Source organism: Schistocerca gregaria, chromosome 7 (genome assembly GCF_023897955.1).
Source record: "Schistocerca gregaria isolate iqSchGreg1 chromosome 7, iqSchGreg1.2, whole genome shotgun sequence".
In the NCBI taxonomy this organism is placed as follows: domain Eukaryota; kingdom Metazoa; phylum Arthropoda; class Insecta; order Orthoptera; family Acrididae; genus Schistocerca; species Schistocerca gregaria.
In genome coordinates, this window is record NC_064926.1 from 452,318,431 (window position 1) to 452,562,223 (window position 243,793).

Below are 243,793 nucleotides of genomic sequence, written 5' to 3' on the forward strand. Positions count from 1 at the left end.
GCACTCCAGACCGGCACTCCTGCTTGCCGGGTTGTATGGCCGGCTGAAATGGCTCTGAGCACTATGGGACTTAACTTCTGAGGTCATCAGTCCCCTAGAGCTTAAAACTACTTAACCCTAACTCACCTAAGGAGATCACACACATCCATGCCCGAGGCAGGATTCGAACCTGCGGCCGTAGCGGTCGCGCGGTTCCAGACTGAAGCGCCTAGAACCGCTCGGCCACTCAGGCCGGCTGTATGGCCGGCATCATGTTGGTATCCCACCGCTGTCTGGGGCGTCTCCAAACACGTCTTCAGCATGGAGTCACTTTGACTGGAGTAGGATTTTCTTCAGTGACGAGTCGCGCTTCGAATTGACCCTGATGACCAGCGAAGACATGTGTTGAGACACACTGGATAGCAGTGGGATCCTCCTGATTGCCACCCACCAAATGGCCTGACAACCAGGAGTGATGGTCTGGGGTACCATCTCTTTCATAGCAGGACCCCTTTGGTTGCATCCGCGGCACCCATACAGCACAGCGGTACGTCGAAGATGTACTAACCCCTGTTTTGTTGCCGTTAATGTAATTCCAGCGTGGGCTTATATTTCAGCAAGGTAATGCTCGCTCGCACACGGCGAGAGTTTCTACTGCTTGTGTTTGTGCTTGCCAAACCATACCTTGACCAGCAATATAGCCGGACCTCTGCCCAAATGAGAATATTTGGAGCTTCATGGGCAGGGCCTTCCAAACAGCTCGGGATTCTGATGATCTAATGTGCCAATTGGACAGAATTTGCCACGATCTCCCTCAGGAGGACACCGAACAACTCTATCGATCAATGTCGAGCCGAATAATAGCAGAGGTGCACCAACGCGTCATTGACTTCCTCAATTGGTAAAGTTCTTTCTATTGAATAGATCATCCAATTTTTCTGATCTAGCGAGGTAGCGCAGTGGTTAGGTCAATGGGCTCGCATTCGGGAGGACGACGGCTCAATCCCGCGTCCTGCCATCCTGATTTAGGTTTTTTCATGATTTCTCTAAATCGCTTCAGGCAAATGCTGGGATGGTTCCATTGACAGGGCACGGCCGACTTCTTTCCCCATCCATCCCTAATCCGATGCGACCGATAACCTCGCTGTTTTGTCTCTTCCCCCAAATCAATCCAACCCCCTCCCCCCAATTTTTCTGAAATTATAATCATTTGTTTCTTTGTGTGTGTACATCACATCTACCTATTTCCGTCCCATTCGGATAATTCCTTCGTGTTGCATAGATTTTTTTAGAGTGTAATTTTTTCTGTTGTATTCGAAAAAGCCATCAAACAGGACTTGAACGACTTAGGTGCAGCCTGATCAATTAATAACAAAATAACACGGCCGCAAACAACTGTCCCGCCACAAAAAGAAGTCCCACAAAGAGTTGCCATACTGTAGAACCAGAATAAGGAGACGCGTAACTCAGGTAGGGTCCGTGTACTTTTGAAATATAGTCTCTGCTCTGGTGTTGTGCCAACCAGACAATTTGCAGGTGAAGCAATCCAGTCTTTCACAGTGTTTACAGCAGTTGAAAAGGCGGATATTGTTTTCGTGTAGGCGACGGTCATCAAACCTTAACGGTTTACTGTAAGGGATCCAGACGGTGCTATGTTCTCGCGATCTATAATTGTAAACATTATTAGAAATTTATTTATTTGTTTATTTATTCATCGTAGTCCTTATCTTTATTCTTGTTGGCAATAATGGATCTTTATATTTAGAACTATATTTAAGTAAATCTTGACGATGATCTACTAATTTTTTCGTTCTTTTTTCCTATTCGGAATATTGAACTAAGTTTACACTGCCCACCGCACTATTTTTCCTTATCTTTATTTGCCGGCCGCGGTGGTCTCGCGGTTAAGGCGCTCAGTCCGGAACCGCCTGACTGCTAGGTCGCAGGTTCGAATCCTGCCTCGGGCATGGATGTGTGTGATGTCCTTAGGTTAGTTAGGTTTAAGTAGTTCTAAGTTCTAGGTGACTGATGACCACAGATGTTAAGTCCCATAGTGCTCAGAGCCATTTGAACCATTTTTTTATCTTTATTTCTGTTTACTATTATCGCTCTAGCACTTAGATGGATGGCTACTAGTAATTTTATTATGGTATCTTTTTCCACTCTCAGTCGTGAACAAAAAATGGATTTTCGTTGTTTCAAATTCCTTGACTAATTTTACTGTTCTCTTTGTAGCCTCTTTATTCGTCTTGCCACAGCAGCACACACTCCTGGTACGACAGTAAACAGTACAAGTAAACTAAACTCCTTCCGAACAGGCCTTGAAGGCCCAACGCCATGTCATCCTCAGCTACGGGCATCACTGGATGCGGATATGGAGGGGCACGTAGTCAGCACACCACTCCCGCTGTTGTCAATTACGTGACCGGATCCGCTACTTGCACATCCAGTAGCGCCCGAATTGGCCTCAAAAGGGCTAAGTGCACCCTGCTTGCCAGCAGCTCATGGCGGACTGGACGGTCACCCATGCAAGTGCAAGCCAAGCCCGCCAGCGCTTAATTTCGGTGATCAGAGGAGCACTGGGGTTATCACTGCGGAGAGGCAAACAATATAACTGTTACAAGTATAGAAAGTCCGTATTACTACTACCACCACCTTGATTTTTCTTCAGCTGCTTCTACTACGACCTGCGTACAATAAGTAATGCAACATAGTTTATTTTTCTGAAAGCAGGTTGGTTTTATTCTGGATTCCAAAACACCATATTATTTCTCACATTTTTGCGCTACAAACCGTATTTTTCAACATAATCTTCGTTCGATGTGACGGCCCTACGTCACCTTACCAGGAGGACCTACATGCCTGCGTGGTACGACCCTACTGCTCAATGTCGGTGTTAGTGTTAACACCACCGACTAAGAGGTCCAGTTAAGCAGCAAGGTGTTCCGTTGCGATAGTCGATCACCTCAAATGAGAGTCCTCTCACGTTTCAACATTGCAAGAGTCACAGCTGTGTGCAGCTTGCCAACAAGTGGATGATCGCGCAGGTTTGCGCGACCTTGCTCCAACGATGACAGACACCTCGCCCAACGATTCACCGTGCTTTAGTTCACTGCCACGTCTCCGTAGACATTCTGCAGGTGTCTATGAATATCTACAACGCTCTGGTTTTCCGCCGAAAGAAACTCAGTGACAGCTCTCTGCTTGAAACGCACCTCCATGACAAACGCCGTTTTGAAGGCTACATCTAGCGCCATCACCTATCGGAACTTCACGAAACAGTACGAGCTGAAGGAGCAGTATTCCACGATGTCTCACAGCAAATTCCGCATTTTTTTTTCAACCGCCATAGGCCGAGAAAAAAATTTGTTTCATTATTTATTTAACGCCCCTCGTACCACTACTATTGCAGATTATGTTACTAACCAAGTACTAATATTCTACCACGATTACATACGGTAATGTCAGGGTCACTGTCTTGTGTAGCTTCGCTGTTTCTCTTCACTGCAGTCTGAAATGGACAAACTCACACACACACAATTTACTACTATCGGAATTTGTCTTGTTTCCTCAACATTCCGTACCAGATCGACCTCTTGTAGACTCCAGCAATATTTTGCTGCCTCGAGGCAGCATGGCGACGGATTAGAGCGCATCACTTGTATTTCACTGATCCATCTCGTTCTTCATAGGCACTCATGTGACCACTACCCTTCACCGCTCCGTTACTGGCCCAAGCGATCGAAGAGATATCGAGCTTCGTCCTTGTTCTCTAAGGTCGTGTACAAGCATTATTGGCCTCTGTTGTGGTATCCTTCCGCTACATTTACACCCTGCTTTTTCTTAGACGGCATCAGTTACAAGATTTACTGTATCAAAGTGTTTCTTTACTCTAATGATGTCGTACTTTGTTTTAACTCTTAAAGCCTGCTTAACAGTCGTAGCTACATCTTCAACTAGGGAGCACTCCCAAAGGACATGACCTATCGAGCCGATTTCTACCAGTCACAGCTGGTCGTTGCCCTCTTATCAATTCTATTCAGATATGCAGGGTACAGCTCATGTCTGGAAAAGTGGTGGACCAGTGCCCTACTTCCACAGTTCTGTGTATTCTAACTTATCCTTGTCTGTTTCTTCTTCAATTTATCTTCTCTTGTCCATACTTCCATTTCTCTTCTCTTGTCCATGAAACGTATTGTTTTGTCAGCTTCTTTAGTTGGTTTTGAGATTTACGCAAAGCTCCCACTTCATCTATTACCATTCATACCTTTGTTACTACTTCTACTTCATATTCTTTTAATTTTCTCCTATTTATTTCTGTAAGTACTTCTTTTTTTCAGGATTCTTGAAACTTAAAATTTATATTTTTCGTTAAATTAGTTTCCTACTTTCATCTTTTGTATTCCTTTCAAATCTTGTTCTTGTTCAATAAGAGGCAGACGCACGGTAAATAAATTCAAGCACACTTACTGTTGTTAATCGATGGTCACTTTTTGTACAGGACCTGTTCAGCACAGAGCCACCTTTAACATTTCGAAGTTTGGTAAGAATGATTGGCTAGTTGACTAGGGGATGGGAGGGGAGACGAGAGGAAGATCGGAAGATCGAACATTACACGTACAGAACGCTGGACGAGAGAACCCAGCAGTACGTGATCAAGGGAGTGGATCCCAGTACCCCCAACGAGACAGTACAGGCGGCGCTTTGTTATCTGGGATTCGACTGCAAAAGTGCCTCCCGGATGACAGGGTTCCGTACACAGCACCGTTACCACACTACATGGTTGAGTTAGCCGACACGGCTGATTCCCGCGCCATCCTGCAGATAAAGAGCTTTCTGCGGATGGACGTACGTGTAGAACTTTACGAACCACCCAACGTCCCCCAACAATATAACAACTGCCAGCGGTTCGGCCACTCGGCCCTCCGCTGCGGCCTGGCAACTCACTGCCGCCGATGGCTGGCAACCACAGATCCAACACTTGCACACAAACACAGCCAAACCAGCGACGCTGTGCCAACTGCGGTGGGCCCCACGCGGCATACTTCAGACAGTGCAGTGCATACAAACAGGCGCTGAAACGAAAACAAGACAAGAATAGGGTACTGTACGACATACCACGCCCAAGGCCTGCGCCGAACCCAGTAAGGAACGGCGTAACGTTTGCCACGGTTGTACGCCCTGGCGGAACAGCACAGGCCGCGGAACCTCAGCGCCCTTCACACACACGTGAAACAACCGCTGCAACAGCTGCACAGCAGCCACAGACAACACCTGAAACACAACAAGCATCGGTACCAACACCTATGCCCCCAAACAACACGACCCCACTCTCGGAAATCACGTGCTGCGAAGAAACGCACCATATACGGGAAAACACATCCACACAAGAACCCCCCGAACCCCAAGCCCAGAGGAAGAATAGACGCACACGCAAACACAGGGCGGGAACACGAAATCACCACAACAGGCCACGCAGCAGCAACAGATGAGCAACACACAGGAAAACAGTCAACAAGACACCGAGACTGTAACTCACACTACCATCCCCCTCACCACAGAAGTAACACAGGCCCCACAACCTCTGTCACAAAACATGAACACAAATGCCACTCCCAACAACACACCAATACCCGCACAAGCGGCCGCTAGCTCCACAACAGCACCTCAGGCTGCCACACACAACACCAACACATCACCTGGGGGAGTACTGGAAACACTATTCCCTCGACACACGGCCGTTCAAATCCTTACCAAGGTGCTGACGGCCGTCACTACACTCATACCCAGCTCATGAGCGCCGAACCCGGCCAATATTGGTCTGTCATACACACTGCCATCACAACACTCTTTCACACTCTTACATGAATAATATACCACACCCGGCCCATAACGCAGACCCGCACACACTATCACAGATCCTGTTCTGGAATACAGACTCGATCCACAGCAAAAGGGCAGAATTTGCCGCGTTCATGGAGCGCAAGGGAGTCCTTGTCGCGCTACTGAGCGAGACTAAGCTTAAACCGCACAAACAACTAAACTTTCCTGGCTACTGTGTCTATCGTATCGACCAACCGGGCGACGCCATGGCAGGTGGAACTGCAATCGTCATACACAAAGACATTGAGCACACAAACATACAGTTCCCTGAACTGGAAAAAATCGAGGCTACGGCCGTCAGAGTCAAGTCCAACGGAGCCTACACCACACTGATATCGGTATACAACAGCCCTGTAGGCATTTCAACACGCGATATCAGCACGTTACTCAACATTTCACCGCGAGTAATAGTCGCTGGAGATCTGAACGCAAAACACCCAGAATGGAATTCAAGCATACGAAATCCCAACGGCAAAAAACTGTACGAACACTCACTAGGCAGAAACTACATTATACTAGTGCCGACTGAACCGACGCACATTCCCTATCAGAGGGGACACAGGCCAGACGTGATAGACATGGCCCTCATCAAGGGCATTACATCGACACTCAACGTTGCCGTTGAAAATGATCTGCCCTCAAACCACCAACCTGTAATACTATACATCGAGGAAACACTGCAGCACATGGAACAACGCAAGATGTTGGACTACGGGCGTGCGAATTGGACATCGTTCAAGCAAACGCTCGATAGCCACATCCCACCTATACACGAAATTAATGAAACAGCACAAACTGACGAGGCAGTAGAAACCCTCACTAACGCCGTACCTGATCGCACCTCACAACAACGCAGAGGGGCCCTGCCCCAGGAAATCCTGGGCCTAATCTCAATGAGGAATCGCCTCAGGAGACAATGGCAGCGCACCAGGCGTCCGTACTTCAAACGGCACATTAACAAGCTACAGGGCATCATACACGATAAAATACAAACACATAGAACACAACACTGGGACCAAAAACTCGAAGGGCTGGACACCACACGACCTGGCGTGTGGCAACTAGCCCGACACTTCACCAGGGAGAAAATATACACCCCCACGCTTCAAGGGCCTGACGGACCAGCATACTCAGTGGAAGAGAAAGCAGAGCTAATGGCCCGAACACTCGCAGCATCATTCACACCGAACCTGGTACCATCAGACCCAGTGTTCACACTTGCTACTGACCAAGAGGTTACACGCATTCTAGCCCAACCATCGCGCGACGACATTCGACATGCTAGCACAGCCGAAGTCTCCTGGGCTATAATGCATTCCGCTGCTAGGAAAGCCCCTGGTCATGATGGCATTCAAAACCGTGTCCTCCAGGAGTTCACTGATAAAGCAACTGAGTACCTAACACACATAACGAATGGCATACTAAAACACCAACACTTCCCCGCCTTTTGGAAGACGGCCAAGGTCCTGATGTTCAGGAAGCCGGGGAAAGATCACAGCCTCCCACAAAATTACTGACCCATCACCCTTCTGAGCTCGCTCAGTAATATTGTTGAGAAGGTGATTCTCAAACACATCACTAGGCACTGCATAACAAATGACATCCTGAGACCGGAGCAATTCGGCTTCAGGATTCACCACTCCACAACACAACTCCTACGGGTCGTTGAACACATTACATATGGCTTCAACATAAACAAAGCTACAGGGGCGGTGTTCCTGGACATCGAAAAGGCTTTCGACCGTCTATGGCACAACGGCCTCATCCGCAAACTCTGCGACGCGGGATTCCCCGACGGGCTGCTGCGTCTAATACACTCATACCTCACACACAGGAGTTTCAACACTGACGCGCAGGGAAAACAATCAACACGACACGGTATACACTCGGGAGTACCCCAGGGAAGCATCCTAGGGCCCCTGCTGATTAACCTCTACATAAACGATCTCCCAATCACACACAACACAACGATGGCAATCTACGCGGATGACACAACCATCCTTGCGCAAGATTGGAAACCATCAAACATTACGTCACGCCTACAGACTGCACTCAGAGTGGTTGAGCCTTGGTTGGAGAAATGGTGTGTTAGAGTAAACGTCGACAAGTGCGAAGCCGTTCTGTTCACTAGAAGACCGAAGCAACTGCGCAAACACCGTCACTGCAGATCAATAACTCTACATGCACGTCCAATACGTTTCCGCGAGAAAGTCAAATACCTCGGTGTCTGGCTGGATCGAAAACTACTCTGGGGGGACCACATACAACACATGACCAACCGAGCAAGCGCGAGGCTCAAACAGCTCTATCCTATGCTCAACAGGCGTAGCACACTGAACAGAAGGGTGTCGAGGTCCATGTACATGACACTTATCCGACCCCTGATGACGTACGCAGCTCCTGTCTGGGGATACGCTGCGCCTACACGCCTGCGCTGTCTGCAGCTCATACAAAACAAAGTACTCAAAATCATAAGCAATGTTCCACGATACACATGCATCGCGGACCTTCACCGGGAATACCGACTTGAGACTCTCAAGGAGGTAATCCACAAACTCACCAGAAAACTATACAGAAACTCCAGACATTCGCAGAACCCGTTTATTCTGAATCTGGGGAACTACGACCACAAACATAGATGGAAACATAAAAGACCAAAAGACATACTTGTAAAGATCTAACATCTATGGCCAAGCATACGCAAACATAAAGGGACAGGCGAGCCCCTGCTAATTAGACGCCATTACTGGATATCCAACTGAAATACACTGCCAATTAACTGGCACCACACAGGGAAGCTGTACCGTACACTGCATGCAGACAAGCTCCACACATCCCCCACACAGTGAGATGATCTGTGGCCGATCTCCCACTACTGTAAAACGATCTTGATTGTTCCAGGAATGTAGCAGTTGCAGCAACTGGGACACATCGCCATCGCTTGTCACGGTAATGATGCTTGATACCTATACTAACAAATCCAACCTTGCATGAACTATCGCAGCTAGTAAGCCACTACTGCTCTTACTACCCATCGCACTGCCACAGAGGTTTTTTCCCACGGCACGGCCCATGGCACTTTTTTCCCTCTGCTCTTCAAATCGTTATCCTCACTCGCGTTTCGCCCACTATCTATCACCTGATGGGCCGTGTTAATGCGCAGTCTTACCCAGACGCACGGACAACATCACAGCCCAGCATCCTGTGATCCACTTACTAGATAACTAACATGTTTACAGAGGTGACAGTGGAACTTTTGGTTTGGTCACCACGTTGGTGCGGGCGTGGAGGGGCCTCATCTCTATAGGCAAATAAAAAGGCAGAAGGAACGTGGAAGTGGCAGGAAGAATAAAGAAGAAGAGAGGGGGGGGGGGTTGAGGGACAACAGCAGGCAGAAAGAGGCAGAGGTGCTGCCCATGACAGTGAACAAAAGGGGGCTGTACCCCAATGTCATCCAGGAGACTATCAACAGAGCCAGTGCAAAAGACACCAGTGACCAAACGAATGCAACAATGGTGGACTGGGTCCCAGAGAAGCAGTGTGGAGGAAGCAGCTGAGCCATAAACTTCAAATTGCAGTCCAGACAGGACAAACTAAGGCACAATAAGGATGGCGAAGATTCTATCGATCCACACTCCAAAAAAAATGCGGGCAAGGAAGTGAAGGGCATTGCGGAAACAGCGAATTTTCAGAAAGCAGACACGGGGCAACCAAGTAAGCTTTTACAAAAAAGAAGACCCAGGAAGTATAACTGAGGGACCGCAGTCAGGCATTGGACTTTAGAGTAGAGCTCTGGATTGTAATGGACCATAGCACAGTGACAGAAACACACTATCCACGATTTAAAGGGAAAGAATTGAAAAACATATGAGAGAGTCCACTTGGAAGAGTACTGGATTTGCATCCTGAAGAGGTCACTCTGAAGAGAGCACTGAATGGGAATTAGCCCAGATACGGAAATCATTCACATACAAAGCAGGGGAGATCAACAGTTAAACAGAGGCCATGAGTCTATTAATAGTGAACAGGGGAAATGGACACATAATATGGAACTACATGGAACACCATTCTGTTGGGTCTGTGGAGATCTGAGAATGGTGCCAACTCGATGTCAGAAGGACCGGTAGGACAGGAACTTGCGAATAAAAACGTGGAGGGGCCTCCAAACACCCCCCTCATGGAGTGTAAGAAAGATGTGAAGGCATCAAGCCATGTTGTAGGTCTTACAACGATCAAAGATAACTGTGGCAAGACGGCGACGTTAAGAAAGGGCCTGCTGAACTGCAGCTTCCAACCAAAACCCATGATCGATCAGAAAAGCCACATTAGTGAGCAGACAAAAGGTCCCAAGATTCGAAGACCAACAGAGCAAACAAGCCACCATCTATTCAAATAACTTGCAGGGGACGTCAGTCAGACTGACCAGCTCGTAGCTGTCAAGGGATGACAGATCCTTACTGGCCCTAAGGACAGAACCACAACACTGGTCCTCTATTGAGAAAGGGAAAACATGAGCCAAATATGGTTAAAAAACCAGAGAAAATATTGGCATTTTGGAGGACTGAGGTGATGAAGCTATTGGTTATGGACGGAATCAGAGCCATGGCTACATCACTGAAAGAGGAGAGGACCAGAAGAAGTTCCCATTCAGTAAAAAGTTCATTGTAGGATTCCATCTGACAAGGAATAAAACATAAGTGGTAAAATTCAGCCTGCTGTTTCCAGAGAAGGAGGACAGTTGGATAGGAGGCTGACGTTGATGCTGTTGCAAAATGGGTCAGAAGGTGTTCCACACCAACGGATGGATCTATAGAATGGCCACCTGGGAATGCAAGGTCTGGGATGGAAGACAGTCATTGGCGAAGTTGGAGAGTGTAGAGTGTAGCCCAAATCTGCAAAAAAGGGACAGAAGAACCAAGGAGGAGCCAAAGCATTCGCAACACACCCACTTAAACTGTTTGATTAAGTAACACAACTTGGCATCAAGGGATTTAAAGGTAATACGACTGGCAGAGGACAGGCGTCACTTAAGACATTGTAAGGCTCGATGGTAATGATGGATGTGGATGGCAATGACCATGCTCCACCAGAGGACTGACTAACAGTAAAAAGGTAATGTTGAGCAGGGAATGGCAATCCTGTCGTCGCAATTAATCGTATCAGACACAGAATGGACGACTTCATCAATACAACCTGACAAAGAGTGAGTAAACACGACCTGAAAGGTATATTGAGGCCAATCCGCGAGACAGGAATCCTAGTGGGATAATCTGGTCCTCAAGAATTGGGAAAGAAACGAGGAAATGAACAGGGATTGGTCGCTATTGCAGAGGTCATCGTGCGACGACCAACCTAACGAAGGAAGAAGGGGGAGGAGAAGTGAGCGAAAGATCAGTGGAAGAGAAAATGTCACAAGTGGCACTAAAATGGGTAAGGGAACTATCATTAAGAAGACACAGATCCTGTTCGATGAGAAACGGATATATAAAAAGACGCCCAATTAAACAAACAGCACTTCCTTACAAGGGAGCATGGGCGTTAAAATCCCCAAGGCGAGGAAGGGGGAGAGCGTTGCTAAATGAGGGCAGTTCGCATAGGTGAGGGCAGTTCGCATAGGTCGCCCATGAAAGAGACAGAGATCTCATACCATGACTGCAGAGCCCAAGTGGACCTGGACAGCAACCACCTCCAGTGTGGTATGAAGGGGATTCATGTACAGAAACAATCACTTGGACCAACTTCCAAACGCCACTGGAAGCCTTCAGTGGGCTGACCTGGTTCCAACAGAAAGCACAGAACGCACAAATGGTCAATGAATGAGCATGAGTAAAATGAGATTCCTATAGAATGATACAAGCTGCAGAGAAAAAGGAAATAAGGTATTGCAGGTGACGGTAGTATCCATTATAGTTCCATTGGATAAGTACAGAATAGGGATTCAGATGGGATGCGAATGTGCCAAAGCTGGCCACAGGGCCAGGTTTCCATCCATCACCAACTAGGACAGGGTGACGCCCATAAACAAGAGGTCAGACTCAGGTTGTAATGGGGTGTTGGCACCTCTGGGGACACCAGAGGGATCTTGTCCCAGGACATATGTTTCTTCTTCTCTCTCATAGGTCAAGGGGGAGGGCCCATAGAGAGAGCAGGCTTCAGCGAGATTTGGAACTAAGAGAGAGAGAGAGAGAGAGTTCGACCTTGGGTCCTGCAATCGATTTGTGGCAGCAGGCCTCTACTCTGGAAGGCGCCAGGAGAGGAATCTCAGCAGGAGACCTCATCACCAGCAGATGCCGAAAAAGGGAGACACTTCTCTGGCTAGGTAGTAGGGAGAGCGGTCCACTTGGAAGAGTACTGGATTTGCATCCTGAAGAGGTCACTCTGAAGAGAGCACTGAATGGGAATTAGCCCAGATACGGAAATCATTCACATACAAAGCAGGGGAGATCAACAGTTAAACAGAGGCCATGATTCTATTAATAGTGAACAGGGGAAATGGACACATAATATGGAACTACATGGAACACCATTCTGTTGGGTCTGTGGAGATCTGAGAATGGTGCCAACTCGATGTCAGAAGGACCGGTAGGACAGGAACTTGCGAATAAAAACGTGGAGGTGCCTCCAAACACCCCCCTCATGGAGTGTAAGAAAGATGTGAAGGCATCAAGCCATGTTGTAGAGAGGAGAGGTGGATAAAGAGGAGTGAGGAGGGGGAAAAGACATGACAGAGGCAAAGTTACATGTCATGGACACATGATGAAGACAGTGATTTTCTGATAAGCTTCAGTGTAGAATAAACGATCAAGGGTCTCGTTCTCCTATATCTAATTTTCCTTCCCATAAAATCTGACAAGGGTGGAGAGTGATGGTTATGACAATTAATGCATACAGGCAACGGAACACACGAGCTCCCCTCAAGGAGTGAGCATCCACATTAATTGCATAGAGAGTCTGCTGTACAATGGGGAGACTTGTGTCCAAAACGTAAACACCAAAATCACCTGATGGATGGTGGAACATACGACTTCACACCAAACCAATAAATTACAAGCTCGATCGTCTCTGGGAGGATATCCCCCTCAAATGCTAGAATAAGGGCGTTGTTATAGATGCAACTGTCCTTCCGGTTTTTCTGCATGTGCAGAACAAAATGAGTACCCTGCCATTCCAGATTGGCCCAGAGTTCCCTATTAGTTTGAAGCATGAGACCACTATTATATATGGCACTGTGAAACATATTCAAAGAATGGCGAGGAGTAATGTACATTGGGATGTCGACAGAATGGTCACAGGCATGAACGGTAGATTAAGTGGCAGACGAAGTTTCGATTAACAATGGCTCTGACCAAATCTTACTGAGAGTGTCCCCTTCGCCAATCTTGTTTTCGATGGTTTCGACGAAAAATAATGGCATGGTGGCGGTGAAAGTGTTCCCATCAGACCTGGAGCAGACCAGGGGAAAGGGTTTCACCCCAAGTAGGCGAGCCTGGCCCTCCTCCCAGGAGGTAGTCAGGGAAGCGAAGGCTGCAGCATTAAAGGATCCATTCCCAATTGAAGAGGTAGCCATAGGAGAATGGACAGCTTTTTCGACCTTAATACGTTTAATACGCAAAGTGTCCTCCCTGACACCACCTGCTCAGATCAGGGGCTCTCCCTGTGGACGCAACCCAATCCCAACAATGGCCATCTGGCATTGTTGGCGTTTCCAGAAGTTCTAATGCTATAGAATGACAAGCAACCACTTGTAGACATACATGGTGAGGTACCATCTCAGGTATCAGAGGTGTAATCCTTGTGTTCTGAGGAGGTTCAACCAAAAAGCTACCAAATGACCTCACCACACATAGTGGCTACCATGCTGGCTATATAGTATTCAACGACAACAGTGTAGAGGATAAAATGGAAGGCCACACTCTGAAACGCTATGTAAGGTATTCTTCTCCAGTTGGTTCATACTACAGAGACAAAATTTAGAAGAACAGGTTAAACCCCAAAGTGGGACCAAAAACGTGGGAAGGAAAAGTGAGAAAGAAGCAAGGGGGACAAAACTCTAAGGCATAGCAGAAAGCAGGACATCGAGAGAAGGGTAGGAGGGGACAGAGGTAAGGAGTAAGGACAGGGAGGGAGGGGCATGGAGAAGGAAATGCAGCCCAGGAAGGAAGAGGCGGCCGCAATAGTTCGGCCCCTTGTGCGTTATGCACAAACTCGCGATGAAGCCCTTCGGGGAGGAGGGGGGAGGAGTAAGAATGAAGTATATCTTGTTTGTCACCTTACATTTATAACCCCTTCAACTCCATTTGTGACTAGAATTCTTTTGGAAACCGCATTCACTATGGGTGGTTTCGTGGATTCTCCAAATTCAACCAATCTCTGATCTCTCATTTCTTTCATGTATTCCACATTTGTCATTAACTGAATTACTTTCCTTGTGTGTTCCAAATTTGACATTAAAGTCACTAATTACGAATTTATGGAAACAATATCTTCCTTTTTCATAGGTTTCTTTGAGGCCTTCATAGAAGTATTCTTTCTCATGACTCGCGTGACCAGAAGAAGAAGCAGATGCTTCAGCTATATGGGTTTTACACGTTTCCAATACTTTTAGGACCAAACATGTGATTCTTCTTGAAGTTCCTTCTGATATTGCTATGTTGTCTACTATGGTTCTGTTTACTGAAATTTCGACTCCATTTACTTTTCCGTTCAGTTCAACACATTTTGGACAACACAAAATTGAAGTGTGCATCCAGCATTACCAGTACTTCCCTTACCATTGTGAACATGTGGGGCAGCGGGTAAAAATATTTGGTTTGTTCCTTCAGTTTTTTACCGTTGATATGTTGGTAGGCCTGTCCTATTTTTGATACTATAGCTTTTTACAAGGACCTGAAAACTATTTGTGTGAACAGCCAGAATGCGATGGAGAAAATACTGTTCACAGTCCAGTCCAAGGTCCACCATTCACCTCGTCGAAACTAAATAAAATGTTTTAAGTTTCTAAAAATAATGTATAAGGAACCACAGTGATAAATAAAAGTCTACTGTCGTTCGGTTGAGCTATATCTGACAAAAGTTCACACGCAAAAGAATTATTCTGGTAAATCATTAAATGTGTTCTATCGTATTCAGCACTTGACACAGTTCTGAAACAATCTGTGCTTTTTGTTCCTAATTACATAAAGTTAATTACTCGTCTTAAAAGTGGAGAATAATCCAGACACTTGCGAGGCGGTTTTCTAAAGTATAGCGGGCGACACACGAAACAGGACATCGAAAACTAACCGCAGGATATCCAGTTAATTTATTAATCCCAGGAATTTCACTTTTACGCAGTTTCACAAGACATACGCGATATCTCATTCGGTCGGAAAACAGTTATGACATTCATCATTAACACCATCAGAGGCTAGCTGACAGGAACGCAGACAGAATGACGCCACGTTTCTGTAGCAGCACATAACATGTTCCATATGGCTGTCGACGATCAAGTAACCCCCGTGCAGACATGTCCGTCTTTATACAGTCTCGGCGCGGATGACGAAAGAAACACTCCATAATTTGTTGCACTGTCGGCAACAGTGCTTACCCACCATACTTTTTGATTATAATTATTTATGTCGTTGTTAGTTCATGATCTACAACTGTCGCAATTTTTTCTAAGTAAAGCAATGCCCGGATTATATTGTACCAAATCCTCAGCCCGATAACTTTTGAGCCTTAACCTCCAGAATTTTTTAAACAGAACGGAAGGTAGATAATGGCCTCTGAAGTGCCTCTTTCTAACTTTCTGTACCTTTATTAAATTGTAAAATCATAAAGAAAGTTGGTACAATTTCATTATGACTTATAATAATTGCAGTCCTGTCTTTATAGCTTTGTATCTTATATACTAAGATAATTTAATCTAACTCGCTTTTACAATTTTTGACACGAAAATTGGTTGTTACTTAATAATTCAAAAAGTAAAGGCGGTAGTTTCATAAAAAATTCTACCATATATTTTTATGATAAATTGAATCTAATTCCAATGTTAGAACTCTCTAACAAAATTATCCAATAAATAGCAGAGAATCGTCGAAGTTGCAATATTAATTTTCTTTATTATTTGAAGACTAATTTCAAGCCTAAGCTGATTATCAAATCATCCAATAACCTAGGTATGAACATACATTAAGACAGCCGCATGAATTTTCATTGTAGCTAAACACATCTTTTGTAAAGCAGCGCTGGACTGAACTTCATCCTTAAGTTAATGCCTAGCTTATTGGATGTTTTGATAGTGAGCTTAGGTTCGAAACTTGTCATCAAGTAATAAATGAAATTAACATTACAACTTTGACTGCTCTCTGCAACTTCAACCTGACCAAGTTTTGTAATAACATCTAAACATTTAATTTTACATAAGATTGTTACGTAATATGTTTGTTGACTCTGTTCAAGGTATGCGTCAGGCGCTGAAGTCTTGGCTTTGGCTGAGCATAATTTGGTTATCCAGAATACTTGCTGACATTATGCCTTCCAGAATTATGGAAATTAGTAAAGACTTTCTCAATTCAGTATTATGTGCTTTTAATTTCGAAACAAGTGGAATAATTTTTAAAAAAGTACAAGAAGTAGCTTCATGAAAACCTCTACAAACTGATTTATACCCAACTGAACCTAATTTCAACTTCCTAAGTTTAACATTCTGCGCTTTTTAAAATTTTGTAAAACTGATTTTTGAAGAAACTAATTACCGGATCATGCTGAGTCTCGAAACCTTTAACATTAGCTTAGTTTTACATAAGCTGACCAAGTTTTGTAATAATATCTAAACATTTAATTTTACGTAAGATTGTTACGTAATATGTTTGTTGACTCTGTTCAAGGTATGCGTCAGGCGCTGCCGTCTTGGCCTTGGCTGAGCGACAGAGAAAATTCAATAACTCAATCGTCAATAGACATGTCGAAAGTGCTTGCTTCCCCACAACATGACTACAACTTGGCAAAATACGGCTATGCGTGGGTGTAAACAGGGTGGAGAGGGGGGGAGAGAGGAATGCTCCTTGAGAAAGTTCAATCTTTGCGTTCCTTTTTTTTTTTTACTTAGTGGAAGGTCTTTCTCTCTCTGTCTCGCGTTACTCGTCTTCTTTGTCTCGTGAACATGAAGAACTCGTTGATTGCAAAAGGTACTGTCAGACTTAGACTTTAACTGGCTGGGATGTTCTATAGCGAGTCTGCCCACCAGTCCATCTCTCAAGCAAACTATTGCAAGTAGGAATTTTTTGCCATTTTCTAGACTCTTAGTTCACCATATGTTGGCTCACCAGTATGTGAAGGCATATAAATGGTTTAAGCAATATTTCTTCGGAGGGGTGAAGACCCCCATGACACTCCCTTGAATCCAAGACTGAAACTGACGCTCCCATTTCTCCTGCCCAACCTGGAAAGTTTCGTTCATTGTAAGGACTCATAACTATTACCTCCAAGCTGAGAACCTACACACCAGAGTCCACCTTCATAGCTGAGAGGTCGGCATGGATGATCACCATTTGTAAGACATGGGTGCGATTCTTGGTACTGCCAGCAATTTTTCCTTGATGGAAGGATTGGAATGGGGTGCACACAGCCTCGTGATGCCAGCTGAAGAGATATTTTACCTAGTAGCAGCGGCACCAGGTCTGCTAACGGTTGGAAATGCGCGTGCGGTGTGCTGACCCCCCCCCCCAGCAAGCATTCACATGACGCCATTGGCTCATGAATGGAAGGATGACACGGCAGTCAGTCGGCCCCAACTGGCTCATCTGTGGCCAGAACGGTGTGTTGCAGTATCGTTCAGTCGTCTGCTGTTACGTTACTTTTCCTTAGTATATTTTTATGCTTTTCCTTATTAATGTACGTGTATTAAAAACTAAATTCTATTTTATTCCTAGTTTACAGTCGCGACGTGGCTGAAGACATGAGAAGTACAGGGCGTGTCAGATGGTATGGTTCAACGTTAATGTGTTATGGCATCCAAACTAATTAAGATATCACACCACGTCTGGCTTGCGTAACACTCTGTCTCACAAAGTTTTTCTTTAATTTAATTTTGGTGGCGCGCACAACATCCAGTCTGTATTCGAACCCTGTCCGCACTCGGTGTAACTTATGTACAACAATTGTGGGAATGGCAGCAACGATTCAGCTCTTTAAATCATTAATGTGGTTGACAGGCGTTTGGTAGACTCTGTCCTGGACGTGCCTTAGTAGAAAGAAACCCATCGGTGTAATGTCAGCCGACCTAGGAGGCCAGTGAATTGAACTAGCCCTGCCGATCCAACAATTTGCAAACACCTGGTGTAGATCATCTTGCACATTCTGAGCTCATTGTGCCGGTACACCATCTTGTTGGAGAACTTTTCTTAGAATTAATTGTTTTTCTGAGAAAAAATGGTCCCATAATGCGGTAAACCGTCAAAAAACACCACCTCCTCACTTACCAGCTGTCACGTGTTTCTTTCATTACAGTATGCGGATTGGCTGTGTCTCAGATACGAATATTGTATTTGTTTACCTTACACAAAAGAGACCTTTGGTGAGAATAGAACCACGTGTATGAATATCAAGAGCTCAGATGGCAACCCAGTTCTAAGCAAAGAAGGGAAGGCAAAAAGATGGAAGGAGTATGTTGAAGGTTTATACAAGGGCGATGTACTTGAGGACAATATTATGGAAATGGAAGAGGCTGTGGATGAAGACGAAATGGGAGATAAGATACTGCGTGAAGAGTTTGACAGGACACTGAAAGACCTGAGTCGAAACAAGACCCCGGAGTAGACAACATTCCATTAGAACTACTGACGGCCTTGGAAGAGCCAGTCATGACAAAACTCTACCAGCTAGGGGGCAAGATGTATGAGACAGGCGAAATACCCTCAGACTTCAAGAAGAATATAATAATTCCAATCCCAAAGAAAGCAGGTGCTGACAGATGTGAAAATTACCGAACTATCAGTTTAATAAAGTCACAGCTGCAAAATACTAACGCGAATTATTTACAGACGAATGGAAAAACTGGTAGATGCGGACCTCGGGGAGGATCAGTTTGGATTCCGTAGAAATGTTGGAACACGTGAGGCAATACTGACCTTACGACTTATCTTAGAAGAAAGATTAAGAAAAGGCAAACCTACGTTTCTAGTATTTGTAGACTTAGAGAAAGCTTTTGACAATGTTGACTGGAATACTCTCTTTCAAATTCTGAAGGTGTCAGGGGTAAAATACAGGGAGCGAAAGGCTATTTACAATTTGTACAGAAACCAGATGGCTGTCATAAGAGTCGAGGGGCATGAAAGGGAAGCAGTGGTTGGAAAAGGAGTGAGACAGGGTTGTAGCCTCTCCCCGATGTTATTCAATCTGTATATTGATCAAGCAGTAAAGGAAACAAAAGAAAAATTTGGAGCAGGTATTAAAATTCATGGAGAAGAAGTAAAAACTTTGAGGTTTGCCGATGACATTGTAATTCTGTCAGAGACGGCAAAGGACTTGGAAGAGCAGTTGAACGGAATGGACAGTGTCTTGAAAGGAGGATATAAGATGAACATCAACAAAAGCAAAACGAAGATAATGGAATGTAGTCAAATTAAATCAAGTGATGCTGAGGGAATTAGATTATGAAATGAGACACTTAAAGTAGTAAATGAGTTTTGCTATTTAGGAAGTAAAATAACTGATGATGGTCGAAGTAGAGAAGATACAAAATGTAGACTGGCAATTGCAAGGAAAGCGTTTCTGAAGAAGAGAAATTTGTTAACATCGAATATAGATTTATGTATCAGGAAGTCGTTTCTGAAAGTATTTGTTTGGAGTGTAGCCATGTATGGAAGTGAAACATGGACGATAAATAGGACAAGAAGAGAATAGAAGCTTTCGAAATGTGGTGCTACAGAAGAATGCTGAAGATAAGGTGGATAGATCACGTAACTAATGAGGAGGTATTGAATAGGATTGGGGAGAAGAGAAGTTTGTGGCACAACTTGTCTAGAAGAAGGGAACGGTTGGCAGGACATGTTTTGAGGCATCAAGGGATCACAAATTTAGCATTGGAAGGCAGCGTAGAGGGTAAAAATCGTAGAGGGAGACCAAGAGATGAATACACTAAGCAGATTCAGAAGGATGTAGGTTGCAGTAGGTACTGGGAGATTAAGAAGCTTGCACAGGATAGAGTAGCATGGAGAGCTGCATCAAACCAGTCTCAGGACTGAAGACAACAACAACAACAACAACAACAACAACATACGTTACACGCAAAATGCTAGGTTGGATAGAAAATTCCATCCTCGTCTAAGCAGTGAAGGACGTCCACAGTGATTTGCACCCGTAGTGTATTGTAGTATGCTTTCGATACGTGCAACAGTTGTAATCGTTATGAATACATCTTTAAACGTTTCCGAAGGACCCGGTGCACGCTCGCCCTGGGGGTTTACTGCTCCTTCGACACGAGTCCAGACAGACTTCCTTGCTGAACGCTGAAAAGCCAGCCGCATCCACTCTGTGTTGGGATCAGTTGTTCCACGTCGTCCAGTGTGATACTTCACATCAACACTTGTTGTCTGGATATAATGCTTGAATCGCCTACGTATCGACGTGATGGTTGCTTTCTTTACCGCGTTTGGAAGTTCATTTCAACCAGTGTGTCCGATTTGGTCTGAATAAACCGTTCCAAACACAGAGGTTTTTCCTCAACCGTTGCCATCATCCTTCACTCATGACTTCTAATACACACAATCAAAACTTTGTGAGTTTGTGCGTCACATAAGCCAAACATGGTGAGAATATTCTCAATTAGTTTGGATGCTATTGTACATCAAAGTTACAGTGTACCTTTTGAGACACCCTTTGTAACCTACGCGAACCACGTCACATATATTCGTGTTCAGATTGTTCAAAATGGTTCAGATCGCTCTGAGCACTATGGGACTAAACATCTGAGGTCATCAGTCCCCTAGAACATAGGACTACTTAAACCTAACTAACCTAGGTACATCACACACAGAATTCTAACCTGCGACCGTAGCAGCAGCACGGTTCCGGAATGAAGTGCCTAGAACCGTTCGGCCACAACGGCCGGCGTTCATTTTGTATCCTGGCAGTCCATCATCAGATGTAATTTGCATTTTCTACTATTTTATTCCTTCTGAGTGAGATGAAGACGTTAAAAGTTCATCTTTTACCAGAATTATCTGTGTCAGTTTTTTAGTATCTTGAACCAAGGAACACAAAGGAACACGAGAGCATAATGAACAAACGCAAGGAACATAGCTACCAAAGAAGATAGCAATACAATTTAAAAGATGACATCCTTTCTTATGAGTTTCTTACGCTTAGTCATTTTCTCATCTTCTCTTTCGTTTTATTTTTCTCACAGTTTTCAAAAAGCAACGTATGACATTCTTGTAACTGAAATGCTCTTTTCCATGACCTCGCCATGCCAGAAATAAGAAAGATAATGAGATCTACAAACAACAACTGAACTCCGTCACTCCAACAGGTGCTAAAATGCATTAATGACATACCGATACAGGACGAAGAGACGATATAAAATACAAACTTTCAATAGCAAGAAAAGCATTTCTGGAAAAGAGAACGTGGTTAACGTGAAGGGTATATTTTAATGGCAGGAAGTCTTTTCTTAAGTTATTTGGAATATAACATTCTGCGGAAGTAAAAACCGGACGATAAACGGTACAATCAAGAAGACAGAAGTTTTTGAAATTTGGTGCTACAGAAGGGCGATGAATTAGATGTAAGAATCGGACATGTGATTAGGACTGAATCAATCCGTGGAGAAAAAAAAAATCTTACAATTTGACTAAAGAATGGAATAGGTTGATGGGAGACATACTGAGCACCAAGAAATCGTCAATTTGGTAGTGGAGGAAAGTGTAAGGGACTTAAAATCACGTAAGGTGAGCAAAACGACTACTGTAAGCAGGTTCAAATGTAAATAGGCTGCAGAATTTGTTTTTATTTAACTTCTCGTGCTATAAAAGTTTCTATCATCGTTTTGTTTCTCCGAAGTTTATTGGTTGTCGTGTGGAAAAAATAAATACCACTCTTCATAGGTTCTAGTCCGCTTTAACAAATCTGGTAATATTGGAGGTGTATTTACGTAACCAGTAACCGACGTTATCAGTTGATAACCTACATAACTAGTCGGTCTCCACGAGCCGTTGACCATCCTGTAGCTTGAACACGGATACACTGCTAGCAGCCAAAAAGAAACATATTAGTCATGACGCTGGCGATGTGTTGGCGCCAACCCACGCCAGCAGCAGCCGCTACGTCAGCGGTGCCACCCTCGCGTCGACACCTGCACGAGAATGTGCCAGAGATCGCACCAAAAAGCGTTGCATTTCTGGTTGCCACGTGGCAGCGACCTACGGCATTGGTAACGTAACGCATGTGCCTCCACGCCCCTCTGAAACCTGTTTCTCCTTGCGTTCGACACTTTCCATATGTGGCTCCGTCGACCTGCGACTATCGATTGCTACGTCACTGCGCCCCGGTTCCGGCGGCTGCCGCTAGAGGCGCAGCTGTCGCAGCTAAGGTATTTAACTAAGTTCCTCGGGGCGGGCGCGGTATATCGCTGGAAGGCAGCATACAGTGTAGTTGACTGTGAACTCTAGCAACCGGCTACTCGCACTTCACGCTTAATTTTTTTGCTAGTCTCATCTGCCGCGTGTGACTCACCTCCTACGACAAGAACAATGGCGGACGGCGTGAAGAGGAATATCCCCATCAAGCTGGGAGACTTCAGCGTCATTGACACAGAATTCAGCAGCATCCGCGAAAGATTTGACGCCGAGATGCGCAAAATGGAGGAAGAGATGGCGCGCTTCAGGTCCGAACTGATGAACCGGGAGTCCAACTTCTTCACGAAGAGCACAACCAGGTCAGTGCATGATTCGCATTGTAATTAAGTCAAGTACTAAACTCTGTTAACTGTTCAGTGAGCCACCGGAGAGATTTTCCTTTCTATTTTATTCGGTATTTCTAGTTACCCCACTTATTATTCTTAACGAAGCGCACCGGTGCTTTAGTAACAGACTAACAGATAATTTCGATGCTCGCTTGATATTTTACAGTCACGAACTATAAGAGCTAAAGTTACGGTAACACACAAATTCTGTTAATGGCAGACAGCCTCAAAACTTTCATGTAATTTGTTTCGTGTTTATTGTTCCAGAAGAGCTACTGCAAGGTGCATCAGTTTATTTTTATTATTGAATTAAAAAAGAAAATCTTTAATTATGTTCTGTGATTGTATTGCGGTTAACGATAGGGTCCGGTGATGCAGAGTAAGGAATGTTTTAATATGCAATTAGTTGTTTTGTGTTGTACGTGTTCAAATTGTCGAAATTATAGTTGTTTGAACACTTCAAGTGGTTTCTTCGGCATTTACAAACTTCTATAACAAAAAGTAAGCGCTCTAAACAACTTACTTCTGAAAGTAGGCTTATGTAGTGTTGTCAATGAATTTAATGCTGGTGCCCTCTAGTTGTATATTGTTTTGAAGTGAGCATGACTAACAAATGATTTTCTGGAAATGAAGTATTGTTGTCTGATCTTTGTTGGGTTTCTTCCGAAAAAGTGAGATGGCACACTGCTTAAGTTACTGGATTTGTATATGGGAGAAGACGTGTTCAACTCCTCGTTCAAGTATCCTGCTTCCAGGGTTTCGCGTGGTCCGTGCATAACCCACGACTCTTTGACCACGGGGTGTTCTTTGCACTATTATTCTTCGAACAGAACATTTGTCCTTATAACACCAGACGTGGGACGAACACTAATTTCTACAACTTCTGCTCTTTATCAGTCTGGGTAAATAACAAAGTCTGAGTAACTGTGAATGCCACCTCCACAGACTGTTAGATCCGGCACAATTATCGTTGCTCATAACAGTACCCTATTAGTTTTCAACACAAAATAATATGAATGACCTAGTGGAGAATATCAGAAGCTCGCATGAGATTGCTCGCGAAGGTACTAATGTATTTAGAAAAGTCTCGAAACACTATTGAGGAAGTTTGGAAAACTGGCATGCGCAGCTGACTTCAGAACTATCCTGCCGCCACCGGCGTTCATCTGGCGTTAAGAATCGCGAAGACAAGAAGAGGAGAACCAGGACTCGTACGGATGCATACGGACTGTCACTCGTCGCTCCGTTTGTTAGAAGAATAGGAAAGAGAAGTGACTAGCATTAACACAACTCGTCCACCACCATGCACCTCACAGTGGCTTGCGGAGTATGTTAGTAGATACGGCAGACAGTTGAAGTTCAGGATGAGGTGCACACGAACGACGTTTGGTTCGATGATTGACGGTTGACCGGTGCAATCAAATGTAATGTGTTGTGCATAAATAGGCAGAAATAACAGTGTTTGCTTACACGGTTGGTGATTAGTCACTGGAAGCAGTCATATCCATTACATATCTGGGAGTATAAGCACGGAACGATTTAAAGTGAAACGACTACAGAAAACCATTGGTAGGAAATGTAGGTGGCAGGAAGAGCTTCAATGGGAGAGTCTCCAGAAGTGTAGTCGCCCCACGAAGCATGTTACAAGTGATTGAGTACCACGCTTTCGTCTTGTATAGATTAGCAAGGCCGAAAGCCTCTCGGAAACGTTCACCCGACTTAATCAGACGCCGAAGAGAGGGGTCATGCATCACGGTGATAACTGTTGAAATTCCGCGAGTGTACGAGCCTAGAAGAGTCAACCAATATATTCCTTCGTCCTGCGTGAATTTCACTGAAAGGTCGCGAAGACGAAGTTACAGGCTTACGAGGTCACACAGAGGCTTAACAGAATACCTTTATTTCCCTGCGCACCATTCACGACTGGAACGCCGGCCGAAGTGGCCGAGCGGTTCCAGGCGCTACATTCTGTGACCGCGCGATCTCTACGGTCGCAGGTTCGAATCCTGCCTCGAGCATGGATTGTGTGATGTCCTTAGGTTGGTTAGGTTTAAGTAGTTCTAAGTTCTAGGGGACTGGTGATCTCAGAAGTTAAGTCCCATAGTCCTCGGAGCCATTTGAACCACGACTGGAACAGGAAACGAGGGAAATGACGACGGCACACGAAATACTTTCCACGACACACCCTGAGCTAGCTTACGGACACAGATGCTAATGTTTATCTCCAGGGTGTACTCGTGGTTACTGTGATTACAGTACGTGGTTTGCCCACAGGACGTAAAGCGGGGTTATTCTTGCGGTGAGCGGTGAAAATTCAATTTCCTGTTGCCGACAGAGACGGCGCGCTGTTTGAAGTAGAGGGGCAGAGCAGACCGGAAGTGCGGGGGCGTCGTCGGTGGAGGCTCACTTTTTGCTCGTCGCCCGCAGGGGCGTTCCACAGTCTGGCCCCTGCCGCAGCGGAAGCTGTCTTCAATGGGAGGGGAGAGGAGGGCATAAAAAATGTACAATAAAATACAGGCCAAGCTCGCAGCTACCACACGCCGAGTGCAGACCTTACAAGGGAAGACAAACACAGGCTACGATCATTGCGGAAAGTTGGATATCAAGCCACATTCAGTGTCTCAGTAGACGCCTTCTAGCAGAAGTTGTTGGCAGGTAACATGGTGATGGATCTTCTGAATTTTTTACCAGTGAACCCGGCATGTGACGTTGAACTACCCATTTTTGAACTTACAAGGGCAAACAACGTTTACTCCCATGTAACTAATTCCCCGCTTTTCGTCACGGAAACATCGTACAACTCAAAAAACGGAGATAGACGATACTGGCAGCAAGTTTGGAAAAAAGTGACTTAAACATTCACGGTGATTAAAAAGTCTTTACAGACACTTTGCACGAATCCAGATATCTCCATTTAAGAAGTTGTATCCAAGAAAACCTCACAGACTGACATGAAAGTACAACGTGTCACTTCGGGAGATAGAGATAAAGAAAGTAGCTGTTAGATACTGAGTTAAAATAGATTTTTAATTATATCAATTGAAAATTATTCCTCCCAGGTAGCTTTTGCTACATCGCATGCAAATATGAATTAAAAATAAGAGAAAAGCAAGACCGTGTCAGTTATCTACTGACAAACACAAATACTGGGGTTAATCAGTTTTATCGACGTTAAGTTAAGAATTTCGATTAAATAGGAGGCTCCTTACTGATTTGCATAAGTCGTGACACTGTTTCTGAAAAACTTCCCGCCACGCTTTCTCATTTAGAATAATCTTTCTTTTTGCCTGTTTTGCATCAGTAATTAGCGATGAAAGAGGGTATCTGTTTCTACGACAACAGTATTAAAGAAAGGGAGCAACGGGGGGACACCAAAGAATAAATGCGCGTTTGATGACTTCTCATCATCGGTAAAGCTATCGAATGAGGTTCATTGTTCCAAGTATTCCGAGAAGATTGTAATTCACATTGAAAGGACTTTAACGACAAGAACTCCGTGATAGTAATTTAAAATGTCAACCAACGCGATCTAATTAAGTTACCTGCGCATGTAAATTCAGGAAGACAAATGAATTTCTGAAAACATATCTTACACAGTTGACTACTTGCCTTCTTGAACCATTTTTAATTACATTCGACGCAAGAGTCATTACCTATGATTTCTTTGGTAATCATTGTAGTATTAGACATGTAGTTTTGAATACCGCTGTGGTATAAAATTAGAAACAAAATCCTTTTTGTTGCCAGGTAGGGACAGACTTTTTACCTTTCTAAAAAATTGTCGCTGGAGCCCCTGAAATCTCTCAATGAACATATGTCTCCAAAATTGAAGCCGGTGTTCAGGTTGTTACAAATGCGTCGTATTTTATACACGCCGGTATAAAAGCGTAGCCTCGACAGAAATATCGATCAACATGCTGTGTGACCACATTTTATGATTATTTTTGTACCAGTAAATCAACTGTTATGCCTGCTTTGAGTTGCTCCTGAGGTGCATGCCTGATTTTCAGGTTAGTGTTCAATGTGAGCCACACTCAGTTAAATGACTCATCGCTTCTCAAAATAACTGTTAACAATTCATGCGATTATAAATAAAACTAAAACTTTCATAGGAACTGTAACAAACGATCATTCATCCCTTTCAATAGCCACTGCCGCTGTCTCCAGTAGCTTCCCTGGTAGATGAAATTATCAAAACTGGTGGAAGGGCTAAATTTATTGTGATCATATTTTCCACAATTTTAACTCTTTAGAATCTGTGAGAAACGAAACTCTGTGTGGTCAAAATGAACAGTGCTAATCAAGAACGTCTGTCGGACATGAAATGATGGATAAATCGTTTACAAGAATTCTTTCGTAAATTTGTAAGTAGTGCAATCTTTCGTCCGACTGGGAAACTAACGGATGCGAAAATTTTGTAACGGTAGGGTGCACTGCTTGTGTTCTCCTGGAGACAAACTGTTCGTGGAGAAGCTAGCTTGAAGGAGCCAGCATTGCTACGTCCGTGCGATTGTAACAGACGAGAAACTGGCTTAAGTGACGTCAAAAGTGCAGGGGAGCTGAGTAATGTTCCAGTGATACTAAAAGCGAAGCGAAGAGAGGTCTTGACACAGTTTCTACAGGCCGATTCACATCTAACATGACAGCTGTGGATCAACTGTAAAATTAAGCCAGGTTATGGCCAAACCTTACGTCGACATCTAGGTCACTGGTGCCCTGCTCTAGTTGGGCAAATATGGAAAGGAATACAGCGTTAGTCTTGCGTAACGAACCATCTTAGCATTTCCGGAATCTACAGAGAACCGGTATCAATACGACGACCAGGTTCTCCCCCACACGGGTCCTGTTCCTTAGTCACTGTGCAATCTCGATGGATACGAAGCAACTGGAATTCTTTTTCTCTGGTGGCGCTCGTCAGGGGGATCGCGTCTTTATATCAAATCATTCACTGGGTACTTGCGTCAGAGTGAATCTTTCTTAAAAAAATACAATGAAGAATTATAAAACCTTCATTTCTCATACTTCATAGGCCTTCTTCTCACTTATTTCGCTAGTCTAAAACGAAGTTTCGAACAAGTCGTTAATGGATATTCACTGAAGTATCACACTGCCATTAGTCTTGACAGTATTAATCACACACCAAAAACGACTTATGATACTTGCACCAATGAGAACTTTGCGGCTGTATCTGAGCAGCGGCAGCTGCAATGCAGCGAGCGTTAATTACACTGCAAACAGCCTACCAAATTCGCAAACGTAATTTTTAAGTTATCTAAAATGCAACAGAGCAAAATTTTGGAGACACATGATATCCTCTTCCCGTTGAGAACAGGCCACCCGTCGGATCTAACTGGGCGCTTGAACTTAAGCACTAATTGGCGACTGGGCAGATGTTGCGCTGCATCAGTGAAGCTAAAAGTGTATGTGCTATGATATAAGGAGGAAAAAAGGAGTTGCAGTTTACAAGCTGGAATGCAGATGCAGCGTTCAAAATGCAGTCAACAAAAACGTATTGATGAAGAATTGTATAAATGTATTGAAGATGGGTGAAAGTCCAAAACACGTCGTGGAAAAAACAATGCTATACAAAAGTGTTTGGTTGCTGTATTTATTAAAGTAAAAATAACTCCACATAAAAATATGGATCTTCCGTTGCCTATTGCTAGAGACCATTGTTCCGACGTAGTATTCACCAGGAGAACTCGATGGTTGCCTGGTTACCGGTATATATAACTCGTTTAGCACCATGTGCAGGGTAATTAGAGGTCTTGGCACGCAACTCAACCGTATCATGCATATCATAAGCGATACGATCAGACCCCGCCTATTTTATAGCTAGCCATACTCATCCACATACCACCTCTAATTCTGTGTCGGGAAAGTGAACTTGTACGGGAGTAAAAACAATTCATGCAGACGTTCCAATCATCAGTAGAGAAAGGCTTCGCTCTCGCCACTCACCCTGGCAACTGGAGGAATGTTTGTTGGCAACGGCTGTGATACTAGTAATGACAGCAGATAAATGGTACTCCGGAACAATTTAAGATGCTGTGCATGTCGACCAAGCCACCTGGCTTTGAATTGTCACGCAAGATCTCGTGTGTTCTTAATCAAATAAGAACCAACTATGGCAAGTGTGCCCATTTTCTGAACAAAGTGGTTGTGGGTGTGGTACTGAAAAGCATATTCACCTCGTATTTCCAGAACGTCCTAGGAGAGCTTTTGCTGATGATCCAATAGAGTTCCTGGTGAATGCGGAGGGATCGATAGACCACATTCGTGGATTGGGTATTAGTTGGTAATGTCAGATAACTGTAAATAAAGAAATAAATATTAAACCCATGATAGCAGACGGACTAAATCGTTTTGTGTTAGTCTAACAAAATGTTTCGATCGTATCATAATTGTAAATCTAACGATATTTTTACAGGGTATCTTCTGAAATTTTCCATCATACACAACGATCATAACTCAAAGTAGGAGTGTCGACAGTATTGTTAGTGGTGAAAGAAATTTGTTTATCTTGCTCCAGTTAATTCACGAACGTCAACTGTTTCTCAGTTTAAACGCACAGGCAGCCAAATGCTCCATAACTGAGTAGGATGTAGAGATGGAATTCTGGCAGCATGATCTAAAATGAGCACCATTATTCTATTGTACTCAAAGCAGCTATTGACGCGAACCCCAAATTTTACAGTAAGGCTTGTTCAGACAAATTGTGTGGAAAACAGAGGAATGTGAAGCTTTTAATACTTCCACCAACAAAATTTCAGGGAATGCATCATGAACTGCCGTAAGTAGTTTCGGTAGATATAGCATCCCGCTGTTAGAGACTTTGAGAAGACATTTTAATTAAGAGTGTTTGAAAAAATGGCTCTGAGCACTATGGGACTTAACTTCTGAGGTCATCAGTCCCCTAGAACTCAGAACTACTTAAACCTAACTAACCTAAGGACACCACACACATCCATGCCCGAGGCAGGATTCGAACCTTCGACCGTAGCGGTCGTGCGGTTCCAGACTGAAGCGCCTAGAACCGCTCGGCCACTCTGGCCGGCAGAAGTGTTTGAACTATAGGAAAAGTTTATAAATCATATGCATTCCAAAACAAGAAGATTTGTTGAATGCGCATACGGAATAATTAATGAATGGAGAATACTGGAGTAAGGAAACGGAAACATACATCAACGTAGAAGGTCACATAGTTAGATGCTTTTGGCTACACATGATATTGTCATAGACAGGAAAGGATGCAGTGTTGAAGCAGACCCGTTTTGTAACAATGCAGACACGAGGTAACACATTCAGATGGAATTCCACATCACACTCTAAGAGGGAAATTCTTTTGGCGAATATTTTATTAGAAATTCAACACAAAAATTGCCAATAATCTCTCAAGAATAGCTTCAAAATTTAAATAAATGGGTAATTTCCCATACTATTTGTGCACACCTGTTAACTGTAAATTAAATACTACAACTTGCGGTTCCTATCTCAACTACATTCCACTGCCACTACATTCCAGAAACTGGAAATTGCAAATAAATAATGGCTGCTACACGGCAGCTGCGCGTGGCTTTTATTGTATTTCCATCTGGCGAGGATGTTTACTGAAACACACACACACACTCACACTCACACACAGGCGCTCGCGCAGAGATGATCAACGCATAAACAGTAGACGTCATGACTCATGCAACGTTGAGCCCACTAAAATTTCATTGTCGGTTTCTTGGTTAACACCTGTACCCTTTATCACATCGAAATACTGCACCAGCTTCTCATTTGTAAAAAAAAAAAAAAAAAAAATAATAATAAAAGATAAAAAAGCAAGTACGAAATACTTTTTATTTCATTTTGAGAGCCCTTGACACAGTAGGGAAGGTTGATTAACATATGCAGTACAAGTTTTGACAAAAAGAGACAGTATATGTTTGATGTATCTACTGTAATTCATGTGTAGCTCCACCTGTTACTGCCAGAAATAGTAGGCTTTGTGAATGTCGCCAGCCCGTTCCAGTTCGGCGTGTGAATGCGATCTAGATTGATGATACAGAATAGTTTCTGGAAACTAGAGATGTGTGGAAACCATTTTCCACGTTCCTTAAGAAGTGCGTAGCTATCTGAATTGGACGGGAGGCGTTGCACACTGTCCAGACTGCAACGTTAGCTCCGGCTGGCGGTCCGCAAGAAGCAGTCAGTGCCTTACTGGGCGGTGACGTCATGGCGGAAGTGAGGCGCTTTGCGGCCGTGGGCAAGGCAGGCCAACGTGCCGTATTCTGCAAGCCGGCCCTGTCCCCGCTGGCGTGGGACGCCGCTGTCCGTTCACCTCCACTCCCAACGCTGCTCATTTCTCTGAATGAAACCGCACACGAATGGGTGTGGAATTTGTTTTCCACTCTTAAGCAACCGCAGCCTGTAGCATCCCTGTTTCGCCATGATAACTGTGACGTGTAGTGGTGTAGCTTCCATGATCCTTCCTGGCTCGTGACCAGTCGATCGCCACGCCTACTCATGAAGGACTGCGGTTGTAGCTGCGTCCATGTGTGCCCCTGTGGGTGTAGGGATATTCGTTATCAATAGGACTGCGGTAAGCTGAATTGGGACACCATACGAGTACGTTTATGTGCTATTGAGTGTTCCTCATGCCCTTTTTCTAACTCCGGAAGCGAGGGATCTTGCTTAAAGCTACGTTTGCCTGTGGGGTTCGATAAGCGAGTAACTATATAATCATACGGTAGGTCATTCAATTGTTCGACCCATTTTATTCTCCGTGAACACACCCCATATGAGAATACCTCCAACGCAGGTCTGCATACAGGTCTGTTGGCAAACGTGTTGAAAGTTAAAAGGCTGGTTCCACCGTAGCAGCAAACTTTTTGTCAAAAATTACTACAGTCCGCCTAACGACTATTAAGTGTTTTAAGCCACTGTCAAGTGGTAATAGCATACAGATGCATCTCTACACCCTTACTGCGGTGATGAGATGTTGGCCTACGTATACGTCAACCGAAATTACTTAATATTCGTTACGTTAGTGGACGTATTTCCGTGATAAAGTGTCGGTTGATGCATCTGTATGTAAAAACTCAATCGTGGTCTGCGCAGAAATGTACCACTGGACAATGATTTGAAACGCGAAGTACGCCATTAGTGGATGTTGATTAAATTTTTCATTTTGTGGGAAAACACGGTTCCAATCTTCGATTTTTCAGCGGTTATGGAGCCTAACGTAAAGAAAACGACTGGTCTTCCGTTGAACATTCGTCGCACAATATAACACACTCAGTTCTAATGGTCAAAACTTCTTTCAGCCATATCCCAGTTCCAAGATCTTCCATATCTCCATATCTTCGCCATCAACGACATAGAACAGTCTTCAACGCTTTTCGAAAATCGAAGAAGGCCATATCTACCTACAACTGTCATTTTTAAGTTCTTGTTTGTCAAATCGAGCAGTTTTTCACGCCAGTAGTAATTCCTGAACCTACGCTGATTTTTAAAGACATAATCTTCTTGTCCTCGACGAACGTCATAATTTTCGAGCTTAGAATATTTTTGGAACCTGCATCAGATGAACGATAGAGATTTTGATTTCGTTTTCCGTTCCTTTAACCTTTCTACAAAGAGGAATGAGTTGTATTCTTTCCCATCATAAGGGACAAGTCGCATCGCGAAGACGAGCAAGAAAAGGTGTTAAATCAGTAGAGTAATTAATGCAAAAAGAAAAGAATAAGTGGACCTCTTGCGCTCTTCGTTCTGATTAGTCCCACTTGTTTTTCAGTACAGTACACGAAACTAAATTCTTCAAAATGGTTCAAATGGCTCTGAGTACCATGGGACATAACTTCTGAGGTCATCAGTCCCCTAGAACTCAGAACTAATTAAACCTAACTAACCTAAGGACATCACACACATCCATGCCCGAGGCAGAATTCGAACCTGCGACCGTAGTGGTCTCGCGGTTCCAGGCTGTAGCGCCTGAAACCGCTCGGCCACTTCGGCCGGCAAACTAAATTCTTCGAAAGGGTAAAACACGAAAAGAAAAAAATATTGCGACATTGGAGAACTGTTTAGTGACGTTATAGATTTGTTAATGGAAACAGTCAGACATCTTCATTTACGGCGTATTTTGCAATTAGTGCTTTTTATTCGCTTAGGATAGGTTGCGAATTTACGCAGTTTTAAGCAGTGGGCACTTCAGCGTGGATTTGTAGTCACTTTTGTTAGTTTTATGCTCTTTAGCAAAGGGCCATGTGTTGCGTTCTGCAAGAGGTGAAATGTTCACTGCTGTGTCCTCTATCGTAACACCCCCACTGAAGCTGTCCATTGGCTTGTCCCGCACTTATTGCACAACTGGTCATGAGCGTATGTTCTTATTGCGACCGCCTGGTCGCTAGTAGGTCGCTGTCGGAGAGTAGCTACGTGAAGAGATATTCAGATGCGAGATTTAATGCCGTCCTACTTCGCGTGTAATCGCTTCTAGTTTACGAGCAGGGAAAGGTGTCATGTTAGCGGCATCTGAGTGGGCCGGGACAGGGAGGTCTAGAAACGGGCGCGCACACCATTCGAGGACATTAGTCAGAGGCCTGTGACGGCGATATTTCACGAGTTGCGTAGGAGGTGTTACGAGGCCGCGCTAGTTGTCATGCGTTCTATATACTCGTTGCACTTGGCAGCCCACCTATGCGTCATTTATTCAGCATGCCACTCAAGCACCCGAAAATTGCAACTCAAGGTCCAAACATAACACTTCAGCTCCATTGACAGGCGGTGAATGTTTAAAATCGACGTCATCTTCATCCGTTTTTTTCCTGGAGGGGAATTTATCAACACGTGTGTAGGCACTAAGCCAGTCGTACCGCTTTCCATATTCATCCATTTTGCTATTTCTAAGAAGCTTGCACAGGATAGAGTAGCATGGAGAGCTGCATCAAACCAGTCTCAGGACTGAAGACCACAACAACAACAACGTAGCCTCCTAGCCCAAAAATTGGCAATACCGTGAAGGCGGCATACAAAAATCGTGAAATAGCCATGAAGTACATGCTTCCATATCAAATGATTGACCTTTCGGCTCAACAATATAGGTGGCAATGACTTCGTCTATATTCTCTATATAAGGAAAGATTATGCAGTGGATATAGAAGATCGTGTCGTCCCTCGTGCAAGAAGCAGAAATATTGACCAGCATGCGTCCGACTCACACAGCGACAGGATGGTGGACAGTCGAAAGTGATACATCGTTCTGCTATCTTGCTGTACGCGACGTTGGGTATCCTACGACTATCACGCGAATCGGAATCGATGGATTCAGGAGGCCATAGCCATACACTATACACGGCCTAAACGACTACAACCGAGAGATATACACAATTTTTAGCACGCGGGACTCGCAGTCGGGTGGACGAGATTCAAATCCGCGTCTGACCATCCTGATTTAGATTTTCCGTGATTTCCCTAAATCGCTCCAGGCAAATGCAGGGATGGTTCATTTGAAAGGGCACGGACGAGATCCTTTACCATCCTTAAATCAATTCGAGCTTGTGATCTCCCTCTAATAATATCTTTGCCGCCAGGAGGACGTTAATACAACACTATTATAATCTTCCATAAATTATCGTCTTTCTGCAGGCTTCAGCTTCAAAAGTTGAATAATTTATTTCTTGAAGGAGCGTCGGTGAAACAAATTAACTTCATGAACAAACTAGTTGTTGCCAATCTGGGGGTAATTATCCCCTGAGAGGTAAAATATAATTTTATGAAGAGTAAAAACATTTGTGTTACGGTTACAAAACGTAATTATTTTTAAAAGAGTTTTACCATTATCGTTACATCGTACCACTGTAATACTAATTACGTAAGTTATCATGGTACAGTGTGGTGGAGGTTACGAATGTCGAAGCATCATCTTTGTCACATAATCCAAACTTTGTTCGGATCACCTAAGAGAATAAAATTGAGATTACACTTTACAAACGCTTAAATACATCATGTAAATGCCTTCTACGAGTCCTGTGTAGTTGCAGAAATTGTTTCATTAGCATTATTAGCAGCAGTGGTGGTAGTAGATAGGACACAATGCATTGCCAACCTGAAGTCTTCGCCAAGTTCTACCAGTTCGGAAGTCAGAAGTCCAGCAATCAAGTGATTTACAAAAAATTCAAACTCAAATTTCAAATTTGTATCAAATGTTATGGGACTTAACTCCTAAGGTCATCAGTCCCTAAGCTTACACACTACTTAACCTAAATTATCCTAGGGACAAACACAGACACCCATGCCCGAGGAGGACTCGAACCTCTGCCGGGACCAGGCGCACAGTCCATGACTGCCGAACCTAGACCGCTCGGCTAATCCCGCGCGGCAGTGATTTACAAAGAATATGGTACAGTATAATTCACTCATTTTAATTTAGTTGATTTTGGATAGGGGTGTAGATTGTGGGTGAAGCAAGTGTCACTAAGGATTGGAGTGCTCCAGAGGAAGCATGTTTTGTAACAAGGGTCTACCCTCAGTGTGAACAGTTCGCTTTCTTTTCTGAGAAGGAGTTGTGTGTAGCACTGGCAATGCACTGGGAATTTCCTCATCATTCTATAAAAAATGTTGGAAATGAGCAGAATCAACAGTCTCATCGACACAATATTTAATGGTTTAATAAAACACGCACAAAAACTATGTATCATTTATCTTTCATCACTTCTAAAATGCAGCAATCAAAGAAAATAGTTTTTCATTCTAAAGTGTAGTTAGACGCTAATGTAGACAATTGATAATGGCGGAGCGGGAGGTGGGGGGAGGGGTGTGTTGGATAGCGCAAGAGGGGGGAAGGGCGGGTAATGGTCTCAGGAAGGTTGGGGACCACTGATGTAGAGACGCGAAACGATTAGTTATTCCCCATTACAATTGTTTTTACTTAAACCAGCTAATTGTTACAGCAGCAGCGTATGCTGTTGCTGCTATAAGACGTAAATAAAATTTAAAGAGTTGCTTTCCTCCAGTGAATCAATACTACAGCACTTCTCCCTCATCCAACGTTCAGAATTTCTGAAATAGTGTTGCATGAGTAGGTAGATCAGTCGGAACTCGTGGTCTCCTCCTTTTGTACACTTTCGATCATCTTCGGTAGTCAGTTTGGATCAGCGCTCACTTACCAACGCAGTTCCACAATTCTGTGCTCGTAGTTAGGTCTCCTGCGATAGAAATGACATTTTATCAGCGTTGTAGCACTTTATTTTCAGCTCACTCCGCCACTACTTTTCTCCGTCTGGTTATACATTTGCGATCGTTTTCACTTTCGTGGCTGTTGGGCTTTTACAAAGTGGAACCACTCCCTGACATAAACCTGCAATCTGTTGAAGATAAACTGCCTTATGCGTAGGCACTCGTCTGCGTAACATTCCGGTTGAGATAACGGCTTCAGCTACGAATGTATCGTCCACAAGTGTAAATTCGTCTTCCATTAAGCTCTCAGAGATATCGAAACGCAGGTGAAGAAAAGACTGAAGGACTCTATCGGCGGTGAAAATAAGTGATCACATTTCCTTAATGCTCTGTGGAAGTGTTGGTAACTGGAAACTAAAAGTCGGGGAAGCTTTGGTGTGTAGCTGCAGGAAACTGTTGAAAAATGATTGTAAAGATAAATTACTCTGCGCGTTCGGAAAGTCTCCCCAATGTGCTATTCCCCACTATGACGTCAGAAACTCGGCAAGCTCGGCGTTCGAATGCACGCTCCCTGTGCAAACGGCTTAAGAATGGCTTCCGGAGTATAGGTGTAGAACCTCGTGGAGGTCAACGTAGGCTCGACATGCCGGTGACGCCAGCGCGATGTAGCCGTGGAGACACCTGACTGTGGATGGGGTTTTCGGCTGGTCGCTTGGCAACGCAGACGCAGCGGGAGAGATAGCTGGCAGCGTCGCGACGCCAGCGACGCCGGCCGCCATTAGACGGTGGTGGGGAGGGAGGGGGGGGGAAGGGAGAACGCTCTGGGCGCTGACTCAAGGTGTCGGGCGTCTGTGGCGACCGGCGTCCGGCGACGCGCTGAGAATAGACCGTCTGCTCCAGAACGTTCTGGCGCCCATGCGGAGCACGCAGGTGCACCGGCCGGCGCCGCTCTGCTGTTGCATCCACAGCAGCTGACGCAAGAGGCATTCCCTGGCAGCCAGCGAGCTATAAAATTTCTGCTCCGGCCGAGCTGACCGTGTGTTGTGCCATGTCCCGTGGGCTAAACGCCGCAGTCTACTTCGAGATCGCGGCAGTAAGGTTTTCAGGCCAAGTCCAGTAGTCCACACTCTCTTCAAAGATGGAATACTACAACGAGGAAAAAAACAGTCAGTCGCGTTGGCCGTGGTGAAAGAACTGTTACAGCATTTGTAGACACACGTAATGGCCCCTATCACCATCACTGCATAAGGGAAAAGACATCACTACGCATCTACGAAATTTTATTTGGCTTCAAAATAGTTCTGTGATGTTCTGAAACCGCTATGACTACATGCTCACGCGAATACTGAAAATTTCCCTTTCTCGGCAAAACATTCCATCTCTGGGCTTGGCCCGATCTCCTATTTTTATGGAGAGTAACGCGACAAGTGTACAGAGAAGAGTGAATACACGGTCCAGTCCCATTAATGTTACCACCGCCTATGTTTTAAACCAACGTGCAGTAACCACACTCAGACGGCAAGCGGCAGCACTAACTTAAAGCGTTTCGTATGAACGCTGAAAACAGTGCAGTCTTTTTCGAAATGTAGAAATGGGCTGATTTCTCTGGTGTCGAAAATGATATGATCATTGACTTTCGGGACGTAGGTGCAATCATTTCCGAAACGTCTAAGTTTGTAAAATGTTCGTTTGCATAACAAAATGGCGCTCTCCAAAACTGGTGCAGAGGCAACTTTGGTGCACCTCGACCATAGATCAGGGATCAACAACAACTACAGAGATGTGTACAGGTGAGTAGAAATGGTTCAAATGGCTCTGAGCACTATGGGACTTACCAGCTGAGGTCATCAGTCCCCTAGACTTAGAACTACTTAAACCTAACCAACCTTAGGACATCACACACATCCAGGCCCGAGACAAGATTCGAACCTGCGGCCATAACTGTCGCGCGGTTCCATATCGAAGCGCCTAGAACCGTTCGGGCACTACGGCCGGCACAGGTGAATAGACGTGGAACTCTTGAGCAAGTGACAGTTCAGGTGACCCAAGCGGCTACCAACACTGTCCCCTCAATGATCTTTCAGCGAACGTTGTTGACGTATGGGCCTCCGCAGTAGACGCCTGATTCAAGGGTCCAGGCTGGAGGAGCGAGCATTATGGTCTGTCGAATGTTTTCGTGACATTCCCTGAGTGATCTCTTTAGTCTGGAGGGCACAATGGATCTACTCAAGTACACATCTACCCCTGGGGACCATGTGAAAGAGTACGTGCAGTTTGTTTTTCCCCTACCTCCCGCATCTGTCAGCAGGCCATAGCAAAGTGCCACACTGTACGCAGTGTACGGGCGTGGTTCGGAGAGCACCAGGACGCGTTTACGGTGCTCCCTTGGCCACCAAACTCCCAGGATTTACACACAGTCGAGAATCTCTGTGATAACCTCGATCGGACTGTTCGCGCCAACGATCCTGAGCCACGAAAGCTAGTGCAGCTGGAGTCGGCATGACCCCACATCCTTACCTCCCAGAACCACATTGTCTATCTTGCTGCGCGTCTCACAGGTGTACACGCTGAAGAAGCTGGTTACTCAGGCTTTGACAGCTCGTCACATTAATGTGCCTGGACCGTGTAAATCACATGTCTGTTCCTGAAATGCAACCGTCGAAATGTTGTGGCCATCCAGGAACCTGAGGATGATCCCAGCAGAGGGATCGAAACGTTGAGCACTGAAGAGGAATATGAGGCAGCGCAACGACTCAAAGATAGTGTCATCAGTGACAACGGTCGCGAAAACTTGTAAGCTTATATTAGCAGACTGACTTGTATCGATATCATCACTGGCCTTCGGTCGAGTGGGTCTAGGATCTTCAGTCCGGAACCACGCAGTTGCTACGGTCGCAGGTTCGAATACTGCCTCGGGCGTGGATGTGTGTGATGTCCTTAGGTTACTTAGGTTTATGTAGTTCTAAGTCTAGGGGACTGATGACCATAGATGTTAAGTCCCGTAGTGCTTAGAGCCATTTGAACCATCACTGTCCTTCTCCTGGCTGTTGTCCAGTATCTTCACGGTGTAGGCATCTTAATTACTATAGTTGGCAACGTTAGTGGTAGAGGGAGGCGGGATCTCCTTCCTATGGCCATGCCTTTTCCTCCCAGGACGGAATTCGTATACCTCAACTGCCGACGTCGTTATCCCGAGTGAAAGAGTGCGAAAGTTTTCTACATGTTTGCGAATCGAGTAACTGAGGTGGATATTGTATCAGCCCGAAATTCACCTATTCGGTTGTGGACTATCGCTTAAAAACCACATGCAGGCTGGCCGGCTCACCAGCCCTCGTCGTTAATCCCCCGTGCAGTTTAGACTCAGGTTCGGCGTGTCTCCCCGAATGCCAGAAGCAGCGTGCGGCTATCGAGGCGGGTGAATGTCATCACTAGTACCCAACGAAATAAATTTTACTCATTTGCTTCATATTTCAGTTGTTGGATTTTGTCTCGAAAAGCATTAATAATAAACTTTCAGTAACAGACTTTCTGGTAGATGAAAACTCTGCCGGATCCAGATTCGAACTCGAGACCTTTGCCTTTCACGGGCAAGTGCTCTACTGACTGAGCCACCCAAGCACGACTCACGATCCGTCCGCACAGTCTCAGAGTATCAGTACTTTCTTCTGGCGAGATAGTGCTGCGAGTTTCGCAGGAGAGCTTCTGTGAACTTTGGAAAGCAAGAGAATTTTTTTTTCTGTACACTTTTATTTTTAAAATAATGTAAGAAAAATATTTAGTTTTTGTAGGTGTTTCATTAAATCACGAACAAATGAGTGAACGAGACAGTTGCTACAGTTTGCTCATGATCATCTTGGATATTTGTGGTAAGGTCGTATGGGACCAAACCGCTGAGGTCATCGGCCCCTTAAGCTTACACAATCTAGCTTACGCCTAGGAAAACACACACACACACCCATGGCCGAGAGACGACTCGAACCTCCGACGTGAGGAGCCGCGCGGACCGTGGCAAGGCGCCTCAGACCGATCGGCTAGCACGCGCGGCTATGATGATATTTGTTAATAGAATAATGTAAGGAAGGAGGAAGGAAGGAATTTTAGGGCTTAACATCGCATCGACAACGACGTAATTGGACAAGGAGCACGACCTCTGATCGTTTCAAGATGGGGAAGAGAGTAGGCCGGTCTCTTCAGGGGAACCATCCGAACGATAGGTGGAGCTATTTAGGGAAATAATGGAAAAACTAAATAGGATCGTCGGATGCGGATTCATCCTAACCACAGCGCCACATCGCTCGGTTAGGATGATGGAGCAATTCTGAGTGTAACGCCAGTGCTATCTACAAACCCTAATCAGAAAAGAAAAAGCTAACTGTCCACTTACAGGGTAGACACTTGTTGCAAAACATGCTTTCTCTGCAACACTGCCGCGCGGGATTAGCCGAGCGGTCTGTAGGCGCTGCAGTCATGGATTGTGCGGCTCATCCCGGCGGAGGTTCGAGTCCTCCCTCGGGCATGTGTGTGTGTGTTTGTCCTTAGGATAATTTAGGTTAAGTAGTGTGTAAGCTTAGGGACTGATGACCTTAGCAGTTAAGTCCCATAAGGTTTCACACACATTTGAACATTTTTTTCTGCGACACTCCTCTCCCTATCGACACTCTGCAGCTCCATTTAAAATGAACCAAGTGAAAATTTCTGGACTATATTTACTGTTTGTAAATGACTTGATTGCTAGACTCTTCTCAACTGGCAGGAATTCGAAGACTTTAAGCTGCCAATACTTTGTGTCCGACCACTGCCACTAACAGAGAAGGAATTTTCATAAGACATTTTATATGTGGCACATACGTCTCAGTTTTACTATCATAGATGTGTGGTACAAAGTAAAAAGTATGTGTGTGGGTTGACTGTGTGAGGAAGATAATTGTCATATATCAGTTTCAGAAACTATAAACTGTACCACAAGGTCTCAGGCGATCATGCTAGTATTTGACAAAAGATGTATTTAGTGGCAGTTTATGTAACAAGAATTACAATCTGACGAAACAGTGATAATTTTAATGATCCTTTAAAAATAATTTAGTGTTCGGGACCGAGTCATAATCCAACCCTTTTGGTTTTACCCCTCAGAAAATTTCCTTTTAGCCCTCACTGAGTGCCGGCCGCTGTGGCCGAGCGGTTCTAGGCGTTTCAGTCCGTAACCGCGCTGCTACGGTCGCAGGTTCGAATCCTGTCTCGGGCATGGATGTGTGTGATGTCCTTAGGTTAGTTAGATTTAAATAGTTCTAATTCCAGGGGAATGATGACCTCAGATGTTAAGTCCCAAAATGCTCAGAGCCATTTGAACCATTTTTGAACTCTCAAGGAGTAATTACCGCCAGAGCCGGCCGGAGTGGCCGAGCGGTTCTAGGCGCTACGGTCTGGAACCGCGCGACCGCTATGGTCGCAGGTTCGAATCCTGCCTCGGGCATGGATGTGTGTGATGTCCTTCGGTTAGTTAGGTTTAAGTAGTTCTAGGGGACTGATGACCTTGGCAGTTGAGTCCCATAGTGCTCAGAGCCATTTGAACCATTTAATTACCGCCAGGTTGGAAACCACTGCCATACGACAACCAGTTCTGACTTGCTCACCTCGGGCCCTACGGTGCGGAGCTTCCTAGTTACACTTCGCATCGTCCTTCGGGTAGTCTTGGTTGCTCCGTGAGGCGCCTCGCAGACAGACGATTGAGTTGGTGTCAGCGGGCGCCAGACAGTCGCGTCAGAAGGCTTCCGGTAGCCGCGCGGTGCCTGGCGCGCCGGTGATGGACTGTGCCGTGTGAGGATAGGATCAATAAGCCCCGGCGGCCTCCTTTGGCCACAACTATCGACCCGGCGCGTCCCGCCTGCAGGATTCGCCGGCGCCGCCTTCCGTCTTTTATGGCTCGCGATCCTGCGGCTCCTTCGTGTGTCTGCACAGTCACTGGGGGGTAAGGCGACTGCTACCGGGAACGTCTGTCAGGCATTTTCGGAAATCTTCCAAGAGATTTATGCGGTCCGTTTTCGACAGGAAAGATGTCGCAGGATTTCATCTTCTGACTCCATGAAGTTCAAGGAACACCCATAACTTGGCAGTCCCAAGAAAGACGTATATTATGTTTACGGTTGTGCTGTGTTTTGTCGTCTTCAATGCGAAGACTTGTCTGATGCAGCTGTCTCCGCCATTCTGTCTTGAGCAAGTATTTTCATGTCTGCATAACTACTGCAACTTTATCCCAATTCGATTCAGTACTTGTTCATTAATTACTCTTTCCACCCACTCGCCTTTTATAAGGCTCGGCTCAGTCAAATATTTTCAGAAAAATTTCCTAACATTTAACTTTATATCGGGTGTAAAAATATTTTGTTTTTCAGGAACTCTTTTCTTACTGTTTCCATTCTATTATATTCACCTTACTTTTGGCGTCACCAGTCACCTCTCCCACCACTTTTAGTGACTAGTATCCTAGTCTGAGTTCCCTGCTATTATCAGTCTTAATTCAACCCCCCATTACTCTCGTTTTCCATTTATTGATCTTCATCTTCTAACCTATTTTCAACAAACTGACCTTTCTGCTCAACATATTTTTCATCTGTATGAGAAAAAGTACCACCACAGCTGTATCTTGAGAAAATCTTTATGCTATCACACGAGTAGTTTCGGCGACACGCCGGCCTGGGTGGCCGAGGGGTTCTAGGCGCTACAGTCTGGAACCGCGCAACCGCTACGGTCGCAGGTTCGAATCCTGCCTCGGGCATGGATGTGTGTCATGTCCTTAGGTTAGTTAGGTTTAAGTAGTTCTAATTTCTAGGGTACTGATGACCTTAGAAGTTATGTCCCATAGTGGTCAGAGCCATTTGAACCATTTATCGGTAACACACATTACCGCCATCCTCATGCCCTACCATTGCCAAAAGAGTATTTGATTTCCTTGGCGCATTTTCTGTAGTCTCCTTGTTACTAGCTCACATGGGCTAGCTTTCATCAGGAGTCTACACTCGACACCGTGTTGTCTCCAACACGGCATTGATCACAACACGTTATCGAGTATAGATTCCTGATGAAAGTTGGCCCATGTGAGCTAGTAACAAGGTTCATACAGTAAACGCACGAAGGAAATCAAATACTCTTTTGGTAGTGGTGGGGCATGAGGATGGCAGTAATGTGCCGCCGAAACTAGTCGTGTGATAGCATAAAGACATTCTCAAGATACAGCTGTTGTGGTACTTTTTCTCATATATATTATCAACCGAAGTCCCTCATCCATGCAATAAGATGGTCATCCATAAATATATTTTGCATCTCCTCTGCCGTCTCTGGCAAAATTACAACGCGATTAGTAAACGTAATTTTTTTTATTTATTCTCATGAAACTGTAAGTGTTTCTCCAAATTTCTTCTTGAAATCTTTAACAGCTTGTCCTATATACACGTCGAATTACAGGAGGGATAGGCTATAACCCTGTCTCACTCCATTTCAAGCAGATTCCCATAACTGCAGTCTAGTTTTTGTACTAGTTGTAGATAACCATTCACTTTCTACCTTCCACCTTTGAGTTCAGAACTCCAAACAGGATCAAGATTGTCAAACGTATCTTTTAAATCTAAAAATGCTGTAAATGTGTGGTGGGGCCAGACGAAACTAACATCGTCTGGCCACAACTTGGGTACTTTGAGCGCTCTGGGAGATGGATCATTTTTAACTACACAGTTGAAATATTTGTTCACTTTATAAGAGGAATGAATAAAAAGATTCACTTAACTTGAGACTGTCGTTTGCCACAGGAAAGCGTAGAATATTCACAGCTGCCATGACTTGACACATAAAATCACAAACTGCCCTGTTGAAGTAAATGTTCGACATTTATAAGTTCATTTGAAACTTTAACTGTCACGGTCCTACACGAAGATGTTGACTGCTGCAGCTAAGGCCTCGAACTGTGTCAGAGAGCTCTCGCTGCTCGAGACTACATTGACGTCAGCGCGAGGACGCTGCCGTACCAAGAAGCGTCTGTGATCCTCAAGAGTGCCTCCTTTACATCGTTGCGGATTGCAGTGAGCTCTTGCTACCGGCTGAGTTATTAATATGCGTTGCGGAATAGACGTGGGTTTGCCTTCCTTCAACCAGTCTTCCAAGATAAGTTGTAGACTCAGTATTGCCTCGCATGTTTCTGCATCTGTATAGAACGCAAACCGAACTTCGCCCGGGTCTATTTCTGCTAGATGTTCTATTCTCCTGCAGAAAATTGCTATTAGTTTTTGCAATTATGGCTTCTTAATCTGATGGTTCGGTACACTCAAACCTGCCTCATTGGTATTAGGATTATTACAGTCTTCTTGAGGTCTATGGCTATTTCGTCCGTCTCATACATTCACTAAACTGGTAAAGTTTTGAGATGGTTGATTGTCTCAACAATATTAGTATTACTTACGAAATCTTACTGAAAATGTAGCAAAATTTCTTCACGTCGTCTGCAACATTGTCCCAAATTTTGATATGTTTATTGCCAATCTCATTTATGCTACTCAGAATAACTTCCGCCTTTCTTTACTTTAAACCCATAATCTGAACTCATTACTGTTCATTCTGCTCAACAGGTACCTTAATGCTTTTCTACTTTCATTGGCAATAGAAATGTCGTTTATATCCTTTCACTCTGAATTTAAACCCACTTCTAAACCTGTCCTTTATTTCCTTCACTGCTTCTTCGATACTCATGTTAAACAATAGAGAAGAAAGACTGTATTTATGCCACACAGCCTTTCCAAACCTTGTTTTCCATTCGTATTACTCCATATCGGTTCTGGTACTTTTTGTACATTACCCGACTCTCTCTGCAGCTTATACCAATGTCTTCAGAGAATTTCGAACATCTTTCACAATTACACGTTGTCGAACGTTCTTTCCAAGTCGAAAAATCCTATGACAGTGTCTTGATTTTAAGCACTGCCTTTGTTATCGAGCACAATGTAAGGAATGCCTTTTTGATGCTCTTATCTCTCTTGCCATCGAACTTTTCGTCATCTAACAACTCATTTTTCTTATCCATCCTTCTAATATACTGTAATTGTCCGCAACTTCGATGCATGAGCTGTCAATCTGATGGAACGATAACCCTCGAACTTATCTGCCATGGATATCTTTGCTACCTTAGTTGAGTGAAAGATTGTGTGCCACTTAAGGAGAACAGGTTGAGATATTGGCCGGCGGAAAGTGATAGCTGTTTGCTCTCGGCAGAACGTGACTCTAATAACTGACAGAAAGATAGTCGAGGGTAAGAAAGGAATCGCGCGAAAACCGACACGGCCGAGGACCTTGCGGTCGGCAGTGCAAGCCGCAGAAGTGGAACGAAGGCTGGTGAGTCATCCGCGGTGGCACATAAGCAGAAGAGCAACGACGAATGTACACTCCCAGCGTGACACTGATAGTACTCTTACGTCGACGAGTTACAGGGCCTCGCCAAAGGGGAAGAGCGGTTCCGTCGCACGGCAAGCAGTGTATTAACTTGACTTCGGTTCAATTTCATCCTCACGAATAGCACCTTAGAGGTCGTTGTTGTTGATGATGATGATTTTGTGGACTTCAGTTGGAAGACTGGCTTCGTGCAGCTCTCCGAATAACTACTGCAACTTATAATATACTTCTGAATCTCCTACCTGTATTCATTTCTTGGTCTCCCTCTACGATCCACGCTCCCCTCCACACCCACTTTCCTCCACTACTAAATTGGTGATCCTTTGACGTCTTAGAACATGTCCTGTCAACGGATCCCTTCTTTTAGTCAAGGTGTGCCACAAATTTATGTTCTCCCCAATTCTGTTCAGTACCTTCTTATGTGATCTACCCATATAGTCTTCTGTAGCACTATATTTCAAAAGCTTCTGTTCTCTTAAACAGTTTATGGTCCATGTTTCATTTACATGCATGGTTAACCTCAAGACAGATACCTTCAGAAAAGACCTCCAAACATTTGAATCTATATTCGATGTTAACAAATTTCAATTCTTCAGAAAATCTTTTCTCTCCATTGCCAGTTTACATTTCATATCCTCTCTACTTCGATCATCATCAATTATTCCACTGCCCAAATAGAAAACTCATCTACTACCTTAAGTGTCTCGTTTCCTAATTACCTCAGCATCCCCTGATTTAATTAGATTACATTTCATTATTCTTGTTTTGCATTTGTTGATGTTCATCTCATATCGCCCTCTCAAGAGACTGTCTATTCCGTTCAACTGCTCCTCCAAGTCCTATGTTGTCTCTGACAGAATTACAGTGAAGTTAGCAAACCTTAAAGGTCTTGTTTCTTCTCCCTAAACTTTTTCTTTGGTTTCCTTTACTGCTTGCTAAATGTATATATTGAATAACATCGGGGATAAACTGCACTCCTGTCTCACTCCCTTCTCAACCACCGCTTCCCTTTCACGCCTTTCAACTCTTACAACTGCCATCTAGTTTCTAAGCAAGCAGTGAATAACCTTCCCCTCTCTGTACTTTACCCCCCGATAACTTCAGAAGTTGAAAGAAGCTCTTTCAGTCAACTTTGGAAAATATCAGTTTGGTTTCCGGAGAAATGTAGGAACACCTGTGGCAATACCAAATCCATAACGTGACTTAGAAGATAGTTTAAGGAAAGGTAATCCTACGTTTATAGTATTTGTAGACTTAGAGAAAGCTTTTGACCTTAGGGGTCCTCTGCTGTACTTTGTTAGTATATTGTTACTGGATGTTCCATTCATCGGTTTTGTTGATGGTATTTATGCAAAAGATTATTTAGTCACAGAAAATGCTTCTTGGAAATTAGAAAATCGCTTCAGCTGTATGAAAATCCTTTTTATTGTACTCACGACCAGTTCGTGGCATTACAACCACATCTTCAGGTGAAAATAAATGTCAGGTCATAAGATGAGCAACACTGAGGATGTATGGAAGATCCAACATTCGTCGTCAACGTAGAATGAAAACTAAACCGCTAACGAAAATATAAAAGCTTCAACCTAGCGACCGTATCCCAATCACCCATTAATCCTTAGCGGTCTAGTTATCACTCTGAATTGACGACGAATGTTGGGTATTCCATATATGTCCTGTGTCGCTCATCTAACGACCTGAAACATATTTTCACCCGAAGATATGCTTGCAAATGCCACGAAATAGGTCGTGAGGCCAGTGAACAGGACTTAATACAGCTGAAGCGGTTTTCCCATTTTCATGATGATGGTATTTGGTTTTCATTGGGAAGTCATTAAAGTGATATTTTCCACGAGAAATGTTTTCAAAAAGAACTGGAAAATAATAGTAGCACTGATTTTCGACCTGGTTACTCATCACTTTATGTACTTCAGTATTTTTCCTCTACAAGCGTAGCTGACGATGAAATTCTATGTTTTCGATATAGATCATGTGAGTCAAATAACATCCATAAAACAGCTATAAGATCATTGCTGATTATTCGCAATCTTAATATGGTGTAGTTCTGAAATTTAGCAGATTTTTTGTTTCGGCTGTTGACGTCACCCTTTCATGACTGTGTAAGATGTTTCCATCCTTAATGAAAACGTTTACTTCGTTCATTTAAATATGTTCGTGGCTTTAAAAAATAAGTAAAACGACTTGTGCAGAAACCAGACTGCAGTTGTAGACAGAAGGATTTGAAAGAGCGGAGGTAGCAGACACTGGAGTGAGACAGGTTCCTGACCTACACTTTTCCCAGCGATATACAGTAGCTTCGATATCCTGTTTACGTTGAGAACCGTTCTGCTCCGCAAAATAGCCATCAACTGCAGAGTACACCTCTTTATTTCTGGCAAACTTTTTAACACTAAGCTTTTTCTTCAAGTTTGTAAACAGAAAATAATCAGAGGGAGCTAAATCTGGCGGTTAAATTTCTCGTCTGTAACACGTATCTCCGTGGTGTAGCAATTTTAATGGCAAGTAGTGTAAATAGTACGCTTCTCGGACAGGGAGAGTCCGTTTTTGTTCGTCAGACTGCCTTGCTTTTGGCATGAAATACTGTAGGGCAAAATACTGCAGAACAGAGTATTTTACAATGTCTGTACAGCACTCCGTTTCTTCGGACATGTATGCATGTCCGAACAAACAGACATTGATGACGATTGACAATAGCATACATGCAAGTTTGAATCTGGCCGTGAATCGTGCACGGATATCCGAGGCTATTAAGGCGACTGCTCGTGTAAAGCGGGAAATATAAGATCGAATCCCGGTCCGCCACATATTTTCATGTGTTATTAGCAAATCGTATGAATAGATTTCGTACTTTTATATGAAGCAAATCATGGAAAATTTGGCGCCGCTGACGTCGAGCGGCGAGCGGCATGTTGGGACGTGACGTGTCGAGGCGAGGCGCCACCTCTGCAGCTGCCGTGGCGCGGCGCCGTGTCGTAATGCCGCCCATGATGTCACGGCCTTGGCTGCGGAATTGGAAGCGGCGCGCAGGTCTCCGGTTACCTCTGGCCCCGCGCCACGCGGCCCGCAGTGTCTGCACAGTGCTTGCTAGCGCGCGGTGTCATAGCTGGAATTAAACGCGTTGCGAGAAGCCGCGGTCAGAGGCCGTCCCGGGAGATAACGGCCTCCTTATCCGCATCCTCTCCAGCGGACAGTATCGGCACTCGTCCGAGAGAGCTGCTACGCCCGGAGATATCAGCCGAGGCGCCGTCGGGCAAGTGCAATCAAACATCTGCAGTATCACTAAAGCGCAACGTTCTATCGGGCAGAGACGATGTTCCACCTGCCTCGTCCTCGGCGCTTCCCTCGTCTTTGCACTCCGTCTTCGGGCCACAACTGACCCGACCGCCGTGTCATCTTCCGTTGACGATGTGGATAGGAGGGGCGTTTGGTCAGCACACCGCTCTCCCAGTCGTTATGATGGTTTTCTTTGACCGGAGCAACTAATTGGCAACATGGGGCTGAGTGCACCCCGAAAAATGGCAACAGCGCATGGCGGCTGGATGGTCACCCATCCAAGTGCCGGCCATGCCCAACAGCGCTTAACTTCGGTGCTCTCACGGGAACCGGTATATCCGTTGCCTCCTCGTCTTTGCGCGAAGTCCCAATCGCTGCTGCGACCATATTCCACGCATTTTTTGGCGAAGTATGGCGCGCGAGATAAACTACACAACGTATTGATAATGAATTGCTGGACATGTTTATTGGCAGACAGGAATTCAGTCTCAGCTCTGTAACATTTTTAAATTCGTATAAATGACGTTCGCCAGATCCGCTTCCACAGGTGGGACAAGATAAAATAGTCTCTACTCCCATCCACTAACAAGACACCTGTAGCAATCACTACTTTCAAAGACTCTAGGATCCGACTACTGTATTAGAAAACCAACAGTGAGAACAGGCACTACACCGTCTCAAACTGGTTTCCAAAATCCTCCTTACAAGAAACGGAATAGCACAGTCCAAGACAGCATTCCTCGAAAAATAGTCTCCCTCAAACATAGGCCTGAACCAGAACGAAAAAATAGTAGAATAGTAAATCATAACACAAAAAGGCGAGTATATCCTTGGCAGTGCAGAGTTAGAGATGTACACTACTGGCCATTAAAATTGCTACACCACGAAGATGACGTTCTACGGACGCGAAATTTAATCCGCAGGAAGAAGATGCTGTGATATGCAAATGATTAGCTTTTCAGAGCATTCACGCAAGGTTGGCGCCGGTGCCGACGCATACAACGTGCTGACATGAGGGAAGTTTCCAACCGATTTCTGCCGGCCGCGGTGGTCTCGCGGTTAAGGCGCTCAGTCCGGAACCGCGTGACTGCTACGATCGCAGGTTCGAATCCTACCTCGGGCGTGGATGTGTGTGATGTCCTTATGTTAGTTAGGTTTAAGTAGTTCTAAGTTCTAGAGGACTGATGACCACAGATGTTAAGTCCCATAGTGCTCAGAGCCATTTGAACCATTTGTACCAACCGATTTCTCATACACAAACAGCGTAAGGAGGAGAAATGCGTACCATCACGTTTTCGACTTTGGTAAAGGTCGGATTTTAGCCTATCGCGATTGCGGTTTACCGTAACGCGACATTGCTGCTCGCGTTGGTCGAGATCCAATGACTGTTAGCAGAATACGGAATCGATGCGTTCAGGAGGGTAATACGGAACGCCTTGCTGGATCCCAATGGCCTCGTATCACTAGCAGTCAAGAAGACAGGCATCTTTTCCGCATTGCTGTAACGGATCGTCCAGCTACGTCTTGATCCCTGAGTCAACAGATGGGGACGTTTGCAAGACAACAACCATCTGCACCAACAGTTCGCCGACGTTTGCAGCAGCATGGACTATCAGCTCGGAGACCGTGGCTGCGGTTACCCTTGACGCTGCATCACAGACAGGAGCACCTGCGATGCTGTACTCAACAACGAACCTGGGTGCACGAATGGCGAAACGTTATTTTTTCGGATGAATCCAGGTTCTGTTCACAGCATCATCATGGTCGCATCCGTGTTTGGCGACATCGCGGTGAACGCACATTGGAAGCGTGTATTCGTCATCGCCACACTGGCATATCAACCGGCGTGATGGTATGGGGTGCCATTGGTTACACGTCTCGGTCACCTCTAGTTCACAATGACGGCACTTTGAACAGTGGACGCTACATTTCAGATGTGTTACGACCCGTGGCTCTAACCTTCATTCCATCCCTCCGAAACCCTACATTTCAGCAGGATAATGCACGATCGCGTGCTGCAGGTCTTGTAAGGGCCTTTCTGGATACAGAAAATGTTCGAATGCTGCCTTGCCTAGCACATTCTCCAGATCTCTCACCAACTGAAAACGTCTGGTCAATGGTGGCCGAGCAACTGGCTCGTCACAATACGCCAGTCACTACTCTTGATTTACTGTGGTATCGTGTTGAAGCTGGATGGGCATCTGTACCTGTACACGCCATCCAAGCTTTGTCTGAGTCAATTCCCAGGCGTATAAGGCAGTTATTACGGCCAGAGGTGGTTTTTCTGGGTACTGATTTCTCGAGATCTATGTACCCAAATTGTGTGAAAATGTAATCCCATGTCAGTTCTAGTATAATACATTTGTCCAATGAATATCCGTTTATCATCTGCATTTCTTCTTGTTGCAGCAATTTTAATGGCCAGTTGTGTATAAGAAGGGACTTGGCACTTCGACTCAGCTGGCACCTTCTAAGACACTTAAAACAAAACCTCTTGACATATTCGCCCTTTTAATCCATACCCAGAAATTTTATTTCTCCAGAAAAACTTTTTTATCCGTTTCTCATATGATCCTCAGTCATATGATATTATACAGGACTTCTCAGCACAATTCTTCTTCAAATACCCATCGTACAAAAGTGCCTCTCACAAAACTTAGTACTACGCATATTTTCGGCTGTAAATGGACGTTAAAAATTGGACGTCTGGCAACACTGTTATCACATGTACGGTAACTCCTCGATCAGAGGCTCGGTGAAGTGTTATGCAGTTGATGCAGTGGATAGACTATTGGCTTAGCATGCATGAGGGCGAGAGTTCGATTCTGGATCGAGGCGTATCTGTTTTTATTTCCTTAAATGTAGTCTGTGTGGCACGGCATCTGGCGTCATATTCGTCATATAGCATTTACAGCGGGTCTTCTACAAAACATTTGCACTTAGATACTACAAAAACAGCAACGGAAGTACAATTGTTTTCATTGGTCAGCTAATAGAGAAGCCTTTTGCACGTCGTCCTCGCGATTTGTTTCACACCACTGCCACCACTGCCTCTACTAGATTCAAAAACCTGTTTCCTGTGTACCCTCCCTCAATGGTAAAGCATGGAGATACGTACTAAATAGCATATGTGCTTATCAGACTCAACGTTGAAAGCTATAACTAGTGGTTCTATTATGATAATGCTCACAAATGGTAACCGAGTTCGGAAATTATTTGGAAAGCACGTGACATTTGTCACTAATGAAATTTTTGGACCTGAACGTGGCAAGAATAATATTTTGGTACTAATCGGTGGGACCATTTGGGGAGCGCACACAGCAAACAGACTCGGAATCTATTAGATTCCGTGGTTCGAAACAATTAGCGTCCACAAAGTGCAAAAGGCTTCTTTGAAAGCTGACCAGTGAAAACGATTGTACTTCCATATCTGTGTTCATAGTAAATGTAAATGTTTTGTAGAAAACCCACTGTAATCACTGAATCAAGATTAAGACGCCAGATACCGTATCACACAACTACATTCAGCGAATAAAAGCAAATATGCCTCCACCCAGAATCGAATATTCGGTCTTCTGCGTGCTAACCTAAAACTCTGCCCGCTGTACTAACTGTACAGCGCTATTGCTGTATGCTGACAAAGGTGGTTACCGTATATTTTCTTACAGTGCCGCCAGATTGTCAATCTGTAACGGCGATTTGCTGCCAGAAATATGCTCAGGGCGAAATTTTGAAATTGACGTTTTTGTATTGCTAGTATGCGAGGAAGCGTGCTGCGAAGTCAGAGTATGCGAATTTTCTTCACTCTGTATATTATTTACTACTACTGTCAAATCTTCTACATTTTGCGTACAGTATCAGGGAATTCAGCCTATAAAATGCAAGATGCATGTGTGCTAAGAGAGCTCGAAAGGAAGTTTTCAATTTTATCGTAAAAATGCACTTTTTTATATTTGATTTACTTTAAACCGTTTCCGCGCACTAAATTCAAGTAAGAACGAATTTTATGTGCTACATTTTGCTCGACTTCAAACCACTGTATCTCGGCAACGGGTAAAATTACTGCATAAAAAAAAATCAATTTCACTTTATCCATTTATCTACCCTCGTGCAAAGTTTGAACGAAGACGTTCAGGTGTAAAGCATAGAAGCGGCGCGCTTCAAAACTCTCACAGAAAAACGTTTTTACAGTTAAAATCCAAATGAAGCAAGATTTTTTCAAACGGTTAAAACTTATCTTGGACCGAGGTTCGATACATCGGTAGACCAAATTTGAACCATCAGTGGTGTACAAGTCCGCAATTATTTAGGGGTGACTGTTTTTGCACATAAAATCCGAACGGCTCACACAGAAATAGTGCCATTAGCTGAGCATTAATTTCAGCCCAGTTAAAATGTTTTGCAGGCAGAATTAATCGATTCGCACAATTTGCCTGGGCGCCATCCCCTGTCCGTCGTTCAAACCTCGCGTAACATAGAGTAACATAGGTACAGTAAGAAATATGGTCTGGACTAAACGAAAAATTTTCCAGCCCACGTTCTTAGCTCAAATCGGAACCGAGCACAACCCTCCCCCCTCCCCCCTCGTCCACGAATACGCGATTTTGTGAGCGGCATTTTCACATAAATCTGATACCGCTCTTTTCGTCTAGAGCACAGCATTATATGGAACTGATTCGCGAATGACTTTAGGAAAAGCGGAAAAGTAGAGGGTCGAAACGTTTGTGATGTATTACAGAAGGCTGCTGATAAGAAGTGGAGATGTCCTCCGCAGATCCGGCGAGGAAAGGAATGTGAGGAAAACAGTAATTACAGGAAACGTTCAGACACCAGGGAATAAGTTTCATTGTACTACTGGGAGCAGTAGAGCGCAGGAACTGTAGGGGAAAACAGACTGGAATGAATTCAACAAATCACCGAGGACACTGGGAGTAAGTGCTGGACTGACAAGAGTAGGATACACCAAACGGGTCACTGAATCTGCTCACTTTTCGCACGATAATAGTACATGTTTCGATGTAATAGACGCTGCACTAGTACGATACACCTTTCATGCGTCTCCGAGAAATCGGCCATGAATACCATACTGGAGCCCCTTCCGTCGAGCGGCAACATCAGCGTCGCTGGTTAAGGCGCCGACTACATAGAGTTCTACCCATACGTCACTTTTTGATAACCTCTCACCAAACGCCTTCCTCGCTAAAACGAATCAATAATAATAGTAGCAGAGTTACATTAGTGGCGAGGTATAATAAAGCTTAGTGATGAAATCGATATTTATTCATCGATGCATGAGCGCCTATCGATTCAGTGCACATTATGAGAGGTGTGACTTCACTGCGACACGCTCATCAATGTGTCAGTAATTAAATGTTCATTCCATCAAGAGTCCCTATTAAGCATCTCCACGAACACACCACAGTTAATATCATTAATATTATTGCTCCTTTCTGAAGAAAGATGATAGCGATACACATGTCTCACGAAAGATGAGGAAAAAAAGAAAGTACCGAAACTAGAACAAAGTCTGGTCAGACTTCTACTTGGACACTTAGACAGTTGCGCGAACGCGACTGCTCGACGTCTGATGTTCTCGTGTGGCATTCAAGAGGCTGGTAAAATTTTTCCGGGAACGAGTAAGGGCGGCATCGTACTTAAACAACTATTTTTGGCTTCGGTATGAATGATAATTGTTAAATATATTAGCAAAATCGTTGGCACGGTGGGTGTAAGCTTCACTTGTGACATGGAGAGGAAGTCACATGAGGCCGCAACAGCCCACCCAGTCAGAACCCTGATGAGAAAATATGCAGTCTGTCCACGTGATACATTCCTGATTTCCAGAACCTATGAAACGTAGATACACTCCAAGCACAAAAGAAAAAAAATGCACCACGGAGGAATTATGTGAACAGGACGGAAATCGCTAGACGTGATGTACACGTACAGTCAAGCAAATGATTACAGTTTCAGAAAAACTGGATGGTTTATTCAAGAGAATGAGCTTCACAAATTGAGCAAGTCAGTGACGCAGTGATCCACCTCTGGCAGTTATGCAAGCAATTAATCAGCTTGGCAGTGATTGATAGAGTTTTTGGATGTCCCCCTGAGAGATATCGTGCTACATTCTGTCCAATTGGCGCGTTAGATTGTCAAAATCCTGAGATGTTGGAGGTCCCTGCCCATAATGCTCCAAACGTCCTCAATTGGGGAGAGATCCGGCGACTTTACTGTCCAAGTTAGAGTTTGGCAAGTACGAGGACAAGCAGTAGAAACTCTCGCCACGTGCGGACGGGTGTTATCTTGCTGAAATGTAAGCCCAGGGTGGCTTACCATGAAGGGCAAGAAAACAGGGCGTGAAATATCGTCGACGTGGAGTAAGAGTGGCGCAAATTACAACCAAAGGGGTCTTGCTGTGAAAAGGAATGGGCTCCACACCACCGCTTCTAGTTGTCTGGCCGCATGACGATCGACAGTCAGGCTGGTGTCCTGTCGCTGTCCAAGACGTTTCCAAACACGTCTTCGGCCTGGAAACTCATGAATGTAGTAGAGTTGTCTTCAGTGACAAGTGATGCTTCGAACTGAGCCCCGATGACGAACGATGACTTCTGCGGAGATACCCCAACAGTGGCGTGATACCAACCTCTCTGATGTGCTCCATACAGCCCGACAAACAGAAGTTACGGCCTGGGGTGCCATTTCTTTTAGTATCAGGATCACTTTGGTTGTTACTCGCGGCACCCTGACACCACAGCGGTACGTCGCCGATATTCTACGGCGCGTTTTGTTGCCCTTCATGGCAAGCTATCCTGTGGTTACATTTCAGCAAGATAATGCCCGCCCCCATACGGCGAGAATTTCTGCTGCTTGTATTTGTGTTTGCCAAACCCTACCTTGGCCATGAAGGTCGCCGGATGTCTCCTATATTGAGAACATTTCGACCATAATGGGCAGGTCGCTTCAACCCTCTCGGGATTTTGACGATCTAAAGCGCCAATTGGACATAATCTGGCACGATATCTCTCAGGAGGACTCCAACAGCTGTGTGCCTCAGAGCTCAGCCGCATTACTGCTTACATAACGGCCAGAGGTGGACCACTACGTTAATGGCTTTCTCACTTTGAGAAGCTCTTTCTCTTGACTAAATCATCCAATTCTTTTGAAATTGCAATCATTTGTTTGCCTTACATATACATGTATCGATTTCCGACCCCTTAGGACAATTAAAAAAAAAATTAAAATGGTTCTGAGGACCATGGAACTTAACTTCTGAGGTCATCAGTCCCCTAGAACTTAGAACTACTTCAACCTTACTAACCTAAGGACATCACAAACATCCATGCCCGAGGCAGGATTCGAACCTGCGACCGTAGCAGTCGCGCGGTTCCGGACTGAAGCGTCTAGAACCGCTCGACCACCGCGGCTAGCTCTGATAATTCCTTCGTGGTTCTGACTTAGAGTGTGTCAGTGTTTCATTGTTTTTTTATTATTACACTACTGGAAATTAAAATAGCTGCACCAAGAAGAAATGCAGATGATAAACGGATATTCATTGGACAAATGTATTATACTAGCAATTTGGGTGCATAGATCCTGAGAAATCAGTACCCAGAACAACCGCCTCTGGTCGTAGTAACGGCGTTGATACGCCTGGGCATTGAATCAAACACAGTTTGGATGGCGTGTACAGGTACAGCTGCCCATGCAGCTTCAACACGATACCACAGTTCATCAAGAGTAGAGACTGGCGTATTGTGACGAGCGAGTTGCTCGGCCACCATTGAGCAGACGTTTTCAATTGGTGAGAGATCTGGAGAATGTGCTGGCCAGGGCAGCAGTCGAACAGTTTCAGCATCCAGAAATGCCCGTACAGGACCTGCAACATGCGGTCGTGCTTTATCCTGCTGAAATGTAGCGTTCCGCAGGGATCGAATGAAGTGTAGAGCCACGGGTCGTAACACATCTGAAATGTAACGTCCACTGTTCAAAGTGGCGTCAATGCGAACAAGAGATGGCCGAGACGTGTAACCAATGGCACCCCATACCATCACTCCGGGTGATACACCAGCATGGCGATGACGAATACGTGCTTTCGATGTGCGTTCACTGCGATGTCGCCAAACACAGATGCGAGCATCATGATGCTATAAACAGAACATGGATTCATCCGAAAAAATGACGTTTCGCCATTCATGCATCCAGGTTCGTCGTTGAGTACAGCATCGCAGGTGCTCCTGTCTGTGATGCAGCGTCAAGGGTAACCGCAGCCACGGTCTCCGAGCTGATAGTCCATGCTGCTGCAAACGTCGTCGAACTGTTGATGCAGATGGTTGTTGTCTTACAAACGTCCCCATCTGTTGACTCGATACGTTATAGCCATGCGGATAAGATGCCTGTCTTCTCGACTGCTAGTGATACGAGGCCGTTGGGAACCATCACGGCGTTCCGTATTACTCTCCTGAACCCACCGATTCCATATTCTGCTAACAGTCATAGGATCTCGACCAACGCGAGCAGCAATGTCGCGATACGATAAACCGCAATCGCGATAGGCTACAATCCGACCTTTATCATAGTCGGAAACGTGATGGTACGCATTTCTCCTCCTTATGCGAGTCATCACACCAACGTTTCACCAGGCAACGCCGGTCAACTGCTGTTTGTATATGAGAAATCGGTTGGAAACTTTCCTCGCGTCCGCGCGTTGTAGGTGTCGCTACCGGCGCCAACCTTGTGTGAATGCTCCGAAAAGCTAATGATTTGCATATCACAGCATCTTCTTCCTGTCGGTTAAATTTCGCGTCTGTAGCACGTCATCTTCATGGTGTAACAATTTTAATGGCCAGTTGTGTAGTTGCATTTGGAAGTCAGGGAAGTTCTCTACGTACACCCTCTATATGCGTGCCACAGATGTGTTCCATCGTGCAGATGGGCGCCGACGTAAGCGCTTGGTACTTTTCCGGCCCCCGACCTTTGAGAGGCGTTGGCGGCTCTGGTGAAGAGAACGCGTGACGCGTGGAAGTGTGTCGAGATGAAGGCTGCAGCGGCAGCAGCAGCTAGGGCACGGTGGGCGGCGCGGAGGCCCCGGCGTCCCACGCGCCAGCACAGTAGGTGCTCTGGCGGCGCGCCACGCCGCAGCGCGGCGACGCCTGGGACGCCTTATACGGGCGTCCAGCGGGCGCCTCGGTGGGCCGCCGCCGCCGCTGCTGCTGCTGCTACATGGCGCCCAGTCACGACCACTTCCTCTGACTCACTTTCGTAGTTTAGTCAGCCGGTCAAGCCACTGCTGCCCGCTTTTCCAATTCCCCGACTCGATTTCGTTCGGATTTCAAAGGACAACAATCGTCTTTTGAATGTCGTAGCTTCTGAAAGTTTCTGGAAGATTTAAACCTAGGATCAGGAAAAAGTTTCCAGGTTCGAGACTTGGTGCGCTGCGGAGTGAAGAGTCATTTTGGATTCTAGCTTTATTTTTGTGCAATTTTCGTGCTTATTCAGCAATTGACTAACTTCTGTAAGGGACAGGCCCGTACAATCCAGAATCGGTACGCCGATCAGGCAACATCGCCGTGAGCAGTGAGGCAGTCATCCCACTGACGCGTCTAGTTGTAGATACCCATTTTGTACACTACTGGCCATTAAAATTGCTACACCACGAAGATGACGTGCTACAGACGCGAAATTTAGCCGACAGGGCGAAGATGCTGTGATATGTAAATGATTAGCTGTTCAGAGCATTCACATAAGGTTGGCGCCGGTGGCGATACCTACAACGTGATGACATGAGGAAAGTTTCCAACCGATTTCTCATACAAAAACAGCAGTTGACCGGCGTTGCCTGGTGAAATGTTGTTGTGATGCCTCGTGTAAGGAGGAGAAATACGTACCATGACGTTTCCGACTTTGATAAAGGTCGGATTGTAGCCGATTGCGGTTTATCCTATCGCGACATTGCTGTTCGCGTTGGTCGAGATCCAATGACTGTTAGCGGAATATAGAATCGGTGGGTTCAGGAGGGTAATACGAAACGCCGTGCTGGATCCCAACGGCGCAGCCGAGATGACAGCCATCTTATCCGCATGGCTGTAACGGATCGTGCAGCCACGTCTCGATCCCTGAGTCAACAGATGGGACGTTTGCAAGACAACAACCATCTGCACCAACAGTTTTGCAGTTTGCAGCAGCATGGACTATCAACTAGGAGATCATGGCTGCGGTCACCCTTGACGCTGCATGACAGACAGGAGCGCCTGCGATGGTGTACTCAACGTGGGTGCACCGAAACGTCATTTTTTCGGATGAACCCAGGTTCTCTTTACAGCATCATCATGGTCGCATCCGTGTTTGGCAACTTCGTGGTGAACGCATATTGGAAGGGTGTATTCGTCATCGCCATACTTGGGTATCACCCGGCTTGATGGTACGGGGTGCCATAGGTTACACGTCTCGGTCACCTCTTGTTCGCATTAACGCCACTTTGAACAGTGGACGTTACATTTCAGATGTGTTACGACCCGTGGCTCTACCCTTCATTCGATCCCTGCAAAGCCCTACATTTCAACATGTTGCAGTCCTGTACGGGCGTTTCTGAATACAGAAAATGTTCGACTGCTGCCCTGGCCAGCACATTCTCCAGATCTCTCACCAACTGAAAACGTCTGGTCAATGGTGGCCGGGCAACTGGCTCGTCACAATACGCCAGTCACTACTCTTGATGAACTGTGGTATCGTGTTGAAGCTGTATGGGTAGCTCTACCTGTACACGCCGTCCAAGCTCTGTTTGAGTCAATGTCCAGGCGTATCAAACCCGTTATTAAGGCCAGAGGTGTTTGTTCTATGTACTGATTTCTCAGGTTCGATGCACCCAAATTCCGTGAAGATGTAATCACATGTCAGTTCTAGTATAATATATTTGTCCAGTGAATACCCGTTTATCATCTGCGTTTCTTCTTGGTTTAGCAAATTTAATGGTCAATAGTGTAGTTAGTTAAATTTAGCACACCTCAAACTTTTCAGGCAGAATAATAAAAACCAGACCGTGAAGGTAATACATAGTCCTGAAAAGGTAATTTCTTTGCAAACGGTGAGAATTAGCTTCAATTTGACGATGACACTGCAATACTATTAATCGTTCACTCTTCTGACACATCCACGATATCACACTTCTAACATTTTGGGCAAATAGTGAATGGAAATGATTGCCCATTCTTCACGGAGAAGGATAACGCAGTCAGTGTATTTTGTAGAGGCTCGTTGCGACTTGGACACTCGGATGCATCCAGCAACGCTTCTCCTCCTTCCCCCCCCCCCCCCCCTTTCCACCACCACCACTACCACCTTTCACACCACACAGCCCCTATCACAAAATCCCTGCCCTGTGAGGTATTCAATACGAGTCATTTTGCACGGACAATGCACACCCGTTCTATCAGACGAATAATCCATCGTAACCTCATCGATAGTTTAGGTGCATGGACGTCTGCAGCCGGAGTCATTCAACCTGAAAGTTGAAAGCTGTCATTCTTCATATTTGTATTTTTAACAGGCACATGAAGCATGACTTCATTCAATAGTTACATAAAGGCTGTGGATCCAGTCCTCGTCAGAATTTTGTAATATAAAAGCGTTTTGGACATGGAGACGTGTCATATTGTAACATAACTGTCATCAAATGGATAAAACCGACGGTCACAGTAGCCTTCCCTTTGATCTACGAGGCTGTGGGATTTCAGCGTGTGCAAGGACTGCTGACTTGTACCCGTAAATAAACAGAATCGAATTTCCTAACTTTATTTGCTCGAAGTGATAATGAAACATTCATGACTGTCCCTCATACCAGCCGAAAAACTACCAGGGTAGGCTTACGTGTCGTTACCATGGTTTGTGTGGACCTCAGATTACATAACGTCCTCCATTTGTCAGTATAATGTCTGGACTGTTCGGCTAGGTAAATCAAATCACATACATCCCCCGTGGTTGTAAGATTTGGTGTTCCGAAGGGTATCAAGGACTTACTTTGCAAGTGTAGTGATAAAGTATAATCGACTTTCCAGAGCGTTCAGCAGTATAAGTAGACAAAAAAATGTGTTTACGACACCGTCAGTACTGCCTGGTGAACGTTCCGCCTCATTTCCGCATCCCAGTTCAATTGGAAGTGGCGGCTTGGCCTTGTTTAGAATGGTTGCATTTCCCACTCTCGCTTTTTATAGCCATACCGGAAATCCGCGAGCTCTACAAAAGGCCAATCATGCTCTTTCCCCCACCTGCTGACCACCATCCATACATTGTATGATGCAACAACTACGTCTACAAAATACTTTACGAACTGTGCCTGTACTCTTTTGATGATGTAGTGTGTGTGAGGGTAAGCTCTTCTAACAGAACGGGCTATCAAAAAGTTCTTATTAGAAGTCTGTTCAGAATTTGTACGCTAATCAGGCAAAATCGCATTGAGACAATCAAGCCGCCGACGCACCAGGCTGAAGCTACCAATTTGTTAAAACACCTTGTAATATCGCGTGAAGAAGTCCGTAAATTCCTGCTCCATATCCTTGTCCGACACAAAACGTTGCCTTTTTTAATTGACCGAAGGTGTGAGAAACGCATGGCAAGAGATCAAGACTGTAGAGAGAGTTCTAGAGTTTCTTCCACTTGCGTTAACGTAATTTCTGTGTCACCACTTGTGATATAGTGATTTGTGTTATCCTGAGGCAATACCATCCCTTGTCGCACAACGTTGATATTCGACAGACGTGCTGCCCCATGCACATTCTTCATCATCCGTTGTATGTGTACTGGTGTTTTTTGTTCGGCAGCCAAGGAAAGAATGTTTGGACGTATTTGGTGATAAATCGTCATAATTAGACTTTTCCGCATTTATCGCATGCACTTTGGAAAGACACAAATGCCAAATTTATCCCTTCCTATGTGTCGGTGCTTATATATTCGCATAGGAGTCGCGCTACGCTCTCCAATGGAAACTTTGATCGCCCCTCATATTTAAATTTTCTTTCGTTTATCATTATTGTGTTTTCGTAAGCGGTCGATTCTTTTCTCCGTTATTATTATCAAAAGAAAGTTTCGTCTATTCTAATAAACAAGGAAAAAAACAACCGATATGAAAGCCGCACTTGAGAGCTCTTAACAGCGATTCCTGACACACGCCGCAGGCAAACACCGCTCCCTTTGTCAGTGTTTCTCGCTTGCGCTGTTCATATTCGAAAGCGCGACGCCCCATTTCACAAGGTCCCTTTTATGGATCTTCTTCTCTCTTCCGCTGTCAGTTGTGATGCGAAGTTTATTCACAATGGGTTCATTCTGAGTAGAACTTTTCACCCGGAACGAAAATAGTTCCCGACTTCAAAATGAGTCTGGCGTTTACTGGGAGGCTATGGATACGATATGAATGTGACTAAAGCAACGGTACAGCAGCAAAGCTCATCACAGCAGTCTCGAAGAGTCAACGACGTACCCAACTAGGAACAGGCCAGGGAGGGTAACTTCACACCCGTCCTCCACTCAAGAAAGGTTTTAGTAATCCAAACTCGCATACTACAGTACCAGACAGGCAGACGTAAACATTCAGTATGAGCTTGAAGAAATCAAGAACGTGAACGATACTGAATAGCAGTGAGAGTATTCGAGGCCATTCGTCGTGAAATCTCATCACTATTTCGCCAATCAGCGCGAAACTGAAGTGAGCTGCCTCACACACACACACACACACACACACACACACCGCCCCCCCCCCCCCCACCCCCTCCTGCTCCTCCAATCCCAGGTCTTAGGCACGCTCTTGCGAGGCTTTACACAAGTATCTGAATGACTTACACTCTCAAATAGTGAAGGCTTTCTGGCACAATAGAGGGAAATTCCTGACATACTATTTAGAGTCAAAAGGCTGAAACGGGACGTGTAGATCTACACACTTCGCCTTTATACTCACCTACTTTCGACGATGAAATGCAGAGTGTAAATATACCAATGCATGCGAATTATTTATGGTGTCATTTTCAGTGCCATTGGGATGTACTCGTACATGTCCCAAGTTAGGTTATCAGGGTTTCATAAGACGACTGCTTGAAAACTAAAAGACATATAGAAAGATGAGACAGTTCAGTTGATGGAACACCTCTACAAAATTGAATTCATAAAACGCACCGTGGCGCAGTTGCCCTAAACGACAGATATGTCAGAACATGTAGACAAACAATTTGCTCCGTATTGTCGAGTAGAATTAGTTCGCGCCTGGAGACAGGCAACCCAGTGGACGGATATGTACAGCGGGTTGCTGTCGCCTCTTCCCAGACAATTCGTGTCAATGAAGTTCATGCACGAAGTGACGTTTGCGCGTCATAAACGGAGCTCATATTGAACACTTGTAATGTGAATTAAAAAATTGGAGAGATCCCTTAGCTATATTGTTTCTGTTTCCTTGTATGTCTTACATAAGTTTACCATACATTCGAGATTAACGTAGACAGCCCTGTTTTTTTAGTGCTCTCCGTGGTTTGAGAATTTTACGACTGGTGAAGACCTTTTTCTTGAATCTTAGACCTATATGCTTTACATTGCGTTTTTAAATATCCTCTTACAACCGCACTTCTCTCAGGCAATAACGGACCAAGAGATGACGTCTGTGGAGAGGCATGGCTAGCGGCTCTTCCACAAATTTTCACTTAGCCATTTTACAGTACAACTGGGACATTGTGTTTATGTTGTTTTCGTGTGTGAGATAACTCGTCTACACATTTTTGGTCATTTTATCTCTATTCGTTTTTCGTCTCGTCGTTTAGCACGTCTCATCGTTTAGCAATGAGCGAAAAAATGTTTGTATTTAGTGTTAAGGTGCGTAAGGGATACAAATTGTTGAAATTGTGTATTGGAATGACAGTAACAATAAACGTTTTTATTGCACACTATATACGGGATAATTATCTGACTCACATAATGGAAAGCGCTGTATTACAGATTACGTCACCAAATGTGAGGATTTTTATTTTATTTTTATTTTTTTACCCAAGTTGGGATAACAGTGATCTGCAGTTGGTTGCTCTAAGAGGCTACATTTTCGTACCACAACACCAGACACGAACACCATTTCTGAAAAAAGGCTATGTCTGTTCAAAAATACAACTGAATAAATAAATATAATGTTCTAGTAAACTGCTTCAACTGATTTCAAAAATACGACCTCGGCTCAACCCAAAAAAAATGGTAATGTGTCCTGGTCGGACCCAAAAAAAAAATGGTAAGCCGACCTATGTAAAAGCGGGAAATTTTTTTTCCATATTATTTATTACAGACATTCTGGTCAGGAAACTACCTGCAGATAGTAATATCTGAAAAAATACTTCAGTGCCGAAGTAAATATTTCTTTTTGAATTGATAACAGGTTTCAACCCTACCTTACTGTCATCTTCGGATCTGCGATACGACATAGACACGCGTTTGTAAACATATTTTGTAAGCCCTCCAGTCGAGCATATGTGCGGTCGCATGTTATCGGCGAAAGTCGCTTGGGAACATGACTGTAAATAGTATTTTTGTTAATGACCTTCTGATTGGTTATGATCGACCTGCTGATAGAGCTTATATTTCCAAACTGTTTAAACTTGAAAAAGGGGTATTTGCCTATATCTAAAATATTAGACTTACGTATTTGATTACTAACGGCATAGAAAATATGTTTACAAATGCATTGTGTGTCTATGTTGTATTGTACATCCGCAGATGACAGCAAAGTACTGTTGAAACAGGTCATCAATTCAAAATAAATATTTAAAAGCGATCTTGGCTCTGAAGTATTTCAAAAAATGGTTCAAATGGCTCTGAGCACTATGAGACATAACTTCTGAGGCAATCAGTCACTAAGAACTTAGAACTACTTAAACCTAACTAACCTAAGGACATCACACACATCCACGCCCGAGGCAGGATTCGAACCTGCCACCGTAGCGGTGGCGCGGCTCCAGACTGCAGCGCCTAGAACCGCTAGGCCACTCAGGCCGGCCTGAAGTATTTCTTCAAATATTTTTTTCATATTCTTAATTGTGACTTCGACTTCAATTGAAGTGACCAAACTTTAATGTTTTTCACCTAAAAAAATTGGTAGTCAAAGCGATAACTAAATGAAAGTGGGCTAGTTGTACAGTTGTAAATCCAAGAGCTCTAAATGCAGATCACCTTAGGGAAACGGGAACCCCGTTCCTCGAGAAGGCGCGTCCAGTTTCTTCACCGCTCACCCACCTCGCCATGTTTCTTGGTTAAGCAACAACTTCGACACGAGGCGTTAATTTAGAGAAGACGTTTCGAAACGGCCCAGTGAGTTCTTTTGGTTTCAGTAATGGAAATTAATGCAGGCCATTTGCGACTATCGGCGAGGATGTTGTAGCAACAAGGTGCGAAAAAAAAGAACGTCCGGCGGTAGCGTTCTTCCGAGTATTAACGAGCTGCGCAGACGCGCCCGTTACGTCGCCTCGCGCCTTGTCCTTAAAAAGAGACTCCCTTGCCAGCCATCTCCAGCTCATGAAAGCGGCCGACGCCCCAAAAGGAGGTAAAAGGCGACGCCCGTCTGGCGCCGCGACTGCCACACTCAGCGGCGGCGCCTCGCAAAGTTGAGGCCGAAACTCGCGAGGGATCCGTGGCTCTGCCATCCGACTGCAGCAACGGCTTACAATAGACTGCTGACTCACGACCACAGCACACGGGATGCTGTATTTGGTAATGTGAGTTCAGACAGCAATTAATTACAAGGACCGCAGGAAGGGATATCGATTTAACCAAGTATAAGATGACCCTGAATATAAGACGATCCCATATTTTTAAAGAGTCTCCTTGAGAAAAATTTATTTTTCACATATTCTGACTAATCTGTTTTGACATGAAGTGGCTGCATAAAACATTAGCATTATACCTATTTTAAACTTAGGCAATTTATTGCTTGTCTACATTTTGATAATATACGAAGAAACATAATAAAAAGAAATGGTCTACATTAATTTTTGTCTCGACTCTCTTCCTTGCTTGCTAAGTCGAAAGAAGGCCCCAGGAGTAGACAACATTCCATTAGAACTACTGACAGCCATGGGAGAGCCAGGCCTAACAAAACTGTACCATCTGGTGAGCAAGATGTATGGGACAGGCGAAATACCCTCAGGCTTCAAGAAGAATATAATAATTCCTATCTCAAAACAAGCAGGTGTTGATAGATGTGAAAATTACCGAACTATCAGTTTAACAAGCCACGGCTGCAAAATACTAACTCGAGTTCTTTAAAGACGAATGGAAAAACTGGTAGAAGCCGACCTCAGGGAAGATCAGTTTGGATTCCGTAGAAATGTTGGAACACGTAAGGCAATACTGACCCTACGACTTATCTTAGAAAATAGATTAAGGAAAGGCAAACCTACGTTTCTAGCATTTGTAGATTCAGTGAAAACTTTAACAATGGTGAATGGAATACTATCTTTCAAATTCTGAAGGTGGCAGGGATAAAATACAGGGAGCGAAAAGCTATTTACGATTTGTACAGAAACCAGATGGCAGTTATAAGAGTCGAGGGGCATGAAAGGGAAGCAGTGATTAGGAAAGGAGTGAGACAGGGTTGTAGCCTCTCCCCGATGCTGTTCAATCTGTATATTGAGCAAGCAGTAAAGGAAACGAAAGAAAAATTCGGAGTAGTTGTTAAAATCCATGGAGAAGAAATAAAAACTTTGAGGTTCGCCGAGGACATTGTAATTCTGTCAGAGACAGCAAAGGACGTGGAAGAGCAGCTGAACGGATTGGACAGTGTATTGAAAGGAAGATATAAGATGAACATCAAAGGAAAACGAGGATAATGGAATGTAGTCGAATTAAATCGGGTGATGCTGAGGGAATTAAATTAGAAAAGGAGAGGCGTCAAGTGGTAAATGAGTTTTGCTATTTGTGGAGCAAAATAGCTGATGATGGTCGAAGTAGAGAGGATATAAAATGTAGACTGGGAATGGCAAGGAAAGCGTTTCTGAAGAAGAGAAATTTGTTAACATCGAGTATAGATTTAAGTGTCAGGAAGTCGTTTCTGAAAGTATTTGTATGGAGTGTATCCATGAATGGAAATGAAACATGGACGACGATAAATAGTTTAGACAAAAATAGAATAGAAGGTTTCGAAATGTGGTGCTACAGAATAATGCTGTAGATGGGTAGGTCACATAGCTAATGAGGAGGTATTGAATAGAATTGGAGAGAAGAGAAATTTGTGGCACAACTTGATTAGAAGAAGGGATCGGTTGGTAGGGCATATTCTGAGGCATCAAGGGATCACCAATTTAGTATTGGAGGGCAGTGTGGAGGGTAAAAATTGTAGAGGGAGACCAAGAGATGATTACACTAAGCGGATTCAGAAGGGTGTAGGTTGCAGTAGGTACTGGGAGATGAAGCAGCTTGCACAGTATAGAGTAGCATGGAGAGCTGCATCAAACCAGTCTCTGGACTGAAGACCACGACAACAACAACAACACTATTGTATCACTATTTTTAATCATCACCATAATCGTAGTAGCACAGCTGTGAAATTTATATTTTCGTTGTCATAAAAATTTAGCTGTTTCTTCCGAATGTGGTGCGATACCTGAGGTAGTGATTATAGTGGAACCTGAGAACGCAGGTGTTTTTTGGCGAATTCATATCGGAATTCTCATGTATGCTGACGTAAGAATGGTTCTGTGTCTCTTGTTTCCAAACATACCGTCTACCCGCCGCTCTCTCACTGGCTTCGCAGAACCAGCAGTTGACGCACCCCCTTTTGTTCTCGTTGTACCTCACAGTGAACGTCGACAACATTGTTGCAGGAAACACGTGAGTACCCCACTGGCCCCTATCTGGGCTTTTACCGTCTCCCGCAGAAATGTATACCATTGTTGTGTAATTCTCCAATTTTAAAGTCAGTTCAAATGGATTCAGGTAAAGTGGAGCGGTATAGGTTCCCATGGTTGGCAGCACGATAATTCGCTGCCCGTTCACTACACCTTCCCCGCACAGACTCTGGCGCAAGGCCGAGCTGGTATCATTGTTCCTCCTCCAGCCCTTCCGTAATGCTCTGCTGAGCAACTATGAAACGCGGTCTGCAGTATCTTCTAGGGTGCAGGTCATGTGCAATAACACTGACTAATGCATAAATAAAAATCGCAATCGGGATTCAGTAAAATTATTTCGTCCCGTGTTCTAGTGACGTATTTTGGTACCATCTCCACGACTGATTTCGCCGCTGCAATTTGTTATCGTGACAACAATTGTAGTCATTTTAATATAATTTATTTTGTTTTTTAGACATCTAATTCTGGATTAATTTTCTTTCTTCTTTCACCTGAATGTCACAATTTTGTTCTAAAGCTGATTAAATGGTGGTAATGTATTTACCTGCTATTCTACTACGTGAACAGTGACGGAATTTCTCATTTCCAACTCACGTGGTAAATTATTAGAGTATCTCATAATCAAATCAAGCATTGAGTTGTGTTCACAGACAAGTAATGTTTTTTGAAGGGCGACATTTTCGCCTTTCACTGTTAACTTTTCTTAACAAGAACCGTAAATGTGTGTATATGTTAGCCTTACATGCTGAGAACCTGTTTTGCAAACCTGTTAGAATACAATAAGAGTTTGTAGGATAATTTATTAAATTCTGTGTCCTCCTGTGTTTCGCAAAATTGTCAAATTTCAAACGGAGCAATAGATTGTAGTGGTCGCTAATTCATAGTTTCTAGCGTATCCCTTTCACTAACGCCGCGCTAGTTAAATGTCACATAATTGTTCGAGCAATGTTGATACTGTATTGAGCGCTTCAGCTTATCAGGAAATTTCGAATCTGCCCTTCCGAATTCTTCAAAATAAATCAACTCGTACCCTCAAAAGCCAAAGCTTCTTCAGTAAATGTAAGATCACACTTACATCAGTACGTTAAACAACATAAAGACATTGACCTCAGCAGCAGTAGTTTAATATATGGATATAAGATGACCCTGTAGTTTTCGAATAGACAGTTGCGAAAAAACCTTGACTCATAATCGAGTAAATGCAGTATTAGGATTTAACGTGTCCTATAGCGAAGATGTCATTAAAGAGGGAGCACAAAATCATACAGGGGAAGGATTAGGAAGAGAATCCTCCGTGATCTTTTAAAAGAATCGCTCCGGCATCTGCCTTAAGCGATTTATGGAAACTATGGAAAACGTGAAATGGATGGCCGGACGAAGATTTGAACCGTCGTCCTTCAGAGTTTCTCATGACTGCCCTACCTCGCTTGGTAATAATAATTAAATTCAAAGCTACTTTCATCGGTATGCTGTGTAGCTACCGTACAGATGTATGACAGATCAACACTGAAGGTGCACGTACCAACTGTCGAAAATGTGTTATTTAACACAACTAGTTTCGGAACTACACTATCGCATTATCTAGTTTATAGGAAGCTAATATGCCAAAAATAAGAACCAAGCAGCAGACGTGCGTTGTCAAACATAGAAAACTCTTCCTTATGCATCTCCTCTGCTATCAGTTGTGCTCTACCGAAATTACGGTTTAGTAGTATTGGTACACTACATAAATGACGTTGTAAATGATAGGATTGCCATTAGTACTGCTAGCATTAGCAGGGAAAGACACATTAATGAATGTGTAACAGAAAAACTGGGCGCCGAGGAGTTATCTTAGTTTTTCGTTTGGTTGTTAGTTTTAGACAAAAATGGAATCGCACATCATCAGTGTTAGTTCATTGCGTATTTTGTATCCTTAAAGAACATAAATTGCATTCTATAAGTAATAACCATTAGCTGATCGCTTAACTCGTGCGCTTTTATTTTATCAAAGCAATTACTTTTGCTGTAGTGCAGTTTCCGTGCACACGCGTAAAATATTATTGTTGTTATTTTCTACTCGATAGAATGTTTTTCATCAAGATCAAAGGCAATAGCTTCCTGTTATTATCGATAAATGTGAAAATTGTTTATGAATAGCAGAAACATGTTTTACGCAAGTTGGACAAAGTATTGAAGCTATATTTGATGTACTTTGGTTTGACAATGGTTCTTTCTTTCACGTTTTTGTTGAGGAAATTACGTTTTCTAGCGTTATATTGTAAATTTGTGTTTTTTCTTTACTTTTACTGCAATAAGCCTCTGTTTCACGTTACAAATCAACAGTTTTCGAATAAAACCTAAATTAAACATTGACAGTTTCAGTTTTACTATAAATACTATTTACTCTTAAGCAACAGACAGGAGTATAACTATATAGAACGAAAATGTTCCATAGGTTACCTGGCCCATTATATATGTCCTCAATCGGTTCCTAGATGGTTCACTGCTTCCGGTTTTTAGGGGACTCTAATAAGACACTGATCGTGTATGTAAAGAAAGTTATCGTTATGAGGTAACTCCCGATAGGATAGTAACACGTCCAATGCACAGGTAACGCAGGTATTAACTTAACCGAACAAAGGTACTAGGAAAACTACTGTAGTGTGTTGTTACATCGTTAATGATTAGCAATTTAGGTGACATATCCTCGCCCTCCTCATAACTGGAAACCAACTATTCTACTAATTACGGAGGAGAGATTACACATAATACCGGAACAAGAGAGTCTCTTGGCAAAATGTCTCCAGGCGGTCAACTGTAGATGATGAATGTTGCACAATTGTCCAAAAACGAAAACCTTTCGTATTGCAGGCACGATATCTGTGTAAATAATTCCAGTTCGTGCGCGGGGTTCAGAATCTAGTCTGCATAATGTTAAGGGAATCGATTCAAAACCAAGAGCTACTGAACTGTTTCATAGATTTGTGTCAGCCGATTTAAAGATTACATTTTCTTAATTTGTGAAAATTTGCGTAATGAACGAACGCAAGACAGCGCTTGTGTTTTGGTCAAAAAGGAACTTCGTCTTAGATGTTAGGCAATCGATTTCAGTCATGGAACTGAGTTTCAAGATACAGTCACGTTCAATAATACATACTAACATTTTTCTCGTAGTTGTTTTGAAGGTGCCACATTTTCAGGTATCATTTTTAACGAGTGTTGTCGCGTAATGGTAAACATATTACACTCGCATTCGTGTGGATAACGGTTCAGTCCGGCGACCTAATTTAGGTTTCCCGTGGATTCGAATAAGGCCCGCTTCCTGTAAATGGGACACGGCTTCCCTGAAACCGTCATTAATAACGTCGTCGTCGAGATTCATTGGAAGAATCCTAAGGAAATGCAGTCCGAAAACAAAGGAAGTAGGTTACAGTACACTTGTTCGCCCACTGCTTGAATACTGCTCACCGGTGTGGGATTCGTACCAGATAGGGTTGACAGAAGAGAGAGAGAAGATACAAGGAAGAGCAGCGCGCTTCGTCACAGGATCATTTAGTAATCGCGAAAGCGTTACGAAAATGATAGATAAACTCCAGTGGAAGACTCTGCAAAAGACGTGCAGTAGCTAGGTACGGGCTTATGTTGAAGTTTCGAGAACACACTTTCACCAAGGAGTCAAGCAGTATATTGCTGCCACCTACGTATATCTCGCGAAGAGACCATGAGGATAAAATCAGAGAGATTAGAGCCTCCAAAGAGACATACCGACAATCATTCTTTCCACGAACAATACGAGACTGGAATAGAAGGCAGAACCTATAGAGGTACTCAAGGTACCCTCCGCTAAACACCGTCAGGTGGCTTGCGGAGTATGGTTGTGGATGTAGATGTAGACGGGTCGGGCCGGCCGGAGTGGCCGTTCGGTTCTAGGCGCTACAGTCTGGAGCCCAGCGACCGCTACGGTCGCAGGTTCGAATCCTGCAACGGGCATGGATGTGTGTGATGTCCTTAGGTTAGTTAGGATTAATTAGTTCTAAGTTCTAGGCGACCGATGACCTCAGAAGTTAAGTCGCATAGTGCTCAGAGCCATTTGAACCATTTTTTGTAGACGGGTCGTGGAACCTGATTTTCCTTATGATTAACTGGACTTATAAAACGTACTACGGCGGAGATGAAAACCTGAAGCAGTCCCGTGTTTAGCTACGAGGCAAGTGGTGCAAGAACATGCTGCTCTCGCATTTTCGAGGCGGAATGCTGTTGTCGGCTGCAGGTCGAGCTGTAAAGCGGAGGCAGTCACGCACTAGCAGGCTGGCTACAGCCGTCCTTACGTCATCCGTAGCAGCGGTTAGCGTTCATTTCGCAAGACGAACGTAAACGTCCTCCCACACACAAGTCACCCAGTGAAAGCGCAACACGTGGAGCCGCCTCTAATCTCTGGTAGTAAGCACTGGCGCTCTTGCATATTACACAGCCGCCTTCGCTATTTGTGTTTGCGCTAACACTAAAATACCCCCAATAAATTATTTGGTGGCATTAGACGCTGTGATTGGAAAACTACTGAGAGCACAGCTCTGAAGACCGATTCTCAGGTTCAAACGCCGCGAGGTACCACTGTACATATTCGTCTGGAGAGCCGACAGCTCTCAGCTACCCCATTCTCGCCAGATTGCTCCCGTTTTATCTGCTAGGAAAGGGAGACTCTACCTTTTCCACCTACCGACCACTTTTGTATCTCTGTCAGTAGTAAAATTTTCTAACGACCTATTGGTTCCGCACTAATGATAATTTATAAAGTAGGGAAGTAACTTCACTTTATACAATTCATAAAGCAGAACTAGAGAAAATTAAAGCATATAATAATAATAATAATAATAGTAATAAAAATAATAATAGTTACATACCACATAGTTTCATGTCAAAATAGCCTAATGAAAATACCTACTTCCCACCGTGTAGGTTGGCTACCACTGTGAAGACCCGAATCCCATTCGTGCTGTCAACATTAAGGCAAAAAAAAAGTGTGTGAAATCTTATGGGACTTAACTACTAAGGTCATCAGTCTCTAAGCTTACACATTACTTAACCAAAATTATCCTAAGGACAAACACACACACCCATGCCCGAGCTAGGACTTGAACCTCCGCCGCAACCAGCCGCACAGTCCATGACTACAGCGCCCCAGACCGCTCGGCTAATCCCGCGCAGCCAACATTAAGGCCCCCAAGGCTTCGGAAAGAGCTTGGCATCACATGCTGCGGATTACAACATAACCAATCATGTATACTTGGAATCGTTAACGTGAAAGTTAGGTTACGCAGTCCTATAGCGGGCAGAGTCCTCTTAGAAATGCAGGAAAAAAAAAGGAAAAAAGAAAGAAAAAAAAAGAAATGGCTCTCAGCACTATGGGACTTAACTTCTAAGGTCATCAGTCCCCTAGAACTTAGAACTACTTAAACCTAAGGACAGCACATACATCTATGCCCGAGGCAGGATTCGAACCTGCGACCGTAGCGGTCGCGCGGCCCCAGACTGTAGCGCCTAGAACCGCTCGGCCACTCCGGCCGGCAGAAATGCTGCATCCTCGCCTTTTCCCAACCTTAGAGCGAGTTCTCCCAACCAGTTAAGGCAAACTGAAGTTTAAAGTGATATCCTAAGCAATCGCTACTTGCCGTTTTTCAGACTCTAAATATTGGCATCTTACGCACAGAGATAATTAAATAAGAATAACTGAAAGTCTACCAGAGGTAGAAACTGCAGCTTTTGTCTTTGTTACAAAGTGAGGTATGGACGCTTTTCATGAGCACACATAGTAACTGAAAAATTGCCTCAAACGCCTCAGCAGATGACCTTCATACAAGCAAAAGTGTATTTAGATATGTAAACTTATCGATGCTATATTTACTTTGACAGCTTGTAAAAATGTGTCATCTTCTGTCTTCTTTTATTCACACTTTAGCTTATTGTAAAAAACCGACATATCAGTTCCATGGCAAATGCTGGTAATTTAAAACGTAGTTTGCATATGTAATCAAGTGGGAAATTACTCGAATTATTGAAGAACGTTATGATTTACCTTCAAGACGGGCTCACAAAATTTCTGTCCTAGAACAATTAGTTTTGGCTCAAACACCATGATCAGGTTCATAAGAAACATTCATAACTACATACTGGGAGATAAAAGCAATGGCGTCAAACTAATAAAAATTGCTTCGTAAATCATAAAAATTTGCCAAACGTTGCTCTCATTCATGTTGTATTAGTAGTCAGGATTAATATTAGAATACCTCACTTCGTAATGTTAACGCTGACTGTTAATATAATACGAATCGGCACATTTCTACGACTGAAAATGTAATTTTTATTTTTGTTTAACAGTGACCAGTTCATGCATTTTATTATTTGATGCTATTGATTTCACCGCATAATATGGTGTTGGGAGTGTTTTTATGAACCTGTTAGTCAATTGACCGAAACTGGTTGTTAAATAATGAAATTTTGTTAGCCGTTCTTGACGGTAAATTATGATTTTCTTCCAATATTTAGGAGCTTTGGGGCAGCACCTAGTTAAAATATTCGAATACATTTGATTCAACGCCAGAAATGGAAAAGGATATCTTCAGGAGTGCTCCAGGTACGTGTATAGGACCGCTGTTGTACAAAAATAATTTGGCGGACGGGGTGGCAGCAGTGTGCGGTTGTTTACTGATGATGCTGTGGTGCACGGTAAGGTGCCGAAGTTCAATGACTGTAGGAAGATGTCAGATGCCTTAGACAAAATTTCTGGTTGGTGTGATATATGGCAGTTAGCTCTAAATGTGGGAAAATGTAAGTTAATGCTGATGAGTAGGAAAAACAAACTTGTAATGTGCGGGTGCCGCATTAGCAGTGTACTGCTTGACACAGTCACGTTGTTTAAATATTTAGGCATAACGTTGCAAAGCGATATGAAATGGAACGAGCATGTGAGGACTGTGGTGGGGAAGGCATATGGTCGACTTCGGTTTATTGGGAGAATTGTAGGAAAGAGTGGTTCGTCTGTAAAGGAGACCGCATATAGGACGCTGGTGCTACCTATTCTTGAGTACTGCTTCAAGTGTCTGGTATCCGTACCAGGTCAGATTAGAGAAACCGGCATTTGAAACTGACAGCAGAACGATCCTAATGTCACCAACATACATTTCGCGTAGGGACCACGAAGATACGATACGAGAAATTAGGTCTTATGCCGGGTCATATGGACAGTCGTTTTGCTCTCTCTCTCTCTCTCTCTCTCTCTCTCTCTCTCTCTCTCTCTCTCTCTCTCTCTCTCCCTGCTAGCTCAACAGGAAAGGAAATGGCTAGTAGTGGTACAGGAAATTCTCCGCCACGCGCTGTATAGTGCTTGCGGAGAATCTGTGTAGATGTGGGTGTAGCAATGTTTTGGTAACGGATACTTTGTCTTCATATAAAGGTGCACCAACACCAATAAGTAAAACCGTCAGCAACCCAAAGGTTGATTTGAACACCATAGTGTATTGCTAACCGTGCCCGTATTGGAGTCAGTGCGTTCTTGCATTCCTCCTATCTTTGAATCGAATTATCCAGGTAATTATAGGGAAGCCTACAGTCTCAAAAGGACTCCAGATAACGGTGCAGCTTTGCATTCTAACGATAACATCTCGAACGGAATCGTCTCCTCCATGCGTCCAGTTTTCGTTCAAAGGACCTGAAACATGGAATTGCAGTATACAACGAAAAATGCACATCATCCAAAGAAGAAATACATGTTCTTGCTCATCGATCATTTTATTAATTTGCTCAAGTCATGAAATTTGTAAAAACCTCAAGTACGGGTAAAATGAGATTGTCACTTTAGAAATTACTACGATAAATAAGTGTATTCCTGTGAATGAAACTGAGCAACTCAACTCATTCATCCATGTTGAAATTCGAAATATGCAATCTTCATTTTAAGTATCAATTTTTCACCCATTTGTCTGTAAAATCACCAACGTTTACAGGTATATGAAAAAGAAGTTGTTATTAATCTTTGCGATCTATGGCGCAGATGTTTTAAGTGGAAAACATGAATGTGATGTAACAGAAAAGAGAATGTCTCTGATGGCTCATTGAATACTCAGCACAAATTCGATTGACTTCTGGATGTAGTAGTTAGCACTTATATTATCTTACTACACTTCTAATGCTTTGATGCACGATGGTTTGCTGTGAACTAATGTGTTCTCAAATTTTCAGCATCTTGTATCCTATGGGCGAAACACACCGACTCTGTAATCAGAAGGCTTTTATTTGTCTTACTTTGAAACCGGAATGCTATATACCGCTAGCTTCTTACTACTGTGGATGCATATCTGAGTCCTTTTGTGTTATCTGAGCTTCTTCCTAGTATTTGTTTCAACTGATCTCCAATTTTAATATATTTCTAGGTCACGCAAGCATGTTCTGACGCGTTGTTTTTAGAATGTTCTAAGACGCTAGATTTCAAGAAGAATATGGAGGTGTGTCTGAACCATATAAGATAGAAAAAATTGCACTTCATATCTAATCACGCAACACTGAGATTTTAAATAGTTGCATTTTGAAAAGATAAGGCCGCTTTAGCTGTAAGTCCTTTATTTAAAGACGCGACTGGACTCGCGGCATTTTAATTGCATCATCAGGTGCAATAAAATCAAGTCATGTTCTGATTGAGAAAAGAAAATGGTTTTTCCGTAAAGCAGCGGACGTCAAACATAAAATAACATTTACGCTCCAGCGGTACCATGAGTAACAGTGTCTGGTGAGCTAACGGGGTCCCCATATACCGAAATAGTGATCAAAGCCCAGAGCACATATGCTCATCTAAGAAATTAGGTAAAATTTAAGTGGCTGATGGTCTCTCATTTACATGAAGTGAAACGGGGCTGACTGTCTTACCTTTTAAAAGTGTGGCAGCCCTAAGTACAAAATCTGCTGCAATTTTAAATAGTATCTGACCACAAAAGTAAGCTTCATTTCAGAAGGAAAGGGTGTAGTGTTGCTGTGATTCACGTAAGAGGTTCTGCCTCAGTAACGTATACAGATGCTTCGTGGTGGTGTGGTGGCTGTTAGTGTTTAGCGTCCCGTCGACAACGGGGTCATTAGAGACGGAGCGCAAGCTCGGGTTAGGGAAGGATTGGGAAGGAAATCGGCCGTGCCCTTTGAAAGGAACCATCCCGGCATTTGTCCGAAACGATTTAGGGAAATCACGGAAAACCTAAATCAGGATGGCGGAGACGGGATTGAACCGTCGTCCTCCCGAATGCGAGTCCAGTGTGCTAACCACTGCGCCACCTCGCTCGGTGTCAGATGCTTCGTAAGACGTTTGCTAGATTGAAGCAGTTCAGCATCGCGGACATACCTGTCTTGAAAGTAAACGTGCAAATAATTTCGTGCCTTAATGTAAAAGTGATTCCGAAAGAATCACTGTAACAAAAATAAAATACAATAAGTAGCTAAGTCTATTGGTGTACCCTTTTCAAATTATTATATGGTGCAAATAGACTAATGCAACTCTATTCTGCGCACAAGAGACGATTAAGAATGTAAGACATAATATATGCGCGCTCTAAATAGACTCACTGGCAGATGACTCATTGCAGTAGTTGAATGGATAGAAGCCCATTGGTACTGACCACTATTAAGAGCTTACCATTGGCTGCCAACCTTAGCTAGCGGACAACAACGTTTTCAACGCTTCTAATCGCTCGTTAATAAGACTATATCAAACACAAAACGGTTGAGCGATCGCTAATTCCATTGTCCGTTCTTATATCTTTGATGTAGGCATTAAACAAAGTGTAATCCTCTAGTTAGCAGTTGACTACGATCAGAAAGTAGTTGGTCGATGTCAATCCACTTCTTTCGATTCTCTGACTCACTTGAGCGATGTCGCCGAGTGCCTTTTTAGCGTGTACGTACAAAAAAACGCCTCTCCACCTGTTTCTTAATATTTGTTTTGAAGAGAGGCTGGTTGAGAAGAGGAAATTGGTGATTGAAAGCGCAAAGGAAGGGGACACGGATAACCACAAAAGGAACTTGATGCCTGGACATTTAATTATGGTAGGCTACATTTGCACTAAGATGCAAGTGGTCGATATTGTCAGCTGGGATTGTACCTAACGTAGTGTTTGGCTTGGGTTCTCTATGCGCGACACGTTTCGATATTGTATTATTGGCTTGCTTAAGAGAATATTACTTCAGTTCATTCGGTAAAAGTTTCATAGTGAATTCTAGAAGTCTCATGCCAATATCGGCTTTGGAGGTGTGAAATTTATAAACGATAGTAAAAAGGATGGTGGGGGGATGATGATCGAAACGTGTAGTGCACCGTCAACCTACTACAGCCAACTTCTTCTCTAATTGGCAAGTGCTATTCCATCTGTCAGTAGCTCACTTGGAGCTTCTCCATTCGTGTAACGGCAGCCGGTCACCAGCGGTGTGTTTCGCCCTCGCAGCATGCTGCTGCCCGGTGTTGGGGCGCCTCCACAGCACACAGTCTCTCTCTCACACACTAACCCGACTAACCTTGCAGCCAGCACTCGGAGACCAAGACTACCAGCAGCAGCACCGCCTGGGGGGAGCCACCGGCCGACTTCTTCTCCTCCTCCAACTTCAAGAGGTACGCCCGCTTCTCGCTTCACCTCTCTTACCTAACTCTCCTCTGCTTTTTCCAACTGTGGCACAGCGCGCTCTGTGATTCGGAGTACTGGTGCACACGGCCGTACTTCTGGTCACACCGCTGGCCACTAAAACTGCAGCACCTTCAAGACGGAATGCAACCTCCGCCACAGTGTGATGAAGTGTACTACATGCTTGGATATGCAAATGTTTACCATTTCTGCACAGTAGCTCAAAATAGGCAGTCAGTGTACAGTCTGTTTCAAAAATGCTTTTACAAACTTTTGCGCAAGGAACCTTCCTTGCACCAAAATAAGAAATATAGTTCATATAAACATAGGTCCGAAAATCCTTCGTTTTCGAGTTATAAATGTGCCGTTAGTTAATTGAAGCACCGTACCCAAACTGCCGTCTCTGACAGGAACGTAACGATAGGAGTACAACCAAAGGTATATGATATCACTGGTAGCATACATTTTATTTAACATGCATATAATATAGTTTTTTCAGTAAAAAAAATACTCCTTCAAAATTATCACGCATCTACACGTTTTTCAAAATTAAAAATCGTTACAAAATATCAAGGCAATGGCCTTTCCGCAGTGGATACACCTGTTCCCGTGAGATCACCGAAGTTAAGCGCTGTCGGGCGTGGTCGGCACTTGGATGGGTGACCATCCAGGCCGCCATGCTCTGTTGCCATTTTCCGGGGTGCATTCAGCCTCGTGATGCCAATTGAGGAGCTACTCCACCGAATAGTAGCGGCTACGGTAAGAATAACATCATAACGACCGGGAAAACGGTGTGCTGACCCCATGCCCCTCCTATCCGCATCCTCCTTGAGGGTAACACGGCGGTCGGATGGTCCCGATGGGCCACTTGTGGCCTGTAGACGGAGTGGTTACAAAATATCAAGCCGAGAAGTTATTAAAATCAGTGTAACAGTACAATCCGCAGATTACTGGCCAATATCCTAACACGGCATATCTTGCATATCCTGGGATAAACGTACTACAGTTTATTGAAATTAAAAACAGTTAACCTACTTATTTCCATGTGTCTCATTTTCTTTTGACCGCCCCTTATACAGATGGAAGTCTGCCAGCTTAGCTGAGTGGTAACGTGCTTGCTTCCCACGCTGAGGGCTCGGGTTCGATCACCGGCCGGACTGGAGATTTTCCCCACACGTGGACTGGGTGTTGTGTTGTCCTCCTCGTCATTTCATCATCACCTATGCGCAAGTCGCCCAATTTGGCTTCACCTGAAATAAGACTTGCTACCCCGCGGCCGAACTTCCCCGGATGGGGCCTCCCTACCATCAATGCCAAACGGTCATTTCATTTTTTTATACGTGTGGAGCGCAAAAAAGCTTGTGTTTTTATATAAAGGTTTGAATCTTGTAAAAAGTTCATAATCAATTTGATATTTTTTTGCATATTTTGGTGCGAGGATCATTGTGGGATACCGACGTTTCATTTAGCTGGGTTTCTTGCACTAAGTTACCTGATGGTCTCTGTACCTGTCACGCGAATGGGTGTGGCATTTAAACCACCATATGATGTCGAGTTGCATAAAAAGTAGGGGAAATTATATAGTTTATCCGGTGAAGGCGACTAGGGAAGTTAATGTGACTAAAACTCATCCTAATCACATCTGTTGCTACGAGGACAATCCGTGAATCACGGACTTTTGGGTAGGGATTACAGCTTATAGCAATGGCGGCCATTCTGCCATAGAGTTGTTTCCCACTCTCCGTTCCATGAGGTATATGCTCTCTCTTTGAGTTTGGGTATGTGGTGTATTCCGGTGTGACATATTAACAGTTTTAAGTTCTCTGGCTTAAATTTGATGCTGATTGTTTACAGAGTAGTCGAAAGATGTACGGAATGATAGGGTTTCACCTACCGTCGACGAGGTAACTAGGGGCGAAACGCACCCTGGGATTAGAGTAGGATGAGGAAGGAAAGAAACCGCGTACTTTCCTGAGAAATCGTCCCGGAATTTTCCTTAAGCGAGTTAGAGAAATCATGGAAAACTTAAATTGGGTGACCAGAAGTGGATCTGAACCGCCGTCCTCGCGGATGCGGATTCAATGTCTTCCCTTTTTCTAGTTTCAGCCTCAGGTTACACTGTATCAGTATAGGTTTCAACTTTTTAAAAAGCTGTCAGCAGATCATGTGTTTAAAAAGAAAGATAACAGTCGATAGTGAAATACTAGGAAACTAAATTACAGAATCTAACTTCTACAAACAAATACACTTGCTTGAATGCGTTAAATAGTAAATGTTCAAGGTACAACCGCGGAGGTCAGGAGAGGAGCACAGTGTAAACGTATCTGCGTTCTGATTCGCTGAACTTAAAGCAGCTGTTAACTATGTAGTAATCTAAAGGTGATGATTTTTACATCGAAAAATTATGTTATGACATTCACAGTTTAAAACCGGTTGTCAGTTTCACTCTTCGCAAGATAAACTCTAATAAAAAATAAATGTAACTACTGTTGATCCGCGAGTGCCTAGCTAGTCAGTAGTGTTCACATGTCCACACTAAGCGGCCAATACGAAAGCATTATTATAACAAGCTAATAGTAGGCAACTGTGAGCCTGTGAAAAAAGGGCCACCCAACAAAGGAAAAGGGCAAAAAAATAGGGAGAAGACAGTGTAACATGAGAATATACTTAAGAAAATGTCTTGTTCCGAAAATCGCTTTGCTCTTTGACAACGGATGTGGACACTTTATGAGATTGGTAAAAGTTTCTAGCTGTGAAACTGTATCAAAATGGTATAACGATAACAGTTCAAATCACTGTTAGATATAGATGTTTTTTCATCATATTTTATGTTTAGCGAATCATTATTCTCCTGCCTATTGCTACCGTTTATTTTTCATCTTAGTTTCTTAGCTACTTGCGTGTTCTATGGATCATTTTTCACGATAAATCGTAATGATGAGGAACGAGTCATTCATCGCAAGTTAAGTTGTGAATATGGCTACATGCTGTACATTTACAACTTTTTTCAATATGTAGATGTGAGTTAGTAATTCCTGCCCACCAACTTTTACACATTACAATAATAGAAATTCTGCTACGGAACAGGATTGTCAAGGAGAAATTTTTTTCAGTTCGTTTTCAAATTGTACTTCACTTTGCTGTCTGTCAGACATTTTATATCACCAGATAAATGATCAAAAATTTTTGCTGCACTATCATTATTTCGTTAACCTTGTCTACATTCTATGCTAAATATCTTCTGTATCTCCTTCAAAAGTTGTAAGTCATCCTTACTTTCGGCCAAAAGGGCTAGTTTGTCTACTAGTTTTAGCTTTATCTGTATCTTTGTATTGTTGTATCCATTCTGAATCGCTTTACACTCTCTTTTTCCTCCATCTACATACTAGAATTAAGAGGATTTTATCATTGCTACCTTGGTTTCCATCTTCTTAAAAGAAAATTGTTTTCCGTAAGTCTCTGCTTTCATTGCTCACATCCGGAACAGATAAATCTTTACATTATGACCGTTAATTTTGTTTGCGAACGCAAATTTTAGCGTGGTACACACAATTAACATTAAAGAACTTGGGCAACGCACTGCAATAAAACCAGGAGATTGTAATACGACACAAAGAAGAACGAATATTAACGATAAATTTCGTTTATCTAGAGTGGCATATTGAGATTCAGTGAGCAGAACAGGAATGACTCACGCCTGAGTTCACAGGGTCTGTCTTGGACGTTATCTAAACTGTTTGCTGGCCTTTGTTTCCCCTTCTGGATCATATGATCACGTCAGACACCTAACGGGATGTTGTGACACGGTGCCCGCTGACTTCAGCCAAGCAAAGCAAATACGCTCACCGCTTCCAACCTTAACGCTCACCACGATTACGTACAGCCTGCCGACAACGTACGTCAAGGTCTTAAGGCTGCATCCATTTGGAAAGTGGGCGTTCTTCCCAGAAAATGAAAGTGGACCGCCCGTTGCAAATTTTCGTCGCGGATCGCTAAAGTCAATTACGCATTTTTTTTTCCTCTCAAAACCTCCTACACATCCCTATAACGTCACTTGACACTTGCTGCCTACGTAGTATTCACGTAAATAATAATAAAAAGTCATGGTTCACTGGAACAAACTCATGTCGACGGCGAGATGATCTAATGTTCGGTGCTTGCTTAAATCTAAACAACTCGTTGTGGAAAAAGAAAATCACAGTATAAAATAATAATTCACTTTACTACTTTTATGTATGCACTCCAGGACTTCCCTCGGCGGAAAGACCAGCAGGAGCTTGAAGCTGGTCATCTGCAGAGCAGCGCTACTTGCGCCATACTTTCAATAAGGAAAGCAGTTCCCTTCAGACATACAATAAAAATACACGTTTCACACACTGTCATTCGAAGATATTCATAAATGCTAAATTTGGCTATTCTTAAAAAAAATATATTCTGCTCTACTCATAGGGGAAATCCTCCACTGTGTATGGCGCGTAGATAAATTCATGCAGTTTTTGGTTGAGACAACTGACATGGTCTAATCTCTCAGAGAGCCGTCTGCTATTAGTTAAAACATATTACCGTGACCCCTATAGCGTGGAGGAAATTGACGTAGCTCATCATTAAGTATGTCGTTTAACACTTTTTACTTAATTCCACATTCCGATGTGAACAGAGATGCTTCTGACACGAGCCCACAGTTTCGAATATGCTCATTCAAGCAGCATTCGCTGGAAACTGGGAAAGGAAATCATCACTCAGTGTAAATATAAGTTACCTTTATCTACGATTTTTTAATGTTGGTCAACAAGAATTGAGGTCTTGCTAGAGGTATTTGCGAACTGTGTACGAATTTCGCTTCTGATACTGTACATCATCCTATGGCTTCTACAAAACGTATGTCATGATACATTATGTGATCAAAAGTATCTGGACACCCCCAAAAATATACGTTTTTCATATTGCGTGCATTGTGCTGCCACCTACTGCCAGGTACTCCATATCAGAGACTTCAGTAGTCATTAAACATCGTGAGAGAGCAGAATGGGGCGCTCCACGGAAATCACTGACTTCGAGTGTGGTCAGGTGATTGGGTGTCACTTGTGTCATACGTCTGCACGCGAGATTTCCCCACTCCTAAACATCACTAGGCCCACTATTTCCGATGTGATAGTACAAAAGCGTACAGGCTGACCTCGGCTGTTGACAGAGACCGTCGACAATGAAGAGGGTCGCAATGTGCAATAGCCAGACATCTGTCCAGAAAATCACATAGGAATTCCAATCTGCATCAGTATCCACTGCACGTACTATGACATTTAGGCGAGAGGTGAGAAAACTTGGATTTCGTGGTCGAGCGGCTGCTCATAAGCCACACATCACGCCGGTAAATGCCAAAAGACGCCTCTCTTGGTGTAAGGAGCTTAAACATTGGACGATTGAACAGTGGAAAAACGTTGTGTGGCGTGACGAATCACGGTACACAATGTGCCGATCCGATGGCAGGGTGTGGGTGTGTCGAATGCCCGGTGGACGTCATCTGCCAGCGTGTGTAGTGCCAACAGTACAATTCAGAGGCGGTGGTGCTATGTTGTGCTCATATTTTTCATGGAGGGGGCTTGCACCCCTTGTTGTTTTGCGTGGCACTATCACAGCACAGGCCTGCATTGATGTTTTAGCACCTTCTTCTCCCTACTGTTGAAGAGAAATTCGGGGATGGCGATTGGATCTTTCAACACGATCGAGCACCTGTTGATAACGAGGGCCTGTGGCGGAGTGGTTACACGACAATACCATCCCTTTAATGGACTGGCCTACACAGAGTCCTGACCTGAATCCCATAGAACACCTTTGGGATAAACGCCGACTTCGTGCCAGGCCTCACCGAGCGACATCGATACCGCTCCTCAGTGCAGCACTCCGTGAATAATGGGCTGCCATCCCCCAAGAAACCTTCCAGCATCTGATTGAACGTATGCCTGCGAGAGTGGAAGCTGTCATCAAGGCTGAGAGTGGGCCAAAACCATACTGAATTCCAGCATTACCGATGGAGGGCGCCACGAAATTGTAAGACATTTTCAGCCAGGTGTCCGGATACTTTTGATCACATAGTGTACTTTCATTCAAAAGTTGCGGTATATTCGTTCCTATGTCCGTTAATACACAGATACTTCACCACTTCCGATCAAGTGCTGGAGATGTAACATTAAATAGTATCGTAAATTTTGTTTCATACAATTTAATAATCTTTAAATACGGTATCAGGTACGTTACATGAATCTGTTATTACTTTATCAATCTAAAAAAATTCAGAGATCGATTTTATTCCTGGAGTATAAAGATTTCAGCGCAGTAACATCGGTGTCAGCTTGAACTAACAACTGTAAACAACAGTCGAGCATCCGACCGGTCAGTTGCGAGTAGGCATAGTGAACTTGTAGCCAAGGGTCATGGCCAAGGGTCAACGCTTTGTCGACATAACCAATATTCAAGTCGATTTTACGTGTGACTTAACCAACATCTCAGAAGAAGACTTTTCTGACTTTTTCGCATGAGTGTATGAACGTTCTGAACGTTGTACTCAATTGAGGAGAGACTATGAAGAAACCTGAATCACTGAAATTAGCACCTTAAAGTTTCTCTATTTTTTTATTAATCCAGTATTTAAAGTTTTTGGACTGACGAGTGCTATGTAAAGGTTGGTTCAAATGGCTCTGAGCACCATGGGACTTAACTTCTGAGGTCATCAGTCCCCTAGAACTTAGAACTACTTAAACCTAGCTAACCTAAGGACATCAAACACGCCCATGCCCGAGGCAGGATTCGAACCTGCGGCCGTAGCGGTCGCGCGGTTCCAGACTGTAGCGCCTAGAACCACTCGGCCACCCTGGCCGGCAGTAAAGGTTGGTTTGGACACAACAGTGTATTACTGGGCATGGAGCAGCCACTGGACGTGGTTTCTCACTGCCTTACTCCGACCTTTGAGTAGACTCACGTGCAGTTTAACGTGAACTCAGACCCCGACCCGATTCGCATGCCATATTACTAGAACCAACCGAATCGATCCTTGGGTCTTCGGATGTGTAGGCTGATGTTCACTTAGCCACCGATGCTGCTTACGTCTGGGATTCAAGTTTTATAAATCTCACTTGACGGTACACCATAACTTTCGGTTTCATACAAGGTAAAACACGATCTCGAAATGACTGGAATTTGCAGCATAAAAGACGGTTTATTCACTGTGCGGTCCTTGCATACACACATTACATATATGTCTGTATTTGACGACGCCCTCTGAGGCAACCGCGTCAGAGAGATTTCGGCAGCAGACCGTACCAATGGACGACAGATTACATTCAGTGCAGTGCGGTGGGTAATTGCCCAATAGAATGGCAGATTCCTCTTACCGGCAATTCTGAAGATTGCAGATATAAAAATAAATAAATAAAGGAGAGAAAGATTGTCTACAACTTATACAGAAACAATGCTGCAGTTATAAGACTTGAAAGGGGAACAGTCGTTGAGAAGAGAGTGATACATGGCATTAGCCCATCCCCGTCGGAATTCAGGCTATACGTTGAGCAAACAGTAAATAAATCCAATGAGAAATTCGCAAAACTATTTAAAGTTTATGGAGAAGGAATGAATACTTTGAGATTTGCTGATGTCATTGTAATTCGATCGGAGACGGCAAGTAGCTTATAAGACTGCGTGCACGAAAGGACAGTACATTGAAAAGAAGTTATAAAATGAAAACGAAAGAAAGTAAACCAACAGTAAAACAATGTAGCCAAATCAACTGAGCCAATACTGGGACCTTTTTTAGCAAAAAACTGACAATTTTATAAGCAAGGATACACAATGTAGTTGGCAACTGCATTTTGCTCCTGAAAATGAGAAATTTGTCAACATCGAATAAACATTCAAGTACAGAGTCCAGTCAAATTAGTGTGACCACCAGTCAAAAGCCTGAATAACCACCCTTAACAGCGCGAAAGTGCAGGAAGAGAGCCAGTCATGTTGCCGAAGGTATCAACGGGTATGTAACCCAGTGCCGTTGCCATCTGCGCCAGGTTTCTCGGCTGCGGATCCGTGGTGCGAGCAGCGCTATCGAGGTGGTCCAACAGATTCTCGCTTGAGTTTAAATCCGGGGAGTTTGCTGGCCAGGGGAATACGGTAAATCGGCCTGTTGTTCTTCGCACCACGCATGTATACTGCGAGCTGTGTGAAGCGTTGCATTGTCATGCTGGTAGATGCCATCGTGCCAAGGAGAAAAGAAATTCATCTAACGCTGGACATGATCCCCTAGCAGAGATGTGTTGACCCATTGAGCCTTCTAGAATGGCGAGGTCACCCTGGGGATGCCACGGAACCATTCCCCAGGCCGTAACGCTCCCTCCTCCGGCCTGGTTCCTTCCGACGACTGCTGGAGGGTGTTTCCTTTCAGGCGTTTCACCTGTACTCCCCAATAGCCATCTGTCCGATGGAACATGAAAAGTGATTCATCTGGAAACGTCAACTGTCGACATTCATCAGTGGACGTCCAATTGCGGTATCGGCGTGCAAATTCCTGCCTTCATCGCCGATGAACAGCAGTCAGCTTTCGTGTGTGAACCAGTGCTGAGTACTATACGCAGCAACGTTCGCTGAAAGGTCATTGAAGAGATACTGTTTGTAGTCGCTTGAGTCATCTGAACCGTCAGGTGCTCAAGAGTTCCACGTGTATTCTCCCGTACACATCTCCGCAGTTGTTGTTCACCCTTCATCTAGGGCCGTGCTGCACCACAGTTGCCTATGCGCAGGTTTTAGATGCGCCATTTTGCCATACACGATATACTTTAACCGCAGCGACAGGCAAACATTTAACGAACTTAGCCGTTTGGGAAATGCTTCCGCCCTAGGCCCGAAAGCCAATAGTCATGCCCTTTTTCTACGTTAAATAAATCATTCCGTTTCCGCATTACGACAGCGACTGCACTGTTTTCCGAGTCGCCCAACACGCACTGTATGCTTTCCACTGCTAGTGCTACCACCTGCCCACTGTGAGTGATAATCGGACACCGACGTCGAACATAGACGGTGGTCACATTAATGTGACTGAACCGCGTATTGCTGCGCGGGATTAGCCCAGCGGTCTAAGCGCTGCAGTCATGGACTGTGCGGCTGGTCCCGGCGGAGGTTCGGGTCCTCCCTCGGGCATGGGTGTGTGTGTTTGTCCTTAGGATAATCTAGGTTAAGTAGTGTGTAAGCTTAGGGACTGATGACCTTAGCAGTTAAGTCCCATAAGATTTCACACACATTTGAACATTTGAACCGCGTATTAGGGAGCCATTTACTGGGGTCTTTTGTCTGGAATCTACGGAAGAGATTTGAAGAGAACAGAAGTTTCAGAAATGTGTTGTTACAAGACAGTGATAAACATCGAATGGGTAGACCGGGTGACTGAGGGAGAAGGTACTGACTCGAAATGGGGAAAAGAAAAAATTATGGCACAACTTGACTAAAAGACGGGGTACGTTAATAGGAACGTCCTGAGGCATCAATGAGTCGTCAATCTGGTATTTCAGGGGAATGTAAAGAGGTAAAAACTTTACTAGCAGACCAGATGGATGTAGCGCACAGTATATAAGCAGAGACAAAAGGTTGTCGCAGCGCAGACCAGCGTGGAGAGATGCCTCAAACCTATCTTCGGATTGAAGACCACAACAACAGCGGTGTCACAATTACAGTGACTCACGAAGTTTCTATATATTAACGAAAATGTAGTGGTCTAACGCATTAGACACTGAAGTATCTGTGTCAGATGTTACATAAATTTAAAGTTCTTTATTATTTCGTGACAGAGATTGGTTCTTTTAGTAGACTATTAATGTATGTTAGTTCGGTCCCTCTCTTTTTGTGAAAGCTCTCTCTTGTCTAGGCTCGACGCCGACGCCCACGGAGCGTTACTCCTCATTTGATCATTTTGGAAACACAGATTTGTCCTTGTATGGTTGCGGTAGTCACGCTTTCTTCTCGAGCTGCCATGCTTGCTTGCTTTTTTCTCCCTTTTCCTTTATCCCCCTCGCGCGAATCGTGTGATTAATGGCCAAGCAGATGCGGGCTCGCTTGCGTCGTCTGCGTTCTGTCGCGCGAGCTTTTTTTCTGCCATCTGCCGCTGTGTTGCCGAAAATCTCACTGCTGTCCCAACCAAGTTCGCAGTTCGCTGTGTGTTCCAAGCTCATACTCTAAAGCGCCCCTCCTGTCGCTTTACAGGTAAAAATAATTTTAACGGTAGGATAATTTCGGATTCGTCCTTTTTTTTTTAAGGGCGGGCACATTTTCTTCGTCAAATTTGTGTACTGTATATTTGCCCTGTATAGGTAACTGTGATGAGCGTGTGTGTGTGTGTGTGTGTGTGTGTGTGTGTGTGTGTGTGTGTGTGTAAGTAAGTTTTGTGCTGTTGACGACGATGGTTATGCATGAAACCTGACACCGGCATATAGCCTTCTACTGCTGAATAGCACGAAGGTAGCTCCCAACTTCATCATTCCCATCGGACAGACGGAGCATAATAAACAACGTCGCAGTCTGACACTGCGAATCGGCTGTGTATGTAATCCATAATTTTTACGTGATTCCGGAGAACACGCCACCACCTGTTCTCCCCATGCTGGCCAAAACTTGGTGGTGAAAATTTTTTCCAACTCGTGAACTCGGACCACAGCCGGGAGCATCGCACAAGTGTTAGTTAGATGCCCTGGCTAGGGAAACGATGAATGACGAATAGAGTTGTGCGACCTCTTTAGTCCGCCTGTACCGGACAGGTCGTTGAACGCAGTGAGTCGATACGGAAGTTTACTAGGTCACGCGACAATACATTTTTCATGCGTCGGCGTGTTTTAGTGGTTTTGCACCTAAATAAAACAACTTATTCGATCCCCTTTCTCCACGAATCATCCATTGTGATACTACGATTCTTTATGGCTCTTCTATTGTTCTGTTCACTGTCTTAAGAGTATTGTAGTTCAAAACTTCTTATATTAACGTTTGTTATAAATATACTTCACACGAGTGTATCGAATGTACGTAACTTTCATAAATCGTTAACTGGAAATATCTGATCAGACGTGAAATAACTGCTATAAAAAAAACCTTGGGAAATAATGTAAGACAATAATTAGGCCTATCGTTCGAAAACTGATAAAGAAACTGTATATATTGGAGTACGAAACTGCTATAGAACAAAACTGAAAGCTGAAACGAGTCGACCTCACATGCTAAATTGTTTATTACTTCGCTGCAGAACTCAGGTGAGGAGGCTCTTACACTTACGTTTTTTATACTTGATAATATTACAAATAACGCAGTTTGCTTTGTGCATTGTATGCTCATTGATTACAGTACACATCTAACAAAGAACATTACTTTATTCCTTTTTAAGATTACGCTGTTACGAAGAATCCAAAGATATTATTTTGAATGAGAATCTTTGATTTGGAGTGCGTTATCATAATAACTTTTTAGTGTCGGCTTTTTATTTAGTTCTGTAAAATTCCTTAAGTTGCAGTACCCAGTGATTATTAAAAAAAATACAAAGTTTCTAAGCAGAACAAAGTTATGTGATGCGTGTGTTAATACTGATAGTTACTGGAGAGGAATTCTGACCAGACGTTCCGGTTTCGCCAGGACAGTCTCGGTTTTCATATAAATGTCCTAGTGTCCTGAGAAAATCATTCGGGACACGTAATTGTCCCGGTTTATAATCCAGAAACAAAATGCGTTCAATAACACTTTCCATTTAAATAAATATTTTTGGAAAACAAGTTTCATAGAAGCAAAACGTTATAGAAACATATATTTTCACCGCATTTGGTTTCAAAATGTTCAAATGTGTGTGAAATCTTATGGGACTTAACTGCTAAGGTCATCAGTCCCTAAGCTTACACACTACTTAACCTAAATTATCCTAAGGACAAGCACACACACACCCATGCCCGAGGGAGGACTCGAACCTCCGCCGGGACAAGCCGCGCAGTCCCTGACCGCAGCGCCTGAGACCGCCCGGCTAATCCCGCGCGGCGCATTTGGTTTAATTCGTCTTATGTTTAAAGAAAGAGTAAGAGATACGTTGAGAAGAAAAGCAGGTATTATCTAGCCCTGTCTCTAACTTGCCGACGTTCCGCTTTATGGCCCACGCGAGGTGTAAAACCAAAACCAAAGGAGGTATAAATGAGCACCAGTTAACTTATACCATTTCTCATAACGGTACTGCACCCATATGCAAGTTAATTTTGTGAAGAACGCGAGCGATGCGGCATGTGTTAGTAGCGTTTATTGTATTTTTTGTGATGAATGCATTCTTGTTCTAAAAGTCTGAAATCTTAAATTTTAGTTCCAAATCTATAATTTGTATCTGATTACTTCTTAGTAATATTACACTGTTTTTAGGATGAAAAAATTGTACCTCAGTACCTGGTCCGTGACTGAAAATCGCAGAAAATATATCCAGGCTATTACAATAAAAAAGGATGTATCAGCCTTTTTTATTTCTGAAGAAAATAATTTTATTTATGTGTAATGTGCATACATTTTCCTTTCCTATTCACAAAATGAAGATACATTCTTGCTATGAGTTTTCAGCTGGTACATCGTCATATGCCTATTATCGATTTGAAAACATCACGATAACTGACAAGAAGCTAAACGTTAATGTAGTAATGAGGTTAGGTATAAAGTACAAACACAAGTGTCCCAGTTTTATCCCTCTGCAGCCTGGTCAGTCTATAGCCTTATGCAAGTCACCGTAGTGTGTTTTTAGCCAAACATGTTACAACACCTTTGGGCTTGGGAAACAAATCTTACAAAATGCATGTGTATTGACAAACAAGGGAAAAAATGTCACAATTTCAAAAACGTTGGCAAGCTGTAGACTGGGTAGTAGATTTAAAGCAATCAGCATAAACAACCAATAGCTTCACGAGAGGAAGAAAATAAGTAAACCCACTGAAGACAGTACAAAAAGTGCTGAAACATGTCTAGGTGAAAACAAAATTACTACACGTTGTCATACATAAGACGGAATTCCTCTCCAATTTTCCTTAGCAACCACGGAAATGAGAAGAACTACAGCTTTCACAAGATGATTGTTGACAGTCATTTATGGAATAGAGACACAACTACTTTTTTCTCTTTCTCTGCAGATGTTGGCAAGCTTGCTCTGAAAAGTACGTGTTGTAGCATTGAGATTGCCCAATATGCCTACATTTCCTTATCATCCAGCGTTACTTGACGTTATAATGTTAGTTGAAAATACAAAACAACAGACGCTTTCGAATAACACCTGAGATCTGAGAATGTCTAGTCTTTGAAAATCTGAACGCTAACGGACACCAAACCTGCCAACATCTTCATGACTAAGTACTGCCGTCGTTTTTTTCCAAAATGTGATTAATCATGTGATGAGTGATATCATATATTGCAATAATCATAATCGTAATGTGTATTAGCAGCAGAAAATTTACATTTCAGATTAGTTTAATGTGGTGCATGTGGCTCATAGTGGTTCCATTTTGCAGCACGACATCCTCAACGGACGTCGCATCTTCCCCGCGCACGTGGCTGGACGGCTTCAACTCGCCCCTGATCCAGGATGAAGGCCAGAGCAAAGTTCTCAAGCTGCGCTTCGATGTTAGCCAATACCAGCCGGAGGAGATCGTTGTCAAGACGGTAGACAACAAACTGCTGGTAAGTACCTAACGGAGACCTCTAAAGTAAACAACCACCCTCCTACCCCCCCCCCCCCCCCCCCCACACACACACACACATTCTTCAACGATTTGGGAAGCCAATATTGAAACAAAAATGCTATTTCAAGCAAGATATAGAATCCATAACTGAACACGCCAGAAAACAATTCTCGACGTAAGACAATTCTTTGTGAGGTCAACCCTCAGTTTACTATTGAGAGCCGGAATGATTCGATGCTATACATTCTCTGTTCCCCTTCACGTACCTTGGCCCAAGAGCTGAAAAACGAATTGAGCCCTTTGAAATGTATTTGTATCGTCGTCTGTTGCCTATATCTTTGATATTAAAAATGGCAAAAGTAAAAGACATTCATCGGAGGAAAAAGAAACAAGAACTGTTACATAATACTGTGAAACTAAGCAAGATACAATGCGTAGGACATGTTATGAGGGCGTGAGAGATATCTGTTATTATAACTTAAAGTAAAGATGCAATGTGAATGGTCTTTGGAAAGACGGAGATACTCTTGGCCGAAATACATTCGAAGATGGTACAGTTGTATATCAGAAGAAGCTTTCTATTTGGTGCACTGTTAAGACCAAACCGCCAACTTTTACTAGGAGAAGGTGTCTTAAGGAGACCAAGGAGAGGAAGATCGGGAAGGTAGTGTTCGGTGGATGAGTGATTCTGACGAAAATGGCAATACACACGTTTGCCAGTATTCAGCCAGATTACAATTTCCAGCCATTTACAGAATATTAGTAGCGAATCTCTGTGTTTATATTCTAAACAGCATTAGAAAAAAAAGAACGTTTGATAAATACCTTTCGTTACTAATACATTTTGCGAGTGCTCGAAATGAAACAAACTAACAGTGACTGCCGAATGGTCAGTGTGGAATTCTGTGCAACTTTCCTGTTTTGATTATTTTTAGAGTCCTGCAAGGCATATACAACCTTTAAAAAAATGCATCTTTAAAACAGATTGCACCTATTTTCTTTTATGACCGGTTTCGGTTCAACTGGAAAATCCTCAGGTCAGATTGTATCGGTTACAAGAGTAACTCTTCCAACTATCAGCAGAATAAACGTGCTATGCCATATAATAAAAATTTTATTACATTCATTAAATCATTTTATAGTATGACGTACCACGTAAATTTTGCTGATGGTTGGGTAATTTACTCTTTTAACCAACACAATCAGATCTGAGGATGGTTCATATTGACTGAAACCAGTAATTTAAAAAAAAAATTGGTTCAAGTACGATTAAAAAACTGTTTTAAAACTAGAGATCGTGGATTTTATCTCCAAAGAGGTTATGTCAGTTTTTGCAGAATCATGTTTACTTCAAATTCTCATTGCCGTCGTTCGGTTGTCGTTCTCCTAGTTCATCGCAATTTTATACGAAATTATTACGTAGGGCATAGCGAGGACCGGCCTTATGCTCAAACGACACAAGGCGCCGCTTGGAACGCCTTCAGAGGCGTGGCAGCTATAATATATCTGTACAGGACGTATCAGAATTAGTAGCAACTGCTTTGGGTGTCAGGCTGAGTGTGGCGACCAAGTGCAAGATTCGTATACTGCGCATACCATAATTGGTAGCGAAATATAACACTGGTGAAAGTGTACGAGGGAAAAGTGGAGAGACAAGCGGAGCAAGAGGCTTGTGCGGAAAAATGTCCTCGAACGGGCCCTGGGCATACGTAAATATACTTACAACAGAGCCGATCTTAGCGAGTAAGCTGAATGTAAATATTCAGGAGTGCGTTACATACATCGTTTGACATCCACAGTTAGGACTTTCTATTAAAATACCCTGCGCTATTATGCCATAGTCGAAAGAGTTTCTTGGAGAAACCGAACGTTTCGTCCACATCTGCGCAGGATATCTTCCAAGAGGGTTGTAGCTTTTGTGAATGTCCTATTCACGGTTTGGCTCGTAGTTTTTACACAAATCGTACTCACTGTGCATCCCCCGTGACACAGTTGGATGTATTAAGCCCAGTTTCCTGTACGAACTTGGAGACAGTGTGTCCCATGCAGGGCAGCGAAAATCTGGCCACTATCAAATGCGTCATTCCCATTGTCGTTTCGACTGTCACGCTGCCGACTAATATAAGCTCTGAAGATATAAGTACGCATGCGCCAGCATGTTCTACCAAATACATTCCAAAACCGCCGCGCATTAAAACAGTATTTTCCCGGGGCAAATGCCTCATCTTCTGTTGGTGTAGAAAGGTGAAAAAAAATGGTTCAAATGGCTCTGAGCACTATGGTGCTCAACTGCTGAGGTCATAAGTACCCTAAAACTTAGAACTACTTAAACCTAACTAACCTAAGGACATCATACACATCCATCCCCGAGGCAGGATTCGAACCTGCGACCGCAGCTGTCGCGCGGTTCCAGACTGTAGAAAGGTAAGCCCAAGTGTTTTGGATATCCCTTTGGTTAGGAACCGATGGTACAGATCGTCTTAACGTAACTGTCCTACAGTATGGGGGCGAAGTGTGAATATTACGATATTCCTCCAGTTTAAGAAAATGCAGCAAATCGAGTCGTTCCTTTTTCATCAGATGCTGTCTATGGTACATCTTAGCGAACTTATGGAGGAACCTTTTAGTTCATGGGTAGCTCCTGAGGAAACCACGCCACAGATTCCAAGACGGCCATGCGCAGTAAATGGCTGTAATTTTCTCAATATTTTCCTAAGATCCCGATCTCGAACAGCCTAGAAAATTTTCTTAATATCTGTATCAGTTTCGGAGGTACAGTGGTTTATATTTACCTTATTTGTACATGATAAATCCTGTGTGAGGCGAAAATGTAGTCTATAAAGTGACGTGGCGATGGACTAGTGGGTATGAGAGAGTTACAGTTATGGGAGTTTGTGAGAGTGAGAGTTGGATGTTAAAAAAACGTTAATAAGTTCACATGCCAAAATTATTTGAAAACATTTTAAGGTGTGAATGAGGCAACTAGTACCCCACCTTTCACGCAGTCTTTTAGTAAACAGAAGCATATTCGCTTTTTTGTGTTCCAGTAGGGGCATTTTTTCTCTGGAAGATGTAGACTGAAATAGTTATTCGGAAGTGGAGAGGCTTGTACAGGATATATTTGCACGGTGAGCTTCACGAAACCAGTCTCCGGAATGAAGAACACAACGAGAGCAGTGCTGTTGCAGCTTCGGCGTGCAACACGTTGCAGTTGCCGTTCGGCGATTTTCGTAGAGGCGACACGCTGTTAAAAAGGAGGAGCCCGTTACCGCATGTAGTATCTGCTTGCCGGCGGTCGGCGGCAGCTGCGCTGAGGGAAGCGGAGTGTTCGCGAAGGCACATTCACTCACGCCTCATGAATATGCACGGCGAAGCGCCCCTTAGCACTCGCGTGCGCAGATTTCTATCAGTGCATTGTCAGTGAGTGAGTGTGTGTGTGTGTGTGTGTGTGTGTGTGTGTGTGTGAGAGAGAGAGAGAGAGAGAGAGAGAAAGAGAGTACGTGAGTGCGTGTGCGCTCTCGTGGATGGAAAATGTGGGGCAACTGGAGCGTGCCAAGCATGGAGAAACGTATAGGCGAAAAACACCAAACCGTGCTCGTTTCCCATCTGAGGATACAGCCCGTTTAGCTCAGCGACCAGTCGTGATACAGAAGGGTATTCGAACGGATAAAGGTCCAGTGACAAGCGACGTTGTGAAGAGAACAATGACGAAGATAGCACCCGCGGGTCGTTTGGAGGATCGGCCCCGTAGTGCCAGACACAGCTGTTGGTGCTCTGAAAATTCAGCAAGAAATGGAGGCTTCAACTCGCTCGTCAAGTCGCAGCTGGGATGGCTGGACGAGGATTTTAACCTCTGTTCTCCCGATTGTCAGTCCAGTGCGTCATCACCGTTCCGTAGGGGGAGATACTTCCAAAATTGAAGCTGTAAAGGCGAATCTTGAGCCGTTCCTGAATAGTTCATTTGGTATGAGTATTACCCGAGAGCGGAAAAGCTTCAGTTTCGAATTGAGGTCCAGCACATAATTATAATCTAAGCCGGCATCTGAACCCCGCAAGTAACTTTACTATGCATAACGGAGGGTACTTCGTTTATCACTCTTACTTCCCTTCTTTCCTGTTCCAGTCGCGAATGGACCGTGGGAAGAACGGTTATCGATGAGCCACCGCGTGAGCTCGAATCTCTTTCATTTTACCTTTATGATCTTTGGCGAGATATAAGTTTACGTAGGAGGTAGTAGTACGTCGTAATAAAATATTATACAGAGCAGTCTAGATCGCAAAAAAGCACTTTTCTTCGTAAGTGGCGACCGGTTTCGACCAGATGTGGATCATCATCGGACAATACTCTTTAATTCAGAGTACAGCAAAATAGAGGGAAACATGCAATATGATAAACACTAAGTTAAAAATAAATTATGCGATGTTACATCCACTGATGATGTGTGGAGACTACGGCACGGAACAGGAACGATGCATACCACCCACTGACGTCAGCTGCTGACTATGTGGCGGCATCATAGAATTAAATAGCAGGTGCCTCGCCCCTTGCCTGTCTCCTTACTTCATCCTCAGCCAACAGGTTATAACGTATGCAAAATATGCCAGATAGCGTAATATTAACCTTAATACTACGCTGCCTACTATCGTAAGTTATATCAAGACAGCCATTTATATGTTATACATTTATAATTTTACATAATGTAACACAAAAGAAGTATAATTGACCAGCCAGTGGGATCAGTTACGTTAGTTACTGTCCTCTGAAGGACTTGGCGTACACCAAAGATGGGCTGTAGTACGCTGCTGGTTACCTAACGACGAGGACAATTTACTGATAGCGATCACAGATGCTACGCCGCTGTCGTACTGCATTCGATTCGGCCTCATATGATGTTCATATTTGCGTTGGTTGCAAGTAGGCGTTCAGCGTTGAGCGTTAACCTTGCATGCCGTGTTATACACTGTAGAAAACATATTCAACCATTGTCCAGCATTTAGAGCGATATAGACCCTTTCATAATACGTACGGAGTGCTGTGTAGTCACCGGTTTTCATTTAATTACAAAGTTTCCTGCATTGGAACTAAAATACTGTATATAGGAGGTAGCTTAATTTTAGAGTATGGGGCGAAGATGATCCACATCGGATCGAAATCGGTCACATCTTATGAATAAAAGTGGTTTTTTGCGATCAAGAATGTTCTATTTAATATTTTATTACTGTTCATTATGTCCGCCTCTGGTAGCTGAATGGCAAGCGCGACAGAATATCAATCCTAAGGGCCCGGGTTCGATTCCTGGCTGGGTCGGAGATTTTCTCCGCTCCGGGACTGGGTGTTGTGTTGTAATAATCATCATCATTTCATCCCCCTCGACGCCCTAGTCGCCGAAGTGTCGTCAAATAGAAATATTTGCACTCGGCGAACGGTCTACCCGACGGGAGTCACTAGCTACACGACATTTACATTTACTGTTCATTGTGATCGCTGTTACGCCCAATATGTCTAAAAATGTTCGTATTATATTGCTTGACACCTCTGTAATGTACGCTCTCTGAATTTTAACAGCGAACAACACCGTGGTTCAGAGTGCCTCCCTTTCAGCGTCTGCCACTGTAGGTGGCTGAGCATCTCCACGACGATTTTGCGCCTATTAAATGAACGTGTAACGAAACGTGCCGCTCTTCTTTGGATCTTCTCTGTTTCCACTATCAGTCCTATCTGGTACGCATTATTAGGGAAAGTGAAACAGGAAGACTAACCAGCGCTCCAGAAGCTACCGAGTAGCGCACCTGCATAGCGGCAGCGGTCAGTGCGAGCGCGAATAGCTGCTGCAGTACTGTTTATTCTTTGCATTTTACTGTCCCTGTTAATACATATCGATAAAACGGATATCTCACTAGAATAATTTGCGACCGCTCTATCGAGTGGGCTCCTAAAATCCGATTTAAAAATCATTTTGTTTGTAAGGGGAAACAAACTGGTGGCATGAAAGATGAGCTGTGTTTGTGGGCTGACTCCAGCTAGACTGGAAAAACGAAATTGCAAATATCTGCTGAAACAAAACAAAAATAAACAAAAACTACGCGCCTAACATATCCTAGGAAGGACACGCGGTATATATAAAAGCAATACAGGCGGTAAGTGAAAAAAATATCCAATGATACGAGCAAAAATGACACTTTTTTATTCAGAGACAATAGTTACACTGAATTCCACTGGACACTAAAAACAGCTGGATATGGTGTTTGTTAGCTTACGCCACCGAACTAGAGACCGATAGCCGCAAAAAATACGTTAACAAACTAAAGTGAGAGGCACAGCCATACTACACGTTGCTTACGGCGTAAAGGCAACCGCTCTCCTCTGAAGAAGTGTAACACTTGGACCACCAGAGCGATTATTTTCGACAATGTTCCGGTGTGCTTTACGCGTTCCCACCTCTCGCCATATGAGGGTACATCCAGAGTCACAACTCAGATTGTATCTGCTGTCATCCGAGAAGAGCACGGGACTGCACTCCTCGTTGGTCCTCAACCAGTTCTCTTCGGACCGTCGCAGACGGGCGTCAACAGAACACAATGTACTGATCGTCGGGCAGAGAGACCACCCCCATGCAGTCGTTGTGCCACTGTGGAATGTGAAATTGCGTGCCTTGCTGCCCTGTTAAATGTGGTTGCAATTGCACCCACTGTTTGAAGTGGGTCCTTTCCTGTCTGTTGCACAATGTAGCGGTCATCTACTGCTGTAGGTGACCGTAGTCGACAACCCCCTCTCTTTCGGTTAGTAGTGCCTCTCGGTCGGAACGCTTCCCATGCACGTGAAACAACGCTATGAACAATATCAAACCCCTGAGCTGCATTCGTCATACTTCTTCCTTCTTCCAGTTTTTCTACGATTCTTCCCTGTGTGAAGTCATCCAGACGTTGTCTCCGTGTCTCCGGGCCACGTAGCAATCGAAGAACAGCACCACAGTGCACCGTAACTACTCGCTGATCGATACATACAGTCCTTTTCCCGTTCCTGCAACTGTCCCGCATTGCAGGACCAGTCCCATTTGCCGTTACAGGCACGTTGATCACACGCCGAGGCCCACGAGAAAGACAGGCTGCGGCGCGTACGTCACGAGGATACGCCCGAGCTCACTCGCTCCTCCGCTCAGCAGACTAAATGCATTTCTAAACCTGTTAATTCGCGACTAGGTGTTTACGTACTAACGAGAATTACGTTTTCTGCTGAAATCTACACTACTCGCCATTAAAATTGGTACACCATGCAGAAATAGAGATGATAAATGGGTATTCATTGGACAAATATAAAATACTAGAACTGACATGTGATTACATTTTCTCGCAATTTGGGTGCATAGATCCTGAGAAATCAGTGTCCAGAAATCCACCTCTGGCCATAATAACGGCCTCGATACGCCTGGGCATTCAGTCAAACAGAGATTGGATGGCGTGTACCGGTACAGCTGCCCATGCAGCTTCAACACGATACCACAGTTCATCAAGAGTAGTGACAGGCGTGTTATTACGAGCCAGATGCTTGGCCACCATTGACCAAACGTTTTCAATTGGAGAGAGATATGGAGAATGTGGTGGCCAGGGCAGCAATCGAACATTTTCCGTATCCAGAAAGGCCCATACAGGATCTGCAACATGCGGTCGTGCATTATCCTGCTGAAATGTAGGGTTTCGCAGGGATTGAATGAAGGGTAGCGCCACGGGTCGCAACACTTCTGAAATGTAACGGCCACTGTTGAAAGTGCCGTCCATGCGAACAAGAGGTGACCGAGACGTGTAACCAATGGCAATCCCATACCATCACGGCAGTATGGCGATGACGAATACACGCTTCCCATGTGCGTTCACTGCGATGTCGCCAAACACGGGTGTGGCCATCATCATGCTGTCAACAGAACCTGGATTCATCCGAAAAAAACGACGTTTTGGCATTCGTGCACCCAGGTCCGTCGTTGAGTACACCATCGCCGGCGCTCCTGCCTGTGATGCAGCGTCAAGGGTAACCGCAGCCACGGTCTCCAAGCTGATAGTCTTTGCAGCTGCAAACGTCGTCGAACTGTTCGAGCAGATGGTTGTTGCCTTCAAACGTGCCCTCTGTTGAGTCAGGAGTCGAGACGTGGCTGCACGATCCGTTACAGCCATGAAGGATGTCTGTCATCTCGACTGCTAGTGATACGAGGCCGTTGAGATCCAGCACGGCGTTCCGTATTTACCTCCTGAACCCACCATGTTCTGCTAACAGTCATTGGATCTCGACCAACGCGACAGGTAATGTCGCGATACGATAAACCGCAATCGCGATAGGCTACAATCTGATTTTTGTCAAAGTCGGAAACGTGATGGTACGCATTTCTCCTCCTTACACGAGGCATCACACCAGCCAACGCCGTTCAACTGCTGTTTGCTTATGAGAAATAGGTTGGAAACTTTCCTCATGTCAGCACCTTGTAGGTGTCGCCACCGGCGCCACCCTTGTGTGAGTGCTCTGAAAAGCTAATCATTTGCATCTTCTTGCTGTCAGTTAAATTTCTGTAGCACGTCATCTTCGTGGTGTAGCAATTTTAATGGGCAGTAGAGTAGTTATGCGTGCATGCAGCAAGCGGCAGCGGGGCCCTTATTTGCACCTCCGGCCGTACATCAGGCGTCGACGCCTCACCTGGCGTGTGGACGGCGCGGCCTTCGGCACTTGGGCCGCGGCGCAGCAGGGGCCCCACGGGGTGAGGAGCGGGAGTGGGCGCGCCTAGCTAGACTCGGGCCTGCCTGCCTGTCTGCCCATAAAAGGCGAGACACCGGCCGCCGACCGCCGGCTCGGGTCAGCGCTCGCCACCGATCTACACGCGGGCCCAGCTCGTTTTCGACATCGTGCGCTCTCGACTAGAGCAGGGCTTCCCAACCTTTTCAGCTGGCGGACCCCTTCTTCAGTCGAAAATCCATGGCGGACCCCTAGTCAGTCAAGAGCACAGTAACTTCAAATTTCAGAGTGAAACCCATGGGAACTGAAAGCTTCTTAATGCAGGTGCCATATTCCCAATGCCCCCCCCCCCCCCCCCCCCGAAGTATCAATAGTCTTTGGTTTATTTAGAGATGAATGAAAACAACTTGAAATTAAGGATCCTATTTGAATTCCCACTGCATCCAGACACTTACTAGTGGATTTACTCTCTTTGTTCAACAGAATATAGCCTACAAAATTGTTAAGGCTTTCGTGGCCACTTGTTGACAAACTGCCTATTGGCTTCTGTCTCGGGTTCTTCGGCCGACGTCATCTAATGATTTTTCTGACGTTTCGCCAGCACGAGTGGCTGGCATTGTCAAAGCTCCGGCAATGGAGGGTGAAGCTTTGACAATTCCAGCCAGTCGTGCTGGCGAAACGTCAGAAAACTCATTAGATGAACGTCGGCCGAAGAACCCGAGACAGAAGCCAATAGGCAGTTTGTCAGACTACAGCCTGATTAAAATTACTTGGTAATTGACATTTCACACGATGGAGCTTTCTTCCTACAAGAGCAATTAACGTCACGTCCAAACTGTTCGCTGTTGACAAGCTGTTGCTTATGGTCTGTTCATTTCCACTATTTGGCTACTGTTGTGTAAGGAGCATGCATATTTCCTAACAGTCGTGTGCGTGTGTGTGTGTGTGTGTGTGTGTGTGTGTGTGTGTGTGTGGTTTTTCGTGAAATCCGAAGAAAAATGTTCAAATGTATGTAAATTCTTCCTTTGGTCGTCGTTCCTCCTCATTCATTTCAACTGGAAACTTCCCTTATTGTGAAGGCGATGTAGAAACTGCGGCGTTCTTCAAAGATCCTGACTTTAGCCACCGATCCATGTTAGAAGTAATAAACAGGTCAAAAATAGACTTATGAAACAGGTAGTGCACTGACATAGGCAAGTTTAACATTTAATGATGCCTGGGGCCGCATACGTGCCAGCGAGAGCTGTGATTAGTCGACAGAGCTCGCTCCGCGCATGCGTAAAAGGTTTTTAGCGCATCTAGCGCTGTGTGCCAGCTCATAAACGACCCCCGTATTGTTGCTAAGCAATCGATCAGAGAAGCCGCATTCTCCGGCACTAAACTGTGTATACGTTCTCACTTAGGAACCGCAAAGGCTGCTTGGGGAGGTGTTCGCACCTGATGTACTCTACTAGGAAACTTGTAGGCTCAACACAAACCGCTAGCGTCATTACCTTTATTATTTTTACCACAAGTACCCTTTCATTAGCAACTTTTAGCCAAGCACAAAATCAGTTACCTCTCTATTGTATATCAAAAATGGTTGAAATGGCTCTGAGCACTATGCGACTTAACTTCTGAGGTCATCAATCCCCAAGAACTTAGAACTACTTAAACCTAACTAACCTAAGGACATCACACACATCCATGTCCGAGGCAGGATTCGAACCTGCGATCGTAGCGGTCGCTCGGTTCCAGATTGTAGCGCCTAGAACCGCACGGCCAATCCGGCCGGCTATTGTATATAGTAAAAAGTTTAGCGGGCTGGACACAGAGGTCTTAGTCTTAGTTTCTAGCTTTAACGTACCCCAGTCTCTTCTAGTTAAGTTAGTTTTTAGGATGGTAGATGTTAAAAGCATGGTGAGTGATGGCCAGAGTCTTGAAGGTCATTCCAAGACCGGGGCGCCGCCCCACAGCCAGGTGACGGGCAATATTATACATATCTCTTCTCTATTCAATTCTCTTGCTTCCTTCTTTCTAAGTATTTAATTTCGTTTTGTTTATTAACATCTCGCTTGATTTTGTATTAGTTATAAGTTTTTCTAATGCTGCACAAAAAAGATATCAAATGGATGCAAACAAATAGAGCCCGCCTCCACGTGGCGGGACACGGGCAGCGGTGTGACTGGGGACGGGGTGGTGTCACTTTCAGTCACTACGGACCCCGGACCCAGTCACAGCGGCTAAGTGGCAAAATACGACCCAGCATAAGAAATTAGACGGTGGGTCATAAAAAATAAGCAGCTAGTGAAAAGAAAAGTGCGAAAGCCTGGGGACCAATGACCTCAGCAGTTTGGTCCCATTGTCCTTACCATAAATTTCCAAAATTTCTAGTTGATACTGTGCACTGGGTTTCCTGCTGAAAATGAAAACGCACAATTAAATCAGATACATGAAGTAAGTGGGGCACCTGGAAGAATACCGTGGGCCAATGGCTCGAAACGTTTTAACCTGTCACATGAGTCTCTCCGGCGCATAACACACTGCAGAGCCAAAAAAATTGGTACACCTGCCTAATACCGCGTCCACGCAGAAGTGCCGCAACACGACGCGGCATACGCTCGACTAATGCCTGAAGTAGCGCTGGAGGAAATTAACTCCTTGAATCCTGCAGGGCTGCCCGTAAATCCGTAAGAGTACGAGGAGGTGGAAATCTCCTCTGAAGAGCACGTTGCAAGGTATCCCAGATATGCTCAATAATGTTCATGTCTTCGTGTCTAGGGAGTTTGGTGGCCAGCGGAAGTTTTTACACTCAGAAGAGTGTTCCTGGAGCCACTCTGTAGCAGTTTTGAACGTGTAGGTTGTCGCATTGTCCTGCTGGAATTGTCCAAGTCCGTCAGAATGCACAATAGACAAGAATAGGTGCAGGTGGTCAGAAGGGATGCTTACGTATATGTCACCTGTCACAGTCGTATCTAGACATATATGGGTTTCCATATCACTCCAACTGCACTTGGCCCACACCAGGGCCTCAAACAGCTTGAACAGTCCCCTGCTGACACGCAGGGTCCATGGATTCATGAGGTTGTCTCCATACCCGTACCCGTCCATCTGCTCGATACAATTTGAAAGTAGACTCGTCCGACCAGGCAACATGTTTCCAGTCATCAGCAGTTCAGTGTCGGTGTTACGAGTCGAGGTAAAGTGTAAAGCCTTTGCGTCGTGCAATCATTAGGGGTCCACGAATGGGCTTTCGGCTCCGAAAGCCCATATCGATGATTTTTGATTGAATGTTTCGCACGCAGGCACTCTTTGAGGGCCCAGCATTGAAATCTGCGGCAATTTGTGGAAGGGTTGCATTTCTGTCATGTTGAACGATTCTCTTCAGTCGTCGTTGGTCCCGTTCTTGCAGGATCTTTTTCCGGCCGCAGCGATGTCGGAGATTTGATGTTTTACCAGATTCCTGATACTCACGGTACACTCGTGAAATGATGATTCGGAAAAATCGCCACTTAGTCGCTGTTTCGGAAATGCTGTGTCCTATCACTCGTGCGCCAACTGTAACACCACGTTCAAACTCGCTTAAATCTTGATAACCTGCCATTGCACTAGCAGTAACCGATATAACAACTGCGCCAGACACTCATTGTCTTATATGGCCGCTGACGACCGCAGCTGCGTATTCTGCCTGTTTACATATCTCTGTATTTGAATAAGTATGCCTATACCAGTTTCTTTCGTGCTTCAGTGTATTTCAAACAACTTACGGGAATGCAACCGGATGACATTTCCGGCAACCGCCGATGTTTCCACAAGAGAACGTCCTGTAATTTTTAAGACACAAATGCCCCGAGAAAGCGCTGTTAAAGGAAATTTAAACCCTTGATAGGTGGGGCCGCGCCGATAGCAAACCACGATACGGCAACACACACACACACACACACACACACACACACACACACACACACGCACACACACACACACACACACACACACACGCCGGCCGCGGTGGCCGTGCGGTTCTGGCGTTGCAGTCCGGAACCGCGGGGCTGCTACGGTCGCAAGTTCGAATCCTGCCTCGGGCATGGGTGTGTGTGATGTCCTTAGGTTACTTAGGTTTAAGTAGTTCTAAGTTCTAGGGGACTTATGACCTAAGATGTTGAGTCCCATAGTGTTCAGAGCCATTTTTGAACCACACACACACACACACACACACACACACACACACACACACACACATGAAAAACTAGTGCCATCACACAACGACCGATAGTTAACATACTGGGTGTTTCCGTAAGAGCGTGCAAAAATGCAACAGGACGTGGAGAATGCTCCACCGAACAATTTTAGGTATGGAACCTGGGGTGGGAGATAATGGAGTAAACTTCTCTACCGCTTTGTCTAGCATTACTATTTTCCAGCTTATTTACAGCTGACATGCGTACAAGTTTACACGTACTATGCTATTTATTTTCATTTTCATTCTTTATTTCGTGCAACAAAACGAGATGGACAAGAGTAATTACTAGGAAGTATTTCGTGATCGCTGTATTGGAAGGGGAGGTCCTATTCCATGGCCTGCGAGGTCACCTGATCTGAATCCCCTTGATTATTTCATATAGGGATATCTAAAGTAACTTGTGTACGAGATTCCAGTGGATGCGGATGTGGTGTGGTTCGAAACATGTTCAGGTGAAGTGGTTCGCTGGCTACTGTGGGGCAGTCGTGGACGGAAGAGACGCAACATATTGACGAGGCAAGAGGCGACTACACATTATTTCTGCGTCCGATATGTTGAGCGTAAACGTGCTATTAAGCACGTAGAAGCAGCAGCCCGCGTGCCTAATGCTCAGTTTTAAAACCATAACGTAACAACAACGTGAAGACATCACTCGCTCCTCTGTGGTGTATTTTGGGAGCTGATAGTTTGTTGGTTCTGTAGAACTGAGAAAAGTGACATCGTTACTTTTTCCACATGACAATGTCCGAAAAAAAAGTCAGTAATATGTGACTTGACAAAAACGACTACTTATAGTGATTCCATTCAATGATGGCTCTACTTGAGAGGCCATGCGTTCGAAAAGTCTTTCTGCTGTTCATATTGTGAGGTATCACGTAGGAAGGCCGTAGTTCGCACGATCTCTCCTGCCTCCTGCAGACAGGGTCGCCCTGGGGTCAGCATGCTCTGTGAATCAGCTGAGTAAACGGATGGACACAACCGCTGAAGCGTGGCGAACCGGTGGCGTTCTCACAGGCCAGCATATAGCGTGTGGGTCGCCACTGAAAAATTCTAGACCTGTCAACAACTAATTTAACTGGCGTTTCACGAAAGCAAGAAAACAATTAATATACATCTCATCACTCCTCATTTCTTCCTATACTCAATTTCTTATTCAGCTCAAATCTCTCTCGTTGCCAGAGAGCCATTTAAGACACAAATACAGAAATAAAATTTCAAAAATAAGAAAAACTGGCAATAAAATCAGCAACGATACACTGTATTACAGTCCTTGCTGCTTATGTGGTTTTTGGTTTCGCATTTATTGCTTCATTTTTGTTATATTTCATCAATAACAAACATCACCGAATTCTGTGACCTAGAACACAATTACGAAATTCATTTTTTTTTCAGGAAGTACTAGACCTACAAGGTACGCGGGACATTTCTGTGAACTTTGGAAGGTATAGATGAGGTACCCGCGGAAAAAAAACCTGCGAGGTCGGGTAGTGAGACGTGTTTGGATAGCTCAGCCGATAGGGCAGTCACCGGCGAAAGGCAAAGATCCCAGGTTCGCTCGTCGGTCGAGTACACATTTTTAATCTGCCAAGAAGTTTTAAATCAGTGCATACTCCGTTGCAGAGTGAAAATTCATTGTACAAACTATTGTGATTATTAGAAAACAAGATTTTACGTCCGATATCAATTTATTCATACGCAGTTAATTGTAGTTCATCACGAAAATACTAGAAATGAGTGAACATTTCAAGGAAAGAATGATAATTACGGGATGAGATATGCTATGTTTTCGGAGTTGTTAAGTTTCGAGGCAACTGATATTAATGTGATTGCTTATATGCTTCTATCTGTTCTCCGTTGCGCGATTGCGCCGGTTCCTGGCGCAAAACGTCAAAATAAAAGCTAAATTAACATTTCCTTTCTTCGACACACATGACCTCCCTCACAGCAACAGCGGCAGATTGAGGATATAACCATGGCGATACGTTTGCTGTCACTCAAAAGTAGCGTGCCCGAACCTGCATGGTAGAAATGGCGATGCGGAGTGGATCAATCGACGTGTTCAAACATTGAGAAAACTTCATATCATTCATCTCGAATGAACTTTTTTTGTACTCTGAAACTACCTCTGCCAGGAGTGTAACTGGGACGACGCAATTGCGAAATACTTAAAAAAATTAGTTATTAGGAAAAAAGCCATAAAACAGTGTGAAATGCTGTTGCCAGGACTCAGAATCGCTATCCATAATGTAAACTTCCAAAGGCTATTAGGAAGCTAAAACCGGACATTAGACAAATTGGTGCTAGAAAGCAACTTTTCGCGAAAAGTAGGTAGCAGTGCCAGAAGACGTCCAGAATGATCTGCAGGGAATTGATGGCCGATGGACACTGTGGCAACTGACCCTGAACGTAAATAAATGTAACATATTGCGCATACATTGGAAAAGAAATACACTATTGCACAACTGCACTATTGATAAGAAATTGCGGGATAATATCTAGCGGTATCTATCCGAGTGACCTTAAGAGGAATGACCATATAAAACAAACAGTAGGGAGATGCCAGACTGAGATCTATAGGAAGGATCTTAAGGAAATGTGACTCTTCCTCCAAGGAATTGCAAGTCGCAAGTTCGACGGATTCTTGAGTACTGTTCATCAATTTGAGATCCTTACCGGTTAGGACTGATAGAAGAGACTCAGGGAAGGGGGGCACGTTTCGTCACGGGATCGTTTTGTTGGGGCGAGAACCGTACAGAGATGCTCAACAAATTACAGTCGCAGATGTTACAAGAGATACGTTGTACATCGCGGACAGGCTTACTACAGAAATTTCAAGAAAGCAATTTCCGGGAATAGTCAGGGAGGCCACGACGAGAAAATCCGAGAAATTAGAGCTAATGCACAGGTTTACGACAATCATTCTTCCCTCGCGGCATCCGCGAGTGTAAGAGGGAATGGTAGGGGGGCGGGGGGGGGGGGGAGTTTGGGAAGGAGATCAGTTGGTGGTAGTAGGCTCCGCCACACACCGTTAGGTAACTTACGGAGTATGGTTTAGATGTACATTCTCCTGTCATGTTAACTAAGAGAAAAATGGGTACCTCTGCATCTGTTTTGAGAACTGCACGACTTTTTCTAAGTTTCATCCATTTAGGTTGAGACCTATTGGAAATTATGATTTTTCATGAAAAATTTTCAATTTTCTATAAATTTTACGTAATTCGCGCGATCATCGCGTCGGCCACAGTCAGCTACGGAGAGAATTGCATTTATGAGCCACCCTTGGCAAAATAATACTATAGTGAAATATAAAAGAAGCTGCAAAATTTTTCACGTCGTTGAACTAGAAAACAGCGAGGCATAACACTGTGTAAAGCAGTTCGTGAATTCTCTTTGCAAACGAATCTTTAACTGTCGATCATTATCACTGTAAGCGAATTTCCGACCTTATTACTTTTTTATTAATCTTGTGTTTATAACGAGGATATTAAAGGCGGAGTACATGCTTACTTAGTTTTAGCAACGTCAGAAGAAATCGGCCGAGACCTTGCTGAATGAGCCATCCCGTCACTCTGTCATTGTGACTTACAGAAATCGCAGAAACTTTTTCATGTACATCGCTTTCAGCAAAAGGTGGAAATATATTATGCATTGGGGACAGTTTTTTTCGTTTTTTTTTTTTAAGGAAGAGGAGAGTTTTTTTGTGCCTTCCGCTCGCTTAACTCCTCATCTTCTGGTAAGGTGAAATGCGGATTGTTCTGGCATCATTCGCATAAGCCCTGTACCTTCCAAGTCCAAATCCAGCACTTTACCCATCGCGTCGTTGTTTCGATATTACTTTTTGTTTTGATACTGATGGCAGTGATGAAACAGGAAAAAATATTTTCAAGTATTGTGCGGAGTGTTGGAGATCCTATTCTGTTTCTGCCTCTTTGTTTCTTCCCGTTCGCAGTACATCGTGAATACCTGACGAACGCCATAAATATTAATGAGGATTGTGTCACCTCCGTTCCTGAATCGTGAGAAGTGTTGTTTTGTTGATCAAGTCTGCAATCCCTCATTAAGAGGGGTGTTTTCCCTTTCTTGACGTACTGCTTACCTTTGATCAACAGACTGACAAGCAGTACCCAGGAGAGAAGATATCATCTAAGCTGTTACGAGAAGAATATCGTTTTAGAGCGCTGGTTTCGCTCTGGATAAAATACTGGCCGAAATGACGCAATGATTTCCTGTATCCTAAAAAAGCAAGGTTCAAAGTAGAGCTTATGCGAAGGCTTACTACTAGTTTCTCTTAGCGCGTACCGTTCGCAGATGTAATAACGAAGGGGGCGGGGGTGAGGCACTGATATATACATCTACATCTACATCCATACTCCGCAAGCCACCTGACGGTGTGTGGCGGAGGGTACCCTGAGTACCTCTATCGGTTCTCCCTTCTATTCCAGTCTCGTATTGTACGTGGAAAGAAGGATTGTCGGTATGCTTCTGTGTGGGCTCTAATCTCTCTGATTTTATCCTCATGGTCTCTTCGCGAGATATACGTAGGAGGGAGCAATATACTGCTTGACTCTTCGGTGAAGGTATGTTCTCGAAACTTTAACAAAAGCCCGTACCGAGCTACTGAGCGTCGCTCCTGCAGAGTCTTCCACTGGAGTTTATCTATCATCTCCGTAACGCTTTCGCAATTACTAAATGATCCTGCAATGAAGCGCGCTGCTCTCCGTTGGATCTTCTCTATCTCTTCTATCAACCCTATCTGGTGCGGATCCCACACTGCTGAGCAGTATTCAAGCAGTGGGCGCACAAGCGTAGTGTAACCTACTTCCTTTGTTGTCGGATTGCATTTCCTTAGGATTCTTCCAATGAATCTCAGTCTGGCATCTGCTTTACCGACGATCAACTTTATATGATCATTCCATTTCAAATCACTCCTAATGAGTACTCCCAGATAATTTATGGAATTAACTGCTTCCAGTTGCTGACCTGCTATTTTGTAGCTAAATGATAAGGGACCTATCTTTCTATGTATTCGCATCACATTACACTTGTCTACATTGAGATTCAATTGCCATTCCGTGCACCATGCGTCAATTCGCTGCAGATCCTCCTGCATTTCAGTACAATTTTCCATTGTTGCAACCTCTCGATACACCACAGCATCATCTGCAAAAAGCCTCAGTGAACTTCCGATGTCATCCACCAGGTCATTTATGTATATTGTGAATAGCAACGGTCCTATGACACTCCCCTGCGGCACACCTGAAATCACTCTTACTTCGGAAGACTTCTCTCCATTGAGAATGACATGCTGCGTTCTGTTATCTAGGAACTCCTCAATCCAATCACACAATTGATCTGATAGTCCGTATGCTCTTACTTTGTTCATTAAACGACTGTGGGGAACTGTGTCAAACGCCTTGCGGAAGTCAAGAAACACGGCATCTACCTGTGAACCCGTGTCTATGGCCCTCTGAGTCTCGTGGACGCATAGCGCGAGCTGGGTTTCACACGACCGTCTTTTTCGAAACCCATGCTGATTCCTACACAGTAGATTTCTAGTCTCCAGGAAAGTCATTATACTCGAACATAATACGTGTTCCAAAATTCTACAACTGATCGACGTTAGAGATATAGGTCTATAGTTCTGCACATCTGTTCGACGTCCGAAATAGCTTCTGCCAAAGCGTAAGGTGACCTTCGGAGTGCATAGATAGATCTATGTTTCGTTTCTGTGAGTTTCCTAGATCATTTAAGGCACTTGGCAGGATAGTTTCTCCGGTGAGGTCATGGGCCATTCCTCCCCACGTACTTGTTAACGTTTAGGGTCGATTCACACACACACACCACTGACGTACACTGCCGTGACCAGCCCGTGCTTCTCCGGCCAGCTTAGAAATATTCTTCCCAGAACCTGACTGGCTGTAATCGGGATCAGCCGGGGCGTGACCGAGCCGGTTCCAACTGTCTTGTAGCCGTCACCCTAAAGTGATTATCGGATTTCTTGCTGTTGATGTTACCGCCATGAGCGTGATTATTTTACAGCCCTCCAATTAGTAAAGCTTTCCGTTTTTTGGTTTGTTGTTCGATTTATCATCTCAAACATGACTGACAAAAAACGTAGTGAATCTGTGCCTGTTACATGATGTGTTCAGTAAGATCAACATTTTTACATGCTTGTTCATCTTATTCATTCAGTGCATTTCTGTCTTATTTTTCCTTCCCATCTTTCACGACCAAGGCAGAGACCAAGCATAAGAACTGAAGTATGTCAGCAGCTCGTGGTCGTGCGGTAGCGTTCTCGCTTCCCGCGCCCGGGTTCGATTCCCGCGGGTCAGGGATTTTCTCTGCCTCGTGATGACTGGGTGTTGTGTGATGTCCGTAGGTTAGTTAGGTTTAAGTAGTTCTAAGTTCTAGGGAACTGATGACCATAGATGTTAAGTCCCATAGTGCTCAGAGCCATTTGAACCATTTAAACTGAAGTATTCTCTTAATACTTCGATTTCACGAAATGAAACTGGCGTGTAGTTCCCTCAGTGGAAACGTAAATTTTATAGCCTGTGAACCACCTCTCATAAAGTCCACTTGCTGTATAATGTAACTGTTCGTATTTGTGTTGTTAATAAAATTATGCAGTAATCAAAATGCTAAAATTATGTTATTTGATTGTTTTCTGGAAATCTGAAAACGCCTACTGTCAAATCCACGTTTTTAACGATAATACTAGAAGTATGCTCACACGTCCTCCTGCACGAATCAAACGATAGATGAGGAGGCATGAAGTCTCACAGTGTATATTTTAACAGCAAAACACACTACATGACGCTTATATCTCAATAACCCCGTGCATGAAGTCTCACAGTGTATATTTCAACAGCAAAACACACTACATGACGAAAAAGGTGAAGCACAGAGAAGGGGGTGTGGAAACGAAACTGAACTTTATCGGTTGAGAGGGAATGTGATGTCACTCCAGTGATTATGAAATGGAGTAAAAGATACAAAGTACTCGGCAGTTCATGCTCTCTTGCCAGACTGACGTTGCACCCCCTCTCACCTGACTGCATGGATTGATTCGGTTAGGAAGGATGTGAGAAAGACGTATCCTTTTCTCAGACAAGCTGGTCCACAACTTGGTGTAAATGGTCCTGGATATCCCGGATATCGACAGTGGGATGGAGTTGTCGTCCGAGCTGGACCCATGCTCTTTTTATCGGGGACACAGGAGTACCCCAACATGACGCAGACAGTTCATACAGACAAATGCCATGTACGAATTAGCATTGTCCTGTTGGAAAATGACACCACGTTACTGTTCTATGAGAGGTAACACTTAAGGATGACGCCGGTCGGATTAGCCGAGCAGTTCTAGGCGCTACAGTCTGGAACCGCGCGACCGGTGCGGTCGCAGGTTCGAATTCTGCCTTGGGCATGGTTGTTTGTGATGTCCTTAGGTTAGTTAGGTTTAAGTAGTTCTATGTTCTAGGGGACTGATGACCACAGCAGTTAAGTCCAATAGTTCTCAGAGCCATTTAAACTTAAGGATGCAGGATGTCTGTGACTTCCTGTTGTGCCCCCAGTTTCTCTTCAGTCACTAATGGCCATGACCTGAAGTCATAGTCGATGGTTTCCCACTCTATAACGCCAGGGGTAACACCGCTAAAGCCGCTTGTGTTGTTAACGTCATGATACGCGTGGAATGGTAATTCTGTAGTCAGGCGGATGCTATTTTCCGCCCAACGATGCGGGATGACACAGTGTGTTGAAGGGTGTCCTCTACTTGTTCTTGGACGGGTGGCGCGACTGCGAAGGGTTTGACGACGAGTATGCATACTGTCATGTTTCCATGAAGCGCAGCGTCGAGCCATTCTCATATCTGTGTGCCCGCAGATCTGGATATTGCACGATTCGAACAACCGACCAAACGGAGACCCATAATAAGGCCGCTTTCAAATTGTACCACGTGCTGATAACGCTGCCTCATATGAGTACGCGTCATCTCCGTGTCCTTCACAGTGATAGCATCTGACGCCTCATATACCCTAGCAGGCCTGGTAACAAGTGAAACACGAACATCACTCATGGACTTAGGTGGCCGTTCTACCTGACACAGGAAATTGCAACTTTAATAATTTACGTAACCTCCGAGAGGGTGTACATGTAGGATGTTACATTGACATCCGACCATGTATTTTGTGTACTTCACTTTTTGTGTCATGCAGTGTATTTCTACAACTTCAATAACTCATGGAAGTCAAGTATCCGTATTTCATATCGTAGAGTTTGCTGAAATAGCCTTTGAATTGCCAAAAACTCCTCCAGCACTATTTTTGGCGTGTGCCCCGACATCAGCAGCAATAAAGGTGGTCGTGGCCGAGTTACATAATGGTTTTGTGTGAATCGATCTCCATATGACATCAAGATCGCCCAAGACAGGACAGATCACATCAATGACGTGTCACAGCACTGTCACATCACATCACTGTCATGTCACTTGGCCGGTCGCGGTGGTCGTGCGGTTCTAGGCGCTGCAGTCCGGAACCGCGGGACTGCTACGGTCGCAGGTTCGAATCCTGCCTCGGACATGGATGTGTGTGATGTCCTTAGGTTAGTTATGTTCAAGTAGTTCTAAGTTCTAGGGGACTGATGACCTAAGATGTCAAGTCCCATAGTGCTCAGAGCCATTTGAACCTTTTTTTTTTTTTTCATGTCACTTGTGTCGGTAACTACCTCTCAGAAACCCGACGAAACATGTGGAAACCAACGTGTGATGCAGTAACACGGTTAAACATGAATGACGCCGAGCCTGCGGCACCTTCCGCTTACAGACTGAAAAACCCGATCTTCTCGTTGAGCGCACTTCTGAATAGGGCGTGTGGTCGAGTTGGAACCGGTTGTGCTGCGTGCCTTACCTACAACGCGCCGGCCCTGCAGACGAGAACAGCCGCTCCGGGTCACCGCCCTGTGGCAACAAGTGACCCATTAAGGGAGATTACCGGCCGCCTACCGCCGGGCAATTTCCCAGGGGAAGGCTTACTCACAGCGGGGTAGCCTGCTGCCGCTGACCCACTTTCCGCCGACGCTGAAGGACGAGGAACTGCGGCAGAAGCAACTCCAGTGTAGAAGGGAGGGTTAGGCGTCTACGCGGGCTGCCAATACCCATGGGAAGATCTATGTACATCCGCAGTGTCAAACACTTTGTGTATAAAAGCCTCTTTCGATGTGAGGATCCTACGAATGTTCGCACTAAACATTACTTTGTGGCTTAAAGTCGATGTCAATATAACGATTCTCCTCTATTTGTACGTTACAGGCCATCGATAATAATGATTGTAATTGAATAAAATGTTTTCAGTATTCCAGCCACGTCAAGTGGTTAAAATGCCTCAAGCTTTCGATCAAGCACACCTTAGTTATTAAGTGGAATAAACTGCAGATGGGCCGCTGGTACGCCCCTATGTACCAATATCAGACGAAAAAGTTTCGAGACTGCGTCAATAAAAAATAAAGAAAAGTTAAGATGGCAGTCTTAATGCTTCGAGTTCTACATAGTCTCCCCTCACTTGAGTACAACGCACGGCTTGTCACACAACCATGTGAAACTATCGGAGAAGTTCTTTTTCGGGAAGTTGTACAATTCGCGCGGTCACATTGCCTTGAATGCCGGTTATGTAGTTAAATAGTTGGACCTTCTTGTGAATTTCGGTACTTTGTCGTATTTTGTGGTAGGCTCATATTGATAACAAAAAATCTTGTTCCCCGTGATTACTTTTTCCAGAAAGAACTGTCATTTTGCATTTCAATCAAGTCACGGCATGCGTCCACACGTTGTTGCTTTCGTTCGGGGGTCAAGACGTGCGGGACAAACTCTGCCCCCACATTTTCGAGCTTCGAAACATTCAGGAGAATATATACGTATGAATGGTGTTTGTTCTTTCGGATATGACCGAAAGAACAGACACCTTTCGTATAGATACATATGCGCCGCGAAGGCGCAGATGATCATTCAGTGGAGAGCTCTCTTCGTCCGACCTCCTGTGGGACGTCCCGTGATTGACGAGCAACAAGAAGGAAAATGACTAGAGGAAGCAACTTCGGTAGTGCGCGGCAAATACGAAATTGGACTGAGGGGGAAAGCGTGCTTAGGTGGTCCGTGCAGTTGTGTCTAACCACCGTGCAAAGGTAACGCGGGTGGATAACGCCTCTGCCTTGCAAGAAGGAGACCCAGGTTCGAATCCCGGTTTTGGTACAAATTTTAATTTGTCGCCAGTGAATTCTTTTGCTCCCCAAATGCGACAGAGATCGGAATTTCTCCTTCCTGAACATATTCAGAATGTCTTGAACCCTTGATTAAGAGATGCTCCTTGCGATTTGTGGCCAAGAAGATACAATAAGAGGAGGTGGCGCTGTAGACTTAACCTGTATGTTGCTTTGATGCCGGAGTCGCATGTTAGTAACTCCTAAACATTAGCAGACCACTGTTTAAAATTTGCTTCTTGTTCTTAACTTCTGTCGTATCCAAGCAGCTGTTGTCTTAAACAGAAAATATTACAATGCTTTCGTGAAGAACAGTGTTAGGAAAGCATTTTCAGGACTTTTTCTGGTCTTAAAGGTATATTTGATCCAGTAACACCATGCTTTTTACCTCGTTAACGTAACTGCCTCTTTGTTACACGTTTTGAATAACCAGGAAGCGAAGTAAAGGCTGCTTTCGCAGTCCAGCATTTCCCTTAATACGGAATGACGAAACTGATGTTCAAATGGCTCTGAGCACTGTGGGACTCAACTGCTGTGGTCATTAGTCCCCTAGAACTTAGTACTACTTAAACCTAACTAACCTAAGGACATCACACACATCCATGCCCGAGGCAGGATTCGAACCTGCGACCGTAGCAATCGCACGGTTCCCGACTGCGCGCCTAGAACCGCGAGACCACCGCGGCCGGCGAAACTGATGTTCTCTTCCCAAAAATCCTAAGATGGTTTTCAATATTTCCTTCTCATATCGTTCAACCACAGCGCTATTAGGAAATCTAAAGTCAAATTACAGAAATTAAATCATTGCAGCATGAATAAACAGCGCAACTAAAATGGACGAACGGTGCACTCGAGCTGCTGGCTGTGACGTCAGTGGTGTTCACGGCATCGCCACATAAACACCTGCGTTGACTCCGCAGATGCGGATAAGAGTCGTGGACAAGAAACTTGCACATGCGGCTAGCATTTCTCCTATCAGAAAGAAAGAAAAAGAGAAAGAGAGAGAGGGTGAGAGAGAGAGAGAAAGAGAGGGGTTGGGGGAGGTCGATCTGCTATGGCAATCATTCGACCGCTCAACCAATCAAAAGTATGATGCTCATATTATTAGCGAATACTGCAAAATGTACGAGACGTACTTTCAAATGAGTCTCCAATATTGAGGCACTTGTCACAGCGAACAACCAACTTTTTTTTTTTTATTCCATCCCATAAAAATCTGTTGCCTGATTTGCCCAACTCTTTCTGAAAAGTCGTTTTTAGACATCGACGTCGTGCGATGACCACCTAAGTTGTTTCCTTCTCTCTCTCTCCTATTTTTTTCATACAATTCTCTAACCTGCCGATGAATTCCCAGCGCTTACACGGCTTTGGATCACAGAAAACGAATCACTGCAGGTGTTTCAATTAACTGAGACATTTAAATAAATAGTAATAAACGTAAACAGGAAAGAATACTTAACGTTATGACCCAGCAGCTACAGTTTCTCAGCGCACATGGACAGATCGCCGACCGCAGCGCTATACCGACGAGTAGCAACGTTTTAGAGAAACATGAATGCATTGCGCATTCGTTATACAGACCGTTTACTGTTGCCTTGTACATCATTAATTCTGTTAAATAATTGGGACACGCGTCACCGTTTTAGAATAATCCTGCTCCGACGAAAGATACTTATCGCGAAACAGCAAAAACTCGTTTAACACTGCAACACTGCTAAGGGCATCATAATTCGTGAAATACGAGGCATTCAGCAGAAATTCCAGACGTTCTTGACAGAATAAAGCTCATTTTCCACACAGATCAGCTTACATGTGACAACATGACTCATCCTATAACAGCTCACGTTACGCACAAAATTACTTATTAAACAGTAACCTCAAAATGATCCGACCTCAACACGTTCTTTGGAAATGGGGGCCCAGGGCGGAAGAATCGTTCGCGTTTTTTTTTTTTTTTTTTTTTTTTTTTTTTTTTTTTTTTTTTTTATGCTTAGCCTATGTGAAATGCGACTCTGGTTCAGGCGCGTTGTAGCAATCGGACTATGAGGCTTTGTTAATCCTCCCAGAATTATGCAAATCATCGCTAATGACATGCAGATTTTTGTTGAAAGTGTAGAAAACAATCTACGAGACTAATGTCAATCCTTCACCAGAAAGTGTTGTGTTTGTTTAGTCACGATTTGCAGTGTCATTAATTAATTATATCAATAAAATTATAGCAAATATGTTTCATTTCCCTTGAATGAACAATCTCTCTACAGATAACACAGAGCGTTTCCACGCTGTGCCACGACACTGAATGTGCAGACCAATTATTGATGATTTGTCATAATTCTCTTCACTCATTTTACGAGTATAAAAATTGCAAAGCTTTTCTCGGCGTATTTTCAGATCGAAATGTAACGTGTGGAGTTTTCTATTTAATAATCTCTCAAATGAAAACTGGACCTACGCACTATCTCCTATTCCTTTTCATTGTTTTATGTTCCATATTTTGTAAAGCTCATCTGAGAGCTTTCCTGTTAATCATTTGGCTGAACGTAGCTATTGCGTGAGTATTATAACAGGATGCACATGAACGCCCGTTTGGAAATCTCGGCTGCAAGCAGGCAACAGACTGCAGTACACGCGCAAACCAAGTTGACACGGCGCAGTGGTTGATGGGAGCGATCGTAAAAGCTGAATATTTACGGCCGCTCCCGTCAGCCACCGCGCCGTGTCAGCTTGGTTTTCACGAATACTGTGCATAGTTACGCCCCCTTGCAAAGAAACAGTTTAATCGACCTGAAATCACAAATCTCATATTTTTAACTCGATAATTTGGTCGACGGAACAATCTAGCCAGTGCGCCCGACCCAAATGTCGCAGACATTGGGTGTCGAGTATGGCCTACAACGGTGGTATAGGAGGCAGTAGGTTCTGCAGCCTGCGGTAGCACGACGCCTGCCTCTTTGGCATTCTTGTTGCTGGCCTCTATTTTTGCCTCGTTCTATTCTCAGCAGGGCGCCGTTGCCGCTCCTCGAACTCCTCCCAGCGTACAAGTTTATAACCGTGTGGCAATCGTGCAAGGGAATGCGCATATTCCACGATAAATCCAAAGATTTAAACTAAGTCTGAAATCAGTTTTACGCAACATCCTGAACAAAAAGTCTTTTCCGGTGAAATTTTTAATAGAAACATCAGAGGAGGACGACATATTAATCGGTACCAGACTCGTGTTATGAAGGGAAGGGTTCAAATTACCAAGTTATTTTCTTGTGGCTTACCCAAATCGCATCAAGCTGACACTGGCTGCATTCCTTCGAAATGGCCACTGCTGTTTCCTTCCCCAGTGCTTGCCCATATCGAACTTGTGTTTGACCTCAAATGATAGCGATGTCAAGAAGATGTAAAAAAAGTTAATGCTTCTTGTTTAAGTGTAAGATAAGCGTGCAGTATTATCAAGGGCAGTAAATAGCACTCAGTTATTTTGTTACCCCACCACAATTCACAGGCAACATTAACAAAAATCGTTGGGGTGTTGTAAGATGTTGCAGTTGCAAGACATTACTGCATAATGGGGTGCCTTTCTCAGTTACATCTGCTGGTACATCGAAAGCAATTATGACTTTGCAAATAGCAAAGTTAATGTAAAGCTGTCCTCAATTGAATATTGTTTTGAACATTGTTGAACTTTACTGGAGATGCTGTTGCAAGTGGTCTGCTATTTCCTCCTCAGACGCTTGGGCAGGGCTACCTAGGTAGTCGTAGTGGGATCAACAATTTGATGTGTGCTCCAAACCATGGTACAGTTTGGAATTTTCCCCAATTTACAAATCATTAGTAGAAGTGGAAAAAACAACAAATAACAGGAAATGATCCTAAGACTATATCAACACTGAACACTGAATTTTAGAAAGAACACATTATGTGAAAGTACTAACAATTATTTAAGGTTGAAGCATTTCTCAAAAACTTCTACAGATTTTGCATGTGTGTGATTTGTTTAGAATGTGTGTGCTGTTTGCACTGAAATTGTTTGTGCATCATCCTGAAAAATCCCAAGGATCTATAGGAGACAAAATGCTATCTACTGGAACATATTGTAGGAGCAGATGATGTCGTGGTGGGAAATGCAGTAATGTAATTGGAAAAGCCATGAAAGTATGAAAGCCTGAAAGCAGTAATGGGATTAAAATAAATCCTTTTAAAAGTATTTGTGACAGCATGCATTTTTAAATGTCAATCCTGAATGACTACAGGATTCTCTAGATCCAGCATGGATAAAATAACATTACTTATTACAGGTATTGCCACAAAATGTTGGATTTTAATATGAATAATCAGTGTATAGACATAGGTGCATCACAATGGACTATTTACAAGATTTTTTAATAAAATAATGGAACCAAATGAGCAAAGCATGTTTGGAACTACTAGCAGGAACAGGAAAACAAGCAGATTGTGAAAGAGACTAGAGATGAAAATGTAACTGTGACCATAATAAAATTGGAGTGGTGGTGGATAGGATATATATTTTATGGGTATGTGCATGGATGGTCAACAGACCAACTGACTGTTTTTGCTCTGTCTATCTGTCTCACTGTTAAAAACCCTTTTTCTCAGGAAGATGTAGATGTATCAAATTGAAGTTTGTCACATACTGAGGTCTACAGTCCCTAGCCAGTGTAAAATAATGAAACTTCTATGGCAATGAGATCAAAAGACATGGCCATTTATGTCACACATTTTAATACTCACAATATCCCTCATCGAAACCTATAGGGTACTTTCCGTTGACCTAGAATCATAAAATTTGGCAATAAGTAAGGTTTCATGGCGCAAGTAAACAAAAAAATCCGAAGATTGTTAATATGAAGTTGTATCACACAAAAAAAGTTTCTTTTTTCATTTGTTATATGATGTCAAATTTGAAATTAAAACGACTGGATTGCAATGGTAAAAGTCAAACATCAGGCAAGAAATGACATTATTGCTCATATGATCCATTTAAAAATGTATCCATCATGCAAAAATTTTGGATTTTGAAATGCATCAAATGAGCAATAAAGTCATTTCTAGTCTGATGATTGACTTTTTCCACTGTGACCCAGTCAGCCTGAATGGATTACTACTGATTATTATAATAATGGTTGCCTGCCTCCTGCATGATTTTGTCACATTTATATAATTAGTTAAAACATTCTTGAAAATCTTGGAATCCTTAGACCTATATCTTGCCAGTATCAGTGTCAAAAACAGGCAAAAATACTAGAGATTCATAATTCCTGAAATATATTAAGTTTCTATATACATAACTAACAATATTGAAAAGGATAGTTGCCACTCACCATATAGCAGAGATGCTCGAGTTGCAGATAGGCACAACAAAAAGCCTCTCGGAGAGTGGGCTTTCGACCAAAAGGACCTTTGCCGAAAATAGACAACATACACACACACTCACACAAATACAACTCATATACACTTACCCACAGGCTCTGACAGCTGAAGCCAGCTGCCAGAGACTGTGGTCAATTCCTTATAATAGTCTACAGTCACTGTGCAAAATGGTTCTTTGTGGAATGAAAGTTGGTTAATGATAAAACTATCTCATAAGTAATACTTGCAAATTCTCACATTTCGTCAACCTTCTGCAGCATTTGACAATGTGAGTATCTTTGTTTTAAGACTACACAAATATTTGGCCAAGCATTTTAGTGTTTTGTGCCACAGAGATAATTGGCTTTTTAGGCAGAGGATCCACAGCATAGTACCTAGTCTGTGCTGATGCCTATAACCTGCAAAAAAACATTCATCAGTCCATACCACATAATGTGAACTCTGTGCTCTGTTCTACACATGATTACAGCTTCAAAAGTAAGAGGTATTTATTTGTACATTGTCCTATAAACTACACACACATACAGTTGATGACATACTTCAACAGTGAAGGGAATGCCCTACCAACCACAGCCACCTCACCCCTCCCCTCAAGAGCTGTAGTTAACTATAACATTTGCGTTCCATTCAACCTCTCCCTTCTCCACCTTCCCCCTTTTATACACAGAAAGTTTTTGGTGTTAATTGTAAATTACAAAGCTCAAATCAAACTTTGTGTTACTATTATTATATAATGGAATACATCAACATTATTTTTTGTTATTCCAGGTTCACGCCAAGCATGAGGAGAAGACTGAAAGCAAGTCAGTGTACAGGGAATACAACCGAGAATTTATGCTTCCAAAAGGCACAAACCCAGAGAGCATAAAGTCATCACTCAGCAAGGATGGTGTGCTTACTGTTGAAGCACCCCTTCCTGCACTTGCAGAAGGTGAAAAGCTGATCCCTATTGCTCAACAATAAGGTCCTTTGTGGCACTGGGCAGCAGTTTTTAAGTGGCAGCAAATTTAAGTGGGCAGCACATCTGACACTTTCAAGTCTTGCGTCAAGATCACTTTGCAATTTGAGTTCATTCTACAAGTGTCTTTTATATCTTCCATAGCTACTGGTTATACAATAAAACAGCTTGTCTCATTTTTACAATGTAAATGTTATCTACTGATTGATGTACTTTATTCAAATAAAAGTCAATTATTCCTGACACTTCATAAATGGTGGGTTGACTGCATCCTACAGATTGTCATTTTTTCTCACAAATTTATTAATAAGTGGAAGTTGAAAATATATATGATTATTTGCTTTATATTAATATGCTTAAAATCTACAGGAATATTGAGACTTGATGTCAGATATTTAAAATATACTGATTCTTTTTCATCATTTTTGTCCATGTTTACGTGTCACAGTATCTGCAGTCAGTTGAGTATAAGCTGTACGAGGGAAGGGAAGGCAGGATGAAGCAGCTAGCCCAACTCAGACCATGGGAAATAATTCAGATATAGTGTTCACCATCACATGTTCATTATAATTGTGAAGTTAAACATATGACTGTGTCTTTTCCAGTTATTGTTTTTCCATTTTTTTTAACTGTCTAGTGCATGCTTGATCATATTTGCTACTACACTGTCACAAGTGTTACATGCTCTTACAATGAGTTAGGGCCATTGACAAAGTTATTATTTATAAACATCACCATTTTTAGTTCAGGAGTTTTATAAGTATATTGTCAACACTGAAATGTAATTAAATACCTAGTTAGTTTAATGAAAGTTTCATATAATTTACAAAATTTATATTTATTCTTCATAAAAATAAACACTAAAAATTAAACACAGAAGAAGTATATTTTTGCATTTGATAAAATATTTTAACAATAAAGAAAAAATGTTTTTAAAGTGAATCTTATCGGAGTCTGTATGAAAATGGTCCTGTCATAATTATTTCATTTTTTATCCTGAAGACACTAAAAAGTCAAGAATAAAAGTTTTCAGATTTGTATTTGCTACATACTTTAGAAATGCAGATGTACTGAAATACTCACCAGCCATCTTTGTTTTGTACACATTTATTTCAAGTGTAGTACTGACTAATATTTTTATGAAGTGTTAGCACTTTAAGTGTTAAAAATGCAATAAATTACAACAAAAACAACAATGCTGCTCAAATTTTATCTACCACTTTATCATGAAGAGACTTCTAATGGATTTTGTAATAGTTGGTGGTTTTAATAATACTGAAATAAAAATCTAATTATCATTACTTATTGAAACTTAGAACTCAGTGAGATAAATATATTATAGTACAGTGCCATTTTCACACTATAATCACTGGAAAATGGGGTGGTGAATCGGCTGGAGAAGGAATTTGAGATGATGTGTTGAATGACCCACTCTGAGATTGGATTTGTTAAGTGGTGAAACCGTATAAATTGTATACCAGGAAGGCTGGATGAGCATTTGAAGCCAGCTTCTTAATATGATTTCTTTACCTTAATCACTTTTCCACACCCAACTAGTATTGACTCAAAATATAATGGACAAATAACAAAATACATTAGTAAACAATCCATAGGCAATTACATCTACAGTGTAACATTGACAGTTATACTTACCGGGTTAATTCTGCTTATTCGTAGAAGAACAGAACTATCACTGATGGTTGTTAGCAATTGGTGCAAAATAGAGGTGAAGTTTTACTGAATGTGCAGTGCAACTGGATTTAGTTCTTCAGTCAGAGCATAACTATGTTAATGCATCACCTTTTCTATTAAAATGGTTTCTCTGACAAGACAGCCTTGTCTTTCATAATGTATAATATATATATTTTCTTCAGGTTATAAACAGCTTTAAATAGATCAAAATTTTGTTTGTGAGGGGAACGTGAACCCAGAACCTTGTCTTTTACGGACAGTGTTCTTTCTGAGCTATCTAGACTAGACTGATGACCATCTTTCACAGCTTCAGTTCTATTAGAATCTGTCTCCTACGTTTGAAGATCTGCAGACTATATTCAGCAAGGTATGCAAAATGATTCAGAATTTAGAAATTGGGAGATATGTACTAACAAAATTTAAGCTGTCAAAGTAGGTCACAAGTCATGTCTAGATAGCTCAGTTAGTGATAATATTGTCTATAAAGGCAAAAGTCTTAGTTTATCACGTTGACTGCCACAAAGCCCCCAGACACAGCAGAAGTTCACATCTGAAGCCATGTGCCTGCTAGCAGCCAGATGCTCCACCCTGTCCAGTGCAATATATCTTTGGATGGAGTGTAGAGTTGCAAAATACAAAGTTCAAAACATTGAACAAGACACTGTAGCTGATTTTCTGTACACCAACATCAACTCAGTCCAGAGAAGCAAACTAATGCACAATACTCCAACACTTTACTAAACTTAGTGGTGCATGTGGCAGATGGCAAGAACAAGGTGTCAGGCATGAAACTCTACTGTGCCCACTGATGGCTTCACAACAGTCAATATGTGCTGGTTTTGCGCAAAATTCTAATTGCTGAGAAATTTTCATGACTGTGCAAACTTTGCTGCAAGTTAGTCATATGCTGCCATAGCTTTGCTATACTGAGAAACTGATTTCTCTTCAAACCCATTTAATGAGTTTTATTAAGTTTTCAACTGACTGTATTAGCACATTTAAGTCTGAATTAAAAAGAGAGAAGGGTTAGAGAGTGAGATGAGAGAGAGAGAGAGAGAGAGAGAAAGTGTATGCACCCTAAGGCAAAAAAAAAGATGCACCATGATGGAACTATCCAAATGGGACAGGTATCAGTAGATGTGATGTACATATATAGTCAAACAAATTATTAAAATTTCAGAAGAATTGTATGATTTATTCAAGAAGAAGAGCTTCACAATCTGAGCAAGTCAATTACATGTCGGTCCACCTCTGGCCCTTATGCAAGCAGTTACTTGGCCTGGCATTGACGGATAGCTGTTGGATGTTCTCCTGAGGGATATTGTGTCAAATTCAAATTCTATCTACTTGGCATGTTAGATCTTTGATATCCCAAGCCGGTTTGGGATGCCCTGCCCACAATGTTTCAAACATTCTCAATTGAGGAGAGATCCATCAACTTTGCCGGCCAAGATGGGTTTTGGTAAGCTCGAAGACAGCTGTAGAAACTCTTGATGCAGGTGGGCATCATCTTGCTGAAATGTAAGCCCAGGATGGCTTGCCATGAAAGACAACAGAAAAGGCATAATATGTCATCTGTGTACCACTGTGCTGATATACATGACAACCAAAGGGGTCCTGCTGTGAAAAGAAATGGCACTCGAGACAACCAGCCCTGGTTGTTAGGCCTTATTGTGGGCAACAGTGAGGTTAGTATCCCACCACTGTCAGTGGCATCTCCAGGCATGTCTTCATAGGCCATTGGGGCTTAGTTCAAAGTGGGACCCATCGCTGAAGAAAGTTCTACTCAACTCAATGAGATTCCTTTATGGTGCATCATTTTTTTAAACCGAATAATGTAAACTGTTTGCCTGCAATACAACAAATTTAATAAAGAGGTTGTGCTCAAATTAAAAGTTTTTTTGAACACCACTGTACATATGTGTGGTCTTATTGGAGAGGATATAACATCATATTCCTACAAACTTTTCTGCTCAGACAATGGTGCAATTTGGAATTTTTTACATCAACAAACTATTTCCAGAGGGTAAAAGGTGTAAGAAGAGTCAGAAAAACCTGGAACTAACTGAGGTTTTAATCCCAGGCCTTTGGATTTATAGTTTAGACACTTTTTTTCCCCTTGGCAATAGTGCGAGGTTCTCTGAGGAACACTCATCAGAAGTTAGGATGCATACAAAGTAAAGGCACATTGAATTTCAAGATTTTAACAGTAAATTTCCAAAACATTTGTTTAAATGGCTCTGTGCACAATGGGGCTTAACATCTGAGGTCATCAGTCCCCAAAACATTTGTAACAATTAACCATTCTCCAGCAAAGCTGTCGTGCTCAAATTATACTCAAAACTGAGAGCTGGAAGAAACCTGAAATAAAAGATTTTGAAATATTTAAAGTGGCATGGAACATTTATTGTAAGGGAGAAAGAGTATTTGTTGCATTAGCAAAAATATTACAGAATGAGTTTTCACTCTGCACCAAAGTGTGCACTGATTTGAAACTTCCTGTCAGATGAAAACTGTTTGCTCAACCAGAACTTGAAGCTGGGACCTTTCCCTTTCACAGGTAAGTGCTCTAATGACTGATCTATCCAAGCATGAACCACAATGTGCCCTCACAGCTTTGCTTCCAGCAAAACACAAAAAGTCTTATGTCTATCAAGGTCAAAATTGAGTCTGACTGCAAAGTTATCTGAAATTGAATTTGAAGTTACAATGAAATCCAGACCTTTGGCTGCTTTCAGGCATTGATAAACATCAATGGGGACAGTTGAAAATGTGTGGCCCATTTGGGACTTGAACCCAGGATCTTCTGCTTACATGACAGACACTCTATCCATCTGAGCCACCAAGGAAGCAGATACCATCTTCATGCAAAGTTATCTGGACACAAGTTACTTGCCTAGGTGATCACAAGTTAATCGTATTTTTTTTTCTTTTTTTCTGGCGATCCAATTATGCTGTAATAGCAGTAGACTCATTCAAATAAAGTCTGTTATCAGTAGTCCGGAAATATCCTTATCATGCAATGTTAGTCGGAGGTAACTTAAATCTACCAAGTATACACTGGGATGCCTGTGGACTAAAAAATAGTTCCGAACATGTTCTCTGCAAACTTCCTTCAGCAACTAGTTTGACAATCTACACACACAGTGGAAATGTTTTAGAATTTGTAACTACAGATGAGTGTGACCTTATTGATAGTGTCAATACAGAGACAGGGATTAACGATCATGATATCATAGCAACAATGATTACTAAAATTAATAAGTCTGTCAGGGAAGCTAGGAGAGGTTTTATGTTGGAAAGAGCAGATAAGAAGTTGTGGGCATCCTATTTCATAATGACTGCACATCATTTAGTTCCAATATGATGAATGTACAGGAATTACATGCAAAGTTTAAATTGATCATAAATTTCTCTCTGGAGAAGTATGTACTGAGTAAGTGGATTAAGGGTGAAAAATACCAACCACAGTTTAATATCAAAATTCAGGAAATACTGTGAAAACAAGAGATTGTTGCACTCTTTGTTAAAAAAAAGAATACTGAAATGTGGACAGTCAAAATTTAGTAGAACTCAATGTGTCTATAAAAAAAATGATGCAAAAACTGTACAGAACCCAAAAAATTCTGTTCCTACATAAAATTGCTAAGTTGAGTCAAATGCATCTATGAAGTCACCTGTCAATCAATCTAGTATATAAAAGAAGACACCAAAAAGGAAGTTGAAGTTATAAATCTCACCTTTAAAAAAATCGTTTATGCTGGAAGATCATAGAAACGTAACATTGTTTGACCATCATGCAGATTCTTCTATAGAGTACATAGAAACAGGCATTTCTCGGACTGAGAAACAATCAAAAGAGTTGAAATCATTCAAGTCACAAGGTCCAGATGGAATTTTATTTTGATTTTACAGGGAGTATCTTAGGAGGCTTTGGCCCCTTACTTATCAACAATCTCTGACGCAGTCCAAAGTCCCTGGTGACTGGGATAATGCTCGGGTGACTCTCATATAATAAGAAGGATAAAATAACAGACCCACAAAATTACAGACCAATACACTTAACATCAGATTGTCTTGTGCATATTCTAAGTTTAAGCATAATAAATGCCTTCAAGAGAAAAAACTTCTGTCCACAATACAGTGCAGATTTAGAAATCTTCTCCTTTTCTTGCACAAAATCCTGTAAACCATGGGTGAAGGGCAAGAGGTAGATTGCATATCCCTAGATTTCCAGAAAGCATTTAACACAGTGACTCACTGAAATCTGTTAACAAAGGTATGAACACACAGAGTAGGTTCCCAGATATGTGAGTGACTCAAAGACTTTTTAAGTATAGAACCCAATACATTCTTCTCAGTGATAACTGTTCATCAGAGACAAGGGTATTGTTAGGAGTGCACTAGAGTGGTGTGATAGGATCACTCTTGTTCTCTACATACATAAACAATTTGATTGATAGGGTAAGCAGCAATCTGCAACTGTTTGCTGTACACTGTATGCATAGGAAAGTGTCATCATTGGGTTACTGTAGGAAGGTACAGAATGACTTAAACATCATCTCTTTTTGGTGAGATAAATGTCAGCTTGTTCTAAATGTAGAAAAATGTAAGCTAATACACAATGGGAGTGTGTCAAGCAACATGCCTCAATTACTGTATTTGAACATTACAAGATTGATTCCCCTCCACTTGGACTTGCGTGACCCATTCTTGAATTCTGCTTGAGTATTTTGAATCCCCGCCAGGCCAGATTACAGGTAGCAGTTGAGAGGCATCCTGTTAGATTTGTTACAGGTAGGTTCAATCAACATGCGAGATTTACAGAAATGCTCCATGTACTCAAATGGGAATTGTTGGAGGTAAGACGACATTCTTTTCATGAAACATTATTGAGAAAAATTAAAGAATTGATATTTGCAACTGATTACAGAACTATTCCACTGCCACCAATGTACATCTCCCATAAGGATTGTAAAAACAAGATAAGAGAAATTATACCTCATATGGAAACATATAGACAGTTGTTTTTCCCTCTCTCCATTTGCGAGAGGGACACGAAAAGCAATGACCAGCAGTGGTAAAAGATACCCTCTGCTGTTCACCCTGTGGAGGCTTGAAATATACACTGATCAGCCAGAATACTATGACCACCTACATAATAGCCGATATGTCCATTTTTGGGACTTGCTCAATCAGTTTCAGATCTGGTGAGTTGAGGGCCCAGTATGTCACTTGGAGCTCACCACCATGTTCCTGAGACCACTCCATCACACTCCTGGTGCGTTATCTTGTTGAAAAATGCCACTGCCATCGAGCAACATGATCATTATGAAGGGGTGTATGTGGTCTGCAGCCAGTGTACAATACTCCTTGGAGATTGTAGTGCCTTGTTCAAGGTCCACTGGACCCATGGATGCCCAGTGAATGTTACCCAGAGCATAATGGAGGTGCCACCAGCTTGTCTATGTCCTGTAGCACATGTATCAAGGAATTGTTCTCCTGGAAGATGAAAGATTCGAGAACTTCCATCAGCATGGTGAAGATCGTATCAGGATTCATCAAATCAAGCAACAATCTGTCACTGTGCCAACATCCAGTACTGGCTGTCAAGTGCTCATTTCAGTCATAGTTGCCAGTGATGTGGTGTTAACAATGACACATGCATGGGTCACAGGCTGAGGAGGCCCATAATTAGGAGTGTTCAGTGCACTATGTGTTCACACACACTTTTACTCTGCCTAGAATTAAAATCTGATGTTAGTTCCACCACAATTTGCCGCCTGTCCTGTTTTCCTAATTTGCCAGCCTACGACATCTGACATCTTTAATGAGGGGTGGCCACCCAACCCCGCGAGATCTGGACATGCTTTCACCTTGGTTTCACCACGCATTGAAGTCACTCACCACAGTACTCTTCGAACACCTGACAAGTCGTGCCATTTTTGAAATTCTAGTACCGAGTCTGTGGGCCATCACAATCTGTCCTTGGTCAAAATTAAATAGATCACACACCTTCCCCATTCTATGCACAAACAGCACACTCACTGGTACTACATGCACTGTGTGTGTGTCTGACTAGCAGTTACTCCTCACTAGGTGATGCTACTGTAACCTGAATGGGTAAAATAAATGTAAATTTCGTGTGACTAGGGTCTCCAGTTGGGTATACCATTCGCTGGGTGCAAGTCTTTCGATTTGATGCCACTTTGGCGACTTGTGCGTCGATGGAGATGAAATGATGATGATGATTAGGACAGCACAACACCCAGTCCCTGAGCGAGGACATGAATGGGTATATATCGATAATAGATCTGTGGTCATAATGTTCTGGCTGATCAGTGTATGCAGATGCAGCTGAAGATGTACCTACTGAACCACATATTTTCAGGCCTTGATATTAATATAGTCACCTCACAAAAGCAGGCACTGAACTCTAATGCTGAACATTAATTGCCAGGCTGATCTCATCTTTGTAAAATTTAATTTTTTTATTTACATTTTGACATGATTAAAAGGGAATAACCACATTTTAACCTAAAGTCATTCCAGCAGCTTGTAAATTACTGAGTAGGCAATGAGAAAAACTGCCATGGTTATAGTGTCGAGTGTGCTGACCAGTATACGACCTGCATGACAACTAACAGGAAAGCTAAAGAAAACAAAAGTCAAATATCTGTTTATTGTATGCGGCACTCAGAATTTATGTACATATGAAAATTTCAAAAATACACTGTCAAAAATACTAGATTTTGGACTGTACATTTATATTGCACAGATATGTGAGAACTTCTGCCTTGATGTTTCTGATATTAATAGCATACTTCAGGTACTTCAGCCAAATAAGAAGCAGAATGAATCAAGTAAGTAGCTCATAGTACAGAAACACAAATATGAAAACTATTTATGATGTGATCATTTTATCAGTTTCTTTACATATTACATGGCCTTCCTTTCGATATGAAACATCTTTCTGCTTGTAGATAGAATGACAACAATAAAAACTGTTTCCAGTTTCAGTTCAAATGAAACATCAAATACATGTAAATCACTGTTAATGACATGTTACATTCATTTATGAATATATTTTTAAATAAAAGTATTCATGTGTAAATACTTTACAAGTAAAGGAGACCAATCAGCAAAATGCAAAAACATTGAATTGTCAACATGCTTACACAGAAAAGGAATGAAAAAAAATTGTAAGCTTTTTGAATCAATACTTTTTTTTTAAGCTAGACTACAAACACCAACACACCTGTGCCCCTACATGGTGCTGGCTGGACATACAGTGCTTTTCAGTGAGTGGTCTCCTTTATTCCCACAATATTTGCATTCTACCAGATATTTCCCACTATAATTATTCATGTTTAAAATTACATACTTTGAAACTTACTGAATATATACAATAGTGTGTTTTTCCAAGTTAATGGTATAACATCTCAGAAATCAAACAAAATTTGTCAGACTAAAAAATTATAAGAAACAGTCACTATTTCACATAAACATTTCAATGCATAACTCAAACTGTCATCTCATTAATGATTGACTACTACAATTCAGGTTCAACAATACCATTTTGAAAATAATGTTTTATGAAGACTGTGCTAACTTTGAAAAATTATATTATATCCATTACATTAAATAGATAACTTTTGTCATAATTTCCATCTACTACATAAATAGATATTCGACATGAATTGCAATCTACATTACAATTTATAGTAATAAAACAAAAGAAAATGTTATCAAAAACAAAACAATGGCTATGGATATTTGTATTTCACAGAATTGCAAATAATAATCTGATGACGTCAGATGAAAATAAAGCACCAAAATCTGCAGTAGTGGGTAATCAGATTTGTTTTTAAATAAAATATGCCTCTACCTTACAATAATTACATACTATTACATTGACTCTTACATCAGAGGAACATAAACCACAGAGATGACATAGGGCTAACAGCTACAGCAGTGTATATTAAATGGTGTTTTAATTGAATTATACAAGTATCTACAATATTTACATAATGTTATATTGCTTTGACAGTCTTCATTCATCATGTGCTCTTATTAAACGTAAGAACTGCAATATTGGCGAGGCATTTATTTCAAAAACATACATTTTGAACTAGTTATTCTACTTTCACTGAGTATCACAAGTAACTTTTAGCCTCTGTATGTTATTTTAGCGGTAAAAGGTAATTCTGGAAATGAGTTACCAAATCATACTGCCAGTTTCTGTCACATCAGTTACATTTAGCCTACTTTGTGGATTCAAGAATCTCAGACTAGCAGTATATGAGGAAATGTCACTCTCATAAATGCACCACCTTCTTCTGTCAGTACCTGCAACACTGGAAGGGTTCTGCTTTGCAGTTACACGAGCTATTATTTCAGCACTGGGAGCATAGCAGAAAGTCCCACATCTTCCTCTACTCCAGTGACGATCCTCCCAAGGATATGCTGTTTCTGCATTTGTAAAGTCACATCCTGGGAGGTCCAGCCGTCTTCACGCAGGTCGAAGAGATGGATCGCGTGGCAGTTTCACACATACAAGCAGAGTGCTCAGGACCACAGACAACTCTACCAGTACTAGTGTCAAACTGCCAGCTAGAAACATAGCACTGTGCTGCTTTAGCCATGCCTCTAGCCTCTTTGAGCACCCCTGCAACAAACAAAGCAACTTAGTATTGTTAGTAAGGACATATGACTGATGGAATTAAAAGTCTTCCATTAAAAGGACTACTGAAAGGATGAAATAATTTGAAAATTTATAGACAAATTGAAACTTCCTGGCACATTAAAACTGTGTGCCTGACCGAGACTCGAATTCGGGACCTTTGTCTTTCGCGGGCAAGTGCTCTACCTTCTGAGCTACCGAAGCATGACTCACGCCCGGTACTCACAGCTTTACATCTGCCAGTATCTCGTCTCCTACCTTCCAAACTTTACAGAAGCTCTCCTGTGAACCTTGCAGAACTAGCACTCCTGAAAGAAAGGATACTGCAGAGACATGGCTTGGCCACAGCCTGGGGGATGTTTCCAGAATGAGATTTTCACTTTGCAGCGGAGAGTGCGCTGATATGAAACTTCCTGGCAGATTAAAACTGTGTGCCCGACCGAGACTCGAACTTGGAACCTTACGCAAATTACACAAAAAATACAGGGTGTATCAAAAAGAATCATCCAATTTGGCACATCTATATTTCTAAAACTAATAAACATATACAATGATTTTTTTTTGCATAATGGGAAACTCAAAAAGTACTTTTTTTATGCCTTTTCATGAGTGTTCAATATGTCCCCCTCAAGATACACGACATATGTCCATGCGGTAATCAAATTGTTCCCACACTGCAATGAGCATGTCTTGACTTACAGCTTCCACAGCTGCCATTATGCGATGTCTCAGTTCATTCATTGTTGTTGGTAATGGAGTCACATAAAGAGAGTCTTTTATAAACCCCCACAATAAATAATTACACACAGTCAGGTCCTGTGAACTTCGAGGCCAGTAATGTAAGGCAGAATCATTTGGTCGAGTGCAACTGATCCATCATTCAGTAATCCTTCGATTTAAAAATCCCTACACTTCCAGATGTCAGTGTGGCTGTGACCCATCCTGTTGGTAAATGAAGCCGTCCATCCATCCATCCATCTGTGGCAAAAGAAAGCATTTTGAGATATGTGCTTCCTATAACAGTGTTCTTGGCAAAGAAAAATGGACCATACACATTTTCCTGTGAAACCACACAAAACACATTAAATTTTGGAGAGCCCTTCACATGTTGTACAACTTCAAGTGGTTGTTCCATACCCCATATTCTCACATTATTATGGTTCACCTTTCCATTTAAATGGAATATTGCCCCATCACTAAACACTAAGCATGGAAGAAAACTGTATCCTCCATCTTGCCGAGAACAAAATTACAGAACTCCACACGTGTTTGTTTGTCATCTTCTTGTCATCTTGTAGTAGCTGAATTTTGTATGGTTTCATGTGGAAATGTGAATGCAACACACATCAGACAGACATTGCGGGCATGTTGAGCTATCAAGCTGCATGGTGAACGGATTTCTGCGAGCTCCTTGTGAAACTATGGCTGATGCATTCTACGTCTGTGTCAGACACTTGGGGAAAGCCCAGTGATTTGCCTTTACACAGACAACCTGTTTCTCAGAGTTTTTCATGCCATCGTCTAATGCACTGCGCAAAACATAGAACAAAAAATGCTTTCTGTTGCCCCAACACCATTTTTACTAGAATTGAAATGGGTGCACACTGCTGCTACCTAGCAGGAGCCAGGTAAAACTCGAGAGTTTGCTCTTTCCAACAGTATGTTGTTCAAGCATATATCTCAAATAACATAATAGTTTTAACTTTTTTAAATTGGAAGATTGTTTTTGATACACCCTATATATTTCAAGAGAGAAAAGTATGATTCCGTCCTCATGAAAATGAGTTAACATGACAGTTATGTGAAAAATCCACTCACATTTTAAACATTTTAGACATTCATACAGAAATTACTTTCTTCTCTTTTATAAACCAGCAACAATTCTTTCTTTTTTATCTTACATTAGTAGCTTATTAAAATGCTTCAAGACTGCAGTGAATATTCAGCATGTTAAGGACATAGGTTCAGCTAATGCTGGGTGACAGGAGATTAATCACATTCATTTGCGACTTGTAAAATGACTAGCATTTGTAATCAGTATAGAAATACAAGCTTAAAACAGAACTGTCCTGAGTAACTGGGTGCAATATGTTAACCACATTTTCAGCTGCTTAAAGGAAACGTCACTGAAGGCTTTTGCAGTGCCAACTTACCACAGTCTTTGACTAGTTATTCAAATGCATGGTGTCTGTTCCTTCAAAAGAATAGACACATGCAGATCCCGCATTTGTGAAACACTACGTGTAAACTGAACAGAGATGACTGCTATCCGCTGCAGTGGGACATTAAGTGACAGGGACTGTGGATAGGTGGCACTCAGTGGGAGTGCGGATCAGCTATGAGTTGAACTGAGATAGTCCATGCAGGTGCGGTAATGCTGTGTTCAGGGTGGTGCAGTGTCTACCACACCTGCCTAGTAAACAGGAGATCCCGGGTTTGAATCCTGGTCCAGTACACATTTTCGCTGATCACTGCTGATTCCATGTAATGTCTGGCTGCAGCTGATAGTAGTCATCACCCTTCAATTCACATATAGCGTTCCATTTGTATCTCACAGTTCTACACTTCTTTAAATGATTCTAGTTTGCTTGGTTAACATTAGACTGAACCCTTTGGTAAATAAAGCTTCAGAAGTTATTTGCAAATAGAGTTCTCTTGAGGGAGTCTTTACTCTGATGTAAAATGTTAAAGAAACCTACACATATTAGGCAAGAAACTATAGGCTGCAGGAAATTAAGAACATGACTAGCACTGGAATTATCTACATTTTAGTAGTGGAGACACTGTTCGCGCTTTACCGAGTAATGTTACTAGTAAAACAAAAATCAGTAATATTAGTCAAAGTACAAAGTAGCTGTTTGTGTTTGTGTGTGTGTGTGTGTGTGTGTGTGTGTGTGTGTGTGTGTGTGTGTGTGTTTGTGTGTTGTGTGTGTATGTGTGTGTGAGTGAGTGAGTGGAAAAGGGGGGGGGGGGGGGGGCAGCTGCACATTACAGGCATTTTAAGCAGGAAAAATGTGAAACAGATCTGTAGGAAGAGTAGTACTAGAAGGTGCATATACAGAATAATATACATCAATACTAGTAGACAGTTCCATACTTTACTAGCAAAGTAGACAATACACCATGACACTCAAGTCAGACGCATAGAGAAAACTGAAATCAGTGTCAAGGACATTACTCATTACTTCTGCCTGTTGCTAAGGGCAGCAGTATCAATGTTTACAGTCAGAGATGATAAACAGTCGCTATGCACCACAAATCCAAGGAATGACATTATATTGGTGGACCTGCCACTAACACTGTATGTTATTTAAGGGTAACATGCAGGTTATACTAAAATTTCCTTTACTAATGTACTTCTTGAATTATTTCAGACAACAGTAGGTTCGTCGTATGGGGCTCAATGGATTTCAAAAAGCCAAGTTTAAAAGTTCATCAATTGTTAAGCATTTTTTAGAATAACTTTTTATCAAATCATCTAGGAGAACTCGGATATTGGACTAAATGCTCACCAGAACAAATGGATCTCAATGGCCAATAGATAGCAGTGTCACGGCAGTGCTGCACTTGCCTAGCGAGTGTACCACCATCTCATCATGTGAATAGACTGGCTAATAGTGTCGCTTGCAGCTGGGATAAATACTGCTGCACCTCAGGCCCTCAGTCAATTGAGTACTTCAGCTGGTAAGGTTCATTAGTCTCCACTGTACTACTGTCCACTGGTCAACGACTTCACTTTGGTACTGTTTCTCCCCTTTGGTCTCAATTTGGATTGTGGCTCTACTTGACCTGTCAGCAGCACTGTGTTGAAGGTTTATTGCTCTTCATTGTTGCATAGGTTGCAACTGACCTGCTCTTATGATACAGGGTCCACTGTTCAGTCCGCCCGATTGCTCAACTCCAGCATGAGTTTTGAGTCCCATCTGTAGGTTGTCTTCCTACCTAGCATCATCACAGTTTCTCTATGTTTTTTGATGTGTGCACTAGTATCCAGCCACTTGTGGACCCAGCAATTGGCAATGAGGAAAGAGGAAGTTGTACTGTAGCATGGAAGTAGCAGATGATGCACCAGCAGCAGATACAGATGGACTTGTTACAAAATTTGCTTCAGCTCTTGGTGGATCATCTTCATGTGCAGGAGTCCACTGTGCCCCAAGGACCAGCGCCCCCTGCACTCGACACCACATTCCATCGTCTGTCATTTCTTTCTTTCACTGACACTACAGAGGACTGGGGCACATATTTGCATCAACTCAAGCAGCATTTCATGGCATTTTAAATCATGGATGATTCATTGCAGTAATCGTTCTATCTGTGTTGGATGTCACAGGACAAGTTTTTTCTCCTCCAAGAATTGGTGCCTCTGTCTGGCTCCTCTCCTCTACCAGGAGATATGCACTCTGTTGACTAATTATTATTCCCACCAGTACCATGTGCTCGCCTCCAGGCTAGAATTTCATCAATACCATAAACAATAGGGACATTCATATCACTCACGGGTCACAGATTTACAAGGACTCAGCCGAAAATGTGATTTTATTTGCCCCAATCAAGGCTGTAAGGCTTCCTACGCTGGCCGCTTGATTTGTGATGTGATGATTCAATGCAGCTGGCCCAGAGGTTCACAAGAAGACATTGAAACTGGATAACCTCTCATTAGAAGACATCTTGCACATCGCTCGTTCATTTGAAGTTGCACAGGTGGCTAACGAATATCTCATGGTAAGGCTGCAAGGGGATGCATTTCACATGCCACCACATGCCCCACCTCAGCATCATAAACATAGGACGACGTCAGGTTGAGAAATGTCATGGTTGTCCAATGTCTTCGTGCTCCAGTGTTTTTCCTCTCACTCTCGAGCATACTGACCAGATTGCTGATGTTACTGTACACACTGTGGCAAGGAATGGCATTTCTACTCTGTATGTTGCAGTCACATGACCTAGCCCCACCCAGCACCATGATCACACCAGGATAAGATACAGGTGCTGCTGACAGTGGTGCCCCAGGGCAACCTCTTCACACAAAAATTGTTTCTCATGCTTCATATGTCCCAACAGGACATCTGGTTTCATGTAGACATTGAGGCCACCATCACTTTGATCAATCAGGTGACTTATGTCTTATGGGGTTCACCTGACTTGTCCCCACCCTATGGAGACAGTGTGATTCCTCTTTGTGGGCAGTTTTTGATTGCAGCAATGTAAAAATATATTACCCAGCCTTTGACATTCTTTGTCATCAACCATTGTCAGCTAACAAAATTTTTTATGTCAATGCCTTCATGGCATTTGGATTTTCTATCTCAGATTAAGTGAAGGTGTTTTCCAGCAAGATTTGGGATGTGCTTCATACTTTCAGGCACACATAACCCTTCAGCTGGGTGCCACACCTCCTTTTTACCATGCTGTGAAGCAGGAATTCAATTGTCTCCAAGCAGTTGGGGTTGTCGAACCTGTCAAATCTAGTGCATGGGTCAAACACTCGGTCATCATCTGGAAGCCGAATGGGTCTCTTTGCTTATGTGGGGATTACCACAGTTAATAAAATATTCCAGGCTATTATGAGAAACCTAATCTATTCCCAGCAAGAAGATCTTCTCACCTCTCTGATGCGTACCTCCAGCTGCCTTTATTTGAGGCATCTCAGCACACTGTGCTGGGCCCCTACCCAGCGACAGGTCTTTCACTATGTAATCCACGGCTTGCCCCATTATCTCTCTCATCAACTGACAACAGTGCTCCATCCCTGGACACAGCTTTCTCACTGCCTCTCAGTTGTTGATGGTATCATCCTTTTAGATATTAATATGTATGCACTTGAAGCGGTTATTCTGGTGGAACTGCACCTTCAGGTGTCGAGTTTGCTCCAACGGAGTTTTTGGGGCATGTCCTGTATGAAGATGCTGGCATACCATGATGTTTACTGGCCTGGGAACAATGGCGATATTGGAAAAGTGGTCTGTAGTTGTGCAGCATATGCCTAGTACTAGGCAGTGCCCCCTCACTCTTTTGCCCCTTGGCCTGATCCTCACCTCACTTGGAACAGTATCTATCTCAATTTCACAGGCCTATTCTTGGGTTCTCTGTGGTTTCTCATTTTGGATGCTTATTCAAAGTACCCCTAAGTCATATGCATGGCATCCACCACAACTGCGGCACACTTACTGTCTTAGATGAAATTTAGGCCATTGAAGGGTTGCCTAGCACATAGCTCTCTGACAATGGCCCACAATTCATGGCCTCTGCCTTCGAGAACTTCTTTGCCAATAATAGCATAAAACACATCTGTAGCCCCCCATTCCAGCCTTCCTCCAATGATGAAGCTGAATGTCTGGTCTGAACTTTTAAGCAGCTGATGAAGATGGCTATTGAATCATCCTCCTCTATGGAGGCACTTACTTTGGTTTAGAGCATTTATCACACCATACTGATTAACGGTCATAGCCTGCAGAGCACCACCATGGTCACCAGCATTGGCCCTTGCTTCATCTGCTGACACTGTTGATGCTGGAACCTCGCTCATGTCCGTCTGGGTATTAACCCCTTGGCACTGTGGTGTAGGCATGTTCCTGCGGGAGTACAGAGGCTTGGACACCAGCAATGGTAATGTCCATCCATGGGGGACAAGTTACATTGGTCCAAAGACAGAAGGGGCTTGAGCACCATCCTCACATCCAGCTTTGACCTCAGACACAAACATTCCCTCCACAGTCCCTCTTCCACCACCTTCTGGCACCAATGTGCCACAATGGCCCGAACTCCGAGTGGCTACAGATGTCCCATTTTCACCCAGGCTCTCCCTGTGGATCAGTGGTTTTCCATGACATGCCCATCCCCAGCAATGTTCCAATGGACACTGGCAACCACATTTGGCAATCACATTTCCTCCTCACAGCCTACAGTTGATGAGACTGCACCTTTGCCCATACCTTTGTTTCACTTTTCATGGCACCGTCTGGGGCACTTCCACCCATATGCACCAGTTTTGGGGCAGAGGGGATCTGGTATTAGGCTGTGCAGAAGTTGAATTCCCGCTGGAACAAATGTATTTTGATGGCTGATAGAGGGCAGTGTCCCTGCAGTGCACCATCTGAATACACTGGCTAATAGTGTCCTTCACAGCTGGCTGGCGTAAATACCACCTCATCTTGACCAGTTAGTCAGTTGTGAACTTTGGCTGATAGCATTCATTCAGTCTCTACCATACTACTGTCTACTTGTCAACAACTTCGCTTTGGTATTGGTTCTCCTCTTTGGTCTTGATTTAGATTGTGGCACTACTTTGACCTGTTGAAAGAATTGTATTAAAGGTTCATTACACTGCATCATTGAATGGGTTGCTATTGACATGCTCTTGTTGTGTCGGGTCTACCATTCAATTGTCCAGGTTGCTGCTATAGAAGCTCCATTTTTTTACATGAACAGAAAAGAAAATGTTAAAAAATGAGCTGGAAATAGTTGTTCACTGTTAAACAGGAGGAAGATAGTCTGGATATTGCAAGGGAAAACTACTGCAATGATAAAAGGTGTCAATATACTCGCCAATACAGCATAGTTGTGGATATGTCACAGGTTACTGGTTAGTGGTTTAGTTTGTGGCTGCAGTGCAGAAGATGACACAGAAAATGTAATGCTAAGATGCTAGAGGAATCAAACCATGTACTGCAGTTTTGGAATGATGATAACTACTTAAGATACTATGTAAGGTGTGAGCATAAGGCAGACCAAAGGCTGACTTAGTGCGTTTTTTATTTTTATTTTTATTTTTTATTGTTTTCAAAGATGAATTGTTGTATCTTCACTAGGCAGCTGTCATACAATATCTGATAAATACAACCATTTTGTTTTCAAAAGTTGTTGTTGTTGTTGTGGTCTTCAGTCCTGAGACTGGTTTGATGAAGCTCTCCATGCTACTCTATACTGTGCAAGCTTCTTTATCTCCCAGTACCTACTGTAACATACATCCTTCTGTATCTGTTTAGTGTATTCATCTCTTGGCCTCCCTCTACGACTTTTACCCTCCACGCTGCCCTCCAATACTAAATTGGTGATCCCTTGATGCCTCAGAACATATCCTACCAACTGATCCCTTCTTCTAGTCAAGTTGTGCCACAAACTCCTCTTCTCCCCAATCCTATTCAGTACCTCCTCATTAGTTATATGATCTACCCATATAATCTTCGGCATTCTTCTGTAGTACCACATTTCAGAAGCTTCTATTCTCTTCTTGTCCAAACTATTTATCGTCCATGTTTCACATCCATTCATGGCTACACTCCATACAAATACTTTCAGAAACGACTTCCTGACACTTAAATCTATACTCGATGTTAACAAATTTCTCTTCTTCAGAAACGTTTTCCTTGCCATTGCCAGTCTACATTTCATATCCTCTCTACTTCAACCATCATCAGTTATTTTGCTCCCCAAATAGCAAAACTCCTTTACTACTTTGAGCGTCTCATTTCCTAAATTAATTCCCTCAGCATCACCAGACTTAATTCGACTACATTCCATTATCCTCGTTTTGCTTTTGTTGATGTTCATCTTATATCCTCATTTCAAGACACTGTCCATTCCGTTCAACAGCTCTTCCAAGTCCTTTGCTGTCTCTGACAGAATTACTATGTCATCGGTGAACCTCAAAATTTTTATTTCTTCTCCATGGATTTTAATACCTACTCTGAATTTTTCTTTTGTTTCCTTTCCAGCTTGCTCCATATTTGGATTGAATAACACTGGAGAGAGGCTAAACACCTGTCTCTCTCTCCCTTCTCAACCACGTCTTCCCTTTCATGTCCCTCGACTCTTATAACTGCCATCTGGTTTCTGTACAAATTGTAAATAGCCTTTCGCTCCCTTTATTTTACTCCTGCCACCTTTAGAATTTGAAAGAGAGTATTCCAGTCAACATTGTCAAAAGCTTTCTCTAATTCTACAAATGCTAGAAATGTAGGTTTGCCTTTCCTTAATCTTTCTTCTAAGATAAGTCGTAAGGTCAGTATTGCCTCACGTGTTCCAACATTTCTATGGAATCCAAACTGATCTTCCCTGAGGTCGGCTTCTACCAGTTTTTCCATTCATCTGTAAAGAATTCGCGTTAGTATTTTGCAGCTGTGACTTATTAAACTGATAGTTCGGCAATATTCACATCTGTCAACACCTGCTTTGTTTGGGATTGGAATTATTATATTCTTCTTGGAGTCTGAGGGTATTTCATCTATCTCATACATCTTGCTCACCAGATGGTAGAGTTTTGTCAGGACTCTCTCTCCCAAGGTTGTCAGTAGTTCTAATGGAATGTTGTCTACTACTGGGCCTTATTTTCGACTCAGGTCTTTCAGTGCTCTGTCAAACTCTTCACGCAGTATCGTATCTCCCATTTCATCTTCAGCTACATCCCCTTCCATTTCCATAATATTGTCCTCAAGTATATCGTCCTTGTATAGACCCTCTATATACTACTTCCACCTTTCTGCTTTCCCTTCTTTGCTTAGAACTAGGTTTCATCTGAGCTCTTGATATTCATACAAGTGGCTCTCTTTTCTCCAAAGGTCTCTTTAATTTTCCTGTAGTCAGTATCTATCTTACCCCTAGTGAGATAAGCCTCTACATCCTTACATTTGTCCTCTAGCCATCCCTGCTTAGCCATTTTGCACTTCCTGTCGACCTCATTTTTGAGATTTTTGTATTCCTTTTTGCCTGCTTCATTTACTGCATTTTTATATTTTCTCCTTTCATCAATTAAATTCAATATTTCTTCTGTTACCCAAGGATTTCTAGCAGCCCTCGTCTTTTTACCTACTTTATCCTCTGCTGCCTTCACTACTTCATCCCTCAGAGCTACCCATTCTTCTTCTACTGTATTTCTTTCGCCTATTCCTGTCAATTGTTCCCTTATGCTCTCCCTGAAACTCTGTACAACCTCTGGTTCTTTCAGTTTATCCAGGTCCCATCTCCTTAATTTCCCACATTTTTGCAGTTTCTTCAGTTTTAATCTACAGGTCATAACCAATAGATTGTGGTCAGAGTCCACATCTGCCCCTGGAAATGTCTTACAACTTAAAACCTGGTTCCTAAATCTCTGTCTTACCATTATATAATCTATCTGATACCTTTTAGTATCTCCAGGATTCTTCCACGTATACAACCTTCTTTTATGATTCTTGAACCAAGTGTTACCTATGACTAAGTTGTGCTCTGTACAAAATTCTACTAGGCGGCTTCCTCTTTCATTTCTTAGCCCCAATCCATATTCACCTACTATGTTTCCTTCTCTTCCTTTTCCTACTACTGAATTCCAGTCACCCATGACTATTAAATTTTCGTATCCCTTCACTACCTGAATAATTTCTTTTATCTCATCATACATTTCATCAATTTCTTCATCATCTGCAGATCTATTTGGCATATAAACTTGTACTACTGTAGTAGGTATTGGCTTTGTGTCTATCTTGGCCACAATAATGCATTCACTATGCTGTTTGTAGTAGCTTACCCACACTCCTATTTTTTTATTCATTATTAAACCTACTCCTGCATTACCCCTATTTGATTTTGAATTTATAACCCTCTGTTCACCTGACCAAAAGTCTTGTTCCTCCTGCCACTGAACTTCACTAATCCCCACTATATCTAACTTTAACCTATCCATTTCCCTTTTTAAATTTTCTGACCTACTTGCCCGATTAAGGGATCTGACATTCCACGCTCCGATCCGTAGAACACCAGTTTTCTTTTTCCTGATAACAACGTCCTCTTGAGTGGTCCCCGCCCGGAGATCCGAATGGAGGCAATTTTACCTCTGGAATATTTTACCCAAGAGGACGCCATCATCATTTAACCATACAGTAAAGCTGCATGCCCTCAGGAAAAATTATGGCTGTAGTTTCCCCTTGCTTTCAGCCATTCGCAGTACCAGCACAGCAAGGCCATTTTGGTTAGTGTTACAAGGCCAGATCAGTCAATCATCCAGACTGTTGCCCCTGCAACTACTGAAAAGGTTGCTGCCCCTCTTCAGGAACCACACATTGGTCTGGCCTCTCAACAGATACCCCTCTGTTGCGGTTGCAACTACGGTACGGCCATCTGTATCGCTGAGGCACGCAAGCCTCCCCACCAACGGCAAGGTCCATAGTTCATGTTTTTTTTTTTTTTTTTTTTTTTTTTTTTTTTTTTTTTTTTTTTTTTTTTTTTTTAAGTAAGATACCAAAATCAATACCTCACTGAAAGTTTTCAATGTTAAAATGTTTGCTTCATATGTAGCTATTACCTGAGATTGTTGCTCAGTTTGATTAATGCTGTTGTCAGATTATGGTAATTCTGGATCTGATGATGATCGTTGTACTCCAAAAATTTTGGTACTATTGGTAATATGAAAATTCACTTTTATTTGGCTGATTATATTTCATTAAAATACTTAGGTATTCTTATAAGTGAATTTAGCTTTGTTTTCACTCAGTCGGTTACTTACCAACACAAGAGAAAGACTGATGATATCCTTTAGAACTGGAATAAAACATGATTTTGGCAGAGCTTCTAATGTGGAGTTTCCATAATGTGTTTCTATAAACAAGTTTTAAAAAACTAAGGAAAATATAGATTCCCTCTTACCATAGAGGTGACACATTAAGTTACAGACAGGCACAACTAAAAGATGATTATGCATTAGCTTTTGGTCACAGCAATCTGGTCCGAGCTGTCAGAGATGGCGATTACGCATGCGTGACATTCTTGTTTGTGTGAATGAATTTGTGAGTCTTTTCTTTTCTGATGAAGTCTGCGGCCAAAAGCCAATGTGTAAGTGTCTTTTAGTTGTGCCTGTCTGGAACATAATGTTCCATCTCTACAGTAAGTAGCAATCTATCTTTTTCTTACATTTTTTATAATCTCATCTGGGGTTTCCATTGTTCCAGGTTTAAGAAAACATGTCTGTTGCAGAAATGTTGCCTGTAGTTGTGAAGACTCCATTTATTGCAGCTTAAGGGCTGTTTGTTTGGAGATTTGTTGATAAACACGTCAGACACTGCCTTTATGGGCAAAGACTGCACTGCTTATTCTGCAAGCCCTGCCAGATTTGACTCGCTAATATATAAGAGAAAAGATATACCTAATTTTTGGAAATGGTATTTTTTAAATCTGTACTAGATTTTCATGTAGTCCTCGTAAAGTTCAAGTATTGGAACTTGCTTGAATCTTCCATAGTTGGAATTTGCTTAAATCTTCCGTGTGCAGTCTCTCATTTAGTCAATATCTCATAAAACTGTTGTCAGGCATGGATCTAACTGAATGCCAGGTAGCATGCTGGTCATAAAGTGCAATAACTCTGTGAGTGAATTTTATAAACTTACTATCTCATGATACCTCACTACCTATGACCTGTCAATGTATGTGTGAATACCCATTTGCCAGAGTATTGTAGTTTATGTGTTGGATTTTTCTATGACCTGTTAGGTATAACTTTTCTCAGCAGTTTGTAGGCATTACATTAAGATAATGTGCTGTGAACAGAAAGGCCATGAGCAGAAATATGACTTGTTTGAATCGCTTAATCTGTGTCCTTCATTGTTGACATATATTTAAAAGAGTGTGGCATTCAATGATAGCTTTGAAACTGAGATGAAATTCTCATAACACTACAGTGAAACCATGTTCTTAATAATCACAATGATAGCCATGGTGACATGGAGCAACAGTAAGTGATCTGAATATAGTATGTAAATCATAGTCTCACTTCAACATTCTAATTTACTACATAAGAAGATTTATTGTAGAGTTACAAAATTAATGCCAGTAAACTTTATAACTGATGCTACAAAGCAATATTTTAAATTAAAATACTTAAGCAATTTAAACAAAGAAATACTCACCCTTTAAACAAAGAATGTTTAAAGGCATTGATTCTGAAAGTATTTGTATGGAGTGTAGCCCTGTATGGAAGTGAAACATGGATGATAAATAGTTAAGAAAAAAAGAGAATAGAAGCTTTAAAAATCTGGTGCTACAGAAGAATGCTGAAGATTAGATGGGTAGATCACATAACTAATGAGGAAGTATTGAATAAAATTGGAGAGAAGAGAAATTTGTGGCACAACTTGACTAGAAGAAGGGATTGGTTGGTAGGGAATATTCTGAGGCATCAAGGGATCACCAATTTAGTATTGGAGGGCAGTGTGGAGGGTAAAAATTGTAGAGGGAGACCAAGAGATGAATACATTAAACAGATTCAGAAGGATGTAGGTTGCAGTAGGCACTGAGAGATGAAGAAGCTTGCACAGGATAGAGTAGCATGGAGAGCTGCATCAAATCAGTCTCTGGAGCAAAGACCACAGCAACAAGAAGGTCATAAGAATAACATCCTCGCACTATGATACAGGTGATTAGAAGAATCTCTGGACCAAAGACCACAGCAACAAGAAGGTCATAAGAATAACATGCTCGCACTATGATACACGTGATTAGAAGAATCATTTAATTTAGTAGATGACCATCTTCAGCCATTGTATAATCTATTGTTAGACCCTCTTAAAATATCTGTAGATTCTTTTGGAAGTTTTACTTCAGTTTGTAAAGCACACTGCCTCATCTGAAACTTAATGAAAATCTATTAAAATTCTATGAAGACACAATAATAAATTACATGTGCACTGAAGATCTTTGTCGATCCAGCCAAACTGCAAATAAAGAATACAAAACAAGGAGTCTTGTCTATGTACACACAAATAAAGCAATTCATCAACTTTGTACAGGCTGCACAACACTATGAATACAAAACCAAATAACTGAAGGAGTCATTTATGGTTTTCCTTCCTGTCCCTTGACAAGGGCCCCCTCACCATAATTTTTTTAAAAGTCTGCTCTCCTTCATCTCCTTTCAGACTAGTTAACTATTTTCTCAAGAGTATTCTGTGCATTTAAAAATAAAGTGCAAGTATAATTGAAGTTCCAAACAAAATAAATAACTTGCACAATCCAGAAAATCCTGAAGGTTTTTGATGTCTGCTGTAAATCAATGAACCGTTATTGGAATCTCTTTAGTTAATGAAGTGGATCACCCTAGATAAAACCACCATCTGGACTGATGATCAAGAAGACAAAAAGGAAACTGTGTCTGTCAGTTAGAAACATGTCTTATGTTAATGCTATAGCTCATTTCAAAACCTGCAACAGAATACTTAATTCAGTAATACAGGAATTAGAGTAAATGCCACATGAGAAAAATATAGGCACATTAGGTAACAAAATAAAGACATTATGGAACATAGTGAAGGAGGAGACAGGTAGAACCAGAGATGGAAACCAGCAGATAGTATTAAGAGTAAATGATACTTTGATAACATATGAGCATAGCATTGCAAAGCTTTGTAACAACTATTTCATAACTGTTACTGTAGATGCTGCCACGGAATACCACAGACTAACCATTACAGATAACTTCAGTAATATGAATAATGTCCACCTTATAATCTTTAAAAGGACCTGCCATTGTGTACTGTGTAGAGGCTTGTGGATTGTGTTTGTGGGAGTAGAGATATAAAATCAAAAATTCTAGTGCTTATGACAAAATACCAAAAAAATTAATGAATGAGTGTTCTTCTGAGTTTTGTAACATATTAAGTTATTTGTATAGCCAGTCATTTATCATTAGAACATTTCCTCAGTCAGCTGAGATATGTTGCAGTTAAGCACCCATATAAGAAATGAGGTAAAGAGGTACTATCAAAGTTCCATCCAGCTTCACATTTGCCAGCATTGTCAAAAATTTTAGAAAAGGTAATACACAAGTGGCTCCTCAACATCCTAACTGCAAATAATATATTGTCCACGTTTCTGAAAGGTTCTAATAATGAGAAATTATTAACATACAGTTAGAATTACTTAATTCATTTGGCAATAAACTACAGACCACTGCTATATTCTGTTATATCTAAGGAATTTGAGTGGCCCAGCAGTTCCAGGCGCTTCAGTCTGGAACCGCACGACTGCTACGGTCGCAGGTTCGAATCCTGCCTCAGGCATGGATGTGTGTGATGTCCTAAGGTTAGTTAGGTTTAAGTAGTTCTAAGTTCTAGGGAATTGATGACCTCAGAAGTTAAGTCCCATAGTGCTCAGAGCCATTTGAACCATCAAAGGAATTTGACTCTGTGAATCACAAACCCATTAAAATAAATTAGGATACCACAAAATGTTTCAAATCAAATTTCTCTGACTGGAAGTAAAGGTCACGGAAAGAAAATAGTACTGTGTTAAACTATCAGTCACGATTCATATGGTAACTAATGTGTTTAGTGTTCCACAAGATTCCATCTTAGGGCCTTTACTTCTTCTTACATACACTTTTCGTCATTAACATTACCAAATGCCAGTCCATTTGGTTTGTATATGATACAAAGATTATAATAAGTAGCAATCCAAACAAGTTTTAGACAGAACTGTTAAAAATTTTCCATGAATGATAATAAATGTTTCCTAGTCAATTCTTCACCACAAAGCTTAGAAAAGAAAAACTACATGCAGTCCACAATTTTTAAGGGGTTCTCACCCCCTCCTCCCAAGTGCATGTCTAAAATATGACAAGTGCACAGAAAAAATTTACAGTGTAAAAATCTTAGAATTACAACTCAATAATAAATTTAACTGGAAGTAGCACACCACAGAACAGAACTGCAAAACACTCAAATAAATTATTATTTGTACTCCAGATGCAATCAGGCATAGGTGATATAAGAATAAAAATGCCAGTACAGTTTGTTCACTTTTGTTCCATAATGCCATACACAGTCATGTTTCTGGGATAACTCATCAAACCATGGTGAAGTTTTCTGAGTACAAAAGACTACAATATGAAGTATTTAGTTATAGTTATTAAGATATTAGAGGATTAAGTAACTCACTGCTCAAAATTTTCAATGAAAAATAGGAGTTGCATGTTAAATCATAATTCTTTACGTATATACAGATTAAAGTTTTGTGTTAACTTGGAAGGAGGTCTTTATTTATATCAGTTCTGAGAAAATTGCTCATATCTGGCATTCTCTCTTTTGCCTGTGAGAAAGTATACAGCAAGAGTGATCCACTCATAATATCCATTGCATCTCATAAACAATTCAAGGCACAGGAAAATATTTTTAGCGAACAACAGCACACAAAGAGGAGAGTATTTTGCCATATGGTTAATATGTAAAACTCTCTTGTCTACCATGATTTACATGTAACATGAGAATAGGAATGGGTTTGAAGCCAGAAAAGTGAATAAAACACAAGTTTATTTTTATAGTGACAATGAAGACAATAGCTAAAATAGTACCTATGTGATAATTAAACTTTTGTGTACAAAATGTTCCTGTAATATTATATTATTTGACTTGATTGGTCCTATATTAATAATAAACTACTTGCACAACATGTAATCTACAGGACCAAATAAAAATCAAAGTTTTTTTCATAAGCATTTGACATGTCTTTTCCCCAGATGCTTCTTTAACAAAACATTGTTTCCGGGTGCTATCACAACAGCAACTGCGTTAACATGTTAGTTAGGCAAAACTTTGTGAACTCCATGTCCATTTTGGTAAAAGAAGTTCATTTCTAAAATGACAGCAAGGAAAGTGAAAGAGTTACTCAAAACTTGCCACTGATAATGGGTCTCTGAAGAGTAAAAAGAGTAACATGTCAGGCAAAAGTAAACTATTCTTTCTGTTGCAGTTTTGTTGGAATCCCTCAGCAAGGAAATGGTATCGTAAATCAGTGTATTATTAAACAATCAATGGAGGTTGAGACAGGTCAATAACTTGTCAGTATTAAAATAAACTAGTAATTTCTTCACATATGCTGTTCCAAACCCACACCAATTCTCACTTCACCAGCTATTGATAACTGTTAAAAATTATATTATTACATTTAAAAAACTCTATAATTATTACTATATCATAGCAAATAAGATGGTTTCACATGTCTAACAAATTTCAAAATGCTCTCGTCTCTGCTGGCTATTAAACTTGTTTTGATATATTTTGCCATTTATGAAATACCATAGATCTTAAAAATAGTTCACTCTCATTTTATTGTCTGGGGGTGCATGCAATTTTGTTTTCTTGAGTCTGGAGATAAGTGCAATGAATTATTTCAGTGTCTTATCTAAACTGCACATGTAGGAAATGCATGACCTAGCATGCACCAAACATAACACATAATGACCCCAATTTTTAGTGCAAACAATTCAAATTTTATGCAGTGGGTTACTAATATTTGGAATATCACAATAACTAAGAACATTATAAAAAGGCAGACAGTTCATCATGAAGGTGACAAAAGAGGTCATAAGATGTAATCTTTTTTCTTTTGTTTTGTTTTATTTACCAAATATTTTCCTCAAAATCATATGAGAAACAATGGAGAGCAGCCAGCTTATGCATTAAATTCTACTCGTACTGCCACTGCTGTGCCTTGATGGTAGTGCCTGAGTCACTTTCTTCAGTCAGTCATTCATTATTTTCATTTATATTATGTTATCTATATTTATTTCTCCATTATCCAGTATCAGGCTGGGTTGCTTCTCCCTTTGCCTGTTTTTCCACAATTCTTCTTCTACACCCGTTTTTTTCCAGTCCAGTCAATCCATTTTGCTCTGGGTCTACCTCTTGCCCTCAGATTTGCCTTCCCTCATTTGTTTTTGTATTCTTCTACCTTCCATTCTCTTTACATGTCCGAACCATTTTAACCTACTCCTCTCAATTACATCACTGAACTTTGAACTTTTCTACTTCAATTTTTTTCTTAGAAACTTCATGTCTCCTCATTTTTCCTAACATACTTCCTGGGAATTTCATTTCATTGTCTTGACTTCTACTCTCATCTCTTCTTCTCATTGTCAAGGCCTCCAACACATATATCAATATAGGCATAAAGTACATCTTGTACAGAAGTTCCTTAGACTTCATTGGCACCTCCCTTCCACAGACTAAAATCGTAACACAATGATAAAATGTGTTATTGTACCCTCCATCAGTTTTCCACCTCCTTCCTTTCATTTTGGATTACCTCACTTCTCAGATATTGAAAGCTGTCAGTCATTTCAATTTGCTGTCCACTGACATCTATTTGTCCTTTCCCTTCTGCACTTCTGTTTACCACCATGGTCTTACTTTTCTTCACACTGCATGTCACACTGTATTTCTCAATTTTTTTGTTTAGTTGTTTGTCTAGTTGTTCTGGTACATCCTTACTGTTGGTTCTCCACAACATATCATCAGCAAATAGCAATAACTTTATCTCCTTTCCTCTATGATCTTTTGCCTTTTTCACAGATTCATCCTTCAGTACTGTAAATAATAGTGCTGACATCATATTTCCTAGCCTCAACCCCATAACATTCCTAAACCGACGAGTTATCCCAACTTGGGTCTGGACACAACTGAAAGTTTTTCCTGCACTGCTTGAGCAATTTCAGTTGTTTGTTCCCCAACTCCCTCTCTCTCCAAGGTTTCTCATACCTTTTCTCTGGGGACACTATTATATTCAATAATTAAGTCCAGAAATATCATCACTAGATCTTTTCTATACTTCCAGTGCTTTTCCATGACCTGTTTTGTACTAAAGATTTGCTCCACTGTTGATTTACCATGCCAAAAGCCATACTACTCCTCTACTAACTGATCCACATTTTTCCCTCACTCTTCTGTTCAGTATCCTCTCCATTATTTTTGCTACTTTTGATATGATTGTGATCCCTCAATAGCTATTTACTTGTCTTTCTCCTTGGACACTGAAATTGTTATCCACTTTCCCCATTCTTCAGGAACACATATCTGAGTCCATATGCATCTTAACCATCTATGTAATCACTGTAACCCAGTAGGTCCAGCTGCCTTCATCTCTCCACACTTATTTTCTCTATCCTAGCTGTCTTTCCTGTTTTCATTCTTTTAACTGCAAGTTCCACTCCTAACATAGTAATATGTTTCTCTTCTTCCAGATCCAAGTCTCCCCAATTTACTAGTATACCCATTTTCATTGTTTTTTTTCCACAGATGTAGTAGTTTGTCAAAGTACATTTTCCTTATCATCTATCAATGTCACCATTTCACCAGCATTGTGTAGGTGCTTTCCTTCCCCTTACTTCTCCTAATTCCATATGGCATCCTTTTATTCCCCCACCCCCACTTCACATCATTTCCCAGCACTTGTGTGAATTCCTTTCAACTCTTTCTCTTTTCTTCCAATAGCATTTTCTTCTACTTATGTCTGCTTTCCTAGTATTCCTTTTTACTTTCTTTATCTTTGTCTCTGTTCCACTCCTACTATGCTTACTTCTTTTCTTTTGCTGCTTCCTTCACTTGCTCATTCCACCATGGTGTCTGCTTATCCTTTGCCCTTCCAACCATTCTGCCACAGGTGTTGCCTGCAGAACTTACAAATGCTTCTTTGAAGACTATAAATTCCTGCACAGGTCAACATCCGTCCCCTACAGAAATTCGGATATGTCAGTAAGGTAATTGTAAATCTCACACTCTAACATATATCAAGGAGTGATTGTACATTCCTCTTCCACACTTCCACTTTCAATACTAGAGATTTTAGTCTTATATAACTCTCTGAACTGTTATTGGACTTGTCTATCTTTAGTTTACACACTTTAATTTTTTTTCTCCCTTTCTGCCTTTATTCCCTTCATTTTATCCATGCTCACCTTTGCCACCCCTACTCAATGATCTCCATCATCTGGGAGTGAAGTTACTTTTATTAGTTGCAGATGATATTGCTTTTCCACCAGAAATTAGTCAATGAACTTCTTCATCCTTCTCTCTCCCCAACCATATCTTGTTATTCTTAGCTGTTTATCTTCCTGAACCATGAGTTGCCCATAATCAAAATACTTCTTTCACAAAAATCAGCCAGCTTCTCTCCTTCCTCATTCTCCTTCCTATCCATGCAGACCAATTATCTTTTCCTTACTTAGTCTTTCATTCCTCACCTATCCATTTAAGTCACTCACCACTATTGCTTCCACATTCATAATTTCATTCTTTAGTTTCTGTACGAATTCTTTGATGTTCTCCTCTTTACTTTCTGTTTATGGTGCATATACTTGGGTGAAGTCGTTCACTCCTTTATTAATTATCAGCTGAATCTTCATATCCTGTCACTTGTATATTCCACTTCTTCCTCATATTCTTGTAGGGTTGGCTTTATTATTATAGCCATTCCATTTTTGGCCTTTTACCCATTACTTCAGTAAAGTGTATATCCTTTTCTTATTTTTCTCCTTCCTGTTCCCTTCCACCTGACCTCATTTAGGCTTGACATTCCTACATTCCACTCCTCCATGAAGTCAACCAACTGTCTTTCTGGTTGGGGTCATCACATTAAAGATACCCACCCTTGATGCATTGGTGACTAACAGCCCACTTCTCACAGTTCCCCCAGCACTCCAAAAATGGTTTGTCACCTAAATGTTACACCATAACCTTTCTGAGACTGGATTTGAAATGCCATCTAAAAATTCCTAAAATGCTACATGTGCCAGAGTAACTGAGAGTGCTAATATGCTGCTTCCTGGACTAGGGTAGGTGTGCTGGCCCCTGATGGAATCCTCCCTGCAGATTAACGATAAGGGCCAGCAGGCTGGACAGCCTGGATGTGGTTATTAGGCAGCTTTCCACATCCCGCTAGGTGAATACCAGGCTCGTCACCATGTTGTGCCTGAGTCACACAACCCACAGACATTTGAAAATGATCGCACTATTTCATGGCTTACACTAAACGCAGACAACTGGGGTTCACTAATTCCATCCCGGGGGGTTCAGGGTGGTGGCAGGAAGGGCATCCAGCCACCCTCTGCAACTAACACTGTCAAATCTGTTGTAACACAGCTGACCCGACAGTAAACAAGGGGAATTCCTAAAATGCAACATTTTTGCTTATTTAGGCCAAATATAACCTAGTAAAATGGTGGTAAAGAATGCAATGAATAAATGAATGAATGAATGAGTATGTCATGGCATTGACAATGTTATGAAAGGGATAGATTGCTTCTCATCATATTGAAGAGACACTGAGTCACACACAGGCACAACAAAAGGACCATTATTCATTTAAGTTTTTAGCAAAATTTCCCTTTTTCAAAGTAGAAAATATACACAAATTCGCACATGCACAACACACACATACACATGACCACTGCCTCTGGCATCTGAGAGCAACTTGCATACACCAACTGCACCTGATGGTAGAAGCAATCTGTAGGTGGTAGGGGTAAGGAGAATGTGGCGTGGGGATGAGGTGGGATAGCAAGGTAGGGTTGGGGGAATGTGTAGTGCAGCTTTCAGGAGCATGCAGGGACATGATAGGGACAGACTAGGGCTGATAGGTGCAGACAGATGATTTGAGATGAAGGGGAGTGGAGGAAGGATGCAGAAAAGGAGAAGAGTAGACAAGGGGAAGAAAAGACTGGGTTGAGGCCAGGGAGTTACAGGAATATAGGATAAACTGCAGGGAGAGTTCCTACCCACTCCCACTCCAGCACTACATAGCCTTCTGTTCCACCAATGCACCCATTGGCCTTTCTTCCTTCCTCTACTTCTATCTTTTCATCATTTCCACTTCCCTTCTCATCCCCCCCCCCCCTCCAAACCTCTTGTCTTCACCTATTGGACTCACCCTGACCCCACCATATCCCTGTGTGCTCCCGCAAGCAACACTGCACTTTCCCCCACCCCTAGCCTGCTATCCCTCCCCCTTCTCACCCTAGTCTCCATCTGAAGATTGTTTCTCCCATCAGGCGCAATTGGTGTACAAGTCCGGCCTCAACACCCAGAAACAGTAGTCATGTGTGTGTGAGTTTCATTTGTGTGATTGTGTGTATGTTTTCTACTTTAGAAGAGGGTATTTTGGCCAAATGTTCAAATAATGTATATCTTCTTGCCGTGCCTATCTGCAATTCAGCATCTATGGTGGGTAGCAATATAATCTCTTCATAACATTGTCGTTATTCCACTCAGTATCACAGTATTCATTTTTACACCATTTTGATCTTTTAAATATTGTCACACACACACACACACACACACACACACACATACACACACACACACACACACACACACACACACACACACATGCACACGCACACACCTGTACAGCTCCTACGTTGTACAGCTGAATACACAATGCCAAAATAATTTATTTTGTTTTAGTAAGAAGAAAACATACTGACACAAACAGCATTAAAACATTTGTATGCTCCTAAATCTTAATGGTATTGAGTGCACTTAAAAATTGATAGTATTTGTCTCACCTCAGTATGTCGTGCTTTATTGTTGATGGTCTCATCTACTGACTGGCAGAGCGAGTTGTTCTGTGGTATAGGATCAAGAAATGCCCCAGGATCATCTTTGTTTTTCAGAATACAACAAGACAGGGGAACTATAAGCTCATTCTGACCAATATCTCTCAGTTTCCACCATGACATTTCATAATCTGATGGTTGTGTCATTCCACAGCATTTGAGCTAAAGAGGTAACAATCACAAATTAATATGAATGTAAGGAAAAAATGCAAATTGTCCTTAATAGTACAACAATGCAGCTGTTTCAAAGGAAAAATCATTTTCAACAAAACAGAAACAAAATAATTAGCATGGAGAGTACTTTTACATTATCTCTGATACATGGTTACTACAGAGTTAAATCACATATTATTATTATTATTATTATTATTATTATTACTAATATTTTACACCATTAAAATATGTCTGTAAGTTTCATAGTCATGATGAGATGCGATACGGGTACAGAAGCTCTCTGAACAACTGCGTGTAAAAAAACAACCAATGGCTATCCTGAATTAACAACACAATTTATCTAATTTGAAAAAAAAGACAGAAGCGTGTAGCATTTGTATGTTGTTGGTATGTTGCTACAGTGAAATTCTAACACGAGACGTATACAAGTAACCAACAACGAAATGCTGAAACAATTTATCCCATTGATAATTGGGGGAAGATTGCATTAGATTGCAATGCTACATGAATGTTAACCAATTAGGTCCTACAGTTGTTTGAACTACGTTCCTATTTTAAATGTGTCAAAATTACAGTTCAAGAAACTATGCTACATATGAGGCTCTGGATGAAATGGAAAGTCAATGCAAATATCCCAACAAAGATACAAAAACCGAAACAGTTTCTCTTTCGCAAATGGACTAACTGATTAAAGTGTTGTTCATTACACTGAAACCTCTTGCTTTCTGTCATATTGGTTGGGATATGTTAGTCTGTCAAACAGAAAGCCCAGGGAACAAATACAGTTACCAGCAACAGAACAAGGGAAACCACTGATGACAGCGATAGAGACCTGCCAAATTCATGTACTTATTCTCTGGAAATGCTCATACATATAGAGGGCTTTCTATGAATCCAGTGATGAAAAATAATTACAGACTATAAATTCCTGCACAGGTCAACATCCTTCCCCTACAGAAATTCATATATGTCAGTAAGGTAATTGTAAATCTCACACTCTAGCATATAGCCAGGAGTGATTGTAAGAGTCCAATCAAGATTGAAGTAATTCCCACACTTTAACAATTGAGCCATGGCAGTTCGGTTTGCTGGCCTAACTACCTCTGGCATCAGTATTGATAGTCAATAGTCACTTCCCTTGTGACTTATCTTTGGTTTTCCTGGTTGAGGTGGAGGCTTGGCGTGGCGGCAGTTTGTTGTGAACGGCACATGATGGAATGAGGAGGACTGGAGCAGCAGTGCCTGGTGGTAGGCTTTGGTTTGGCCGATTTGGGTTTGAAATGTATGTACCCAGCTGGATCGTTGAGTGACTTGTCAAATGTTGGGCAGCCACTAAAGAAGGTGATGAAGGTCATGCTCTGGAGCTCTGGTAATGGGGGCCTCCTTCTGTTATTTGAAGAAGAGTTAAAAGGATAATCTATGGTGGGGAGGCTGCACCATAACATACTGCCTATGGGCATTCTGGCCTTGTGCCTTTATAGTTTAAAGGAAAACTGGCGTAATATTATTGTGTCATGTCCAGTGAATAATATGTATTTGTTTGTTTCACAGTGTACCTTGGCTTGACAGTGGCCAAATGCTGTTAATGTGTCTTCTTTGAAGCCACCTGATTCTGTTAATTGGTAAACTGCTTGTGTGCACCCACTTGGTGTGCGATGTTATGAATTGAAGTGGTAACGCCGATGAGTGGCACTGTACCCGGTGGCAATGTCATGGTACTGTATCAGGTTCGGGGTATGAATTGAAATCTGATTGGCATTTAGTAAAGTGTATTCACTCTAACCTATGATGATGTGTTTTAATCATAATTGAATTACATAGGGCTAGTACTGAGTGTAATTTTCTGCCTTGCTTCAGGGTTTAACTGCAACTGCTCTGTTTGTACCTGCACCTTGCCAGTTACATGTACTCGTTTATCATCTTACCTAGACAGAGGCATTTGTATTTATTGTATATGACCAAATCCATTCTAATTATCCCTGTCAATCTTAGTGAGTTCCCCTGATGTGATTAAAAGCCTTGTGGAGCCGCGCGTGTGTGTGTGTGTGTGTGTGTGTGTGTGTGTGTGTGTGTGTGTGTGTGTGTGTTTGTGTGTGTGTGTGGATACGAGTTGTATTTATCTCGCTAATGCAGGTCTCATCATTTGTGAGTGTATATTCTGTTATAGTTTGAGGGTGCTGCCTCGCATGTGATTTATGTTCACAGTTGACTGCAAAACACGCAAGTCTACCTTGCTGATGTAGCCATGACTTCTGGGCTGCCCAAAGCCCGTGGTTATTGTTGTAGGAGCACTTTGCCGCATCATTTGGCATACCTAGCACAAGGTGAGTAGTTGCCTTGTTCCTTGGAGCTATACCTGGGCTGAGTGACTGCTGCTAGGGTTGTAGGATGTGGAGTTTGGTTGGATTAACTCATTAACTTTTGTAATTTTAGATTCAAATTTTATTCTTACTGTTATAAACTCAGATGCTTTGTGTTTATTAAATACTGTTTTCTTTTGCTTATATTGGTAAATTTCAGTAGTTTTCACTTTATATGTTGCTATAATTCTGATTGTTTTCATGTTGTTATTAATCTGGAATTTAATTGATCAGTATGTTTTTCTGAAATAAATGTTAATTTGATGCAAACAATGAACTATGTGTTGGGTCTCCCTTCCAAGTTTTGACGTTTTTATCCTTTTGTACCCTGAACCTGTTGCCTCAGTTTCAATTGCTAGCAGAACGATCTGCTAGCTTAGAGGAGGGGGAGGGGAGATTTTTGTATTTTCACTCCTGGCTCAGTTGTTGTTTTCACCTTATGTAGTTCAACTTAAGAAGTTGTCAGAATACGGTATCGTACCAGTGCACTGATTTTTATTTGTTTTAAGGGGGTTCACCTCCACCATGAGCTCCAGAGCTTGTCCAGGGATTTCCCACCTTAAATGCGAACACCTTCTCTCTGAACTGCATATTTGTGGGCTTCCCATAGATGGAAGCATACCCAAGTTAGCGACCCAGTTGTGTGCAGTGGTTGATTGCTCCCTTTCACCCTCTGCAGACACCTTTGGCAAGTTAGGTGACTTTCTCTCCAATATTTCCAGTGCGTTGGAGGAGTTGTGCCGTTATATTTGATTTCTTGAGGTGAGTCACCCCACGTCAAAACACATGTGTCAGCTGCGAGCACATTTAGCTCACCTGGAGAACTGTCTAACCAATCTTGGATTTATAGATCTTAAAGATTCCAATAGACAGCTTCAGCAGGAGTTAGCTGATAGAATCAGTGAGCTGCAATTCAGGGTAGTGTCCTTGAGCTTAGAGAGTGGCGGTTCAGGTCTTGAGCAGGAACTTTCACTGAATGGTCAGTCGGTCACTGATAGAGATTCTTAAGCTTGCAGAAGCAGTAGTTTCTTGGGTCATTTTGGTAAAAAACCAAAACCCATCATGAGTCTTCTTAGTGGGATTTTGGAATTGGCAGTCAAGAGCTTACTTCATGTCCAGCAAGTCCTTTTTTTGTTGGTACATTTTCAGGTTCACGCTGATGCATTGCAGCAACAGGGAACCTTACAGAAATTAAGGATGCAGATGCTACATAGTAAATTATCTGCATATACACGCATCAAGCTGGAGCGTGAGTTTTTTTGGATGGCGCAAGGGACTCCAGAAGCGTTAAGCCAGTACTTTTAACATATGTGTACGGCAGTGTCAGCTCTCGATATATGTATGACTGAGGTGAAGAGTGTTTCTAGTATGTTAGACAGGATGTGACCTCAGGATAGCTCTTGCTTGAAATTTTTCCATCAGGCTAGTACTTTTGATCAGTTTCGAGAGCTGATTAATTCTATAGAGCCACTTTCATTTTTAGATGAACAATGCGAGAGGGAGGGTGGAAAGTGGATGTTGCCCATTGATACTGAACCCCCAGTGCATGAGTCGTAAATCAGGTTTCTGTTTATTGATGTGGAGTGTCAGATCATTTAGCGCACGAGTGTCCTGTTAAGAGAAATATCCTAAATCTACCAGACGGTGCTATAAGAGGTGGGTTTGCAGGCACCCAGGTTCCTGGCCTTGGTATTGTAAGGCTGTTAGTATGCCTAAGTATGTGACTCTCCCATTTGTATGTGCCTGACTTGGTCAAGAACCTCTGTGTGCCCTCCTTAATTCGGGCAGTTTGGTGTCATTGTTAGACTAGCATTAGTATTTGGAATTCCACCATTTGTGTAAATTCTCTTTCTGATGTCCTGACACTCAGAGATGTTGTGTAGCTGATGGGCAGGAGTTACCTCTAATGGGCAAGGTGCAGGACAGCTTGTCTGTTGGGAATAATTCTTAGCCGGTTGATGTGGTTTTGGTAAAGGATCTTAAATTACCTTTACTATTGGGTAGTGATTTCATACAGCGCTCTGGTCTGGTTCCTGACTATGTGAGTAGTGCAATTTCCTTTAAATTTTCACCAGTTCAAAAGATTTCTCTTTGTTCTTGCCATCACCCTTCATGGGTTAATTTAGTTAGTAGCAACGGCGTTGGATTAGAGTTGAGCTGTCAGGACAATATTCTGATGTGTTGTCCAATAAATCTGGTTGAATACACAATCTGCTTAGTCGACAATGTACTGGTCCGTCAGTCTCCACACAGACTGTAGCCACCAAAGATGAGGATCCTGAGGGAAAAGGTTGAAGGCATGTTACAGGATGGGGTGATCAGGCCGTCTACTTCCCCCAACGCTTCTCCCCTATTTCTCTTTACCAAGGATAAGGGGCAGGATTTTTGAACCATCATTGACTATCACATTCTCAATAAGAAGGATATTATGGAATCAGTCCCCTTACCTGATCTACATAATTGTTTCACTTGGTTTTCATTTGCAATGTATTTTATGATTCTGGATCTCAATCAGGTCTACTACCAGGATCCCCTGGTAGAACAATCCAAGCCCGTGACAGCCTTTCACACCGACTGGAATCTCTTTGAGTATAACTAAGTTCCCTTTGGTCTAGCTACTGGCACTGCTCTTTTATCCAATTTACTAGATGCGGTTTTGGGAGATTTTAAGTTTGTGTGTGTGTGTGTGTGTGTGTGTGTGTGTGTGTGTGTGTGTGTGTGTGTGTGTAATTATTTGGAAGATGTTGTAGTTTATAGTTGTTCATTTTCTGAGCACCTCTACCACCTTGGACAAGTTTTATATAAATTTTGGGCAGCAGATTTGATGGTTAAGCCTTCCAAAGTAACCTTGTGCATGCCGCAAGTATCCTTCTTGGGACACTTAGTTTCTCTCGATGGAATAAGGATTGACCAGGAGAGAACTAAAGATTTAAAGGCTTTCCCTCCACCCAAGAATAAGAGGGAAATCACTAGGTTGTCAGAATGGCAAATTATTTCCAGAAGTTTGTCCCCAACAACAGCTGACCCCCCCCCCCCCCCCCCCCCACACACACACACACCTTTAATGCCTTGTGTAAGAAGCAAGTTAAATTTACCTGCAGAGAGAGTCAGCAGGGGGCATTTGAAGCAATTAAGACCATGATTACCAACCCTCTGGTTTTGACTGTTCCAGATGTTGCCGAAAACTTTGTTGTACAAACTGATGCTTCCCATCTCAGGATTTCTGAGCTCCTGTTCCAAGAACATAATGGGAAAGATGTGCATTAGTTTTTGCCTCAAGGGAACTGTCAGGTCCAGATCTCAACTACTCTATCTATGAATGTGAGGCTTTAGTGGTGTTGTTCACCCTAGAAAAGTTCAGCTTTTACCTGGAACATAAGAAAATTCTTTTGAAAATGGACAATCAAGCCCTTATCTCTGTATTGGCCAGGCCACATAAGACTGGTAGAATTATGCGCTGTGCTGTTGAGATATCGGCTTTCCGCTTCCAAGTAAAACACATTCAGGGATCGGAGAACAAGATAGCTGATGCCCTTAGCTGCATGTTTAGTTGAGAAGATAGTGAACTAGGAGCCCAACACCAGGAGCCCCAGAATGTCATCAATACTGTGTTGGCGGAGGTAAACCAGCTATTCTTCAATTTGATAGATAAGCAAGGTGCTGATTCAATTTGGGGTCCTATCAGAAGGAAGTTGGTAGGGGGGGAATCTCTGCTCAATTACTTCTTGAGGGAGGGCATTTTTTCAAGGAAGTAGGAGAACTCCCGGAACCCAAGATATGCCTACCGGTTGAATTAGTTCCCTCATTATTTTGATACTTCCATGACTCTCTGATGGGAGGTAACCTTGGACTATATAAAACCCTCACCAAGGTGCAGGCTAACTTTACCTGGCTGTCCTTGTATTGAGACATATGGCGCTTGGTTAACCAAAGCGAGATGTGTAAGAGGGGCAACCCGAATTCCAGATCACCTCATGGTTTCTTGCAATCTGAACAGGAACAGCATCATGGATTTTATAGGCCTTCTACCTCAGTCTAAGAAAGGTAAGAGGTATATACTAGTCATTGTGGATGCCTTTTCCCAGTTCATTTGGCTCCTCCCTACCTGCGGTGTTACCGCATCCATTACAATTCAGCAATTGGTTAATGTTATATCTTGGTTCAGTCCTCTGAAAGTCTTTCTGGGTGACAATGACCCAGCCTTCACTTCCAAGCAATTTAAAGGTTTTTGCTTTAATCAGGCAATCAAGCATGTCACCACTACCCCATATTATCCACAGTTGTCCTTGGCTGAAAAGGTAAATAGAAATTGATCATTTACCATGCTAGGGCTCCTAGTCAATGGGGTGCTACCCTCCGTTGGCATTTCATTACATATATGTGGGCCATGTAACAAATGGTTTACCTGACAACGGTGGTCAAATGGCAGCAACCAATTGTCTCTATCAACCAGGTTTTGCTAAGGAAGAAAAAGTACAGTTTCACACAAATCATAAATGTAGTTAAACTGTTGAGAGGGAATATAATGAATGAACAATGGGAAGAAGTTAACCATGGCCCATACTAACTGAAGGATTTCATTCTTTCTTACAAATATTCGTACAACACTGTCATAGTAATTCCCCTTTACAACAGGTAGATGACAGTTATAATGGAAACTGGAAGAAATGGCAGCTAACATACAGGAGCATAGTATTTTGTGCAAGGCTGAGAGAACTTAATTTAATGCAGAGGACTAGCTCTAATCAAGTTATGAAGCTACATTTCAAGTAGTATTTCAAATCTCTTGACTGTGTCATCAATATGGCAAAACCATGCAATATACCCAAAACATCACAAATTCTCAGAACAAAGTAAAGGCAATTTGAAGCTATAATAAACATTAAATGAATAAAGTAAATAAAGAAAATGATATTCAATTCCCTGATGATAGCTTAGCAATGAGACAATTGAAGTTAAATTCAAATTATTGTTCACTAAATTCAGTTTACTCTATCTAACAATAGTTGAAAACATGGGGACAAAACACTTGACATTCAAAAGCAGGGCCATTAGACTTACTTAAACAGATATTGCATACTTCACAGCTAGATGCCAGTTTTGATAAATCAGCTGTTAAAGACAACTCAAAAAATTATTTTGTCACTGAAATCAGTAACTCTTATATCTCAGTCAAAACACTAAAATCTTTTGCTGTCCTGGCAGCATTCCACATGAGGTATCTTTGTAACCAGTTGACCAGTCAAGATGTCTTTCCTGAAAGACTGAATTATGTTCTAGTAAAACCCACTTATGAAAGTGGAGATAAGCAACCGATTTCTAATAATAGACCTGTCTTCCTCATTCCTGTATTCTTAAACATTGTGGGATGATAAGCATGTAACAGAATACTAAGCAACCTTTCTGATTATAAAATTACAACAACTCATTTAGCCTGCCATAAAACCTTCTCTACAGAGAAATTTATATATGATCTAAGAACCTCAGTTTGTGTAGAACTAAACAAGAAAAATGACCTTGATGGCATTTTCTGCAACCTTCATAAAGCCTTTGGTTGTGTAGATGAAAAAATTCTGCTGAAGAACCTAAAATGACATAGTGTTAAAGGCCCCACTCTCACACTGATGAAGACATACCTCAACAACAGAAAACACATGATCACAATAACAAATGACACCACTAGCATAATGTTAAATTTATAGTGGAGAAATATTAAATGTGATATCCAGCAAGATTCAGTGCATGGCTCAATTCTCTTCTTACCTACATACATGATAAGTCTGACATTGGAAAGCCATTTAGAAACTGTGATGTTAACTGATGACAAGTGTGCTGACAAATGAGTCCAAACATTGTCTCACTAGACACAGATAAAAGTAGAACAGGCTTACAACTGTTTACAGCATGTAATGTAAGCCATAACTTTTAAGCTCTTCCATTACACAATTCCAAAGAAATAAAAATGTGATGAAAAGCTGTTTGGTTTCCAGCTAGGTGACAATATTAAGATGTCATGACATTTCAACAAGAGTCATATTCATAATCTTCTTGCAAAGTGGCTGCGTGAGGCTAGTCATGTTTGGATGGCAAGTGTGGAGGGCAGTGAAGGTGCAGTTGTATGGGTGAGGGATGCACGGGCATCTCTGCACGGGCATTCCAGATGTATGTGGTGTGCTGGGGAGTGCTGGGAACATGTATCATATTAGCAGTAACATGGGATTCCATGCTGAACAAAGTTGTTAACCTTCCTTCCAGTTGACCAGGCTCTTGTTCAAACATGTTTTTCTGTATTCCTTAAGTTCCTGCCCTGAAGCTGATTCCTCGGCATAGCAACTTGGTGTTCTCAGAGTCAGAAGTGTGATTTTTGTTTTGTTATGCTCTGCTGCTGCTGATTTCTCTGTCTCTCCCAGTTCTACATTTTGAGATACAGCACTGCATTTGGCCAATGCATTCATGACCAAATTAACATGAAATGCTGCATATGCTTGGTATGCTCAGTTTTGGTGGGTCTTTTGCAGAACCAAGGAACTCTGTCATCTCAGGCAGTGTCTGGACAGTTTTGATATTGTATTATCTAAGCAGCCTCACAATTTTTGCCGAGAGCAGTCCCAAGTAAGAAGGAATTATTCTCTTGTTTCCTTCCCCTCTTCTGTGTTTGTAGCACATTGTCTTTTGTTGGACACCCTTCTAATCTATGCTCCACTGTACCCATTTTTACAGAACACTTCCATCAGGTGCTGTAGCTCTGCTGGGAGGTTATCTTTGTTACAGATGATGTGTGCCCTAGGTAGTAGCATTGTTGGCACTGCAGACACATGTCTGTGTGGGTCTTCTTCCTAAACACTGCATGGTTATTGTACTGTCTGTCTTCTGTTTTAATGTATCCAAGAAAGAGATATATCCTTTCTCCTCTGCTTCCATAGTGGATGCAACATTTGGATTGATGCTATTAAGATTGTCACAAAACTCATCAAATATTTGTCTGTCATGTTCCCACAGCTTAAAGATTTCATCAACATAGTGGAATAAGTGCTTGGGTTTATTTGCAGGCAGCCTGAAGTACCATCTCCTCAAAGTGTTTCATGTGGAGATTTGTAAACCCATCAATCTGTCCAAAAAAACTCCCCATTCCACTGGAAGTAGGAGGTAGTCAGTGACACTCAGATAAATTTAGCCATTTGAAGCTTAAAGTGTTGATCCAGGGGCATCAAGGAGTCTTGAAGAGCTACTTTCAAGAAAAGTGATGTAACATCAAATCTCATAAGTAGGACTACCTCTGGAATGGTGTGTCCTATAGAACTTTCACAAAATTGGTCTAATTCTTTACACGGTGAATACTGTGTCCCACAAGAGGTTTTAGAAATTTAGCTATATACACTCGTGGAAACGGAAAAAAGAACACATTGACACCGGTGTGTCAGACCCACCATACTTGCTCCGGACACTGCGAGAGGGCTGTACAAGCAATGATCACACGCACGGCACAGCGGACACACCAGGAACCGCGGTGTTGGCGGTCGAATGACGCTAGCAGCGCAGCATTTGTGCACCGCCGCCGTCAGTGTCAGCCAGTTTGCCGTGGCATACGGAGCTCCATCGCAGTCTTTAACACTGGTAGCATGCCGCGACAGCGTGGACGTGAACCGTATGTGCAGTTGACGGGCTTTGAGCGAGGGCGTATAGTGGGCATGCGGGAGGTCGGGTGGACGTACCGCCGAATTGCTCAACACGTGGGGCGTGAGGTCTCCACAGTACATCGATGTTGTCGCCAATGGTCGGCAGAAGGTGCACGTGCCCGTCGACCTGGGACTGGACCGCAGCGACGCACGGATGCACGCCAGGACCGTAGGATCCTACGCAGTGCCGTAGGGGAGCGCACCGCCACTTCCCAGCAAATTAGGGAAACTGTTGCTCCTGGGGTATCGGCGAGGACCATTCGCAACCGTCTCCATGAAGCTGGGCTACGGTCCCGCACACCATTAGGCCGTCTTCCGCTCATGCCCCAACATCGTGCAGCCCGCCTCCAGTGGTGTCGCGACAGGTGTGAATGGAGGGACGAATGGAGACGTGTCGTCTTCAGCGATGAGAGTCGCTTCTGCCTTGGTGCCAATGATGGTCGTATGCATGTTTCGCGCCATGCAGGTGAGCGCCACAATCAGGACTGCATACGACCGAGGCACACAGGGCCAACACCCGGCATCATGGTGTGGGGAGCGATCTCCTACACTGGCCGTACACTTCTGGTGATCCTCGAGGGGACACTGAATAGTGCACGGTACATCCAAACCGTCATCGAACCCATCGTTCTACCATTCGTAGACCAGCAAGGGAACTTGCTGTTCCAACAGGACAATGCACGTCCGCATGTATCCCGTGCCACCCAACGTGCTCTAGAAGGTGTAAGTCAACTACCCTGGCCAGCAAGATCTCCGGATCTGTCCCCCATTGAGCATGTTTGGGACTGGATGAAGCGTCGTCTCACGCGGTCTGCACGTCCAGCACGAACGCTGGTCCAACTGAGGCGCCAGGTGGAAATGGCATGGCAAGCCGTTCCACAGGACTACATCCAGCATCTCTACGATCGTCTCCATGGGAGAATAGCAGCCTGCATTGCTGCGAAAGGTGGATATACACTGTACTAGTGCCGACATTGTGCATGCTCTGTTGCCTGTGTCTATGTGCCTGTGGTTCTGTCAGAGTGATCATATGATGTATCTGACCCCAGGAATGTGTCAATAAAGTTTCCCCTTCCTGGGACAATGAATTCACGGTGTTCTTATTTCAATTTCCAGGAGTGTATTTGGCTGGTCCATGACTATGTACATTAATGGTGTCAAGTATCAGCTGAAGAGGTGCCCCTTCCTTGTGGATTTTCAGAAGTCCATTCACTTGTGGTATGGCTGGTAGTCTGCGATACAATTGCTTCTTCACTTCCTATAGTAAACCTTAGCTCCCTAACACAGAAATGATTTTCTTAATTACTGTGATAATAGGATACTTCTTGAAGGCCAAGTCCTGTATCAGAGAGCTAATTTTGTGCTTGTAATCATTAGTATGAATTAGAACCTGACATGCTGCATGTTTAATCCAACCATTAACATGCTATAGACATCAATCACTATCTCTTTATCGTAAGTATAGATGCATAATTACACCATAAATGCGTAGATTATTGTCAACCTTTTCAATGATCTCTTACTCTTTTTATTACAGATGTAATTTATTCGATCCTGAATGTTTCAATGAAATTCGTTTTACTTGAAGTTATTTAGTTAAGAAGATACCAGGAATGATGATATCGTAAATTCATTATAATAGAAAATCAAACCGTGGAAACTCCAGGATGGAACAACAACAATGTTATGAAAGGACAGATTTCTACTCACTACATAGAGGAAACATTTGAGTTTCAGACAGTCACAATTATAAGACTGTTATACATTTCAGCTTTCAGCTGAAAGGCCTTCTTCTGAAGTAGAAAACACACACAGAAGCACAATTCAGTCACACATAACAACTATTTTTGACTGTTGGGTATCGACTTAGTTGTAAGTGAGCCTGATGGGAGCAGTAAGCCATTGGAGAGGGGGTAGGGGGGGGGGGGGGTCTACGAAGGAGCCATGAGGTGGAGACAGGGTGGAAATAGTAAGGTGGGCTGGGAGAAGGTATACTGCTGCTTGTAGGAGCGGCAGGGACTTGGTTGGGATGAGGTAGGGCTGTGGGTGCGAGTGGGTGTGTTGGTGGAATGAAACACTGTGTTGTGCTGGAGTGGGAGCAGGGAAGGGGATTGGTAAATGGAGGACAGGGACTAGTGACGGTTGAGGAAAGGGGGGTTGTGGGAATATAGGATATATTGTAGGAAGCGTTCCAACCCGTGCTGTTCTAAAAAGCTGGTGTTGGTGCAAAGGTTACAGGCTGCACAGCCTGTGAAGCAGTCATTGAAGTGAAGCACATTGTGTTGGGAGCATGTTCAGCAACTGAATGGTCCAGCTGTCTCTAGACCACAATTTGTTGGTGGCCATTCATGCGGACAGACAGCTCATTAGTCATCATGCCCATGTAGAAAGCAGCACACTGGTTGCAGCTTAGTCTTTTGCTCACCTGACTTACATAGCCCCGCCTTTGATGGGATAGGAGATGGACTGGAGTAGATGGTGATGAGAGGTTGTGTGGGCAAGTCTTGCAACTAGGTCTATTGCAAGGATTGTGTATGTGTATGTGTTTTCTACTTCAGAAGAAGGTCTTTCGGTCAAAAGCTAAAATGTGTAGCAGTCTTTTTGTTGTATCCTGTTTATGGCGAGTAGCAATCTATTCCTCCCATGATCTTGTCAATACTACGGGAAAATACATGTGTCAAAATTGAAACTTAAGAATCAACAACCTAGTCACTTTTGTAGAACCATTGTTCCTGATTCATAGAAAGTAATTAATCTATCTTAATATTTTATAATTCAAAAGTTATTAATTAACTAGCTGAATACTTTGCCCTGGTATGTATGTACTCCAATTCTATTGGTCTACCTCCTCCTTCCCCCACTTTCTGTCTACATCCTCCAACCCCTTTCTCTATTTATCTCCTCCTATCTCTCTCTTGGTCCATCTGCTTATCTCCACACTCTCCACTCTCTATGTCTACTTCCTTCTCCCCCAACTAAGCCTATTTCCTCCTGCCCCTTTGTCTCCTCCTCAAGTCCTCTATCTCGTCCCACCCCCTCTCTCTCTCTCTCTCTGACCGTTCCCTCCTCCCCATATGTGTCCACTCCATATTTCCTCTCTCTGTCCCTCCACCTCTTCCATCCTCCACTCTCTTCTCATGTTGTCTTCCCATTCCAATTCATGGTTTTTACCCCCATAGCACATTTTTCCAGATAGTAAGTAATATGCATATCAAGTTAGGCTGAAATCAATCCAGTGGTTTAGGAAGAGCTTTTTACCCACGGCTTTGCACACATACACACACATCACATAAATTTAACATATTTCACACATACACCTAGATCTCTAGTAAATTTCATCCCACAGTTTTGTTTCCATGCAGCTCAGATGTTTATGACATCATACCTTTGGAACTATGTGTCATACAATAATATAATTTTGCAGGTGTATCCATTTGTATATGTGGATACTGCCTACAAAATGTGTTGTGAATGGAGTTATTAGTGAAGAAGTCATCATCATTATCTTGAACAGTTTCCAGCTCCAGGCTGAGTCTGTTTGGAACACAAGCCTTTCCATGTAGTCCTGTTCTCCCACCAGCTTTCTCTGTTCACTCTAGTCTAGTCCTAGCCTTTCTCTTTCTTTCTTTTTTTTCTTTTTCCAGCACACTCCTCTACACCTTTCCCCAAATATCTCTTGGTATCCCTCTTGGTTGTTTCCTTTGCATCTCCATTTAGTGAATCCTCTTCTTTTCCACTCTATTTAAGTGCCTGTATCATCTTAGCCTTGATGTTTCTATCCTGTTCTGCAAGGGTTCCTATTTCACTATTTCCTTTACCTTCCCATTACGCATCCTATGCAATGTTTTTCTTGCATTAAAACAAGTGCTCAGTGCATAGTGCTGCGTTTAATGGATCTGGGAGATGTATTATTTTCAACTGAAGTTATTGATACCGAACTTAGTGGGCGAAGTGGTGAATGTTTTCTCTTATATTTTTGTCGGAATTTTTATAAATTATAATCTACTTATTTTTTATGTTAATTTACTATTATGTTTAAAAATTGCAATATATTGATTGATATTGGTGGATATGACGAACAATATCAAAGAGACTTATTACAAGCGGAGGTTTGGGTGTCGAGTGGAATATCTTTGAAGCTAGAATCATTCCTTTGTCACTTGTAGAGTCGGCTGTGGTCGGTTGAGACGCAGTCGTGGAACAAAGTTGTACTTCCCTGTGAAATAAATCGAAAGTGAATGATGAACTTTTGAGTTTTTCGTATTACTTTTTATATCAAGTAGCAGCAAGCAAGCACATCCAGAAAGAAAAATGGTATTAGAAACACCCAAATTCAGACAGACACGGTGGACAGCGGAACTTCTGCATCCAACAAACGGCACTATTGGAATCATACTCATATTAGACAACTGAAGCCACCTGTAGGAATTTAACTATTATTTATATATACAAAAAAGTGACTACTTTATTTGAACTATGCCAGGTTTTATTACAAAATAACAATAGTGGAACGACAGTTTCATGCGGAATGTAGAAAAAAAACCGCAAATTGGCGTTCATAAGAAGAAGAACAACAACACCAAAAATGCAACAGGAGCGTAATATGTAAGAAATTGTCCACGAAACCTGCCACTAATGATGCCTTGCAGAAAATAAAGGCGAAACGCGTATGGCACTAAAACTGTGTTTTATTCAGTTGCTGTCAGACGGTCCATAAGTAATAATTATCAATATACTGTAATGCTTACACCTCTTTTCTTCAATACCCAAGTTACAGATGCATAAGTCAATAATGGGCAGTAGTAACCTCTATACATACATCACTTCTTTGCTGTTTGTGGGACATCATTATTACAAACCAGGCTCCTAATGCTTCACAGGAATTCTTCTGTCTGCCTGCCATGTTTGCTGATCTCTTTCTCATTTGTTCCATTTTCCTCTGTCACACTTCCCTAATACTTGATACTTCCCATCTTCTTCAGATGTTCATTTCCAATCCTTATTCTGTAGCTGATCTATTTTTCTTTCTAATTGTTATTAGGATCTCTCATTTGTTTACATTAAATTTCATCACCTATTGTCTCATAGTTTCTTCCCAAGCATCCAGCTGTTACTTAATCTCCTCCTCCCTAGTGAAGAATGCCACACATGATGTGGCCCTTTTTCAAGCTTCTTTGCTGGTACAGTCAATGGTATATATGAGTACTGTCCGAAAAATGTGTCATGAATACAGTTAGTAGTAAAGAAGTAATAATTAAAATGCATGCTCCATGTGGCTGTTTTATTGCATGAACAATGAAAATGTAGTAAGTGATAAACTTTTTTCCTTTCATCATTATTTGTGTTGTCAGTGACCAGAAGTTTTTTAGAGGTGTGAAATATGCTCAAAGTTTATTCCAAGATACTAAGTGCTCTCATTCTCAAATACTGGATGAATAAATTGTGGATATTTGCGCATCATGGGTATACTTCTTTGTCACTCCCATCCCCAGCCCTTTGACACAGTACATTGTTCTTACCACCACAGTGATTCTTTTCACAGAGTAAGTGACATGTATATCAAGTTTGGTTGAAAATGGTCCAGTAGTTTATGTGGAGATGTGGAACATATATACACTTTTATATGTGCAGATTTAGATCCAATTTCAAGACACCTCCATCACATTTTCAAATTCTGTTTTGATAACATGGTAACACAAAATTTCCTGAACACAGTGACATTCTTGTGTATTCCATATTTCCGATTTTGAGGGAAATATTCAAAATTTAAACTTTTGTTGAATGGATTATAAATGGCAGCTATACTGGAAGCTGGAGAAAATTTATTGCAGACAAAAATTACAATATCAAAAATTAGGGCCTTTTATATTTGCAGTACACAAGCTCACAAATCATTTACTGCATGAAATAAATAGCCACAAAAACTCATTGTGGCTATCACAGTAAGATTCTGTCTTTAGTATTATTATTCAATTTATCATTTCCTAGTAACTGATGAGAAACCATGAAATTGCAAGATGCTTCCAAAAAGAAAAACTTTAAATGAGGTAGCTGAGCAGTATATTCATCAGAGCAAGGACTATGTTATTTGCAATGGTGAAAGCTTATTTCAATATTGTCAAGGGTGTCATGTAGTGACACTACAGAAGTAATGAAGGATTGTGTTAATGTAAAGACAATGGTGAGCAAGCACCAAGTGTTGAACTATTATCATTGTATGTGCGTGTAACTGAGTACTAAACACTCACCATTGTATGTTCATTAAAAGCAGTTATTCTTGAATCATATCTGGCATCATAACTATTATATTACTTTTGTGGTAATAAACTTCCCATAATTAGTAAGGTTTCAGTCTCTCAAGAACTCATACTGTCACCATTGAATTAGCTTTGTCTGCAGGTAGGACTTGTACCTGCATACACTGAACTGCCATCACGCAGAACAGAGGCAGACAGTGCTAACCACCCTGGTTCATAGTACACACATCCTCTGCAACAAAGAAAGCCTCCCAGCTGAGCTACAACATAAAAGGAAAATTTTCCACAAAAATGGATCCAGTGAAACCCAAATGAAAAAAGTTTCTCGAAAAGTTGTAGTAAACCAGGAAGAGGGATAAGCAAACCAGAGATGCACTTTCCTCCTTTATACACTCAGCTAAAATTGTGGGGTTGCTAGGAAAATACAGCATCAAAACCATATTCTGAGCATTGCTTAAGATGAAAGAATTTCTTGGTTCTGCTAAATAATCACCAAAACTGATCTCCCAGAGTTATATGGCATCCCATGTGAATGTGGTAAACTGGACACACATAGCACTGTATCTCAAAACACTGTGAGAAACACGTCAAGTGTTTCCAGCTGAGACATACAGAAAAATTAGCGGATGTAGAGGATAGCATAAACAAAGATCACACTTTTGACTCTCAGAACATGAAGATGCTATACCAAACAACTGGCTATTTGGGCAGTGCTGTTAAGGAAGCCATAGAAATATGGATTCACAAAAATCGGATCAAAATGGATTTAGGTTATCAACTTAGTTTGGCATGTAATCCCAAGTTAGCACCAATACAATAAGTGTTTGCTCAGCACTGTCCAGCACACAAGATACAACCAGAATGCCCATTCAGAGATTTTGATCACAGCTTCCAACTTGTCCACCATCCTGAACTTGCACCTTATTCTACAAATGCCTGTATTATTGTGTGAAGTTAATCATTTTCATGGTTAGTCTTATGAGCTGCCCATCTACCTGTTGTCATAATACAAGGTGGCATGGGGAAACTGAAAATTTTGAGTGGAATAGTGGCAGCCCTGAGGATTTGGTAGAAAAATGAATGTGGCATCTGTAAGTGGAACTCCTTGCCATTTACTGATCATGGAGGAGTGAGTTGGTTCACAACATGCTATTGACATGAAGACATTTTACAAGAATGGCAACAGTCTGACTGCAACTCAACAAGAATTCCAACATACATTTAGGTATTTCGCTGTCAGTATTTTCATGCAAGATTAGGCCCATTCCCATATCAACAGGTATGTAAACAAACAGAATCTCAGAAACTGAGAATCTGAAAACTGTTGCCCAATGCAAGAATGAACATTACTCAGTGTGCCATGTCAGTGTGATGTATGATGGAGTCTTAGGGTCTTACTTGTTTGAGGATGATAAAGGGAATGCAATGATACGTTTGTGCATTCTGCAGCAGAAAAACTGCAGTACTTTCCATGACTTCAGATTCCTTATTTTCAACAAGAGAGAACCATGGCCCACTGTCTGAGCATCAGTGCTAGCTATTTCACAGTTGTACATATGTATCTAGATCTCTACTCTGCAAACCTCTGTAAAGTGCAAGGCAGAGGCTCAGTCCCACTGAATCAACCATCAGAGCTTTTTCCATTCCATCCACATATGGAGTGCAGGAAGAGACATCACACTTTTTTCTCTGAGAATACAAAATTGAGTATACAAATTTGCTATGCCAAACCACTGACCACTGGAATACTATTATAATGAAATCTATACAAATACAGATCCACAGAAAGGGGCCAAATTGAAGTGTGTGATCTGAAGTCATCTTTGTGTTCCCTTGAAACCAGTTGTCTGAGACTGCAGACATGTGTGCAAGTTGCGTTTGCGTGAATTTGTGTGTGCGCGCGTGTGTGTATGTGTGTCTATTGCTCACAAAGGTCTTAATGGCCAAAAGCTATAATTGTTTGAATCTTTTTCTTGTGCCTATTGCGACTCAGCATCTCCACTATATGGTGAGTAGCAACTTTCCTTCTCTAATATTGTTACATTCCATTCGGGATTTTCCACTGTTTGATTTTTTTGAAGTGTATATTTCATCATGGGGACTGAGTTACCTGCTCTTCCTATTCAACTTCTGCCAACCTATCCCTCTCACCTCCCTGAGTAAGGAACTATTAGTTCTGAAAGCTAGTAATTAGTCACAGTTCTGCTTACAAAATCATCCACAACAGGCTTGGGTTTCATAAAGTTTGTCTAAGATGGGTCCCAACAACTCACACAGTTGCATAAAGAAACACACTTGGACATCTGCAAAAAATGTTTGGATTGCTATGATAACAAAGGGGACAACTTCTTAGATAGATCATTACTGGTGACAAAACATGGATGCATCATTATGAGCTGGATAGTAAACGGCAAATTATGGAATGGAAACATCCAAATTCGCCATGCAAGAAAAAGTTCAAGACCCAAACGTCCGCAGGAAAACTATTTCTATCAAACACAATGAAAAGTATGTTAACAAGAAGTCAGAAGAAGAAAACATTTTTAATGATAATTTTTCAAGTGTTGCAGAGAAAATAGGATCCAGCTATTCATTAGAAAATGCAAGCCACTGTATTGAAGTGGCAGTACCTATGCAATTTGATAAAATTTAAATTCAACCCACCTCTCCTACTGAAATTAGGAAAATAACAAATTCACTCAAAAGTAAAAGCTCACATCAAATCGATGGCATTTCCACCAGAGTACTAAAAGCTTGTTCTCAACAAATAAGTAGGATTCTCAGTCACATACATAGTAGCTCACTGAAACAGGGAATTTTTCTAGATAGCCTGAAATACACTATTGTTAAACCACTGCATAAAAAGGGGATAGATCTGATCCTAACAACTAACGCCCAATCTCACTTCTGACACCGTTATCCAAAATTAGTGAATAAGTAATGTATTGAAGAATAGCATCACATATTTGTAAAAATGTAGTACTAACGAAATGTCAGTTTGGTTTTCAGAAACGCTTTTGAACAAAAAAATGCTACATATGCTTTCACTGATCAAAAATTAAATGCATTAAATAACCAAACATCACCCATTGGGATATTTTGTGAACTCTCAAAGGCTTTTGATTGTGTGAATCATGAAATTCTTCTAGATAAGCTTAAGTATGGTGGTATGAGGGGTACAGTGCACAAATGGTTTAAGTGATACTTAACTGTTAGAATGCATAAGGCTGAAATTAATAGCACAGACAGCCTGCAAAAATCCCGCAGAGTCCTCTAACTTTGGAGATATCAAGAATGGTGTCCCACAGGGTTCAGTCTTGGGTCCATTATTGTTCCTAATATATATATTAACGATTTACCAATCCATATTCATGAAGATGCTAAGCTAGTTCTTTTTGCTGATGATACAATTATAGTGACCATACCCAAGAAGCAAGAATCAGCTGAGGAAATTGCAAATAACGTCTTTCACAAAATTATTATGTGGTTCTCTGCAAATGGACTCTCACTAAATGTTGAGTCCGCCCCCGGTAGCTGAGTGGTCAGCACGACGGAATGTCAATCCTAAGGGCCCAGGCTCAATTCCCGGCTGGGTTGGAGATTTTCTCCGCTCGGGGACTGAGTGTCATGTTGTCCTAATCATCATTTCATCCCCATCGACACGCAAGTTGCCGAAGTGGCGTCAAATCGAAAGACTTGCACCAGGCGAACAGTCTACCCGACGGGAAGCCCTCGTCACACAACATTATTTATTACTAAATGTTGAGAAAACACAGTTTATACAATTCTGTACAGAAAATGGCATAACACGATTGATAAGTATAGACTATGAACGGAAGTCTGTTGCTAAGGCAGAATACTCCAATTTTCTGGGTGTGTGCTTTGATGAGAAATTGAATTGGAAGAAACACATTGATGATCTGCTGAAATGGTTAGGTTCAGAAACTTATGCTATTAGGGTTACTGCAAATTTTGGTGACAAACATATCAATGAATAATTTTCATTCACTGCTTTCATATGGCATCATATTTTGGGGCAATTCGTCATTAAGAGAGAAAGTATTCATTGCACAAAAGCGTGTAATCAGAATAATAGCTGGAGCCCACTCAAGATCACCTTGCAGACATTTATCTAAGGAACTCTGGATATTCACAGTACCTTCACAATACATTTATTCACTTATGAAATTTGTCATTAATAATACATCCCAAATCAAAAATAACAGCAAAGCACATAGCTACGACACTGGAAGAAACGATGATATTCACTATTTTTGATTAAATCTCACTTTGGCACTGAAAGGGGTGAATTACGCTGCCACAAAAATCTTTAGTAATTTGCTAAATAGTATTAAAAGTCTGACAGATAGACATGCAACATCTAAAAGCAAATTAAAAGAATTTCTCAATGACAACTCCTTCTACTCAATAGATGAATTATTAGATATGAAGTAGTAATTAACTAATTTTTTGTGTAAAGAAAACTTATGTTAAAGTAGCACATTCTACATCATTATGAAATGTCATATTCATGATCTGTAGAACAAGGATTAATGAATGAACGAATGAATGTAAGGAGACAGGGTTGGATGGCCCTTGCATAGTTACTGTGACTGAATAAAACGCAGGAGCACAAAAGTTGGAGTTACAAATACCTGCGCCTGTGCCAGATCAACGGCTGCTGTAAACTGGTCTGCTCCTGGAGTGGCATAATAGCGTTGTAGGTTGTCCATAAGATCCTCAGCAGACAGTCCAACCCCCAGGTATCGGGGGCACACTGTTACCAATACTCCGACAGAGCATTCTGCAAGCAGTAACAGCACCAGCACAAACAGATACTGAAACAAAAAAGAGATGACAAAACCAATAAATAAACGACTTTGAATTGTAGAAAAAGGATACTGCTGCAAAGAAAGTTGTTAAATTAACATAAGTATGGTGGGCAAGCTAGCATATTCCATTCGGAAGAACTCGAAAACTGTGGCTCCTGGCGAAAACGTTTCGTCACTACATTAATTTCCTACAAAAAAAGTCCTATCCATTTTATTTTTTCTCCAGGACTGATAATTTCCATGTTGCATATTGTTTAAATGGTATGAAATTACTGTTTACTGTTATATGAAGTGGATGAGAACAAATATTAAATGTTTGTACCACAGCTAAGTGTAGTAGAGCTGTATTAAGAGATAAATAGTGTTCTGTGGTGTAACAGGGTAACGGTGTGGGAATGGAGGGAAGAAGGGCAAGGGAATGTAGATAGCCTGTTTGTGGTCATGCACTTCCCTCCACAGGTCTGCAAACTGGGGAGTGAGCAGTTGATTCCCCACTCTGTCTATCTCACACATCACAAGAAGCAACACAAGCTGTTGCACAAAGTTATGCCAACCCTCTACAGTGTGTTGTATGAATCACTGGCTATGCAATGGGCAGAGACGCTCTGGAGCGTGTTTATTTTCCACAAAGTGTGTTAATACTAAATGTTACACAAGTAGAAGTTCAGATTGGATAATACTAATGCATATGAACAGAATTTATGTAAATCTTTGCTCTCTGTTCTACACTGCTAGAGGGGAAATTAGTTCTTAGTTTTCTTGTACAGTGCTGTAACATTCTGCCAAGAACGTCAACTTCCCTCACCATGAATGCTGCTTGCTTTTAAGTTTATAGACTGACTATACTTCATTAGCATTTTCTCTCTAGTTTTCTTATTTGAGTACAAAGGAGCTTTTATTTAGATAAGGGAGCTATATTCCATTTATAAAATAAGTACTAATTTGGAGTTTTTAAGTGAGCTTTTATGTATAGTACGTTTCTATAAAGAATGGCTGAGAGGAGTATAATTTGTAAGTGTGATGATGTCAGTGACTTTTTTAGCGTTGGTGGGAAAGGGACTCGATTGGTAATTGTGGCACCTTGCTGCTATTTGTGATGAAGAGTGCATCCTAAAGCTGCACAATTGTGTTGTAGTCACTCTGTGCTGAATTATAAATGGCCGGAAAGTTACTACACTCGTCTCACCATTAATATTGTTAGGCCCGGATCTACGTAATTTCCGAAGTGGGGCAAGAACTTGATAGGGCCCCCCTCCCCCGTTTGAGATCGGACGTTAAAAATTTAAAACGAACATCGACCTTTTAATAAAATATGTTCATTCTGTAGCCCACATCTTTCTGAGTAGTTTCATATATAAAACATTAATGTTCGAGGAAATCCACAGCATGTTATCCGCTCTTAAGTGTGCTAAAGCGGGCGGATTGCGACACCTCTTCACACAGCATTCTTCTATTGGACGTCACTGTATTTCACTCTGTGTAATTCAAACGTGCATATTTTGTAATGGAAGCCGTCAAACTTTCAGTATATTCAGGTTAGCAGTGATCAAAATGTCCTGTGGTGCCTCTCCTGCTCCCAGTATATTCAGGACAGTGATATATTAAAATGACCTGTGGTGTCTCTCCTGCTCTCACTCTACTAGATTGACATCCTACCCCCTTTAAAAAAGTAATTGGGTGGGGTTATTTGTGACAGGGAAAATAATAACTTTACAGAAAATTATACACGCTTTATTGTCTGTTAGCTATAATCCGTTCATCATAAGAATATACCTAATGTAAACATTACACTATGTATTCTTCCGCGTTTGCTGGCGCCTCACAGGATTTCAGTTTCACGTGGGACTGCAGCCAAGCTGTCTTGATTAGTGTCAAGTACGATGAAAAGGGTACGTTTTGAGCTGTGTATTAAGCGCACATCGACTTATAGCGATAATACGGGACAACAACTTTACCGCCGCATTTAACTTAGCAGTGGCCGGTCAGCTCGTACAGCTAGGCTGCAGCGACGGGGCCAGCTGCAGTTCATACGTAAAACGAGACGAGCAGAGGGGCAATACAGCCTCGAATGTCATTTAATTTTTAAGCACCATGAAATAATACACCGCAAATCTCCCACAATACGTTATCGTTTTTAGCTAACATCCTATAGTAACTAAAAACAAGAATGATGAAAATTCCTGACTTAACCACAGGATAATTCATCTGCATAAGCTGTGTGTAAGGTAAGAGAGTATTGAAGGATTTCGCCGTACAACTAAATATTGAAAGCACTGAAGCTATTACTTGCAGTCAGTTTTCTGGTAATCTTAGCTCTTTCCTTATCTGAATCCGAGAAATACATTCCAATTCTGGAAGTGTCACCTGCTACGTGGATAACGAGCCTATCAACAACAGCGTCCACGATGCCAGCCAGCATTTTCTCTTCTTTTATGACAAGCCGTTCTACATCCAGCAAGCGTTCGGCAGTGACGTGTGTCAGTACGTCTGGCAGCTTAACAGTCTTGTTACTTCTCGGGCCAAATCCCGCACCTTGGCTCCAGATCAGTTCTGTTGGGTTCATATTGTATAGCAAATGTAAAAATGCACCATTTATATGATGTGCTCAATGCTATAAAAATGATTATTTTTCATGTTTCTACGATACTTATCTACCTCTGTGTTATAAAACCATGGACATAGTCCAAATAAAGACGATTTGGTTTTTCATTTTTGCCTTAAAAATTAAATTATGTTTTCTTAATTTAAACAAGTCTCATGAACAGTCTTTCATAAAACATCGATAGTTAAGGTCAATAAAATTCTTCTGGGTTAGAGACCGCATTGTCTTGCAACAGACGCCGAAACATTGGAATTTTATAAATGACAATGCGGTCTCTAACCCAGAAGAATTTTATTGACATTGACAACGGCTGCGGAAGCCTACGGTTACATTTATCGATAGTTAAGAATTTGTATTTGAAATGGAAAAAAGAATTTCGCGTCCAATATGTAATTACAAAGAATAAGACGTGCATTATTCATAAAAAATGATGATGAGTTTAATAATTACGAGATGTAGGTATTTCAAATTGAATGAGAAGAAAAAAATTATACATGGGAAATTTGAAAAAACGCACGAATAACAGTAGTTGCTACACATTCCATTACGCTAACGACTGCGCTACACGTTCAATGTGAGTTTGTTTATCAACTGCATTATATACAATGCTGGGAAAACTTCAAAGCCGATTATTTCCGTAAATTTATGGAAAACATTAAGAACAGCCTGTTTCTAGGTACTTTGTACCCGTGTTCCACGCGCGTGTTTCACTACCGAACAGAAAGCAGCCTCAGCCATCTTCACACTGCGCATTAACGGCGCGACAATCAGAGCACAACGCCACAGTGGCTGCCACTGTACACGATTTTTGAAATATAAACTACGTGGCTAAAGCGTTATTAAGAAAAACCTTGATGGCTGTTTATACATTTGAATATCTTAAAGTTTTATTTAACGTAACTTAGTAGTAAGAGATGTAATACATAAGTAGGACCTACTTCCAAGAGCGTAACAACACCAGTGTACGTGTGCCGCGGCTTCTGACCAATCATCGCGTTTGTGTTTGTTTATTATAGTAACTTTATCTTTTACATGACATAAAATTAAATGTAGGAAACATAAAATCAGTAAAGACAAGAGACAAGCAAGACAGTACACATTTCTGCACTCCTTAGGTCTCAGCATTTTTTTTTTCTCTCTCTTTAATCTTGCTACAGCTTTACACGAATTCTGCGACCGAATCTCTTACCTTATGAAAGTTCGTCAAACGCGTTGCTACATCCAAAATCGAAATGTAGTTTAAGACTGAAAAAGCAGTTAATACGAATAATACACAAGACTGGTGTGATTTCTCGATTTGATTTTGTCACTGTCTGTCAGATAAAATGAAATAGGGCTTTCAAATATTGCCGCAGTTATAACACGCCAAATAAGTGAGACTGTTTTGACACAAATAATCATTTTTATGTACTTCATTTACATAAGTAACAAGGGGCAGAATTCACGAAGTACCAATATCAAATGCCCATTACGCCTATTACAAGCAAAAAAGTTCTATGTTAGGAAATAGTTCGACATTTCTTTCATATGCTCCGCTTTCTCAAGCTTGAGATAAAAATGTGGTAGTACGAAATGTTTATATAAATTTGGAATTATCATATTCTTCCACACAATATGTGTGATGTCCCCTTTTCTTCTCCTTCCTTGTTCTAACAATCAATCTTGTCACCACCGATCCTGTGACTTCTGGCAAAAATGTTCTGTCAAAACTTCATTTTCTCGGATATACCGAGAAGATAATGTGTGATCTTTCTTTCCTGTTATTCCTGTTAGTCGTTTATTTCCCCTCTAGTAGTTTTAATCTACAGATTTCGCTAATAATTATAACAACGCTTATCACACATCTAATCAAACATACAACCAAAACAGCGACTGGCATTCACCCGTTCGGGTTTATTCGGCTCAGCTCTACATACTCGTCAATTTTTGTGTACGGGCAAGTTTTTTATTTCTAGTGGCAAGCGGGATTCCCCTGGCATAGATATCACGTACCCTATGCAAGCATTCAAAAACTTAATTACAGTTCGTCCAGAAATCAGCTTAGAATGTATTCCAAAAATGTTCAAAAACCAACTAGAATCCGTTTCAAAATCATGCGAATAATCGACAGTAATCTGCTGTAATGAATTGATGACTTATGCTGAAACATCTGTAACTCCAGATCACCTAAATGACAATTTAAGCCTCGTGGATTCTTCAGATGTTGGGAGAGCTGAGGCTGGGGTTATACATTTCATATTCATTATGGTGTGAGAAATATTCCAGCCAGTGGTAATGGGAACAACGAAACCGACACTGACAAATACGTATCGACAGCATGTTAACTTGGGACAGGCTTCTCAGTGTAGTAGACAGTTGACAGCTCCAGATGTTGAACTTTTTTGTATAAAATCTCACTTAACAATTCCAGATAATCACTCATTTAATAAACTGAAAAGAGCTCCGCTGTAAAGACACAAGCTGACTGAAGTTAGTTTGTCAGCTCACATAAGAGAACTGGACAGAAAATTGTGGGGAGGTATGTTCTGTCTGCAAGTTCAAAAGCAAGTTGCTTCTTGTAACATAGTGGGGAACCATGTACTCACTCCTTAGTTTGCAGACCTATGAAGGAGAGAAGCGCATAACCACAATCCTGCAATGTACCTTGCTCTCGTCCCATCCACCTCTACCCTCTCTACACCTTTACACTCCCAGAATGCTGTTTACCCTTTAAGACGATTCTACTGCATTGAGACATGGTACACGCATTTAATATTAGTTCTTAATCCACTTGATTAAACAGAAAACGCAATTTTATACCATCAAAACACTATTTTTAATAATCTGCGATCGTTCTCTCCATTGCTATGTGGAAGCTGTTAGTCCTAGAGAAAAAATTAATCGGACCTTTTTTGTACGAAATTTAATGTAGTTTTATTTTGTGCTGGTAAACATTTTCGAACTCTTCTTTACAGAAGAACTGAACTGGTAGAAGCCGACCCCGGGGAAGATCAATTTGGATCCCGTAGAAATGTTGGAACAAGTGAGGCAATACTGACCCTACGACTTATCTTAGAAGATAGGTTAAGGAAAGGCAGACCTACATTTAGTTACAAGAGTCGAGGGGCATGAAAGGGAAGTAGTAGTTGAGAAGGGAGTGAGACAGGGGTTGTAGCCTGTCTCCAATGTTGTTCAATTTGTATATTGAGCAAACAGTAAAGGAAACAAAAGAAAAAAATTGGAGTAGGAATTAAAAACCATGGAGAAGAAATAAAAAAGTTTGAGGTTTACCGACGACATCGTAATTCTGTCAGAGACAGAAAGGCACCCGGAAGAGCAACTGAACGGAATGGACAGTGTCTTGAAAGGAGGATATAAGATGAACATCAACAAAAGCAAAACAAGGATAATGGAATGTTATCGAATTAAATCAAGTGATGCTGAGGATATTAGATTATGGAATGGGACATTTAAAGTAGTAAATGAGTTTTGCTATTTGGGGAGTAAAATAATTGATGACGGTCGAAGTAGAGAGGATATGAAATCTAGATTGGCTATGTCAAGGAAAGTGCTTCTGAAGAAGAGAAATTTGTTAGCATCGAGTATAGATTTAAGTGTCCGAAAGTCTTTCCTGAAGGTATTTGTATGGAGTGTAGCCATGTATGGAAGTGAAACGTGAACGTTAAACAGTTTAGACAAGAAGAGAATAGAAGCTTTCGAAATGTGGTGCTACAGAAGAATGCTGAAGATTAGATGGGTAGATCACGTTACTAATAAGGAAGTACTGAACAGAATTGGGGAGAAGAGAAAATTGTGGCACAACTTGACTAGAAGGAGGGATCGGTTGGTAGGACACGTTCTGAGGCATCGAGGGATACCAATTTAGTGCTGGAGGGAAGCGTAGAGGGTAGAATTGTAGACTAAGACCAAGAGGTGAATACGCTAAGCAGATTCAGAAGGATGCAGGTTGCAGTAGTTATTCAGGTATGCCTATGTTGTTCATGACACCCCCTCCTACCACTGTGCAAAAAACTCGCGATTCCACGATTTTTTTCCATTTTAGACTTTTTATGGTCTTCGGTGACTGGGCTACTTAGTGGGGATAGCGCTGAAAGAATAACAAGTTTTGCGTTATATAGTGTTTTTTTTTTCTCCGCACAGCATTTTAACCGCTCAAAATAACCCATTCCTATTATTACCTATAATAAACGTAGAAGTCGAATAAAGACTGAAAAATTTTGACTCTCTCAGTGTCAAGATATATTGAAATTAAATTAAATACTTAAATAATAGGAAACTGAGTCTATCAACGTTCGCTGCTTTTCTCCAGAAGTGATAAGTGGTTGAATACAACAAAAAATCACCAGTGTTCTCTTATTGATTCCATTTTCTTTAACTGCCCAAAAATCATATTTTGATTGGGGATCATACCACTATTTGGGGATTAGAGTAGTCAATGCTAAATGGTGCAAACAAAGGTTGAAGATCTCTTTGTCTTGTTACGCCGTTCGTTTTCAGTGGCTACAAACAGATAAAGGTTTATTGCGTAGATATAGCCAGTGGATCAGCTACTTTTTACTTTTATTGTATAATATGAATGATTTGTCGTTAACTTTTTATTTACTACTGTTACCATAATTTCCTTCCTGTTTTACCATCCCATAGAAGTGGCAGACCAATTTTAAAACACTCTTTTAAAACAAATGAAGCATTGTATTTCATTGCTAAATTACTTTGTAAAAATATTTCCAAATTAAGGACAATGCCATTCTACAATACAAAGAAAGTCTGGCGACGACAGCAACGGGGGCATTATTGTCTCCGCAATTCTGTACCAACTCTTATGCCATGTGTTATTAAAATACCATTTTTTAAGAATAAAAATTACTTCACTTTTTAAAAAAGTTTATTAAAAACGAAGAATTTTAGAGCTGCTGCTACGGCTAATCGATATTTCGTCATTTAGTCTGTTATTGTTAAAACACAAAAAAACACCAGTTATAACCGAGAGAAAACATATACCGAAAATGCCGGCTATTCATACCATATTTTACGGACTATAAGACGCTGCGGGCTATAAGATAAACATTACTTTTTAAGAGATTTTTAAAAAAATAACATTTCTGCCATTTTTATTATTAGGTTTCCAAGCCAGCTAAAAAAATTCTTAGTTAATAAAATTGAACTGGCCTTTAAAACACCTGAAAATCGTCATTTGCACTTGCTTCTTCTTCTTCCTCTTAGTTGTCGTAATTTGTCTTTTTCAGATATAAGATTGTCTTCACTGGCATCGAGGACATTACTTATGCCACACTTCTTGAGAGGTTTTCCAATAATGTCTTCTTTCACTCTAGATCACGACTGTTTTATCCAGTGACGCACTTGTTTGATTGTAGGTAGTTTTAAAGCTCCCTTCGGCGTGAATTCATGGTGGGTTTCATCCATCATCCATTTGTTTCATTCCTCTTCCCTATACCCTTTAAGTGGTTTATTTATCGAGACATCAAGAGGTCGCAAATGTGAATTAAGTCCTCTCGGAATAACAGCAAGCTCTATATTTCCCTGTCTCAATTTCTCATTCACAGGGTTTTTCAAACGACTGCTAAACTGATCTAGCACAAGAAGAGAACTCTTCTTCGATAAAGCATCTTCCCTTGTTTCTCACACTCTATAAATACATAATTTCATACTATCCAATCCTTGTCATGTACGTGAACAATAGCACCTGGCTGTATTTCAGAAGATTCTGACATTGTTTTGCGCTCGAAAATGATAATTGGATTAAGTTTAGTACCGTCAGCACAACATGAAAGAACAGCAGTGTAGTGCATTTTTCATGTCCATTTGTTTTTATGGTTTTAACACCTTTCATGGCAGCAGTTTTGTTGCTCGGTACATCAAATAGAGGAGTTCCATCAATATTCGCTATTTGGCTTAGTTGCCCATTGATGCGATGGAAAGGTAATATTTTCTTTTGATACTTTCAATTCAAATTCACTCGCACCGTAGACTGCAATGTCGCATCATAGGCTAGATAGTGTTTCTGGGTTTGTGTTTGCGGGTTGGGCTGCAGACAGTGTTAGCAAACATGTGAATTCCCGCAAGTCATGTTCTTTGCATCGGTGTACTGGTTCTGGCAGTTGAATCCAATGTTACCAGATGGCAGTGGCTGGTCTGTGTAAAGGTACAAGAACACGCGAACACTAACTTTCGACACCTTGCGGATTTATTGATTATTTTTCCTAGAATGCTGTAAACTTAACATAGGTACTAGACTCTGAAAGATACGACTACTGCCCCTCTAGACTCGTGAAACTTAGCATCATGGGCGGGAGCACATCTTCAGTTGTGCAAGGAGCTTTTGCGCATGCGCAATTCGCGTGACTTAATTGGCTTCCGGGCCAAAAACATGCTGATTTCACAACAACGTACACTGTTCACGACGTGCACAGCAAGCCCTTGCTACGCAACCAGAAATTTACGTCAGTGCCACCAAGCGGTAGCACATTGCATCAGATTTTTATCCCCATTCAAAATGGTTCAAATGGCTCTGAGCACTATGGGGCTTAACTTCTGAGATCATCAGTACCCTAGAACTTAGAACTACTTAAACCTCAGTAACCTAAGGACATCACACATATCCATGCTCGAGGCAGGATTCGAACCTGCGACCGTAGCAGCAGCGCGGTTCCAGACTGAAGCGCCTAGAACCGCTTGGCCATTCCGGTCGGCTATCCCCATTCACTCGGCATAAACAATGCTAGATGATAGCACACGCCTCAGATATCCTAATTCACTCACATATACTGTAGTAAAATTACATCAGACGTCAGTATATGGCCTTAAAGTTGTACTGACAGTAAACCTATTTTGTTGGTTTCTGAATGAGTCATAGTATATTAAGTTATGAATCTTATCATACAGTAATCCATTTGAGGCGCTGAGAATCATCAGGGCCTAAAGCATATCACTGTCGTTTGTGAGATTGTACCATTTATTCATGCTTCTGAAATCTGTTGATCTTACGGTGCGTGAGGGTTATCTGTACGGTAGGCCCACATGAAAATTCACGAAAAGCTGTTTCACTGTTTTCTCCGATACTCACTTAAAAGTGAGATCAACGGCAGTGTGCTTTAGGTCCTTACGGATCTCATCACCTCATTTGTATTCTAGTCAAGTGACTATGTTGGTAGACATTACTACTTGATTTTAATCATTTCCACAAACGGCACTTCGTGTTTGGAGTTGGTTGTTTACTGTGCGGGAATTGGCTTTCGTTTGCAGTGTAAACATTTTAAATGCCGGCAGCTAGCAGAAAAGTAAAGCTGTGAGGAGGGATCGTGAGTCGAGCTTGGGTAGCTTAGTCCATAGAGCGCTTGCCAGCAAAAAGGCCTCGAGTTCGAATCTCGGTCCGGCACATAGCTTTAATCCGCCAGCGCTTCGTATCAGCGCGCGCTCCACTGCACAGTGAAAATCTCATTCTGGGAACATGAAAGTAAATTACCAGAAAAAGTTAGGCGCAAAGGAACTAGGGCCTCCGAGAACAGATCCTTTGAGAGAGTGACGAAATCAAATGAGCGTGAATACAAGCGAACGCTTAACAAAGAAGTGTTGTGAGTTTGCAGCTTTAGAATATCTGATTTTCAGCCCGGAAGTTAGGGATCTTGTACATTTGTCCGAAAAATGGAAAAGACCGAAAACTCCCTCTTACAAAAAAAATGCGAAGTGGAGAGCTAGAAAGTTAGCGCGTTACTTCATTATTGCCCCAAACTTTAGTTAATTATGTGAGGATGATGATGAGGTCCCATACTCCGAGGAACGTAGGTGACGATATGGGAGACCCGCACCTCCTACTAGGCAAGGTTCTAGACGGGGTGGTTTGTCATTGCCTTCCTCCGACCATAATGGGGATGCATGATGATGATGATGATGATGATGATGATGACGACACAAGAACACCCAGTCATCTCGAGGCAGTGAAAATCCCTGACTCCATAACAGCAAAATTTCACGACAATCCTTTCTTTTGTCTGATAAGTTATGCATTTTATTATTATTGATATTATTATTATTATTATTATTGTCTTTCCTACCTCAGACGCTATGTCTGGTTAAAAATGGAAAGTGACGCGGACCTTGATCAAGCGTGACTTCCTTTTAACTGTGCGGTATATGTTACATTGCATTTAGGTATTTCGGGTAACTGAACGTGTATCAGTAATTACAGATTTCTGCAGTTGTATATATATGTTTGGATGTAGCTGTATTGCGTTGATGTACTAGTGGATATTGTGTGGTATGACCCCTGTAGTTGATAGTATAATTGGTACAATGTCAACTTTATCCTGTTGCCACATGCCCTTGACTTCCTCAGCCAGTTGGATGTATTTTTCATTTTTTTCTCCTGTTTTCTTCTGTACATTTGTTGTATTGGGTATGGATATTTCGATTAGTTGTGTTAATTTCTTATTTTTATTGGAGAGTATGATGTCAGGTTTGTTAGGTGGTGTTGTTTTATCTGTTATAATGGTTCTGTTCCAGTATAATTTGTATTCATCATTCTCCAGTACATTTTGTGGTGTATACTTGTATGTGGGAACGTGTTATTTTATTAGTTTATGTTGTATGGCAAGTTGTTGATGTATTATTTTTGCTACATTGTCGTGTCTTCTGGGGTATTTTGTATTTGCTAGTATTGTACATCCGCTTGTGATGTGAACTACTGTTTCTATTTGTTGTTTGCAAAGTCTGCATTTATCTGTTGCGGTATTGGATCTTTAATAATATGCTTGCTGTAACATCTGGTGTTTATTGTTTGATCCTGTATTGCAATCATGAATCCTTCCGTCTCACTGTATATATTCCCTTTTCTTAGCCATGTGTTGGATGCGTCTTGATCAATGTGTGGCTGTGTTAGATGATACGGGTGCTTGTCATGTAGTGTTTTCTTTTTCCAATTTACTTTCTTCGTATCTGTTGATGTTATGTGATCTAAAGGGTTGTAGAAGTGGTTATGAAATTGCAGTGAGGTAGCCGATGTATTCATATGAGTGACTGCTTTGTGTATTTTGCTAGTTTCTGCTCGTTCTATAAAGCATTTTCTTAAATTATCTACCTGTCCGTAATGTAGGTTTCTTATGTCGATAAATCCCCTTCCTCCTTCCTTTCTGCTTTAATCATCACTGTTTTTATTATTGGCTGTAGTTGTCTAAACTTGTTAATAAGCAGGACAGCAGATGCTATTAATTTCACACACTCAAATTTACCTGAATGTAAAAATTTGTGAACACCCAGAACGCATATTCACGAGCCGCTTCCAGTGACATCGAATATACGCCATTTTTAAGACCGGTGGAAATTTTAATTCAAGTACTGCACATTTTTATATTAATTTCGAGAATAAGACGCACCTTAATTTTAGAGGGTAATATTTCGAAGAAGAAAGTGAATCTTATAGTCCGTAAAATACGGTAACTAAAATATCGGTATCGGTTTTAGGAGAGAGGTTTTTCCCATCTCTAGCTACTATTATAGGCGCCGCCTCTCCCCTCTGAGTCTCCGGCCATCCTGATTTAGGTTTTCCGCGATTTCCCTAAATCGTTTCAGGCAAATGGTTCCTTTGAAAGGGCACGGGCGATTTCTTTCCCAATCCTTCCCTAACCCGAGCTTGCGCTCCGTCTCTAATGACCTCGTCGACGACGGGACGTTAAACACTAACCACCACCACCATCTCCCCTCTGAACGCAGCACGCTTGCAGCACTCACCACGGCGAGGAAGCAGCGGCTGTGCAGGCTGGCGGCCCAGCAGCCCAGCACGCCCCCGGCGGCCACGACGACGCCTGCGCAGACGGCGGCCAGCCCCACGTAGTAGAAGAGCGGCTGGCGCGGCGCGTCGTGTGACGTCAGCAGGCGAGACAGTAGCACGCGGCCGGAGTCAGTCAGCAGCACGCCGCCCGCCGCCACCACGCTCAGGCCCACCACCTGCAGCAGACGGCGCTCGTCAGACGCGTAGGCCCCAGCAGCCTTGGAGGCACACTGTACACTGACAACAAGGGAAACTCCCCATCACACCCCCACAGATTTAGTGGGAACATGGCCCACAATGGATACCATCCAAATGGTTCAAATGGCTCTGAGCACCATGGGACTTAACAGCTGAGGTCATCAGTCCCCTAGAACTTACAACTACTTAAACCTGCCTGAGGCGGGATTCGAACCTGCGACCATAACGGTTACGCGGTTCCAGACTGAAGGGCCTAGAACCGCTCGGCCACACCGGCCGGCGGATAGCATCCCCCTAAGATTTAGTGGTAAGATGGCCCACAATGGATAGCATCCAAATGGTTCAAATGGCTCTGAGCACCATGGGACTTAACAGCTGAGGTCATCAGTCCCCTAGAACTTAGAACTACTTAAACCTAACTAACCTAAGGACATCACACACATGCATGCCTGAGGGAGGATTCGAACCTGCGACCGTAGCAGTCACGCGGTTCCAGACTGAAGCGCCTAGAACCGCTCGGCCACACCGGCCGGCGGATAGCATCCCCCTCAGATTTAGTGGTAAGATGGCCCACAATGGATAGCATCCAAATGGTTCAAATGGCTCTGAGCACCATGGGACTTAACAGCTGAGGTCATCAGTCCCCTAGAACTTAGAACTACTTAAACCTAACTAACCTAAGGACATCACACACATGCATGCCTGAGGGAGGATTCGAACCTGCGACCGTAGCAGTCACGCGGTTCCAGACTGAAGCGCCTAGAACCGCTCGGCCACAAAGGCCGGCAGATAGCATCCCCCTCAGATTTAGTGGTAAGATGGCCCACAATGGATAGCATCCAAATGGTTCAAATGGCTCTGAGCACTATGGGACTTAACAGCTGAGGTCAGCAGTCCCCTAGAACTTAGAACTACTTAAACCTAACTAACCTAAGGACATCACACACATGCATACCTGAGGGAGGATTCGAACCTGCGATCGTAGCAGTCACGCGGTTCCAGACTGAAGCGCCTAGAACCGCTCGGCCACTCCGGCCAGCGGATAGCATCCCCCTCACATTTAGTGGTAAGATGGCCCAGTGCATAGTGCGTCAAAAATTGAACTCAGATCAAGCATGGGAACACGAAGAAGATGTACTGAACTATGAAAGAAAAAGCAAAATAGGAACAGTGAATTGTCCAAGGACAAGAAGTGCAAGAAAGAGCAGACTCAAACAGCCACGACGTCGTGGGTAAATTATCATGGTGTTGGACTACCAACTAACACATTTTCAGCACTACTTCTCCCATTTCTTACGGACCATCTTTAATGATCCGCCTCGCAGGTGGAACGTCCAATCCATGAGAAGCTCAGAACTGATCTGAATCTACCCGAACCGAGCCCTCCCGACTCGCCTCGCTGTATAACGCGCTACTTCCGAGCGAGAAGCCGGCCACGGTGGCCGTGCGGTTCTAGGCGCTGCAGTCCGGAACCGCGGAACTGCTACCGTCACAGCTTCGAATCTTGCCTCGGGCATGGTTGTGTGTGATGTCCTTAGGTTAATTAGGTATAAGTAGTTCTAAGTTCTAGGGGACTGATGACCTAAGATGTTAAGTCCCATAATGCTCAGAGCCATTTGAACCATTTTTGAACCGATCAAGAGGGCATGCCGGTCCCTGTCGCAGCTTTGTATCCTGCCTCGGGCATGGATGTATGTGATGTCCTTAGGTTAGTTAGGTTTAAGTAGTTCTAAGTTCTAGGGGACTGATGACCTAAGATGTTAAGTCCCATAGTGCTCAGAGCTATTTGAACCATTTTTGAACCGATTAAGAAGGCGTGCCGGTCCTCGTCACAGCTTCGTATCCTGCCTCAGGCATGGATGTATGTGATGTCCTTAGGTTAGTTAGGTTTACGTAGTTGTAAGTTCTAGGGGACTGATGACCTCCGATGTTAAGTCCCATAGTGCTCAGAGGCATTTGAACCATTTTTGAACCGATTAAGAAGGCGTGCCGGTCCCCGTCGCAGCTTCGTATCCTGCCTCGGGCATGGATGTATGTGATGTCCTTAGGTTAGTTAGGTTTAAGTAGTTGTAAGTTCTAGGGGACTGATGACCTCCGATGTTAAGTCCCATAGTGCTCAGAGGCATTTGAACCATTTTTGAACCAATTAAGAAGGCGTGCCGGTCCCCGTCGCAGCTTCGTATCCTGCCTCGGTCATGGATGTATGTGATGTCCTTAGGTTAGTTAGGTTTAAGTAGTTGTAAGTTCTAGGGGACTGATGACCTAAGATGTTAAGTCCCATAGTGCTCAGAGGCATTTGAACCATTTTTGAACCGATTAAGAAGGCGTGCCGGTCCCCGTCGCAGCTTCGTATCCTGCCTCGGGCATGGATGTATGTGATGTCCTTAGGTTAGTTAGGTTTAAGTAGTTGTAAGTTCTAGGGGACTGATGACCTCCGATGTTAAGTCCCATAGTGCTCAGAGGCATTTGAACCATTTTTGAACCGATTAAGAAGGCGTGCCGGTCCTCGTCACAGCTTCGTATCCTGCCTCAGGCATGGATGTATGTGATGTCCTTAGGTTACTTAGGTTTAAGTAGTTGTAAGTTCTAGGGGACTGATGACCTCCGATGTTAAGTCCCATAGTGCTCAGAGGCATTTGAACCATTTTTGAACCGAGCGAGAAGGCGTGCCGGTCCCTGGCACGATTCCGCCCGGCGGATTATAATCCAGTCATCATAATAACAAACCTACATTGCAATATGTATTCTTATACGTTTGCTGGGACGTCATTGGATTTCTGTTTCACTTGGGACTGCAGCCAAGCTGTCTCGAGTACTGTCAAGTACGATAATAAGGGTGAGTTTTGTACTTAGCGATATTGCGGGACAACAGCTTTCCCGGCGCATTTAACTTGGACAGCACTGGCCGGTCAGCTGGTACAGCTAGCCTGCAGTGACGTGGCCAGCTGCAGTTCACACGTAAAAGAGACGAGCAGAGGAGCAAGATAGTTCCGAATGTCATTTAATTTTTAAGCAGAATGAAATAATGCTCTGAAAATCTCCCACAATACGCTCCTTAGACAACTAGACTAAAACAGCAACACGTTATCGTTTTCAGCTAAAGTACTATTGTAATTAAAAACCAGAATGAAAATTCCTGAGTTAACGGCAAGGTAATTTTTCTGCATAAGCTCTGTGTAACGTAAGAGAGTATTGAAGGATTTCACTGAAGCTATTACTTACAGCCAGTTGCCTGGTAATCGCTTAACTCCTTTATCCAAATCCGAGAAATTCATTTCAGTTCTGGAAGTGTCACCTGCTACGTTGATAACGAGCCTATCAACACCAGAATCCACGAAGGATTTCACCTTATGGTTAAATATTGAAGCCACTGAAGCTATTACTTACAGTCAGTTGTCTGGTAATCCCTTAGCTCCTTCCTTATCCAAATCCGAGAAATACATTTCAGTTCTGGAAGTGTCACCTGCTACGTTGATAACGAGCCTATCAAACCCAGAACCCACGAAGGCGCAGCATTTTCTCTTCTTCTTTCATGAGGTGCCATTCTACACTCCTGGAAATGGAAAAAAGAACACATTGACACCGGTGTGTCAGACCCACCAAACTTGCTCCGGACACTTCGAGAGGGCTGTACAAGCAATGATCACACGCACGGCACAGCGGACACACCAGGAACCGCGGTGTTGGCCGTCGAATGGCGCTAGCTGCGCAGCATTTGTGCACCGCCGCCGTCAGTGTCAGCCAGTTTGCCGTGGCGTACGGAGCTCCATCGCAGTCTTTAACACTGGTAGCGTGCCGCGACAGCGTGGACGTGAACCGTATGTGCAGTTGACGGACTTTGAGCGAGGGCGTATAGTGGGCATGCGGGAGGCCAGGTGGACGTACCGCCGAATTGCTCAACACGTGGGGCGTGAGGTCTCCACAGTACATCGATGTTGTCGCCAGTGGTCGGCGGAAGGTGCACGTGCCCGTCGACCTGGGACCGGACCGCAGCGACGCACGGATGCACGCCAAGACCGTAGGATCCTACGCACCGCCACATCCCAACAAATTAGGGACACTGTTGCTCCTGGGGTATCGGCGAGGACCATTCGCAACCGTCTCCATGAAGCTGGGCTACGGTCCCGCACACCGTTAGGCCGTCTTCCGCTCACGCCCCAACACGTGCTGCCCGCCTCCAGTGGTGTCGCGACAGGTGTGAATGGAGGGACGAATGGAGACGTGTCGTCTTCAGCGATGAGAGTCGCTTCTGCCTTGGTGCCAATGATGGTCGTATGCGTGTTTGGCGCCGTGCAGGTGAGCGCCACAATCAGGACTGCATACGACCGAGGCACACAGGGCCAACACCCGGCATCATGGTGTGAGGAGCGATCTCCTACACTGGCCGACAACCTCTGGTGATCGTCGAGGGGACAGTGAATAGTGCACGGTGCATCCAAACCGTCATCGAACCCATCGTTCTACCATTCCTAGACCGGCAAGGGAACTTGCTGTTCCAACAGGACAATGCACATCCGCATGTATCCCGTGCCACCCAACGTGCTCTAGAAGGTGTAAGTCAACTACCCTGGCCAGCAAGATCTCCGGATCTGTCCCCCATTGAGCGTGTTTGGGACTGGATGAAGCGTCGTCTCATGCGGTCTGCATGTCCAGCACGAACGATGGTCCAACTGAGGCGCCAGGTGGGAATGGCATGGCAAGCCGTTCCACAGGACTACATCCAGCATCTCTACGATCGTGTCCATGGGAGAATAGCAGCCTGCATTGCTGCGAAAGGTGGATATACACTGTACTAGTGCCGACATTGTGCATGCTCTGTTGCCTGTGTCTATGTGCCTGTGGTTCTGTCAGTGTGATCATGTGATGTATCTGACCCTAGGAATGTGTCAATAAAGTTTCCCCTTCCTGGGACAATGAATTCACGGTGTTCTTATTTCAATTTCCAGGAGTGTATATCCCGCCAGCGTCGGGCAGTAACATGTGAAATAGGTGCGTGCGTTAGGTACAGTACGTCGGCAGCTTTACAGTCTTGTTACTGCTCGAGTCAAATCCTACAACATGGTTCCAGATCAGTTCTGTTGGGTTCGTATTACAATGCTACAATAGCAAATGTAAAAATGTAGCATTTGTATGATGTGCTCGGTGCTGTGAAAAATGATTGTTCTTCATATGCCTGCGATATTTATCTACCTCTGTGGTAAAAAACAGTGGACATAGTCCAAATAAAGAGGATTTGGTTTTTCGTTTTTACCTTACAAAATTAAATTGTTATGTTTTCTTAATTTAAACAACTTTTATGAACAATGTTTCATAAAACATCGGTAATTAAGAAGTTTTAATTGGAATGGAAACTGGAATTTCGCGTCTAATATGTTAATTAGAAACAAGAAGACGTGCACTATTCATAAAAAATGATGACGAGTTTTATAATTACAATATGTAAGTATTTCAAATTGAACGACAAAAAAATGAGAGTGAGGTGATTTGAATCAACGAACCATTACCTGAGTATCATTCACATTCCATTACTCTACCGTCTGCACTACACATTAGATGTGGGTTGCATTATCAACTGCATGTACATACAGCGCTGGGAATACTTCAGCGTGTGTTTCATTACGGAACAGAAAGCAGCCTCAGCCATTTTCATACTGGGCATTAACAGCGCGACAGTCAGAGCACAAAGCCGCAGAGGCTGTGACTGTACACGATTTTTGAAATAAAAACTACGTGGCTAAAGATTGATTACGAAAAACGTTGATGGCTGTTAATACATGATAGTACAAGTTTATATGCCAACTAGCTCTTCAGATGACGAAGAAATTGAAGAAATGTATGATGAAATAAAAGAAATTACTCAGATAGTGAAGGGATACAAAAATTTAATAGTCATGGGCGACTGGAATTCGGTAGTAGGAAAAGGGAGAGAAGGAAACGTAGTAGGTGCAAATGGATTGGGGCTAATAAATGAAAGAGGCAGCCGCTTGGTAGAATTTTGCACAGAGCACAAGTTAATCATAGCTAACACTTGGTTCAAGAACCATAAAAAAAAGGTTGTATATGCGGAAGAAGCCTGGAGATACTGACAGGTTTCAGATAGATTGTATAATGGTAAGACAGAGATTTAGGAACCAGGTTTTAAATTGTAAGACATTTCCAGGAGCAGATGTGGACTCTGACCATAATCTATTGGTTATGAACTGTACATTGAAACTGAAGAAAATGCAAAAAGGTGGCAATTTAAGGAGATGGAACCTCGATAAACTGACTAAACCAGAGGTTGTACAGAGTTTTAGGGAGAGCATAAGCGAACAATTGACAGGAATGGGGGAAAGAAATACAGTAGAAGAAGAATGGGTAGCTTTGAGAGATGACGTAGTGAAGGCGGCAGAGGATCAAGTAGGTAAAAAGACGAGGGCTAGTAGAAATCCTTGGGTAACAGAAGAAATATTGAATTTAATTGATGAAAGAAGAAAATATAAAAATGCAGTAAATGAAACAGGCAAAAAAGAATACAAACGTCTCAAAAAGGGGGTCGACAGGAAGTGCAAAATGGCTAAGCAGGGATGGCTAGAGGATAAATGTAAGGATGTAGAGGCTTATCTCACTAGGGGCGAGATAGATACTGCCTACAGGAAAATTAAAGAGACCTTTGTAAAAAAGAGAGCCACTTGTATGAATATCAAGAGCTCAGATGGAAACCCAGTTCTAAGCAAAGAAGGGAAAGCAGAAAGGTGGAAGGAATATATAGAGGGTCTATGCAAGGGCGATGTACTTGAGGACAATATTATGGAAATGGAAGAAGATGTAGATGAAGATGCAATGGGAGATACGATACTGCGTGAAGCGTTCGATAGAGCACTGGAAGACCTGAGTCGAAACAAGGCCCCAGAAGTAGACAACATTCCATTAGAACTACTGACGGTCTTGGGAGAGCCAGTCTTGACAAAACTCTACCAGCTGGTGAGCAAGATGTATGAGACAGGCGAAATACCCTCAGTCTTCAAGAAGAATATAATAATTCCAATTCCAAAGAAAGCCGGTGCTAACAGATGTGAAAATTACCGAATAATCAGTTTAATGAGTCACGGATGCAAAATACTAACGCGAATTCTTTACAGACGAATGGAAAAACTGGTAGAAGCCGACCTCGGGGGAGATCAATTTGGATTCAGTAGAAATATTGGAACACGTGAGGCAATACTGACCCTACGACTTATCTTAGAAGCTAGATTAAGGAAAGGTAAACCTACATTTCTAGCATTTGTAGACTTAGAGAAAGCTTTTGACAATGCTGACTGGAATACTCTCTTTCAAATTCTGAAGGTGGCAGGGGTAAAATACACGGAGCGAAAGGCTATTTACAATTTGTACAGAAACCAGATGGCAGTTATCAGAGTCGAGGGACATGGAAGGGAAGCAGTGGTTGGGAAGGGAGTGAGACAGGGTTGTAGCCTCTCCCTGGTGTTATTCAATCTATATATTGAGCAAGCAGTGAAGGAAACAAAAGAAAAATTCGGAGTACGTATTAAAATCCATGCAGAAGAAATAAAAAACTTTGAGGTTCGCCGGTGACATTGTAATTCTGTTAGAGACAGAAAAGGACTTGGAAGAGCAGTTAAACGGAATGGACAGTGTCATGATAGGAGGGTATAAGATGAACATCAACAAAGGAAAACGAGGTTAATGGAATGTAGTCGAATTAAGTCGGGTGATGCTGAGGGAATTAGATCAGGAAATGAGACACTTAAAGTAGTAAAGAGGTTTTGCTATTTGGTCAGCAAAATAACTGATGATGGTCGAAGCAGAGAGGATATCAAATGTAGACTGGCAATGGCAAGGACAGCGTTACTGAAGAAGAGAAATTTGTTAACATCGAGTATAGATTTAAGTGGCAGGAAGTCGTTTCTGAAAGTATTTGTATGGAGCGTAGCCATGTATGGAAGTGAAACATGGACGATAACTAGTTTGGACAAGAAGAGGATAGAAGCTTTTGAAATGTGGTGCTGCAGAAGAATGCTGAAGATTAGATGGGTAGATCATATAACTAATGAGGAGGTACTGAATAGGATTGGGAGAAGAGACATTTGTGGCGCAACTTGACTAGAAGAAGGGATCGGTTGGTAGGACATGTTCTGAGGCATCAAGGGATCACCAATCATCGCGTTCTGACCAATCATCGCGTTTGTGTTTGTTTACATCAGGTTTATTCTTATAATGAACAGATTGTAGTGTCAAGGTCCGGTGAGCCAACTAGCCTATGGATGGTTTTTAAAGCGGTTTTCCATCTACCTCAGTGAATGCGGGCTGGCTCCCCCTACTCCGGCTCAGCTACACTGTGTCGGCGATTGCTGCACGAATACCATCTCCACATACGTGTACACCATTGTTATTCTACCACGCAAACATTTGAGGTTACACTCGTCTGGTATGAGACGTTCTCGGGGGGAGGGGGGGGGGGGGGTCCACTGAGGGCCGAGTCGCACAATAACCCTGGTTTCGCCGTGGGGCGGTGGTGGGGTGGGTGGAATGCTGTGGCCTGTTGTGGGATTGTGAACCACTGGTGGGCTACGGTGGGACGAAGCCTGTCATTTCTAGGTCCCCGGCTAATACATACATACCCGGACTGAACGGAACCGATAACCGAATCTATGCCCACTCAACGAGAAGATGGTGGTTTTTTGTGTAGGGTAAAATTGGCGGTGGCAATGGCAATTTTCCTTCATTATTTTTGAATCCCTTTTGGATTACTGAGGGGAAAAAGATGTAAGCAAGCAGTGTTCGAAACTGCCTTGTGCGATTTATTTTTATTTTTTCCCCACAACATTATGAACTATCAGTACGGAAATTGAAATTGTTGTTCTCTTTCAATTGTCTTGGCAGTTGTCATACTACATAGTGCTTGTAGAAAACGAATAAGAATTCGTTACCGTCGCTAGTAAATTTGATGATGAGTGAGAGCAGCCGAGATGCCACATAGACGTCTCACAGAAATGAAAACATCAAGTAAACAATGTGAACTATATTACAACAACGGAAGTCAAGAGTCAAGACTTACAAAATGGAACGCAAGTTCAGAAACGTTAAAAACTTATGTTCTGACCGGTGGCATGGTAGCTCAGGGCGTTCGGTCGGTTAGCTACCCTCTGTAATAAAATAAATAAATACACAGAGTGAACAGATCAATGATGAACCTGAACAGATGTCGTGGGATGTCCACCCCGAACAAATACAACAACCAATAAAGAACAACATGAGATAAAAAAAAGGGATCATGATGTTGGACTACCAAACGATCAAGCGTTTTTATTTTATTTTTTCCACATTATGAACTGTCCGTCCGGTGACTGAAATGTTTTTCCCTTTCTATAGTCATGGCAGCTGTCACACAACAGACTGGTTGTAGAATATGAGTCATGAGGCAAAAATACGTTACCATCGCAAGTACATGTGATGAATAGTGAGAACAGATGAGATACCACATAGACGTCTCACAAAAATGAAAACAGCAACCGGGTGTGAACTATGTTACAACAAAGGAATTCAAGATTTCAGACTTCCAAAATGGAAGAAACTTCAAAAAGGCTAAAAACATACGTTTTGACAAAGTACAGAGGGACTGCGTGATTGTGAATCTGTTGCGTTCATTTATGGCAGCTTATGCGACAAACTACTGTTTTCATCATTTCCTTGGGAGTACTCACATCCATACAAACACCTATATCGGGCAAGGAGGCTCCACTCACTTACCAGTCGTACAAATTAGGTTCGTCGAGAAGGGATTCCTGTCGTATGACACACGTACTGTCACTTACGTCGCGTATGACACATCAGACGTGTTTTACGGTGGAAGCATACGGTTGACTTGTCGCCTTGTCACCAACGTTTTCGGTTCCCATTGTAAGTAGGCTGTTTAGGTTTTCTTATTGGTAACGCCGCTTAGCGCTCGGTATGAAAAATCACTGGCTGTGCTGTGCGCAATCTGTGTTTAGTTTGCATTGTTGTCTGCCATTGTAGTGTTGGGCAGCGGCAGCTGGATGCTAACAGCGCGTAGCGTTGCGCAGTTGGAGGTGAGCCGCCAGCAGTGGTGGACGTGGGGAGAGAGATGGCGGAGTTTTGTAATTTGTAAGACTGGATGTCATGAACTATCATATATATTTTGACTATTAAGGTAAATACACTGTTTGTTCTCTATTAAAATCTTTCATTTGCTAACTATGCCTATCAGTAGTTAGTGCCTTCAGCAGTTTGAATCTTTTATTTAGCTGGCAGTAGTGGCGCTCTCTGTATTGCAGTAGCTTGAGTAACGAAGATTTTTGTGAGGTAAGTGATTTGTGAAACGTATAGGTTAATGTTAGTCAGGGCCATTCTTTTATAGGGATTATTGAAAGTCAGATTGCGTTGCGCTAAAAATATTGTGTGTCAGTTTAAGCACAGTTACGTATAATTTTTCTAAGGGGACGTTTCACCATTCAGTTCCGTATTTCACACCTCACTGTTGCAAACGGACGTTTTACTACGACAAAGATACAAATTTGAATAGAGCAGTCACCGAAATAAAAAAAAAGGCTTCAGGGAGGTTTGAGCACGATTCGGCCATTAGGCAGTCCAACATCGTAACCCCTTGACAATGTCGCCATTTCTGTTACCGGCTCTTCCGTATTGCACTTCTTGTTCTTGGAGCGTTCACTGTTTCTATCTTGCTTTTTTTTCACAGTGCAGTACATCTTCTTCCTGATTTCATGCTTTATCTATGTTCAGTTTTTCACGGACTGTCCACTCGTATCTGTTACCATTAAATCTGAGGCGGATGCAAAGGGGAGTTTCCCTTGTTAGATGGCACAAGTAATGGGATAGCGATATGCACACATACAGATGGCGGTAGTATCACGTACACAAGGTATAGAAGGGCAGTGATTTACCGGAGCTGTCGCCGCATCAAAGTTCTGTAATTCCCTCCAGATTCTCGAACGGCATGCTTTCCGCCTAGCTTTCCTCATCCGCTTATCTTCCACCACATGGATCCTTTACTAACTCATCAAATTCCCGCCTCTCCTAATGACATAGAACACCCTCGGCTAATCTACACCATCTGCAATCTCAATTCCAACAAGCCTATTGTGTTCTCTCTCCTCTCCAGTCCTTGAGTGCTTCCGGGCCTCTACCTACACATCCCCCCAACACTCAACCTGCATACCCTTCATATCATCTCCCAAAGAAATTTCAACCATTTCTCTTTCACAGTTGAGGAACTCTGCCCCCAAATATACCCCTGCTACCAACTCTGAATCCACCCCTCCCCCCTACTTCACCCCTCCCAAAGGATCCCTATCCTTCTTCTCCCCCAGTCCCACGCCTCCTCTTTTTCTCCTCGCAGTCGTTCCTATTTCCCTTTAATCTTTCAAATTCACAGATCCCAATGCCAGGTATGCCCCTGTCCCTGTCATCTCCCCCACCAACAGCCATCCCTATCTCACTCTCATTACTAACTCCTACTAGCCCTCAGTTCCCATCCCCATCCCTCTCCTCTCTTCCTCTCGTCTATTATACCAGGGTAGGTCCTTTCGAATTTTATTGAAAGTGTACAGTGATACGTTTTTAATGGTCAGTGTCTCTTCTGTGTTGTTCGGTGTTGTTCCAGTGTTTTTCCGATTTTTTTTAGTGTCCTTCGTGTGTCTTTTAAACTGTGCTGTCTGAAAATATTTTTATTGCTGCTTTTAAACTGTTCGTTAGTAGTAGGGGACTGACGGCGTCAGGACACCTTTGATAACAAATCGATATCCAAATAAATTAAACCGATCAATTAATCAACCCAGCCCCCAACAACTTCCGCCCACCACCACCCCCGACCAGCCTGCACGTGTGACCCAGCCTTCACCTCGCCCTCTCCCCTCCACCAACTCTCTTCGCCCAACGTACCCTACTGGCGGGAATTTCAAATTTTGGCGGGATTTTCTTTGCCCCAGGGTTGTGCTGACACCCCAGTCCACCCCCCAACCGGGAATTGGCGGGAAATAAAAATTAGCAGAACCCTTTCTGGAACTCGAACCCTAGTCCTCATGGGCGGATAGCACAAGTGTACCCCCTAACACAATTAAACCACCAGAGGCTCTTGGAATTGACTGGAAATTAAAAACGGCGGTGCCCTTTCTGAGGCTTGAACTCTGGTCCTCCTGAACAGAAAGCCCAAGTGCACCCTCTAACACATGGAAACTGAAGAATACTCAGCATTGTAGAACACTCAGTATAATGTCGTTTATTGAAACTGAACTACACTTCTCGAACAATCACTATATACACACAAAGAAAACAAATAACATGTAGCTGACTATTCATCAAGAGTGTCGGTGAGGTCTGTCGGAGCTGGTCCTAGCTCGGCGAGGAACTGGCTGTACTGCTTTTTTTTCCTTTATTGTTATTTTCAAACCTGTCTACAGGCAGGCCAGCAGCAGCATACTACGCCGCTCTTCGGCCACAGAGAAATATACAAGATACAATTGATGAAAATGTGCGAAAAAAAAGAATACGGTGGACATGTAAACGGAGACAAACACTTTTTACAATACATGGAGCTATTCACGGGCGTAGAGTCCAAGATAAAAGGTGTTCAGACACTTGGACGTAGACATAAACGAAAATTGTCACACGTGAACGTAGGTGCACAAAACGAATTACACTGAACCACTTAAGCACAAACGATGGCACACACAGAAACACAAGGCGTCCATCTCTGCCGCGCGAATGTTCACTAACCGTGTACGAGTCCAGGGAGCTGTCAAGAGAGGAGGAGGGGGGAGGGGTGGAAGAGGGAGAGGGAGAAGGAGAGGGGAGAAACGATGCCATGGGCAGGGGAGATAGGGGGAAGGGAGAGCAGGGGGGAGCCCGGGGGAAGAGGGGTGGAGGAAGGGGATGGGGGAAAAGGAAAGAGAAGGGAAGGAGGGTGAGAAGAGGAGAGGACACAGGAAGTGGGTGTGGGGAGGATCAGGTAAGGAGGGTGGAGAGATGGAGACCAGGTGAGACGTGGGAATACAGGAGCGGCAGCGGGCGCGGGTGGGAAAGGATGGGGGAGACAAGCGGGTGAGGAGGGTCGAGTTTACGGGAGGTGTACAGGATCTGTATCCTTTCAAGGAAAAGGAGGAGGTGGGGGAAAGGAATGAGATCGTACAGGATCCGCGTGGGGGAGGGGAGACGGATGCGATAGGCGAGGCGGAGAGCATGGCGTTCCAGGATTTGAAGCGATTTATAAAAGGTAGGGGGGCGGAGATCCAGGCTGGATGGGTGTAGCAAAGGATAGGGCAGATGAGGGATTTATAGGTGTGGAGGATGGTAGAGGGGTCGAGACCCCACGTTTGGCCCGAAAGGGGCTTGAGGAGACGGAGTCGGGAGTGTGCCTTGGCTTGGATGTCCGGAGATGGGGGGTCCAGGAGAGGCGACGGTCGAGGGTGACGCCAAGGTACTTGAGGGTGGGAGTGAGGGCGATCGGACGGCCATAGATGGTGAGATAGAAATCAAGGAGGCGGAAGGAAGGGGTGGTTTTGCCTACAATGATCGCCTGGGTTTTGGAGGGATTGACCTTGAGCAACCACTGGTTGCAGCAAGCGGTGAACCGGTCAAGATGGGATTGGAGAAGGTGTTGGGAGCGCTGCAGGCTGGGGGCAAGGGCAAGGAAGGCGTTGTCATCGGGAAACTGGAGAAGGTGGACTGGGGGAGGGGGTGTGAAGGCGGCGGCATGTCCGCCGTATACAAAAGGTACAGAAGGGGGGGAGGACGGGGCCTTGGGGCACACCGGCGGAGGGAAAAAAGGTGTAGGAATCCGTGTTATGGATGGTGACGTAGGAAAGACGGTGGGAGAGAAAGGAGACGATCAGACGGACGCTGTACTGCTTCTGCGCTGGGCTTATAAAGCCGGCGGAGGTTGGCGGAGTACGCCTACTTTCCCTGTATCTGTGAGGCGACCTCTGCAGAAAAAGTTTCGCATTAGTCTCTAGCATGTCCTGTTTATTTTGAAGAATTGTTTCCCTCTTGGTTGCGCCTGCAAGTGCTTGTGTATGTTATATGGTACAAAGGGGTGTCTTGTATGTAGTCTGCCTGGCAGGGGCCGCTGGGGCAGATGTAGCAGAAACTGTTCAGATGCGGGAGAGGAAGGTTAGGTTAGTGTACGATATTTATTTTGGTTGGGAAACTGACGCAAAGATCGATCCTAATTATCTAATTAATCACAAAGATCGGTCCTAACTACAGAATTATATGCATAGTGCTACACAAGCACGTCATAAATGCGCAATACAGCCCAAAAACTGATGATACCATACACTCACGTTATCCTCCTGGGAAAAAATTTCACAATGCCACTCGAAACTGACGCAAATCGATCCTAATTACATAATTAATCACAAAGATCGGGACTAAGTAAACAACTATATGCATAGCGCTACACAAGGACGGCATAAAAGCGCAATACACTGCAGAAACTGACGATACCATACAACTGTGTAAGTAGGCTGTTTAGGTTTTCTTATTGGTAACGCCACGTAGCGCTCTGTATGAAAATCACTGGCTGTGCTGTGTGCAGTCTGTGGCTGGTTTGCATTGTTGTTGGCTATAGTAGTGTTGGGCAGCTGGATGTTAACAGCGCGTAGCGTTGCTCATTTGGAGGTGAGCCGCCAGCAGTGGTGGATGTGGGGAAGTGAGATGGCGGATTTTTGAGAGCGGGTGATCTGGACGTGTGTCCATCATAAACAGTACATTTGTAAGAAGGGATGTCAGGAACTGCTATATATATTATGACTCTTGAACACTATTAAGGTAAATACATTGTTTGTTCTCTATCAAAATCTTTCATTTGCTAACTATGCCTATCAGTAGTTAGTGCCTTCAGTAGTTTGAATCTTTTATTTAGCTAGCAGTATTGGCGCTCGCTGTATTGCAGTAGTTTGAGTAACGAAGATTTTTGTGAGGTAAGTGGTTTGTGAAACGTATAGGTTAATTTAGTCAGGGCCATTCTCTTGTAGGGATTATTAAAAGTCAGATGCGTTGCGCTAAAAAATATTGTGTGTCAGTTTAAGCACAGTCATGTAGGATTGTTCAAAGGGGACATTTCATATGTCGACCCTTAGCCGAGGATACCTCACTGGAATCTTCTGATTTTTTCTTGTAGTTAGTGTAATTAGTGTAGCTTTTGTTTATTGCTAGCGCCTAATTGTAGAGAGAATTTTCTTTGTAGTTGCAGTCTTTCATTGTTGTACAGTAAAACAGTTGTGGCCATGTAGATTTGCACCAGGTATTTCGCAGCTGCGTTTGCGGTTAGCTAGATATTATTTTCAGTGCTATGTTAATGTGTTTTCTTATTTTTGCTCTTCACATTGTGCTTTCCTGTGTTAAGGTGTGAAATATTATGACAATTATGGCGTGTGAAAAACGTAATACTAGGCTGCAAAGTAAACTGAGAAATGACAGTGAAGACGAAAGCAGTGTGTTAGCGCTACCGTGTAATGAATTAACTAATGTTCAACATAGTAATTTGGTAATTGTGCACAGGGAAATGGAGCGGGCGGCGAACAGTGGTGTAGACAGTGGAACAATTAGTGAACAGGGAAGCATTATCGATCGATCGGTCGGGAACAGTCCGTCTCAGGAATCGGAAATGACAGAACACAATCTTGCAAATGCAGAAGATTCGGGTTTTGGGTCCTCACCGTTTTCTCATATAAGTCAAGACACATTTTCTGCTTGTCAAAATGTGAATGTCGCCGGTGCAACTTCATTGCCGAAAAGCACTGAGGAACATGTTTCAGACACCAGTGCATTGTTATTACAGTTAATGCAACAAATGGGACAAAGGCTACAAAAGTTGGACACAACTCTTGAACAAAGTCAGAAACAAATGGGACAAAATCTTCAAATGTTAGACACAATGGAACAAAATCTTCAAAAGTTAGACAATGGAACAACACCAGAGACAAACAGAGCAAAAGTTGGATGCAATGGAGCAAAAGCTTCAAAAGTTAGACTCAGTGGAACACACGCTTGAACAAACACGTGAAGATTTAACTACTGAGTTACATAAAATCGAATCGAAATGTCAAAAAGTCTGTAATTACGTAAAAAAACAAATTTGTGAGAATTTCCAACCTATTTTTTCGCGGCATGGAAATACATTACAGAATCACGAAGCAGCCATAAAAGAATTGCAAAATATTGTTCACGAAAATCATGAGACCTTGCAAGCTAAAACTGACTCAGTTGCATCTACCGATTCGGTTACGCAACTTGCAAAAACTCAGTAAAACTTAAAGGACACAGTAGATACGATTTCATCACAAATGGACACTCTGAAACTTGGTTCAGAAAAACACACTGGGATATAAGTACACTATCGGAAAATGTAGCCGAACTTTCGGATCAGTTCACTAACGTATCTGCAAAGGTAGGTAAGGATCTGAATGACACAAGACCTGTAGCCATCTCTGACACAGAAGAGTATGAACAAATTAAGAAATTCAAACAAAATCAGAATCAAATTAATACGAAACACAAAAGAGAAATCCGGGAATTACAAGATCAGTTGGCACAAGTAATACAAGAATTACGTATTTCAGAGGACACTAGCGCTCCAACACGGGAAGAGGGACTTAGAAATACGGAAAAGTCACAAAATAATAACACAGGGCATTTCGGAAATTATGAGAGAAATTGGCAAGGTGCACCGAATTTTGAGATGGAACCGCCGACACGACGTAACAATGACTGATATGCCACTCGCCGACACGATGATTTTTACTATAAGCTGTTCATTACTACACGTAAATTCAAAACATTTAAGAATTCTGGCAACAACATTCATCCACAAGCGTGGCTCCATCAATTCTCTCATTGTTTTCCTCCCAAATGGTCATTAGAGCACAGGTTAGAATTTCTGTGTGGCTACGTAGAGAATGAACCAGCTGAAGGAATGCGATCGGTCATTCACGATTGTCACAGTGAAGGAGAATTTTATGATGCCTTCCTCTCAGCATATTGGTCTCAAGCTACACAAGAACGAGCAAGGCATAGCATCATAATGATGAAACATTTCGAACAATCTGAATTTTCCAGTCTTGTGAATTATTTTGAAGACATGTTGTACAAGAATCAATTACTGTCAAACCCATACAGCCCCTCAGAACTCATCCGCATTTGCTTAATCAAATTACCTGCACATTTACTACATATTATTTTGGCAGGACGTTGCAAGGACGACATTGAAGCTTTTCAGGGACTCTTACAAGAATTGGAAATCGACACTGACAATCACGGGAGCCGAAAACAGGAACACAACAATTACAGGTCACATGCGTCACAATTCCGCGATGAAAAAAATAATAACTGGACACGACAAGGCTATTCTCACAACGTAAATCGTGACGAAAACAGACACCACCCGTATGACAACCGTTGGCAGAGTAATAGTTACAGAGAAAGATCGCATTTCCATAGTAATGAATGTGACAGAGACAACCATAGAAACAGACAATATGGGAACCAAAACAATTATTATCAGGGGAGACAGAATAACTTCAGACACAATGGTCGTCCGCGCAGTTACGCCTCAGGGAGAAGTTCTCCACCATGTGACCGACAAAAAAAAATTACAGAAATTACCGACATGACGACAGACGATATAATCGTAACGACAGACCTGAATTGTATCAGAACTGGCGGGATTCAAACAGGGCAGGGCCCTCTCGACAAGGTGAATTTGTAGAATTTAGGTCTCCTAATCCCAATAACGATGCGCGCCAACAAAGAGAAAGATAATGACTCGCACCGCAGGCAGCCACTTGCCCCGGCTGCCTCAGAGAAAAATAACATAGACGCTAACCTGGAGAAAAATTCCAGTATTCTTTACCGACGTATACTCCATGATAATTGCGTTCAAGCTGCAACTCTGAGTACTATGAAGAGTAAAGGATTGCACCACTTTTCACATGTAAAACCGTTTATTGAGAGATAATCTGTTTTTTAACTTAGTCTTTGCTATAAAATTTCTCACTTCACGTTACTAGCCCTCTTTGTCACACTTAGAAACCGCTAACATGCAACTATGTTCTGAAGTCAACTATCCAGTCATGAACCTAGGGAATTATTTAGACAAGTAATTACAAATGCATTGTTATAGTAAACAGAGGACACAGTATTACTGTGTATGTTCATCCTTGCTTGTTAGTTCCACGGTGTAACGACTATAAGGCTTACATACTTAGAACATATACTGCTATTGAGATCTTAGTGCACCATTTTGGTTTACTTGAAATGACATTCTTTATCTGAAGTACATTCTGTGAGATTAGAGATGACTTAGCATTTGGTTTCTTTGGCAGCTAAACGATTATATCACGACGCTACTAATGTGTGACACAATTTACATTGTTGCTTTTTCGGTGTATCTGTTTTATATCTGCACAGTTTTTATGAATTCTTCTGGAAAGTAAAACATGTTTTAGTAGTAACTTTTGTGGTATAGCTACAAAGAGAGCCTTTTCTGTAGCACTACAATACCTCACAGTACAGTACTTATTTCATCACGGCAATAAGCATAATAAGTAAGATATCTATATGCAAAGCATTACACTTTTGTTTATCATGAGGTAAGTACATTGACTTCTGCAGAACTTAGCTTTCGGAGGACGATAACTACGACACTTCCACAGAGATTATCTTACAACAAGCCGCACAGTTTAGCGCCACAGTACACGTATTTGAGTGATTAATTTTGTACTTAAAACATTTATTTTTAAAGATTTTTGAATTACAATGATACAAAGGTTTTCCGTGATACATTTCATTCCATTGCTGTAATCTGTAACACCTGAGGGTATAATTACATCAATCCTCAGGGGGGTACACGCTTACTTTGTTTACCATGTGTTTGGCAAGCACAAGGAACCCTAGCTAATATGGTACTTGCTTACACAACTTTACACATCGGTACCATATTTCTCTAACACATAAATTACACAGCTATCTGATCATTTAACTGACAGAGACAAACATGTTTTTTTTACTACATCAGTGACACTTGTTTCGGCAATTACACAGTTGGGGAGCTTCACACTTATGAAATTGTATTTTGTCTGTACTTGGCGAACTGTTCATATTTTTTCGGAACCAATGTGATACTATGAGAGCTCTGCATGATGCATTTGGTATGGGATCATGATTTTTAAAGTACGTTTGAGGTAGATGACACTATTGAAATGAGCAGAGAATTTTTTTTAGGTTTTGAAATTATTGCAGAAAGCTACGACGTTTTTGAGATTTGGCTGAGGTGTTATGATGTTATTATTACGACGACGATCTGTATTATGCTTTTGACGTATGTTTGTGATCAATGAGATGATGCTATATGAGGAATCTGATTATGTTATGTATTTATTATGCCGAAATATTGAAGACGTGTTGATGAATATGAATATGTACATGCGTAATAAGGTAAGGAATAAGGAGTAGTGGTTAGGGTTTATGAAAAGGATGTTGGAAACCAAGAATCGTACTTTAAGAGTTATGAAATGTGGGTAAATGTGTGAATGTATCACAATGCCGGCGAATATTTTTTGGACACTGTTATATTTACAGGATTTTTTTTCTACACATTTGTAACGCAAATTCTCGACCTGTGAAAATTTTACATGAGACTGTCACTGCTGTCGTAAATATTTCGGTAAGAAAGTTAAGTGACCTACACGTATGCGTCATGGACGCCCAGCTGTACCACCTGCCTGGAAAAAAGCCATTAGTTGTGCCTTTGAGAGGCGCAGGTGGAGAAATAAAGAGGCCATTATCCTCACTATTGACATGTCTTCGTAGAAAGCATCACAAATACGACACGCTCATTACTTGGAAACATGATTACTCGTACTTTGTGCTACTTACTGAAATGCTTATGAATTGATGGGAAATATTCGTACATCTGCACACCTGATTATGACAAGTGTCTACGAGAGTTGAGATAATTTCTACTAACTTATGAAATGTCACATGACTATTGAACGATATTTTTATGCTTTGTACATAGTTGCTTATTTCATTTGATATCTGTTTTCCAGCTGTGATGCAGCATTGGTTTTATAAAATAAAATTAAATGCATTTGCTAATGTGAACACTTTCTATCAACAGATCTATTAAATAATTATTTTATTATTCACATTCTTCGAAAAAGAAGCTCTTGGAATGGAAAGAACAATAAGAAGGGACTAATAACAGTAACTGCATGTACACTTTTCTTTTCAAGTACTTGGTAATTTTGTGTAGAATTTAGTTTTTGTGGTGCATCACTTTAATTAAGTAGACATTAAGATGTGAATAGACATTTCCCTTATCTGGATTGTTGTATTTAGTATAATATTTTTTCTGCTTGAACTTTGCCATGTTTAGGTATAACTTATGGCATTTGCTGCTGCTGTTTGCGAGGCATAGTGCTACTGAATGTCACTTTGTATTACTCTGTTAAGCCAGTTTTACTACTGATTTATTTTTCTTGTTGCTGCACACTGGCTCATATTAGTTGTAATCTTGCATTTTCTCTGTTAATTTAGATTTACTGCTGTTTGCTTTGCTAATTTGCATTTTTTGTGATTGCTGTTTGTGTTAATTCTTTTGTGCTGCTGCATTGCCTCATCCCTTAGTTTATGCATCTGAGCTCAGTAGATTTAAGTTAGCTTAAGATGGGGTAGGCTGTATAAGAGAACGAGTTGCGATGAATTGGAAGAAATGCATTGAGAAACTATAAGAAAATGGTTTGGCCAAAAACGTATTTTGAAAGAGGATATGAACAAAAAAGTAGGGTTTCGGGACAATAGGTTTAGGTAGGATTTTCTTGGAAATAAATGATGAGGTAAGATAATGGAAAATAAAAATGAGGTAAGAAATATGTGAACATATAAATACAGAAAGCATGCTTGGATAGGATTTTTTTTGGTGGAAACAAATGTTGAAATAAGAGGAAAGATCTATGGAATGAAGTTTTGGGTTGGACTGCAGTACCAAATATTACACTGAAAACGAACCCTGTCTTTCCTTTTGTATTATTCCGCTATGTGTTTATGTACCCTTGTGTATTTGTCTTTTTCCTGTCTTTATGTGTTTATCTAATAAGATTTATATTGTAGAATTTTTCAAATACTATGTTCTTTTCTCTGTAAAGATGTTTAGACGTTATTTATTCTGTTCTGTTTTAATGCTCATGTGTGAAATCAATGTTTCGAAAACTATTCTCATTATTTTATATATTTACTTATGTCATAATTCCTGTAACACTGATGTATCTGTTTATTTCTATTCTTTTGTAAAGCCTGTATTACTACAAATGTTATCTGTACTATTATGTTCTTTAATGATGTATTTTGTACCTTTGTAATTGTATTCTTATGTTGTAAATTTATAATTTTGTAGACACCAGTTCATCAAATAAGTAACTTGTAAGTTACATTTTATTGCACAGGTTTCTGTTGGTCATAATATATGGACAATATGTGAAGAGTAGGGACTGTTAGTGTTTGCACGTGTGTTAATAATTCAGCAAGGGACTGGATAACAGCATTGCTGGTTCTAAGGACATTTCAAAAATAATTTGTGAGCGCACAAGTGGTGGTTTATGGACTTGCTATATTGTCTGAAAGACTCTTCGTTGATGATTGTGCACCTGCACAGTCGCAACAGATGGCTGCTGGCCGTCTCTACAAGGACTACAGTGGGTCTGCATCTTTGATGGCCCACCAATACCATTATTTCTACAAGGACTGCACTGGGTCTGCACCTCTGGTGGCCCACCAATACCATACTCTCTACCAAGACTATAGTGAGTCTGCTCTGTGATGACCTACCTAACAATATTCTTCAAAACTTCGAATGACTCTGCTGTGGGTTTGCTCTGTTGTGGCCCATTACCTGTCTTTCATGTCAAGAGTCAACACTGTCTTTCCGTTGGAAGGACAACTCTACTTCTTCAAGACTGCATGGAAATCCACTACTTCGGTGTGCATTTTCTTTTACTGCTCAGACTTTGAGGAAAACATTGCTATTTTACTGTGATGAACGATCAGGACTGTCTTTGTGGACTGTGAGAAAATTTTAGCTTTTGACCAACATTGTATCAATAAGTGTGTGCATTTGATTTCTTTGTTATTGTAATGGTGAAACAATTTTGTAACAAATATGTATTGGCCAGTGCCCAAAACCATATGTAAAATTTTTTGTGGGGAGCATGGGGGCTATGTGAGTAGGCTGTTTAGGTTTTCTTATTGGTAACGCCATGCAGCGCTCTGTATGAAAATCACTGGCTGTGCTGTGTGCAGACTGTGGCTGGTTAGCATTGTTGTTGGCTATTGTAGTGTTGGGCATATGGATGTTAACAGCGCGTAGTGTTGCACAGTTGGAGGTGAGCCGTCAGCAGTGGTGGGTGTGGGGAGAGAAATGGCGGAGTTTTGAAATTTACAAGACTGGATGTCATGAACTGCTATATATATTATGACTTTTAAACACTATTAAGGTAAATACATTGTTTGTTCTCTATCAAAATCTTTCATTTGCTAACTATGCCTATCAGTAGTTAGTGCCTTCAGTAGTTTCAATCTTTTATTTAGCTGGCAGCAGTGGCGGTCGCTGAATTGCAGTAGTTCGAGTAACGAAGATTTTTGTGAGGTAAATGATTTGTGAAACGTATAGGTTAATTTAGTCAGGGCCATTCTCTTGTAGGGATTATTAAAAGTCAGATTGCGTTGCGCTAAAAATATTGTGTTTCAGTTTAAGCCCAGTCATGCATAATTGTTCAAAGGGGGCGTTTCAGCTGGTGTTATCGTGCTGGGAATAAAATTTCCCAGTACCATTCGAAATTAGCGACAGGCACACTAAAACTCTACTCATACTCTACCCTACACCTACAAGCTGATGGGAAAATGGTTGGAGTGTAAGATACTATCTTTATTCTTTTTGGTGGGAAATACGCTCAACTGACGAGATGGTGTTGGACAGAGATGAGTGTATTACCTGTAAGCAAACAGTATCTGTCGCTGTTTGACGTCAGAGTTCGCTACAGATACCTGCTCAAAAACCATCCTGCAGCCCAGGTAATCGAAGCCAATACACCCTACCGCAACTGATGGACAAAAATGTGTCACCGTTCTAATTAAACTTCAAAATTGTCGTGAAAACACTAGCATTCGTAATGAAGGGGTCATAATGCAGCACATATATTGGGGAAATTTGTAGTCCTAAAAGACTGCAGAAGAGGCAGTAGTTGAATGTGCATTCTCCTCGTTATGCGTCCACAAACTGCTGAAAATCGAGGGCCCCTTCCTCCCTCCCTCCCTCCATCCATCCACCTACGAGTGTGTGTGTGTGTGTGGGGTGGGGGGGGGGGGGGACAACATGCTCCTTCAAACGGCCAGCTGCTCAGCCAACCGCCTCGCCGGATGGGCAAGCCGTTGTCTGCCCTTTGCTGCCGCCCTCTGCGGTCGCTGGCCGCACTCTGCTTTCCACCATCTGGCCGCCGCCTAAGGGCAACGGACCTAGACAATAAAAAAGGGAAATTGAGTAGCATAACCCCGCCCATCTGGAGAACGGCCGAGATCAGCACTGGGCTTTCCACCATCTGGCCGCCGCCTTATGCCAACACAGTAGCGTGTATAGTCAATTAAACAATAGGAGATAAGAGGATGGCCACCTGAAGTGCAACTTGTTGGTCTAACATATAGTGACAGAGCCCCCACAAGCCGCCCCCAGACAGAGAGCAGCTGTGTCCAGCGACCACCATAGCAGAACCCCCCTCTAGATCCCTTGTCCACAGCAGCCCGCCGTTCGGTCATGGAGAACAATTTATTTGCCGTCAATGCATCTATAATCAAGCATCTATTTAAAAAAGCAAAACACATTTGCAACCATAATAAATGTCCTCTTTCCACGAAAATAGGTAAAGTCCATTTTCTTTTAATTTTATGAGCAAAATTGGTATAGTTCCTACATTCGACTGCAGTCGCATCTTATAATGCACCCTGTGCTACCATTGTGACGTCCAGCATAAGTGTACCGCCACCGATCACAAATGATCAGCAGAGACATGTCCAACCTGTATAAAAGAATGTCCTCGTTATTTCGAAACTGTCATAAACTGTCATGCACGTAGACAATCTTTCACGCCATTGGCACACATGTCGGGAAAAAATCACATTCATTTTTATGTTTGACAACAAGAAGCTATAATTCAAGGTAGCTGTTTTGTACACTGTGAGAGGGCCCCTTTTACTACTTGTTGGACTGTTCGTACATTTATATCGATATATGGAATCCAATGAAAAGTAATATATCTTTATAGCACAACCGTTTTGTATTTTGCGTGTTGTCTAACTCACTGTAAAAAGATGGATGTGTGTAGTTGTACCATGATTTGTACTTAACCTTTGTTCTGAATAAATATGATCAACATGGTAGCAGAGCGTGGTTTACTATTACGAAAATGAGGTGTGACAATGGGAAAAAATATTTAAATCTGGATGTGTATCAGTTTACAAGACTGAAAGGAATCATATTAAATGCGTGCCCTCCCTATGTACATGAACTAAATGGTACAGCTGAAAGATATAACAGGCCAGTTATGGATATGTTACGATGTCTGATATCTAAAGTGAGAGTAGATAGGCGATTTTGGCCAGAAGTTGTATGTGCAGCTGCATACCTTAAGAACAGAACTTTATCTAATACTATTGAAAAGAAAACACCTTATGAGATATTATTTGAGAAGAAACCTGATGTTAAACATTTAAAGTTATATGTAAGTAGGCTTTTTGTATGTGTACCAGAACAGTTGAGGAAGTAAAAGTGGGATTGTAAAGCAGACTTGGGAATTTTAATAGGATACAGTGAAGTTGGGTACAGAGTATTGATTAATAACAAAGTTATCATTGCCAGACATGTTGATATTGTGGAAGAGGATGTTATGTGTATTGATATTAAGCCATCCAATTCAAGGAATGAACATTTTAGTGTTTCTGAGTGCAAAAGCATAAACAATGAATCAGTAAATGAGCATATACAAGGAAGATGTGTCGAGCATTGTCCAATGTAAGCAAAAACGAAACCATGAACAAGAGTTGAAAAGGTCAACTAGGGAACATAGAATGCCTGATAGATTAAATGATTACGTTTTAAGTAACTTCGTTTATGTAAGCTTTTGTTGTGCTGATAGTCCAGAAAATGTTGAGGAGGCAATGAATAGTAATGAGTCAGAAATGTGGAAGGAGGCAATGGATAAAGAAATTGAAAGTTTAAATAAAAATAAAACTTGGAAACTAGTAACTAAACCAATAAATGTAAATGTTCTTGATGTAAAGTGAGTTTTTGCAAGGAAATCAGATAACACTTGTAAAGCAAGATTAGTTGTAAGGGGCTTCCAACAAAAGAATTTGTGGATGATATTTATTCACCAGTTGCTATGATGCAAACACTGAAAATGTTGTTGTCATTCTGTTGTCAAAAGGGCATAATTGTAGAACAAATGGATGTACAAATGCATTTCTTAATGGAAAAATTTTGTCAGAAATTTATATTAAGCAACCGCCTGGATACATGGATGGAACAGATAGGGTTTATAAGTTATTTTAGGCACTTTATGGCTTGAGGGAAAGACCTAGAGCTTGGTATGATCGTCTGGACGAGTTTTTAAAAGGTCAATGGTTTCAGAGAAGTAACTATGGCTATTGTCTGTATGTACTGAGGACTACAATTTGTGGTGTCTATAGATGAAAGACTTAGGTGAAGTAAAGAATTATCTTGGGATAGATATTAATTATAATTATGCAGAAAATGTAATGACTCTGGGTCAGGGTAGCTATATTGAATCTTTAGCTAAGAAATATCAGATTGAACATGCAAAATTGTACAGTACACCAATGGAAGAAAATTTGAAACTAGATGTAGCACATGATAGAAGTCTTTATAGCAAGTACAGGAACTTGATAGGTTCTCTCCTGTACATTAGTTCTGAAACACGCCAGGATATAGGTTACAGTGTGATTTCAAAGCTACTCACTTTAAGTATGCTGTGAGAGCACTGAAATATTTGTATCAAACAAAAGATTTGAAGCTAACATAGAGAAAGACTGAAGATATGGATTTGTTAGATTTTTTGTAGATGCAGATTGGGCAGGTGATTCTGTGGATCGTAAGTCCACATCAGGCTATGTAATTAGATTATTTAGAAATGTAATATTTTGCAAATCCAGGAAACAAAGAAGTGTTACAAAATCTTCTACTTTCTCTGAGTATGTAGCATTGTCAGAAGCTGTCACTGAGATTAAGTTATTTCTAGATATTTTGAATGTTTTTGATGTAAAGTCCGACAAGCCCATTAAAGTTTATGAAGACAAGTCAGAGACAGTCAGTTTTGCTAGATTTGGTAATCTTACTAAAAATTCAAAGTATATTGAAGTGCATTACCATTTTGTGAATGAATGTTTTAAAAACGGAATTATAGACATTTGTAAAGTAGATTCAGAAAGCAATGTAGCAGACATTTTTACCAAATCTCTGAGCAAGCATAAGTTTGTAAAATTCTAGAAATGTTAAATGTAATCTGACTATGGTATAAATGTAAGGAGGCGTGTTGGAATGTTCGTACATTTATATCGGTATATGGAATCCAATGAAGAGAGATATATCTATATAGCACAACCGTTTCTTTCTTTGCATGTTTTCTCACTCACTGTAAAAATATGTATGTGTGTAGTTGTACCATGATTTGTACTTAACCTTTGTTCTGAATAAATATTATCAACATCAGTACGGTGCCATATCATACTAGCGTTTACGAAACAAATCGTGAGACCCTATCTCGCCCTGTGTGGGTGGCTGATTGAAATTTCGTTAAAAGATATCGTTAAAACGAAAAAAAAGAAACACTTGTCAAGAATCATTCCGCGGTGCCCAAGCCGTCTCTTCCATCCGCCAGGCGGTACGTCATTGATATCAATTTGATAGGCTAGTTAATTAAATTGGTCATGAGAGCCACTTAGTATGACGAGCAATTGTTTTTCAGCAGTCGGATTACACTCGACAAGTAGGACAACTGCGAATCCATCTAGGGAACGCGATGTTCCTTACGAGGAACTCTATTCAGAAATTACATTTGTAGCTGACCACAGGGGGATTCTACAGTACACAACATACTTTTCGCATAAGAACTGCGCTATTGAAACACAGTCACAGTGCCTATGTTACCGTCACCCTGCATAAAAAGTGGTCTTGAGTCTACAGGCACACACACGAATCGCTGATAGTGTTACGCTTTCAGGTAGAAATGCTGTCTGCGATTTGGATCAAGTCTATCCATTCTAACATGTACGCAAGTTGTATCTTGTACAGGCGTCTTTTAATGGTTCGAGCCACTGGTAAATCATATTTGTGCCACTCACGTATCTAGAAATGTGTCACCCTTTTCTTACTTTACACCAAGAACTACAACGCTGTTTTTAGACAATTCCTCTGCATCTTGTAACTGCTCCTAAGTCTCTGCCCCGCCCTCCCTGCAGCTTAGTCCACGTGATCGTCCCATTGCAAGTTTGACCTGTATGGATGTGAGAATGCACTATATCTAAGACCTTCCGCATCCTGTGGGGAAACAGGACTGCCTGAGTTAATGCAACAGGAGCTCGTTTTGACCACTCGTTGTAAATAGGAACACGTTGTCATAGCTCCACCCACTGTGTACAGCCGGCCGGAGTGGCCGAGCGGTTCTAGGCGCTACAGTCTGGAACTGCGCGACCGCTACGGTCGCAGGTTCGAATCCTGCCTCAGGCATGGATGTGTTTGATGTCCTTAGGTTGGTTAGGTTTAAGTAGTTCTAAGTTCTATGGGACTGCTAACCTAAGCAGTTAAATCCCATAGTGCTCAGAGGCATTTTGAACTGTGTACAGAGTGTAAGGTCAGCGCCAAATGAAGCTTTGCCATGCAACACGAGTTAGTAGGAGAGATAGTACGAGTATTGGGGCAAAGGGGACACCACCCCAAAGTACCGTTATCCAACATGGTGGCGATGACGTCATCCAAGATGGCGGCGATGACGTCGTTCAAGATGGCATCTATTGGCGCACTACCCCAGAAAAATGGTGGGAAGTTCAAATTCCAAAAGGATAATGCTTCACACCAGGTTATGTCTACTAATCGAAGAATACCGCAGGAAGATAGGTCACTTGGACTACCTCCACTAACCCAAGTCATCGGACCGCCACCTCTCCTTAGGAACTGGCGCCATGTTAGAATTTTGGTGGTAAAGAAAGGTCAACTCATATATCTCTATTGAGCTAAGAAAATGGCGCGAAAGAAAGGAAACTTGGACTACCTCCACTAACCTAAGTCACTCGACCGCCACCTCCTCCAAGGGATTCATAGGAACAAGACTGCGCCTCTTGGTACAATACCTGCGTCTTACTGGACTTGGGAAGTATACTAGGTGATCTCCCTGGCTTTACTTGTGGGACCAGTAATTCCACTAGCAGACCTGATCGCATCTGCGTCTCCTCTGACATTGCGAGGGCAATTCTAGTAGTGGAGTGCTGGCCTTCTGCTTTCTCGGACCATACAACTGCACAGTCAACCTCCGGAGGCAGACAGTGTAGAGAAGTCGGGGCTATGGAAATTGATTGAGGCACTCCTACAGGATGAGGAATCTAAGCAACTCACAGTGAGTACATAGGCCTCGTGTGAACATCAGTTGCTGCAGTGTACGTTGTGACTTCAGTGGTGGCTAAAATGAGTCAAACCAGCTTTTGACTTGCGCTGATCGGTTAGAATAGGGAAAGATCGCTCTCACATAGACAATGAATTATTATTTCGCGCTTCTCTGATAACTTATAGTGCTCCCGCCATTCCTCGGTTGTCAGGCGGAGATCAATCATGCCAAAGGAAGATTCCCACCTTTACCCACAATAAGCTTAAAATTGTCATGGTGCGAACGAGATGCTAAGCCAGGATCGTCGAAAATATATGTCTATGCGGCACATTATCTCTGAACGACGACAAAGACGGTGAATATTCTTATGTACTCTGGATCTCCTTGATGGTAGCAGGGCGACGTCTCAGGTAAACATCGGACGTGCATTCGTCGACCAGTATCACTGAATGTATCAGGAGGTGCGCCATGATAATGCGGCCTCGGCATCTCTTTTGGAGGAGATTATGTGGTGGACGCCCTTGCCTTAAGGCAGTTAATAAATCACCAGGTCTAGATAGTTTTCCATTGGAATTACACCATAATTTCAAAGACCTGATAGCCATGCAGTGGAACGAAATGTACCAAGAATCGCTGTCAATAGCTGTGCCCATTCTGCCGGCTTTCGTGGCAGGTCTCGTCACCAGCTTTCAAACAAGCTGGAGTCACATGTATTGAACATTACCAGCCAATCACTGTGATTTCGAGATCTCCGCCAGAATTCTGGAGTTGCGCCTTCTTCATATGGAAAAACGTCTTTTGGGGAGGGGGGGGGGGGAGGTACTTTAATATTCAGACAGCCTTACTGACAATCGAGATGTGATTGGCCCGCGCCAGTCCGTCCTGTAGGTTATGCAGTGCCCTAGTCTCCAAGGACTTCGATCGTGCATTTCATAAAGTGAGTTATTCTTTCCTGGCTGTGATGGATTGTACGGCTTTCCCTGCCACCTTTACCTGCGTGATCATGGCCATTATCCATAGTGCCTCGTCGAGGTTGATGATTAAAGATGGGGCGGGAGGATACACTCTAATCTTATGTTTGGTCCGACAGGGCTGTCCCCTCTCAGTGACCTTCTATGCAATAGCGACATAGCCGTTTCTATATGGGCTGAAACAACGTATTTTAGTGATCTCGCTGAGACGACACAATATTCAATGCCATGCTTTGCATATGAGCTAGTCTTTTTCGCCTGTCCTAAAGAGGTGATCCGGAGTGCGCTGGGATGGATCGAGTAGTATCGAATTATAGCAGGCTGCAGCATGAAGATGGTCAAGTCACGTGCCATAGAAATTGGCAGAGGGCCCCTACAGGGGGCTGTAGCCCTGCTGCACAAGATGAATTCATTTCTGTGTTTGGGCTTCGTATTTATGAGAGATGTCTGTCGTACGATGGTACTGATATATAAATGCCTTTTATAAGCTCTCCGTACAGGCATCTGAGACCACCTCCTCCAGGCTTTAGTTATGGTCCAAAGGATCGCCTTCATTAACACCCACATGGCGTCCCGGATACCTCATTCGGCGCAGATCATACCGATGACTCCAGTGATGGCACAGCGGATCCAAGATGCCTTTGGTTACTTCATTAATAATGGACTTCTCTTCAAGATACTCTATAATGCCCTCACCCACCGCCCCCGCAGCAGAGGACTGAGACTTATCAGCGTCTGAGCATATGTGGCGCCCCTTACATCCAACACCATGCTCAAAATGTGGACCCATCGTCGACAAAGTTTCACTGGTCTCCTCGTTGATGAGCTAGCGCCTCTGTTGTGCCTGTCCCCTGTTGCATTCGCTCACGTCGCGCCTGGTCTCTCCCACATGAAAACATGACTCCTCGATTATAGATGTGTACACGAATTTCCCTTACGCCGGCGATTAACGCGTGCGACCTTTTGGAGACGAATCACCCTCGGAATATGGTTGAAAAACGCCAGCGGCCTGCGGTGTGGCGAGCGACTCACCAAAAATATTTCACGACGGAGATCCACGCCACCTGGCACCTCCGGGTCAATGAAAAGTTTTCTGCGAGATGTAGGCTGCTCGACATTGCTCTAGCTGACTCGCCAACGTGCATATGGTATCGCGAGACCGACATGGATGAACATCACATGGAATGAGGAACTTCCGCGGAAATGTAGCTTCTAATTCAGAAGATGCTTGCCTTCTATCTCCAAGTGCCTTCCAGAATGCTCCTTCCTCCGGTTGAGACCTACTTTCCCCAATCAAAGACACAAGTGATGAAGTTGATCAAAAGAATTTCAGTATACTACCGTTTTCGGGACGGTTTCAAAGATGTGCTTGACTTTTGGACTTTCTTATAGGAACGACACGATTTGCAGTAATATTCCAAATATCGTCAGACTTTTGTTAATTACTTAAACTGTGTATTCAAGGATGCCCCTCGCAGCTTGGCAGCACCGGGTAAGAGAAGTTGATTCTGATGAACACTGACCTGAATTTCGCAGGGGACCACTGGACAAAACTGTATTCCGAGAAGGCGTACCTGGGTTGCCACTATGGAGAGCTGGGACCAGACAGCATTTATATTATGACGTTTTCGAGTGGCCGTCGTTCTTACATTGTGCTACTGGAGGGTATCCTCAGATTGGTTGTATTCTATTTTATATGTTGTACTAATAAACTACAATGTTGTCACTCAGGCAAAAGAAAAGCGGTCAGCGTGGCTGACTGCAATGAAGGGGTCAGGTTTCGATATCGGGCCGGGTCAGAGATTTTATCCACTCGAGGACTTAGTGTTATGTCGCCATCATCAACATTTCATCATCGTCGATGTGCAAGTTGCCAAAGTGGCGTCAAGTAAAAAAAGACTCACAGCAGGCAGCCGAAGAACTCCTGGCCATTGATGCCATACGAATATTTCATTTCAAGGTACGCATTTTGGAACCCTTTTTTACGAGAGTTCTGATTCACCGTGTAAAATCCTCGCAGTAAGATTGTTCGACGGAGACGCTACAGAAATATGGAAAACGCATGGGTTAGGCATCGGCACTGTTCGGAGGATGTGTAAGGGATTCCCAGCGAAACTTCTGCAGCGTACTCGAAACAACCTTGGTAACACGTGGGCGGGCACTTTATTAGCATTTCGCTTCGACCACATTGCAGAAGTTACGCTATGAACCCCTTACACATCCTCCTTACATTTCCGATCTCTCCCCATAAGATTTCCATATTTTTGGTGCTGTGGAGAAAGACATTCGTGATCGTCGATTTACTTCTGACGATGACGTGGAGGCCTGAGTAAAATCGTAGTTTCATAGGCAATCGCAAACATTTTTCTATGAAGTCTTTGACCGTCTTGTCTCACACTGGGATAAATGTATTGACATTTATGACGATTACTTTTGCAATAATGAACAATTTACTAACTTTTTTCCACATGTCACAATTTCATCTAACTGATTTTATTTTAAGTTTTTGCTGAATTCACATTTATGTGGTCTCCAATCAACTAATCTCTTGTTACCACAGTGTCCAATTTTAACGTCTGTAGAGAAATGCGCTCCACACTAATCATTTTGCAAAGTATTTCCGTATCTATAATTTGTTCAAATGGTTCAAATGCCTCTAAGCACTATGGGACTTAAAACCTGAGGTCATCAGTCTCCTAGATTTAGAACTACTTAAACCTAACTAACCTAAGGACAGCACACACATCCATGCCCGAGGCGGGATTCGAACCTGCGATCGTAGCAGCAGCGCGGTTCCGGACTGAAGTATAATTTGTTGAGCTTACTTGTAATTTGATCATAATTTTTTTCTCGTGAGATTCTTCTCTTTATTTTCATTAACACCAGTTATAATTATACTGTCGAAATTCCAAAACTGTTAGTACCATCAGTCTTAAGCTGCATGTTGGCCTCTCTAATATTTCTGCTAACTGATTTAGTGGCTCATTCTTAGAAAACCGCTACGTGAATGCAGAATACTGCCTACATAAAGTAACAGAGGCATTTGAAACAACTCATTCCAGATCTAAACCCAAAAGTTGGTAGTCTCTTCACAACTGTGCTGTACTATACCGATAAAAAATTTGTACTGAGTACCTACTCGTAGGTGCAGTAGGCTTAAAAAGCTCTCTACAGCTATGACTGCGCTGGTGCTCTAAGTGGTTTTGTCTTCTTTCACACGTGGCATGTAGGATGAAAGGATGGAATTTCTTAATGTTTCTAGTAATACACCGCGGATGCTGCCAAATTAGGATGGAGAAAATGGTTTTTTGGCTGGTCCTCAAGAATGAAGTGATTATTTGAGCGTAGTGGAACTTACTTTGAAAAGAAATTAGAAGGGAGGATTGTACTGCAGGCTTGTACCTTGCCGTCTTTCTTGCCCAGCTTAGCGGAGAAAGCTTCAGCAGTTGTTACCGCTACTACTCAGCGTCTCATTAACAATAGGTAACGAACTGCAAGGATGCCGTTGTTGGCGTACTGACATATTCACCAAGCAGCACATCCCGTGTACGAATGAGACTAACCTTACGAGAAGTATAGTCCTCACTACGCTGTACCAAGAGGGTGTTGAATGCGCTTCTGTCAAGAACGCAAGAAGAGAAGGGACAAAAATAAAATAAATAAAAAAGTAAAAAATTGGTAGGTGCGAGTACGACTCGCTCACTAGGGTCCTGCATCAACTTCATTATTGACGTGTCTTGTCAGGCTGGTCAGCTTGTGGCACTTTCCTTTTATTCTTCAGCCTGTGTGTATGTTATTAAGAAGACTATTTCATACACCATGCAGGTAACCTAGGCTACGGTAAGGCTAATAATTTTTGGAAACGTTGCATATACTGTTCTCACTGTAACATTTGGCCATTTTCCTTCATTATTACCGTAGAGATTACGGTCTACAACCTGGATTGTTGACGGTGAATCATGAATATCGTTGCATCGCTGCAGGTAATGATGCTTTACAGTGCATATTCGCCACTTTTTTACGTTTTAAACAATCTGAAGGTGGTTGTACAAATCAACCGACACTGATTATGGTACTTTTATTCCAATAGGAAAATTGTGATCTAGGCATTAAACGTTTTTACCTTAAAATATCATTTAATAAATTACATTAAGACTGCTGTCTCCTCTCTGATAATTTCAGGCTTCACTAAAACCTAATTATGCATATAGATAGTTCACCCATCCTGGGAATCGAGAATCTCTATGATTTTTACCTATTATCGACATTAATGCTGTCAATATATCGGCCCCCGGGAAGTCCAAGATTTTCGAGACTGTTTTAAGTTCGAAGTCATACAACAAATGACAAAAGGGATATTTTTTCTGTGATGTAGTTAGAAATTAACAGTTTTCTGATTTTTTTTTTTTTTACTTGTACTGTGGAACCCCGCTTCTTGCCAAATTTCAAGATTCCAGGTCAACGGGAAGTATCCCAGAGGTTTTAATGAATGAGTTTTCTAATAATAAAATATATGACATAAATGACCGTTTGTTTTATGTCACTGACATAGAAGTTTAAATATTTTTCACCGCATGAGAAAATAGACATTAGTATGTGGCATAAATTTCAGCTTGATACGTCTACCCGTTCGTGAAACATGGTGTGTTAACAGACACAAAGAGAGACGGGCAACAAAGTGATCCTGCAAGGATTCCGTTTTTACCGATTGAAATATGAAACTCTAAAAAATGAAAAATACATAAATTTTTAAATGAAAAATTGAGGAAAGAACTAGAAATAAATTGTTTGGAAGGAAAAACTTTGAACTATAAAATGATGGAAGACAGCATGTTGATAGAACGCCGAAGGAGAGCATCCCAAGAAGAGTGTTGTACTATAGGCCTAAGGGAAGAAGTTGTAAACAATGATCAGGTATGTTCTAAAGCAGGAACAAGCAACATTGCCTTATTCAAAGGGTGCAGAAGGAGAAGAAACAGAACGAAGATTTATGAATTAATTGGAAGAAGTATGTGATTTCTCATACCTCACCGAGCAAGGTGGCTCAGTGGTTAAACACTGGACTCGCATTCGGGAGGACGACGGTTCAATCCCACGTCCGGCCATCCTGATTAGGTTTTCCGTGATTTCCCTAAATCGATCCAGGCAAATGCCGGGATGGTTCCTTTGAAAGGGCACGGCCTACTTCCTTCCCCGTCCTTCCCTAATCCGATGAGACCGATGACCTCGCTGTCTGGCCTCCTTCCCCAAACAACCCAACTCTCATACCTCGGAAGTCCCTGTCTTCTGCCTATAGAGATCCCCTTGGTCGGCAACTGTAAACGTAAGCCGTTGTCACAGTCTCATTTCTACTGCGTCTTTTCTTCCAATTATCACCGTAAGGAAACGACTGCAACCGAAAAGACATCTATCGCCAACACGATATACGTGCAACAGTGCTCTTGCTTCACGCAGTTACTGCCACCTATACAGCTCGCTCATGTCCTGTAACGGAGTTCCTGCTGCTATCTCGTCGCGGTGTTGCAGAAACTGAAGGGTCGACCAGCGGGTGCTGGAGCAAATATGCTAATTCAGGGATGCATTCCGATTTTTACCGATTTTTGTTGACTTAAGACTAGGACACGAGACGACAGTGGAAAATACAAGCAAAAATGTTGAAGGTATAAGTAATTTATTTTCCCCTTCAGCAAGCACTTTCTGTTCCCTCACGTAGCGGTTGATACCATCTGCTACGTAAGTAAAACAAAACTCAAGATTAGTGCTTCAGTAGATTGTTAATAATATTACGGGAGCCGGTAGTCATTGTGCCTACAGGCAGCTAAAGGCTGCCCGGGCAAGAGGTATACACAATCAAATGCTTATAACGGAAGAACTCAATATTTTATGTTTTTGGGTAAATACGCAATCGTTAGAGACACTCTCCAAGAGGTGATCCTAATTTCGTGAACAGCGCTGAGTCGTATGGCGCACACGCACAAATGTTTACAGTGCAGTAGGCAGATGTACTGCTGACTGACAACATGTGGACGTCACAAAGAACGGTGCAGTGTGTGCTATGGTTAGCAGATTTCAGATCTGTAACACGTGTTCAGCGGCGTGGAAGGAGAGAATTCAACATGGATCCCTTTCATGCGTAAATCCATTTACTAATGCAACAAAACCCTTCGCGAAACGGCGAGTTTGTTCAAACGCTGGAAAATAGTACAGAGCATGTGACTGAAAAGACCGTGGAACGTGTGCGCGAAGCATTCGCTCGAAGCCCACCAAGTCCGTTAGAAAAACTAGTAGGAGACTAGCCGTCCCCCCTTCGACGATGCACGATATTGTGCACAAACTTCTGCGGTTGGGTGCTTACAAGCTCCAACTTTTGTATCGCATCAAGCCTGAGGATCACCTCAGACGATGTGACACCGCTGTTGAAATGTTGCATCGCATAGACGAAAAGAACGACTACCTCAATGCAGTGCTGTTCAATGATGAATCTACCTTTCACGCAGGTGGTAACATTAAACGACATAACCGTCGAATATGGGAAGTGTGACTCCAGGAGAAGTGATTGTGCAAAAAAGGGACACACGAAAAGTTAGTATGTGGTTTGGATTACACAAAGATGGTGTAATTGGTCTATTTTTTTTGGTAGTGCCTACAATGATAGGGCATACCTACCTCAAACTATGCACTTCCACAGAATCATCCCGATGTCATCTTCCAGCAGTACTGTGCCCCACCCCACTATTATGGGAATGTTGCCAAATTTCTCGATGAGACGTTTCCTGAGCGTTGGATCAGAAAGGAGACTCCATTGCCTGGCCCCCTCGCTCTTCCGATATGACTCCGCTGGATTTCAGTACATGGGGGTTTATCAAGGATATTGTTTACAGAACAAGGGTCCGAGATCTGGGAGATCCTAGACAACGGATCATAGCCGCAGTAGAGGCCATTGCTGTTGAAATGTAGCCGCAGTAGGGGCCTTAACACCTGTCATGCTTATGAACATGTGGCGAGAAGCGGAGTAGTGTTTCGATATCTGTCGAGCTACAAACGGTGCCCTCACTGAACTGTAAAACATGTATAAATTTTTTAAGCCCCTGTATACAGTGTTGAACAAATAAATCTATAAACCTTAATAGGTACTGAAATATAATAAAATGTTTTTTTTTATACCTCTATCACAGACACCTTATATACTCTGTTTATCTAAGCTGCTCTCTCGTGTAAACAAACGTATGATCTGTCACGGTTCATGGCTGCGTAGCTTAGGCATCTGGTGCCGTCAGACCGCTACAAGTAGCCCTTACTCATGCATTAGGTATTTTGTCGTTATTCCAGTTAAAATAAATTGCCGGGATGGTTCATTTGATGAAGCAAGGCCGATTTCCTTCTCTATTATTCCCTAATCCGAGCTTGTGTTCCATCTCTAATGACCTTCTTGTCGACAGGACATTAACTCCTCTTCCTTACCCCTCGTCTATCTCGCGAAATCACAATAACGGGAAAATTAGAGTAATTCTAGCTAACTCGACAACTGTTCTTCCCACGTGTCATTCGTAACTGGAACAGAAAATGGTGTTAAACAAAGTGGTGCCGGAAGTACTCACACCGTTGGCTTGCGGAGTGTAGATGTAGATTTTGATGTACACGTCTGACTCATCGGCCGACAGAAAAGTGACTACCAATTTCACATTCCTCGGTCAATTTACGGAATCCTTTCCGTTGTTTGTCCATTTGCTCTCCAGTCATGATGTTCATAGCAATCTCGAGATTTTCTCAAGGAGGGAAGTAAACTTAGGGTTCAACATCACGTCGGAGCATTATCAGGTAACACACACTGACGGAAAATAATCCGACTACAAAGAAATAATTAATATAGAGTAATGAAATTTCGAGAATACATTTGCCTAGGTAACACACTTAAGAGATTATAATTGCAAGATGACAGGTTAATGTAAGCCCAAGACAAGCCATTGCAAATGTAAATTGCTGCTGATACATTAACAATCGGTGTAACAGCCAGAATGTTAAATACAATGTGTCGGATGTCGGTTTGGGGAATGGTGCACTTGGTCAGGTTAATACTGGTTGTGGATGATGCAGGAGCTGTCGTCCAATGATATCCCACACGATCTCTATTGGAGACAGATCTGGTGATCGAGCAGGCCAAATTGTATGTTGGCACTCTGTAGAGCATGTTGGGTTACAACATCATGGGCGATCGTTATCTTGTTGGAAGACACCCCGTGGAATGATGTTCATGAATGGCAGCACGACAAGTAGAATCACCAGGTTGACGTATAAATTTGAAATCCGGGTGCATGGGATAACCACGAGAGTGCTCTCGCTGTCATACGAAATCACTCTTCAGACCATAACTCCAGGTGTAGGTCTAGTATATGTAGCGCGCAGTATCACTGGCACCGAGACGTAACTAGCTTCCATCAGAAAACGCAATTGACTTTCACCCTTACCTCCAATGAGCTCTCACTTGACACCACTGAAATCGCAAGTGGCGATGGTTTGGGGTCAGTGGATTGCACGCAAAAGGGAGTCTGGGTCGGAGCTGTCGTTGAAGTAACCGATTTGTAACAGTTCATTGTGTCACTGTTCTGCCAACTGCTGCTCAATATGCTGCTAGAGACGTAGTACGATGTGCTACAGTAATACACCGCACACGATGGTCTTCCCTCTCGTGAGTGTCACATGGCTGTCCGGAGCCAATGCTTCTTGCGACCATGCATTCCCGTGATCACCGCTACCGGCAATAATATGCAGTGGCTACGTTCCTGAGAAGTCTTTCTGCAGTATCGTTGAGGGAATATTCAGCTGCTCGTAGCCCTATTACAGGACCTCGTTCAAACTCAGTAAGATGTTAATAATCGCATCTTCGTCGCCTTAAAGGCATTCTCGACTAAAATCAACTCACTACGTTGAATCTCAAAGATAAGTAAAGTTTACGACCGTTACCGGGCGTATTTGTGGCAAACCTGATTTGCAACCTCATAGTGGCGCTACTAGCGTCACTCTTCACGATTGGCGCGAAATGTGAACAGACGTCATTTTCCAGGTGGAACACGCTTACCAACTTCCGTTTACCCCGCACAACTACTTCTCGGCGTTGGGATTTTCTTTCTGTCAGCGTATTACCTCCTCCAATATACACTACTGGCCATTAAAATTGCTACACCAAGAAGAAATGCAGATGATAAACGGGAATTCATTGGACAAATACATTGTACTAGAACTGACATGTGATTACATTTTCACGCAATTTGGGTGCGTACATCCTGAGAATTCAGTACCCAGAACAACCACCTCTGGCAGTAATAACGGCCTTGATACGCCTGGGCATTTACTCAAACAGAGCTTGGATGGCGTGTACATGTACAGCTTCCCATGCAGCTTCAACAAGATACCGCAGTTCATCAAGAGTAGTGACAGGCGTGTTGTGACGAGCCAATTGCTCGGCCACCATTGACCAGACGTTTTCAGTTGGTGAGAGATCTGGAGAATGTGCTGGTCAGGGCAGCAGTCGAACATTTTCTGTATCCAGAAAGGCCCGTACAGGACCTGCAACATGTGGTCGTGCATTATCCTACTGGAATGTAGGGTTTCGCAGGGACCGTATGAAGGGTAGAGCCACTGGTCGTAACACATCTGAAATGTAAAGTCCACTGCGAAAATGCCGTCAATGCGAACAAGAGGTGACCCAGACGTATAAACAACAACCATTGTCCCCCCATACCATCACGCCCGTTGATACGCCAGTATGGCGATGACGAATACACGCTTCCAATGTGTGTTCACCGCGATGTCGCCAAAAACGGATGCCATCATCATGATGCTGTAAACAGAACCTGGATTAATCCGAAAAAATGACGTTTCGCCATTCGTGCACCCAGGTTCGTCGTTGAGTACACCATCGCAGGCGCTCTTATCTGTGATGAAGCGTCAAGGGTAACCGGCCATGGTCTCTGAGCTGATAGTCCATGCTGCTGCAAACGTCGTCGAACTGTTCGTGCAGATGGTTGTTGTCTTGCAAACGTCTCCATCTGTTGACTCAGGGATCGAGACGTGGCTGCACGATCCATTACAGCCATGCGCATAAGATGTCTGTCACCTCGACTGCTAGTGATACAAGGCCGTTAGGATCCAGCACGGCGTTCCGTGTTACCCTCCTGAACCCACCGATTCCATATCCTGCTAACAGTCATTGGATCTCGACCAACGGGAGCAGTAATGTCGCGATACGATAAACCGCAATCGCGATAGTCTACAATTCGACCTCTATCAAAGTCGGAAACGCGATGGTACACATTTCTCCTCCTTACACGAGGCATCACAAGAACGTTTCACCAGGCAAGGCCGGTCAACTGCTGTTTGTGTATGAGAAATCGGTTGGAAACGTTCCTCATGTCAGCACGTTATAGGTGTCGCCGCCGGCACCAATCTTGTGTGAATGCTCTGAAAAGGTAATCATTTGCATATCATAGCATCTTCGTCCTGTCGGCTAAATTTCGCGTCTGTAGCACGTCATCTTCGTGGTGCAGCAATTTTAATGGCCAGTAGTGTTCATCTCGCTAACTGTCCATGACTGGATAATCGTAGAGGTTCTTACTTATGCGGTGCCTTACCGATATGCATTCTTCCCGTGCACAATTAAGGAATGGAGCGGCAAAGGGGAAAATGATACTAGTACGCGATGTACCCTCCGCCATTCACCGAAAGAAGACTTGTGAAATATAGTCTTCATTACAGACAGATGTTGAAGTGCGATAACTGTATAGGAAAACAAGTGAGAAACGTAGCCGCACCAGGATTTAAGTTCTGATGATCCTAAATATCAGGTCATTGGTACAGTTCATTATAGGACACTCAGTCGAGAGGCATTAGAAGAAATTCGTTGAAGCAATGTAGGTGGAAAAGATTGGAATGTCTTTTAAAATGGATTTTTTGAGAACAAAACCGTACTGTAATAGATAATAATATCTTTTCTTCATACCAAATCTATTGCAATGAAATCATACTACGGATCTCAGGGCTTCCTTCGGTTGTTTTGAATTTATTTCATTTCAGTTGTCACCGAAAATTGTGGAAATCCAGTCTCAGTCATCACAAATCAAGAAGAGTCAATGTTTGCACCAACTTGTTTGTACCGTGTGATCAGCCAACCGACTACTGTACTTCAGTTTCCTCAATAGAAGAGGCTTTGTAAAACCCTACTTAGTTACGGTTCCTGACCATACGACAACGGTGAACACAGTATTTCAGCGGTATTCCTACAATCGTTTATAATGACATTTCAGTTTTTTCGAAGACGGGAATCACACGCTTCACGTGGAAACATAGGTAGCAGTTTCTGTGAGAGCTCCTTGTTTCGCTGTGAGGTAAATGAACCATATGGATTCAGAAACTGTTAGCAAGTTTGACCACATGCAGTCTGGTACTCTGCTCTCCGTGATTTGCAACTTTCAAATGGCTTTCTATACTTCTTTTGACAAATGTATTGACGTTTCTTCCATTCCTACTCACTACACGCCAAGTTTGACACTACATGGGGAAGCACTTACAATCGACGGACCCCGTCCCGAAATCCTATAAAACCTTGCGGTACAGATCGTGTCGTATCTAACTTTTTAACTTCTGCGTTATATGAAGGACTATGATTATTCCAGGAAACTTGAAAACAGTGAAACATCTTCTTGGTCTTCTTCTTTATAGCATCTGTCTTAAGACAGTTTTCAACTGGAGACTCTACATCGTGTCGTCTTCAGAGCATTTTCCTTCATGTATTTGTATGTTCGTCTATTTCGAATGTCGTACATCATTCCAATTCCTACCGCTTCCTCTCATTCCTTCCACTTTTCCCTCTATATTTCTTTATTCCAGACGATTTCTATGCGTATATATCCCAGCCAAACGGTGTTCGTCTTTCTGATAACTTCCAGCAATCTTCTTTCTTCCCCTATTTTCTTCATTATTTCTCCATTCTTAAGGCTGTCAGTCCACTTCGCCTTAAGCATCCTTCTCCATAGCCACATTTCAAAACTTTCTAAATATTTTCTTCTTTCTTTTTAACTGTCCACGGGTCACTGCTGTATTGCACTCCTGACTTATTAATAAGCTTATCTCTTCCTCAGCTCCATTGGAATTACTCTACTTGTTAGTAACTCTCTTTCCCACGGATGCCCTCCTCCTTATTTCTTCTGTACAACTTAATTTCAATACTATGGTTTAATAGTATTGAAATTAAGGTACAGAAAGGATTTTACTTGTTCTATCTTTTTTCCGTTTAAGAGCATGTTAGCTGGTGCTTCCTTCTTGCTCATTCTCATCCCTTTTTTTCTCTCCTAAATTTATCTTCATTTCATACTCTTCGTCCCTGCTTGCAAAACATATTCTGTAGCTCATCTTCTGATTCCGCTAATACTGCTTGATCATCTTCGTATTTTAAACTATTTATCCAGTATCCTCCACATACTCTGAGGAAAAAAAGCGCGTGTTTCTACATCTGAAAGATGATGACTATTCATATTTTCGCCAGTCACTTAAGAATCGCGCCACTATTCAAATCAGGTTTGCTTTATATGCACTGTAATGGTCGGGAGCGTTAGCTACCTTTGAGAATGGACGACGTGAGTTGATGTTAATAAGAATGCCTTTAAGGTGACAAAGACACTATTGTCAACACCTCACTGAGTTTGTGTGTGTATGTGAAATCTTATGGGACTTAACTGCTAAGGTCATCAGTCCCTAAGCTTACACACTACTTAAGCTAAATTATCCTAAGGACAAACACTCATACCGATGCCCGAGGGAGGACTCGAACCTCCGTCGGGACCAGCCGCACAGTCCATGACTGCAGCGCTTTAGACCGTTCGGCTAATCCCGCGCGGCTCACTGAGTTTGAACGAAGTCATGTAACAGGGCTATGAGAAGCTGAATGTTACTTCTGCGGTACTGCAGAAAGACTTAGAAGAGGTGTAGCCACTGTACATGACTGCTGGCTGCGATGGTTATGGGTATGTATTGTCCCAAGAAGACCGGGCTCCGGACGGTCACGTGGCTCTACCGAAAGGGAGGACCACCGTGTTCGGAGTATGGCTCTGGCACATCGTACTGCATCTGCAGCAGTAATTTGAACAGTAGTTGGCCCCAAAATAACGTAGCTAACTATTACAAATCAGTTACTTCAAGGACAGCTCCGAGCTACATGCCCTGTAGCATGCACTCCACTGGCCCCAAACCGTCGTCATTTGCGATTTTAGTGGTGTCATGCGAGAGCTCATTGGAGGAAAAGGTGGAGGTCTGTTGTGTTTTCTGATGAAAGATGGTTTTGCCCCGATGCCAAAGATGGCACTGCATTGGTTACAAGGAGGCCAGGTGAGGGCTTAGATCCAACCTGTCTGCGGGCCACATACACTGGACCTACACTTGGAATTATGGTCTGAAGTGCGATTTTGGATGGCAGCAGAACTACTCTCATGATTATCCCATCCACCCTGACTGCAAATTTATACTTCAGCCTTGTGATTCTACCCCTTGTGCTGCCATTCATGAACATCATTCCACGGGGTGTCTTCCAACAAGATAACGATCGCCCACAGTTGATGTTGTAACTCAACATGCTCTACAGAGTGTCGACATATTAATTTGGCCTGCTCAGTCACCAGATCTGTCTCCAATTGAGTACATACTGGACATTATCGGACGACAACTGCTGCGTCATCCACAACCAGCATTAACCGTCCTTGTGCTGATTGACTAAGCACAATAGGCAAGGAACTCCATCTCATAAACTGACATCCGCCACCGTCAACACAATGCATTAACGTACCTACATATCACATCTGCAGTGGCTTACCTCGCGCTTACATTAATCTGTGAGCTTCCAATGTTAATCACTTAAATATGTTACCTAGACAGAGGTATTCCCAAAATATCATTACTCTACAGTAATTATTTTTTGGTATTGCGATTTTTTTTCCATCGGTGTAGAATGTCTTTTGTTTCCTCTATGGCCTTAACATCATTACTCCTCCGTATATGTTAAATAGCTTCGGCGTCACTGAGCATTCTTGCCTTATACCGCTTCCAATGCTAATCTCTTCCATCTCCTTATTCTCTATTCTCTTACGTCCTGCTTGGTGTACATCTCCTTCATTAACCTTCTGTCACTCCAGGCTATTCTGCCGTTTTATAAAATTCTCAGCGATGTACTCCAGTGACTCTATCGAATATCTTCTCCCAGTCGGTAACACAAATATACTCCTCCTTGTTCATTTCTATCATTCTTTCTCCCGTCATCATCACACAATCTATAGTGTTACTTGCTCCTTTATCCTCTCTAAATCCAAGCTTGTCTTCCCCAGTCTTCTCCTCCAGTTTCTTTTCAGTTCTTCTTAGTATTACTCTCGTTACAGTTCTTGTAACATGACTGACAGTAACAATTTTCCTGTAGGCAGTCTTTGCATTATTTTGTATTGCAAACGCCGTAAGTTTCCATCAACAAATCTGCTGATAAAAGGTCCACTTAATTATATCAGATAGGTCGATTTGCCTTGTACATGCCCCTGCTAAGGATGAGCAGAGACTGTCTTCAGGCGCACGAGGAGCTTTGTAGCTTTTACAATACAAAGATAAGGAATAAAGGACGACGTAATGAAGTAAAAGGAAATTAATAAATAAGTACATAAATTTAGCAATAGGGACAGGTTGGTCGGGCATGTGTTACGGCACCCAGGAATAGTTAACATGGCGCTAGAACGATTTTCGATTGTATACAATGTTTGAACTTTAGAAATAACTTGAAAAAACTCTCTATTGACACATAATAAGCCACAACTTCAGAAAATATCGTTCTTATGAACACACTACTGGATCTTTATTCGTACGAAGTGATGTGTGCTGTTGATAAGTGACCTGAAGTTGATTCCATATTTCTGGATTTCCGGAAGGTTTTGACACAGATTCTCACAAGCTGCTTTTAATCAAATCGCGTGCCTATGGATTATATCTGAACTGTAAAACTGGATTCGTGATTTGCTGTCGGAATGGCCACAGTTCGTAGTAACTGCCAGGCAGTCATCGAGTGAATGTACAGTTTTATCTGCGGCACCCCAAAGTAGCGTTATATTGTTCTTAAACGATATGCTGTCATAGCGAGTAGAGCAGATGCCAGACTGAAAATCATTGAAAGAATTCTTAGGAAATGTAGTCCATCATCAAAGGATGTAGTTTACAAAACACTTGTTCGACCAGTATTTGAATTTTGTTCATCAGTACGGGATCCGTACCAAATAGGAGTGATAGCGTAAACAGAGAAAATTTTTCAGCCTGCGGTCATCTTAAAATGATGATGATGATGATTATGATGATGATGAATGGGAATTCCGAGGGACTCAGAGTGGCTGTTGCTTCGCAGTAGCCAATAGAAGAGTTTTTCGAGGAATACGGATAGAATCGAGCCAAGAACGATAACGCTGTCACAAGACATGACTTACGGAGGACAGTGCACTGAGAGTATAAAAAGAAGATGGAGGACGAGCACAGGTGAAGGCAGAGTAGCGGGAGAAAGTACCCGGCCCAAGGTCCATCCAGAAAAAGAGCTGGAGTCAAGATATACCGTGGGATTCCTTTTACTGCCGTCCTCTGCAGCAACACTAGGACAGCATATCTTGAAAAGGAGGAAGACATTCATTGCATTGACACAGATATCAAGTATAGGGAGGTAAAAAGTAGAGTGCAGAGCAGTCCCGTTCATTCGGTTGAAGAAAAAGAGCAGCGAACTGAAGTCTTATCAAGATCTACGAAATGTTCTGGAGGTATATAAAAGAACCCACAACTCCTTCCGGAGACGAGTGCATTATTTCATTCAAATGCGAGAACAAGTGGATTATCTCCTGTAACAAGTATAAGAAATTTGAGCCCAATTAGATGGGGACACAATCAAAAAGCATTCAAAATATATTTGTACTAACTGCGACAAAATTTCGTAGCGAAGTCAGTCACCGATTGTTCCGACACTTTTCCAATTACCTCACAGATCGACTCATATTTGCTGGAAAGTTTTTGTTTTTATGTATTGTGTATATTCAATTATGTCAGTCTTCGGTATTAATTTTAATATACTTCCCATTTTTCTCATTGCTTCGGTTGTAGTAGCGGTTGTGCGGTCGGCTTTTCCTTCTAGGCAGCAAAACAGAGGTATAAGAGCAAATAAATAAATACGCCCTGCATACCAGTGTAAAGAACATGTGGATACGCTATCACTCAGAGTGGTCAGAAACAGTCTGAAAAGCCTGTATGGTTGTTGCAGGATATGCTGTGCTGAGAAATAATTGTTAAGAAAAAAATTCGATACGCTGCACAGTTTCCGATTTAATTAGCATTGAAGTTAGCTAATCAGGCCGTTGTGCGCGAAAATTGAAGCAGCCTGCCACGTCTCCAAAAGTGTTCTTCGTTTGGTTTCCTCAAACCGAACAAACGCAGTTTCTGCTCATCTAGCCTACACTTATCACTTCCTAAAAAGGCACATTTTAACCGGTAATGAGCATTTGAACAAGTGGTAACTCACGGACCCACAGATGTCTGTGCATTACCAATTTTAGAGCGTGCAATTGCTTGAATTTGCGAGCGCTACTACCTGCAACAAGCTTTACAGACTGTTTGTGACCACGCAGTAAAATATTTTGAATACATTCCACCTCCAATTGTCAATTTTACTTCACTTGTTACGTTACTGTACATTTTCAACCTTATGCCTTTTCCAGGTTTGTGAACATTTGTAGACAATATACTTCCCAAAAATCAGCGATGGCACATTGTTGTCTATAGATGTCCAGGTACCCGAAAATGGCCCAAGACCGAAACAGTACTGCAGTACAAAAAATGAAATAAAACTGACAGTGGGAGGTGGGATGAAGTCATTTAAGTAGCTTGTCGCAGCTGGGGACCCAATTTCAACGTGATAAAATAGTCCCCATTCGGATCTCCGGGCGGGGACTACTCAGGAGGATGTCGTTATCAGGAGAAAGAAAACTGGCGTTCTACGGATCGGAGCGTGGAATGTCAGATCCCTTAATCGGGTAGGTAGGTTAGAAAATTTAAAAAGGGAAATGGATAGGTTAAAGTTAGATAGAGTGGGAATTAGTGAAGTACGGTGGCAGGAGGAACAAGACTTCTGGTCAGGTGACTACAGGGTTATAAACACAAAATCAAATAGGGGTAATGCAGGAGTAGGTCTAATAATGAATAGGAAAATAGGAATGCGGGTAAGCTACTACAAACAACATAGTGAATGCATTATTGTGGCCAAGATAGATACAAAGCCCACACCTACTACAGTAGTACAAGTTTATATGCCAACTAGCTCTGCAGATGACGAAGAAATTGAAGAAATGTATGATCATATAAAAGAAATTATTCAGATAGTGAAGGGTGACGAAAATTTAATAGTGATGGGTGACTAGAATTCGGTAGTAGGAAAAGGGAGAGAAAGAAACGTAATAGGTGAATACGGACTGGGGAAAAGAAATGAAAGAGGAAGCCGCCTAGTAGAATTTTGCACAGAGCACAACTTAATCATGAATAACACTTGATTCAAGAATCATAAAAGAAGGCTGTATACATGGAAGAAGCCTGGAGATACTAACAGGTTTCAGATAGATTATATAATGGTACGACAGAGATTTAGGAACCAGGTTTTAAATTGTACGACATTACCAGGGGCAGATGTAAACTCTGACCACAATCTATTGGTTATGACCTGTAGATTAAAACTGAAGAAACTGCAAAAAGGTGGGAATTTAAGGAGATGGGACCTGGATAAACTAAATGAACCAGAGGTTGTACAGAGTTTCAAGGAGAGGATAAGGGAGTTATTAACAGGAATGGGGGAAAGAAATACAATAGAAGAAGAATGGGTAGCTTTGAGGGATGAAGTAGTGAAGGCAGAAGAGGATCAAGTAGGTAAAAAGACGAGGGCTAGTAGAAATCTTTGGGTAACAGAAGAAATATTGAATTTAATTGATGAAAGGAGAAAATATAAAAATGCAGTAAATGAAGCATGCAAAAAGGAATACAAACGTCTCAAAAATGAGGGCGACAGGAAGTGCAAAATGGCTGAGCAGGGATTTCTAAAGGACAAATGTAAGGATGTAGAGGCTTATCTCACTAGGGGTAAGATAGATACTGCCTACAAGAAAATTAAAGAGACCTTTGGAGAAAAGTGAACAACTTGTATGAATATTAAGAGCTCAGATGGAAACCCAGTTCTAAGCAAAGAAGGGAAAGTAGAAAGGTGGAGGGAGTATATAGAGGGTCTATACAAGGGCGATGTACTTGAGGACAATATTATGGAAATGAAAGAGGATGTAGATGAAGATGAAATGGGAGATACGATACTGCGTGAAGAGTTTGACAGAGCACTGGAGGACCTGAGTCGAAACAAGGCCCCCGGAGTAGACAACATTCCATTGGAACTAATGACGGCCTTGGGAGAGCCAGTCCTGACAAAATTCTACCATCTGGTGAGCAAGATGTATGAGACAGGCGAAATACCCTCAGACTTCAAGAAGAATATAATAATTCCAATCCCAAAGAAAGCAGCTGTTGACAGATGTGAAAATTACCGAACTATCAGTTTAATAAGTCACAGCTGCAAAATACTAACGCGAATTCTCTACAGACGAATGGAAAAACTAGTAGAAGCCGACCTCGGGGGTCAGTTTGGATTCCGTAGAAATATTGGAACACGTGAGGCAATACTGACCCTACGACTTATCTTAGAAGCTAGATTAAGGAAGGGCAAACCTACGTTTCTAGCATTTGTAGACTTAGTGAAAGCCTTTGACAATGTTGACTGGAATACTCTCTTTCAAATTCGGAAGGTAGCAGGGATAAAATACAGGGAGCGAAAGGCTATTTACAATTTGTACAGAAACCAGATGGCAGTTATAAGAGTGGAGGAACATGAAAGGAAAGCAGTGGTTAGGAAGGGAGTGAGACAGGGCTGTAGTCTCTCCACGATGTTATTCAATCTGTATATTGAGCTAGCAGTGAAGGAAACAAAAGAAAAATCCAGAGTAGCTATTAAAGTCCATGGAGAAGAAATAAACACTTTGAGGTTCGCCGATTACATTGTAATTCTGTCAGAGACAGCAAAGGACTTGGAAGAGCAGTTGAATGGAATGGATAGTGTCTTGAAAGGAGGATATAAGATGAACATCAACAAAAGCAAAACGAGGATAATGGAATGTAGTCGAATTAAGTCGGGTGATGCTGAGGGAATTAGATTAGGAAATGAGACACTTAAAGCAGTAAAGGAGTTTTGCTATTTGGGGAGCAAAATAACTGATGATGGTCGAAGTAGAGAGGATATAAAAAGTAGACTGGCAATAGCAAGGAAAGCGTTTCTGAAGAAGAGAAATTTGTTAACATCGAGTATAGATTTAAGTGTCAGGAAGTCATTTCTGAAAGTATTTGTATGGAGTGTAGCCATGTAAGGAAGTGAATCAAGGACGATGAATAGTTTGGACAAGAAGAGAATAGAAGCTTTCGAAATGTGGTGCTACAGAAGAATGCTGAAAATTAGATGGATAGATCACGTAACTAATGAGGAAGTATTGAATAGGATTGGGGAGAAGAGGAGTTTGTGGCACAACTTGACCAGAAGAAGGGATCGGTTGGTAGGACATGTTCTGAGGCATCAAGGGATCACCAATTAAGTATTGGAGGTCAGCGTGGAGGATATAAATCGTAGAGGGAGACCAAGAGATGAATACACTAAGCAGATTCAGAAGGATGTAGGTTGCAGTAGGTACTGGGAGATGAAGAAGCTTGCACAGGATAGAGTAGCATGGAGAGCTGCATCAAACCAGTCTCAGGACTGAAGACCACAACAACAACAACAACAACAACAACATTATGTAGCAGCGTAAATATTATATGGAAGTTAGTTTATTATGATATCGTATATATTGGAAATCAGCAGCATGCACCAATGGACTGTCCGGCATGTTAATGTCGCAGTTACGGGGCTTCGATAACGAACTGAAGGTGTCATGACGAAGCTGTTTTCCGACAAAACGCTACTGGAAAGTCAACAGACAAACTTATTTTCACCGTCTCGGTTTTGTCAAGAATAGCCACTATGCGTATCATGAAACACGCAGGTAGTTCAAAAAGTAAGTTACACATGTCGTCCAACGCGATGGCCATTGGTCGACAAAGTGGCGCATAGTCTGAAGAGAGAACATGTTCTGGATTTCCTGCAGACGCATTTCTGTTGCGGTGCGGGTAACAGGTGCTTGGCACTGTGCGAGTGAAATGGTTCGGCAACCGGAAACATACTCCGAAGTGCGGAAAAACGGCTAAACTGAACACTTATTCGTCGTGAAATTCTGCTAGTGTACGGATCAAATGAAATGTCGCTTCTAAGCGTAGTTTCTGTTGGCAACAATTTGATACTTGAAGTGGATGACACTGATCTGGAAGAAAGATCGTCGATAATCAACACAGGCGACAATGTCCAGACATTCGGGAAACCGATTCGCAGCAACCCAGGACATCGTTTAGTAGGTGCCCACTTCAATAGGCAGTGCTCATTCCGTCGTTCTACATCGACTGCAGTATCGGAAATTGTGTTCGCACTAGGTTTCGCAATTACTGTTACGAGCACGCAAGGGCGCAAGGTTATGGCTTCTCTGGACTTCCTTGAGGGTTACTCCGTGCAAGCCAATGCTTTCCCAGGCCGCATCATTATGGGCGATAAGACATAGGTCCATCATTTCATACCTACAACAAAGCGTCTACGGAACGGAGACACACCTTCTCGCCTCCGCGGAAGACACGCGAAATTGCGCCATGAGCAGGGAAGGTCACGACCACTACGTTCATAAACAGCGAAGGAGTTGCGTACACAGGGGAAACCATTAATGCCGATTCGTACTGTGAAACACTTACATCACTGCGCAGCGTCATAAGAACAAGAGGCGTGGAAAATTATGCAGGAGTATTGTTCTCTTGCACTACAATGCAACAATGCACATGGCGCACACAACATAAGCATTCCTTCAACGTTTTCGATGGAGGTTAGGGAATCATCTTCCATACAGTCCACATCTTGTACACGCGATTTCCATCTTTTCGTCGAGCTGAAAGAGCCCCAGGAGGAAAGAGATTTTCCAACGATGAGGCTGTTTTTAAAAATTTGCGTCTAATCTGGACGGAGTGACTTTTTGTGCAGTACGGAGACTGACTGGCTCTGAGCACTATGGGACTCAACTGCTGTGGTCATTAGTCCCCTAGAACTTAGAACTACTTACACCTAACTAACCTAAGGACATAACACACATCCATGCCCGAGGCAGGATTCGAACCTGCGACCGTAGCAGTCGCTCGGTTCCGGACTGCGTGCCTAGAACCGCGAGACCACCGCGGCCGGCTGCAGTACGGAGAAGTAGAAATATTAAACTGAGAGTGAAGTGTGTACCTCTGTTCTTTAATTGAAGAGAAACAGCCATTGTGCTGACAAAACCAGAAACCGGAACGGCTGATTTGCAGTGGCTGTTTTACACAAACAACTGACGATCGGAAAACCGATATTTTACCGTTCTTAGCAAAAGCGCTTCAGGTGAACACGACAGCAAAAAAAAAAAAAAAAAAAAAAAAAATATTTCCGAAACTCGGTTTTCGTCTTCGGGAAGGTGTGTCTCGTGTAAACAGAAATGCTGAAAAAACTGAAATGCCAGACGCTTGAAGAAAGACGCAAACTGTCCCGAGGAAATTTACTTACGAAGTTTCAAGAACCAACTTTAAACAACAAATCTAGAAATATACTACAACCCCCTATGTACCGATGCCGTAGTATCGTGATTACAAGATTAGACTACTTACATCATTGCACAGAGGCCTTTAAACAACCGACCTTCCCGTGTTCCGTACGTGAATGGAGGGCAAAGAAGCCTTAATAACTGGTACAATTAGAAGTACCCTCTGTCATAAACTTTGTTTTGCAGAGTATGGATGTAGATTTAGATGTTAAATGAACTGTATACAAGGAAAGAAAAGTTTGAAAAAAAATGTGGTCAAATGTTTTGTGAAATGAAATAGCTTAGAGAAACATTTGTTGCGCCTTTGAATGATGCTGGAAATCGTGTACCGTAAATGTGGTACATCAAATATTTCTCAGATTTGTTTCACTTCCTACTTTTAGGCAAATCATGTCACAAAATATTTGACAGGACTTTTTCCCATTTTTTGATCATAATACCGATCGGTTTTGTATTATTATTAATATTACATGAATAAATTAGAGAAGTTTCAGATTACACTGCAATTTGATATTTATTTTATGTTTTTAATATGAAAGAAAGAATTGCACAATTTCTATACCAATGTAGCTTCTTATGCACAAAATAGCTGGAGTTTGAAGAGGCGTACGTTTTGACATTTCATTTTTATAGCTAGCAGCAGCTGTTGGCGGAATGTTTCAGTTCCCCTCAGGCCATTAATTATGTCTTTCTTATGTACCCTGATTATTTTCAAACTTTTTTTTTTAATCTTGACCTCGCGCTGGTTGATTTGATATCACAGTTGTCCATTTCCAATTCCTCGTTCGGCTGTGAACTTTCTGCCAAAAATTTTCCCTCAGGTCAATTAAGTCTTTCTTAATTACGCTGATTAGTATGAAGCAATTACATCTTTTTATTGCAAACCTAGACTTCACGATGGTCAATTTCATACCCCATTTGCCCATGTGCCACTCTTGGTATGGCTATGAAAACTGGGATAAAAATCCATTGTGTAATTTCTAGGGAGTCGCTTTCACTGAGCTCAAAGGTTTTACGAAAAAGGTAGCTAGTAAAAAAATTGAGGAAAAGATGGTTCAAATGGCTCTCAGCTCTATGGGACTTAACTTCTGAGGTCATCAGTCCCTAGAGTTTGAACTACTTAAACCTAACTAACCTAAGGACATCACACACATCCATTCCCGAGGCAGGATTCGAACCTTCGACCGTAGAGGTCTCGCGGTTCCAGACTGTAGCGCCTGGAACCGCTCGGTCACTAGGAAACTATGTTATAAATCAACATATCATCTGGCGATGAGTAAGTCGCAAACGGTAATGATTCGATTCGTTTAACGTGATGTTTTAACATACAGTAAAAACAGTTCCATGTGGAACAGGTGTACACAGCTACCGTAAGTCAACACAGCACTCAGTATCAACCACATTTTTCTTATTACTCTTGTGTATACAGCTCTCAGCTATAAACAGCCATCTTCAGTGCATCTGAGTGAGTTATTTTCCAACAAATTCGCAGCAGTAGATGCCACCATATGTCTTTGCTAGGATATATGCATAAGAAAACAAAGTAAGTCACTCAAATGCACTGAATATGGCTGTTTATAGTTGAAAGCTGGATATACAAGGACAATAAAAGAACCAGTGGGACAGAAAGTGACCTACCCTTCCTTTATACAATAAAAAATATAAATTTTAGATCTTATTTGTTTTGTGTGGCTCAGAGATAAAGTGCCAGATTACAAGTCCATAGGTCTCGTTTTCGATCTCCGGTCAATCCTAGGATTTCCAGCTCTCGCTTTAACACTTATTTCACTTCTGGCAATGATTGTTTATGTGAAAAATGCCGAGCTGCACCGTGGTTCGGAATCCACGCTGAACTGTAGACCCCACCCCCATTAATGGCTGGGTAAAGGTCGGAGAAAGGTAATATAACCTACAGCAGGACCATGCCTAATAAAGCATTGTGGTGCCCAAACCATCTTCTGATTGATGATTTTGCTTATAAGCTTTCGTATTACTGATTATAACATGTGATAACGGTCCTTTCCTTTAGGTCAGGTACCGCCTAATAACAAACTCCGCTCGAAACTAGCTTCAGAAAGATAAATTAAAGCATTGCATATTCTATGGAAAAAAGAGAGTTAGTCCTTTGGAGAGGAACACGGTGTAAACAGCGAGTAGCACTTGCCAGTAGCTTACCACGAATACGCTGTTGGAGCAGAACAGCACTGCCTTCCCGATGCGGAGGTCGCTCGGCATCTCGGCGCGCGGGCGCAGACTGCAAGCGCAGGGCTGCGCTGCGCCGGGTTAGTCGGCTGGGCGTGACTTCTGTACAGGACACACACTCCAGTGCACAGTAGCCGCTTCCGACGTGGCGTGGCGTGGCGCAGCGCAGCGTGCCGACACCACACCACACCACAGCGCTGCGCAGCACCACTCTGCCCGGGGCTATTGTCACGTATGATAGGAAATGGGCCGCACACCTCCTTCTGTGGAGTCACGAACTTGTCAAAATAACATACTATGAGTTACGCCGAGAAGTCGAGTTTAGATTAGATTAGATTTACTTTCATTCCAATTGATCCGTAGTGAAGAGGTCCTCCAGGATGTGGAACATGTCAGAAAAACAACAATACGTTACAAATATTTACAACTAAAACAAATAAGCTAATGTATCATTCCTCAGGTCCCAAGTGGAATGATCGTCATTTTTAATTAACACTATATGAAAGAGTCATATCACAAATACTAATGCACTGAATTTAAAATAAAAAAGTTTTTTATTTATTTATAAGGTAATAAACATGTAATACAACTACTATAATACTTATTTACAATGAACACATTACTGCACTGAAATGGTGCAGAAGTTAGATTGTACTTACACACACACACAAATTTTCAATGAACACATTACTACACTGAAATTGTGCAGAAGTTATATTGTACTTATATACAAGGTTTTACTGAGAAATTCATCAATGGAGTAGAAGGAGTTGGCCACCAATAAATCCTTTAGGCTTCTCTTGAACTGAATTTCATTGGTTGTTAAGCTTTGTATGGCTGCTGGCAAGTTAATGAAAATGTGCGTTCCTGAATAATGCACACCCTTTTGTACAAGACTAAGTGACTTTAAATCCTTGTGAAGATTATTCTTATTTCTAGCATTGATTCCATGAATTGAGCTGTTGGTTTGAAAAAGTGATACATTTTTAATGACAAATTTCATTAAGGAATAAATATATTGGGAAGCAATAGTTAGTATCCTTACTTCCCTAAACAGGCTTCTGAAGGTTGTTCTTCAGTTCACTCCACATATAACTCTTACTGCACGTTTTTGTGCCTGGAAAACTTTAGCTTGGCTTGATGAATTACCCCAAAAAATAATCCCATATGACATTATGAAATGAAAGTAAGCATAGTATGCCAGCTTTTTCATTTTTATACCCTCTATGTCTGACAAAATTCGCATTGCAAACAGAGATTTATTAAGACGCTTCAGCAGTTCTGTGGTGTGCTCCTCCCAGTTGAATTTATTATCAAGCTGTAATCCCAAGAATGTAACACTGTCCACTTCTTCTATCTTCTTGTCATCATATGTTAGACATATACTCGCAGAACACCCCTTACAAGTTCTGAACTTCATGTAGTGTGTTTTTTCAAAGTTTAGTGACAAAGAATTGACTAGGAACCAGTGATTAATGTCCACAAATATTTTATTAGCTGATCTTTCTAAGACTAAATTTGATTTGCTATTTATTGCAATGTTTGTATCATCGGCAAACAAAACGAACTTGGCATCTGGTAATGTTACTGATGAAAGGTCATTGATATACACAAGAAAAAGTAAGGGCCCCAAAATAGAACCTTGTGGGACCCCACATGTAATTAGTTCTCAGTTGAATGATGCCTGATAGCTTGATACATCTCTCTTTCCTAATAACACCCTTTGTTCCCTGACAGAGATATAAGATTTGAACCATTTTGCAGCATTTCCTGTTACACTATAATATTCTAATTTACTTAAAAGGTTATTGTGATTTACACAGTCAAATGCCCATAGATACTGATTCTGGAGTCTTTTCCTGGATACTCCATCAGTTTACCAGCATCATATTAACCTTTTCTATATCGGATCTGCGAGGGCTGATGTAACTAGCCGGCCGGTTTGGCCGAGCGGTTCTAGGCGCTACAGTCTGTGGATTGGTTGGAGAGTTTTATGGCACTCCCTTCGACTTGAAAAGTCCCAGATGTAACGTGCAATGCTGAGACCCAGCAGCGCGAGTGTGTGCGAAATTACGTCACCTT

The 243,793-nt window shown here is 42.4% G+C and overlaps 2 protein-coding genes across 3 annotated transcripts; one reads left to right on the forward strand and one right to left on the reverse strand.

The window, feature by feature from the left end:
* The first annotated feature begins 22,239 nt into the window (after positions 1–22,239).
* LOC126281171 (heat shock protein Hsp-12.2) lies at positions 22,240–121,662 on the forward strand. 2 transcript variants are annotated; one of them, XM_049979852.1, is made up of 4 exons: positions 22,240–22,777; positions 78,080–78,166; positions 91,715–91,883; positions 121,219–121,662. In XM_049979852.1, the coding sequence occupies exons 1-4, from the start codon at positions 22,593–22,595 to the stop codon at positions 121,411–121,413; spliced, it is 636 nt and encodes a 211-aa protein (XP_049835809.1). In that variant the 5' UTR covers positions 22,240–22,592; the 3' UTR covers positions 121,414–121,662. The 2 variants fall into 2 exon arrangements, with proteins under 2 accessions (XP_049835809.1, XP_049835810.1); XM_049979853.1 differs by lacking the exon at positions 78,080–78,166 and having other exon boundaries at positions 22,262–22,777.
* Positions 121,663–129,565: 7,903 nt separating this feature from the next.
* On the reverse strand, positions 129,566–241,827 carry LOC126281388 (CD82 antigen-like). The gene is made up of 5 exons (XM_049980314.1): positions 241,685–241,827; positions 187,777–187,992; positions 175,254–175,436; positions 154,081–154,293; positions 129,566–131,768 (listed from the first exon to the last, which is right to left on the reverse strand). The coding sequence occupies exons 1-5, from the start codon at positions 241,742–241,744 to the stop codon at positions 131,613–131,615; spliced, it is 828 nt and encodes a 275-aa protein (XP_049836271.1). The 5' UTR covers positions 241,745–241,827; the 3' UTR covers positions 129,566–131,612.
* Between the last annotated feature and the right edge of the window lie 1,966 nt (positions 241,828–243,793).

Bases quoted from the DNA above. Each gene is read 5' to 3' on its own strand.
- LOC126281388 (XM_049980314.1), bottom strand. From the start codon at position 241,744: ATGCCGAGCGACCTCCGCATCGGGAAGGCAGTGCTGTTCTGCTCCAAC. The intron at 175,437-187,776 runs GTGAGTGCTGCA...TTTTTGTTTCAG, and splicing joins GCCGCTGCTTCCTCGCCGTG to TATCTGTTTGTGCTGGTGCT. The intron at 131,769-154,080 runs GTGAGACAAATA...TGTTTGTTGCAG, and splicing joins ATAAAGCACGACATACTGAG to GGGTGCTCAAAGAGGCTAGA.
- LOC126281171 (XM_049979852.1), top strand. From the start codon at position 22,593: ATGGCGGACGGCGTGAAGAGGAATATCCCCATCAAGCTGGGAGACTTC. The intron at 22,778-78,079 runs GTCAGTGCATGA...CTAACCTTGCAG, and splicing joins TTCACGAAGAGCACAACCAG to CCAGCACTCGGAGACCAAGA. The intron at 91,884-121,218 runs GTAAGTACCTAA...TTGTTATTCCAG, and splicing joins CGGTAGACAACAAACTGCTG to GTTCACGCCAAGCATGAGGA.